General features: G+C 61.6%; 19 protein-coding genes, 1 long non-coding RNA gene and 1 other non-coding gene across 35 annotated transcripts; 11 read left to right on the top strand and 10 right to left on the bottom strand.

Annotated features, from left to right (window-relative positions):
• Window positions 1-5,723: 5,723 nt before the first annotated feature.
• On the top strand, window positions 5,724-20,634 carry Zbtb7a (zinc finger and BTB domain containing 7A). Of its 3 annotated transcripts, none has more exons than XM_052747085.1 (3): window positions 5,724-5,854; window positions 12,970-14,222; window positions 16,640-20,634. In XM_052747085.1, exons 2-3 carry the CDS (start codon window positions 12,985-12,987, stop codon window positions 17,106-17,108), a joined length of 1,707 nt encoding a protein of 568 aa, XP_052603045.1. In that variant the 5' UTR covers window positions 5,724-5,854; window positions 12,970-12,984; the 3' UTR covers window positions 17,109-20,634. The 3 variants fall into 3 exon arrangements, with proteins under 3 accessions (XP_052603045.1, XP_052603044.1, XP_052603042.1); XM_052747084.1 differs by having other exon boundaries at window positions 5,740-5,894; XM_052747082.1 differs by lacking the exon at window positions 5,724-5,854 and adding an exon at window positions 6,574-7,258.
• A 1,138-nt stretch (window positions 20,635-21,772) lies between these two features.
• Window positions 21,773-35,941, bottom strand: Pias4 (protein inhibitor of activated STAT 4). Of its 2 annotated transcripts, none has more exons than XM_052747080.1 (11): window positions 35,841-35,941; window positions 32,069-32,474; window positions 26,929-27,013; window positions 26,388-26,429; window positions 26,185-26,275; window positions 25,962-26,090; window positions 25,498-25,603; window positions 23,951-24,024; window positions 23,701-23,861; window positions 22,760-22,890; window positions 21,773-22,679 (listed from the first exon to the last, which is right to left on the bottom strand). In XM_052747080.1, exons 1-11 carry the CDS (start codon window positions 35,865-35,867, stop codon window positions 22,405-22,407), a joined length of 1,527 nt encoding a protein of 508 aa, XP_052603040.1. In that variant the 5' UTR covers window positions 35,868-35,941; the 3' UTR covers window positions 21,773-22,404. The 2 variants fall into 2 exon arrangements, with proteins under 2 accessions (XP_052603040.1, XP_052603041.1); XM_052747081.1 differs by lacking the exon at window positions 35,841-35,941 and adding an exon at window positions 33,127-35,657.
• A 9,716-nt stretch (window positions 35,942-45,657) lies between these two features.
• On the top strand, window positions 45,658-51,659 carry Eef2 (eukaryotic translation elongation factor 2). Its single transcript, XM_052747079.1, is given in 21 exon segments — window positions 45,658-45,786; window positions 46,544-46,758; window positions 46,860-47,041; window positions 47,839-48,050; window positions 48,235-48,413; window positions 48,499-48,604; window positions 48,707-48,959; window positions 49,041-49,072; window positions 49,074-49,196; window positions 49,198-49,238; window positions 49,329-49,404; window positions 49,406-49,590; window positions 49,745-49,853; window positions 49,954-49,977; window positions 49,979-50,086; window positions 50,088-50,309; window positions 50,408-50,590; window positions 50,671-50,757; window positions 50,759-50,804; window positions 51,085-51,215; window positions 51,217-51,659. Coding segments are annotated over 21 exon segments (2,580 nt in total). The 5' UTR covers window positions 45,658-45,783; the 3' UTR covers window positions 51,280-51,659.
• Window positions 48,103-48,166, top strand: LOC128116148 (small nucleolar RNA SNORD37). The gene has a single exon (XR_008220403.1). It is a non-coding gene; the product is annotated as a small nucleolar RNA SNORD37 (small nucleolar RNA).
• Window positions 51,660-51,980: 321 nt separating the features above from the next.
• On the top strand, window positions 51,981-63,827 carry Dapk3 (death associated protein kinase 3). Of its 4 annotated transcripts, none has more exons than XM_052747075.1 (9): window positions 51,981-52,099; window positions 52,957-53,059; window positions 60,364-60,724; window positions 60,842-60,971; window positions 61,055-61,103; window positions 61,479-61,505; window positions 62,692-62,844; window positions 63,108-63,153; window positions 63,226-63,827. In XM_052747075.1, the coding sequence occupies exons 1-9, from the start codon at window positions 52,027-52,029 to the stop codon at window positions 63,742-63,744; spliced, it is 1,461 nt and encodes a 486-aa protein (XP_052603035.1). In that variant the 5' UTR covers window positions 51,981-52,026; the 3' UTR covers window positions 63,745-63,827. The 4 variants fall into 4 exon arrangements, with proteins under 4 accessions (XP_052603035.1, XP_052603036.1, XP_052603037.1 ...); XM_052747076.1 differs by lacking the exon at window positions 51,981-52,099 and adding an exon at window positions 52,144-52,278; XM_052747077.1 differs by lacking the exon at window positions 51,981-52,099 and adding an exon at window positions 52,317-52,372.
• Window positions 63,828-70,200: 6,373 nt separating this feature from the next.
• On the bottom strand, window positions 70,201-75,258 carry Nmrk2 (nicotinamide riboside kinase 2). Its single transcript, XM_052745708.1, has 7 exons — window positions 75,112-75,258; window positions 73,325-73,415; window positions 72,398-72,446; window positions 71,110-71,266; window positions 70,917-70,988; window positions 70,538-70,644; window positions 70,201-70,406 (listed from the first exon to the last, which is right to left on the bottom strand). The coding sequence occupies exons 1-7, from the start codon at window positions 75,228-75,230 to the stop codon at window positions 70,321-70,323; spliced, it is 681 nt and encodes a 226-aa protein (XP_052601668.1). The 5' UTR covers window positions 75,231-75,258; the 3' UTR covers window positions 70,201-70,320.
• Window positions 75,259-77,123: 1,865 nt separating this feature from the next.
• Atcay (ATCAY kinesin light chain interacting caytaxin) lies at window positions 77,124-101,966 on the bottom strand. Of its 3 annotated transcripts, XM_052747073.1 has the most exons (14): window positions 101,636-101,743; window positions 99,466-99,566; window positions 98,983-99,111; window positions 95,812-95,870; window positions 86,569-86,790; window positions 85,307-85,492; window positions 84,978-85,080; window positions 84,629-84,760; window positions 83,955-84,041; window positions 83,295-83,393; window positions 82,924-82,959; window positions 80,495-80,569; window positions 80,220-80,252; window positions 77,124-79,328 (listed from the first exon to the last, which is right to left on the bottom strand). In XM_052747073.1, exons 2-14 carry the CDS (start codon window positions 99,561-99,563, stop codon window positions 79,319-79,321), a joined length of 1,269 nt encoding a protein of 422 aa, XP_052603033.1. In that variant the 5' UTR covers window positions 99,564-99,566; window positions 101,636-101,743; the 3' UTR covers window positions 77,124-79,318. The 3 variants fall into 3 exon arrangements, with proteins under 3 accessions (XP_052603033.1, XP_052603032.1, XP_052603034.1); XM_052747072.1 differs by lacking the exon at window positions 99,466-99,566 and having other exon boundaries at window positions 98,983-99,064; window positions 101,636-101,966; XM_052747074.1 differs by lacking the exon at window positions 99,466-99,566 and having other exon boundaries at window positions 101,636-101,752.
• A 3,433-nt stretch (window positions 101,967-105,399) lies between these two features.
• Window positions 105,400-128,203, top strand: Zfr2 (zinc finger RNA binding protein 2). The gene is made up of 18 exons (XM_052747069.1): window positions 105,400-105,503; window positions 110,105-110,345; window positions 113,726-113,816; window positions 114,618-114,865; window positions 116,804-116,983; window positions 117,504-117,687; window positions 118,635-118,780; window positions 119,626-119,745; window positions 120,422-120,561; window positions 121,807-121,939; window positions 122,425-122,591; window positions 123,201-123,375; window positions 124,248-124,386; window positions 124,820-124,914; window positions 125,006-125,101; window positions 125,502-125,613; window positions 126,504-126,601; window positions 127,377-128,203. Exons 1-18 carry the CDS (start codon window positions 105,451-105,453, stop codon window positions 127,551-127,553), a joined length of 2,595 nt encoding a protein of 864 aa, XP_052603029.1. The 5' UTR covers window positions 105,400-105,450; the 3' UTR covers window positions 127,554-128,203.
• A 4,613-nt stretch (window positions 128,204-132,816) lies between these two features.
• Window positions 132,817-138,335, top strand: Matk (megakaryocyte-associated tyrosine kinase). Its single transcript, XM_052747071.1, is given in 14 exon segments — window positions 132,817-133,465; window positions 133,636-133,695; window positions 134,321-134,434; window positions 134,530-134,544; window positions 134,546-134,646; window positions 134,733-134,952; window positions 135,201-135,294; window positions 136,161-136,226; window positions 136,790-136,889; window positions 136,998-137,082; window positions 137,163-137,236; window positions 137,329-137,524; window positions 137,804-137,890; window positions 137,972-138,335. Coding segments are annotated over 14 exon segments (1,803 nt in total). The 5' UTR covers window positions 132,817-133,114; the 3' UTR covers window positions 138,212-138,335.
• Window positions 138,336-140,408: 2,073 nt separating this feature from the next.
• Mrpl54 (mitochondrial ribosomal protein L54) lies at window positions 140,409-142,925 on the bottom strand. The gene is made up of 3 exons (XM_052747068.1): window positions 142,772-142,925; window positions 141,461-141,626; window positions 140,409-140,810 (listed from the first exon to the last, which is right to left on the bottom strand). Exons 1-3 carry the CDS (start codon window positions 142,887-142,889, stop codon window positions 140,678-140,680), a joined length of 417 nt encoding a protein of 138 aa, XP_052603028.1. The 5' UTR covers window positions 142,890-142,925; the 3' UTR covers window positions 140,409-140,677.
• A 1,130-nt stretch (window positions 142,926-144,055) lies between these two features.
• On the top strand, window positions 144,056-153,671 carry Apba3 (amyloid beta precursor protein binding family A member 3). Of its 3 annotated transcripts, none has more exons than XM_052747065.1 (11): window positions 144,056-144,185; window positions 148,448-149,139; window positions 149,225-149,264; window positions 150,716-150,861; window positions 150,938-151,024; window positions 151,107-151,268; window positions 151,401-151,571; window positions 152,061-152,273; window positions 152,348-152,467; window positions 152,965-153,102; window positions 153,486-153,671. In XM_052747065.1, the coding sequence occupies exons 2-11, from the start codon at window positions 148,564-148,566 to the stop codon at window positions 153,555-153,557; spliced, it is 1,725 nt and encodes a 574-aa protein (XP_052603025.1). In that variant the 5' UTR covers window positions 144,056-144,185; window positions 148,448-148,563; the 3' UTR covers window positions 153,558-153,671. The 3 variants fall into 3 exon arrangements, with proteins under 3 accessions (XP_052603025.1, XP_052603026.1, XP_052603027.1); XM_052747066.1 differs by lacking the exon at window positions 144,056-144,185 and adding an exon at window positions 144,199-144,377; XM_052747067.1 differs by lacking the exon at window positions 144,056-144,185 and adding an exon at window positions 144,468-144,566.
• Window positions 153,672-153,735: 64 nt separating this feature from the next.
• Window positions 153,736-174,995, bottom strand: Tjp3 (tight junction protein 3). The gene is made up of 21 exons (XM_052747064.1): window positions 174,432-174,995; window positions 166,712-166,768; window positions 166,156-166,265; window positions 165,668-165,770; window positions 164,182-164,503; window positions 163,055-163,158; window positions 162,737-162,896; window positions 162,521-162,632; window positions 162,380-162,441; window positions 161,604-161,670; window positions 161,274-161,430; window positions 159,054-159,162; window positions 158,411-158,651; window positions 157,669-157,880; window positions 157,009-157,104; window positions 155,715-155,785; window positions 155,400-155,610; window positions 155,221-155,321; window positions 154,176-154,469; window positions 154,025-154,071; window positions 153,736-153,851 (listed from the first exon to the last, which is right to left on the bottom strand). The coding sequence occupies exons 2-21, from the start codon at window positions 166,757-166,759 to the stop codon at window positions 153,749-153,751; spliced, it is 2,730 nt and encodes a 909-aa protein (XP_052603024.1). The 5' UTR covers window positions 166,760-166,768; window positions 174,432-174,995; the 3' UTR covers window positions 153,736-153,748.
• Window positions 174,996-176,428: 1,433 nt separating this feature from the next.
• Window positions 176,429-205,022, top strand: Pip5k1c (phosphatidylinositol-4-phosphate 5-kinase type 1 gamma). Of its 3 annotated transcripts, XM_052747028.1 has the most exons (19): window positions 176,429-176,602; window positions 190,731-190,762; window positions 191,347-191,439; window positions 191,889-192,019; window positions 192,590-192,707; window positions 193,431-193,583; window positions 194,757-195,056; window positions 196,115-196,320; window positions 197,026-197,109; window positions 197,333-197,381; window positions 197,915-197,999; window positions 198,197-198,358; window positions 198,634-198,772; window positions 198,867-198,899; window positions 199,257-199,358; window positions 200,129-200,255; window positions 201,084-201,161; window positions 202,296-202,373; window positions 202,750-205,022. In XM_052747028.1, exons 1-19 carry the CDS (start codon window positions 176,509-176,511, stop codon window positions 202,750-202,752), a joined length of 2,067 nt encoding a protein of 688 aa, XP_052602988.1. In that variant the 5' UTR covers window positions 176,429-176,508; the 3' UTR covers window positions 202,753-205,022. The 3 variants fall into 3 exon arrangements, with proteins under 3 accessions (XP_052602988.1, XP_052602989.1, XP_052602990.1); XM_052747029.1 differs by lacking the exon at window positions 201,084-201,161 and having other exon boundaries at window positions 176,430-176,602; XM_052747030.1 differs by lacking the exons at window positions 201,084-201,161; window positions 202,296-202,373 and having other exon boundaries at window positions 176,430-176,602.
• Window positions 202,296-202,690, bottom strand: LOC128115905 (uncharacterized). The gene is made up of 2 exons (XR_008220319.1): window positions 202,642-202,690; window positions 202,296-202,607 (listed from the first exon to the last, which is right to left on the bottom strand). It is a non-coding gene; the product is annotated as an uncharacterized LOC128115905 (long non-coding RNA).
• A 923-nt stretch (window positions 205,023-205,945) lies between the features above and the next one.
• Window positions 205,946-211,810, top strand: Cactin (cactin, spliceosome C complex subunit). The gene is made up of 10 exons (XM_052747026.1): window positions 205,946-206,353; window positions 207,886-208,363; window positions 208,932-209,027; window positions 209,124-209,269; window positions 209,485-209,647; window positions 209,775-209,889; window positions 210,145-210,337; window positions 210,518-210,637; window positions 210,756-211,057; window positions 211,140-211,810. Exons 1-10 carry the CDS (start codon window positions 206,169-206,171, stop codon window positions 211,628-211,630), a joined length of 2,289 nt encoding a protein of 762 aa, XP_052602986.1. The 5' UTR covers window positions 205,946-206,168; the 3' UTR covers window positions 211,631-211,810.
• A 349-nt stretch (window positions 211,811-212,159) lies between these two features.
• Window positions 212,160-219,398, top strand: Tbxa2r (thromboxane A2 receptor). 2 transcript variants are annotated; one of them, XM_052747056.1, is made up of 3 exons: window positions 212,160-214,090; window positions 217,084-217,903; window positions 218,675-219,398. In XM_052747056.1, exons 2-3 carry the CDS (start codon window positions 217,133-217,135, stop codon window positions 218,921-218,923), a joined length of 1,020 nt encoding a protein of 339 aa, XP_052603016.1. In that variant the 5' UTR covers window positions 212,160-214,090; window positions 217,084-217,132; the 3' UTR covers window positions 218,924-219,398. The 2 variants fall into 2 exon arrangements, with proteins under 2 accessions (XP_052603016.1, XP_052603015.1); XM_052747055.1 differs by having other exon boundaries at window positions 212,160-214,135.
• Window positions 219,399-219,497: 99 nt separating this feature from the next.
• Gipc3 (GIPC PDZ domain containing family member 3) lies at window positions 219,498-226,512 on the bottom strand. 2 transcript variants are annotated; one of them, XM_052747018.1, is made up of 6 exons: window positions 226,158-226,512; window positions 224,693-224,878; window positions 224,408-224,588; window positions 222,792-222,904; window positions 221,871-221,965; window positions 219,498-221,761 (listed from the first exon to the last, which is right to left on the bottom strand). In XM_052747018.1, the coding sequence occupies exons 1-6, from the start codon at window positions 226,335-226,337 to the stop codon at window positions 219,679-219,681; spliced, it is 2,838 nt and encodes a 945-aa protein (XP_052602978.1). In that variant the 5' UTR covers window positions 226,338-226,512; the 3' UTR covers window positions 219,498-219,678. The 2 variants fall into 2 exon arrangements, with proteins under 2 accessions (XP_052602978.1, XP_052602979.1); XM_052747019.1 differs by having other exon boundaries at window positions 221,494-221,761; window positions 221,884-221,965.
• A 1,720-nt stretch (window positions 226,513-228,232) lies between these two features.
• Hmg20b (high mobility group 20B) lies at window positions 228,233-234,116 on the bottom strand. The gene is made up of 10 exons (XM_052747048.1): window positions 233,436-234,116; window positions 233,153-233,208; window positions 232,330-232,438; window positions 231,835-232,038; window positions 231,290-231,410; window positions 231,073-231,119; window positions 229,921-229,993; window positions 229,269-229,484; window positions 228,908-229,041; window positions 228,233-228,641 (listed from the first exon to the last, which is right to left on the bottom strand). Exons 1-10 carry the CDS (start codon window positions 233,568-233,570, stop codon window positions 228,525-228,527), a joined length of 1,212 nt encoding a protein of 403 aa, XP_052603008.1. The 5' UTR covers window positions 233,571-234,116; the 3' UTR covers window positions 228,233-228,524.
• Window positions 234,117-240,217: 6,101 nt separating this feature from the next.
• Mfsd12 (major facilitator superfamily domain containing 12) lies at window positions 240,218-247,773 on the top strand. Its single transcript, XM_052747047.1, has 10 exons — window positions 240,218-240,548; window positions 243,272-243,482; window positions 244,273-244,411; window positions 244,489-244,671; window positions 245,150-245,242; window positions 245,363-245,455; window positions 246,006-246,176; window positions 246,254-246,348; window positions 246,837-246,967; window positions 247,073-247,773. Exons 1-10 carry the CDS (start codon window positions 240,260-240,262, stop codon window positions 247,093-247,095), a joined length of 1,428 nt encoding a protein of 475 aa, XP_052603007.1. The 5' UTR covers window positions 240,218-240,259; the 3' UTR covers window positions 247,096-247,773.
• Window positions 247,429-249,811, bottom strand: Tektip1 (tektin bundle interacting protein 1). Its single transcript, XM_052747063.1, has 4 exons — window positions 249,262-249,811; window positions 248,089-248,327; window positions 247,894-248,019; window positions 247,429-247,601 (listed from the first exon to the last, which is right to left on the bottom strand). The coding sequence occupies exons 1-4, from the start codon at window positions 249,342-249,344 to the stop codon at window positions 247,429-247,431; spliced, it is 621 nt and encodes a 206-aa protein (XP_052603023.1). The 5' UTR covers window positions 249,345-249,811.
• A 1,136-nt stretch (window positions 249,812-250,947) lies between these two features.
• On the bottom strand, window positions 250,948-264,716 carry Fzr1 (fizzy and cell division cycle 20 related 1). Its single transcript, XM_052747046.1, has 14 exons — window positions 264,494-264,716; window positions 255,590-255,692; window positions 255,365-255,490; window positions 255,208-255,271; window positions 254,944-255,071; window positions 254,678-254,760; window positions 254,399-254,582; window positions 254,055-254,120; window positions 253,233-253,335; window positions 252,968-253,152; window positions 252,504-252,737; window positions 252,300-252,404; window positions 251,786-251,878; window positions 250,948-251,684 (listed from the first exon to the last, which is right to left on the bottom strand). Exons 2-14 carry the CDS (start codon window positions 255,656-255,658, stop codon window positions 251,643-251,645), a joined length of 1,482 nt encoding a protein of 493 aa, XP_052603006.1. The 5' UTR covers window positions 255,659-255,692; window positions 264,494-264,716; the 3' UTR covers window positions 250,948-251,642.
• Between the last annotated feature and the right edge of the window lie 1,813 nt (window positions 264,717-266,529).

Here is a 266,529-nt window from a genome sequence, read left to right as displayed (position 1 = left end):
TGTGTCTGTGTGTGTTTGTGTGTGTCTGCGTGTGTGTTTGTGTGTGTGTCTGTGTGTGTGTGTGTGTTAGTGTTTCTGTGTGTGTTTGTGTGTGTGTCTGTGTGTGTGTGTGTGTGTGTGTGTTAATGTTTCTGTGTGTGTTTGTGTGTGTGTCTGTGTCTGTGTGTGTGTTAGTGTTTCTGTGTGTGTGTGTGTCTGTGTCTGTGTGTGTATGATTGTGAGCGTGTGTGTGTGTTGAGCCAGGGTCTCCCCCTGGCAGTCCGGAACGCCGAGGGCCGTCCTGAGCGTCGTCCGTCCGGGTGGACTCTGGACCGAGCGTGTCCCTGGCCGGGCGACTCGGGTGACCCACATCCTGTTCTGCTGGGGACGTTGCCCCGCCCCTCCCCCGGGTGGGGAGGGACTTTCGGGGGTGGGGACCGGCCACACTTCCTCGAGAAGTCCCTGGATGGGATCCTCGGCACCCACGGCGCACGGGCGACCCTGAGCCTCAGGTGACACGTCCGCGCTTCAGGGCCACGTGGGGAGAGTTTGACCTTGACCCCGTAACCTTGGCGCGGGGGCCGGGGGCGCGGCGGGCGCCCTGCACCTGCCGTCCCGGCGCTCCCTCCCGGTCGCTCTCTCCACGGCTGGAAACTGAAACCGCGGCAGCAAAATGAAACCGGAGCCCAGGCCGGCGGCCGGGGGGGGACGCGCCGCAGCCGGCCCACGTGGCAGGCCACTGCGAGGGGCGCTGCCCGAGCCGCCGCCGCGCGTCTGGCCTTCCCGGAGCCGGTGGGGACAACCGGCCCCTCCGCCACGTCCCTGGCCGCCCGCCCGGCAGCCCCAGGGCGGCTCCCGATGGCTGCGTGGTCGGGGCGCCGACCTCACTCCCTCGGGGGTCCTCTCCAGTCTCCACCGGCCACCCCAGACAGGAGAATTCACGTCTCCTGCCCAGTGAGGCCGCAGGCCGCCGTGCACGGTTCGGGGGAGGGCAGCGAAGCCCCTGATTAGGGAAGGAACTGGGAAAAAGGCAACCGCAGCATGCAAGACTCAAGTTAGACTCCAGCCAGCTTCTCCTCTGCACTGTGGACGCCGGGCCAGGACATATGCTCTGATGCATCTTGGATCCTGCAGGGTGCTGGGCATGGTCCCCCGGCCTCCACACACCTTGCGGGCGGCTCCCGGTTCCTCATGTCACCAGGCATGGCTGAGGTTCTCCAGGCTCTTGGCCCCAGAGGCCCCACCGCAGTGTGCAGAAGGGAGGGAGGCCATTTGCCGGGCATGCGGGGAACCAGCCCGAGGTGAACACAGCCCTCCCCACCTTCTCTCCCTGTGGTAGACCTCCCCCGCCACAGGGTCTCATGTAGCCCAGGCTGGCTCACATTCACTAGGCAGCTAAGGATGACCTCCTGCCTCCCCCTCCCCAGTTCTGGGAAGACAGGCACGTGCCGCCACCACCACACCACACCTGGCTTTTGTTTGAGTTTGACATCTGCCTGCCTGCTCTACAAAGTGAGCTCCAGGAGAGTGAGGCCCACAGGGTGAGACCCTGACTCAAAAATAAATAAATAAATAAATAAACAAACAAATAAATAAATAAATAAATAAGAAAGGAAAATATTCCAGGGCCTGAGACAGTGGGTAGAGTACTCACTTGACATCCCAGACATTTGAGGTCATCCTCTGCTATGTGGTAAGCTCCAGGCCAGCCTGGGCTACATAAGACCATCTTTAAAAAAAAAACAAAAACCGGAGCTGACTAACTAACTTTTTCTGCTTCTGGTGTTTTCCTCTGTTGGCTTCTGAGTGCCCTCAGCGGCACCCACAGGGGTCTCCGTCTCCAGGCTTTTGCCCCGCAGTAAACTCAGTCCAGCCTCTGGGCCTTTGCTCAGGTTATTCTGAGTACCCAGGGTCCCCATCTTCCAGCCTGTCACTCTGCACTCACACACACCGCCTGTGGGACAGCTACCTACCTGGATGGATGACCATTTAAAATCTTAACCGGGCAGGGTTGTGCACGCCTTTGATCCCCACAGAGGCAGGCGGATCTCTGAGTTCGAGGCCAGCCTGGGCTACAGAGCGAGATCCAGGACAGCCAGGGCTACACAGAGAAACCATGTCTAGGAAAAAACTAAAATAAATAAATAAATAAATAAATCTTGGCCCAGAGCAAAGCTGGGTGCTGTGTGACGCGCAGCCTGTCTGTGTTTTATGTATATATGACACACACACACACACACACACACACACACACACACACACACACGTGAGCCACTTCACGGCACCTAAGTCACACACAGCTGATGACAGCCACAATTTCCGCCGCAGCGGAAAAGCACATTGATGCTACAGAATCACCCGGGGCACCTTCCCTAGCATACCCTCAAAATCCCTGTGTGCATCCAGGATGCTCCCAGAATGCTTCTCTTCGGGGCCCACAACCCTGGCTTCCTCCACACCTAGCGCATCCACAACCTCTGACATGTGAGCAATTGTAAAAAGGAGTGTAACTGGGCGGTGGCACTTGGGAGGTGGAGGCAGGAGGATCACGAGTTTAAGGTCATCCTCCACTACATAAGGAGCTGGAGGTAACCTGGACTACAGAAGTGGAGCGTTCGCATAGCGTGTTCCAGGCCCTGTGCTCTGTCCACAGCGCGGCAGAGTTAATTAATAAGAAAGTAAGGAGTTAAGTGTTCCATAGACCCTGAGCACCGCCTCCCCTCACTCTGATTTATATCTTAGTTGCACTAACGTTTTGTTGCTTTATTATTATTATTTTGCTTCCCCCCACCCTCCAGACAGGGTTTCTCTGTGTAGCCCAGGCTGGCCTTGAACTCAGAGAGTCATCTGCCTCTGCCTCCTGTGTGGCAGGATTAAAGGTGTGCACCACCACCAACGGGCCCCACCTGTATTTTTATTTGTTTGTTTTCCTTTCTTCTTATTCTTTTTTCTCTTTTTTCCGAGACATGGTTTCTCTGTGTAGCCCTGGCTGTCCTGGAACTCTCTCTGTAGACCAGGCTGGCCTCGAACTCAGAGATCCACCTGCCTCTGGCTCCTGAGTGCTGGGATTAAAGGCGTGCGCCACCACCGCCCGGCTAAATTTTTTTTTCTTTTATACAGGGTCTCCACGTGTAGTCCTATATGGCCTAGGACTTGCTATGCTGATCAGGCTCGCCTCAGGAGTCTTCGAATCCTCCTGTCTCCACTTCCTCAGAATTAAAATGGAGTGCTACCCGCCAGACTTTATTTAATAATCTGTCATCCTATTGATTGCTGGGAGGTCCTGAAGGTCGCCCAGGCTAGCACTTTCCAGCCTTTCCCTCCAGTTCTCTGACACTCCCACTCCCCTCCCCTCCCCCTGTGTGGTGGGGAGAGTGGGGTCCAGGCCCTGGGCCCCTTTCGCGTTCATCAGAAAACTGGGGACGATGAGGTCTGGGGTGCTCCGCAGGCGATGCTGGTCTGTCCAGGCCCCTAGGGAGGGTCCAGCCTGTGGTGACAGCTGGACTTGCAAGACTGAATGAATTCAAGTCGTCCCTTGAGGTCCGCAGCCCACTAATCCCAGACCAGCACCAGTCTCTGGGGAAACCGAGGCAGGTGGGAGGAGCTTCAGCCGTGGGCGTGGAAAGTGTCCTCTGAATTCCGGCCGGTGACCCCGCCCCCCGTTGCCTGGCTTCGTCCCGTGGCCGAGGTTCCGGGTCCCCCACCCCCCCCGCCAGGCTCACGTGGCCGCCCCTCGTCCTTCCCACCTTGGCTGGTGTCACTGCCTGGCCCGGGTTACCACTTCCCCTGTGGGGACCTCCTGGGTTTCCCCTTAGAAGGCAACCCGTTAGTACAACACGCCAATCCAGTCTGTTTGGGTGCTCGAAAGGCACTTTTATTTATGTTTCTGAGACAGTGTCACTACGTAGGTCTGGCTGTCGTGGAACTCACTGTAGCCCAGGCTGGCCTCGAACTCACAGAGATCCGCCTGGCTGTGCCTCCCAGGTGCTGGGCGCCACCACACCCAGCTGAACTCTACTTTTAATTCGGTTTATAAAGATGTGTTGGAGACCTGGGGAGGGATCTATGCTTTGATGTAAAAAACAAAATAAACATGGGGCAGCCTTGAAAAATATCGTTAATATTGATAATTGTAATAATGAATGAAAAATATCATTAAGTAAGGACCCGGACGTTTGGAGGCCGACATCCCCTGCGGTCCAGCAGAAGGGGTGCAGAAGGGGAAACTGAGGCCTGGAGTTCGCTCTCACTCCCGCTCCACCCCCTCCCGAGAGCCGCGGACCCACAGCCAGGTCGTCCGGTGGCGGAGCCCGAACCCAGCGGGCCTGGGAAGCGGGACTTCGCTTGTCCCTCCTCCCTCCCCCTCCCTCTCCGGACCTCTCCCACGACCGGAGAGGAAGTGGGAGAGAAAAGGACGCGGAGGTGAACAAGGAAAACAAGAAATAAGCCGGGCTGCATCCCGCTTCCCCACCTCCCGCCTCCTCCGTGCCGCTCCGGGGTCGCGCCGCTCGGCGAGGGTCCGGGTCCACGCCCCGCCTCGGCCGGGCGGGCTCACCGGCCGGGGGAAAATTACAAGGCCTGGAAAACAACCGTCCTTCCCCGCCCCTCGCCAACCCCTTCCCCGCGCTACGCCCCTGGCACAGCCGGGTGGAGGCGACTGTTTTATGTAATCGCGGGGCGGCAGGTTTGCTAGCTGGCTGCAACGGTGAGGGAGGGACCCCCGAGCTCAGCTGCCACCTAGGGCCCTGCAAGCCTTCCCCTCGGGGGTCCCTGGCACGGCTTTGGGTAAACCGAGTCCCAGATAGGGGTAGACGGAGACCCGACTCTCTGAAGCAACCCAGCTATATTTGCAAACAGCTCCCCTTCCTCTGGGTCCTTCGCAGTTTGGGTAAACTGAGGCTTATGGTGGGGGTTGGGGGGCCCGGAGCTCAGATGTAGGCTCGTGTGTTGCTTGCAAATACCCTTCCTCTTTCTCTCCTGGGCTGCTGGCACTTCTTGGGTAAACTGAGGCCCAGGGTGACAGTACGGAAAGCCGGGCGCTCCGAGGCAACCTCGCTGTCCTTGCAACAGCCCTTTCCTTCTCCGTCCAGTCCCTTGCAACACTTGGGGAAACTGAGGCCCAGGGGAGGGCGATGAGGAATCGCGCCATCGCCCTGGTGGCTCGGGAGAGAGGTGTGGCGGCAGAGGACCGTCGCTTCCTCGCCCTCCCCTCAGCTCCCGGGGCCAGCGCGCCCCCCACGCCCCAGCAGCGGGTCCTCCGGGTGCGCACCGCGCTCCCGCCCCCGCTGCCAACCCGCCCCGCCCCGCCCGGGCGTCGGGGGCACAGCCCGCGCCCCCTGCACCCCGCCCTGCGCGCACAGGCCGGGGCTGTTTATCTGCGGCCCCCACCCCCTGCACCCGAGGGGCCCCTCTTGCCCGCCCCCAGCACCCCGGGGTGCTCCGGGCCGTAGATAAGCCAGCAGGCTGGCACGGCGCCGCGCACGGGGCGGAGAGGTCACGGGCTTGCCAGGGGAGGGGCCGATGGGTCGGGGCTGCGCCCCCCGCCCGTCCGGCACCCCCAAATCCCTAATCGCAGCCGGATCTACTCTCGCGGCGCAGCCCCGCGGGACGTGGCAAGAGCCGACCTGCAGAGCCTGTTCTGGCCGCGGCGGCCGGGGGGGCGGGCTGGGCGTGGGGGTGCCGGCGCTGCGGCACCTTTAAGACGAGGGAGGACCCCTCTTGCCCTCGGACAAACCAGGAAGGGAGTCGCGAGCATCATACGGGGCTTTGCGTACAGTACGGCTACTGTAGGGCAGTGACGCCGCCGCCCGCCCGAGCGAGGTCCGCGCCGCGGGCAGCCCCGATCGCGCGTCCTCCGGGCCCGGGTCCCCGCGAGGTAAGCCGCCCGGGCTGAAGGGGACCCCTCTCCGGGAGAGGTGGGTTTTGTTTTCCTTTCTTTCTTTCTTTCTTTTTTTAATTCCCTTGCAGGGTGGGGACGCGGCCGGGGGCGCAGTGCGCACCCCGAGCGCCCATACGGAGCGGAGACGGGCTCGAGGAGGGATCTGCGGTGCCTCCGCAGCTCCGGGGTTCTGGAGACCAGGGAGTGCCCGGCCACAGCCGGAGGCTAATCGGGGCGGGGGGGGGGGCCTCCGCCCGGGTCCCTCCGGGGCGAAGGGCACGAGTCCGCGCCCGCTCCCCTCCTCCCGGTTCAGACTGCACGGCCTCGGGGTTCCCGGCGCGCGGGCCGGGGGGAGGGGAGCCGGGCCGCACCGAGGGCGGAGGTGGGGGCAGAGGGGCGCGTCGCGTGCTAAGTTTGCAATAGGGCCCGGGGCGCGCGCCGTTCCCCTTCTCGAGTGGTCGTGGGCAAGCGGGGCGAGGGGGGGGGCCTATCCGGGACTGCGCGCAGACGTTGGAGTTGGCCAGGATGGAGCTCCATGGGGGAGGGGGGATGGGGGCTGAAAAAACAGGGAGGGGGGCTTTGCAAAAAAAAAAAAAAAAAAGCTAGAGAGGCGGGGGGGAGGGAAGGGGTGGGGTGTCCGGGGGGCGGGCGCGGCCTCTCGCGGTTCTCCTGGGCGCTGTAGTTCTTTCTCTTAACTCCAGGGCTTGTTGTCTTGGAAGGTGGTCAGGGAGTCTGAACTACAAATCCCAGAATGCCCCGCGATGGCGGCGGCTCAGGGAGGGGCGTTGCGGAGGAGGGGCGGTGAGCGGCGGGCCAGAGGGCCAATGGAAGTGAGAAGCCGTCCGGCGCGGCGGCTGCATGGGGGCGGAGCCTGCGTCAGGGCGGAGCTTGCGTCTAGGGGCGGGCTCTTTCCGGAGGGGCGGAGCTTCTGCGGCTCCCTCGCTGGGGGCCGGTGGCGGTCCCGGCTTCCGGCTGCCGCCCCTCCCCTCCTGTTGTGTAACCGTCCCTAGGCCCCCCCCCTCCTCCGATTCGATATTTTTTATTTTATTTTTTCCCCTTTCCGTTTAGTTCCGGACGCTCCGGGACGAGGAGAAAGGTTCCTTCGCAAGACAGGACGTTCCCTCCCCGGGGGAGGGTGTGGTGTCGGGGGCCTCGGGGCTTCAGGCGAGGCCGGGGATGCGCGGCCTGGCGCGGGCCGGGCCGGGCGCGGGGGAGGTGACGGGCGGACCCAGATCCGGGGTAATTTGCATCGCCCTCCCCCCAGCCCGGGTGGGGATTGGCCGGGCGGCAGCGGAGGGTGGCGCGGGGCCGGGCTCAGCGTCGCCCGCCGGGGCTCGGAGCCGCCAGCCCGCCGCAGCCATCGTCACGGTCGCCGGGGCCCGCGCGCCGCCCGGGAAGGAGGTAGGAGCCGCGCGGCCTCGGCGCCGCCGTCCCGTCCCTTCCGTCTTCCCTTCCTCCTCCTCGTCGCCATCGCCACCACGTGCGCCCCCGCCGCCGTCCCCACCTGGGCCTGGCACCCAAGGGTGCTCCTTCAGTGGCGGAAGTGAGAGAGAGACGGAGACAGATGGCTTCCCCAGTTCCCTCCTCTCCTTTCCCTCTCCTTCCAAGCAGACCTACTTAGCTCAGCACTCGTGAATGACTAAGCCCAGCACCCATGGGTGACAGACTTGGCGGAAACCTGGCGTCTCCCCTCCTCCTCGCCACAGCTGCTTGCCCCGGCGAGGGTGTCTCCGACCTCCCATGTCAGCAAGCCAACCCCCCCCCACCTTCCCCCAAGCTGGGCCCAGGGCGTCACCCTGAGTGGCCGCTCCCACGCTGAGGAGGGGGAGCCCCCCAGGCACCACACTGACTACTTGCAGTTGGCAGGGCTGTGGTGGGAGAGGCCCCCAGGCCGACCCCGGCGCGGGCTGGGCCCTAGGTTGCAGCAGGGTTCTCCCAGGCGGGGGACGTCGGCCCATCCCGGGGTCCCCTCCTCGGCCCACACCTTTCCCGGAGGGCCTCCCGTGTCTCCCCCAGCTGGGCCCTGGCACCTCTCCGGGGCTGGGCTCGGGGCTCTGTTTACCGGCAGGCATCGCTGTGGAGACGGCCTGGGGGAGGGAGGGAGGGGACAGCCTGGGCTGGGAGAGAGGCAGGAAACAGGATCCAACGAGGACACTGAAATTTTAATTTGCCGGTCACTTTGGGGGTGGGGGGTATTTATTATTTAGTTGAGATTGGCCGAGGTAGAGGCCAGTCAGCTCCTGTCCCAGGAAGGGGAGCCCTACACCTCGGGTCTCAGGGGTGTTTGGGGACACTGAGGCTAGACCAGGAGAGCCCCGTGTGGCCTGGTGTGGGTCCGGCTGCTGGGCAGGACTGCCTCGTCCTTGGTGGCTTTGGGGTGCATTCTGTTCTGTTCTTTGAGGCTGTGTGACCTATAGCTCGGTCCTTGGCACATCGAAGGGAGCCGAGGCTTGGGGTGGGTAGGTCCCCGGTGAGCCGGGGTCTTCGAGGGGCAGAGGGACATGGAGGGTACAGGGGTAGACTCAAGGTCATGTCCCTAGTGGCCCTCCCTCGGAGGGGAGGGGTCTTTCCAAAAATCCCCTAATGTTCCAGGGGTGTCTCTCCCAAGAGACCCCGAGGCTGGTGTCGGGGCCTGGATGCAGTCACTAACACCTGTCACCATCGGAGGGACTCTGCCCAAGATGTCATTGAGCCCAGAGAGGGATAGCGAGATTCCAAGGTCACACAGCTGGAACCCTAGTCCTGCCCCCTGGTCCCATGCAACTGCCACCCTGTGGGCTGGGCACCTGTGGGCTGTGTGCGTCTCGACCCCAGAATCACAGTACCCACAGTCCCACACCTGGTCCCCGGTCCCCAAAGGCAGCAGAGCTGTGGTTTGTTCTGGTCATTCCGGAAGGGACCCGAGTCACCTTCCCAGGGCCTGACGTGAGGAGGGGTCCACAGAGTGACTCAGCTGTTGTCTTGGAGCCCTCCCCCAGGAGGTTACTCTGTCCTCTCAGGTCCCCTGGGGCCAGCTCAGGGCACCCCAGGGTCTGCTGGGAGTTGGGCGTGGGTCTCAGCCACCTGAGCCTCCCTGGCCTTGCCCACCTCAAGTGCCCCGGGCTCCTGACTCAAGGCCGTCACAGGCCCTGCAGAGAGCCAGGAGAGCAAGCGGAGGCAGGGCCTGCCACCCACCCAGGGGGGTCACATCCCCCTCCCCGCCTCAGTTTCCCTGACTGTCCTCTTCCCGACAGGCTTGGAGTGACTGGTGGGTGGCGGGAGCTGCCGCCCTGAGCTGGCTGAGGGACCACAGCCCTGCCAGCCCCCTGGGGTGACGTGCCCATGGCTTGCACAGGCCAGGGCCCCTGTGCCCTGAGCTCCCTGGGGGCTGTGTCGGGGGAGGGGAGAGGTGCCCTGGGAAGAACGGGTTAGGCAAGACAAGCCAGGTTCAAATTCCAGCTGGCTCTGTGGCCCTGGGCCGGTGTCCTCCCCTCTCTGATTTAGTCCCCTGTGTGTTGAGGGAGGGGGCCGGATTCCAGAGCCCTCCCAGCAGTGTCCCATGCACTACGCTGGGATGAGCTGGGTCAGCCCCCTCCTCCTCCACCACCACTGGGTCCAGCCTCATTTCACATCCACCATGTGGGATCTGGAGTGTGGCCTGAGGACCGGCCCCTCCATCTGTCCCCTCAGCAGGCTGGGGCTGGGCCACTCAGTGGCCGTCCCCACCCACACCTTTCTGGTTTGACGGGAAACAGGCTGGGGCCCACCTTGAGTCAGGATGTGTCTGAGAGGGGAGGTGGCACGTTCTGCAGGCCCCTGGGCCACCCAGGGACCTGGGGGGGAGTGCAGCTGGCTCCAGGTGGCAGGAGGGTCCTGCCAGGTCCCTTCAGACTTGCTTTTTGTGGGCATCCTGGATAACAGGTGCAGCCAGGCTCGGTTCCGGCAGGAGAAGGCTGGGCCCTCGGTCTGTCTTGGTTGCCCCCAGCGGCAGGAACCTCACTCCCTCCACTTTGGGGAAGGTCTTCCACTTGAAACTGGCCTAGGCCTCACTTCTGGCCTTCCTGGATGAGTGGCACTCTGAGCGTGGGAACAGGGTGGGCCTGGGCCCCACCCTGGAGCTGGGCTCCCCACAGGCCTGCCTGTCCCCGCCCCCACACGCACACACTTCCCACTGGGCCGCCTGCCTTCCTGCCTCTGGCCCTTTAAGGCCCGGGGCAGGAAGCCCCTCCCCACCATGGCAATAAATGCCCAGTAAATGGCGGGGCCCACTTGAGCCTGCCCGGCCCGCTGCTGCCTAGTCCAGTTGGACGGTCGGTCGGGCAGGGGGCCACCCATGCGCCCCCACTGAATTCCTGTCCCATTAGACCAGGCCTGGGGACCCGGCCAGGCGGCCATTGGCACCAGGTCAGGGCGCTGCAACCCGTGGGGACCAACCTTGCAACACAGGCCGGGAGGGGGCGGGCGCCGTGGGGCAGGGGCCGGGCAGGCTGCACCTGCACGCCGGGCCTGCTGTGTGACCTTGGGGCGGCTGCCCACCCTCTCTGGGCCTAGTGAAGGCGACTGTGAGGAGCCCCAGAGGCCCAGGGGTTGGTGGGCACTGCTGCAGGGCCGTGCTGTGTGGCCTCGGGCCTCAGCTCTGTGCTCGCTGGCCAGAGTCCCCAAGGAAACTGAGGCCCAGAGGGGTGTGGCCTCTGGCAGGAGCTCATCCAGGAACCCTGGCAACCTAGGGTGGAAGGTGGGTGGGGTGGAATCTGACCCCTCATTAGCCGGCCGCGCCCCCAGGAATGTGCAGGAAGGTGGTGGGTGGCAATTTTTCTGCCCAGTCCCTTCCCAGAAGCCCCCTCTTCCTTCCTGAGGGTGGGACCTGTGTGGCCTTGGGTAGACCCCAGACTTGGGCTTCCACCCTCCCCCACCTCCAGCTTTGCGCAGGCCTGTCCCCACGCCTGAGCGCCCTTCCTCGGTCCCTGGGGCCTGCCTGGGTGCTGTGTGACCTTGGTTATCCGAGTTGTCTCTCTGAGCCTGTCTGGACTGTGGAGGGAAGATGGGGAGGAGAGGACCCGATCGGTTCCTGAACCTTCAGAGAGGGAGGACTGATAGTCTGGAAAGTCGCTGCAGCAAGTAATCTTAGGTTAGACCTGAGGTGGGACCAGCAGCTGTCCCCTGATACTGGGTGTGTCAGCCTGCCAGGTGGGTGGAGCAGGGTGTGGGCCCGGGTCTTTGGTTCCTCTGACCTTAGCTGTGACCCTACTGTACGGCCTGGCCCCAGGAGAGGGTGCCCCACCTCTCCAACCCAGAAGGGGCCTGCCAGGGCCTGCCCCTTGCCCGGCCGCCGGCTCAGCACTGAACAGCCCCAGAAATCCCACGGAGCAGGCACAGGCAGGAGCTGTCGTGTGGGGACCCCGTGAGTGTTGGGAAGGTCTCCCTCAGGAGGGACGTAGCCCCGGAGCTGGGCAGCCTCAGCTCCCGCATGGTTGCCCGGTGTGGCCCAGCGAGGGTCCCCGGCACCCTGTGAGCCCCAGGAGCTGGGCTGGGGCTCGGCCTGCTCCTCGCCTGAGGCCCCCAGAGGCCCAGGTGGTGCTGAGGCCTAGGGTGTGGCGGGCAGGTGGTGCTTGTTCCTGGAGAGAAGGCGGGTCAGGTGTCTGCAGGGGCCCTGGGACCCAGGAGCGCCGAGCAGGAGACGGGAGCACCAGCCCTCGCCCGCCCGCCAAGGCCTCGCCCAGCCGCCCGATCTCTCTGGGTCCCGGGTCACCTCTGTCAGTGGGCTGTGAGACGTGATACAGGGCTGGCTTCTGTGACCCGTGTCTCCAGGCCTGGCCCAGCTGCGACCCGCAGGCCGGAGCCCGGGCGCCTTCGTACTTAAAATAGGGCTTCAGCAGCCCCTGGCCCTGGAGCCCAGAGCCTGGTGGGAAGCCAGGGTGGCCCTGCCCAGGCTGACTCACTTGGACTTTTTCAGGCCCCAGGGGCCCCTGGAGGGACACCTTTGAGCCATCCCAAAGGGACCTGGGTCACCCTGGCTGGGGGACATCTTTGGGGTCACGTGCCCCCTCCCTCTTAGTGGCGGGCTGTGGCGGGAGGGGACAGGTTTGTCTTGTCTGCCCACATGCTCCCCGAGGCCCAGGGCCAGACGGCAGATGGTAGCAGGGGGTGGAAGCCACCAGTGGGGCCCCTCGAGGCTTCCCAGGGCTGTGTCTGGCATAGGGTTCCCTCTATGGCCCCCCAGTCCTGCAATCACATCTGAGCCTCCCCTCCCTGTGCAGGGGTGGGGGGTAGGGGTTCTGCTCAAGCAGCTGGTGGGGCGGGAAGAGGGTGGGCGGCGGCCGAGGGGCACAAAGGACTCTGTGTCACCAGCCACTCTTGTGGGGAGAGACCCACCATGGACGGGGCCTCCCTCTCGAACCTCTGGGTGAGGGCCAGGCCAGGCCGGGGACAGGAGGGGCCCAGAGGCCTCAGGAGGCCGAGGAGGGTACAGCTTGGGCACTGTCCCCGCGGAGGACAACGTACGGTGGCCGCTGGTCCTACGGTGGCAAGCAGGAGGTTCTGGAGGAATGCGGGCCTTGTTGGGTGGTGAAGGGCAGCCTGGCTCCCTGGAGAGGGCGGAGGGGTGGGTTCAGCGCCAGAGGGTTGCACAAGGCCGTGGGCAGATGAGTCACAGCTTGGGGGGGGGACAGAGAAGAGGAGGGGTGGGGACGGGTGGGACAGTCCGATACCCCCTGCCAGGCTCCTCCAGGGATGGCTGCCCATTTGCCAGGTGGGGAGACTGAGGCCTGGCGCATGCTAGGCACCGTCCTGGGCAGCAGCGAGGTGGACTGGAGGCCCTGCCCCGCGTGGGGGCGTGGTCTGGGTGGTAGTTTGGTTTCCCGTGTTCCTGACTGGCCGTGTCGGGCCTGCGGGCAGGGCAGAAAGGGGGCACCCGAGTGTGCAGGTCCCGGGCAGGCCTGGCCTCACTGTGGGGCCCCGGATGGGTGACCTCCCTCCCCAGACCCGAGTCTGGTCCGCAGGCTCGGGGATCCCCAGCCGTTCTGTCGACCTCTTCCTCTACCGCCTTGGGGGTCTTGGTACAAACTGGGGCTTGGGAGCTCCCCTGGGGAAACTGAGGCGGCGGGGGCGGCCCCTGACAGCCACCTCTCCCGCAGGTGTCGGCGCGGAAGATGGCTGGCGGCGTGGACGGCCCCATCGGGATCCCGTTCCCGGACCACAGCAGCGACATCCTGAGCGGCCTGAACGAGCAGCGGACGCAGGGGCTGCTGTGCGACGTGGTGATCCTGGTGGAGGGCCGCGAGTTCCCCACGCACCGCTCGGTGCTGGCCGCCTGCAGCCAGTACTTCAAGAAGCTGTTCACGTCGGGCGCCGTCGTGGACCAGCAGAACGTGTATGAGATCGACTTCGTGAGCGCCGAGGCGCTGACGGCGCTCATGGACTTCGCCTACACCGCCACGCTCACGGTCAGCACGGCCAACGTGGGCGACATCCTGAGCGCCGCCCGGCTGCTGGAGATCCCGGCCGTGAGCCACGTGTGCGCAGACCTGCTGGAGCGCCAGATCCTGGCGGCCGATGACGCGGGCGACGCGGGCCAGCCCGACGGGGCGGGCCCCACGGACCAGCGCAACCTGCTGCGCGCCAAGGAGTACCTGGAGTTCTTCCGCAGCAACCCCATGAACAGCCTGCCCCCCGCCGCCTTCCCGTGGTCCGGCTTCGGGGCCCCCGAGGACGACCTGGACACCACCAAGGACGCCGTGGCCGCCGCCGTGGCCGCCGTGGCCGCCGGGGACTGCAACGGCTTGGACTTCTACGGCCCGGGGCCCCCGGCCGAGCGGCCCCCCGCGGGTGACGGGGACGAGGGTGACAGCACCCCGGGGCTGTGGCCCGAGCGGGATGAGGATGCCCCTGCCGGGGGGCTCTTCCCGCCGCCCGCCGCCCCGCCGGCCACCACGCAGAATGGCCACTACGGCCGCGCGGGGGCCGCGGAGGAGGAGGTGGCGTCACTGTCGGAGGCGGCCCCTGAGCCCGGCGACTCCCCGGGCTTCCTGTCGGGCGCAGCGGAGGGCGAGGACGGCGACACCGCCGACGTGGACGGGCTGGCGGCCAGCACGCTGCTGCAGCAGATGATGTCGTCGGTGGGCCGGGCCGGGGACAGCGACGAGGAGTCGCGCGCCGATGACAAGGGTGTCATGGACTACTACCTGAAGTACTTCAGCGGCGCCCACGAGGGCGACGTGTACCCGGCCTGGTCGCAGAAGGGCGAGAAGAAGATCCGGGCCAAGGCCTTCCAGAAGTGTCCCATCTGCGAGAAGGTGATCCAGGGCGCAGGCAAGCTGCCCCGCCACATCCGCACGCACACGGGCGAGAAACCCTACGAGTGCAACATCTGCAAGGTTCGGTTTACCAGGTGAGGAGCCGCGGGCCAGGCGGGCGGGCGGGCGGCACGGGGGGGGGGGGGGGGCGCGGGGCTCCCCGGCCTCTCCCAGTGTCTTCTACTCCTGCCTCGGCCAGAGAGAGGCCGCTGGTTCCTTAGGTTGGTGGCTGGCATCCGTCAGCCTCCGGGGTCTTGCTCTAGACGGGGCTGGAACTGGGGAGATCCTCCTGCCTCCGCCGCCCGAGTGCGGGAAAGCCTGTCTCACCACACTGGGCTCCCCAGCCCGTGTTTGTCGGGCACCTGTCTGGTGCAGGATGCTGCTGTGGCCACAAGTTCAGCTGAGCAGAGGAAGGACTTCTCACAGCGGCACAAAGGCCCCGGGGCCGGTTAGCTTGGAGAGTCTGGATCCGAGTGTTAGGTGTGGGCAGGACGGGGAAGGAGGCATGGACAGTTCAGGGGTGTTTGTGACTGGGTCTGAGGAGTCCAGAGGTGGCTCCTGAGCTGCATGGACCCAGGGCCGGCTAGACCTGTGTGTGGGGGGGTGACTGGCAGGCAGGGGCGCAGCCAGGCCCAGTGACTCAGCGTTACCCCCTGCCCTGGGGTTCCCCCGGCCACACCTACCAGGCCTGAAGAAAGAAGCCATTGTCCTAATTTCCTGGCCCCACCCGACCCCCTCCCCAGCACCCTGGCCCCCTCCCCAGAGGGCAGGGGAGGGTGGGGCCGAACCCCAGTGCCCAGGAGTGCCAGGTGGGGACAAAGAGCACCCTGGAGGCGGGTGTCTCCGTGAGACAGGGCTGGGAAGGCTCCTCCCCCGGGGAGCGTCCTGGCGACCATGGGCTCGGAGGGACCAGCATGGTGGCGGCCCTAGGCGGTTCAGGGGCCACCCAGCAGCACCTTCTCACCTGCACCCGGGCTGCACCCGAGCTCGGGCTGCTCCTTCCTTCCCCCCAGAAACTGAAGTCCAGAGAGGGTGCCTGGTGAGGTCTTTTCTCCCGGGACCTGCCTGCTTACCCCTTCTCTGGGGCCTTCCCTGCCCCCACCCCTCACCCCCACCCCCTAGCCGCCCCCTCCAGGCCGGGAGCCCAGGGGCCCCTGTGACTCACAGTGAACGTTGAGTAAGTCAGGCCTGTGGCAGCCGGGGCTATAATTACCCCGGCCGGCCGGGGCTTGGGGTGTTGAAACTGGTACTGCCTCCCACCCCTCCCCGCCTCTGGGTGGCCCCCGGTCTGCTGTGCAACCCCAGGCCAGTCAGTTTCCCCTCGGAGCCTTCTGGGGAAATCTCTGTCCACAGCTACAAGAACTTGAACCACTGGGGTGCTGGGTGGGTGGGGCCTGTGCAGGGGCAGCCGAAACCCCGGTACTGGGTGCGGATCTCGGCGAGTATGCAGGGTGGGGGGGTCCTCCCCCATGTTCTCTTGGTACGACTGAGGCAGAGACAAGGGCCTGGTGCAGAGGACCAGTGGTCATGTCCTTCAGAGCAGGAGGGAGCTGTGGAGGGATTGTTGGCAGCCTGGCAGGTGCCAGAGACGGCCCAAGCAGGAGCCAGGTCCCTGGGGATTGGCAAAGGCAGAGGGGCATCCCAAGTGGGGCCACGGGACTGAAGAGGAAGGAGTTTATCAGTCCTCATGATCAAAGAAGCTCTCGGGGTTGCCAGAGGGTTGTGGGTTCCAGGCCAGCCTGGGTTACATGGGGAGTCTGTGCTCTGAACAGGACAGACACAGATCTAAGAAATGTCACACCAGTCGGGTAAGAGTTTCAGCGAAGGGAGAGAGGGAGCAAGTGACTTCACCAGGCAGGCCAGCCCCAGGCTAGTCAGTAGGCAGGTGGGCTCTTTGTGCTTTGCACCGTTTGCGGGGCAGAGGCAGGAGGATGGCACGTTCCACGCTCTTCCTCAAGAGTACAGGGGTGTGGGGCTAGGGTGCGTGCTCACTGCGAGGGTCTCGGAGGCCTCGCGGGGTGGCTTGGGTGGGACCACTGTCCTTCCACGCATGTCTTGGGGATGTAGGACTTTTGTTTGAGACAGGGTCTCTGTGTGTAGCCCAGGCTGTCCCAGAAGTGTCTCTGTAGCCCAGGCTGGGCTCCAGCTCACAGGCCCACCTGCCTCTGCCTCCCGAGTGCTGGGATTAAAGTGTGCGCCTCCCGTGTATACACTCTTTAAGGACCAGAACACCCACCGTAGTCCTAGGCCCCCTCTCCTCACTGGCATTTTCGGGGCCTGACATCCAGCAGGTGCCCAGCAAATCAGTGTTTGTGTGCAGGGCACACCCGCCCTCACAGCCTCTGCTGCTGGGGAGGAAAAGGCGGCTTTTTGTTCAGTGTTTTTCTGGGGTTGGACAGCCATGCCAGGGGCGGGCTTTGGCCCACGCCCTTGTCTCCCCTTGGGCTTGGCCGCGGTGTTGGGGAGGTGCTGGGGTCTCCCCGGTGCCCGCTGACCGTGCCCCCTCCCCCAGGCAGGACAAACTGAAGGTTCACATGCGGAAGCACACGGGCGAGAAGCCGTACCTGTGCCAGCAGTGCGGCGCGGCCTTCGCGCACAACTACGACCTGAAGAACCACATGCGGGTGCACACGGGGCTGCGCCCCTACCAGTGCGACAGCTGCTGCAAGACCTTCGTGCGCTCCGACCACCTGCACAGACACCTCAAGAAGGACGGCTGCAACGGGGTCCCCTCGCGACGCGGCCGCAAGCCCCGCGTGCGGGGCGTGCCCCCCGATGTCCCCGCCGGGGCCGCCGCGCCCCCCGGGCTCCCCGACACCCCGCGCAACGGCCAGGAGAAGCACTTTAAGGACGAGGATGAGGACGAGGACGAGGCCAGCCCCGACGGCTCGGGCCGTCTGAATGTAGCGGGCAGCGGCGTTGGTGAGGACGGCACGGGTGGCCCCGCGGCGGCCGCCCCCGAGGGTAACTTTGCAACCTGACTCTATTCGGAACAGAACACCACAAACCAAAAAACAAAACAAAACAAACTAAGAGAGAGAAGAGAAACCACACCCACCCCAGCACCACAGCTGTCTGTCCAGACTCCCTCCATCCATCCACGCGCGGACCTGTGTGCGTGTATATATCCACGGCCGTTGCGGGCGCCTGCCTTTCTCAGATTCTTAGGACGTGGCCCCACCCGCTCCCGTGCCCCTCACCCCGTCCGCGTGGGGTCCCACCCGGGGCCCCCCTGCCTGCTCCTGGCTAAGGTGAGGGTGATGGGGACCCCAGGACAGGTGCCCGGCTCCTTGCTGGTTGGTTTTAGGGGTCTCAGACAGACCTTAAATGCTGTGTCCACTGTGAGTGGACGTTAAAATGGTCCCCGGCTCCCCACCCTCCTTCCTCAGGGCACTTACTAAAGGGGGGTGTCCCCCCGCCTCCCTGCTCCCATCCTGCCTGTGGCCTCACACCTCTGCACACCCCACCCTGGCCACCACTGACATACAAGTCTATTTATTCCCAAGCCTGGGTGGCCAGAGCTGGGATTTGGGGGGCCGCCGGGTCCCGCCATCCTTTCACGGCACTTAACACCTGGCGGGGTCCTCAGGGCCACTGCTCAGGGCGACCCCCCCAACCCTCCTGTCTCCGCTAGCCCGACCCCACCCCGTGTTCAGAGATTAAAAATTCGTCTTCACCCTGCGCCCCACTTTTTAAAGCACTTTTTAGATCTCTTTCCCCTTTTCCTCCTTACAGACAGTTTATATAGAGATATATATAGAGAGATATATATAAAATATTCTTTCCCTCAGAGGAGCCGGCAGCAGTTTTGGGGGGGGCATAGCCAAGATCGGGGGAACCCCAGGGACTCAGGCAGGGACAGGGAGAGCAAGAGAGGCCACAGCTTAATGTCACAAAACAGCAATAAAACCCCAAGATTTTACTAAACACGAAGGGAGAACACAAAAACTTTAAAAAAACAAAACAAAACAAAAACACAGCAAAAGCGGAGACAGCCAGGTGGGGATCTTGGCACTTTGTAACTGAACGGGTACTTTTCATTCTTAAGAAATGTTTACAAGTTGCACCCAGCTTCTATGAAAAATTGGAGAGAGAGAGAGAGCGAGAGAGCGAGCGCGAGAGAGCAAGCGGTGGAAAGTAACTAAGTCAATTTATTTTTGTATAAAATAAAAGAAACCCAACCCTTTGCTCCGGTGGGATGCACGTGTGTTCCCGAGGCTCAGGGCGGGGAGGCCAGGACGCCGCGGGGAGGGACCCCGGGTCCCCAGTCTGCCGGGCGCCCCGCCCCGCCGGAGACGCAGGCCCCCTCCGGCTCGCCATTGCTCCCCAGCTCAGGGATGTCCCGAGAGGGCTGGTCCCGGCCAGCCAGGCCGGCCCCGTGTGGTGGCCCCCAGGCACCCCTCTTTTTACTAAGGCACTGACTGTCCGGGCCGGCACCTGGCCCCTCGCCCCAAACTCCGGCTTCCCCCCAAAGGCCCGGTGTGACCGAGCCACAGGCCACGGACAGGGCCGGGGTTCGGGTCGTGGCTGCCGGGTGCCGGGCCCTGCGAGGGCACACGCCGCCGCCGGCGCGGGTGGGGTCCCGTGTCCCACGGCCTGTGGACGAATGTCTTCTTGGGTTCCAAAGGGAAGCTCGGTGAGAAGGCCGCTTTCCAGTCCAGCAGAGGCTTTCCTGTCGCCCCTCCTGTCCTGCGAGTCCCCCCAGATGTCTCAGGGTCCCCCCTTGGGGCCAGCGGGAGGGGCAGGCCAAGGGGCGGGGTGGTGCTGGCTCCCGCACCCCACTCCACGGCCGGGACCGAGCTGCAGGCCCGGCAGCCCCGACCCTCCACCCTGCAATAAAACCAACCTTGGCCGCACGTCATCCCGGCGGGGCCGCCGACCCGGGGCCCTCGGGGCCGCGGGCGACAGGGCCGCCCCTCGGGAATTGCACTAACCCCCGCCCCGCCCGGCCCCGCTTCCGCGCCCCCGCCGCCTCCGCCCGCCCGCCCGCCCGCCTTGCCTTAACCGCCAGCCCGTCCCGGGCCGCAGCCACCGCATGGGCCCCGCCGGACGCCTCCCCAAGGCCCGCCCCCGCCCCCACACTGCAATCACATGCTGTACATAGAATGTGGATCGATTTTTACAAATTTTTATTCTTTAAATTAAGGCCGTGATAAAAGTTGCCAAAGAGAATTGTGGAATTCACTAGAGGTTTGAGCGGAGGGTGCTGTAGGAAGGATTTTGTTCGGTTGTTTGGGGGTTCATTTGTGTGTGTGTGTGTGTGTGTGTGTGTGTGTGTGTGTGTGTGTTTTGTTTTTTTCTTTTTTAAATGCCTGGTACCAACAACAACAACAATAACAAATAGGAAAAAAAAAAAAGAGACAACAAATTCGTTACTTCCATTATGGTGAATTTCCGTGTGTGTGAGTGAGACAGAGAGGGTTCCGGGGACCCCAGGACTGGCGCGGGGACGCGGCCTGCAGCTGTCCCCAGCCTGTGACCTGAGCATAGGCCACCCCTGCCGAGTAGCTGCTGCTCTTTGCCTTCCTACCCCTACTGGCCTTTCGAGATTAAGAAAAAATAAAATAAAATAAAAAGGCAAAAAAATAATAAAAATGAAAAAAATCTCTATATATAGAAACCAATGAATGTAAACGGCAGCCGTGGCCTGCCGTGGCCCGCCGTGGCCTGCCGTGGCCCCGCCAAGCTGGGCTGGATTGGGCAGAACCAAAGTGGGCTGCCCTGGGGTGGTCGCTCGGGAGGACCCCCCGGCGGCCCCCACCTTGTCACTCTGTTTGAGCACGGCTGCCTTCCTCGAGGGGTGCTCTGGCGGGTCCCCTGGGTGGGCGGCCGCACAGTGCAGGTGGGCCCCAGGCCGGCTGTTCAGGGTCTCCTCGGTGTCCACAGTGCGAGTAGCAGGGATTAAAAGGGGGACACAGGCTGAGAGGAAAAACAGAAAAAAACAAAAAAAGACAAAAACCGACAAAAAAATAAAAAAAGAGCAAAATCCTATTTTTTGAGAAAGAAAGATATTTATATTTGCAGTTTTATTTTAAAAAGTTATTTAAGCTGAGGAAACAGCCTTCCCGGGGTTCGGGGTGGCTGGCACCGGACGGGTCGGGGTCTTGGGGGGCTCCTCACCCCAGGAACGATTATCTCAGTTCAGAATTAGCTCGCACTAAATATTGACTTACCTTGGTGGGGGGCAGGGGAGTTCAGGAGACAGAGGGCCAGGGGAGCCACGCCCCAGGCCCAGAACGAGGTGCCTTGGATTTGGGGGGAGGGGGGTCCGGAGCACAGAACAGACATTCCACTGACTGGATGTAAGAATCTTTATAAAAAAGTGTGGGAGGCAGAACAAAACAAATCAATTGATTTAAAAAAAATGCACTTTTTGGGGGTGGGGGGGACAAGCTTTAAAAGTAATAAAAAAGAAAAAAATTATGAAAACTCCGAAAAAATAGAATTCATTTTTCTTGTACATAAAAGAAAAAAACCCAACCACTAAATGCAGCCTGTTATGATGTCTCCTTGCCTGGTCTCTGTGTTTTGTTTTTTTGGGGGAGGGTGGGGATGCCTGGGAGACACCCAGTCTCTGCCCAGTCTCTCATGCCCTGTGTGGGGCCTGGCAGAGGGACCCAGAGGGTCCCGGGGTGGGTGGTGGGGTTTTCCCAGGCCACTCCTGGGGAAAGGGGTGACCTGTGGGCCACCTGGGCTGGTGACCTCAAACTCTTGGGTGTTGCAGGCCCTGGGTGGGCTGACCCTGATCATTAGGAGGGCTCCCCAAGGTGGTGTCTCTGGCTGGGCTCCAGTGACCTTATCGAGCCTAGGGGTCCGGAAACCTCAGCTGGCTGTGGACAACTTCCTGTCCCCAGGAGGAAGTGGGGACTGGGGCCCTGTCACTGGGGAAGGGGTGGGGTGGGCGTGGGGTCCACTCTCCTCTGTGCTTATCATCCCATGAGCTGTGTCCAGAGCAGTGAAGCCGTGGATGGGTGAGGTGCACTTGGGTCCTGGGTGTCGGGAACCTACCAGGCCTGAGTTCTGCCTCCGGGACATCTGTCTACCCACGGGTGACTGGGTGACTGCCAAACTCGGAGAGGCAGGGCCCCTTGTCTGGAGTGCTACCTGCTGGACCAGCTCCAGGCACTCCATTCTCAGACGGCCGTGGGCCCAGGCTAGAGCCACGGCGTGGATCAGGGCTGAGCAGGGTAGGCTCCTGGGTCTAGGGATACAATGCTCACACATGCTGGCTTGTCGGACTCGCTCTGGCGCACTGAGGTTTCCAGTCTCGAGATCATGCTATCTACTTCTTGAGCTGTCCACCAGCCCCATCCACGTGAGTGGTCACCGTCCCAGCTTCTGACCGAGCACAGTGTCCTCAAGGTCCCTGCACTCTGTGGGTTTATGTCTGAGCCTTGCTCCTGATCAGGGTCAAGTAATACTCCAGTGTGTGTGTTTTCTACACCTTTTATAGGCAGTAGTTCAGGTTTCTGTGTGGTGGGTCCTCACCCAGGCGCCCCCCAACCCCCGTGTTTAACTTTCTGACGGGCCTCCGGGGACAAGGGCTGAAGTTTTCAGCAAGTCCACCCCAGCCCTCAGCTCCCGGGGAGGGCAGGCAGGGCAGCCTGGGCTACAAAAAAACAAAACACAGACGGCCAGGACCGGCTACTCTTGTTTTTTTTTTTTATTTGCATTTTTAAAAAACAATTAAATTAGAATACAAATATTAGAAAAGAGTGCCGCGCGGCTGGCCAGGGCCCCGGCCTCCCGGCGAGTTCATGCGGTGACACCGCCAGGCCGCCCACTCCGGACCGGACCGGTATTGCTTCCTGACAGGGTCGGTGGGGAGGGCGGCGGGCGGTGGAAGAGCGAGGCTCCCGGGGGTAGGAGGCGGCCGAGGAGCCCCGAGCCCGCGGCGGGGCCGCCCCGTGGGGAAGTGAACCTGAATTGGAGTTACCGAGGTAGCTGGCTAGAAAACGACACCCCCCACGCCACGCGGGTCCGCGACACCACGTTATTGCACATTGTGGCCGCTGTCCCCGGCCGCCGCCCCACCATGGCTTCTCGACTGCGCGCCGGGGCCGGGCCGGCGCCGTCCAGTGTCCGAGGTCCCTGCGCCCCGCGGGGCCAGGCCGGCCCGGGCGCGGGGGCTGCGGCCGGCGGAAGTGTTGGTGCGCTCTCGCTTTTCTCGTTTTGTATTTTCTCATTTTTGTCACTTGACTGTTTTTATCCCCCAAGAGGAGAGTCCGGAGGTTCGGGAGCCGGGAGCCGGGGAGGGGCGGGCGGGAGGCCGGCGCGTCAGCAGGCGGGCACCAGGCCCTTCTGGAACGGGCAGCGGCGCTTCGGCCGGGGGCCCTCGTCCTCGTCCTCGTCCTCGTCCTCGTCCTCGTCGTCGTCCTCCGAGGATGACGAGCTGTCCAGTGTGAGGTCCACCACGTCGGCGCCAGGTTTCCCGTTCTCCGGGCCGCCCGCCGCCCCCGTCCCGCCGCCCGCGCCGCCCGGCGCGCCGCCCACGCTGCCCCCCACGCCGGGGGTGCTGGAGGCCGGCGGCAGCCCGTTGGCGTCCGAGGTGCCTGCAGGGACAGGGACAGTGCTCAGCCGCCGGCCCGGGCTGGCGGGCGGGCCCCGGGGCGGTCGGTGTGCGGGGACTCACCGAGCACCAGGATGGGGCCCTGGGGGCTGCAGCTCGGCTCCTTCTCCGCACGGATTGGGCGCCAGGAGCCTTCGGCCAGGAACTCGATCTCGTCCGCGTCCTCACACTCACTCAGAATCTTCGACAGCAGCCTTGGGGGCGGCAGGGTGGACAGGCTAGGCTCGGGCCTGGAGAGCTCCTACACACCATCGGGCCCCAGCGCTCTGCCCCCCAGGAAGCCCCTGCTACACTGGGTGCTGGTACGGGGCTCCACCACGGGCAGGGGCACCTGCTGAGCCTGCCAGCCCCGGTACTGATGCTGCCGTCTGCCCAGAGCCCTGGGCAAGGGAGGGCTGGGGTGGAGGACCGCAGCTGGGTGAGAACAGAGGGCAATTGAGCCCAGCCAAGTGCCCGGGGCCGTCTCACCCCCCAATGCTAGAGCTGGTCAGGGAAGCAGCCCGTCCAGCAGGGACCCAGGGCAAAGCTGGGCATCTGCACACTGAAGGAGTTGGGCTGGTGGCAGCCTCCAAGCCTCAGTTTCCCCATCGGGAGCATGGCAGGTCAAAGGCTGACCTGGCTCCGCCAGACTTGAATGGCAGGGTCTGCTGGGGACACACTCCAGTCCCTCGGCCAGGCCCAAGGGCAGGCAGAAGGCACCCGGAGTCCCAGGCAAGTGGTTGTGACGGCCTCGGCCACCTATGCTGGCTCTGGGTGACGGGCAGGAGCCTCAGGTACCAGACAGCAGACCCAGGGTCTACAGGGGAGAGCTCGGCTGTCCCAAGGGGAAACACGACCCCTCCCTCTGCTGCGGGACAGACTCCTCTCCTCAGGAGGTCACAGGCGCAGGGGACTCGAGGCAGAGGAACGCTAAGACAGGATCCTGTCCACAGCAAAGGCTCCAGCAGTTCCTGCAGCCGAGGCCACAGGCGGGCAGCATGGCCGCCCGTCTCCAGCGCACTCACCCATCTATGATCAGCTGGTCATAGGCAGCCGGCTTGTCACACACAGGGCACATCCACGTGGGCTTCTTCTCGTTCATCTGCAGGTAGAAGACGGCGTCGAAACACTGCAGGTGTGCGCAGGTCTCCGCTCGGCAGGGAACCGACAGCCGCATCTTCACCAACTGGGGAAAGGATGGGCGGGAGGTGAGGCTGTCACTCCATCACACACGAGGCTGACCACCCACGTGGCTGGGGACAGATGGGGACTCACTGGGCAGATGAGGGACACTCGCACTCCAGTAGTGGCGATCTCACTGTCGGGGTCTAGGCGAAGCTTCTCCTTGACTGTGGGGTGACGGGATGCGGCATCAGAGGGTGGGTCTCTCCACAGCTGACGGAGGCTGCCAGGACTCATGTAGGCCAGGCTGGCCTCCAAATCTCCCTGTAGCCTGATCCTTCTGCCTCCAGCAGCTCCCGAGTCCCTGCCTGGGCTTCTCTTCCAGCCAGCCCCACAAACCCTGATGCAGTCCACACAGGGGCCCCGTGGGCTCCTGAGACCTGCAGCTGTGAGCACCATGGAGACGCCAGAGTCGGCAGCTTGAGGCCAGGCCAGCCCTCTAACCCACGCCTTGCAGCTCCAGCAGCACTGACCGGCTCAGCCCGGACCCAGACACAGTGCACCTGTGACCTTGGTCACCGAACAGAGCTGGTGGCCTTGGCTTGCAGAGCCTGCCTTCAACTGTCCAGGCATGAGCAACCCCAGTCGGCCTGGGCCACCTCCTCCTGCTCAGAGGTCTTGGCCTCCGAGATGGTGTCACATCACAGGGACATTCGGCCAGATGCCACCCCTCTTCAGAACAGGCCAGAACCCAGCCTGGCCAACCCCAGATAGGAGGGGCAACAACAGGCCTTGACGCCCCCGGGGTGTCCTGAAAAGAAATGGCCACTGGTGATGTCCAGGGCCAACGAGGGCCCCATCAGCCAAGTGTGTGGTGGGCACTATGGGCGGCTGCTGCAGGTGCTGTCTTTCATAACCACACCGTCTCATTTTAAAGACACTTGTTACCGTCGGGTGAAGACGGCCACATGTCTTTAATCCCAGCATTTGGAAGGCAGAGGCGAGTTTGAGGCCAGCCTGGTCTACAGAGTGAGTTCCAGGACAGCCAGGGCTGCACAGAAACCCTGTCTCGAATAACAAAACCAGCCAGCCAACCAACCAAAGAACCCACCCATCACAAATAACCATACAAGGGGCTGGAGAGATGGCTCAGCGGTTAGAGCACTGGCTGTTCTTGAACCCGGGTTCAATTCCCAGCACCCACATGGTGGCTCACAACTGTCTATAACTCCAGTTCCAGGGCTTCCAACACCCTCACACAGACATGCATTCAGACAAGACACCAATGCACATAAAATAAAAATAAATCTTAAATAAATAAAATAAATTTAAAAAATAAGGAGGGATCAAATTGGTCCAGCTTGCCTCAGGACCCAGTCAACTCTGACTAGGCTTAAAAAAAAAGGTAAATAACCATACAAAACCCGGCCATCTCGCGCATCACCTTCCTCCCAGTGTGTCCACCTGCCCTTGCTCCCTAATGTGTGGAAGGCAGGAAGCCTGTCACCCGTGAGGCTCTGCGCCCACAGACCAGACCCCTAAACTGCCACACCAAGATCCAGAAACCTTAGACCAGAACTTGACCCCAGGCTGACACTCCCCCTTTGCCCCAAACCCTGAGCCATCCTGGCATGGGTGCTGTACACCCGGGGAAAAGCAGGTCCCCTGGGCGCGGCCAGGCCCGGAGCCTCACTGCTCACCCAGTGCCTTGCAGAGCTCTGGGTGCTTTACACCGATGGTCTTCAACCGCTGCAGCAGGTCTGAGGAGGTCAGCTGCCGCACCAGGTACAAGGCCACGGAGTAGCTCTGTGAATGGACGCGGGGTGGTCGGGGTCAGTGTGGGGCAGAGGGGTGCTGGACGCGGGGTGGACGGGGTCAGTGTGGGGCAGAGGGGCGCTGGACGCGGGGTGGACGGGGTCAGTGTGGGGCAGAGGGCTGCTGGACGCGAGGTGGACGGGGTCAGTGTGGGATGATGGGGTGCTGGACGCGGGGTGGACGGGGTCAGTGGGGCAGGGGGTGCTGGACGCGGGGTGGACGGGGTCAGTGTGGGATGATGGGGTGCTGGACGCGGGGTGGACGGGGTCAGTGTGGGGCAGAGGGGCGCTGGACGCGGGGTGGACGGGGTCAGTGTGGGGCAGAGGGGTGCTGGACGCGGGGTGCTCACCTTGCCATAGTTACCCCAGGTGACAGTGATGCGGTTGGTGGCCGAGGACAGATACATGAGGTGGGTGAGGTTGATGGGTCGGCAGGGTCTCTTGGGTTCCACACCAGGCTTGTTGGAGGGGTAGTAGCCCTGTGGGCAGAGCCGTCAGGCTGAGCCCCACTCGGTCCCCATCTCTCCCCCTGTGCAGGTCACCCACTCCCCGGGCTGCCATGGCCTTGCTCACCGGCACTGAGCAGTAGCTGTGGTTAACCTTCACAGCGATGTTGGGTGGGTACTGATCTTCCTGTGGACAGCTGGTGTCAGAGTAACAGATCCTGGGGAGACAGGGACACGGGGCTGTGAAGACAAGCGGCAGCAGAGGGGTGCGGGGGTGGACAGCGTGGGGGGGCGTGCAGAGAGGTGGGGGCCGGGGCGTTGCTCTCGTACCTCAGCACCACCTGCACGGCTTTCACTCCCGGCTGCAGCTCTCTGTGGGCAGGGCACAAGGCAGGAGTCAGCGGGCAGCGTGGACCACCCAGGAGCACTCCCCATGGTCACCATGTGAGTAAGTGGCCACAGGACAACAGCATTCCCAGGCCACGCCAGGAAGAATCTCTGTCCATCGCAGGGGTGAGGAAGGAGGCGGGCAGAGGACCTGGCCACACCCCAGCCTGACCTCTGTCCTGCCAAATGGGGCAGGACACAGTCACGACTGCAAGGCAGCCAGTGGCCAGGACAGCCCAGACTAGCCTGACGTGCGCAGACTGGCTGCTAGAGGCCCGGGGCTTCACCAAGCACCTCACACTAGGGCCACCCACACCATCTTGTCCAAGGCACCCTGGGGACATCTGCAGAGGAGTGTAGCTGGGGTGGTCCTGGCATGCAGAGGGTGGATGTGTGGGGTCCCACACGCAATGTCTTGGCCCAGGTGATCCCATGGCCCCACACAGGTGGGCACATGACAGAGGAGCTGCTCGTGTGGACACACCTGGAGTTGCGGATCATCTCCACCTGCCTGGGCGTCAGCGCGAAGACGCACGGACTCTCCTGCAGCTTCTCTGCACTCTGTGGGACTGAACACGCACGGGTCAGGCCGCCAGCCCTCTCTGCCTGGGATTCAGGGGCCATGCCCCGGCCCCTCCAACGCGGGGTCCCTTTGGGGCCGCTCATCTCCTTAGGCCACCACCACTTCACCCGCAGCCTCCAGCAGGCGGCCGGGCTCCAGGGCAGACTGCTGGCCTAGTGTGCAGGAGGCCCCTGGTCCTTTTCCAGCAGAGGGCTCTGACCCCGTGTGGACATGTGACACAGCTGTGGCTGCTGTGGCAGAGCAGCCACAGCAGGCCTCTGAGGAGAGGGGCACTGCGGGGTGCAGGCCAGCCACCCCAGTATGCGGGAGCTGAAGCACGAGGATCTTGGACTCAAAAACCAGCCTCAGTCCAGGCTGGGTCTGAGGCCCAAGGGCAGAGCCGTGGGCAGCAGGCCCCGAGTCCCACCTAGCACTCAAGCCCAACCACCGCCCCGTCAGGTGGCACTCCCTGTCTGGCCACAGGCACTCCCAGCGGATGAGGACCCCAGATGCTAAGTTCCTGTGACACCCTGTTTACAAGAAGTGCTGACGCTGGGTGGGACTGGCCTGGAACCTTCTGAACCAGGCTGTGGGAGCAGCCATAGTGAGTGTAGGCAGGTTCGGGAGCTGGGAGGTGGGGTAGCTCAGGTGAGGGACGGTCACACCTGCCCAGCCCAGGATCATGTAGCGAGCCCATGGGTCCCTGAATGGTGAACGCTGGTGGTGGATGTGTATCTGTAGGGCCTGAGGGACGAGCTGGAGCTCAGGGCCACCTGGGCACGCTCAGATCTGTCAGGCCTGGAGTAAACCCCCTAAGGGAGGTTGGGGAGAGCCCAGCAGGGCCATGGCATGCACCTGAGCTGGCACAGGCTGGGTAGGAGTTGGGGCCCATCTACCCTCCCAGGGGGTGCTGTAGTATAGGGGCAGGGATCAAGCAGGACCCAGGCTGCCAGGTGTGCTCACTGCTGGGGTGGGCCCCACCCCCTCTGCTGCTCCAGGGGGCCGCAGGGTGTTCCCCAAGCCAGTGCTTCTGCCATGGCTGTCGGCCCCCTCGTCCAACAGCCAGGTAGAGCAGTAGCCCCTCTGTGTCTGAGACACTGAGCGCAGGATCTCCTCAGCAGCACCAGCTGGGACTGAACTCCTCCTTGGTAGCCTCCCTACCCAATACCCACCCCTATTTCTCCCAAGGGTCTCACTTTATAACCCAGCTGGCCTTGGACTGCCATCCTCCTGAGAACATGATCAAACTGCAGGACTGGTTGTGAGGAGCTGGGAACCACACACACAGCCTCCCCGCTCTGCCTGTCCACACCATCAACTACTTTCACTTTCTCTGGGCCACGGCAGCATGGACTGTGGGTGAGGGCCACAGCAGACACTACACACGGATGGCGGAAGCACAGATGCTGAGGACCCACAGCCACCCTCCACAGCATGCCTGAGGCAGGGCGCACACCAGCCATCACAAAGACCCAACAGGGCAGGTGGGGACCAGGACAGGGCACCCAGGCCCTTCACGTTCATGTGGCCCCTCTTAGCCTGTGCACTCCAGGACTGGAGGGCGGGTGTTGAGGACCCAGAAGCAGCTTTGGGTACCCCTCAGCACCATGAGATAGCGACCCCTGTCACTGCCTCAGGTTCAGACATTCTCACCAGGGGCTGTGGTGACGAGTGTTCAACTCTGAACTAGCTGGTTTCATGGGGAGGGTCAAGGCGAATGGTGGGGGCCCAGCATGCTTCAGGGGAGCCATCAGAAGGCAGCACAGTGGGCCTGTGTGTGTCCTGGTTGTCAGGACAGCATGGAGACCAGCACTGGGAACAGGTACTACCCAGCTCCACCGTGGGACTCGGGTGGGTGGGCAGGAGCGAAGCAAGGGTTGTCGCTCACCTGTGCCGCTGGCCTGCTCCAAATCAGTGACCTGAACTGTGTATCAGAGGGCGAGGGGGACACCAGGTGCGGGGGCATGTGTCTGTCAGCCCAGCACTGGGGAGGCAGAAGCAGGTGGATCTGAGGTTCAAGGTCAATCCTGCCTACATAACAAGTTGGGCCAGCCTGGGCTACCTAAGACCCTGTCTCAAAACACGGCACACAAAAAAAATCATGCAAAAGATGAAAACAGACAAAGGCAATACTGGAAAGAGCTATCGTGGAGGAGACCTCTTAGGGCAGGACATTAGGGGTGCCTTGAGGACAGGCATCGACCAAAGGGCCTGGGGGGTAAGTGTGGCAGGCCAATGTAACCCACGCAAAGGCCCCGGGGCAGACAGAGCCTGACAGGTCTCCCCACAGTCAGCAAACGCTTTGGGGTGGGCCTCCGATCCTAGCACAAGGGCAGAGGCTAGAGCAGTGGTTCTCAACCTGTGGGTCATGACCTTTCACAGGGGTCACATAAGACCACTGGAAAACACAGATATCTACACTCGTAACAGTAGCAAGATTACGGTTATGAAGTAGCCACAAAGTAATTTTATGGTTGGGGTCAGCACAGCATGAGGAACTGCACTGAAGGGTCACAGTGTCAGGAAGGGTGAGAACCACTGCTCTAGAGGAACAGGTTCCAGGCCAGCCTAGGCCACACTGTTAGCCCTGCCTCAAGAGCTACGTCCCCAAACAAGAGCGACAGCACGCTCGCCCTGGTGTGGACAGCAAGGGACGGTGGCAGGGAGCCAATGAGGCCGACGTCCCAGGGACCTCCGCAGGCCCAGAACTGACACTCCTGCCCCTACACTGCTTCCTTCAGCTCAGATGACCTCAGGAGCCCCACCTTAAACCCCCTCTCCCAGGAAGCCCCCCAGCTACACATCCCTCCCCATCTGGTCCGGCACCATCCTCACTTCCGCCCTGGGCTCAGACGGGAGAGTCCTAAGCCAGTTCTGCTGCCTTGGATCTGCCTAGCCAGGGAGTGGGAGAAATCCCCAGGGCTCCTGCAGACAAGGGTGCAGGGTGAAGCCTGGGGGAGGGGCTCAGGCCGCTGGGTCCCTGCATGCGCCCCTTGCTCTCTCTGGTCACCAGCCCTCTTTAAACGGGCTGTCAGTGTGCCCTGGTCTGCAGCTCATCTGTGGCCCTCCCCCCGCCCCCTCTGGGTACTCAGGTGATTTATGGGTTCTGTCTGCTAGGCACAGGCTGAGCAGGCGGCTTTTCCGGGGGATCCTACAGGAGCACGGGGCTCATTCTGGCCTGGGCAAGGGGCTGGCCACTGTGAACTGGCATGGCGGGCTCATGCTGGGGAGGGCCCAGGCCAGGGTGGGGCAGGTGTGTGAAATCCTACGTTTTAGAGCTTGAGGGATCACGGCCTCACACCCAGCATCAGAGCTCCCAATCCAGCAACCCTCAGGGTGTGGGACCCAGGGAAGGGGGTGCCCTGGTGGGGAGGCAGGCGGGGCGGGCTAGTCTCTTTGTTCAAGCTGCTGGTGTAGACAGGGGAGCACGCTCTCCCGGAGATCAGGTGACCAGGGTCCCTGGGGGCTCAGGGCACAGCGATGCATTGTGGGGCTGGCTTGCTCTGCAGGAAGGAAGCCCGCCATGCAGGCTGGGAGGCTGAGGGTAGGGGGCAATCTCCTGGCACTTGGGTCATCCTTAGGACGATACCCAGTCAGCTTGGCCCCAAGCTGCCAAGAGCTGTGGAGACCTTGGGGGAGGCCGCACTTGAAGCAGGGCAGAAAGGAATGGTGGCCAGCGCCTTTCAGCTCCAAGGGTGTCAAGGAAGGAGGAGCCTCAGGCCAGGGGTGGAGCCTCCAGTCAGGGGGTGGGGCCTTCTCAGGTGCTTGCAGCAGCACAACTGAAACAGGGCCCAAGTCCCAGGACAAGGGGGACGTGGCCTGCTGCAGCGGAAGGATGACGGTGGGAGTGAAAGGGAAGTCTCCTGAGAGCAGGCTGCAGGCAGGGAGGCCTCTGAGCACCATGTGGGGTGACACAAGAAACAGCCCATCCTGGAGCCTGCCAAGTATTGGGGTCCAACCTCTAGCTCTAGAAAGAGGCGGGCAGAAGAGACAGTGAGGGACAAGGAAGTGTCTCTAGGGGCGCTGGGTACCTGAGAAAGCCCCAGGTCCTAGAGGCGCTGGGTACCTGAGAAAGCCCCAGGTCCTAGAGGCGGACCCATTAAAAGGCCGGGACCTCCTGCTCTGAGGCCTGCCAGGTGCAGAGCTAAGGGCAGACCCCACTCGACGCCACAGCAGCACAGGGGGCCACCTCTGCCCCCCGAGGATGGGTCTGCCGGTCTGTGCTGTCTGATAGTTGACAGCTCAGAACACAGCTAGCTCCACTTAAATCTGCTTTTCGTTGTTTTGAGATAGGGTCTCATGTAGCCCAGGCTGGCCTCAAACTCACTGTGTAGCTAAGGATGACCTTGAACTCCTTGAATTCTTCTCCCATCTCCAGGTGCTGGAGGTAACTGGACTTTGCCGCCATGCCCAGATTTTGTTCTTTTAAAAATCAGGGTCTATTTGCCCAGGCTAACCTCAAAATCATGGCACACCTCTTGCCTCAGCTTCCTGAGAGCTGGGATAAGAGGTGTGTGCCACCACACCTGGGTGCTAGGGATGGTGCTCCCGGCTCCGTGCATGCTAGTGAGTGCTCTGCTCACTGGTACCGACATCCTCAGCCAGCGCTCTTTGGTTGTTGTTGTTTAGAAGCCATTTCACTGTGGTGACATGTTTGTAATCTAAGAAATAAAGCTTGCCTGAAGATCAGGGGACAGAGCCAGCCACAGACGTTCGGGTTGCTCTCCTGCAGAGGTTCTGTTAGGCTGAGGAGTTGGTGAGGTAAGAGGTGGTGGCTGTGGCTTGCTCTGCTTCTCTGATCTTTCAGCTTTCACCCTGACATCTGGCTCCAGGTTTTCACTATAAGACCATTTAGGATTCATGTAACATTTCACTCTGTAGTTCAGGCTAGCCCAGAACTCACCATTCTCCTGCCTCAGCCCCTAAGTGCCGAGATGGCCAGTGTGACCTGCCATGCCTCCCTACAGCATATATTTTAAGCTGCTAGGTTTGGGGTGGCTGATCATGTGGCACAGTGGCTGAGCCGACTGTGGGGATCCCCCGGCCGAGACCCACCACTCACCCAACTCGGTGGGCTTCAGCAACTCGTCCAGCATGTTGAAGAAGGGCAGCTTCACCAGACGCACCTCTGGCTTAAGGGCCTTGGTGGGCAGGCGTCCGAGTCCGTTCAAGTACTTCCCGTATAGCACGGGGTAGTCCACGGTGGGTCCTGACAGGGGAGTCCTGGGCATGGGGTGCAGGGCCAGGGGGTCCAGGGGCCGCGGCGCCTGAGGGCCGGGCTCCACGCTCTTCTTGGCATAGCGTGTCTCGTACAGCTCTTTGATCTTCTTGAAGAGCTCCGGGCTGCAGTCGAATTGCACCAGCTGCAAGGCCCTGGTCACCAGCTCGTGCTTCAGCCCACTCTTGCTGCGGCCCACGAAGCCCAGCAGCATCTGCAGGTCCGACACTCGGAAGCTCATCACCATGTTCTGCGGAAGGGTGACCACAGCGGCTCTCAGCGGGTAACCTCTACCCTGCCTTGGTGGCAGCCACCAGACCCCGCCCCCCTCCACGGCCTCCTCTCTGACCTCGAGTCTCCTCTTCTGGGAGGCATACAAGAAACAGAAGGCCTGCCCACCCTGGTCATGGCAGGTGCACGGCCACATCCTCAGCTATGTTCCCTCAGACAGCCCTGATGGAGTGGCAGAAGCTCACACTGCAGACAGGAGGTGTCAGGCCTGAAGCCCTGGTGAGGCCCTCTTTAACACACTTCCCATGTGTGCTGACCTAAACTAGGGATGGCATGCTAGTCTCAGACGAGGCCCCTGGGGCACTGTGGACTGGGCCAGGCCTTACAGTGCAGTGCTCTGGACCCTGTACCTGGTCTCCACCCAACTATGGCAGGAGTTCCCCCAGGCACCACCCAGGGCACCCAGGAGCAGGATGGGCCTACGTGAGAACAGCTGGTCCCTGAAACCAAGCACCTGCACACGTACGTCAGTGACCAAGCTGGTGACGTAAGTGTCAGAGGATGGACAGGACAAGGGATAGACCTATCAGGGTCCCTCAGGTGAAATGGCACCAACCAGCAGGGTATCCCAGAGTGGCACCTGGGCCCTTGGGTGGGTGGCCTGCACTCACAACAGCTGACACCTGGGCATGGCAGGTCCCCACCGGTGGAAAGCAATCCCTGGGAGCCAGGCCAGCCAGGCCCTGGGACCTGCTGTGTTCAGTCCTGCTGCTGGCCTGGACTAAATGAAAGCCGGAGGCAGAATGGGACTTCCACGGGACTGGCTGATGGCCCACGTGGCAGGAGGAGACACAGGCGGCTGACTCAGGCCCTGAGCCCCAAAAGAAGCCTGCAAGACACAGAAAGGCCACCCCACAAGCCCAGAGGCCGGAGCCCCAGGGATCCAGCCCATTTGGTGGCTACCTGGCCACTTGGGGCACAAGGCCCTGGGGAGCAAGAGCAGTGTCCTGGGGGGCCCCAAAAAGCACCTGGGACTTGGGGGTACCAGTACTACAGCATGACCTAAGGCCTCCTGGTACAATGGGCTGGGCTGGAGTTTGGCCCAGGGGCTACCAGAATTTTCAGAGCTCCTGTTGGGGAGCCGTGACTTTCCAGGGACTCCACGGTAAGTGGCCCTTGGGCACTGTCGACATGGCCCTGAGCTCCCACCTCGTGCAGGGTCTCGCAGCACACTCAGCAGTTTGTACTAGAACAGGCCCAAACCCGAGACCAAAAGAGGGGTGCACTGAGGGGGAGCTGGCCGCGATGGTCCAGCCAGAGCCAGGGGGCTCTGTGGCCCCTGCAGATGTCCAAGAGTCCTGTCACCCAGGACGGATGGCAAGCATCCCAGCAGCCAGGTCGCTGCCATATGGTCTGGGTCGGGTTTCTCAGCAGCTGCTCTGCCCAGAGCAGCCTGCTAGGGACAGCAGGGCACTAGGACAGGAGCACAGGAAGAAGCCTCCATCCATCTCCCGGAGCGTACTTCCCGCCCTGGCACCAGCTACCAGGCTGGGTTTATAAACAGTACCAAGGCTTCTAGAGCATTCAGCTTGGGGCCCCGATGAGAAGCGACACCCCAGGCAGACAGAAGTGGATGCACTCAGCTGTGTCACGAGCCCAGGCTCTTCAGAAAGCTGAGACCCTTGACATGGGGCCAAAGGATGAAGGTGGCGTTCAAACCTACTGAAGGGACTTCTGAATGGTCCATTCATTCACAAATGCCATGATCGCCTCCCATAAGCCCCAGTGGAACCCAAAAGACAGAATCTCCAGCCCACTGTGACACATTATAGGAAAGCTACTGGAAGAATGGAGTGTCTCCATCACACTCAGGGCAGTGTGGGGTTGTGACACAGGGGTCCCTCCGGACCTGCATTAGTTCACCATTACAGAGATTCAAAGGGTCAAGTTCAACTGAGGTATGACAGGGGGTCCAGAGGGTCAAGCAGAAGGGGAGGTCAAGCCATTGAGGGAGGAGGTGGACACAGAGGCTTGGGCTCCCCTCAACGCTTCAGGATGCGACAGGGACTGCAAGCAGTAAGACTGTGCCTGGGACCCGTACAGGTCACATGTTCCCATCCCGAGTGTCTCAAAACTCTGACTACGTATATGGTACACATCTTGGGTCCATGGATGGGGGAAAAGAGGAGTACACTTTTTAATCTGAGCCTCTAGAATCACCCCAAAGGTCCAAGTGGGGAGAGAAGAGCCATGTAACAAGAGAACCAGGAAAGAAGGGGTGCAAGTTTTGACCTTATGGGTGGGAAGATGTCTAAGGGACACTGAGGTCCAACAGTAACTCAGGAGGGACGAGTGTGCTGGGAGCACTGGATGGATGCTGAGCCACGCCTCAGGGAGGTTTAACAGGGACAGAGCCCTGTACCTCAAAGCAGAAATGGGGGGGGGGACAGGCCTAAACAGTCCTCCCTTGGACTCAGTCAAGGGATCCTATGAGGACCAGCCTGGGGAGCAACACAGGAAAAAAGGGGGTGGAGGGTCCTGTGGGCTACACCAGGGAACAGCGAAACCCCACAGGATGATTCACCAGGATGTAGAGGTTAGAGGTGGGGTGCGGTGGCAGGATCACTGGGGAATGAGGTACCCCACAGACGATTTGACCTCCAGAGGGGAACCGGGTACACAGGACTTAAAACAGGGCCGGGGACCTTCCCAAGACTCGGAAGTAACAAGGAGCCAGGGGGACAGGGGAGGCAAGGGGGCAGCCAGTGTGTAAGGAGGCAAGTGTCACAAGCGGGGAGCGGTTCTCGAGGGCTCGGAGACTCTAAAATGAGCCCGGGCACTTCAGAGTCGGACTGAGTCTGGAGTCTGACTTATTCAGTAGAGGGAGGTGTCGGAGGGGACCCCGAGAATCAGAGGACTTGTGGCACTCCCCGAGACCTTCCCCATGCTGTCCCGGAGGGGAGGAGAGATGGGGGACCCGGACCTAGTCCTCCTCGTTGCCTTGGAAACGGGATGGACAAGTCACTCTCTGCATTCCTTGGGCTTGGGAGACCACAGGGGACCCCCCCCAGGTCTGTCCCAATGGGGCTGTCCCAAAGGGAGGGACAGTGCCTGCACCGGGGAAGCCGTGTCCCCACACCGCAGGAGCCTTCAGCTCGGGTCGCAAATGGAGTGACAGGAGCCGGCGGGGACAGTCCGAAGACGGTGCTGGCGACCCCGCCCCCGGTCTCCCCGCCCCCCGCCCGGAGCCTCAGCCCGCGTCCCGGTCGCGCCCTCGCCGGCCCGCACTGCCACAGCCCGCACCGCTCCCTCCCAGCTAGGTGCGAGGCGCCGTCCGCACCGCGCCACCGCCCGGCCCCGGCCCGCGCCACCGCCGCTCACTCACTTTGGCCTCCACCAGCTCTGCCGCCATCTTGGCCACTAGCGTCCCCCGCGCCGGGAGGCCCCAGCCGCCGCGTCACGTGACCGCCCTCGCCTGGAGGGCGGGGCCTGCGCGAGAGCCAATGAAAGCTCTCGCTGGCTCCTCCCCCCACGCCCCCGCGTCTGGGAGGCGGGAGGCTGCGTCGTGCGCACGCGCGCCCAGGCGCCACCGCCCGAGGATCTGACCAATCACAAGGGACAACTGCCAAACTCCGCCCCTGTGCTTATTTTTCAAGGTGCTGCCTTAGCCACGCCCCTCGGGGGAGGAGTCTAGCTTCTTAAAGGCGTAGTAGCCCTATCCGCAGCATCATTTTCCTTGCTCTTGCGGAGTGTGCGCCTACAGTTCTCCTGCTTTAAAAAAGAAAAAAAGACGTTTATTTATCCATTTAATGTGTACATGTGTGGAAGTCAGAGAACAGTAAAGGAAAGTAGGTTCTCCAGGGATGAGGTCCTCGGGCTTGGCCCCAAACACCTTCATGCCCCGTGCCCTCTCACTGGCCCCACCTTTTTCGCTCGGCCCCCTGCCTCGTTTTCAATTGGACTCCTGGGGGCAACGAAACTAGTCCTTTGTTTTTATTTTTGAGGCAAGGTCACCACGCACCCTGGCTGTCCTGGAATTTATGTAAACAGGCTGGCCTCAAACTCAGATGTGCTGGGATTAAAGGCGTGCCCTACAACGCCCGCAATAGTCTGTTTACGGGCATAGAAGCCCCTCCAGCTGCCTCCAGTTTTTGTTGGCCCGAGGCCACGCCCACTCTCGTGTGGTCTCTTCTGTTTTTGGGTGTCAAGAGGCTTTTCAGCCGGCCGGGCGGTGGTGGCGCACGCCTTTAATCCCAGCACTTGGGAGGCAGAGGTAGGAGGATCTCTGTGAGTTCGAGGCCAGCCTGGTCTACAGAGTGAGTTCCAGGAAAAGGCGCAAAGCTACACAGAGAAACCCTGCCTCGAAAAACCAAAAAAACAAAAACAAAAAACTAAGAAAGAAGTTGGTTTTTCATCTTCCACCATATGGGTTCAAGGAATCGAACTCGGGTAGTCGGGTTTGGAGACAAGTGCGAGGGGGTGGGGGTGCGCGCGTTCCACGCCTCCCGTGTGGACGCTGGAGGTCATTTTGCTGGAATTACTTTCTCCTTTAACCACGTGTCGCCAAAAGGGTCCCAAGGCTCGAACTCCTGGTAGTCAGGCTTGTGAGCAAACTGCCGAGCCGGGGTGAGCCATTCCACAGGCCCCGCCCCCATCCTGGTTCCCATTGCCGGCGCAGCGACCACGCCCACTCCCGGATGAGCTCTGCCTTTTCAAAGTGCGCAAGCACCGCCCCGCGCTTCCGCTTCACGGGGCGGGGCCTCGGCCACCCCGAGGGGGGGCCCTTAAAGGCGTACGCTCTTCCCACCCTCGCTCTTCGGTGGCTCTTGCTTGCTACTGCTCGTCCTTTGGAGGGAGGGAGAGTTTGGGATGAACGGAACGCGGCCAGGCAGGTGTCGCTGTTCCGCGCGAGCAGCGGCTGGCAGGTGCAGCTCTCCCTTGGCCGAGTGGGATGGGGTGCTGCGCTCAGCCCGTCCTGCGCGGTGCACATCCGGGTTCCGCGTGCACATGGTTGGCTCGCTCCAAGCAGCACAGACGCACAGCCCCAAAACTGCCAATATAACTAATATGAAGCTGGGAATATCACTAATATTCCCAGCAACTGAGAGGCTGAGGCAGGAGGATTGGTAGTTTGAGGCCAGCCTGGGCAATAAAGAAAGACCTACGTGTCAAAGAAAAATATTTTACCTTCCCTTCTTTGGGGTGAACGTGTGCGTGATAGCATTCAGGTCACACTCTCCTGCAGGCCACTCAACCCCATTTGTCCGGACTAGATGTAAAAACTACCAGAGCTTCGTACCAACCCTGACCTCTCAAAAGCCCCTTTGCCTCCATAGATATAGATTTAAACTGTTTTGTTTTGAAACCGGGTTTCACAAAGCCCGGGCTGGCCTGGAAATTCCCTATGCAACCCCGGATCTATCCCTGAGTTTCTGATTCTCCAAGTGCTGGGATAATAGGCATGGAACACCACACCTTATATGATATGGAGGATCAAGCCGGGGTCCATGACTGCCAAGCACGCACACCACCAGCTGAACCCTGGCCCCTCTTGTACTCTTAATTTTTTTTAATATTTTTAAATTTTATTTTATGTGTCTGTGTGTTTTGTCTGCCCGCATGTGTGCATGGTACCTACAGAGGTCCGACCACCTGGATCTAGTTACAGAGGGTTGTAAACTACCAGGTGGGTGCTGGGAACTGAACCTGGGTCCTGTGCAAGAGCAGCCAGTGCTCTTAACCACCAAGCCATCTCCCTGCTATCCATATCCATCTCCCCAGAGTTGTACTCCATTGTGTGTGTGTGTGTGTGTGTGTGTGTAGTCCCCCCTGTCCTGAATCTCGCTCTGTAGCCCAGACTGGCCTTGAACTCGCAGAAATCCACCTGCCTCTGCCTCCTGAGTGCTAGGATCAAAGGCGTGCACCACCACCGCCCGGCTCATAGTGTACTCCCTGAGGTAGGATCTCTCCCTAGGTGGCTTGGCACTCCTTAGCTATAGACTGGCCTTGAGTTAATTGTTAGCAATTCACCTGCCTCAACCTCCTGAATTCCAAGATGATGGTGTGAGCCACAGTTATCTTGCTTCTGTAAATAGGCAGCATAGGAGCAGTTTATTGCATGGTGACGTGGGGTGTGCTTAACACAGTGGGGAACAGGGGCAGTGCCCAAGGGACCATTCAGTCTGCTGCTTTTGTGGCTTTGTTTCTGCTTTTGTTTATTTTCATTTTTCAAACAAGGGCTCATCTCACCAAATCACCTTGGCTGGTCCGGACTGGACCCCACCCCACTGTGTAGACCAGTCTGGGCTTCAAATTAGAGATCTGCCTGCTTCTGCTTCCAGGGTGCTGGGATTAAAGGTGTAAACCAAAACCAAAGGGCAGTGGTGTCCAACACCTTTAGTCCCAGCCCTCGGGAGGCAGAGGCAGGTGGATCTCTGTGAGTTTGAGGCCAGCCTGGTCTACAGAGTGAGATCCAGGACAGCCAGGGCTACGCAGTCTTGAAGGGGGAAAAAAAAAAAGCATGTGCCACTGTTGTTGTTTTACTCTTTTGGCTCTTTGGGGGCCCCCGCCACCCAGCTCCCAGATAAGTCACACATGGAGGCTCATTCTTTGTTATAAATGCCTGGCTTTGGCTTGGCTTATTTCTTGCCAGCTTTTCTTAAATCATTCCGTCTACCTTTTGCCTCTGGGCTTTTATCTTTCTCTTCCTTCTGTAAATCTCACTCCTATTCCGTGGCTGGCTGTGTGGCTGGGTGGCTGGGTGGCTGGGTGGCTGTGCGGCTGTGTGGCTGGGTGGCTGGGTGGCTGTGCGGCTGTGTGGCTGGGTGGCTGGGTGGCTGTGCGGCTGTGTGGCTGGGTGGCTGGGTGGCTGTGCGGCTGTGTGGCTGGGTGGCTGGGTGGCTGTGCGGCTGTGTGGCTGGGTGGCTGTGCGGCTGGGTGGCTGGGTGACTGGCCTCTGGCACCCTCCTCTCCTTGATCTCTTCCTGTGTCTTCTTTTCTTCTTGCTCTACCCAGATTTCTCCCTCTATGTATTCTCTCTGCCTGCCAGCCTCTCCTATCCTTTCTCCTGCCTTGCTATTGGCCGTTCAGCTCTTTATTAGACCATCAAGTGCTTTAGACAGGCCCAGTCACACAGCTTCACAGAGCTAAACAAATGCAACAGAAAAGAATGTAACCATCTTTGCGTCATTAAAAAAATGTTCTACAGCATAAATAATTGTAACACACCTTAAGATAATATTCCACAGCGTGCCACCACTGCACAGAAATGTTTCTTTTTTGAATCTCTTAATTTTTGGAAATATGGACTGTAAGAATTACATTAAGACATAGACTCTAAGTGTTGCTTAGGAACTTTAACCCCAGCACATGGGAGGGAAAAAAAAAAAACTGACAAAGCAGAAAGTCCCCTAACAAAGCAGAGCGGCTGGGCAAGGGTTTCCTGTAAAAAGCGCGGGCCAGCACGCAGGGGCGGAAGCGCACCGTCTTTTGTTCTCGGTGGTCGCTGTGTTTCGCCCAGCATGTGACGTGGAAATGTGGTCCCATGTAGTTAGGTGACAGAGACAGGAGGAACCCTGGGCTCGCGTGGCCTGTGTGCCCTGCAGAAATGGGCGAGGTGCTGCCAACAGTGACTCTCACCAATAGGTGGAGGAGCAGTTCCCGCGGTCACGGCCGCGCTCCACTCTTTTTATTTGAGACAGGGTTTCTCTGTGTAGCCCTGGGTGTCCTGGAACTCATTCTGTAGACCAGGCTGGCCTGGAAATCAGAGATCCACCTGCCTTTGGCTTCCTACCACGTGGAATTAAGGGTGTGGCCACTATCCCTTGGTTCCACTTTGGTTTACTTATTTATTTGCTTTTGTTTTTTTGCGACAGGATTTCCCTGAGTTTCATTCATTCATTCATTCATTCATTCATTCATTCATTCATTCATTCATTCATTCATTGTTTTTGTTTTTTGAGACAGGATTTCCCTGAGTAGCTTTGGAGCCTATCCTAGAACTAGCTCCTTAGACCAGGCTGGCCTCGAACTCACTGAGATCCGCCTGCCTCTGCCTCCCAAGGGCTGGGATTAAAGGCGTGCACCACCGGCGCCCCGCTCCACTTGGTTTTGGGGGCAGATTTTGTCCCTGAACCTGTCGCCCACTGGCTGGGGCCCCGCCACTGGGATCTTCGGTCTCAGCCTTCCACGTGCCGCAATGGTCGGCGAGCCACTACATCTGGCTCTTTGCATAGTTTAGGGATTTGAACTCAGATCCCTCTGCGTGTGCAACAAACTCATTCCCCACTGAAGCGTCTCCTTGGCTCACTAACATCAACACAGCCCGACAACACTTCTCTCCAGTGACCTCAATTTCCGTTTTAAGCAGCCTTTCAGAGTGGACCACATTTCCCAGGGTGCTACTGCGAACTGCAGTCACATGACATAAATCTGACCAATAGGGGGAGTGATGCATCTTTCCTCTTTTTCCTCCTCGGTGGAGGCAGGGATCATGCACCAAATACCGGACCTCGAGGAAGGTTACCAACTTTCCAGGAACCTTAGAAGACAGCTAGGAAGAGATTTTCCTAAAAAATTATTTATTTTTCTTTTTCAAGACATAGAGTTTCTCTGTTTAGCTCTGGTTGTCCTGAAACTAGCAATATAGACCAGGCTGGCCTCGAACTCACAGAGACTCGCCTGCCTCTGCCTGCCGAGTGCTGGAATTGAAGGCATGCACTGCCGTGCCCACTTTAACTTGTATTATTATTAGGTTTTTTGGGTTTTGGGTTTTGGGTTTTTTGTTTTGTTTTTGGAGACCGAGTGCGCCACCACCAGCCGGCTACTCGTGTTAGTTTTAACTGTGTGTACTTAAGCACATGAGTGCAGTGCCCTCGGAGTCCAGAAGAGGGCGTCGGACACCCTGAGCCACCTGATATGGGTGCTGGAATCCAAACCAGGATCTTGTGTGATATCAGTCCTCCTACCCATGGAACCAAATCCCCCCGTCTCCAGCTGGACTGAAATTCTTCATTTCACCTATTTTTTTTTTTTAACATTTATAAAATCTTCATTGACAAATAATTCACATAGTATATAATTTTCCTGTATTGCAACAATTTGATAGACTTTAGTCCAGCATCCTCAGAGGCCCATGACACCGTCACCACTTTCTACTTTAGAACAGCACTGTCTTCAATTTCACACACACGTATAACGTTATGGCATTTCACCTATTTTTATTACTCTGATTTTTTTCCTTTGTTGTATGCACATGCATATACGAGTTTGTGTTCAGACACTTGTGTAGAGGTCAGAGTTTTTCTTTTCTTTCTTTCTTTTTTTTTTTTTTTTTTTGAGGCAGGGACAGGAGGATCCCTGATTCCGCCTGGCAGAGCCAGCCTCCTAGGAGAACTGCAGATCCACGAGGGCACGTGCCATCCATCGCGCCCAGTTTTGTACACGGGACCGGGAATTGAACACAGATTTGTTATGCTTGGGCTCCAGTCCAGCCATGTTGTTGTGCTGTTTTTGGTGTGATTTCAGCCTGGTTCTCTGTGGCCCAGTCTGCCCTCTGAACTCCGGATCCCCCTGCCTCCGTCTCCCCAGTGCTGGGATGACAGACATGCGCCACCATGCCAGGTGGATCGTGTGATGTTTGGGCCGCTGGGGGCTCACGAGGTTGGCCCTGTGCCGACCGAAGCCCTAGACCCACTCTTCATTTCTTTATTCTTACAAGTGCCACATAGCATAGTTTATTATTCACTCTAAGGACCAGAGACATCCAGTAACTCATCCAAGGTCACATAGCACGTGAAAGCGGAGCTAGAATTTAAACTCACACCGCGTCTAACCAAAAAAAAAATTTTTTTTCCGTGTGGTTTTGGAGCCTGTCGTGGATCTCGCTCCGTAGACGAGGCTGGCCTCGAACTCACAGCGATCCGCCTGGCTCTGCCTCCCGAGTGCTGGGTTAAAGCGTGCGCCCCCGCCTTTAACCAACTCTCAAATCTGATCGTCCCCTCCACACGGGAAAGGCAGATCCGAGAGCCATGCAGTAGGCGACGGCCTCGCCAGCAGGGGCCGCTGTCCCCCCCCCCCCCCCCGCCCCTCCGCTCCCACCCGGCCACGCGCACGCGCAATGGCACCTCCCTGCAGCGTCCTCGGGAGCCCCGGCTCCGCACCCCTCTCCCGCCCTCGCCCTGCTCTGGCCGGAACTGATCCCGCACGCGACCGTGGCTCCTCTGGCGCAGGCTCTGCAGATCTTAGGTTCTGTGCATCAGGCCCCTCCCTGCAGCAGCCTGTCCACGCCCCCTCCCTCCCCTCAGCCCTGAACATTGTCCCTGTCAGGCCAATCACGCGGAGCAAATTTAACCCCCTCTCTCCTAAATGAAATTACTTAATCCGGCTAGTGGCGCAGGCCTTGAACCCCAACACTAGCGACCCAGAGGCACGGGGAGTCTCTGTGGTTCCAGGCCAGCCTGCTCCGTACGTGTACGGTAGGACCCCTGTCTCAGAGTTGTTTTTTTTTTTTTTTTTTTTTTTGGTTTTTTCGAGACAGGGTTTCTCTGTGTAGCCCTGGCTGTCCTGGAACTCACTCTGTAGCCCAGGCTGGCCTCGAACTCACAGAGATCCGCCTGCCTCTGCCTCCCGAGTGCTGGGGATCAAAGGCGTGCGCCACCACTGCCTGGCTAAAATAGAACTAATTTGCCAGGCGGTGGTGGCGCCACGCCTTTGAATCCCAGCACTCAGGAGGCAGAGGCAGGCGATCTCTGTGAGTTCGAGGCCAGCCTGGGCTACATAATACATAATGGCTTTCAGGCTGTCCAGAGACCTTGCTTCAAAAACCAAACACCAAAGTCTAATGACTCCTAATTTTGATCCAGGGTCTCCTCTAGCCCAGGCTGACCTTGAGCTGACCCCACCCCTTCTGCCTCTATGTGCCGGCAATGCTCGGTTTCTGTGGTGTTTGAAATGGAACCAAGGACTTGGTGTGTTTGGCGAGCCCAGCCTGATTGCCTTTTTATTCGTTATTAATGGTATGTGATGTCCGTGCTGAAATGTGTACGTGGGTCACAGAACTTCGCAGAGTGGCTTCTCTCTCCACCATGGTTTTGGGGTCAGTCTTAGGTCATCCATGCACGACCAGCGCTTTCCGTCAGTCATCTCACCATCTTGTTTATTTTTGAGACTAGGTATTAATGCAGAGCCCAAGTCGTCTAGAAATTCCCACAATTCCTCCGCTTCACCTTAGACAGCTTTTAGGATGACAGGCCAGTCCCTCCAAGTCCGGCCCCCCCCCATCACTTTTTTATTTTTGTTTTTGAAACAAAAGTCTCAGCGTAGCCCAGGCTGGCCTTGAACTCATGTAGCCGAGGATAACCTCGCGCTCCTGATCCTGGTCCTCTCTGCTGCTTGGGATGACAGGCCTGTGCTGCCAACGCCAGTTCGTGGGGGCGGGGGGGGTGGACCCCACAGTTGCCCCAGTGCTAGGGGCGCGCGGTCTACATGCTGGGCAAAGGCCCCACCCCTGAGGTCTCCTCCTTGAATGAGAACCTTTGCAAAGACCCCACTCTCCCGACACTGTGGGGCCGGAGCGCTGTGCCTATTAGAGGGGGAAGATATCAGGGTGCAAACAGTTCCCCAGAGCTCCGGACCAGAGGGTGCATGCGCCGGCCGGTGATGCGGTGCCACGAACCTGAGCTGAATTCAGGCACCTGCCACTCCTTGGGCGGCTCTGCATGCCTGCCAGCCAGTGGTCACTGACCCCTGTCGCCGGCCTCCGCGTCCCCGCTTGCTTCAGCAGAGGTCGGAGACAGACCGCAGTGGGGGGAGGCGAGGGCCGGTGTATTCTAGAGCCAAGAGTCGAAAACGGCATTCTTCGTTGGTCCTAGGCTGGGGCTCGTTCTCTCCCGCTGCCTGCCCCCCAGGCTCGGAGGGTCATGACGTGTCCCCCTCGGTTTAACCCGGTGGCTCGCGGCTTCCCTAGGGGAGCTGTTCCGCACGGACGCGGGAAACAATGAGCGGCTATTGTGTGCAGGCGGCTGCGCGCCAGGGTCAGGCGAGGACAGCGGCGCTGCGCGGGTCCTGCGGCGCCTCCCGGTGGCCGCGCGCGGGACTCCAGCCCGCCGCCGCATCAGCAGGGAGGCGGAGGCAGAAGGGTGGGCTGCAGAGGTCTGAGCTGTGGAAAGAAATCTCGTCTCAAGGGAGAAAAAAAAATAGACGAAAATCCAGGAAAGAACAGGTCCCGTTTGGTACTGGGTTTTGGGGCGAGGTCTCACGCAGCTCAGGATGGGGTGATTTCCGATGCCCCCCTGCCTCCACCTCCCTAACTGATGGGTGAGGACAAGCTGTGTCACCGTGCCCAGCTCCACGCGCTGAGATTTCCTTTCTTTCTTTCTCTTTTGTTAGGTCTTGTATTTCCAGGCAAGCTTTCCCTGTATAGCCCAGGTTATCCTAGAACTCGCTCTGTAGACCAGGCTGGCCTCAAACTCCGAGATCCTCCTGCCTCTGACTCCCAGTGCCGGGATTAAAGGCGTGCGCCACCACGCATTTTTTTTTTTTTCCATTCCTGGCGACAGGAGGATCAGGAATTCAAGGACAGCCTCCACAGCCTAGTGCGTACAGGGCCAGCCTGAAACCTTTGGACAGGCTAACCGACACGCTGTCAGCAGGCCCGGGGTGGTGGCGCACGCCTTGAACCCCAGCCCTGCAGAGGCAAGCGGATCGCTGTGATTTGGGGCCAGCCTGGGCTAGGGAGAGACTGGGCTACCTACAGAGACTAGGCTTCCTACGAAAAAGGTGCAATGAAAACACACACAGGTGGCGTCTGCGGAAACAGCTCGCGGTGGCCCGAAGCTGGCGGCCCCGACCCTCTCCCAGAGGTGTCACATTACATAACAACCGCAAACCCAGGAAGCCGGACTCGGGCCCAGCCCCTGACCCGGCCCGGAGCTCACAGTCCCGTTTGTCCCGACCTGCCCGGCCTTTGGCGAACCGTCTCGGAGGCAACCGCGTTCCGAGCACCTCCGCTTCAACACCGAGCGCGGGGACCTCCGGGCGGGGGTCCCGGGCCGGAGCCGGCCACGCCCCGGCCGCGCCCCCGCCACCCCCGCGGCGCTCCGGGGGTTAAATCCCAGCCGCGGGGTCCGCGCACGCGCAGTGCCCTCCGCGGCCGGCCCGGCCACCCAGACCCGCGGCGCGCGCGCGCCGACACGTGACGCGCCCAACCGGCGCCGGCCTATAAAAGCCGCGGCGTTGACGTCAGCGGTCTCTTCCGCCGCAGCCGCCGCCATCGCCGGCGCGCCTCGCTCGCCTCGTCTGCCCGTGAGCATCCGTCGCCATCCGTCGCCATGGTGAGTGACCGCGGCGCGGCGGGGCCCGGGGGCCGAGCCGGGGCCCCGGGGCGGCGGGGGGCGGCCGTGGCGCCCCGCCGGGGCGGACGGGGGAGCAGACATGGCGGCCGCGGCGGGACGTGGACGGGCGGGCGGCGGGCGCCATGTCTGCGCGCCCCGGGCCGCGGCCGCCGGCGCCCGGTTCCCTCCTCCGGGCCCGGTGTGGCCGGCGGCGGCCGTCCGGATGCCGATGCGGCGGAGGGCGGGCGGGCGGGCGCGCGGCCCGCGGGGAGGGCTGCCCTCGGAGCGGGTCGCCCACGCTGGGGTCGGTGCGCGCACGGCCCGCGGCGCCCGCCCGGAGCGCCCGGGCGCTGCCGTTTGGCCGCCCGTCCCGGCGTGACCTTGGCGCGGGGCCCTGGTTGGCGTTGGGGAAGCGGAGGGTCCCCGTGTGTGCGCTCGCGGCTGTCAGTCCCCCGGGCCCTGCCGCAGGGACCTCCGGTGGCCCGCCTGGGTGGCCTGCCTGGCTCCCACGGCCGGGGGGCCGGGGCAGTCCCACCGTGCTCGCACCGCCCCTGTCCCGTGCTGTTTGCTTACCGAGGCCTGCGCGGCTGACACGCGGGCCGTGGACTCCTGATCCCTGTGCCCCGGGCGTGAGTCACCGTGCCCTCCTGGCCCTCCATGTTGGCGAGGCGGCGCGTTCACGGGGGTGTGGACATGGTGCGGGGCCGCCGCCTGCCGGGCCGAGTCCTCAGACCCTCGCACCGGCCCTCCCCCACAGGTGAACTTCACGGTGGACCAGATCCGTGCCATCATGGACAAGAAAGCCAACATCAGGAACATGTCCGTCATCGCTCACGTGGACCACGGCAAGTCCACGTTGACTGACTCCCTGGTGTGCAAGGCGGGCATCATCGCCTCGGCCAGAGCCGGGGAGACCCGCTTCACCGACACTCGGAAGGACGAACAGGAGCGCTGCATCACCATCAAGTCCACGTAAGCGGGCTGTGGGTGTCCGCGGTCACTGCCCTGCTGCGATCGGGGCGGCTGAGCCAGGAGGAGGAGGGGCTGACCCTGTGTCCCCTCTGTGACCCCAGCGCCATCTCCCTCTTCTACGAGCTCTCTGAGAACGACCTGAACTTCATCAAGCAGAGCAAGGACGGCTCCGGCTTCCTCATCAACCTCATCGACTCCCCAGGACACGTGGACTTCTCCTCGGAGGTGACCGCTGCCCTGCGCGTCACCGATGGAGCTCTGGTGGTGGTGGACTGCGTGTCTGGTGAGCAGGGGAGGGGCGGCCTGGGGAGGCCTGCAGGGGTGGTGCCTGGCCTGATGCTGTGGGCCCCGTGCAGTGTGGGGATTGTACAGTGAGGGAGAGACAAGTTTTTCTTCTCTCAAGACAGGGTTTCTCTGTAATTTTGGAGCCTGTCCTGGATCTCGCTCAGTAGACCAGGCTGGCCTTGAACTCACAGAGATTCTCCTGCCTCTGCCTCCCAGGGCTGGGATTAGCTGGGATTAAAGGCGTGCGCCACCACTGAGAGAGAGTTAAGGTTAATTTAAGATAGGGTGTGGTGGTGCAGTCCTTGGACGTGAGAAAGCAGCAGGAAGGTGGCAGATGGAACTCTTGAAGTCAAGGACAGCCGGGTCTGTACAGGGAGCCTCTTGTGAGACTCGAAAGCTGTCACGTGGTTTCGAGCCCTGTGTGCTCCTGCAGAAGACACAAGAACTAAGCTACCTGTAAACCTTGGGAAGCTGCGCTTCTGCACACGTTCCCACTCAGAAACACACACGCATTCACCATTCTCGGGATTCGAGACAGCACTGTGGGTCCCTGCTGCTCCTCCAGGGGACCGTCCAGGCACAGGGGATCTGACATCTGCCAGCCATCATGAGCTCACAAACTCAGGCAGCGGTGGCACACGCCTTTAATCCCAGCATCTGGGAGGCAGAGCCAGGTGAATCTCTGAGTTCGAGGCCAGCCTGGGCTACAGAGTGAGTTCAAGGCCAGGCTACAGGGATTCCCTGTCTTGAAAAACCAAGAGAAAGCCACCCCTTCAAAGCCTGCTCTGTGCACAGGCGTGTGTGTGCAGACGGAGACCGTGCTGCGGCAGGCCATCGCCGAGCGCATCAAGCCCGTGCTGATGATGAATAAGATGGACCGCGCTCTGCTGGAGCTGCAGCTGGAGCCTGAGGAGCTGTACCAGACTTTCCAGCGCATTGTGGAGAATGTCAACGTCATCATCTCTACCTACGGCGAGGGCGAGAGTGGGCCCATGGGCAATATCATGGTGCGGATCCTACTCTGTGGGGTTGGGTCAGTGGCCGTGGGGATCTGGGCCCACACATGATGACTGAAATTCTTCACTTTGACCTGATGTCTGTTGAAGAAACTCAGTGTCTGAGCCTGAGGGTCTCTAGGCTGGGTGGGCTTCTACAGATGTTCCTTGGCTCAGTGCTGCTCTCCTCCTCCAGATCGACCCCGTTCTGGGCACCGTGGGCTTCGGTTCTGGCCTGCATGGCTGGGCCTTCACTCTGAAGCAGTTTGCAGAGATGTATGTAGCCAAATTTGCAGCCAAAGGCGAGGGCCAGTTGGGGCCAGCCGAACGGGCGAAGAAAGTGGAGGACATGATGAAGAAGCTGTGGGGGGACCGGTAAGTGAGCGTCGGGTGTCCTGCTTCACCTGCACTACTCAAGACCCCTGTTCAGGGTGGTGTGACGTGACCCCTCCCCCTCCAGGTACTTTGATCCAGCCAATGGCAAATTCAGCAAGTCTGCTAACAGCCCCGACGGAAAGAAGCTCCCCCGCACCTTCTGCCAGCTCATCCTGGACCCCATCTTCAAGGTGGGTGAGCTGCGGCCTGTCCACTGGCAGCAGGCCCTCGAGTCCCCTCACCTGGGGAATCAGCTCCCCTGGTCTCCTCTTCTGTTTCCCTCTTCTGTACAGGTGTTCGACGCCATCATGAACTTCAGAAAGGAGGAGACGGCCAAGCTGATCGAGAAGCTGGACATCAAGCTGGACAGCGAGGACAAGGACAAGGAGGGCAAGCCCCTGCTCAAAGCCGTGATGCGGCGCTGGCTGCCCGCCGGGGACGCCCTCCTCCAGATGATCACCATCCACCTGCCGTCCCCTGTCACCGCACAGAAGTACCGCTGTGAACTGCTGTACGAGGGGCCACCTGATGACGAGGCCGCCATGGGTAGGTGTTGGGGGGCCATCCATGCCCTGCTCTGCGTCCCCCAGAGTCAACAGACGGTGACTTGAACTCCTTTCTATCCAGGCATTAAAAGCTGTGACCCCAAGGGCCCTCTCATTGATGTACATCTCCAAGATGGTGCCAACCTCGGACAAAGGCCGCTTCTATGCCTTCGGTAGAGTGTTCTCCGGGGTGGTGTCGACGGGACTCAAGGTCCGGATCATGGGTCCCAACTACACCCCCTGGGAAGAAGGAGGACTTGTACCTGAAGCCCATCCAGAGGTGGGCACCATCCTGCAGCTGCAACCCCGTCTGCCTGAGCCCTGGCTGCTTCCCATGGTGGCCCCCGTTGACCTCCGTCCTTCCTTCTAGAACCATCCTGATGATGGGCCGCTATGTGGAGCCGATCGAGGACGTGCCCTGCGGGAACATTGTGGGCCTGGTCGGTGGTAGACCAGTTCCTGGTGAAGACTGGGACCATCACCACCTTTGAGCACGCACACAACATGCGTGTGATGAAGTTCAGCGTCAGCCCTGTCGTCAGAGTGGCTGTGGAGGCCAAGAACCCCGCTGACCTGCCCAAGCTGGTGGAGGGGCTGAAGCGGCTGGCCAAGTCCGACCCCATGGTGCAGGTGTGCCTCAGGGCTCACTGGTGTGCTGTGATTAGAGGAGGCGGGGGAGCCTGGGAGAGGAGGGCAGCCAGCGCCAGGCCTGGTGCGGTTGTGCTGCCTGCAGACCTGGGGGCTGCCTCCCGGGGGTGCAGGGTGCTGACCATTGTTCCCCAACAGTGCAATCATTGAGGAGTCCGGGGAGCACATCATTGCAGGAGCAGGGGAGCTGCACCTGGAGATCTGCCTCAAGGACTTGGAGGAGGACCATGCCTGCATCCCCATCAAGGTGGGCATCCGCACAGGGGCCTGCCAGGAGCAGGGGCTTGCTCCTTTGCTGCTGCCCGCAAGGGCTTCTCAGCAGTGACCCCGCGTGTCTCCTCCTGCAGAAATCGGACCCTGTTGTCTCGTACCCGGGAGACAGTGAGTGAGGAGTCTAATGTGCTCTGCCTGTCCAAGTCCCCCAACAAGCACAACCGCCTGTACATGAAGGCCCGGCCCTTCCCTGACGGCCTGGCTGAGGGACATCGACAAGGGAGAAGTGTCTGCTCGCCAGGAGCTCAAGGCTCGGGCACGCTATCTGGCTGAGAAGTATGAGTGGGATGTCGCTGAAGCCCGAAAGATCTGGTGTTTCGGGCCTGATGGCACTGGCCCCAACATTCTCACCGACATCACCAAGGGTGTGCAGTACCTGAACGAGATCAAGGACAGTGTGGTGGCTGGCTTCCAGTGGGCCACCAAGGAGGTGAGTGCTTGGGGCCTCGGGGTTCCTCCCGGGGATCAGGGCTGAGATCTGAATCAGTGTTGGGATATGGCTGGGTCTGACTAGCCAGGTTTCCACAGGGTGCGCTCTGTGAGGAGAACATGCGTGGTGTGCGCTTCGATGTTCACGACGTGACCCTGCACGCTGATGCCATCCACCGGGGTGGTGGCCAGATCATCCCCACAGCCCGTCGCTGCCTCTACGCCAGTGTGCTGACCGCACAGCCCCGCCTCATGGAGCCTATCTACCTGGTGGAGATCCAGGTAAACTTGGCTGGCTGTGGAGGCCCGCCCGCCCGTCTTCTTCCTGTGCACCAATTCTTACTGCCGCTCTTCCTCCTCAGTGTCCTGAGCAAGTTGTGGGTGGCATCTACGGTGTCCTGAACAGGAAGCGTGGTCATGTGTTTGAGGAGTCCCAGGTGGCTGGCACCCCCCATGTTTGTGGTCAAGGCCTACCTGCCTGTCAACGAGTCCTTTGGTGAGTGCCATGGCTCTTCCCTGGTGTCCCAGCCCTCAGCTCTCTGGGGTGGCTTGTTTGCATACCAGTGGGGGGTCTGTACATACCCTGGCGGTGAGGCTAGCCTGGTCTACAGAGTGAGTCTCAGAATAGCCAGGGATACAGAGAAACCATGTAAGACTGGACAGGAAGCCCAGTCACCCCTCCCTGGGTTCCCACCAGGTCATCTAAACATGCACCAGGGGAGGCACAAACCCAGGGCTAGGCTTCTTGCTGAACTTCTTATCCGACCTTTGTCCAGGGTTCACAGCCGACCTGCGCTCCAACACCGGTGGCCAGGCCTTCCCACAGTGTGTGTTCGACCACTGGCAGATCCTGCCTGGGGACCCCTTCGACAACAGCAGCCGACCCAGCCAAGTGGTGGCCGAGACCCCGCAAGCGCAAAGGCCTCAAAGAGGGCATCCCCGCGCTGGACAACTTCCTGGACAAACTGTAGGCGGCCGGGACTGCCCACACTGCACGGTGCCCGCCCATCAGAAGACACCTGAGACTGTCCCCATAGTGCGCCCCGGGGGTCGCCGGGGCCACCCTGCCATCACTCAACACTCACACTTGACGCCGATTCTATTTATTTCGGAATTCCAAGGCAGTGGAGTCTCCTGCAGGCTGGACTGGCGGGCCATGGGGCGGGCGGGACGCAGCTCTATCGTTTTCAGAGGGAAATGCCGAGATGTCAAATGTCTAAATAAATGCATTCAGAGGTTCACGGTCCGTCCATGGTCCGTCCATGGCCCCCGTGGAGTTTCCCAGAGGGGAGGCGGGCGGCCTGCCGGGCCCTGGCTGTGCGACCCTTGGATAATAAACTGCTATGGTTGACCTCCGTGCTGCTCCTGTGCTGTGCGGCCGTCGGGTTGGACTGGTGCGGCCCGAGCTCACCGTGGCCTCCCCTCGAACCCGCCCCGGGCGCTGACCCGCCGGGCCTGGGCCAATGCGGTCAGCAGGGAGCTCCGACCAATGGCAGCCGCGCTCCCCGACGTCGCTGGTGTCGTGCGGGCGCCGGTGCTGCTGGCCAATCAGCGCTGGCTTCCGGCTCACAGGGCCACGTCACCTGCGGCACTTCCGCCTGGGGTGGTCATGCTGACCAATGAGCGCTGGCTTCCGTCCTCCTGGTCGTGACACGGGCCAACTAGCGCCCGCTTCCGGTCTCTGCAGGGGTGTGTCTGCGCGTTTGGCACATGCGCAGATGCCTCCTGGGGAACGCGCAGGAGGTCGCGGGGCTACGCTGGCGTCGGGCGGGGACCTGCGGACCGTGGATGGTACGGACGGGCCGGGGCGGCGTGTCGGGCACCCGGGGGGCACGCGGCGAGGGCGGGAGCCGGGGGCGGGGACCCGCGAGGGGTGAGTCGGCCTCAGGACGCTTCAGCCCCGGGAGACGGGCCGCAGTGACTGCGCATGCGTTAGCCCTCTGGCGACGCCCCTGAGTTCCGGGGTGCAGGTGGGCATGATTGACAGGTGGGGAAGCTCGCTAGGGACCCCAGAGCTGGAGGCTGTGGAAGAACATTGAGAGCAGAGATCGCATGCACCCCAGGGTGTGCTGGGGTAGCAGTCGGGGACGTGCACTCTGCGTCTATGGTTACGTGTGCGGTGTGCGATGTCACTTTGTTCTTGTAATTTTATCTGTACCTGTTTCTGGGTGGCGTGCGTGCGTGCGTGCGTGCGTGTGTGCGTGCAGGCACCTGGGGTGGCCGGGAGAGGGAGTTAGGTCACAGCGTGGCAGGTATAGTCAGTCAGCTGCTGTGGGCATTGGGAACCCAGCTCGGATACTCTTGAGAGCAGCACCCACTCTTCGTATCCGAGCCATCTCTCCGGTCCCCTGCGCACGCGTGTGCGCACGCACACATACGCACACGCACACACACTCATGTAGCCCAGCCTGGCTTCCAACTCCCCCAGGTATTTGAGGATGCCTTTGAACTTGTAACCCTCCAGCCTTCTCCCCAGTGCTGGGATGACAGGTTTGCTCTGCCATGACCAAATGCTGGGTGGGGGCTTTAGATGACCACAGGAAACCTGGGGCATTGACGAGGGGTGTCATTTATGCCCGGGGAGGAGTCAGGCCTCTTGGAAAGATGGGATCCCTGATGACCAACTCCTCTCGCCCTTGTCTCCCCAGCTCCCCTGTCCCAAGAGTCCTCCAGAAGGCAGGCCGCCGCCATGTCCACATTCAGGCAGGAAGATGTCGAGGACCACTATGAGATGGGAGAGGAGCTGGGCAGGTGAGTGGCGTGGGTGTGCGCGCATGCCTGCGCCCTTCCTGGCCTCTGTCTCTGTGACTCCTGAGTGTGCTGATGGCGGCAGTGGACCTGAGAGCCTTTTGTGTGGCGTCCTCTGAGCGAGCTGTGGGGACGCGTCCTTCCAGCTGCTGCCCTGAGGCAGGGTGGTGCCTGAGCACCCGCTGTGGGGTTGTTCCGAGCTGGTTTTCTCCCCCTTCGACACTCACTGTGTGGCCCTGGCTGGTCTGGAGCTCGCTACTCACAGAGATCCCACTGCCTCTGCCTCCCGAGCACCAGGACTAAAGGCACACCTGACCGCGGTTGATACCTTGGTTGGTTTTTCTCGTTTGCTCTTTGGAGGCGGATCTCATGTACCCCAGGCTGGCCTTGAACTTCTTTTATGTAGTTACTGCGTTGCATGTGTGTTTGTGAGTGTAGCACGGATGTACAGCACAACTTCCTGGAGTCTGGCGTCTGCCACGTGGGTCCCAGGGACTGAACTCGGGTCCCGTGTCGCAGCCCTGGGTGTTGACCTAGCATCCGGGTGACGGCTGTCGCCACCCTGCTGCACACGCTGTTTCTAGACGTGGAAGGTCTCCCTCTCTAGGTTTCTTGGGTACACTTGAGTCTCCCCAGGTTTTGCTTGGGAAAGTCAGATTCTCCCCGCCCAGTAGGCATGGTGGGCACACCTCTCCCCCCCCTTCCCCCACTCTCTCTCCCCTCCCCCCTCTGCCCACCAGGCCCTCCTCTTTCTAAGGGGCCTCAGACCTTATTTGGCGAGTTCTGGCCTGGCCAGCCTTGGGAACCTCAAGGCCCGCCTCATGATGTCATCCGGATGGAATGTAAATAGCGCAGAGGCTGGGGAGGGTCCTCCTGACGCCATGGGGACCCTGAGCCACTTCCTTCAGCAGTTTCCCCGGTTCGCCCCCTCCCCTCCAGAACCTCCCAGCTAAACTATGGGGCAAATGGGAACAGCTGTGTGTCCATGCCGGGGAGACGGCTCTCCATCACCTGTGAGCCTGGTGCTGGGGATGTGGGGCCATCCCAGGTTCAATGAGGACCCAGACCAAAAAAAAAATAAAATAAAAAAATAAGATGTGGGACTGGAGGGATGGTTCAATGGTTAGAACACTTGCTGCTCTGGCAGAGGACCTGGGTTCGATTCCCAGCACCCACACGGCGGCTCACAGCCATCTGTGCCTCCAGTCCTGAGGGATCTGATGCCCTCTTCAGGCCCCTGTGGGCAAAACTCGCATGGAAATAAATACGGACCACAGGTTGGACGGCAGCTCGTGTTGTTCTTGGGCGTTAGCTGTGCCGCACCCCCTCCCCCCAGAAGACCGGGAAAATGTAGCCCGTGGGTGGTCGTATCTTGGGAATGGTTCCGGGACCTCCGTGATGTCACAGGCTTCAGTGCTCACGTCTCTTCTAGCAAAGAGGATGCGTTTGTGCCTATCCTGATGTGCCATGCTGTGCCATGCATTGAAAGTGTTTCTGCTGCTGGGGTGGATGTTGCCCAGGCCCTGGCAGCACTGTGCCCTCCCCCGCTGCCTGGTCTCTGCATCTTTACTTTGTGTGTGTGGGGGGAGGGGGCCGCTTACCGCCATTGGCTCTCCTCCGCCGTGTGGGTCCCGCGTGTGCACGTGTGTGCCTGTGCAGGCTGAGTTCCAGGGAGGGCAGGCATGCACGTGCTGGAGCAGCGTGTTCAGAGCCAGGTGCAGGCTGAGTCCTGCAGTGAGTGGTACCTCCCCGAGGCGAGGGTCCAGCTTCGTGCTGCCCTGTGTGGCCCTGGCTGAACACTGTCCTCCTCAGCTGTGAAGTGGGGATGACGGTGGCTCTTGACTCAGGGCCACCGCATAGACAACACCACACATCCTCGGTACCCCTCAGTGTCCCCTGGGGCCTCTCTGTGACTCCCCCCAGCCCCAGGAGTGAGCTGCCGGAGTCGCCATGGTGTTAGGGGTGGTGACTCAGCTGTGGGTGCTGCCTGTGGAGGGGACCTGGCGAGTGACCATTGGTGCCCCAGTCCTGGGACTCTCTCCCTTCCCCCAGCTCCATCAGGGGACAAAGTGTTGGTGCTTGTGTAGTGGATATGGACACCTGTCCGGGTCAGGCAGGGCTGGTGCCTTCCAGGCCTCTTCCCCAGGCGCACTCGGGCCACCCACCATGGCAGGCTCTGACCCACAGCACTCTCCTCAGGCACACAGCTTTTCAGAACAGCAACATGTTCCTGCTGTTTTGAGACAAAAGTCTCACTCTGTAGCCCAGGCTGGCCTGAACTTACAGAGATCCTCCTGCCTCTGCCTCCAGAGTGCTGGGATTAAAGGTGTGGCCACCACACCTGGCTTATTAACTTTTGTTTACTTGTGTGTGTGCACATGCGTGTGCACTGTGCTGTGGTGCGCATGTGCGGGTCTGAGAACAACTTGCAGGAGTCCGTTCTCCCCACTCCGGCTTGGAAGTAGAGCTCTGCTTGTCAGGGTTGGTGCCGTCCCCCACCGGCTCACCAGCTCCATAGTCTCTGGTAGCCCAGCCTGGCTTCAGACTCACCGTGTGGTCAAGGCTGACCTTGAATTTCTGACCCTCCTGTCTCCGCCTCCCCAGCACTAGGGATGACAGGTGCACTCTGCTCCCCTAAACACTCCTGTTTGGGGGTCCTGGTAAAAGCTGCAGGAAGTCTGCTGCCCCAGCTGCTGTGAGAACAAGGCAGGATGGTCACGTGGGCCAGGCCACATGACATGGCTGGACTCCATCTCCCATTCTAAAAACAAAAGGTCCAACAGCCAAACATAATTTATCAAAAAACAAAACAAAACAACCTGGGTGTTGTGGCAGACCCCCATCTTCCCAGCCCTCAGGAGGCTGAGGACGGGGGTCACTGAGTTCAAGGCCAGCCTGGGCTACATAGTGAGGTTTGGCCGTTGTTGTCGCTGAGATGGTGATGTGCTGGGCAAAGGAGAAGCGTAGACTCACCCCAGATAGGGAGCCAACGGCAGACCAAGCCCCGGACGCCACCAAAGCCTGGCGTGGTGAACCATGAGTTTTACAGGGGTCACTCCCGGGACTGTGGGCGAGGCGTCACTTCCAGGAGCAGAAATGACCGAGAGAGCTGCATCCCCAAGACCCACCCCAGCGTGTGTGACGGCTCACAAAGCTGGGAACGTGGAGGGCACTGCACAGCCCACAGGCAGCAGGACAGGCCGGAGAGCGTCCTTTCCCGGTGGCTCCGTAGACCTGAGCCTCCCTCCCCAGCAGCTCGGCTGGTGTGACAGCGTCTCTCTCTCGGCAGTCCTTTCTGCTCCTGTTCCTGGGGCGGGAGGGCTCAGCATACCGCTCGGTTTCAGGGACTTCCTGGCTGAGGGGCCTCCGCAGGGCGGAGTGCCTGCCCCCCTGGGAACGCTGTTAAGGATCCCCCGTAGATGGTGTTAGTCCTGGGGAGCCCCTTGCTCAGCCTCACCCCACCCCCAGGGGTCCCTGGGTCCTGGAGAGAGTGACATGAGCCCGAACCTCTGTGTCCTCACCTGCCCTTCTCCAGAGCGCGGCTGGCGGCAAGTCTCGGCCACATGGGTTTTCTATAAAACACAATGAGGAAAAGGCAGAAAACGAGCAAACTGTCTAAGTGAACATGGGAGCAGCGACAGCCAGAGGTCATAAGCCAGGTGCCAGTCACAAATGCCAGGCCAACGGGGCTTCCCCTGGGGCCTGGCGCTCTCGTCCAATCAGAAAGCTGGTCCTAACTGTAGGCCCAGCCTCTGACTGGCTGACATCCTGCCCATCACGTGGAGGATGCAGGCTGCAGCTCTCCCCGCCCACCTTTGCAGCTCCCTGTGGCCCACAAGGGCCCAGCCACAGGGAGGGGACACTTTAGGCTCAGTCCTCGCCTTAGCATGTGACGTTCTCAGCGATTGGGTCTTTTTCTTACCATATTAGTTCATACCGTGTGTGTGTGTGTGGGTGGGTGTGGATGTGGGTGTGTTTCCTGCGAGTGTCTGTGTGCACCACATGGGTGCAGTGCCTGCAGAGGCCGGAAGAGGGCATCCGGTTCCCAGAACTGAAGTCACAGGCGGTTGTGAGCCCCGTGGGTGCTGGGAACCCGGGTCCTCTGCAGGGGCAGCCAGTGCGCTAACCGCTGAACATCTCTCCAGCCCGGCAGTCTTTGTTGTTGTTGTTGCTGATTTTGGTTTTCAAGACAGTTTCTCTGTGTATCCCCAGGCTGTCCTGGAACTCGCTCTGTAGTCCAGGCTGACCTCGGACTCACAGAGATTCACCTGTCCCTGCCTCGCAGTGCTGGGATTAAAGGCCTGCGCCACCACTGCCCGGCTTGAATGGACTTTTAATGTTTACACCGCTGTTCTTTAGCGGCACTCACACATATCCATGGGTGTCTCTGTGTGTGTAGAATACACAAGTGTTGGCTTTGTGTTACCTGTAGGTGATAGTCAGGACAGTACAGAGTCCCATAGCACCAGGTGGGGGAGAGCCTGGGGCATCCCCGGGAACAGTGTCAGGCGACTCCAGGAGTCACATGAGAAGAGGTGTGTGTGCGTGCGTGCGTCCAGTCGGCCAGGCTTACTCCCCTTAACCCCTGCTGTGTGTCTGGTACCCCAGAGCCCCCAAGAATTGAAGCTTCTAGAACACAGGAGTCCAGATATCAGCACCAGCAGAAACCCAATTAATCCACTACTTTACACGGGACTGTCAGGTGCTCTGCGGGCTCCCAGCCCTGGAGGCCTCCTTCCTGCCCCTGGGCTGAGGGGCTGTAGGGATCACCCGTCCGTCCCTGGTTCTTACCATGCTGAAGTACTGGGCCGGCCGGCCGGTGACATCCCAAGGGCTCAGGAGCACTGCATTCGGTCTGCGGTTTTGCCGAGGACTGGCTGAGTGTGAGTGTGTACAGGCTTGGGCAGCCCTCATGGCCTGATGAACTGGTGTCACATGTCACTTTCACAGTCCTCATCTGTCTGTTACTCCAGCCCTGAGTACTCACTACCCAGTTCTTCCCAGGGGCTCCAAGTTCCTGGTCCCAGGACAGGCTCTGGCAAGGTTGCACTCTTGTCCCTGTGTCCCGGTGTAAGAAACAGCAGTGGTATCACCATCCCGGCCTCTCACATGGCCGCCTCTGCCCCCTCAGCCTGAAACTTGTTTACTACACACAGCCCCGGCCACACAGCCTCCTCGGAACCCCCCTTTCACGTTACTCTCACAGACTGCAACATTTGTTTAACCCTTCAGCCCTTTGCAGGGCACCCCATGCTCACTGGACCCCACTCGTCAGGCAGATGAACCACCCCATGCCACTTAATAGGCAAACAGCATCCGTGGGATGCCCGCTGTCCCCACCCAGACTTCAGCCATGGCTGCCTGTGTCCCCAACTGCTGTAGGGTCTGCTGGCCCAGTAGGGAGGCACGCTGTCCTGTACCACGTAGGAAAGGTCACCTTCCAGAGTCCCCGGCGGAGTGCCGCCCTCCGCCCGGCACAGCCTCAGTTGCATGGACTGCCAAAGCCACGCTCTCGGCTCCGGAGCTCATCCTGGTTGTCTCCTTGTTGGGTGCTCACTGTGTTGTGTGATGTGTTTCCTGGGGAGTCATGCACCTCCCCTCACCCCAGACAGGGAACCAGTGACAGACCACGGTGAGGACAGCACCAAAGCCCAAATTGGTGAACCAGTGAGTTTTGTTGGGGTCACTTGCAGAAACAGGGTTGGGGTTGTCTCTGTTGCTGTGATAAGACACTGACTGAAAGCAGCTTGGGATGAGAAGCTTCATTTCATCTCACGGCTCTCAGGGCAGGACCCCGAGGCAGGAGCCGACGCAGAGGGCATGGAGGGGGCTGCTGACTGGCCTGCTTTCTTACAGAACCCAGGACCAGCAGCTCAGGGGTGGAAACACTCACTATGGGCTGGCCCCTTCCATATCAGTTATCAACCAAGAAAACGACCCACAGATGTGCCTTTTCTTGGGCCACCAACCAGCTTCCAAATCATGACATGGAGACCTAATATTAGGCTCGTTTCTTGCTAGCTCTTACAGCTTAACTTGAGTCTGGTGCCTTAGACCACTCGGCCCTCCGGACACACGCTTACAGCTTCATTTAACCTGTTTCTCTTCATCTTCCTTTTGCCTTGGGACCTTTTACCTTTTACTCTGTATGTTCTACTCCATGTCTGGCTGGTGGCTGCCTGACTGGCCCCAGGCATCTCCCTTTCTCTCCCTCGTTCTCTCTGTTTTCACACTCTACTGCCTACCTGTTCAGCTACTGTTCAGCTTCTTTCTTTCTTTTTTTTTTTTTTTTAATTACACAGTGTTCTGCCTGCATGTCTGCATGAAGGTCAGAAGAGGCACCAGATCATTACAGATGGTTGAGAGCCACCATGTGGGGGCTGGGAATTGAACTCGGGACCTCTGGAAGAGCAGCCAGTGCTCTTAACCTCTGAGCCATCGCTCCAGCCAGGTCTTTAGCTTTTTATTCAGTCAGGTGTCTTAGGCAGGCAAAGCAACACATCTTTACATAGTTAAACAAATGCAGCAGAAACAAATGTAACACATCTTTGCCTAAAGTAATATTCCACACATACCCAAATGTAGCACATCTTTACATAGTTAATATTCCACAACAAGGTCCCTCTTCCGGGATAGGTTTAGGGTTGTCTAGTTAACAAAACCCAACCAGCACAGGGTTACTGACAGCAGAAACAGCTCAAAGACAGCTGTGCCTCCGACGCCCCCAGCATGGGTGATGGCGTGTGAAGTCCGAGGACCTGGAACACACTGTACAGCCTCCCAGGGTGGCTTGGTTTCCTGAGACTCTCCCTGGCAGCCCAGCTGGTCTGAGTCAACTTCAGGGACTTCCTGAAACTGATGAGGTGTTGGCTTCCTGTCCTCAGGGTCTTTGCTGTAACAGCTAAGGTTTTCGCCTTGGAGGAAGGGGCTGGACTTGAAGTTGAGATCCCCCCACTCTGCCTCCTGAGTGCTGGGGTCAAAGGCATGGTCACCGTGCCTGTCTGAGGAACCCCATTTTTATGTCACCTGGGTTTTTGAGACCGGGTGCCTCACTGCATGAACCTGGAGCTCGCTGAAGCGGCTGGATCCCCTGGCTAGGGGCCCTTCTCTCTCCCTCGGCACTGGGGCTAACCGCACTTGACTTTCCTCGGGTCCCTGATGCTCCCTGGCCCAGGCTGTCTCCCCTAGCCGCCCTCTCCTGACTCTTGGGGCGGACCTGCTGCTCTGGGAGCCCCGGGGGACACTGCTGGGTGCAGAGCCCTGGCTTCCTCCGGGTCCGCGGCGCTCAGCTGTCCTCTCTCCTGCAGCGGCCAGTTCGCCATTGTACGCAAGTGCCAGCAGAAGGGCACGGGCGTGGAGTATGCGGCCAAGTTCATCAAGAAGCGGCGCTTGCCGTCCAGCCGGCGCGGTGTGAGCCGGGAGGAGATCGAGCGCGAGGTGAGCATCCTGCGCGAGATCCGCCACCCCAACATCATCACGCTGCACGACGTGTTCGAGAACAAGACGGACGTGGTGCTCATCCTGGAGCTGGTGTCCGGCGGCGAGCTCTTCGACTTCCTGGCCGAGAAGGAGTCGCTGACGGAGGACGAGGCCACGCAGTTCCTCAAGCAGATCCTGGACGGCGTCCACTACCTGCACTCCAAGCGCATCGCGCACTTCGACCTGAAGGTGGAGCGCGTGCTGCGTGCGTGCGTGCATGTGTGAGTGTGTGTGTGTGTGTGTGCGCGTGCGTGCGTGTGTGTGTGTGTCTGTGTGTCCTCGAGGGTCACACCTGCTGTCCTGCAGCCCGAGAACATCATGCTGCTGGACAAGCACGCGGCCAGCCCGCGCATCAAGCTCATCGACTTCGGCATCGCGCACAGGATTGAGGCTGGCAGCGAATTCAAGAACATCTTCGGCACGCCCGAGTTCGTGGGTGAGGGGCCGGCGCGGGCACTGCCGGGTGGGGGGCCCTGCGCGTCCTCAGCCTGACCTGCTCCGCGACCCTGTCTCCCACAGCTCCCGAGATCGTCAACTACGAGCCGCTGGGTTTGGAGGCTGACATGTGGTGAGTGGGGTTGGGGTGAGGCCCTGGCTGCTCTGCCCTCCCTGTGCTCCCCAGACACGCGCACGCACCCGCCCGCCGTGCTCCGCCCTCCCCTAGCTGTTCAGACCAGAGACGGCTAGCGAGGGTGTAGGCCCTGGATGGCCTCCTGCTCAGACCCTGGTCTGGGCTGCAGGAGCACACGCAGGCGCATGCTGGGCCGCGTCCATCCAGAGGTCCTGTGGACCTGCCGTCCTGGCATTAGCCCGGCGCTCAGGAGACCCAGTGACCGACACTGACCTCTCTCTGGAACCCTTGGCGCTACGGAGTGGGGGGCCCTGTGCCCTAGGCCTAGGGTGCTGCCCTGGCCATGCTGACCCATCTTTTCTGCCCCTACAGGAGCATCGGCGTCATCACCTACATCCTGTGAGTGCGGGGAGGGACCTCGGTCTGCACCTGCCAGAGGCCAGGGTCGGGCTTGCAAGGGCCAGGAGACAGGGAAGGAGCTGCTCAGTCACTGTGGCTCCGCCCTGACCACGCCCCAGCCCCTCACTGGGGATTCTGGGCGGGGCTCCACCCTGACCACGCCCCCAGCCCCTCACTGGGGATTCTGGGCGGGGCTCCACCCTGACCACGCCCCCAGCCCCTCACTGGAGGATTCTAGGCGGGGCTCCACCCTGACCACGCCCCCAGCCCCTCACTGGGGATTCTAGGCGGGGCTCCACCTTGACCACGCCCCCAGTCCCTCACTGGGGATTCTGGGCGGGGCTCCACCCTGACCACGCCCCCAGCCCCTCTCTGGGGATTCTGGGCGGGACTCCACCCTGACCACGCCCCCAGCCCCTCACTGGGGATTCTAGGCGGGGCTCCACCCTGACCACGCCCCCAACCCCACACTGGGATTCTAGGCGGGGCTCCACCCTGACCACGCCCCCAGCCCCTCACTGGGGATTCTGGGCGGGGCTCCACCCTGACCACGCCCCCAGCCCCTCACTGGGGGATTCTGGGCGGGACTCCACCCTGACCACGCCCCCAGCCCCTCACTGGGGGATTCTGGGCGGGACTCCACCCTGACCACGCCCCCAGACCCTCACTGGGGGATTCTAGGCGGGGCTCCACCCTGACCACGCCCCCAGACCCTCACTGGGGGATTCTGGGCGGGACTCCACCCTGACCACGCCCCCAGTCTCACTGAGGTTTGCTGACCCTGTTTCAGGGTTGCCCCTTCCCTTCCCTGGAGACGTTTCTCCTGCTTCTCCGAAGCGGTCAGTGCGCTGGACTGTCAGGCGCCCGGAGATGCTCCAGTTAGCTTTCTGTTGCTGTGACCAAAACTGACCAAACCCGCCTTGGGGAGGAAAGGGTTTGCTCTCACAGCTAGCCATTGGAGGGAGTCGGGCAGGAACTGTGAGGGGCCGCCTCCTGGGACCCTTGCTAGGGGCTGGCATTGCTCGCCGTGGCCCCAGCTCCCCCGCGTCTGTCGCCAACAGTGAAAACACCCCAGAGGTCCCCATTCCCAGATGACCCTGGCCGTGTCAGGTGGCAGTGACCAGCAGAGAGGGTGGGTGTCGCCTCCGCCAGCTAACCCTCAGCGTGCCCGCCCTCCGCCCTGCAGCCTGAGCGGGGCGTCCCCGTTCCTGGGGGAGACCAAGCAGGAGACGCTGACGAACATCTCGGCGGTGAACTACGACTTCGACGAGGAGTACTTCAGCAGCACCAGCGAGCTGGCCAAGGACTTCATCCGCAGGCTGCTGGTCAAGGACCCCAAGTAGGAGAACCCTGGGGCCCCTGGGACCCCGCGGCACCAGTGTCCCTGCAAACCCTCGGGGCTGGCGGAGTACAGCCACCCTGGCGGGGGGGGGGGCGGGGGGCAGCCTGTGGCTCTCCATGTACTTAGGAGGATGGGGTGGGGCACGCGTGGGTGACGGGGGTCCTCCCATATGGGGTGCTGTCTGCGATGACCCCTGTCGCCCTGACGGGGTGGTGCCACCGAGGTGGAGTCCCACAGCTCTAACGCGCCCCTTCCCGCAGGAGGAGGATGACGATCGCACAGAGCCTGGAGCACTCCTGGATCAAGGTGAGGCCTCGGGACCCCGGGGAGGGCGGGCGGCGGCCCATGGACCCCCGGCCTCACCGCCTTTCCCCGCAGGTGCGCAGGCGCGAGGACGGCGCCCGGAAGCCGGAGCGGCGGCGGCTGCGCGCGGCGCGCCTGCGCGAGTACAGCCTCAAGTCGCACTCGAGCATGCCGCGCAACACGAGCTACGCCAGCTTCGAGCGCTTCTCGCGCGTGCTGGAGGACGTGGCAGCGGCGGAGCAGGGGCTGCGGGAGCTGCAGCGGGGCCGGCGCCAGTGCCGGGAGCGCGTGTGCGCGCTGCGCGCGGCCGCCGAGCAGCGGGAGGCGCGCTGCCGCGACGGGAGCGCGGGCTTGGGTCGCGACCTGCGGCGCCTGCGCACGGAGCTGGGACGGACGGAGGCCCTGCGCACGCGCGCGCAGGAGGAGGCGCGGGCGGCGCTGCTGGGCGCCGGGGGCCTGAAGCGCCGCCTGTGTCGCCTGGAGAACCGCTACGACGCGCTGGCCGCCCAGGTGGCCGCCGAGGTGCAGTTCGTGCGCGACCTGGTGCGCGCGCTGGAGCAGGAGCGGCTGCAGGCAGAGTGCGGCGTGCGCTAGGCTGCGGATCCGCGCCCCGCACCCCGGGACCCCAGACCCCCGGCCCCCCGCGCAACCCCGGAATAAAGCTGCTTTTCACGCACTGCCGCGTGTGTTCCACGCTCTGCGAGGACTGTGCGTGGACACCCCCGTCACAGCCTCCAAGGGCCGTCCCCTCCCCAGGTCATGCGCTGTGCCACGCCACTCGCCATGGGTGGCGCCCCCACAGTTCACGCACAGACACGCGAGGTTGAACTAGTAAAGCTGCAGCTCGGCGGGTCCCCTGCAGCGTCACACAGCCCTGAACAGGACGCACCGTGGGGGTGGGGTGGGGGCCACGTTCAGTAAGAGGTACACCATGGAGAGGTGGTCCCAAGACACCATAGGTGCCTGTTAATCAGAGCGCGTGGAGGCTGAGGCAGGAGGATTGCCTGAGGCACTTTGTGACATCATCCTGCCCTAAACAGTCAAGGTCCCTGAGCTGTGAGCTGACCCAGTGTCCCTGGGGACCTGGGTTACCTGTCCTCATAGGAAAGGCGCACGGCCCTTCCGGTCCCCCCTCTAGTCTAGCTCTGTTCCGTACCGCAGGCATGGGCTGGCACGGACTGTGGATCTCCCACACCCGGACTCAGCGCATGGTCTCCGTAGACCACAGACCACGTGCTCCCACAGTCGTGGGCACGCCCCTGCAGACGCGGGTTCCCGGCAGGATTATGAGGACGGTGTCCTTGCAAAGCGGCCGTGGGGCGGCAGCAGAGAGCAGAGGGGGGGTGGCCGCGGGCAGGACCCTAGTCAGAGTGCCTGCAGCCCTCGAGGAGGACTTGGGTTCGAGTCCCACACCCCACGGCAGCGCAGCCATCTGTAGTTCCAAATTCGGAAATCCGATACGCTCTACGGGCACGGGGCACGCACGTGTGCCCCAACACAAACTCATACACATAAATAAAATTTTCTAAATTTAAAAAACCAGGCATGATGGCACAGGCCTGGGGAGGCAGAGGCAGCTCCGTCTTTGTGAGTTCGAGATCACCCTGGTCTACATAGTGAATTCCAGGACAGCCAGGGTTACACAGAGAAACCCTGTCTCACAAAATCAAGTTAATAAACATGAAAGCTGTCGCCATAGGCCCCTTCACAGGCTCTCCTGGTAAGCCCTGGTTTTACCCAAAATATGAAGGTGTTCTAACCCTCAGGACCCAGGAGTGAGCCTTATTTGAGGAGACCGGTCTCTGTTGTGTTAGCTAAGTTCAGAGAAGGCTGGGCTGAGCTTCAGGCAGATGTGGGGTGTTCTAGAACACAGAGGCTCAGCCTGGAATGGGGGTGCCAGCATCCCATTAGGGTGGGCTCGTGGCCTGGGTGCCGCTGACGTCATCTGGTAGGGCCGATACTGCCTAGGGAATGGCATGCCTCTGCCGCAGGGCCCCCAACCCGGCGTGGGGGGTGGGGGGAGGCAGGAGGCCACTGGAGCGAGCGCCCTGGCTACCTGTGGTCCCCACCGAGCCCAGCTCATTCCTGACAAACCGGTGCAATCTCCAGCCGCTGTGAACCCCTTCTCCACGGGGAAATAGGTCCCTGTGCCTCCCAAGCTAGTAACCAGACACCCCAAGTTTGCGGGCGCTTGAGTAGCAGTGGTCCTGAGGATTAAGTCTCAAGTTAATGGACTTGTTTTATGTCTTGAGACAGGGTCTCACTGTGTAGTCTTGGAACTCTACGTAGCCCAGGCTAGCCTCGACCTGTGTGCGTATAGCCTAGGATGACTATAACCCAGATCCTGCCTCCACCTTCCGAGTGCCAGGATGACAGGCTGGTGTCACCACAGCTAGTTCTATTTGTGGTTTGGGGATCCCCCTACGGCTTTAGCCTGGTGTAGGTTAGAGGGCACTGCTGAGTGCCATCCCCTATCCCGTCACAGCCCGGATCAGGTGCTCAGAGCAGACGGGCCCGGCCAAGTTCACGGTCCTCAGCTCTTGACCATACTTGGTCAAGACATGACCTCGCTATTAATAACCCTGTGGGGAGCCGGCGACGAGGCTATAAAGCCAAGCCCGCCAGCCCCAGCGGCTCCTTCAACCCCTGAGATCTTAAAAGTAAGTACCCAACCACCTCCCTTCCTTGGCCCTCACCCAGGCTTCATGCGGCCGTGGTGACCCCAAAAAGTCAAAGAATTGTGTTAAAACGAAGGATGAATGAAACACAGACCCCGACAGTCCCCAGTGGCTTCTGGGACAAGGGGTGGAAGGGGAAAGGCAACATGTGACAGGGTGCAGAGCCAGGGACACCCCCATCCCACCCAAGTGACCCCAAGAATGCATGCATGTCTTGGTGTGGGTGGTGAACAGCTGGGGACCCACAGAGGAACTCCCTCTGTCCCCAACCCCAGCTCTCCTGGAGGTCCGCTGCTCCCTGGACTCCTGGAGTTCAGTCATCTGTATTTTGGTTTGTTTTTTCCGAGACAGGATTTCTCTAAGTAGCCCTGGCTGTTCTGGAACTCACTCTGTAGACCAGGCTGGCCTTGAACTCAGAGATCTCCCGCCTCTGCCTCCTGAGTGCTGGGATCAAAGGTGTGCGCCACTCCACCTGGCTAAAGGCATTTTGAGGCTGTCCCACATACATAGATGGGACCCTAAGGTGTGTCCCCAATCCCACCTCTGTCCCCTAGCCCCAGACCTCCTGGCTGGAGAGGCGAGGGGTGAGACATTCATCTCTCCGACCACTTGCAGTCTCTAGAGCCGGCATGGTGGATCTGGGGGTGGGGGGGTGGTGACGTGGGGACATCTACAGCCGGTAGCTTCTACCTCCTCCTGCCAGCCCCTCCCCTCTGGCCTTGGCTGGTCCTCCACTCAGCTCCGGGGATGCCCCCCCTTCTCGGGCCCTCGGGGACCCGATGTCTGGAGTGCAGTGCCCTTTGCAGGTGCTGGTGTTGGCCCAGGTGGGGCCCTGGGTTGTAAGTGCTGACTGAGAACTCTGCTGAGTGTGAGCTGATGCCGGCGACAGGTGGCCATGCTGACGCCCGCCTCCAGGTCCTGATCAGATGGTCACCTCAGCTTCTGTGCCTGGTCATCAGGGCTTGGGGTGTGTAGGGTGGGGTGGGGTGACAGTCCTAGGGTTGAGTGGTGGGGCAGGGCACTTGGGTCCTCTGAGCTGGGAAGTCGGTCCTGTGGATAAAGGATGTGTGTGATGTGTGAGGATGTGTGAGGGTCCGGGTTCAAATCCCCAGGACTTAAGTAAAGCTGGGCACAGTGGTTCCTACGGCGAGATGGCAGGTGGAGACGGGGGATCCAGGCAGGGGACCTTATATATGGCCAGTTCCTCGGGACTGTGGATGACTTAGCTGAACTCCAGGGCTCGTGAGTGTCCAGGTCAGCACGTGACCCACACTGGAGACAGAGGAGCCTCGGACTCATTATGTGGGGATGTCTGGCTGGATGTTCTGTGTGGGGTGTCCTGAGCTCTGGAGGGCACTGAGCAGTGCCCCTGACTCCACCCACTCTGTGCCTGGGGCTCCCCTAATGTGACATGTGTCTCCAGACATCACAGGACCCTCGGGAGGACACAGCCACTAACCTGAGGGTTTTGTTTTTGTTTTTTTGTTTTTTGAGACAAGGTCTTATGTAGCCCAGGCTGGCCTCCAACTCACTATGTAGCCAAGAAGGACTTTGACATCTTGATCCTCCTGCCTCAGCCTCCCAGTGAGTGCTAGGGTGATAGACTTGTGTCAAAATGCCCAGCCTGAGCCCACCTTTCCATAACAGACCTTGGACAGGGACTTAGCATCCTCAGCCACAAAGAGGGATGGATCCACTCACTGCTGCTCTGGGCTGCGATATCAGGGTGTCCTGTGTCTGTCCGGGCTGTCCCATCCCTCAGTTAAGAATGCTGATGACGTCTGGGGTGTTTGTGGGGAGCTTGTGTCAGTGTGGGTGGTAGGAGAAGCCCACATCTCTAAACAATGTCTAGTTCTTCTAGGACAAGGTTGGAGTAGGTGGTTGTCCCTGGGACCCTCCCATCTGGGAAGGCTGTGAGGGACTTTCCCAGCAGGGCGGGATGCACAGTGAGGCCGTTTGCCCAGCAGGGGAAGGCCACAGATCTGGGTTCAGATCCTGAGTCTGCCGAGTGACCCTGAGCAAGCACCTTTCCCTTATGGGCTCTGCAGATACGGGACATGCAATGACCCAATCTTAAAACACAGGACTCCCCCCCCCCCCCCCGCCTCAGTGTGCTGAGGGCAAGGGGGTTCCCCAGGACACTGGACCTCCAGGGTTAAAATGAGGAATGTTCTGGGGAGACTGAGCAAGCTGCTCTCAGCATTTAAAAACGTTCTTGTTACATTGTGTGTGCATGGGTTAGGTGTGCTATGTGTGGATGTGTGTTTGTGCTCCGTTTTTCACATTGTGTGTGATGTTTTGCACATTGTGTGGGATGTTTTGCCTGCATTTTGGTCTGTGCACCACATGTGTGCCATTCCCAAAGAGGCCAGAAGGGGGCGTCCTGTCCCCTGGAGCTGGAGTTATGGATGGTTGTGAGCTGCCATGTGGGTACTGGGGACCAGACCACCCCCCCCCCCCCGGTTCTCTGCAGGAGCAGCCGCTGCGCTAACCACTGAACGATTGCTTCAGCTGCCTAGTTCATTCTTTATTCTGTGAATCCTGTTCAGGCTGCCCGAGTAGCCAGGCAGGAATCTGGCTGCCCTGAAGCCACCTCTCCCGTGTCCCTGTCTCATGCTGAACTATTTTGGGGCCGTGACCAGCAGAGGAGTCTGGCCACAGAGCGTGCCTGGGACAAAGGCCGAGCGTTGGCAAGTGTGACAAGATGCTCCAGTCCCTACACGTCACGGAGGCTTCAGCTTAAGCTGTGAGCCTGAAACTCTTCCCACCCCATGTTGGTCACATGACCTCTGCAGAGCGGGAGAAGGCAGATGTCTAGTCTCAAAATACTGGGGCAGGATGAACCGGGGGAAGGGAAAAGTGTACTGAAGGCAGGATCAGGGTTCAAGACCAACCTGAGCTACAGGAGCCCTTATCCCAAAACAAATCAAAGCAAATCATCCTTAAGTTTGACGTCTGTAAAATTTAAGTGTTAGAAAATGGAATTCAAAAGCCAAGATGTGGTGGCGCATGCCCTTAATCCCAGCACTCAGGAGGCAGAAGCAGGGGATCTCTGTGAGTTCGAGGCCAGCCTGGTCTACAGAGTGAGTTCCAGGACAGCCAGGGCTACACAGAGAAACCCTGTCTCGAAAAACAAAGCACAAAAAAAGGAAAAAGAAAATGGAATTCATAATTTATTTTATTAGTTTTTGTATTATTTTATTTTCAGACAGAGTTTCATGTAGACAGAGGCCTTGGACTTGCTGTTTTATAGAGCATTACTACCCACCGCCCATCCACCCATCCATCCACCCATCCATCCATCACCCATCCATCCATCCACCCATCCATCCATCCGTCCATCCATCCACCCATCCACCATCCGTCCATCCGTCCATCCATCCATCCATCCACCCACCCACCCACCCACCCATCCGTCCATCCATCCATCCATCCACCATCCGTCCGTCCATCCACCCGTCCATCCATCCATCCATCCATCCATCCACCATCCGTCCGTCCGTCCATCCGTCCATCCACCCGTCCGTCCGTCCATCCGTCCATCCATCCACCCACCCATCCATCCATCCATCCATCCATCCACCCACCCACCCATCCATCCATCCGTTCACTGTAGCATTTTTCCTGTTATGTATATAACGTTTTTTCTGTTTGGGATTCTGTCATTGCAATTCCACAGGTGGCCATGAGGTGTCGCGCTCAGGCCAAGGAATGGACTCTCTGGAGCCCTCTCCCCCCACATTCACATCAAGCATCCCCAAGAAGCTCTGGGCTTCAGTTCCCCTTTTCATGAAGTGAAAACAAGTAATAAAACGTCACACGGAGGCGCAGGCTCAGGAGGTGTCTGGTTGTGAGAGAGGGACACGCTAGACTCCAGACCAGTAGGTGTGTGCCTTGTGGCTACCATGGGAGATTCTGGATAACCTTACAAAGTGAGAACTGACTTCGGTCCTAGAACAAGTTAGGGGAGGCTGGATGAGAGAGCGAAGGTCTCGGGACTCCCTCAAGAACTCTAGAATCTCAGCCTTCTCGGGCAGAGCAGCAATCCTGGCTGGACATACCACCTTGCTGTGTGACCGTGGCTACAACAGGCAACCTCTCTGTGCCTGTCTAGATTAGAGATGGTTTCCCTCCTCAGCCAAGGTCATAGGATATGTCTCCGTTGGGGAAACTGAGGCACATTAACGAGGTTACAGACAAGCGGAGGCTGGCAGTGTCCAGTGCCCTCGGCCTCAACCCCGGAGGCCACCAGGGGCCCGCAGAGGGTGCGGAGGGAGGGTCGGCTCCTCCACTCAGAGACCACACAGGGAACCAGGGGCTGAAAAACGGTCCAGTTTAATACAGAGCTGCTACAGTCTCAGGCGTGTCCCCGCCCGGTGTTGGGGGCACCCCCTCCTATGTAAGGTCCCCCCGAGGGGAACATGCGCAGCGCAGCCCGGTTGCTCCTCACGGCCCCTGGGGTCTGGAGCCGCACCCGGGTTCCGGCATCTGGCTAGGACCGGTTTAGCAGTCTGTTCTGAATGTCCTCCAGAACCTCTCGGGAGAGTTCCTCTCGGGACTTCGTGCCATCTAAATAAACTGGAGCCGGAAAGGGCCTGGGTCAGGGCCGGGCTCAGGTAGGGGTGTGTGGGGAGCCGTGGGAGAGGCGGGGAGGCAGACCCCGACGGACGCAGGCTTCCCGGCGGCCGGTGCGCAGGCCTGCGGCTTACCCACGTCCACCCCGTCCTGCTCCATCTCCCGTTTATACTTCTGGTACATGGGCCACACGTGACCGTCAAAGAGCCCGGGGGGATCGGGGACCGTGTAGCGGCGGTTACTGGAGCGAGAGACGGAGGCGCCGGCCGTCAGCGCAGGCCGGTGCTCCGCAGGCCCCGGGACCCCCGACGGGCCCTGGGAGGGGGGCGCAGCCCCGGGCCCAGGCTGTGGCTGCAGCACCCCCGACCTGCACGCCCTCCGGGGAAGGGTGGGTGTGGGCGGCGCCCAGGCCTGGGGCCCTGGGCTCCTGGGGTCACTGGGGTCATAGAGCAGGGGTCACCGCGGAGGCCCCGCCCGTGCCCCGTGGACACCCCCGTGTCCCTCACAACCCACCTCCTCCTCCGCTTGCATTCCTCATACGGGACGGTCAGGAAGTAGCGATGGCTGTACATGTCCACCAGGGGCCTGGCCGGGGAGGGGCACGTCAGCGGACCTCCCCTCTGCGCCCCTCCCCTCGTCTCCCAGGTGCAGCCTGGGACCCCAGCTCGCCCGGGTTCTCGGGGCCGCCGCGGCGGACCCGGCTTACATGTAGCTGTACAGTAGGAAGCCGTCGAGGAGGAGGATGTGCGTGTCCGAGGCGCCGGGCTGGAGGCTGACGCCGTGAGCGCGCGCGAACTTGCGTGGGTCCTTCACCCAGGCGCGCACTGTGCTGAGCATGGCCTCCATGTCCAGGGACTCGAGCACTGGGGGGCAGACCGTGGGGTTCAGATGGGGCCACATCACAGGGCTCGGTGGGGGGAGACAGACGGGGCGGGCGCGGGGAGATAGACGGGGTGGGGGGACAGACGGGGTGGGTGGACAGACGGGGTGGAGGGACAGACGGGGTGGGTGGACAGACGGGGTGGAGGGACAGACGGGGTGGAGGGACAGACGGGGTGGAGGGACAGACGGGGTGGGGGGACAGACGGGGTGGGGGGACAGACGGGGTGGAGGGACAGACGGGGTGGAGGGACAGACGGGGTGGGTGGACAGACAGGGTGGAGGGACAGACGGGGTGGAGGGACAGACGGGGTGGGTGGACAGACGGGGTGGGGGGACAGACGGGGTGGGTGGACAGACGGGGTGGAGGGACAGACGGGGTGGGGGGACAGACGGGGTGGAGGGACAGACGGGGTGGAGGGACAGACGGGGTGGGTGGACAGACGGGGTGGGTGGACAGACGGGGTGGGTGGACAGACGGGGTGGAGGGACAGACGGGGTGGAGGGACAGACGGGGTGGGGGGACAGACGGGGTGGGGGGACAGACGGGGTGGAGGGACAGACGGGGTGGAGGGACAGACGGGGTGGGTGGGCAGACGGGGTGGAGGGACAGACGGGGTGGAGGGACAGACGGGGTGGGTGGACAGACGGGGTGGGTGGACAGACGGGGTGGGGGGACAGACGGGGTGGAGGGACAGACGGGGTGGGTGGACAGACGGGGTGGGTGGACAGACGGGGTGGGTGGACAGACGGGGTGGAGGGACAGACGGGGTGGAGGGACAGACGGGGTGGGGGGACAGACGGGGTGGGGGGACAGACGGGGTGGAGGGACAGACGGGGTGGGGGGACAGACGGGGTGGGTGGACAGACGGGGTGGAGGGACAGACGGGGTGGAGGGACAGACGGGGTGGAGGGACAGACGGGGTGGAGGGACAGACGGGGTGGAGGGACAGACGGGGTGGGTGGGCAGACGGGGTGGGTGGGCAGATGGAATGGGGCGACAGACGAGGGGGGGGACAGGCTGGGGGATGGGCAGACGAGGGGGGGACAGGCTGGGGGATGGGCAGACGGGGGGGGACAGGCTGGGGGATGGGCAGACGACGGGGGGCGCTTACCGTCCCACTGTTTGAAGCCGTCTTCTCCAACTGCTATTTGGTCCTGGGGCTGAAACACAGGACCCCGAGGCTTAGGCCTGCGCCCGCCCAGCCCCCCTCAGCCCTCTGGGAGCCTCTGGGGCTGCCCCGGGTGAGCCTGGGGGAGCTGGGGGTCCCGAGCGGGTGAGCCTGGGGGAGCTGGGGGTCCCGAGCGGGTGAGCCTGGGGGAGCTGGGGGTCCCGAGCGGGTGAGCCTGGGGGAGCTGGGGGATCCCCAGCGGGTGAGCCTGGGGGAGCTGGGGGTCCCCAGCGGGTGAGCCTGGGGGAGCTGGGGGTCCTGAGCGGGTGAGCCTGGGGGAGCTGGGGGTCCCCAGCAGGTGAGCCTGGGGAGCTGGGGGTCCCGAGCGGGTGAGCCTGGGGGAGCTGGGGGTCCCGAGCGGGTGAGCCTGGGGGAGCTGGGGGTCCCGAGCGGGTGAGCCTGGGGGAGCTGGGGGTCCTGAGCGGGTGAGCCTGGGGGAGCTGGGGGTCCCCAGCAGGTGAGCCTGGGGGAGCTGGGGGTCCCGAGCGGGTGAGCCTGGGGGAGCTGGGGGATCCCCAGCGGGTGAGCCTGGGGGAGCTGGGGGTCCTGAGCGGGTGAGCCTGGGGGAGCTGGGGGTCCCGAGCGGGTGAGCCTGGGGGAGCTGGGGGTCCCGAGCGGGTGAGCCTGGGGGAGCTGGGGGTCCCGAGCGGGTGGAGGTTGGGGACTCTCCCTGCCGTTGCCAGTCACGCCCCCCTGCTGAGCCCACCGCACAGAAGGGAAAGCAGAGGCACCGAGGTCATGGGCCACAGCGAGGCCTCCATCAGCCTAAGGGGTCCCGGGCACGGGGGACCGAGACCCTCGGGGACATCAGGCCGATGAGATCGCCCGGCCCCGCGTCCCCTCCAGCCCCACCCCCGCCCGGGCGGCCACCTTGAAGAAATCATCCTGGTGAATCACGCAGCTGTTGGGCAGCGCCCTGTGGAGGCGGCTGGTCAGGGTGCTCTTCCCGCCGTTGGTCATGCTGCAAGGGCACATCGTGAGGCCTGAGCACGCCCCACTGGGCTGCGCCAGCCTGGACGGGTGGTGTGTGCGTGCGTGTGAGTGTCTGTGCACGTGTGTGTCTGTGCATTCGTGTGTCTGTGTCTGCGTGTGTGCATGTGTGTGTGAGTGCATGCATGTGAGCGTGTATCTGTGCATGCATGTGTGTCTGCATGTGTGTGTGTGTGTGTGTGTGTGTGTGTGTGTGTGTGTGAGAAGACAATTTACAGGGATCAAGTCTCCCCTCCCACCGGGGATTGAACTTGAGCCATCAGGCTTCACCCACTGAGCCATCTACTGGCCTAAGCAATGTATTTCTTAATTAGCCCAACAAACTAGGTCTGGTGGTAAATATCTGTCTACACCCGCAGCGCTGAGAAAGCAGAATGGACATGAGTTCAAAGGCAGCCTGGACAACTTTGCCCAGTCTGTTTCAAAATGCAAAGTAAAAACATGGACAGGGGGCGTGGTCAGGGTGGAGCCCCGCCCAGAATCCCCCAGTGAGGGGCTGGGGGCGTGGTCAGGGTGGAGCCCCGCCTAGAATCCCCAGTGAGGGGCTGGGGGCGTGGTCAGGGTGGAGCCCCGCCCAGAATCCCCAGTGAGGGGCTGGGGGCGTGGTCGGGGTGGAACCCCGCCTAGAATCCCCAGTGAGGGGCTGGGGGCGTGGTCAGGGTGAGGCCCCGCCCAGAATCCTCCAGTGAGGGGCTGGGGGCGTGGTCAGGGTGAGGCCCCGCCCAGAATCCCCAGTGAGGGGCTGGGGGCGTGGTCAGGGTGGAGCCCCGCCTAGAATCCCCAGTGAGGGGCTGGGGGCGTGGTCAGGGTGGAGCCCCGCCTAGAATCCCCAGTGAGGGGCTGGGGGCGTGGTCAGGGTGGAGCCCCGCCCAGAATCCCCAGTGAGGGGCTGGGGGCGTGGTCAGGGTGAGGCCCCGCCCAGAATCCCCAGTGAGGGGCTGGGGGCGTGGTCAGGGTGAGGCCCCGCCCAGAATCCCCAGTGAGGGGCTGGGGGCGTGGTCAGGGTGAGGCCCCGCCCAGAATCCTCCAGTGAGGGGCTGGGGGCGTGGTCAGGGCGGGGCCTCGCCTGAGGGACTCCAGGGCAGTAGGTCAAGACTCAGGTCACCCTCAGCCATTCTGGTCGTCTGCCTTTGGTCTTGGTACTGACAGGACCCACGTGATGGAAGTCATGGGGAAGCAGAGCCGTCGTAAATGGATACAAAAAGTCCTACCTTAGGCCGGCATGGAGCCACACCCCTGTCACCTCCGCTAGGGGCTAAGACAGGGGGTCTTCAGTTCTGGGCCAGCCTGCGTGACCAAGTGTTACCCCGTCTCAAAACAAAATGTAAAAAGAGGGCTGGGCCCGCAGCCCAGTACTGAGGGCTTGCGCTAGGTGCGTAAGGCCCGGATCTACCCTTTTGCTTCCAGAACAAAATAAAACAAACCTGGTGTCTTCATCTTGTTCAGTGACACTTTGGCTTCGATGTCCGTGTGTCTGCCCCGCCCCAGGTTCCCAGCGGGGTTTAAACAATCAGCGCCCGTACAGGGGTCAGCCTCTGTGCCCTCTGTGACCACAAAGCCGCACACCCCTCACGCAGACTGACCGTCGGCAGCAGGCAGCTGCCCTCCCGGGGCCCCCGGGCCCTTCCCCTCCCCATACAGGGTCCCACTCCGGGCCCGGGGCTCACCCTCCGATGCCCACGATGAGCTTCATGCTGGGGCCTGGCAGCGGGGACTGGTCCTGAGGTGGCTGCAGCCCAGGTGTTTGTGACCTGCGGGGAGCTGCTCCAGCGAGTCCCAGCCTCATTGACACAGCTGTACGCCTTTATAGGTTTGGGCAGCCCAGAGGCCGCCCCGGGGGAGGAGGCCCCCCAAGCACCGGGGGTGTGTGGGGAGCACCTGTTTCTCAGGCTGCAAATAGCTTCAGTAGCCTTTTGCCTAAATTAGTCAGGAGCCAGAGGGCCGGGGACAGCGGCCAACTTCCATGCTGTGCTCCCGTGTCTGCCTCCCCTCCTCCCTCCCCTCTTCCCTCCCTCCTCCCTCCCCTCTTCCCCCTCCTCCCCATCCTCACTGGTCACACCTTTCTATCCCTAAAAATATCTGCCTGACTTTGTGTCCCCTGGCTTGACCCTGACATTGAAACTGGCTCTCATGGGGCCAAGGAAAGGGACTCCCCCTTCTTCCTCTCCTCCTCCCTCCCCCTCTCCCCTGTCCCCAGCTAGGCCCTGCCAGGAAAGTCTTCCAAAAGTGTCATGACGAAGGTGGGTTTAGGCCTCTGGATGTGAATCACAAGACTGCTTTGCTCTGATGATCTTTTCAGCGTGACCCTGTCGTGAACCGTGTGACCAGAGTCATTGAGATCAGGCTCAGGGGAGCCAGGGTGGGGCCTTGTGACCCACCCCGTTCTTGGTAAGGGAGAAGAAATATTCTGTGTGTGTGTGTGTGTGTGTGTGTGTGTGTGTGTGTGTGTGTGCGCGCGCGCGCGCACGTGTGTGCACATGTGTGTGAGCCACATGTGGAGGCAGGAGGCCTATGTCAGGCTTCTTCTGGGGTCTTCTTATGTAGCTCTGGCTGGCCTCAAACTTGCTATGTAGACCAGGTTAGTCTGCCTCTGTCTCCCGAGTGCTGGGATCGAAGGCATGCGCCACCACTGCCTGGCAGATTTTTTAATTTTTATTTTTGTATATATGTATGTTGTCTGTCTGGGAGTTTGGTGCCCAGGAGGCCAGAAAGGGGCGTCGGGTCCCCTGGAACTGGAGTCACAGGTGGCTGTGAGCTACCAGGTGTGTGCTGGGAATCGAACCCAGGTCAGGACCTCCTTGAGAGCCCCCGTCCAGTTATTTTTAGGTGGGGTCCCCCTGGTTGCGCTGGGGTGTTTGGCCAATGAGCCCCAGGGACCCTCCTGTCTCTGCCTCCCCAGGGCTGAGCTCCAGGTGCCAGCGCTGGGCCATCTGAAGGGCGGTCCTCCTCATGCCCTGTGGCTGGCACCTCACCCCTGAGTTCCAAGTCCCCATCCCCCCTGCGGGCCCGCCGCTGCTGAGGGCCCACACTGTTCCAGAGAGGACTCTTACCCCAGGACAATGTCTGGCCCTTCCCTCCTGGTCCCCAGGGACCTGAGCAGGCATTGTGACTGAGATGGGAAAAGCATGGGTGACTAGACCCCAGAGCCATGGAGTGAGGAATGAGTGACTGTGTGTGAATGAATGAATGAGCTAGGGAATGAATGGGTGTAATGTTAGCCTGCATGCAGCAAAAGGTACCCCATCCCGCCCAGCCTTTATCCCACTGTTCAGCACCCCCCTCCCTAGGGACTGTCACCACACCACGTCCCAGGAGGGATCTGGCACATCCAGGGGACCGCACACTGGCCGAGACTGTCTCTGGTTTGTTAGAGACAGTCTCCACATCCACAGCCCAGGCTGGTCCGGAATTCAGCAGCCTCCTGCGGGCTGGGATGTCCGGCATGGGGCACCACGCCCAGGTCCCCACCACGTCTTGCTGGTGACACTAAACACAGCGTTGTCCGCGTGCCCTTGGTCTCCCGGCCACTCAGTGTGTCCCAAGGTCCAGGCTGTGGAGCCAAAGTCCTTGGAGGTTCACCAGCCCGCCCCCCCCAGCTAGGCCTGGCCACTGCTCACAGACGGGACTGGGCCTGCACACCTCACTCCCCGCACCTGGAAACACGCAGAGGAAACACGTCTCCCTCTGCATTATAATTTATTTATTTCACATAAAAATCGCCCCCCCCCAGCTCGCCGGTCCTCATGTCACCACAGCGACTGTGCCCACCGTCTCCATGTTTATGACTGCACAACTCGCTGGTGGACGGTGGACACGGTTGCTCTGGGCAAGTTTTCAAATGGATCCTGGGCATCTCTGTAGAGAAATCCAGCGGCCCTTCACCACCAGGCTGCTGGGCCTCTGCGTCTTGCCTCAGACTGTCCCCCGGGAACCTGAAGTAGTGGTCCTGTGCAGACTGGGATATTAAGCAGTGCAGGGCTTCTCTCCTGTTTCAGGGTCCTCTGTGGCCACGGTTCTGGGTCCTGCTTCCCTGTGGTCGGTGGGTGCTGGTAATCTCAAAGGGGTGGTGGGCACTCCACGGTGGCAGGGGGACAGATGTAGCAGGCAGCCCAGGGTTGGGGGCGGGACCTCAGACCCTTGAGGGCCGGCGGGATTGTGTCCACCCGTCCCTCCCTGCCACAGCTGTGCTGTGATGGCCTTGGTTGTCACCGGAAACCCCCTGGCAGGAAAAGTCTCTAGGATTCTGTTTCCAAAAGCCAAGAGGCCTGGACCCGGACCTGGGGGCACCATCTCGGTTCCCCTCTTCTATCTGACGTTGGATAAACACAACTTACAAAGCCCTCGCCAGGCTTGGGGGCACGCATCTGCCAGGCCAGCTCTCAGAAGCTGAGGCAGGAGGATCAGGAGTCTGAGGCCAGGCCGATCTTGTCTCAAAACAAAATAAAACCCAGCACCCCAAACAACTCTCTCGGGTCCCCTCCCAAGGCCACAGAGTGGAGGCCCAGTGTGTGGTGTGTCCTCTCAGATCCACGGGTGCTGTGGGCTGGAGACCGTGACTCTCCAGGTGGAAAGCTGCTCTTCTGGGGCCATCAGAGGTTCAGGAGCAAAGGGCATGTCACAAACGCCTCACGGTGGGGTGGATGGAATCCAGCCTTGGAGAGGGCAAGGCCCAGGGTCCTGTGTGTTCTTTTCTCACAGACAGGGTCTCGCTTTGTAGATCAGGCTGTCCTAGAACTCAGAGAGATCCACCTGCCTCTGCCTCCTGAGTGCTGGAATTAAAGGTGTGCGCCACCAGGTCTTGAGGAATCACAGGGGGCTCTCCTTGCAAATGTCATCTGGTCTTAAGTGCCCCTGGAGACAGGAGGCTTGCTCCTCACACTCCTATGGTGTCTGGACACAGTCCACCCTGACTGTCAAGTCATCAAGCCAAACTCGTTCTCTGACCCTGACTTGGAGGTCAGGTGGCCGCAGTGGCTGCCCACTGGGACGTATTTTCTTAGGGTGTTCCCCAGATCCCCTGGCACCCCTGTATCTTCATTTTCTTCATGTTCTCATACATGGAGCAGTAGTCTCAATCTTCTGCTTGGTGACACAGAACCGAAGTCTGGCCCAGGCAGGGGACAGGAAGGTGGACGCAACTCCTTCCCTTGGGATGAGGTGTCAGTTAAAATCTCCTGGAGTCACACCTACTTTAAAGAACTTGAAAATGTTCTAGATTATGGGGGGAGGTTTGGGGACCACCAGGCTGATCAATATGTGTGCAAAGGGCTTGAAGGCCCCTGAAGACAGTCAAATGGCAGAACAGGGGGTGTCGATGGGGATGTGAGGTCGGCAGTCACAGCCCTGCTTGGGGTGACAGGGAGAGGAGACAGTGGGTACATTCCACAGAAAAGCAGATGCAGCCACAGCCAGGGCCACCAGGGCATCTGAGGCTCCAGCCAGGGACAGGCGACAGGTGAGCCAAGGGTCTTTCATTGGGTCAGTCCAAAATGCACATTTGTGCCACCCCAGCTGGGGCAGTAAGAGGCATCCTGGGGCTATGAGGTCTGGAGGAAGAGCCCAGGCCACATAGGACCCGTGGGTGACACTGCCCGTATCCAGCTTTGCCAACCCCAAGCTCAGGGTGTGGAAGGGTAGAGGCCAAGGATGTGCTCCACTCCAGAATATGCTCGTGCCGCCTTCTTAAAATAAAAACAGGGAAATGTACTCAAGCAGAGAAAGAGGACACCACGATTCAGAGAGGGACAAAGGAGCCAGGTGTCCTCGGATGATGGACGCAGGATGAGGCAGGATGAAGTCCGGGGCCCACAGGCCTCTGACGGAGGTTATGTGGTGTCTGGAGTCTTCTCTGTCCATCTCTAGGTTCTGGTTAAATCAGGACATGCTGGAGGGTACAGGACAAGTAGGGTACGGTCAGTGTCTGAGGGGGAGGTGAGCTTCCACAGGAAGACTCAGAGTCAGCTACTGGCTGGCAGAGCTCTGAGCAAAGAGCATGATGGCCACCAACATTCCTAATGTAGATCAGAAGACAACCTCCCTCCCAGGCTGGTAGCAATAAAGACCTGTGGACTCCTGCACTCAGAGTGTCACAACCGAAACATCCACCTGTGCATGTGCTCAAATACCAACCCACCAAATCATAACTCTATCCAACAATGCCTACCCATCCACCCATCCATCCACCCATCCATCCACCCATCCACCCATTCACCCATCCATCCATCCATCCATCCACCCATTCACCCATCCATCCACCCATCCATCCATCCACCCGTCCACCCATCCACCCATCCATCCACCCATCCATCCATCCACCCATCCATCCATCCACCCATCCACCCACCCATCCACCCATCCACCCATCCATCCACCCACCCATCCATCCACCATCCATCCATCCACCCACCCATCCATCCACCCACCCATCCATCCACCATCCATCCATCCACCCACCCATCCATCCACCCACCCATCCATCCACCATCCATCCATCCACCCACCCATCCATCCACCCACCCATCCATCCACCATCCATCCATCCATCCATCCATCCATCCATCCATCGTCCTTTCTCTGAGGTGCACCTGAACCTGGCTGTGGGTGGGTGTCCTAGACATGGCCACCATGTCCCACAGCTGGGAAACAGATGCACACCCCTGTCTGTTGCACCAGTTGCTGGGGCAGAGCATATACACGTTGACCAGATGTTCAGTTACCCAGACTCAACTGCGCTTAGAACATTCCAAGAAAACCCACTGACACCCTCTACACCCACCTTGTCTCCTGGTCTTCTGTCGCTTCCGCTGACCTGTGGGTGAGGAGGAGAGGGTGTTATTTGCCTGTTTGGGACCTGGGGCAATCCCATTTACTGACTGTGGCTGGAAACCTCCCCGGAAGGCAGCCACCATGCTTCTTTCTAGCAGGAAACAGGTGTCAGTCTGCACCTGCTGTGTAAGGACGAGCCCAAAGAGAGGGGACCAGAGGAGCTGGTGCAGCAGCCCCCCCCCCCCCCCGTGTCCCCTGGGCCCCGCCTGCTGCCCCTGCGCTCACCCATCCTCTTCTTCCACTGTCTCCGGTTTTTCTTCGGACCTGGGAACCAGGAACTCGGGCTGTGGGGGCCGTGAGCTGTGACAGACAGAACCAGGTGACAGGGTGCAGTGGCCGGGGCTCTGGGATCCCACTGGCCTCTCGAGCATGCGCTGATGTCCCTGGTGTGTTGGAGGGAGCTGGTGGCCCAGGATGGGGTAAGTGTGACCCTTCACACAGGGAGTTTGGGGTGGGCAGGAGCCCTGCCCCACCTTCTCACAGAAACAGGGTCTCCATGTAGCCCAGGCTAGCCTGTAACACCCTATGTAGCTGAGGATGACCGTAAAGCTGGGATCCTCCTGCGTCCTCGCGCCGATTGCGGGGATGTGGCTGTGCTGCCACAGCGGCTTACGCGGCGCTGGGGTTGGGCCCAGCGAGGTCAGCGCCCTACCAACTGGGCTGTGGCCCCAAGCCCAGGCTGGGAAGGTGCAGGAGGAGAAACAGATAGAGCTGGACTTGCTGACCCACACCTCCCACCCCAGCACCGAGGACACTGAGGCACGGGTTCTGAGGCCAGCCTGGGCCACCCAACACCTTGTCTCAAAAGAGAAAAACAATGGGCCTCTGCACTAAGGAAGAGGACACCAGTGTCTGCAGCAGGGGTGATGGGGGGCGGGGGGTGATGGGGGCGGGGGGGTGCCAGGGGTGGGGAGTGCTGGGGGGGGTGAGGGGCAGGGGTTGCCGGGGGTGGTGGTGGTGGTGACGGGGTGGGGGGTGGTGGTGGGGTGGTGGGAGGGTTCCGGGGGCACGGGTGTGCCGGGGGGGGGGGCGGGTGTGCCGGTGGCGGGGGTTAGGGGGTGCCGGGGGGGGGGTGTGTGTGTGATGAGGGCAGGGTGTCTGTGTGCTGGAAGCGGGGGCTGCCGGGGGCGGGGGACCCACTGGGCTCCACCGACTGCTGTAGCGATCTCCCATGAGATCACTGGACTATTACCCAGCCATGAAAAGGAATACATCTCTGACACCGTGCCAACATGGACGGCGTGAGGACACAGCTCAGCTTGAACGGGACATGGGAGGATCCAAACGGCCGTGTCCACTCCCAGGAGAACCCAAGAGCCACAGGGACCAGGGTTACAGGGTTGGGGAGGCACCAAGAGCAGACAGATGGGGGCGGGAGTTAGTGTGGCACGGGGCAGAGCATCTCTGTGGGCTATGGAAAGTTCTGAGGGGCCGGCGTGGCGGGCACAGCCCTGTGACGGCTCTGCTGTGCCCGGCTGTGGGCTGGGGCAGGCAAGGTGTGGGACTTCACGTGCTGCATGGAAATCGTAAAGAAACTTTAAAGATAGAGAGATGCTAAAAAGAGACAAAGAGAGGAACTTACGGGGCCTCATCACCAGGGTTCCTCCAGGCCTGAGCTCCGCGCGCGCGCGTGTGTGTGTGTGTGTGTGTGTGTGTGTGTGTGTGTGTGCGTGTGTGCGTGTGCGCGCGCGCGGCCGAGCCAGTGTGGGCTTATGGGCAGCCCAAGCCCTTGGGCGTGGCTGGCATTGTTTGTACAAATGTGAATCCTGGGGTCACCACTTTTGTGCTCAGTGCTGGGTAAGGTCCTCAAACTAAATGAGGAAGCGGGTGGGGGGGGTTTGGCAACACGTAAAGGCGCTTGCGCCAAGTCTGACGACCCAAGTTGGATCCCCACTGGAAAGGGAACTGACTCCCCGAAAGTGATCTCCACACCCGTGCCATGGCTTGCACACTCACACCCGAAACAGATCACTAATACCTAATAGATGATGAGGGTGGGATTTGAATCCACGGCTGACTCCGGAGACCTCGTCTGAAAGGCAGGACTTTGGGGGTGTGTGAGGTGTGCGTGTATGTGAGGAGGTCAGGTGTCAGCGGACAACTCGCACGTGGGTCACCATCCCCCCCCCCACCAGCTCTCAGGCCTGACAGCAAGCCCCCTTTACTGGCCAAGCCGTCTCGCTGGCCCAGTCCACCTTATGGGTTTGTTTTCGAGGCAGGGTTTCTCTGTGTCGCTTTGCGCCTTTCCTGGAACTCACTTGGTAGCCCAGGCTGGCCTCGAACTCACAGAGATCCACCTGCCTCTGCCTCCCAAGTGCTGGGGTTAAAGGCGTGCGCCACCTCACCTGGCATCCACCTTACGTTTTTAGATGAGGGTTCTCCCTGAGCCCCGGGCTCCCTGGTTTGGGGAGGCTGCTGGCCCGCGAGCCCCAGGATCCCATCTCCATCTCCCCAGCTCTAGGATTACAGATGGGCATCACATGCCCGGCAGGTTACGTGAGTGCTGGGGATTTGAACTCAGGTCCTCACACTTGCCTGCACCAGTTTTCCCACTGAGGGCAGAGCTGAGCCAGTGGGCACCTTAGTTGGTCTGCACAGAGCGGAAGCCACCAAACCACCCCTCAGGCCCCGTCAGGAGATTGCGCCACACTGACCTCTCTCTCTTGGCTCTGAGTCTCTGTTCTTCGTACCTGAAGGAAAGAAAGGCAGGCGCAGGGAGTCGGACTCCCAGGAGCCGTGGGGCGCGGAGTGAAGGGGAGGCTGGGTGCCGGGGACTGAGCCTCGGTGTGGGGACGGCTGAGCTGTGTGCTGACTTCAACGAGAGCCTGTGAGTGCGTGCAGCACCCGCAGAGGCCAGGAGGGGGCGTCGGGCCCCCGGAACGGGAGTCACGGGCCGTTGTGAGCCCCGGGTGGGTGCTGGGAACCGAACCGGGTCCTCTGCAGGGGCAGCCGGTGCGCGAACCGCTGAGCCGCCTGTCCAGCCCCCGCCCGTGTTCCCAGCGGAAGGGACCCCAGGGACACTCACTGCAGGACGCACTCCGGCAGCTGCACGTGCTCCATGGGGATGAGCCGTTCCAGCTCCTCCAGGCTGTGCACGTACTGGATCTTACTGATGAACTTGACACTGAGGGCACACACGGGCGGACAAGGGGTCACCCACGCCGGCCTGGCACTCGCGACCCTCCTGCCTCGGCAGCACGTGGTGAACGACCAACACCCCAGGTGTGTCCCTTTTAGAAACGTCCTCTCACGTTTATTCACGCGCAAGACAAGAGGACAACGTGAGGGGCCGGTCCCTCCGCCCAACGTGCGGCCTCGGGGATTGAACTCAGGTTGTCGGCTCGGCCGCAAGCTCCTCTCCCCACAGAGCCAGCCCTTCAAACGGATTCTTACAAACACAAAGCAGAGTTCTCCACCTAGCCTGGTGGCACACGCCTGCCATCCTGGTGCTCACAGAGCTGAGACAGGAGGATTGCCACCTCAGTGCTGGCCGGGGAGACTTTAAAACCACGGGCCGGAGCAGACGGCCCCGCTGGGCGAGCGTCAGCATGAGCTCAGATCGACAGCACGTGGTGAAACACCGGGGTGGTGCAGCTGTGACCCCGGGGCTGGGGAGGCCGAGACAGGGGGATGCCGGGTCTGGCGGCCAGTGAGTCTCGGGGCGCAGGGCCAGGCAGGGTCCCACCTGATGAAGGGCCGGGAGATGGCCAGCACGGTCCGGATGAACCAGGAGGGGTGCACGATGATCAGGGACTTCAGGTTCTTCCGCAGTCTGCGGGGCGGCAAGGACGACCCGTCAGGTCCGGGGCGCAGGGAGCCCGTGGGTGGGCCGCCTCCCTCCCCAGCCCGACGACCCAGGTCCCCTCAGCCAACTGCGCCCTCACAGCCGCAGAGTTAGAGGCTCTGGGACGCGTCAACACCAGGCAGCAGTGTGGCCCAGTGTGGCGCTTACACACACACACACACACACAGAGTCCTGAATTCTAGGAAGTGCTCAGGTTTCAAGAGTCTGTCTGAAGCTATTCATAAAACACAAAAGGTGGAGACAGCCCAGTGTTTACTCACAGACGGACAGACAGAAACAATTCAGTTTGCTCACAGGCTGGAATATTACTCAGCCACGAAAAAGAAAAGGCCTTCTTTCTGATGCCTCCCTGAGGATGACCCTGGAGGACTCCGTGCTCTCAGACATGGATCAGACGCGGAAGGACGCGCAGCACGGTGCCTCCCTCTCCGGGGGTCCCTAGAGTGGTCGGTCAGCGGCAGACGCTGCAGGACTCTAAGGGGGCCTTCCTTCAAAGCCTTGTCCACCTTGACCTTGGCTGGGGAATGACGTTGACGGGTCCCCCCCCCCCTCACCTCCTGTCAATCATGTGGTAACACTTCTTCAGCCAGCCGATGCCGGGCATCCTCCGCCGGGGCGTGGCCCCGTTCAGGTACACGATCATGTAGTCCTCAGCCACGAGCAGTTCCAGGCTGCTGATGACGTATCTGCGGGGGGGGGGGGGGGGTTGGGGGATGGGGTTCCCGCCGCGTGGGGGCACTGAGGGTGCCGGCCTCCAGCACCCCCAAACAGCAGAGAACCCCCACGGTGCTCTCTGAGCTCCAGGCGCCCCGGCTGCCTCGCTGGTTGGGTTTTGTAGACCAGGCTAGCCTCGAGCTCGCGGCTCCACCACCTCCGCTTCCCCAGTGCGGGCCGCGGACTTACAGGAAGAGGTTCTCCATGATGTAGTGATAGTCGGGGGAGCTGCTGTCCGGAAGGAAGCAGGCAGCGAAGACGATGATGGCGTTGAGGCCTTCCCCGTAGTACCCTGGGAAAGGAGGCATCCGGGGTCACAGTAGCCCAGGCTGGACCATGTCTCCCCCCCCCCCCGGCCCCCCACGGCTGCACCTCCCTGAGCAACGCCACCCGGTGGGGGGATGGCACCCCGTGTGTCACCCCTGCACACCCCAGCTGGACTCGCCCGCTGAGGAGAGCCGCGTGCCCGGTGACCCCCGACCCCGGCGACGTGGGGGCGGGTCGCGGCGTGCACACACCTCCGTGAGTGACCACCTTCATGTACGGCCGGATCATGTGCAGGTCGATGCGGTGCTCCTGCTCCCCGATGATGACGGTCCGCCACAGGCGACCGTTGGCCGCTCCGCCCTCGTCCGCCGCGCTGTCCCCAAACAGGTCCGCGCTGTCCCCGGGCATGTTCTTGGCAGTGGCCACTGGGGTGTCGTCTGCGGGGGGGGGGGGAGCGGAGCGGTGTGAATCCAGGTGTGAATCCATCCAGCTCCGGGAACACCTGAGGTGAGCTAGCCTGGGTTAACCGCCCTGACTGTGGTGCCGCCGGGTCGCAGGGGCCGAGGCCTCTCCGCCTCCATGGACTGCAGCTCCCAACGGTCTGCCAGAATAAACCTGTCCCCCCAGTTGTCTGTGTCTGGTGTCGCAGCCACGAGAAAAGCGGCGACCATCTACCTGCCCGGCTCTGGCTACACTGCAGCCTCCTGCGGGAAGTCCTCCATGACTGCACCCAAGCTAGCCGCTGACACCACCCCTGAGGCTTCCGTCCCACCCCAACCCGGCTGGGTTTCCCTGCCCCCCTTTTTCTTTTTTTAAATCATCCCGACACTCAGAGACAGGCGGATCTTAAGAGTTCGAGGCTTGCCGGGCGGTGGTGGCTCACGCCTTTAATCCCAGCACTCGGGAGGCAGAGGCAGGCGGATCTCTGTGAGTTCGAGGCCAGCCTGGTCTACAGAGCTAGTTCAGGACAGGCTCCAAAGCTACAGAGAAACCCTGTTTTGGGAAAAAAAAGAGTTCGAGCCTAGCCTGGGCTACATAGTGAGACCTTGTGTCTCAAAGAAAAAGTGAATAAATAATAAATGATAAATAAGATTAAAAGGGCTTCCCAACGCATGGCCCTCCCTAGCTGCCCCGCCAGGACTACCTGAACCCTGCTCACTCCTCCCCCTGGGCCCCGCAGGGCGTCGAGGGAGAAGATGGTGTCCCTGCCCCGGGTCCCTCCTGACTGCAGGAGCTCCCGGGGGACCGGAAGAGGGCAGGGACGTTCCCAGCCGCCCACATCACTCCTGGTCTATTCTAGCTTGTCCCTAGTCCCCCCGCTGCCCCGCCCCCCGCGTGGGTGGTGTCCATCTGGACATCTGTCTGTGAGAATCCATCCACACAGATCCCAGCTCTGCGGGGCCAGACATTGTGGGTCCTGGGCCATGATGCGGGGGCCAGCGAGGAGGTGGCCACTGGGGCCAGCGGGGCGGAGAGAAGCCCCGGGGGACAGGGCGGGGACCCCCACCATTACCTTCCCACTCAAGGTCATTGCCGTTTCCCAAGAACTCCAGCGAGTCGGTCTCGTCCGGTGTCTCGATGTCATCCACGTTGATGTCCAGGTCATCGGGGGTGTCCAGGAAGTCGTCGGACAGCAGGGAGCCCTCGCTCTGGTCCAGCGAGATGTTGATCTCTGGGGCCACCAGGGTCTTTCTCTTCCGATGTGCTCCACCCAGGTTCAGGGTGGAGGGAGGAGCTGCCAGGACCCACAAATGGGAAAGATTGCTCACCCCCACCCCCGCTCAGACAGGCTCTGGGTAGCCCAGGCTGGCCCCAGATTCAGTGTGTAGCAGAGGATGGCCTTGGACTCCTGCTCCCCAGGGCTGAGTGAGCCTCTGCCCACCGCGGAGCTCAACCCCCTCACATGTGACCTCCTTCTCCGAAAGTTTATGCCTCACCCCCACACGTTGTCCCCAAACCCAAGTCCACCCGGAAGGAGCTCAGTGCGGCTGAGTCTTCTGAGGGCACCTGAGAGAGAAGCCACCTGGGGCACCTCAGCTGAGAAAACGTCACCACCAGACGGGCCTGTGGGGCGTTTTCTTGATGGTGATCGACATGGGAGGGCTGAGCCCACTGTGGGCGGGGCCACCCCGGCCAGGGGTCCTGGGTTCTGTGAGAAAGCTGGCGGGGAGCATAATCGTCATCAGACAGGCGTCATCCAGCCACTGATGGAAACAGATGCAGAACCACAGCCCAGGAGAGAGGGAGGAAGGATTGTGAGAGCCAGAGGGGTCAAAGACACCACAAGAAAACCCACAGAATCAGCTTGCCTGGGCTCACAGGGGCTCACAGAGCCTGAACCGACAACCAGGGAGCCTGCGTGGGACTGACCTAGGCCCTCTGCATGTGTGTGACAGTTGTGTAGTTTGGTCTTCTTGTGGGACTCCTAACAGTGGGAGCAGGGGCTATCTCTGGCTCTGTGTGTGTCTGTGTTTGTGTGTGTGTCTGTGTCTGTGTGTGTGTCTGTGTGTGTGGTTTTTCGAGACAGGGTTTCTCTGTGTAGTTTTGGTGCCTGTCCTAGAACTCGCTCTGTAGCCCAGGCTGGCCTCGAACTCACAGAGATCCGCCTGCCTCTGCCTCCCGAGTGCTGGGATCAAAGGCGTGCGCCACCACCGCCCGGCTATCTCCGACTCTTACTGGCTTTTGGGACCCTACTCCTCATACCAGGTCGCCTGGACCAGCCTGAACGTGCCAGCCTGTGCCCAGTCTTACTGTAACTTGTCATACTGTGTCTGGTTGAAATCCCTGAGAGGCCTGCTTTTTTTCTGAAGGGAAAGAGAGGAGTGGACGTGGGGGAGGGAAGGTGTGTGGGGGACTGGGAGGAGGGGAAGGAGGGAAATGCAGTCAGGATGGAATGCATGGGAGAAAAATTCTAAAAAGAAAGAAATCAGCCAGGCTGAGCAGCCGTGTGGAGCACCCGGGCAGCAGCCCCCTCCACAGCCTCTGCTTCAGCTCCTGCCTCCGGGTTCCTGCCCTGATGTCCCTCGGGATGGACTGTGGTGTGCAGGGGTAAGTCCTCCCCAAATCTGTCACCGTGTTTGTCCTGGTGACAGGAAGCACCCTAGCTCCCACAGTGGTGTCTGGACAGGGCAGCTTAAGGACAGTGGGGGGGTGACCCCCAGGCATGCTCAGTGAGAACCAAGACGATGCTCTACGGGAGCCGTTGTCGGCAACTGAGAACCATCGTGATGCGGCCCGCACTCCCAGAGGTACGGAAACAAGCCTGTCATCCCACTGAGACACTGAGGCAGGAGGATGGAAGGTTCAGTGGCAGCCTGGCCCTGACAGATCTCTCAAAACACAGGGCTGATAAGATGGCTCAGTAGGTAAAGGGCAGTTCAACAGTGGGGGGACCCCGCCTGGTGGCTTTATTCCCAGAACCCTGATGGTGGACACAGAACTGACTCCCACAAGCCGTCCTTCAAAATCCACAGGTGACACCCAACAACCCACAATACACAAACTGGGGTCATGGCCTCTGCCTAGAACCCCCAGTGACAGCTGGGGGCGTGGTCATGGTGGAGCCCCGCCTAGAACCCCACCCTGAGGTTTCCGGTGGGGACGTGGACACACAACCTCAGCTACATAGTGAGTTCCTGGCCAGCTCAGGTTACAGCTACAGGAGGCCCTGACCCAAAACAGTAAGAGAGAGGAGGGAGGGAGAGACAGAGAGATGCCACTTGCTAAATGTTTCTTTCCCTGACAGGTCTCTGTTACAGAATATTTGTTTAACTCTGTAAAGATGTGTTGCATTTGTTTAACTCTGTAAAGATGTGTTGCATTTGTTTAACTCTGTAAAGATGTGTTGCATTTGTTTAACTCTGTAAAGATGTGTTGCATTTGTTTAACTATGTAAACATGCGTTGCTGTTTTGCTTTGTCTGTCTAAGGCACCTGATTGGTCTAATAAAAAGCTGAATGGCCAATAGCTAGGGAGGAGGGATAGTCAGGACTTCCAGGCAGGAGAGTAAGTAGGACAATTTAGGGTCAGGGGAAGAAAGAAAAGAGATGCCAGGGAGACACTGGGGTCCAGACAGACAGACACAGAGGAATCAGGAAAGCAGGGCATACAGAATGAAAGAAAGGTAAAAAGCCCCAAGGCAAAACATAGATGAACAAAAACAGGTTAACATAAGTTGTAAGAGCGAGTGGGACAAGCCTAAGCTAAGGCTGAGCACTCATAATTAATAAGTCTCTGTGTATTTATTTGGGAGCTGGTTGGCAGCCCAAAGAAAATTCCAACAACAAATGGTGTCTACCGTGGGGCCTGAATTTCCACATAGGGCCTGAGAAAGCTGGGAAAAAAGAAACAGAGAAAAGAAAATGGATACGGCTCCTTCAGGAGGCGCTGCCCTGCAGCAGAGCACTTGAGCAACCACAAGCTAAGTAGAAACAACAAGCTAAGTAAAAACCCTGCCACAGTGTGGGCACCGACTTCCTAGAGCTGGGGCGGTTAAATGCAGCTCTCGGCCAGGCCCTGGGGCTTAAGGTGCCGCTCTCATGGACCGGAGAAGTGGGTAGAGCCAACTGGGAGCCACACGGTGGAGGTGGAGGTCCTAGGTGACAGTTAGCAGTGTAAGGTTTGACTCCTGTGGCCAGAGAACACTACATGTGCACAGCAAAACTGGTCCAGACGAAAATCCTTTAAAAAGGTTACAATGTACATAGGTGCTTAAGAAAGAAAAGAAAATGGGTGTGGACAGTTGTAGGAAAAATAATAGTTTAAAAACAGTTAAGTAAAGTCTTTAAAGAAAGAGTAAAGTAATAAAAAAAAGAATAAACCACATGAAGATGTGACATACACAGGGAGTCTGGATTCTGTATGGTGTTGTGTTCACTTTGAATTTTATTTATTTATTTATTTACTTATTTATTTATTATGGATGCAGTATTCTCCCTGCATGTACACCTGCACGCCAGAAGAGGGCACCACCATATCTCATTGCAGATGGTTGTGATCCATCATGTGGTTGCTGGGGCTTGAACTCAGGACCTCTGGAGGAACAGCCAGTGCTCTTAACCTCTGAGCCATCTCTCCAGCCCCATGAATTTTTTTTTAATGCTGATCAATGAACAACAGCTGCTGAGAGACGTTGGATTGTAAAAGGAACCACTGAATTAAACCAGCCTAGATGCTTTAGGGATGCCTTAACTTTAAAATGGAACTCAGAAAATATATTGCATTGGGGGAGAAGTTATGATTTTGTTCCCACAGGAAATGAAAGGCTATGGATTCCTTCAAAATTAATAGAGACCAGATCTGATTGGGGAGAGACCCCATGAAAATCTTGGCTACAGACATAAATAAATAAATGCAGAAAAACTACAAAACAGGTGATGTAGCCAGGCAGTGGTGGCACACACCTTTAATCCCAGCACTCAGGAGGCAGAGCCAGGCGGATCTCTGTGAGTTCGAGGCCAGCCTGGTCTACAGAGTGAGATCCAGGACAGGCACCAAAACTACACAGAGAAACCCTGTCTCGAAAAATAAAAACAAAACAAAACAAACAACAACAACAAAAAAAATCAGGTGATGTGTATGCTGATCCTTTGACATGGGGACATGATAAGATAAAAAGGGAGATTATTGAATCTACTTTAAAAAGGAACTTGTTTTAAATAGGATAAGTAATGAAAAATTTTTTATCTGAATTTGTCAAATGTTAAAGGACTAGACATTGTTAATGTAATTCCTGACTGTACATATTGTATATACTTATTGGATATAGTTTTTCTTGCATTAGTTATAAGCTTTTTTAAAATTTTAGACAAAAAAGGAGAAATGTGGTGATATTGTGTTCCCCAAAATATTGTGCACCCTAATAGACTTATCTGGGGTCAGAGAACAAAACAGCCACTAGATACAGAGGCCAGAAAATGGTGGCACTAAGGCAGAGGTCCATCCTGATCTCTGTGAGTTCAAAGCCACATTGGAAACAGTCAGGCATGGTGACACACGCCTTTAATCCCAGGAAGTGATGGCCGGAAGCAGAAAGGTATATAAGGCGTGAAAACCAGAAACTAGACGTTTTTGGCATAGTTAAGCTTTTAGGCTTTTGAGCAGCACAGTTCAGCTCAGAGGCTTCCAGTCTAAGGAAACAAGATCAGCTGAGAAGTTGGCCAGGTGAGGTGGCTGTGGCTTGTTCTGTCTCTCTAATCTTCCAGCATTCACCCCAATATCTGGCCTTAGGTTTGATTTTATTAATAAGACCTTCTAAGATACATGCTACATCAACAGATCTGAGACTGGATGAGACAAGATAAATCTGGTGACAAGATAAATCTGGCTACAGAGTCCTCATGACTGATTATTACCTGCCACCCTTTCATATGGCATGGATAGAGGTTTGGTTGTACAGTCCAAACAGTCTTGTAACGTTAACAGATGCCTTTACCTGTGCAAACATAGAATGAAATCATCTTTAACTGGCTTGTGCACACTTCACAATCCATACACATGTTAATGCAGATATGTGTGTTACCTTTGAAAGTTTGTGCGTTTTCAGAAAGGAAAAAAGGACCAGACACCAATGAAAATGGGTGGCCCAGGTGATGCAGCCTCTCAGAATGTCTCTGTTGTGGTTTCCTTAGAGTTCTGGTCCAGAACAGCTTCAAGGCTGTGGCTGGCGGAGATGGTCCAGCCTCACAGACTACTCTAGCCAGGATTGAAGATAAGCCTTGCATTTTCCTATTACACCGAGACTGGACAACAAATGTTATAGCTAGTTTTCTTAGGACTTGATCATTATCTCAATTTTCTCAGGGTTCCCTGAGGACACCATCACCTCTGTACAACAGGAAGCAGTCTAGAGTACACGATGCCCACATTCCCAAGAGGTGGGGGTGGTGGTTTCGGTCATTTGATAGGTTTGTGAATGTTTGTCATCATTTAGCAGGGATAAAGAAATATAGAAAATATAAAAAGGACAACTATTCATCTCAAATATTTAACAATGGTTTGGATTTTTATATATTGATGCAAACTTAAGGTTATTTTTGTTATATTGTACATATGTTTATGCTCTTGCTTAAGGTATTGTACCTATGCAGCTCATTTAAAAATGAAATATAAGCTGGGCGGTGGTGGCGCACGCCTTTAATCCCAGCACTCGGGAGGCCAGAGGCAGGCAGATCTCTGTGAGTTCGAGACCAGCCTGGTCTACAAAGTGAGTTCCAGGAAGGCGCAAAACTACAGAGAAACCCTGTCTCAAAAAACCAAAAAAAAAAAAAAAAAAAAAAAAGAAGAAATATAAAATTCTAGTGCTTGAAAGCTATTATTACAAACTGTTTAAGTTAATTAAGAAACACAGGCCGGGCAGTGGTGGCGCACGCCTTTAATCCCAGCACTCGGGAGGCAGAGCCAGGTGGATCTCTGTGAGTTCAAGGCCAGCCTGGGCTACCAAGCGAGTCCCAGGAAAGGCGCAAAGCTACACAGAGAAACCCTGTCTCGAAAAACGGAAAAAAAAAAAAAAAAAAAAAAAAAAAAGAAACACAGGTTAGTAGCTAGTTATCTATAACAATCAAACTTATAGTCAGGTATGTTTTCAAGGTCAAACAGAAATATATTTTAGATAGATGGTCTTCAGACACTCCAGAGACATAGAGAATATGACATTTTAGATGTTTTAATAACATAAGAATTTCCATGACAGTGAGACATGTCTGCTCCTGGCAGCACCAATCTACTTCAGGGAAGATGATGGGCATCAAAGAAACTCCATATCACGTTTGCTTTAAATGTGGCAAAGTTAGCCACTGGGCAAGAAACTGTCCTTACCTCGACTGCTGACAGTATGCTGTCCAAACTGGACCAGCAGGACACACAAAAAAAGTGACTGCCAAACTTCACCAAAACAAGGCAGGACAGTCCTTCAAAATTCCTGCTTCACATAAGAGTCTGTCAGATACTCTGGACCTGTAGGGCGAAGATGGATGCCCAGCTTTGCAGAGGAACTTTGGGTGACTGTCCAGGCAGCCAGCTGTTTCTCTCATTTCTTATAGTTTTGGACGTTGTTTGCTCTGCATGTCCCCTGTTTATTCAGGTAATATATATCCTTCTCGGGTCTCTGATGGGGTTGAAGACTACATAGTTATAGTTTTACAGTTTTCCTTGTTACCGAATTCAGAAAATAAACTCAAAAAAGTTATGTAAAGTATATAATGTTGAGAGACATTGGATTGTTTATCTAGGAAAATGTTTTGAGGTCTAAAAAGATGGTTTTGGGTTGGTAATACAGTTAGGCTAGAAGGTGGATTAGATACACACCTGTGGACTCACCAAGACTGGATAGATAATGGAGTCTTTTCTTTAAATTTGCCAAATACAAATGGACTGGTTATTGTGAATGTAGTTCTTGCTTGATAATTTTTACTATCTTACTATATTAGAGCTAAAACCTTTTTTTAAAAAATTTTTTAGTGTCAGTCTTTATTTCTTATTTTTTTAGTTTATTTATTTTTATTCATTTTACTTACCAACCACTTTTATTTAGACAAAATGAGGAAATGTTGGGGAATATTTATTTAACTCTGTAAGGATGTGTTGCCTCTGTTTATGTTGCAGAGCATTTGCTTAATTATGTGAAGATGTGTTGCATTTGTTTAACTCTGTAAACATGTGTTGCTGTTTTACCTCGCCTGCCTAAGGCACCTGATTGGTCTAATAAAAAGCTGAGCAGCCAATAGATAGGGAGGAGGCACAGGCGGGACTTCTGGGCAGGGAGAGTGAGTAGGAGGAGGAATTTAGGCTGGAGGGGGGAGAGAAAGAAAAAGAGATGATAGGGAGATGCCGGGGGCCAGCCAGATGCAGAGGAAGCAGGAAAGCAGGACATACAGAATCAAAGGAAGGTAAAAATCCCCAAGGCAAAACGTAGATGAAGAGAAACAGGTTAAATTGAGTATAAGAGCCAGTGGGACAAGCCCAAGCTAAGGCCGAGCATTCATAATTAATATTAAGTCTCCATGTCTTTATGTGGGAGCTGGTTGGTGGCCTGAAGAAAATTCCAACTACAGGTTTCCACGTTCCACATGACCCCATCTTGCCCTGCTCCCTCCCTTTGGAGATGGACTGGGCTGGCTCCTCCAGCAGGTCAATCCTGTGTGCACGGGCTCGTCCCAGCAGCATCCCTTCAGACCTAGAACAGCTGGCTGAGGCCCAGGTCTCCCCCTGGTGCTGGGATGGAATACGACATTTGGAGCTGTAAGATGGAGGGGATGTGGTGTTCCCTGCATGTGGAAAGAACCCTGGCTGGAGCTGGAGAGGCTCAGTGTGACCTCAGGATCACTCTGTGTAGCTGGTGGGAGGTTTAGAGAGTGGGAGTGCCATGGGTTGAGGCCAACGGGCACAGGATGAGTTCAATATGTGTGATTTAAGTATAAAAACAGAGCTGAGGGCGTGGTCAGGGTGGAGCCCCGCCTAGAATCCCCAGTGAGGGGCTGGGGGCGTGGTCAGGGTGGAGCCCCGCCTAGAATCCCCCAGTGAGGGGCCGGGGGCGTGGTCAGGGTGGAGCCCCGCCTAGAATCCCCTTTGAGGGTCTGGGGGCGTGGTCAGGGTGGAACCCCGCCTAGAATCCCCCAGTGAGGGGCTGGGGGTGTGGTCAGGGTGGAGCCCCGCCCAGAATCCCCAGTGAGGGGCTGGGGGCGTGGTCAGGGTGGAGCCCCGCCCAGAATCCCCAGTGAGGAGCTGGGGGCGTGGTCAGGGTGGAGCCCCGCCTAGAATCCCCCAGTGAGGGCTGGGGGCGTGGTCAGGGTGGAGCCCCGCCTAGAATCCCCAGTGAGGAGCTGGGGGCGTGGTCAGGGTGGAGCCCCGCCTAGAATCCCCCAGTGAGGGGCTGGGGGCGTGGTCAGGGGTGGAGCCCCCGCCCAGAATCCCCAGTGAGGGGCTGGGGGCGTGGTCAGGGTGGAGCCCCGCCTAGAATCCCCCAGTGAGGGGCTGGGGGCGTGGTCAGGTGGAGCCCCGCCCAGAATCCCCAGTGAGGGGCGGTTGGAGTGCCTCGGTGTTAAGTTCTGGATTCTAGTCCGAGAACTAAAAACGATGAGGAGGGCAGACCTGGAGGAAGGCACACAGGCAGGGGCATTATCCTGTGACGGGCTCACAATTGGGTCTGTCTCCACAGATGAGGCTGTCCTGGAACTTGGGCAATCCCCCTGCCTCGGCCTCCTGTTTAGGACTCCTGGCACGTATCTCCGTGTGCAGACACAAACTGAGATACACGTGTTTTCTAACTGAAAGGACTGTGTGTGCGCGGTGCCTGCGAGCGCACAGAGTGTGTCCTCGTGGCTCTCCCGTGTTTTCACCGTGGGGCTCTCCCTGAACCTGGGGGTGACTGACTCAGGTAGCCAGCGGGCGGTGAGTCCCAGCCATCCTCCTGTGCAGCACGAAAATCGCAAACGAGCTACACCATGCCTGATCCCCACCCCACACCCTCCGCCCTGAGGTTCTGGAATCGGAACTGAGGTCCTTAGACCAGAACAGCGAGCGTGCTACCCACTGAGCATCCCCCATTTCACCAGTCCGGGCTTCTAGATTGGAAGCGCATCACCTGCACAGAGACATCGGGCAAACAGCTAAGGGCACACAGTGAGACATGGCGCAGTCTTCGTGTGGGTGTCCTCTTACCCCTTGGGCCCAGGCTGCAGACGCCCCACCCTGCATGCAACCCCGGACATCATCGCACCCTGAAACCAAGCTCACATTGCTGCGCGCTCTGCAAACTTACAGGACGAGTCTTCCACTGCGCCGCCCAGCAGCTCCACCCCAGTGTCTTCAGGGAGGGGTCTGTGGAAACCCCAGGAACCGGGTCAAAAACGCAGCACGAGGAACACAGGATGACCGGACCAGCCAAGGGGGTTGAGAGAAAAGAAGAAAACGCAATCAGATCAAGGCAGTAATGCCCCAGACTCGGCTCTCCCTTGGAACAGATGATTCAGGAAACACCCATATAGAAAGATGCCTTTCAAAAGAGCCACGCCCCCAGCCCCTCCCTGGTGATCCTGGGCGGGGCTCCACCCTGACCACGCCCCCAACCCTCACTGGGGATTCTAGGCGGGGCTCCACCCTGACCACGGCCCCAGCCTTCAAGGTATTATCCTGTTATTCCTCTCATTTGACCTTAAAAATGTATTTCACAGCCCGCAGGTGGTGGCGCTCGCCTTTAATCCCTGCACTCCTGAAGCAGAGCCAGGTGGATCTCTGTGAGTTCGAGGCCAGCCTGGTCTACAGAGCAAGATCCAGGACAGGCACCAAAACTACACAGAGAAACCCTGTCTCGGAAAACAACAACAAAAAAATGTATTTCACAGAGAGAAAACAACCAGGGCACAAACACCCGGGGTCCAGATGGCTGCTTGGAGGGAGACTTTGGCCTTGGCCCCTGCTCTCTGCTGCAACCTCATGGCCGGTCAGCCTAGTGCACTAACTCCTGTAGCTCAGGATGGCCCCAAACTGGCAATCCTCTTGCCCCAGCTTCCACACTTTCAGTGAGATTCTGTCTCCACAATAAATAAATGAATGAATGAATAAACATTTAAAAAATTAAAAGCTGGGCAGTGGTGGTGCACACCTTTAATCCCAGCTCTCAGGAGGCAGAGGCAGGCGGATCTCTAAGTTCGAGGCCAGGCTGGTCTACAGAGTGAGTTCCAAGATAGCCAGGGCTACACAGAGAAACCCTGTCTCGAATAACCAAAAACCGACAACAGAATGCAATCATTGACTTCAGGCTGGGCAATGGGTAGAGCCTGGCATGGATGACTCACTGGCTCCCCGCTTCATCCAAATCAGGTATGCTGGTACCTGCCATCATGGCGCTTGGAGGGCTAAGGCAGGGGCAGCAAGAGTTCAGGGCCTTCTTGGCTACTTAGTGAGTTCAAAGCCAGCTTGGGCTACAAGCTGTCTCAAAATGTACCCACTGTCTCTCCTCCCCACCCCCCTCTCCAATGACCTGGGGGGTCTGGGCTTCTCCCTGACAGGTGAGCAGACACTGTGGGCTGGATCCCTGCCTGAAAGGCTGTGCACACATCGGCCTTTGTGCGGCTGCAGCTGGGTCTGGGTCCTCTTGTAGGGAGGAAGGCGGTGGCCTGGTAAGCCAAGTGCCAGACTGGCATGGGGGTCGACATGGGAGTGTCTGTCTTGAGCTGGGTGAGGGCACTGGCTGCCAGGGGTCTTGTGGATAAGGACATATTTGGATGAGCGCAGCTGGACGCTGGACCAGGGAGGCCAGGCCCAGGGACTTGTAAGGAAACAGCACAGCTTCTTCCTTCTGTCTTCTGTCAGATTCTCACCTACAGTAGTCTACCCTTGAACTCCCAAAGTAGCCAAGAATGACCTTGAACTCTAATCTCCTGCCTCTCCCTCCTGAGTACCGGGGGATGACAGAGGACAGCTTTGTGTTGCTGGGGACAGAAGCCAGGGCTGCTTGCATGCTGGGTGAGCTCTCTGCCTGTTGTGGAATATTTTAAGATTTTTGTTTAATGGTGCAAAGATGTGTTGCGTTCTTTTATGCTGCATTTGTTTAACTCTGTGAAGCTGTGTGACTGTGCCTGTCTAAAACACCTGATGGTCTAATAAGGAGCTGAATGGCCAATAGCAAGGCAGGAGAAAGGATAGGCGGGGGTGCCAGACAGAGAGAATAAATAGAAGGAGAAATCTGGGAGGAAAAGATAAAAGAGCAAGAGAACAAGGAGAGGAGGATGCCAGGGACCAGCCACCCAGCCACACAGCCACCCAGCCACCCAGCCACCCAGCCACACAGCCACACAGCCACACAGCCACACAGCCACCCAGCCACCCAGCCACACAGCCAGCCACGGAGTAGGAGTGAAAGGAAGATACACAGAAGTAAGAAAAGGAAAAAGCCCAGAGGCAAAAGGTACATGGGATAATTTAAAGTTAAGAAAAGCTGGCAAGAAACAAGTCAAGCTAAGGCTGGGCATTTATAATTAACAATAAGCCTCCGTGTGTGATTTATTTGGGAGCTGGGTGGCGGGGCCCCCAAAAGAGTAAAGAGTAATAAAATGGTGAGCGACACTGCCAGCCGAGTCCGTGTCCCAGCCTCCATATCTGTCATTTTTAACTCTATCAGGAGCCAGATGTGGAAGTCAGGGGCCACGTTCACTTCCTCTCCATTGGTTCTTGAGACACGGTCTCAATGACCAGGAGACTAGACTGTCTGGGTCAGCGAGGGCCACTCTCCACCTGCCCAGCTTTAGGATCACAAATGCCCACTTGGCTTTTTCCTGTGGTCCAGAGAGATTGAACTCCGGTCCTGGTGCTTATATGGCAAGTACGTTACCCTGGGAGCCATCTCTCCAGGACCTGGCTTTTCAAAAGTTGTTTCATTTAGCCCAGGCTAGTCTGGAACTTGCTCTGTAGCCTCTGAGCCACGCCCCCAGCCTCTCACTGGGGGATTCTAGGCGGGGCTCCACCCTGACCACGCCCCCAGCCCCTCACTGGGGATTCTGGGCGGGGCTCCACCCTGACCACGCCCCCAGCCCCTCACTGGGGGATTCTAGGCGGGGCTCCACCCTGACCACGCCCCCAGCCCGTCACTGGGGATTCTGGGCGGGGCTCCACCCTGACCACGCCCCCAGTCCCTCACTGGGGGATTCTAGGCGGGGCTCCACCCTGACCACGCCCCCAGCCCCTCTCTGGGGATTCTAGGCGGGGCTCCACCCGGACCACGCTCCTCTGTTTGATGCAGGGTCTCTCTGCACCCCAGGTTGGCCAGAACTCATTCTTGAGCTCCCTCTGTGGAAGCTGAGCTGCGAGGCCCGGTCACAGTGTCTGGGAGTCTTGGAGGAAACGGTTCCAGAAGGTTCTGTCACCATCAGCAACATCTGCTGCTGCTGCCAGGAGCAGCGAGGCCCGGACGAAGGGGCGCTGGCGCCCTCACCTGGGCAGATCCTCGTCCTGCCATTCATCCCTCACGTCCACGTTTTCCATCCTCAGCGTGGCTTCCGTGGTCCCCATGGGAGCTGGAAAGAGAAGCCGGCCGGGAGCTGGGGCGACCCCGGAAGCGGATCTGGGGGAGAGAGGACAGACTGGTCTAGACGGCCGTGACTGCGGACAGCGGGATCACCCCGGGCTGCGCTCGGGAGAGGGGTCGAGCCCCAGGTCCAGTCCTCCGTTGGGACCTGTCAATCAAGTCCGCCCTCTCCAGAGCAGCCGGGACCCCAGCGGACACATCCCCTCCTTTTCCTCGGACGCCGCCGTGCAAACGCAAGCCTTTGTGACCGTCAGGACTGATTCCCCTTGGGTAGGCACTTCCGGGAAGGGAGTCCTCTGCCCGCTCCTCCCCGGGCCACCCCCCCAGGACCCAGGAGGAAGTGGGAGAGACCCGGCTGCTCAGGGGGGTCCTGACGGCATCTGCCAGCACCTGGGCTTCCCTGTTTGTAAATCGGTTGAGCAAGTCACGTGTTCTGGGTGGCGTCCTCTGAGCCCATCACCCCGGCTCCTCACTCCAGGAACAGCCATGGTCTGTGTGCGCAGGCATAGGTCAGAGGTCAATGCCAGCGTCCTCCCGCTCCGCCTTGTATTTTGAGGCAGGGTCTCTCTACACCTGAAGCTAAGCGCAGAGCCCAACAGCCCCAGCCTCTGCCTCCCCAGGGATGGGATTACTTTATTGTCCTCCAGCTTTATTCCCTGTGTGTGTGCACGTGTGTGCGCGCGCACGTGTGTGTGTGTGTGTGTGTGTGTGTGTGTGTGTGTGTCATGTGCGTGCCTAGTGCTGGGGGGGTTGTCAAAACTGAGAGTGTGTTGTAGGGCGGTGGTGGTGCACTTCTTTAGTCCCAGCACTCTGGAGGCAGAGGCAGGAGGGTCTCTGTGAGTTCCAGGACAGCCTGGTCTACACAGAGGAAACGCTGTCTTGAACTCCTTCCACCAAAAAAGAGAGAGGGCATCGGATCCCCTGGAACTGGAGTTGCAGAGGTTGTGTGTGGCCACGTGGGTGCTGGGAATTGAACCCAGGTCCTCTGAGAGCAGCTAGTGCTCTAACCACTGAGCCACCTCCCCAGCCCAGGCTGTGATTACAGTTTGGTGTGTTTGTGTGTGTGTGAGAAAGAGAGAGAAAGAGGGAGAGACAGAGACAAAGAGAGACAGGGACAGAGAGAGACAGAGAGGGACCGAGAGAGAGAGACAGGGAAAGAGACAGAGACAGAGACAGAGAGACAGGGAGAGAGAGACAGAGAGAGACGACAGGGAGGGACCGAGACAGACAGACAGAGAGGCTCTGTCCGTGTAGCCTGGCTCTCCTGGAACTCATCCCACCTCAGCCCCCGAGTGCTGGCATTAACGGTGTGTGCCACCTTGCCCACTCTGGCCACCTTTTTAAATTAGTTACCCGTTTTGTCCCTGTGTGGGGCGTGTGCACTGTGTGGAGTTTCAGGCAGGGAGGCCAGAGCACCCTTTGTTGGAGTGGCCCCCCCTCCCCCATGTGGGTCCCAGGGAGCAAAGTCAGGTGGTCGGCATGGCAACAGCTCTGGGTTCCCAGAAGCCACCACACCTGGCTGGTTCCACGGGTGCCGGGGATTGAACTCGTGGTTTTACTGCCTGCGCATGACCCCCTGCCGCCTCCTGCGCCCCACGGGGTGCTGTGTGGACCCCCCAGACTGTCTGGTGGGAGCGCTTCGCGTTGGAGGCCGGTGTTGCGACACAGACACCCCCCCCACACAACTAAGGGCGCCCCCAAGCCAAACTCCGGCACCCACGGGGCACATCTGTGAAATCATGATTTTTCTCCTATTTCCATATTGACAACAGGATTCCAGGGCCCAGTCACGGGATGTCACCCCTAGTCGGCTCCCTGATCCGGGGACAAGGGCCTCTAGCCTGTCCTGGCTGTCACTGCCCTCCGGCCGGGCCATCTGCGGCTGGTGGCTGGGGTGTGTCTCCGGCGGCCAGGGAGGACAGGCCTGCAGGTGTGACCGCGGCTGGCGGAGGCAGGAGCCCGAGGGAGGCGGGGCCGACTCCATGTCATCACCCATTCATGGAGGAGCGACAGCAGGACAGACACACAGTACGGGAGGAAAAACGACTCCCCCCCCCCCCCGCCCCGGGTGCCCCAGGCCTCCCCCGGCGCAGCTGAGTTCAGCCCATTGTGTCTGTGCATGGAGGGGACTCGGGTCCCTCATGCCGGGCGGGGTGTGAGGGGGAACGACCCCCGTCCACACACTCCAAACACTGGGTGTGGTGGGGGCGCCGGCGACTCCAGGAAAAACAGCGCAGGTCCCTGGCCGGTGGCCACTGCTCAAAACCTGTCCTTTTTAATGTATGTGCGATTTTGATGCCTCCAACCCGCAGTCAGGGTTATAAATAGAAAGCATCCGACACCGCATTGGAGGTTTACCGCCCCCAGGATGCTCCGGCTCCGCGCTGGGCTTTTAATCTCTTCGCTCTCCACCCAGGATCCAGCCCCGGCCGCTCGCCCCGTCGCAGCATCCACACCGGGAGCCGCCAGCGTCTCCCGGATAAACCTTTCCCCTAGCTGGGCTGCTAGCAGGGGGAAAAAATGACAGTTTACATTTCCAGTCTGCAAAAGGCCCACTCACCTCGGCGGCGGCTCCGCGCTGTCACTGAGACACAAAGGCGCGCCGGGCCCGGATGCAGGCGGGCATCTCCCGGGTGGTACCCAGGCTGGGGCCTGGCGGAAGGATGCTCAGGGGCAAGTCCACATCCGAGGAAGGTCACCCAGGGCGACGTGGCCAGCGGGCCCCCGGCTCCCCGGCCCAGCTGGAGAAGGGGGTGCCGGGTCAGCAGCAGCACCCGTGTCCCCCCGCGGTCCCGGTGTCCCCCGCCATCGCAGCCCCGGGCCTGCGCGGCTTCGGCTCTCTCCTGCCCCGATGGCCGAGGCTTTGCCTGCCCCCAGATAGTGGAGGAAGCCGCTTTTGTGTGCAGGGGGCGGGTCCAGGCCTGATCGACAGTTCCAGCCCCCCTGCTCGCATCCTCCTCTCCCCATTGGCTGAGGGGAAAGCATATCTCCCAGCCACGTCCTGAGCAGGTGCAAAAAAAAAAAAAAAAAAAAAAAAATCCCCCGAGATGGTGCATCGCTCTTATGCAAATTCACAACAAGAGAGAAAACAAAAATAAAGGGACAAGCAGCCGTGGCCTGGTTCCTTACGAGGAGGGGGCGGGGGGCCTGCAGGGCTCTGTGGGGGGAGGGGAGAGGCGCCCTTGAAACCGTCTTCGAGGGCAGAGAAACGGAGGTTTTCAGACCCCCCTTCAAGGGCGAGGCTGGGAGTCGGGGTGCCGCGGGCCTGGCTGGGTTTTGTTTGAGATGGACTGGGTCCGGCCGCCGCGGGAACTGCGCCCCCTGCAGGTTTCCAGCGGAATCCAGGCGAGGAGGGAAGGATAGAGGGCGCAGTCTGCATCCCGGTCTCAACTGCGGAGGGCGCTGAGGCAGGGGGATTGCAGCTCAAGGCCAGGCAGGGCGACGCAGGGAGGCTAAGGTCAGCCTGGGCCAGACCCCATCTCGGAAGTGAGAAGAGGGTTCGTGGGGATGGTTCAGCGGGAAAAGCGCTCCCTGTGCGAGCGCGGGACGCCGGGCCGGGAACCCTGGAAGCCTGTGTGGCTGTGAGCGCCTGCGGGAGGAGGCTGGGGGCCACGGAGGAAGACACGTGACACCAGCCGCCGTCCTCTCGTGCGCATTGGCGCACACACGCACCCACAAAAATTTAAGTAGGGAGCTGGGGGCGTGGTCAGGGTGGAGCCCCGCCTAGAACCCAGTGAGGGGCTGGGGGCGTGGTCAGGGTGGAGCCCCGCCTAGAACCCAGTGAGGGGCTGGGGGCGTGGTCAGGGTGGAGCCCCGCCTGGAATCCCCAGTGAGGGGCTGGGGGCGTGGTCAGGGTGGAGCCCCGCCTAGAATCTCCCAGAGAGGGGCTGGGGGCGTGGTCATGGTGGAGCCCCGCCTAGAATCTCCCAGAGAGGGGCTGGGGGCGTGGTCATGGTGGAGCCCCGCCTAGAATCTCCCAGAGAGGGGCTGGGGCGTGGTCAGGGTGGAGCCCCGCCTAGAATCTCCCAGAGAGGGGCTGGGGGCGTGGTCAAGGTGGAGCCCGGCCTAGAATCCTCCAGTGAGGGGCTGGGGGCGCGGTCAGGGTGGAGCCCCGCCCAGAACCCCAGTGAGGGGGCTGGGGGCGTGGTCAGGGTGGAGCCCCGCCTAGAATCTCCCAGAGAGGGGCTGGGGGCGTGGTCAGGGTGGAGCCCCGCCTAGAATCTCCCAGAGAGGGGCTGGGGGCGTGGTCAAGGTGGAGCCCGGCCTAGAATCTTCCAGTGAGGGGCTGGGGGCGCGGTCAGGTGGAGCCCCGCCCACCTAGAGTCCCCAGGGAGGGGCTGGGGCGTGGTCAGGGTGGGCGTGGTCAGGGTGGAGCCCTGGCCCTGTCTCCAGGTGGGAGAGAAGCTCCTCCCCGAGTCCAGGAAGAGCCAATCCCGGCCCAGTCTGGTCCCCAGACCCTGACAGGTGGTGTCACTTCCTTTTCCCCAGGTAACTAACGTGACCCTCCCAGGAGAGCCCCGCGGCTCTCCCCGAGCATGCCGGGACGTCGTTCCCTCCGCACAGCCTTAGCTGGTGCCGTCCACACCCGGATCTCCGACTCTGATGACCGGCCGTGGACCACTCACGGATGCCCGTCCCGGCGTGGACCAGTCACGGATGCCCGTCCCGGCGTGGACCAGTCACGGATGCCCGTCCCGGCGTGGACCACTCACGGATGCCCGTCCCGGCGTGGACCAGTCACGGATGCCCGTCCCGGCGTGGACCAGTCACCGCTGCCCGTCCCGGCGTGGACCAGTCACGGATGCCCGTCCCGGCGTGGACCAGTCACGGATGCCCGTCCCGGCGTGGACCAGTCACCGCTGCCCGTCCCGGCGTGGACCAGTCACGGATGCCCGTCCCGGCGTGGCTCAGACACGGATGCCCGTCCCGGCGTGGACCAGTCACGGATGCCCGTCCCGGCGTGGACCAGTCACGGATGCCCGTCCCGGCGTGGACCAGTCACGGATGCCCGTCCCGGCGTGGACCAGTCACGGATGCCCGTCCCGGCGTGGACCAGTCACGGATGCCCGTCCCGGCGTGGCCGTCCCCAACACCCACTCCCAGGACTTTGCACCCCCCACCCTGAAGCTGCCTTCCCATCCCACGCTGACTCCATCACCTCCCCTGCTCTGGGTCTGACGACCCGGGGCCTCCTGGGCGTGGGATCCCGCCTCGTGCGTCCTCTGCGTCTGTCTCACGACACTGACATGCTGTCCTCGAGGCCGTCCGCCCCTCCTGGAGCATGGCTCTGGTTCCCTTCCTTCTTCTGGGCTGAGTAATGCTCCGTTTTGTGTGTTTCCTTCAGTCCGGATACATCACCTTGCAGAACGAGCCCCGAACAACCACCGCGTGCACGTCTGGCGCTGTTGGGGACTCCGGGGCAGAAAGCAGGGGCACAGGTCTGTAATAAATAGAAGAGATACACGTGACCCAGAGAGGCGGCCGCAGCGGCCTGGGAAGACGTGGGGCTAGAGGCCACGCGTGCTCAGGACAGGGGTGGTCACGTGCCGCTCACGTGCCCTCTCAGCCTTGCTGCACCGAGGGGACGCGGGCTGGCGATGCGGACCGCAGGCCAGGGGCTTGCCCAGTGCTGGACCAGGGCGCAGGGGGCGGGGCTTGTGAGGGGGCGGGGGCCATGCGGAGGCCTCCACAGAGGTGGGGTCCGTGGGGAGAGGCGGGGCTTGTGAGGGGCGGGGCCATGCGGAGGCCTTCACAGAGGTCGGGGACCGTGGGGAGAGGCGGGGCTTGTGAGGGGCGGGGCCATGCGGAGGCCTCCACAGAGGTCGGGGACCGTGGGGAGAGGCGGGGCTTGTGAGGGGCGGGGCCATGCGGAGGCCTCCACAGAGGTGGGGGATCTGGGCAGGGGGCGGGGCCTGTGAGGGGGCGGGGCCAGGCGGAGGCCTTCACAGAGGTCGGGGACCGTAGGGAGAGGCGGGGCTTGTGAGGGGCGGGGCCAGGGTGAGGCCTTCACAGAGGTGGGGGTCCATGGGGAGAGGCGGGGCTTGTGAGGGGCGGGGCCAGGGTGAGGCCTTCACAGAGGTGGGGTCCATGGGGAGAGGCGGGGCTTGTGAGGGGCGGGGCCAGGGTGAGGCCTTCACAGAGGTCGGGGACCGTGGGGAGAGGCGGGGCTTGTGAGGGGCGGGGCCATGCGGAGGCCTCCACAGAGGTCGGGAATCTGGGGAGGGGCGGGGCTTGTGGAGGGGCGGGGCCGGGCGGAGGCGCTCAGTTTAGGGATGGCGGGTTGGGGCGGGGCCTGGGCGGGCGCGGGGCGGGCGCGGGGCGGGGCGTCGGGCAGGCCCGTGACGTCACTCCCGCGGGCTCCGGGAGGACGCGGACATGGCGGCCAGCAGCTCTTCCGGCCTCGCGCAGGGCGCCGGCCCGTCGTCCAGGTAACGAGCCCCGCGGGCGGCAGGGCGTCCCAACCCCGCGGGACGCGGTCACGAGTCACGGGGATCGGGGCGGGCCCGAGGCGGGGCGATGGTCCCTGGGGTCCGCGGGAGGGCGGGGCGGGGTAACGTGGATGGGGGGCTGGGTGGGGGCGGGGACCGTGGGGACCCGGCCAGCCGAGGAGGCACCGACCTGGGTCGGGGAGCAGGGCCTGGAGGACGGAGCTGGGGGAGGGGCTGACCTCAGAGAGGACCTGAGATCGTGGGGAGCCTTCCGAGCGGGGATAGGGTGGGGGTTCCGGTGTCTGGTTGGGGGGGACCCTCCAGACGGGGATGGAGGGGGGCCTGGTGTGTGGTGGAGGGGGGAGTCCTGGTGTCTGATGGGGAGATGGAGGGGGAGTCCTGGTGTCTGATGGGGGGAGTCCTGGTGTCTGATGGAGGGGGGAGTCCTGGTGTCTGATGGGGGGAGTTCTGGTGTCTGATGGAGGGGGGAGTCCTGGTGTCTGATGGGGGGAGTCCTGGTGTCTGATGGGGGGAGTTCTGGTGTCTGATGGGGGGAGTCCTGGTGTCTGATGGAGGGGGGAGTCCTGGTGTCTGATGGGGGGAGTTCTGGTGTCTGATGGGGGGAGTCCTGGTGTCTGATGGAGGGGGGAGTCCTGGTGTCTGATGGGGGGAGTTCTGGTGTCTGATGGAGGGGGGAGTCCTGGTGTCTGATGGGGGGAGTCCTGGTGTCTGATGGGGGGAGTTCTGGTGTCTGATGGAGGGGGGAGTCCTGGTGTCTGATGGGGGGAGTTCTGGTGTCTGATGGGGGGAGTCCTGGTGTCTGATGGGGGGAGTCCTGGTGTCTGATGGAGGGGGGAGTCCTGGTGTCTGATGGGGGGAGTTCTGGTGTCTGATGGGGGGAGTCCTGGTGTCTGATGGGGGGAGTTCTGGTGTCTGATGGGGGGAGTCCTGGTGTCTGATGGGGGGAGTCCTGGTGTCTGATGGGGGGGATGGAGGGGGAGTCCTGGTGTCTGATGGGGGGAGTCCTGGTGTCTGATGGGAGATGGAGGGGGAGTCCTGGTGTCTGATGGGGGGAGTCCTGGTGTCTGATGGGGGGTCCTGGTGTCTGGTTCGGGGGGTCCTGGTGTCTGATGGGGGGGAGTCCTGGTGTCTGATGGGGAGATGGAGGGGGGAGTCCTGGTGTCTGGTTCGGGGGTCCTGGTGTCTGATGGAGGGGAGTCCTGGTGTCTGATGGAGGGGAGTCCTGGTGTCTGATGGGGGGAGTCCTGGTGTCTGATGGGGGGAGTCCTGGTGTCTGATGGGGGGAGTCCTGGTGTCTGATGGGGGGAGTCCTGGTGTCTGATGGAGGGGGGTCCTGGTGTCTGATGGGGAGATGGAAGGGGAGTCCTGGTGTCTGATGGGGGGAGTCCTGGTGTCTGATGGGGGGGATGGAGGGGGAGTCCTCCAGATGGGGGTGGACTGGGGACCTAGACAGGTAGGGGTGAAGTGAGGCTCTGGTCTTTGGAAGTCAGTAAAGTACGGGCCACAAGGCCCAGGTTTCCAGTCCCAGCTCCTAGGGAGGGAGGCTGAGGTGGGCAGTCTGGAGTTCAAGGCTAGCCTGAGGCCAGGCTGGGTGGACACATGAGTCTGTCACTGCCAGGCCAGTAGAGGAAAGGAACTTGGACATGTGTCGGGTTGGGGGGCTGACAGCGGGGACACATTCCCCCCAACAGCAGGGATTTTCTTGGGTTACTGTGATGGCACACTGCAGCTGAGAGCTGGTGAGGGCTCAGTGTGGAAAAGCACCTGAGTTCAGTCCCTGGGACTCAGGCTGAAAGATTAACTGACACCTGCAAGTTGTCCTCGGTCACACACAACGTGCACAAGTATATAAATGAGTGGTCAGAACAGAAAACACCACAGCCAAAAAGTCGGGGAGGAAAGGGTTTACATGGCTCACACTTCCACATCACTGTTCGTCACTGAAGGAGTCAGGACAGGAACTCAAGCAGGGCAGGAACCCGGAGGCAGGAGCTGATGCAGAGGCCGTGGAGGGTGCTGCTGCCTGGCTTGTTCCATGTGTCTCAGCCTGCTTTCTTACAGAACCCAGGACCAGCAGCCCAGGGATGGCCCCACCTGGGCCCTCCCCATTGATCACTAACTGAGAGAAGAATGCCTTACAGTGGATCTCATGGAGGTGTTTCCTCAGCTGAGGCTCCTTCCCCTATGACTCCAGCTTGTGTCAGGTTGACAGATCTGGCACAACTGATCTCTTGTCAAAGTGACACGCTGATACGACACTTCTGTTTGTTCGCCCCAAGGTCTCCTATCACAGTATAAAACATTATTACAAACTTCTTTTCCAACCAAATGGTTTAAAATTCAGTCTCTTTGGGGCTGGAGAGATGACCCAATGATCACAGCGCAGCAAGGGACCTGAGTTCGATTCCCAGCACCCAGATGAACCACTCAGTTCAGTAGGTCTGTCACCTCCTGTCACCTCTGCAGGCAGCAGAGCACACGTACTGCAGGACTTCCTTCAGGCGAAGAACCCGTACACACAGGACAAACAAACCATCTTAAAATGTGAAATAAAATCAGTCTCTTTAAAAGTCTGAACTCTGAGCCAAGCAGTGGGGCGCACGCCTTTAATCCCAGCACTTGGGAGGCAGAGGCAGGGGGAATCTCTGTGAGTTTGAAGACAGCCTGGGCTACACAGAGAAACACTATCTTGAAAAACGATGATGATGATGATGATGTCTGAAGTCTCTGTAAAACTCCAAAATCTCTTTAAAAATTCAGTCTCTCAATTGTTGGCTCTTGTAAAATCAAATGAAATTAAGCTCCTCACCGTTCAGTGTCTGGGACTCACCATCTTCTGGGCTCCTCCAAGGGCCTCAGTGGTATCTGTGAGAGCATCCTCCTAGTTCTCTGGTGGTGAGCACTCCGGGGCTTCCTCAGTCCTCCCCAGAACATGGCCAGGTCTGTGTCGGCAACACCCCACCAGCCTGGTACCCATTTCGATCTCGGTCAAGGTTACTAAGTGATGAAACATCGGGACAAAAGCAGTCGGGAAGGAAGCCTTGGCCTCACCTTCGGGCTTCACATCACTGCCCCTCATTGAAAGCAGGCAGGACCCTGGAGCAGGAGCTGATGCAGGCCGTGGAGGGAGCTGCCGGTTCCTCAAGGCTGCTCAGCCTGCTTGCTTTCAGAACCCAGGACCAGCAGCCCAGGGATGGCTCCACCCACAGTGGGCGGGGCGGGACCCTCCGGGACCCTCCCCCATCAATCACTAATTAAGAAAATATCCTCCAGGCTTGCCTACAGCTGTCCTATGGAGGCATTGTCCCAGTTGAGGCTCTGTCCCCTCTGATGACTCTAGCTTGTGTCAAGTTGACATGAAACTGCCCAGGACAGCAGGTGTCCACTACCTGTCCCCAGGACCACACCCCTTCAGGCAGCTTCTAAGCCAGGCCCAGTTTTCAAGTCTTGGATGGGCTCACCGTGGTGGTAGCCTTCAACTTCTCAGAGGACCCCATGAGCAAGCCCCCGGGAACCCTCTGCTGGGACCCCAGTTTTTACTGATTCAGAACTCACAGCCGACACCATGGAATGTTGGTGTCACGGGCTGGTGTCGTCTCCTGCTCCCCCCACCCCCCAGGTTCTCTGACCTCAATGTCCCTGGTGGCCAGGGATTCTCTAAGCTGCCCCTCGTGGGTACAGCACACATTAGCATGCAGGTGGCTCTCAGGTCGGTCCCTAGCAGAAGCCTGCCCAGCACGTGGAAGGTGAAAGCAGGAATCGATAGTTTCGGGTCAGCCTCCACTGCGGAGCAAACTAACAGTGAAATCACATCCCCAGGCTCCCGGAAGGGCTTCCTGGTCCTCCTGGTGTGGACAGCTGGTACTGTCGATCGCTGGATAGACATCGATCGAGGTACTGGGGACCCTGCGGAAGGTCAGGGGCTGAGAGGTGGCTCTGTTCCCAGCAGCTGCTGCACTGGCATAGGCCAGAAGGAGGGTTGAATCTCGGCATCCATAGGGTGATTCACAATCTCAATCTTCAGTGACTGAGCCTGGCGCCCTCTGCTGGCCTCTGCTGGCCTCTGCAGGCACCAGCCACACAGGTGGTAATGCAGGCAAAATACCCATATTCATAAAATAAAATTAAAAACACAACTCACCGTAGCCCAGGCTAGCCTAGAACTCACAGTCTTCCAGCCTCAGCCTCCAGAATAGCTGGGATAGCCGGGCCTGCACCACCACGCCTGGCTGTAAGAACTTTCACCTACCTAGGTTTTTTGGGTTTAATTGTGAACGTGGAGATGAACAGGGGAGAGGAGAGCCCAGTTGGCAAAATGCCTGCTGTGCAAGTGTGAGGACCCGAGTGCGAATTCTCGGCATCTGTCTACAGTGTCGGGCATGGTGGCACACACCTGTGTCCCTGGTGCTGGGGAGGCAGACACTGTCCAGGCCATCCGGTTAGTGTGAGCTCCAGGGATGATGAGTGTGGTCGTCGGCCACGTAGGAGTGAGGGGCTGGCCTGGCCGAGTACTGCTCTGTGGGTCGCAGGTTGTGGAGACCCAGTTAACTCACTCTGCCTTTGTGTTCTGGTGGCCCCAGCACCCAGCCATCCTCGGCTTTCCCCCTCCCAGCTGCTGGGGCCAGCTACGCCATGCAGTCCACCCCTGGAACCGAGAGCACCGCCAGCCGGGCCCTGGCCCCTGCCACCCAGCCGCCTGCACCCGGAGGAGGAGTCCCAGAGGGGTATGGCTGCTCCCAGCCCCGCGCCAGCCAGGACTCCACATCCAACAGCCAGCCCCAGGGCCCTGTGTCCGTGGCCACTGCTGCATCCACCCACCAGGTATCGCAACGCCGCCTCGTGCAGCATGCATGTGTGTCTGTGCACACGTGTGTTCCGTGCCCACAGAGGCCAGAGGAGCGTGTCAGGCCTCCTGGAGCTGGAGTCACAGAGGGTTGTGAGCAGCCATGAGGGTGCTGGGAACTGAACCCGGGTCCTTACACCACGAGGAAATATGTATCGCCTGGGGACATGCATGGTGTCCCTGACATCAGCTATATCAGAGTTGCGTGTCTAGGGTCAAGACCTGCACGGGGGTGACGGGAGCCACCACGCTGACACCTCCCAAGGGGCCCAGAGGGATTTCTGAGACGCTGACATGTACAGGGCCGTGGCCCGGAAGGAGCCTGCATGCTGAGGGCGTCTCCTCCAGTGGCCGCGGTTATGGGGGTGCTAGGACTTGATGCCAGCTGTCACTCCCCCCCCACAGCTCCTGCCACCCACCGCCATCCCTGATTCACGTTGCCAACACTTGGGGGCGCCCTGACTCAGGCCAAACCTGGACCCTGGCTTCACACTGAGAAGGATTTGGGGTCAGGTGGTTGTGAATCAGAATTGAGGGTTTCATTTGAGAGATTTTTTTTTTTTCATTTGAGAGATTTTAATAGGGGTGTAGCAGGAGGGTTGAGATGGGGACTCGGGGGAACCAGTCCTACCCTGTGCAGCTCTGGCTTTCTGGGTGGTCTCGGAGGCTTTGGTGGCGTTGAGTGCTCTGAAGGGATGCAGAGCTGCTAGGTCACAGGGACGCAGGCTGGCTATGGTGGATGGCCAGATCTGTGGTGCCTGGGTGTGCCACCCACACCATACATGTCCCAGGAGGGTCTGCCGTCAGTGGCGCGGCGTTCCTTTCCCTGCTCATGCACTCCTGATGTCTCTTCAATCCTGTGTCAGTGTCCTAAACAGTGTCTCAGGTCCACCATGGCGGCACCATCTGTGTAGGGAGTTGGGTCTGTCCTGGGTGGGTGATATTGCCTCAAAAAAAAGCAAAACTAGGGTCCAGGTGCAGTGGCCACACCTTTAATCCCAGCACTCAGGAGGCAGAGGCAGGAGGATCTCTGTGAGTTCCAGGGCAGCCTGGTCTACAGAGAAACCCTGTCTCGAAAAAGGTAAATAAAAGGAAAAAATAGGGGTAGCAAGATGGCCGGAGGGAAAGGCGCTTGCTGCTGAATTTGATGGCCGGCATTCGATGCCTGGGACCCACATGGTGGATGGAGAGAATTGACACGCACAGATTGTCCTCTGCCCTCCATGTGTGTGCTGTGACACCCCTGTGCTTACTCAAGTACACAACACACACAATAAATTAATAAATGATGAAGTGGGTTTTTAACGGCTGGGAATGTAGCTCAGGGGGTAGTGCACTCGCCTGCCCAGCACACAGAGTTGTTGGGTCTGTCCCCAGCACCACATGAGCTGGGCCTACGGGCGGCTCCTGGAGAGTCGGGAGTACAAGGTCACCTTGGCTGTGTGGGGAGTTCGAGGCCAGCCTGGGCTATGAGAGCGTGTCTTGTCAAAACACACTGCATGAGCAGAGTCCAGACCATAGAGCTGCGCCTGTGCACTGCCCCTCCCGTGTACCCCAGTGTCCCCAGTGTCCGCCCCACTGTCCCCAGTGTCCCCTCTCGTGTCCCCAGTGCCCCCCCACTGTCCCTCCAGTGTCCCCCCACTGTCCCCAGTGCCCCCCCCACTGTCCCTCCAGTGTCCCCCCCACTGTCCCTCCAGTGCCCCCCCACTGTCCCTCCAGTGTCCCCCCACTGTCCCTCCAGTGTCCCCCCCACTGTCCCTCCAGTGTCCCCCCACTGTCCCCAGTGCCCCCCCACTGTCCCCAGTGCCCCCCCACTGTCCCTCCAGTGTCCCCCCACTGTCCCTCCAGTGTCCCCCCACTGTCCCTCCAGTGCCCCCCCACTGTCCCTCCAGTGTCCCCCCACTGTCCCCAGTGCCCCCCCACTGTCCCTCCAGTGTCCCCCACTGTCCCCAGTGCCCCCCACTGTCCCCAGTGTCCCCCCACTGTCCCCAGTGCCGCCCACTGTCCCCAGTGTCCCCCCCACTGTCCCAGTGTCCCCCACTGTCTCCCCAGTGCCCCCAGTGTCCCACCCCATCCCCAGTGTCCCCCCACTGTCCCCAGTGTCCCTCCCACTGTCCCCAGTGTCCCTCCCACTGTCCCAGTGTCCCCCACTGTCCCCCCACTGTCCCCAGTGTCCCCCCACTGTCCCAGTGTCCCCCACTGTCCCCCCCACTGTCCCCAGTGTCCCCCCACTGTCCCCAGTGTCCCTCCCACTGTCCCCAGTGTCCCTCCCACTGTCCCAGTGTCCCCCACTGTCTCCCCAGTGCCCCCAGTGTCCCCCCACTGTCCCCAGTGTCCCCCCAGTGCCCCCAGTGTCCCCCCACTGTCCCCAGTGTCTCCCCCACTGTCCCAGTGTCCCCCACTGTCCCCCCACTGTCCCCAGTGTCCCTCCACTGTCCCCAGTGTCCCCCCACTGTCCCCAGTGTCCCCCCACTGTCCCCAGTGTCCCCCCCACTGGCCCCACTGGCCCCCCACTGTCCCCAGTGTCCCCCCACTGTCCCCAGTGTCCCCCCAGTGCCCCCACTGTCCCCCCACTGGCCCCAGTGTCCCCCCCAGTACCCCCAATGTCCCCCCTACTGTCCCCCCACTGTCCCCAGTGTCCCCCCACTGTCCCCAGTGTCCTCCCCACTGTCCCCAGTGTCCCCCCACTGTCCCCAGTGTCCCCCCCACTGTCCCAGTGTCCCCCCCACTGTCCCCAGTATCCCCCCCACTGTCCCCAGTGTCCCACCACTGTCCCCAGTGTCCCACCACTGTCCCCCCAGTCCCCACTGTCCCGTGTCCCCCCACTGTCCCCAGTGTCCCCCCACTGTCCCCAGTATCCCCCCACTGTCCCCAGTGTCCCCCCACTGTCCCCAGTGTCCCACCACTGTCCCCCCAGTCCCCACTGTCCCGTGTCCCCCCACTGTCCCCAGTGTCCCCCCACTGTCCCCAGTGTCCCCCCACTGTCCCCAGTGTTCCCCCACTGTCCCCAGTGTCCCCCCCACTGTCCCCACTGTCCCCCACTGTCCCCACTGTCCCCCACTGTCCCCAGTGTTCCCCCACTGTCCCCAGTGTCCCCCCACTGTCCCCACTGTCCCCCCACTGTCCCCACTGTCCCCCCACTGTCCCCCCACTGTCTCCAGTGTTCCCCCAGTACCCCCACTGTCCCCCCACTGTCCCCCCACTGTCCCCAGTGTCCCCCCACTATCCCCAGTGTCCCCCCAGTACCCCCCAATGTCCCCCCTACTGCCCCCCCACTGTCCCCCCACTGTCCCCAGTGTCCCACCCGCCTCCCTGAGCTGCTTCCTTTCCTCTGTCCCTGTCCCGTGGAACCCTCCAGGAGGATGGTCACAGCTGCCGAGAGTCTAAGGGGACCAGGAGCCACGAGGACACACTGCAGCGGCCAGATGCAGCCTCGCTCTGCCGGCCAGGTGGGTGTGGGTCCTCTGAGGGTCTGGGATGGCCACATCTGAGTCGGCAAAGAGCACACAGGATGGGCCTGTGCCGGACAAGAGCAACAGGGCTCCTTTTGGCTAGACTCACATCTTGTTTCCTTATTTTTTATTTATTTATTTATTTTTGTGGTTTGGTTTTTTGTTTGTTTGCTTTTTGATTTTTTGAGACAAGATTTCTCTTTGTAGCCCAGGCTGTCCTGGAACTCACTGTGTAGACCAGGCTGGCCTCGAACTCACAGGTATCCTCCTGCCTCTGCCTTCTAAGTGCTGGGATTAAAGGCGTGCGCCACTGCTGCCCAGCAGTCTTATGTCTTTTTGTGTTTGTTTTTATAACATTTATTTTTGACTGTGCATCTGGGCACGCGTGCAGGGTGGAGGTCAACTTCCAGGGGGTCATACGCTTCTGTCATGTGGGTCCCAGAGATTGAACTCGGGTCATCAGTCTTGGCCACAAGCGCCCTTATCCACTGAGCCGTCCTGCCAGCTCCTGTCTCTGGTTTAAAATTTCATTGAGTTCCAGCTGAACTGCAGCCTGGCCAAAAGCTCACGGCCGGGAGGGGCCCCCAGCATCTCCCTGTGGGCACGGAGTCACAGGCTGGCCAGAGGCCATTGCAGACAAGCTGGGCCGGCTTAGGAAGACCGACTCGCCAGCCTGACTTGTCCTGGAGCCACAGTGGGCACAACCTTGACCCACTCCGTCCCCTGTGAGGCGTCCCCCCCACCCCACGGCCCTGCTCCGGGTGTCTGGCTGAGTGTCCGTCTCGCCCCCCCTCCTAGGCCCAAGCTCTCACCGCTCCGACCGCCCACCGAAGCCCCAGCGGGCCCCGCAGAAGCAGCAGGCGTCCCCGACGGCTCCCCTGGGCTCGGACTCCTGGGGGGGCCCAGGCCTCGGGCCCTGGGACCCCAGCTTTACCAGCGACGCGCTGCCGCCGTTCCTGGACAGGCTGCCGAAGCCCCAGGCGGGCCCCAGGCCGCCCTCCATGCACTACTGCGAGGTCTGCAGGGTCAGCTGCGCGGGGCCACAGGTCAGCACGCTGCGGGCCGCTCCGTGGTACCGTCCTCAGAAGCCGTGGCCGGTGTGGCAGGCGCCACGGTGCAGGCCCGTCACGCCCGCAGGGAGGCGGCGTGGGGTGGGGTGGGGTGGGGTGGGGATCAGCAATTCGGGTCAGTGAGTCCTCCAGCCGCGGGCTGTTCCCAGCACCCTGTAACCACTGTTCCAGGGGACCAGCGCCCTCGGCGGCCACGCGGGGCAACTCACCCCACGCAGAATTCAATTAAGTTTCCTAACAATGTGGTGGAAAAGCAAGTACTGAGAGACAACCTGTCAGAATGATAGGCTCGAATCCAGAGCCTTCATGTCAGAAGTGTGCCATGACCACACACACAGACGCACACCACACACACAGACGCACACCACACACACAGACGCACACCACACACACAGACATGTGGTAATATATTAATGTACCCCAATAAAGCTTACCTGAGGATCAGAGGACAGAACCAGCCACTAAATTAGACCCAGGCAGTGGTGACACACGCCTTTAACCCAGGAAGTAATATGGCAGGACACAGGGTACACAAGGTATGAGGAAACAGGAACTCGCTCTCTTGAGGCTGAGGATGTCGTAGAGGTAAGGACTAGTGGCTGCTGCTCTGATCTTTCAGCTTTCCCCTGATATCTGACTTGGGGTTTTTTTTTATTATAAGACCTTTTAATATTTGTGTTACAAAAAAAAAAAAAAAAAGGAATGCTGAGCGGTGGTGGTGCACGCCTTTAGTCCCAGCACTCGGGAGGCAGAGCCAGGAGGATCTCTGTGAGTTCAAGGCCAGCCTGGTCTACAGAGTGAGATCCAGGACAGCCAGAGCTACACAGAAAAACCCTGTCTCGAAAACCAAAAAAAAAAAAAAAAAAAAAGCACACAGCACACAGCACACACACACACACACACACACACACACACACACTGGTTTGATGTCAAAATAGAAAGAGTGTTGAAGTCTCTCTCCGTAGCCTAAGCTGGCCTTGACCGTGCAATCCTCCTGCCTCAGCACCATCTTAGTTTTAATCCTCAAATCAGCCACTGGTGCAGGTGTGTTGTCTGTTTCTGGGGCCCTCTTCACCCCTCTCACCCTGCAGGGCCACGTGGGCTGTGGCTGGCCTGGTTTTCATGATTCTAAGAACTGAGCCCTTTTTGCCCACACGGGCTGAGTGGCAGACCCTGTGGGTCCTGGTGCCCAGATGTGGCTCTGATTTGTGGGTTGCTCATCTGCTCACCCCGGAGCTCTGTGAAATCAAGTGCCTGCACACGAGTCAGCCTAGAAAGGGATTTTCTTTCTTTACTGTTGATTATTTCTGTTTTCTGCATGAAAATCTGTGGTCATGTGTGTGCCTTGTCCATAGAGGCTAGAAGAGGGCGCTGGATCCCCAGAACTTTGCTCTTAACCACTGAGCCATCACTCCAGGCCCTGGTTTGTTGGTTTGTTTGAAGGAGGGTCTCATGTAGCCCAGGCTGGCCTTGAACTCACTATGTAGCCAAGGATGACCTTGAACTCCTGACCCTCTTGCTTCTAGCTCCCAAGTCTTCAGAGGATAGGCCTGCAACCCCACATCTGGCTTCTGAGGTCCTGGGGATAAAACTCAGGCCTCGGTCCCAAACTACAGCCCCAGCCTGGAAAAGCCAGGTTTTGTTTGGTGGCAGCCCCCTGTTCCCAGACAAAACACTGGACTGTTGGTGACTATTTTCTTGAGAAATCTGGTTGGAGTTTAGGTCAGGGAAGGGAGAGGGCAGTGCACCCTGTCTCTTCTAACTTAGGACCGTCACTCATCTCTCGGGCACAGTGTGGAGGAAGCCGGGGACCCTGTGTCCCTCTGAGCTCCCACTAGCCAACTCTGCAGCCTGCAGATGATGACTGTGTGGCTCCTGGTGGGCACCCACTCGGGCCACCTCCCTCTGTTCCAGACCTATCGGGACCACCTGGAAGGACAGAAGCACCGGAAGAAGCAGGCAGCTCAGAGGACGGGGACACAGCCCAGCGGAGGTCCGAGAGGGGCCCAGAGCCTGCACTGTGGCCTCTGTGCCGTGTCCTGCACCGGGGCGGATGCCTATGCTGCCCACATGAGGGGAGCCAGGCACCAGAAGGTATGAGCCACCCAGGCCAGCTGTGAGCTCTGAGCGGGTGGAGGTGGAGGAGGGCACCATGGGGGGGGTGTGCCACGGGGGAGGGGGGCCTGTTGACTGTGAGCGTGCTCTGATGTGGCTGGAGGTAGAGACCTTGGGTGGTGGCACTGTGGCCAGTCTGGCTGCATCCAGGGCACGTACGTGTATGGGTGTGTTTGTCTCAGCTGGGGTCCCCCAGATCACACATCTGTGCACACACACTTGCGGGCTACAGCTTGGGAGCCAGAGAGGTAGCTGCTGCAGAGGTAGAAGACATTCAGTGGGAGCCAGCGCGGGCGCTGGGGAGAACATGGTGTCAAATCTGAGAAATGGGACTGCAGGCAGGAGGTGGCACCAGGGGGGATTTGGGGAGGGGCAGGGGTGTTCCGAAGGGCGTAGAAACCAAGGCAGGGCTCCCACATTCCCTCCAGCAGCCAGTTCCGTGTGGAGCCCTGTTTGTTTCCCAAACTTGCTCCTGACGGGGGTTGTGGGTCCATTGCAGGTTTTCAAGCTGCACACCAGGCTGGGGAAGCCTATTCCCTCCGATCCCACGCCTCGGAGTGTCACCTACACCCGAGGTGCGGACACCTCTGAGACCTCAGTCAAGCAGGAAGCTCACACCAGTCACAGCTCACACACCTCAGGCCGGCCAGCACCAGCCAAAGGATCAACAGCCTCACGAAAGGGTACAGATCTCTCCAGTTCTGTACACATGAGCGGATGACCACGCCCCCAGCCCCTCCCTGGGGATTCTAGGCGGGGCTCCACCCTGACCACGCCCCTAGCCCCTCACTGGGGATTCTAGGCGGGGCTCCACCCTGACCACGCCCCCAGCCCCTCCCTGGGGATTCTAGGCGGGGCTCCACCCTGACCACGCCCCTAGCCCCTCACTGGGGATTCTAGGCGGGGCTCCACCCTGACCACGCCCCCAGCCCCTCCCTGGGGATTCTAGGCGGGGCTCCACCCTGACCACGCCCCCAGCCCCTCACTGGGGATTCTAGGCGGGGCTCCACCCTGACCACGCCCCCAGCTTTTAGATATTTTTGGGGTGTTTTTTTTTGTTGGTTTTTGTTTTTTAGTTTGTTTTTTGTTTTTTTTTTTTGTTGTTTTTTTGTTTTTTTAGGCAGGGTTTCTTTGTGCAGACAAGGTTCCTGGCTATCATAGGTTCTTTCTGGCTCTGTAGCTCAGGCTATCCTCGAATTCAAATTCACCTGCCTCTGCCTCCCGAGTGCTGGGTTTAAAGATGTAGGCTGTGGCCAGCCATCTCTTGTTTTTTGAGACAGGATCTCACCGTGTGGCCCATGATGACCTGGAACTGGTGATCCTCCTGCCTCAGCCTTATGAGCAGGGTGTGTGCCCACCAGCTCTGTGAAAACTTAGTTTGAATAGAGGGTCACTGTCCTTTGGCGCTCCCTCGAGGTGGCCTGTCCTCATCAGTCAGTGTCTGCTTGCGGAGCAGCGGCTCACTGTCCTGGCTCTGAGCTGTGTTACCACACAGACCTGTGACATGCCTGCCCTCCGTGGCTCCATGACAGGAGGGAGAGGCCGCTTCCCCTCTGGTTCAGATTCCCATGGCATTGTGGGAAAGGGGTGGGGAGAGCCGGGGGTTGCGGCCAGCCATGGTTTCTGGCAGGGCCACCTGAGCTGCAGACAGCACACAACCGACCTGGAGAAAAGCGACCATCACACCCCAAGGCGGAGGCCACCAGGGGAGGCCCTGGGGAAGCTTCGGGGACCTGTGGGGACGTTGAGCCAGTGGGCACAGAGTATGTGGAAGAGGTGAGCATGCGAGGCTGCTGACAGTCTTGTGGCAGAGCTCCCAGGGGCTGTTGAGATTGGGCCCGTGGGGTTCTGAGAACGGAGCTGCCAAGCAGAACTCCATGCAGAACCACAGGCCCTGTGGCTTTTCAGGTGCTGCCACACCAGCCTGTTCTCATGTCCACCTTCTCCCTGGGAGTGCTAAGAGGGGCCAAGAGGTGGGAAAGCTAGGCATCGAGACCCTCCTGCCCAGCGCCACTGCTCGGCGAGCCTGAGGGGCCTATGGAGGCTGGGCTGGGGCACCAGAGAGCTAAGCCCTGTCCATCTCAGGTGGCTTCCACACCCTGGCCAGCCTTTCCTGGGAGAATCAGCCAGGTCCCTTCCACCCTGAGGCCCTGGGTTCTGAATGCCAGCCCAAGGAGAGTCCCTGCTGGCCACCACCACACAGACACCCAGGGTGGAGAGTTACCTCACACGCTTCTGCCTTATGCAGAGCCTTCTCCATTCAGAGCTGGCTCCGTGGTCCCTGCCTGCCCAGACCGCCCTGGCAGCACAGGGTGTCTCTGTACCCTGCACTTTGTCCATGCAGGGCTCACCAGCTGCAGTGGCCTGTCACTTGGTCAAGGACATTAGACAGAAGCCATGCAGACCAAAGAAAGTGCCCGGCAGCTAGCAAGGCATCATGGGATGTGGGCTCTTGCACCCTGGGGTGGGGCTGGGGGCAGGAAGGAACCATGTCAGGGCAGAACCTGGGCTTCCAGTGCCGCCTCTCTGGGGTGACACCACCCCACCAGCCCACCAGGAGGCCCAGCGTCCTCCAGGGCATCGGGGCTGGCCATGGGAAGCTGAGCTGTGCTCTGTCCCAGGTCTGCAGTGACGAGGGGAAGGTGATCCGCTTCCGATGCAAGCTCTGTGAATGCAGCTTCAATGACCGCAACGCCAGGGACATGCACCTGACTGGACGCAGGCACCGGCTGCAGTACAGGGTATGTCCAGCAGGGGCACCAGAGGCCGGCCAGGACCACAAGGGGGCGCTGGGGGCGCGACTGGTGAGGTACCGGGAGAGAAAGGAACCGGTGGCAATGGAGAGGAACAGGGAGGAGGTGGGGGGCATGGGTAGTGAATGGGTAGGTAGGGGCTGGGCAGGCACGTCCACAGCTTTGTCCCTCACCGAGGGAGTCTTTCTCCCTGGTCCTGCAGGAGAGTCTGCAGATGTTGGAGGCCAGGGCGCACGAGGACCCCGGCCTGTGCTTAGCTGTAGCACCTCCTCACTGGCCGAGTGTCTCTAGTCCCTCAGTGAGCACATGTGGCTTGAGCTTGGGCAGACAGAGCGTCCTCCTTGGTGGCTGTCCGTGTGGAGCTGCACTCGTGACCCGCCTGATGCTTGGGTCAGCAGTACAGTGTGAACCTGAGTGCCCATGCGCAGCCTCATAGCAGTCTTGGTCACCTGAGAAACGCCTCCGGTTCTCGCAGGACCGTTCCCAAAGTTCCCATTGGTTGTCACAGCTGCGGTCCTTTGCTGCGCCCCTCAGCACCCTCCCCCCATTGCTGCTGTGGTGGGGGGCTGCACATCTGTAAGAAGAGCTGCTGGGTGCCCGTGAGGTGGCCGCTGTGCCTGTCCGTCCCCTCTGGCGTCACCATCGTCTGGCTTTGCTTTTGCAGAAGAAAGTGGACCCTACACTTGCAGTGGCCGCCCGGCCCAGCGGCCCCATGCAGAGGGTGCTGGTCAAGCGGCTGCAGAGGCAGCGGCAGCTGGCTCAGGAGAGACTGGAGGATGCACGGCGCTGGAGCTCTGAGCTAAGGTGACCACGGTGTCCCCTCTGGCCTCCATGCAATCCTTCAACCTCTGGCGTTTCCTGACTTCTGATGTCCCCCATGTCCCCTGACCGCTGATGTCCCATGTCCCCTGACCTCTGATGTCCCCATGTCCTCTGACCTCTGATGTCCCCCATGTCCCCTGACCTCTGATGTCCCCATGTCCTCTGACCTCTGATGTCCCCATGTCCTCTGACCTCTGATGTCCCCATGACCTCTGACCTCTGATGTCCCCATGTCCCCTGACCTCTGATGTCCCCCATGTCCCCTGACCTCTGATGTCCCCTGACCTCTGATGTCCCCATGTCCTCTGACCTCTGATGTCCCCTGACCTCTGATGTCCCCTGACCTCTGATGTCCCCATGTCCCCTGACCTCTGATGTCCCCATGTCCCCTGACCTCTGATGTCCCCTGACCTCTGATGTCCCCATGTTCCCTGACCTCTGATGTCCCCTGACCTCTGATGTCCCATGTCCCCTGACCTCTGATGTCCCCTGACCTCTGATGTCCCCATGTCCTCTGACCTCTGATGTCCCCTGACCTCTGATGTCCCCTGACCTCTGATGTCCCCTGACCTCTGATGTCCCCATGTCCCCTGACCTCTGATGTCCCCTGAACTCTGATGTCCCCTGAACTCTGATGTCCCCATGTCCCCTGACCTTTGATGTCCCCTGACCTCTGATGTCCCATGTCCCCTGACCTCTGATGTCCCCTGACCTCTGATGTCCCCATGTCCCCTGACCTTTGATGTCCCCTGACCTCTGATGTCCCATGTCCCCTAACCTCTGATGTCCCATGTCCCCTGACCTCTGATGTCCCATGTCCCCTGACCTCTGATGTCCCCTGACCTCTGATGTCCCCATGTCCCCTGACCTTTGATGTCCCCTGACCTCTGATGTCCCATGTCCCCTGACCTCTGATGTCCCATGTCCCCTGACCTCTGATGTCCCATGTCCCCTGACCTCTGATGTCCCCATGTCCCCTGACCTCTGATGTCCCATGTCCCCTGACCTCTGATGTCCCATGTCCCCTGACCTCTGATGTCCCATGTCCCCTGACCTCTGATGTCCCCATGTCCCCTGACCTCTGATGTCCCCTGACCTCTGATGTCCTCGACCTCTTGAGTCTCTGCATCTCCTTTAGACCTCTCTGGTGACCTGGACCCTGGGGCTGGAGTGTACCTCAGGGTTCTCTGGTAACCACAGCCGTGTGTCTCCATCTGGTCACCACAGACAGCAGGAAGAACAGAGCAGGCAGCCTGAGGAGCCCTCACAGCCCCAGGAGGATGAGCAGTCACCCATGTTACCTGCCTGGGCCCTGCCAGCGCCCACTGCCAAACCAGGGATGGCCACCGCCCGGCGCCAGGTGGGTGCTGGGTACCGATGTGCCATGTAGGAACCTTCTCAGTCCCCACAGGCCTTAGGAGCCCCTCAGAGAGCACAGGACCCTGAAGACTACCCAGTGTGTGGGTCCAGCGTGGCATGTCACACCTGCCAAGCCTCAGGTCACATGCATGACTGTCCTACACTCTGGCTTCCTCCAGTTCTCCACAGATGTCTGTCCTCAGGCTGAGTAGGTACCTAAGTCTGGCCTCTTGGTTGGGGACACACCCTGTGTGGCTTAGCCTTTGGCCTGCAAATGGAAGAACTTTGCCAGAGGAGAGCCGTCCCACCCAGACCCAAGCCCCGGCATGGGTTCCCTTGCGGGAGCTGCTGAGCTGCTGGCCATGGCCACCGCCTGTCTGCCAAGGCTCCCTGCAGCCTGCCTGGCCTTCTACACTCTCCACAGCCCTGCCAGGGCTGGCTCTTTTGTCCCCAGCCCACCCTTGATGAGGGTGGCTCTCCCCACAGTCGGGGCGCCGGCCAGAGAGCAGTGACGACCGGCATGTCATGTGCAAGCATGCCTCCATCTACCCTACTGAGGAGGAGCTGCAGGCCATCCAGACGGCAGTGTCCCACACAGAACGCGCCCTCAGACTGGTGTCAGACACGCTGGCCGAGGAGAGCAACCAGCATGGGTTAGTGCCGCGGCACGAGCCGTGAATGCCACAGGGCTAAAGCTCTGTCCTACCCCCTTGTCTCAAGTCCCCCCAAGACTTCTGATGGAGAAAGTCCCTCCCACCCAACCCGCCCATGTGTCGGGGTTGGCGAATCCAGCACTCAGGAAGCTGAAACAGCAAGAGAGCTATGAGTGTGAGGCTAGCCTGGGCTACACATGAGCCCTTGTTTCAGATATAGATAGGTTCATAGACAGGTAGACAGATCATAGGTCACAGGTCACAGAGACGCAGATGAGAGATGATGGGTAAATGATAGATAGATCATATGAATAGATCATAGATCATATAAAGATGGTAGATCCACAGATAGATCATAGATCTATAGATAGATGGATAGATCATAGATTGATAGGTAGATCCACAGATAGATCATAGATAGGTAGATGTCTGGCCTCTCCAGTGATGGGGTTGCTTGTATGGGGCTGCAGGTGGATATTGGATGTGTTTCATTTCCCATCAGCCAGTGTCCCTGCAGAGGGGCCCCTTCCCTGGAGCTCAGGGGTGCAGCACCCTGGGGGCCCTTCCAACCCTCCCTGCTGACGTGTGCCTGCCGCTCTGTCTCCTCAGCACCCTGGCACCTCCGCAACCACGGATGCTCAAGGGTGTGGTGCGGGTTGGCATCCTGGCCAAGGGCCTGGTCCTGCGTGGGGACCACAGTGTGCAGCTGACCCTGCTGTGCTCCAAGAAGCCCACGCACTCCCTGCTGCAGAGGATCAAGCAGGAGCTGCCCCGAGAGCTGTCGGTAAGAGCAAGGCTGGCCTTGGGCTCCCAGCCAGGGCCTGCAGGGCTGGGGAGTGTCTCCATCAGATACACATTGGGATCCGAGTTCAGATCTCTAGAACCTACGTAAAAAGCCAGTCACAGGCCAGGCAGTGGTGACACACGCCTTTAATTCCAGCATTGGGAGGCAGATCTCTGAGTTCCAAGTCAGCCAGGGCTGCACAGTGAAATGGTGTCTCAAAAAACCAAAACAAACCACCAAAAAAACCAAGGCAGAAAAGCAATTGAGAAACAATCTGGCTTCAGTCTCTGGCCTCAACACACACAAGAGAAAGGAATCAGCTGTGTACCTGTCATCCCAGGAACTGAGGCAGGAGGATGGCAAACTCTGGCCAAGGCTGGGTCTGTAGCTCAGTGGTGATCACTCTCAGGTGCAGGGCTCTGGGCTCCATTCCTAGAACCAGGACGTGCGTGCACGCGCACACACACGCACACACACACGCACACACACTCTTCCTGGACTTTGTACTCACAGGTATCAGTGGCAGCTTGACAGTTTCCTTCTGTCTGACCACGGGGTGATTGACGTGTGAGAAGGCGTTTGTTTCCTTCCTTTCCTGCTGGTCTTTGGCTCATCACCAGTTGCTCTTCTGTTACATTGCTTGTCTTATTGAGCATCAGGTACTCTTTACATAGAGAGGCTCCTCAGTGTTTCCATGTGTGTGCTTTCCTGGTGGGTATTAAGTCACATAGGAGTTTCCAAGGCAGGGTCTGGCCTCCTAGGAGCAGGCACACGAAGGTGGACAGATGGGTCCACATGCCATCTGCATTCCCTCTGGTGTGGACTCTGCTCTCGGCTGGAGTCATGTGGCCTCATGTCCTGTGCACACCCAGATAGTGGCAGAAGAAAAGTACGAAGTCTCATCTGACCACGATGCCAACATCGTTATCTCGGCCTGTGTGGAGCCCGGGGTGAAGGTCACTGTGTCTGCCACCTCGCCTCTGATGCGCGAAGACCCCTCTGTAAAACGAGGTACATCCCCAACTTCCTGAGTCTCTAGGGTGCAGCAGACACACCCTGCTCTGGGCAGGAAGGCCCCAGTGGCCTCAGTGTCTCTGGTCCCACAGGGTCTTGCAGGGTTGCATCTGGGGGTGGAGCTAAGGGCTGGTGTTTCGGGGCCTTTGCCCGCGCTTTGCACAGGTCTCTCCCACTGAGCCGTGCCCCAGCCGGTGTAGTTTAGGAACGGCTTCTCCGTGTGCCCAGGCCCCAGGCCCGAGACCTGCAGGGCCGTCACCTGCGTTGACGGCAGGTTGTCTAATATTAGATACAGATTCTGTGTGCTGGGCATGGGGCGGGAAGCTGAGTGGGGGCTGTGAGTGAGCAGTGTGGGGTGCAGAAGGACAGGGCCACCCTCTGAGGCTGGGGCTCAGCAGGAAGGGACTCAGTGTCCTGCCCCTGCCCACAGGACTGCAAGACTCTCTGTCTGACCCGGAGGACGTCCTGGATCGGGAGAGGTGCCTCGAGACCCTGGCAGCCCTCCGCCATGCCAAGTGGTTCCAGGTCAGGACGTGGGGTGGCTGGAGTGGGGACAGTTACCAGCCACGGTCTGTCCCTGAGTCCCTCGCCCTGACCACTATGTTTCCTCCCCAAGGCCCGTGCCAGTGGCCTGCAGCCATGTGTGATTGTCATCCGGGTTCTGCGGGAGCTGTGCCGCTGCCTGCCCCCCTGGGGGGCCCTGCCCGCCTGGGTAAGGCCGTAGGGGACAGTGGAGAGCCACAGTGGGGGCCGGCCAGGTCTCCACTCAGCAGCCGGCTAGCCCAGAGTGGGCAGATGGGAGCTTTAACAAGACAGGTGTCACCAGGCCCTCAAAATGAGAAGACCCCTCGGGTCACTGCACTGAGGGTGAAGTCCAGACCCTGTGCAGATGCCAGTGTCCCAGGGAAATGTGCCGTCCTCACACAGACCTGGCGGCATCAGGGTGAGGAGCCAGGACGCCCCTGGAACTCTCACAGCCCACATCATAGGACCCTGAACCTGGCCCGGCCACAGACACATAATCTAGCGTGGCCTGGTTTATCATCCCTGCCCCGCCATCCAAGCAACAGTGTGTCCCATCGTGCCCCCACGTGTCCCTGTGTCCTCCTCAGGCCATGGAGCTGCTGGTGGAGAAGGTGCTGAGCAGTGCACCCCGGCCCTTGAGCCCAGGGGATGCTATGCGGAGGGTCCTGGAGTACGTGGCCACAGGCGCACTCCTGACAGGTCAGCGATGGGGACAGGAATGGGGTGTGGGAGGCTGGGGCATGGGCAGCAGAGGCCGTGGCCATCCACATACTTGCCCAAGAAGAAAGGGTCACCCACACACACTGGAACTGTGGTCCACAGCCCACAGCACAGGGGCAGAGGTATGCCCCCATCCTCTAGGGACACAACAGGGTAACAAGGGCAGCGTCTGTCTCGTCCCCAGGCCAGGGCTACCCCAGCAGTCACCCTGTGCCAGCGCCATGCACACACTGGCTGCATCGTCCGCTATGGCTGGTGCAGCTGGTGCCTGTCTGGTCCACGTGCATGTGAACCGTGGCTGGAGCTCTAGGGAAGCCACAGGGCTCTGCTGGGACTGTGGCACCACACGGTGGGGCTGGGCTGTGGCTCTGCACAGAGCACTCACCTAGCGTGCCTGAAGCCTGAGTCCCATCCCCAGCACTGCGCAGTCCAGGCCTGGTGCCACACACCTGTCACCCCAGCACTTGGGAGGCTGAGGCAGGGGGGTCAGGAGTTCAAGGTTCAGCTTCATAAGGAGTCTGAGGAGCAGAAAGTGCCACAGTGCCCTCTGAAGGGACATGAATTGGCCTTGGGTGTCCCTATAGGATTCCTGGAGACGTGGGTGACTCTGAGTGGGAAAGGAGGGTCACGGGTCAGGCCTGTCACAGGCTGTCACAGGCTGGGGCATGGGCACCCACACAGGTGCAAAGAGGCCATAGGGGACCCATGCAGTGTGCCCCAAGGGTGACTGTGTGTTACCAAGGCCTCGCCCGATGTGGGCCTCGGTCGCTGCAGACACAGCACACACAGAAGTGTAGTCTCCCTCTGTGGCGGGTGGCCGTGTGTCCCACTAGCCCCTCACAGAGGTGTCCACCTTCTCCCTGGCTCAGATGGCCCAGGGCTACAGGACCCCTGTGAGAAAGGCCCACAGGATGCCCTGGAGCCCATGACCCCACAGCAGCGAGAAGACCTGACCGCCAGTGCACAGGTACATGGGTCCCCATCCTCCTCCTCCCGCAGAGTTTGGACTCAGGAGTGGGGCTGGGAGTGACAAACAGCTCCAGAGGGCAGCACTGACTGGCCTGGCCACAAGAGTCCACAGTACTCCCCTGTCATACACAGAGACCTAGGCCACAGTGCTCCCCTGTCATACACAGAGCCCTAGGACACAGGAGTCCACAGTACTCCCGTCATAGAGCCCTAGGCCACAGGAGTCCACAGTGATCCCCTGTCATACACAGAGCCCTAGGCCACAGGAGTCCACAGTGATCCCCTGTCATACACAGAGCCCTAGGCCACAGGAGTCCACAGTACCCCCTGTCATACACAGAGCCCTAGGACACAGGAGTCCACAGTACTCCCCTGTCATACACAGAGCCCTAGGCTCCATCCCCAGCAGGGGGATCAGAAGTTCTAGGCTGTCCTTGGTTATAGAGTTTGAGGCAGGCCTGGGCTACATGAGCTGCAGTCTCAAAAGGAAGTGTCTCAGCCGCACAAACCCAGGGTTCCACACACCGCCACTTTCAGGAGAGTCAGGTGTCTCACACAGAATTCAGGGTCCCTCCAGCCAGGAAGTAAAGGTGGTGTCCCAAGGGCTCCAGGCCAGCCAGTGCCAGCACCAGAGGTGGCATTCCGCAGGCTCCATGCCTGGCACCAGCAATTGTAACAAGGGACAGACAGCTCTGCTCCCTGGTCCCTGCAGATGGCAGGCCTGAACCCCCAGGCCTGGCTGGCACACCCTGACAGAATTCCACTGTCCACAGCGTGCCCTGCGTCTCGTGGCTTTCCGGCAGATACACAAGGTCCTTCACATGGAACAGTTACCTCCACGGACCAGATTTGGGGCCCGGGCACGGAAGAGGATGAGGGAGGCTAGTCAGGCCCAGGAGGGCCCTGGGGAGAGGAAGCGTGGCCGGCAGGGCACAGCGGGGCTGCCATGAGCCAGCCATCACCACAGGCCTGAACTGGCGTGGGCCCTCCAGCTGCTGGTTCCTCCTGATGTGGGGCACCTTTGCCATTGGGTCTGTAGGTTTATTCACAATGCTGTGGTGACCCCCATGCCCATGGCTCTGTCACCCCCACCTCCACCCCCCAGCCAGGGAGCAGCGACCTCCACTCCTTGGTACTAATTGCAGTTTGAAACTCCCCCATGTCATATGAAGCAGGTGAGATCTGAATCGCTTCCTTGAAATGCCAGGAAGGGTGGCCCGGAAGATTCTAAAGTCACAGAGTGGGAGTGGAGAGAGCACAGCACGGGATTCCCCAGACCCCAAACCCACCCATGTCCTTCACACAAACCCTTACTGCACCCCAGCTGTGAGGACACAGATGGCCCCTGGGACACGGTCACCCCGCAGTGGAACCCCAGTCACTGAGTGCCTTCTGCTAGCCCAGGTTATCCTGCGGACCACTGGGTGTGGGCACAGCTGTGCCTCATTAGGCCACCCCTGAACCCCCGACCACCCAAGGCTTCAACCCTGCTCCATTCTGCCTGTGGCTTTAAAGACCAGCTCGCACATGGCGCAGCGCCTGTAGTCTGTAGAATCATCCAGAACTTGGCCAGAATGGGAATAAAGCAGATCTGCCTGTGTGCGTGTGGCCTTCGTGTCCATCACTCTGGGGTGGGGGTGGGGGTGCCCACAGGCCTCAGTCTCCCCACACCAAGCTGCGTCATGAGCGTGGGCGGAGCTCCAGCCCCGCCCCCCAGCAGCTCCGTGGCTACCCCCTGCACAGCCCCACACAGATGCATGCCAGCTCCGGGCCTGAGGAGGTCCTGGTCAGGAGCACTCTGCTTGGGCTTCCTGGAGGAGGCGCCCTGGAGCACGGGGAGACACTCAGGCCCCAGGCCTTGGGAAAGCCTGCCTTCCAGTTTCCTTCTCCCCAGCGCCCCCTCCCAGTGGAACCCCGAAGCTCAGCCTCCATCACAGCTGTCCTCCCTGCCAGCCTCCACCCCGCCACCCACCGCTGCCCAGCGTCTATACCAGAAAGTCCAATAGGGACACGGGGTCACCGCGGACGGGAAAGTGCCCGCTGCGGGCTGGGTCTAGTTGGCCGGGCACACATGGGTAACCAAATGAGAAGGCGTCTTCCTGGTGGCGCCCAGAGCCCGCGGCTCTGGCTGGTTAAGGGGGACAGTGCTTCACAGTTAGGCGGGCTCACGGGTGGGGAGGACTGGTGGCCGAGACCTTGGTGGCCAGGTTCAGTGACAGGAGAGGACCACGCCCCACGGCTCTGCACTGAGCCCCTCCACCAAGCCCACCCGTGTCTCCCCGGGAAGGCAGATGAGTCCACACCAGGTGACAAAGAGTTAAGTCGGACCCGCCTAGCAACCCCAAACCACGGAGCTTCCGCGACTGCGAAATCCAGCATTTGGTGAGTTCAGTCCAGATGGAGTCCCGTCTGGGCCGTGCAGCTCCCTGAAGCCGCCAAGCGCCGCAGCAACTGACCCTCCCGCTCCGAGTCCTGTCCCCGCGGGGCAGGGGACCCCGCAGCAGGCCAGCCGAGGGCCAAGGGCACAAGGCTGGACCCCAGACAAGGCAGGAAACCGAGCGCCCGGGTGGTGACGGAGAGCTGGACCCGGGCTGCGGATGCAGAGGAGCGTTGCTAGGAGACAAGGTGAGTGTGGGCGGATGACGCACGCGTGTGGGCGGGACCGTGGCCCAGGCAGGAGGGGTCGGGAAGACCCGCGTGCGCAAGGTCACTCACTGCTGACCGCAGGAAAGACGGTGACCACCGAGGCTGGCAGTAAGAGCCAGCCAGAGGACGGGTGTTCCTCAGGACGGGGAACGCAGCACACACACCCCCGGCCTCCCCCACCCCACGTTCACTGACATTTTGAAAATAAAATGCGAAGGAGACAACAAAGACTTTTCCAAGGAACGAATGGGCCACATGATGTGGTCCAGCCACTCGCTGGAATATTATACAGCCATGAAGGGCATTCTGGCCACTGCTCCAACGCAGGTGGCCCTTGACATGATGCCCAGTGACATGGACCTCACACCACAGGGTTGGTGTCATCAGACCCACAGAGACAGGAAGTGGTTCGGCGAGGGCCCAGGGCAGGGGAGGGGATGGAGTTAGCGTGGGATGGGGCAGTTTAAGCTCTGGAGACAAGGTTTCAGCTGCAGCGAGAGTGAGAGCCGTGCCGCGGGCCTGAGACGGGTAAAATGGGGACTTTTATGTCATAGGCATTTGTTAAAATTTTATAACGGAGCTGGATGTGGTGGGGCGCACGCCTTTAGTCCCAGCACTCGGGAGGCAGAGGCAGGCGGATCTCTGTGAGTTCGAGGCCGGCCTGGGCTACACAGAGAAACCTTGTCTCGAAAACCCAAAACAATAACAAAGTGTGTGCGTGTGCGGTGTGCGTGTGCGGTGTGCGGGGTGTGTGTGCAGTGTGCGGTGTGCGTGTGCGGTGTGTGTGTGCGGGGTGTGTGTGCAGTGTGCGGTGTGCGTGTGCGGTGTGCGTGTGCGGTGTGCGTGTGCGGTCAGAGACCAACCCTCGGAGGGGGGGCTCTCTTCACCGTGTGTGTCACAGAGAAAGCGTGCGGTGTGGGACGGCCCCACGCTCTGGGTCCTCACTCCTACTCCACGTCCTGATTTTTTGACACTCAGTGGGGGGGGGGGGCTGTGAGCGCATTTCGATCCCCGTTTTTCTTCTGCAGACATGACAGGAAGCGACTCCTATCTCCAGTCCTCGTGGGCTTTGTATAGTATGACCCGGAGTGCTGGGCCAGCCTGGGCTACACAGTGAAGCCCTGTCTCAAAACCTAAAAAAAGGGTGGGGCGACAGCGCCTGGGTCCCGAAGAGAGCGAGGGTTATTCCCCTCCCCCCCCCCCCCCCCCCCCCCCCCCCCGCAGGAAGCCTTGTCCTTCCCTGCATCCGGGAGTCCCCTAGCAGGAGAAGCACCAGCAGCTAAATTTAAAGGCATGCTAATTGGGGCAGGAGGATCCGGCCAGGCTGCAGGCTGCAAGGGAGCGATCTCCATGGAAACTGAGACGCTAGGGTGTCCCCAGAGCCTTGATTGATGGCAGTGAGTCCCAGGGCCTCAGTTTCCCCATCTGCAAGGTGGGCACAATGCCCGCTCCCTGCACAGGGAAGCAAATGGCTCCTGATACTGCAGAAAGAAGCGGCTTTATAAAAATATACGTGGAGAGCCGGGCGTGGTGGAGAGAGCCGGGCATGGTGGCACACACCTGTCATCCGGCACTCAGGATGCTGAGGCAGGAGCATGACAAGTTCTAGGCTTGCCTGGGCTATGAGTGAAACTGTCTTAAAGAGAAGTGTTAGGACATTTCATATTTGTTCTTTAGACAGAGTCTCATGTAGCCGCCCCGGGTTTCTGAGGCTGACCTTGAACTCTTGACCGCCCTGCGTCAGTCTCTCCATTGCTGGGATGACAGGCGCACAGCACCACACTGGACGGTGCTGGCGTAGAGCCCAGGGCTTCATGCACATGGGGCGAGTGCTGTGCCCACTGAGCCCGGCCCCTGCGGCCCCTGCGGCCCCATCAGGAGCATTGCTTAGCACGCTCATGTCCCACATCAGGTGTCCAGAAGCTTCACCGGACAGGGCGTGGTCAGCAGTGCCGAGTCTGGGTGAGAACTTCCTGGCAGCGGGGTTTCCTCGGCTCCTGTTCTGACTCCATTTCAGGCGGCTGTGATGGCTTAACAATGAAAATGCGTCCTTCATGTCCCTGGAGTGATAGCCCCAGGCCCCCAATGAGGGGGTAACCACACCTCAGACGCCCCCACCCAGCTCCGCCAAGACCACAGTGCACAGAGACACTGTTTATGGGGTTTGTTTTACGCAGTGCCCTCTGTATCCTGATCTTTCCATCCTCCTGCCTCAGCCTCCCCAAAAGCTTGGAATTGCAAGTGCGCAACCCCAACCCTCAGGGACAGTGTCATTTTAACAGGTAAGCTTTTCAGACTTTTTTTTTTTTTTGCAACAGGATCTCGGGTAGCCCAGGCTGGCCTCACGTTATCTCTGTAGCTGAGGCTGACCTTAACTCTTTTTCCCTGCTGCTTCTACTCCCCCAGTGCCGGGATGACCGGCCTGTGACTCCTCCACGGTGTGCTGCCCACTGAGCCCCCAGTCCCAGTTCTGGATCTTTGCTAACTGTAGGTACCAGAATAAACATCTGGACAAAGTTCACTGGGCAAAGCAACAGCGCGCGGCCTGCTGAGGCCGCGGGTGTCCAGCCTGGGCTCTGACTGGTTTGTAGGCAGGGCATGAAGGGCGCATCGGTGGCACCTGTGCAGGTCGGGTCAGATCCTATCCGGGAGCAGTTGGTTACGGGAACTCTCCGGCCACCATGGCACCAGTGGAGCGGCTCCCGCAGTGTGGGAGCTGCGTGCGCGGCAGCAGGGAGGAACCGGCCGGCCGTTTCGTCAGCAATAGGGTCAGTCTAGAGCAGAAGGTGGTTTGCAGTGGACCTCCCTGGCCAAGGATTCCTAAGTGGGTACCCACACCTGCTGGGGACTTGTGATTACCGACCTGTGGCTTCCGGAAGTGCCACGTCCCTCAGTGCAAGGCACTTCTGTCCAAACTTGTCCTCCACTACTGAGCTCCTCCCACTCTCTATGTAGCCCAGGCTGGCCTTGAACTCACAGAGATCCGCCTGCCTCGGCCTCCAGAGTGCTGGGAGAGCATTTGAGGGCCCCACAGCACGGAGTGCCTGGCACTTCTGAAAGTACTTGTATGGGCGTGGGTCAGGCTCACAGCGCAGCCTGGAGTGGAGGCCGAGGCCGGGAGGCCAGGCCTGCAGCGCGGAGGCCTCTCTACTTGCCTTCATCACCTCCCCAAACCGGGAGCTCCTTCCCACTCCTTGCGCTTGCGCGTGCGCGAGCCATTCCGCGCTCCCAGCCTTCCTGGGGTGGGCGACGGAAGGCCGGGGCTCAGCGGGGATCCAGAGGGCACCGGGCACCCAGCATCCCGCTTGGGCTGCGCAGGAGGCGGAGCAGGAGGCGGCGGCAGCGCAGCCTGCAGTGCGGCCGGCGCTAGGACCCGCGGGGGCTCCGAGCCGGGTCCCCTCCATCCTCGCCCCAAAATGAGGAAGCGGAGCAAGTTGCTCCGAGTTGAGCCTTGGGGCACACTACCCGCTGGCGGGGACCCTCCCGGGGTCGCGCCCTGAGCAGGTGAGCGCGTGCGCGCGGATGGAGAGGGGGCGCCCCCCAAAATGATCCTGGACCCTGGGGGCGTCAGGTGCCACCGCTGGATATTTTTTTTTCTGGGTGCGGCGTGCGCGTCTCTGAGTGCGCGCGCCCCGGTGGTCACTGCAGGGCCCGTCTGCGCCTCAGGCACACGCACAGGTGCCCGCGTCTAGCCAGCCCCCGTGTCGCGCACACGCTGGTGGCCGGGTGGCACCTGTACCCAGATGCACGTGCATCTCCGCCTGCGCGCAGCTGCCCTGCAAACCCCGCTGAGCCTGAGGCCAGAAGCGCACCCCAATCTCCCGCCCTGACCCTGCCAGCCACCAGCTGGGGACCTTGGCAGCCAATGCCCTGCAGTGGCGCTGGGGTGGTGTGGGTCCTTCCATATGCTTCCTTGGTGACCCCTGATGACCTGAGGAGCAGCGTAGAAGCCAGGCCTCCCCAGGCTCCACCCAGGGTCAGATTCCCAGGAATGACCTTGAGTCACCGCCCCTGGCCACAGCCCAGAAAAGAGGAAGCCGCAGGCCCAGCTCCTGGCATTGTCCTCCCCACACACAGCCCTGGCTGCCACCAAAGCCATCGGATTCCTGCACTCCTGCCTCTGGGCCTCAGTTTCCCTTCCCGAGCAATGGCAGGACAAGGCTCCGGGGTCTCCCGGCTGGCCTTTGATGGCTGGGAGTCTAAGGACTTCCCTCGGGTAAAGATAACTTCCCAAAGCCAAGGGCTGCAGAGGGGATCACGACCTAAGCCACCTGAGGGATGTTGAGGGGGCTCTTTGCCTCCTGGTGCCGCCTCCACCCAGCCAGGCCCAGAGGAAGGAACCGCACCTGGGGACATCCCCCAAGCATGACACTGCCTCCTCCACAGGTGAGCCCTCGCTTCCTCCGAGCCTGGCACCCCTCGCCTGCCGCAGCTAGGATGCCAACCGTGAGTGTGGGGCCCCGAGTCACCAGACCTTCCTCAGCTGTCCCCGTGGGAGGGCGGGTGCATCCCGAGGCAAGCTTCCAACCCTGAAAGTCCCCAGGGACTGGGCCAGACTGGCCACCCAGGCCTCCACATGTGACTGTGATTCTGTGCCCCCCCCCTCTCTCTCTGTCTAACACGATTCCTTTCCATCCTCACCCCCTATTTTTCTCTATATTAGACACCCCCAGGGTTTTATTTTTTATTTTATTTTGCTTTTGGGACAGGGTCTCACTGTATAAATGTGCCTGGGCTTGGAACTCGCTCTGTAGCCCAGGCTGGCCTCAAACTCACAGAGATCCGCCTGCCTCTGCCTCTCGAGTGCTGGGATTACAGGTGTGGGCCTTCACACCCAGCGTTAGTTTTTAGTTTTTGAGAGAAGTCTCACTGTAGCCCAGGCTGGCCTTTAGCTGGTCTGGCATCCTCCTGTCTCAGCTGCCTGAGGGCTAGGCTACAAGCCCGCTTCACCATTCCCTTGTCCTGTCCTCTGCTCCACCAGCCCCCAGTTTCTCTCAGGTCTCCCTGTCCCTCCCAATTCCCACTTCTTCCTCCTGTCCCTGACATCCCCCTGCCTCTGTCTTATCCCCAGCGGCGCTGGGCCCCTGGGACTCAATGTATGACCAAGTGTGAGAACTCGCGCCCCAAGCCGGGTGAGCTGGCCTTCCGCAAGGGCGACATGGTGACCATCTTGGAGGCCTGCGAGGTGAGGGGGGGCCGAAGGGTAGTTGGGGTGCACTTAGGGGTGCCAGGACAGACACCCACCGGCTCCTCCCCGCCCTCCCCGCCCTCCCTGTGCAGGACAAGAGCTGGTACCCGCGCCAAGCACCATGGAAGCGGGCAGGAGGGGCTGCTGGCGGCCGCCGCGCTGCGGCAGCGGGAGGCCCTCTCTGCAGACCCCAAGCTCAGTCTCATGCCGTGAGTGGCGCCCTGGTTGGATGGGTGGCATCAGGGTGCCCGCCGCCCCTGCCCCACGCTGTATCCTGTCCCCACGGGTCCCACAGATGGTTCCACGGCAAGATCTCCGGCCAGGAAGCTGTGCAGCAGCTGCAGCCGCCGGAGGACGGGCTGTTCCTCGTGCGGGAATCGGCTCGTCACCCCGGAGACTACGTCCTGTGTGTCAGTTTCGGCCGAGACGTCATCCACTACCGGGTCCTGCATCGAGATGGCCACCTCACCATCGATGAGGCCGTGTGCTTCTGTAATCTGATGGACATGGTGGAGGTGACCTGTGGGGAACGGTTGGAGCGGGAGGGGTGGAGAGATGGAGGGGGGTCTCTAGGAGTCTCACTTGTCTCTAGAATTGGGGTCACCTCTCCGGGGAGCCCCATGTTGACACCCACCGCCCCTCACCTTCCATCCTGCACCCACTGTTGCCATGGAAACCCGTTCACCTTAGCCTGGTACCTGGGGGTTCTGCTTACCCCGCTGAGGAGATTGTGGGGGAGGCTCACGGCTGCCGGTCCCTACAGCATTACACCAAGGACAAGGGGGCCATCTGCACCAAGCTGGTGAAGCCAAAGAGGAAACAGGGCGCCAAGTCAGCCGAGGAGGAGCTTGCAAAGGGTATGATAGCCACCCGGGAGAGGGCACCTCATACACAGCAGTCCAGACTCGGCCTCCCACCCCAGCCTCCCACCCCAGCCTCCCACCTCCCACCCCAGCCTCCCACCTCCCACCCCAGCCTCCCACCTCCCACCCCAGCCTCCCACCCCAGCCTCCCACCTCCCACCCCAGCCTCCCACTCCAGCCTCCCACCCCAGCCTCCCACCTCCCACTCCAGCCTCCCACCCCAGCCTCCCACCCCAGCCTCCCACCTCCCACCCCAGCCTCCCACCCCAGCCTCCCACCCCAGCCTCCCACCTCCCACCCCAGCCTCCCACCTCCCACCCCAGCCTCAATCTCTCATCCTCAAGCCCCCGCCTTGGCTTGGTTAAGCCCCTGAGTCTTCCAAGCCCGACTGCCACATGTCTCCTGTGGGGTCTGGGGTCCCAGAGACAAGCCCACGATGGACCGAGGTGTCTGTCCTGCTTGGCTCTTCAGACTCGTGGCTTAGAAAGCTTTTGGGGGAAAAGGAGGAGGGCTTTGAGGAGCAGCTGAAGGGTATGTGTGGAGTGCAAGAGCCTGCTAGAGACAAGATCAGAAATAGTCCAGAACCTGTGTGGCTCTCCATATCTCCGTGTGTCCCTGGGAGATCAGTGGCTGAAGTCTGGGGAACCGGGTGGGATTGAATTCTGATGATCCCCTTGGGGCAGCCTGTGGTTTGACCTGGAGTGGGGCGTCCGCCATGCAGCCTTGGGACAACTGCTGCGGTGGGCGCATGCTTAGGTGTGCACAGCTGTGGGATGTTAGCGCTGCACATCTGACTGGATGCAGGCTGGGTGGAAGGGCCGCGGCTCCTGGCCCGCTCTGACTGGTCTCTGTTCCCGCAGCGGGCTGGCTACTCGACCTGCAGCACCTGACTCTGGGAGCCCAGATCGGAGAGGGGGAGTTCGGAGGTGAGGAGGGGGCACAGAAGGCGCTCCTCCCTTCTGGACAGTGCAGGACGGTGCAGGACGGGTGCGGGTTGTCAGGTGCCCGGCGGCAGCCCACCCCCATCTCCCGGCATCTTCCTGGGCGCTCTACTCAGGACACCTTCCCTGTGTGCGCTTGTCCTGGAACTTAGAGCAGAGGACAGTGAACCGACTCACACCAAGCCCTGTCCGTCCTGAGCACCCGGAAACTATGCAAACACGGGCAGGACTGTGGGCTTCTCCGTGGAACAGAAATTTGAATTCTGAATAATGAGACAGCCATTGTATTTGCATTAATTGTTTATATCTTCTTTTGGGACCAGGGATGGAACAAGGCCTCCTGAATTTAGAGCCAATACTCTATTCAGGCCACGCCCCTAGTCCCTCATTAAGCTCCACGCTGACCACGCCCCCAGTCCCTCACGGGGGGGATTCTAGGCGGGGCTCCGCCCTGACCACGCCCCTCACTGGGGGAGTCTACGCGGGGATGTCAGCAGGTCCGTTTGTGGGTCTTGTTGGTGGGTCCTGAGCTCTATCCCCCTCCACAGCCGTCCTGCAGGGTGAGTACCTGGGGCAGAAGGTGGCCGTGAAGAATATCAAGTGTGATGTGACAGCCCAGGCCTTCCTGGATGAGACGGCTGTGATGACGTGAGTGGCCGGGTGGGACTGGGTCTCAGGGCCGGGGTCCCGGGTGTGCACTCACTTCCCACCACCCCCATCTGTCTGCCCCCCATCCTCCCCGTCCCCCCTCCCCAGAAAGCTACAGCACAGAAACCTGGTACGACTCCTGGGCGTGATCCTGCACCACGGCTTGTACATTGTCATGGAGCACGTGAGCAAGGTGTGCGGGGTGGTGGATGGGTGGATGGACAGGGGTGGCCCAGCAGCCTGGAGACCCCCAGGTCCCTCCCCCCCAAACAGGGCAACCTGGTGAACTTCCTGCGCACGCGGGGCCGCGCCCTCGTGAGCACATCTCAACTCCTGCAGTTTTCTCTGTAAGTGACAGTCCTTCCCGGAAGGTAGGTCCCCAAGATGAAGGGGAAACTGGGGTCTGACTGCGGGGTGACCGGGACTTGTCTGTCCCTAGGCATGTTGCTGAGGGTATGGAGTACCTAGAGAGCAAGAAGCTGGTACACCGGGACCTGGCTGCTCGCAACATCCTGGTCTCTGAGGACCTGGTGGCCAAGGTCAGTGACTTTGGCCTAGCCAAGGCCGAGCGGAAGGGGCTGGACTCAAGCCGGCTGCCAGTCAAGTGGTCGGCGCCTGAGGCTCTCAAGAATGGGGTGAGCAGCGTTCCACCCCTCTCTGGGGTTTTGGGGTTCCTCAGAGGGAGGATGATGTTGTGACTGGGCTGTGTGACCCTACATACATCCCTTGACCTCTCTGAGCTTCCAGGGAAAATGGCTGCCTCTCCAGGGAGCCCAGGCCCCCATTCCTCCTGGCACTTCCTCAGATCTCTGAAGCAGTCATGGGCTTAGTATTGGGGGGGGGGAGGAAGTAGCCTGGGACTGTGTCCAGGGAGGCCACAGGGACCCTGCTCACCCTGACCTCGGCCCCCACAGCGGTTTTCCAGCAAATCGGACGTCTGGAGTTTTGGGGTGCTGCTGTGGGAAGTCTTCTCATACGGAAGAGCTCCATACCCCAAGATGGTGAGCAGCGCCCTGGGGAGGGGCAGCTGTGCGTCCTGTGCTGCAGACCTCCCACCCATGCTGCATGCCCTGTGTCTGCAGTCGCTGAAGGAGGTTTCAGAGGCCGTGGAGAAGGGTTACCGCATGGAGCCCCCCGACGGCTGCCCGGGACCTGTGCACACCCTCATGGGCAGCTGCTGGGAGGCAGAGCCTGCGCGCAGACCGCCCTTCCGCAAAATAGCAGAGAAGCTGGGCCGCGAGCTCCGCAGCGTGGGCGCCGCGGCTCCCCTTGGGGGACAGGAAGCTGAGGGCTCAGCTCTCCCACGGAGCCAGGAACCCTGACCCCTGAAGCAAGAGGGCCCAGGTGCGGGGTCACAGGGCCAGGATGGGCCAGTGCGCAGGCTCCGCAGCCCCTGGAAACCCCACACCCAGGGCCCCCATAAAGAGCGATTGGAAGGACTTCGTACATTTGTCTGTGACATTCATGTGTCTGCCCCCCTCCCGCTTCTCTGGGCCATCGGAGACCTACGCAGCCAGCTCCCTGCATTCAGTTGTGGCGACCTCGCCCTGCCCCCACGGTCCTGAGCCCGCGAGATTATTGATGCCTGTGATGTTGCTCCAAGTCCCTGCCCCTCTACCTGCACAGGCCGACTGTCCTTGCGTGCAGCACCTGCCTTACCAGCCCGTGTACACGAGCCTCTGGGGAACAGCCAGGCCGGGGACCCACTAGTCACCAGCCCCCAGGGCCCCGCCTCCTCCTGCCGGGAAGGGAGCCTGAGCCATGGTGCCCATTTATAGAGGCGCTACAGACGTGAGCCCAAGGGGTCACCCCCGTGTGTGTGTGGGGGCGCCAAGCTAGGTGTTCAGATCCCATCCCATCTCAGGATGAACGAACGGGATGTCCATGTCACAGACGGGACAGGGGTGCCAGGAGAGCAGGTCTCCAGAGGCCTGAGAGAAAGTGGCAGCGTGCAGAGGGGACCCAGACTTTCTGGATCCCAGGCCACGGTGGTTTTCTTCCATGGAATCCCAGACACCAAAGCCAAGCAGGGAGTCAGAGGGTATGACAGTAACATCGAGAGCAGGCAGGATGCTGTCTACCTTCACATCCACCTACCACCCAGACCCATCCCTGACACAGCCATCCACTCACCCACCTCCAGACCACACATCCACCATGCATGCCTCCATCTCTCCACCCACCTGCTCTTCTACTCATCCATCGAACCACACACAGCCACATACCCGCTACTCATCCACTCAACCCATAGATCGATCGCTCATCCATTCACAAAGCTCATCCACCCATCCCCCACCCATTCATCCACCCATCCGTTCATCCATCCATCTGTCCACCCACCACCCATCCACCCATCCACCCATCCATCCATCCATCCATCCATCCACCCATCCATCCATCCATCCACCCACCCACCCATCCACCCATCCGTCCGTCCATCCATCCATCCATCCACCCACCCATCCACCCACCCCCCATCCACCATCCACCCGTCCACCCCCCCACCCCCCGTCCCTCCATCGCTCATCTACAGCTGTGGCACACAGCCACACTGGGTGCTGACACACAAGATTTCTCGTAAACTCAGTGGTAATCTTCATGCGGCTGCAAGGGGGACAGGAGAGCAGGGAGTGTGCGCTGGGGCCCAGGCTGGGGTTGCCACGGCAACAGTTTGGCCAACCTTGTCCAGAGTGGAAGGAGGTGCACGTGGTCCAGGCAGAGGGCACAGCCTGTGTGAAGGCCCTGGCCAGGCCGTGTCCCCAGCGGTGGAGGCCATGCAGCTGCGGCTGCGGGCCGGGAGGAATCAGGTGCACCAGCCCACTTCTACTGTAACTCTGGCAGGTGCTGGAGAGCCTCAGGGGTTCACAGGTATTTGGGGTAAGATGGCCGTGTCCTAGCCCCTCTGCCCACTGGGCATCACGAGGGCTGCTGCCAAGAAGGGGCTCCACAGACTTCTGCTGTATGGACAGGGCCCCGAATCCCTCCAGTGAGGTCCACCAGGACCACCCAACGGGCCCGCGGCCCACGGCCCTGCCCAGGCATTTTCCCAGCACAATCTCACCCCTTCTCTTGGGTCAGCTGGACGCAGAGCTATCTGGGAAGGCGAGGGGAGCCACATGCCCACATCAGGGGGCTCATGACCCAGGTGGCAAAGACGGGTCCAGCCCTGGGGTCCAAAGAGGGACAAGTGAGCCACACCCACATCCCAGATGGAGGGGACGGGCAGTCAGTCCTGTGCCCAGCTCCCTTCGGGGAGCCCGGATGTGCAGCTGGCCAGGGGCCGATGCCACCTTCTCCAATCGCCACCCACCGGAGGGCGCCGGACCAGGTCAAACACAGACCTTATTGTTGAAGCCCCTGGGCTTAGCTTTGCCTGAAGGCCTTTAGGGCCAGGCCCAGCCCGCCTGCTCAAGATGAGGTGTCCTAGACAGAGCCCACAGGCACTGTGGGGCAGAGGCGGCCGGGCTGCGGCATGTCCAAGCGCCCTCCTAGGTGTGACCGCCCAGGGCAGCAAGTGTGTCCATCGCCACAGGTGCCTTTATTCACTTACTTTTGTATCTGTTTATTTAGTGTGTGTGCGTGCGTGCGTGTGTGTGTCTGTGCACATGGCCTGCACTCGCCAAGGTGCACATATGGAGGTTGACAGTTTACAGGATCAGTTCCCTCCTTCCTCCATCAGAGTTCGGGGATTGAACTCAGGTCTTCAAGCTGGGTGGCAAGCACCTTTCCCCGCCGAGCCCTCTCGCTGGCCGGCCGGGCACCTTCCCGTGAGATGCTCCCTCCTCACACTACAGCTTCTTGTTCCTGCTCAGGCGGTTGTGACGCCAGATGTTCTGTTTGCGCAGCAGTCGCCAGTACTCGTGGGACTCGGGTTCCAGCTCCTCCAGCTTTTTCGGGGGACCCAAGTTCATCTGGAATAGCCTGGGAGAGGGTCAGAACTGCATGCCGCCTCACAGCTCTGGGGTGTGGAGTGTCGAGCTGGGGCTTTGAACCCACTCTAGTTCTGGCTCTCAATGACAGGGAACAAAACTGAGGGACCAGGCTGTCCCACCCCACTGCCCGCCCCCTCTGTCCCCACCACAAGCCCCTCCCTCCTGCCCAGAACAGGCTCTGTCCTGCTCCAGGCTCTGCACAGGCCACACCTTCTACCCGTCCTGGCTCCCTCCTGGCTTCGGTGCTGGCCAGCCTGCACCCCGCTGTCCCTGCCTCTCCCGGTGTCCAGGAGTGCAGCCCCACCACACCCACCTGCTCAGCTAACTGGGTCCCAGCTCCCTCCAGGAAGGAGACACTTCTGCTCTTGAGTGACCTTCTGGGTCCCTGGGACCAGGTCTGGATAGCCAGGGACCAGCCATAAATCTGTCACCACCCCTGCCCCCGCAGCCCTCAGGGACACACGGCCCTGTGCATGGGCCCGGCATTTGCAAGCAGAGCACAGGGGCCTGGCGTCCGGAAGCTCCCCGGACCAGGGTGGGTGAGGCCAGCAGGCCCTGCGGTGGCCCAGGAGCTGTCCTTGAGTACTGTGTCCCCACAGGCCAGCTGGCCGGGTGGAGATGAGGTGCAGCCACACTTACCACTCGGGGTACTCCGAGTCCGGCTTCAGGGCCACGTCCTGGCCTTCTTTGTAGATGTTGACGCCCATGGCGTGCGTGGTTAGCTGGACAGGGTCTGTGCACACCTCGGGGTCCTTCAGGGCCTCAGGGGCCACACTGCCCTTGGCGCCTTTGGTGCCCTTCATGACTGCAGGGTGGAGCTCAGGTCACGTCAGCACGCCCAGCCCTGCCCCTGCGCCCCCTCGGTGAGGCCTCCGGGCTCCAGCACCCCCAGACACCCCCATGGATAACGGGGTCCCTTGTTTTATGGCACAACCCCTCCCGGCCCCAAGACTACGGCCTAAAGGTCCAGCAGTCACCACTCAGCGCCTCCTCATGGTGGCACTTGCCAGTCACCTCAGAGTTCTGGAGCTGAGGCTGGGGGATCATAAGACCTTGTCTCAAAAGCATAAAAAACTGACTAGCAAGATGGCTCAGCGGCTCTAGGCCGGCCCGGAATACACGCAGACACGACACCCTGTGCCAAAATTAAAGAACAAAAAATACTTTATTATTTTTCGAGACAGGATGTTACTATGCAGCCCTCCTGGAACAACATCAAAAGAAAACTTCCGTTTTTTTGGTTTTTCGAGACAGGGTTTCTCTGTGTAGCCCTGTGTCCTGGATCTCACTCTGTAGCCCAGGCTGGCCTCGAACTCACGGAGATCCACCTGCCTCTGCCTCCCGAGTGCTGGGATTAAAGGCGTGCGCCACCACTGCCCGGCAAAAAAGTAAAACACTAAAAAAAAATTTTTTTTCTTGAGATGTGGTCTTCCTGGCAGGCCCGGGACTCACAGAAATCCCCCTGCCTCTCCGTCCCGAGCGCTGGGAGTAAAGATGTGCGCTATCAGGTTTAGCCTCAAAACGTAATTTTTAGGAATTATTATCACGGGGGAGGGGGCATAGCGCGTGTGTGAGTCGGTCATCTCCTTCCACGCTTACGTGGGTCCTGGGGATCGAACTCAGGTCCCCGGACTTTCGCAGCACGCGCTTTACACAGCGGCAACTTCCCGCCCACATTATTCTATTGATTTGTTTGTTCGTTTATTTTTAATTAACATAGCAGCAACAACCGAATCGTCGCGGGTGGTTTGGGGTTTGACTCGGCCCCCGGGTCCGCGCCTGCGCTCTGAGCGCCGGCGGGGGCGAGCCTCCCAGCGCTCGCTCGCACCGCTCGGCCTCCGTCCCCTGCGCGGCAGTCCCGGAGTCCCGCCTCCCGAGCGGCGCGCCTGCGCACTGCCGGCTCCCTGGCTTCCCGCCCTGCCCACGTCGGTGCCTCCGGAGCCGCCTCACCTGGCTTCTTGGCGTAGTCCCGTACAGAGAGTGCTCCAGGTCCTCCGGGGAGCGGGAGGGCCTGGAGTCGACGGCCGGCCCACATCCTGGACGCCCCGAGGAGACGGGTGGCCGCCATAATGCTCGCCGGCTCGCACGTGCGTGCTTCCGGGCTACGTCAGCGCTCCAGGGCCGCTTCGGGGCGTGGGCGGCGCCCGCGGCCTTCTGGGAAATGTAGTCTTCTTAGGGTTGGCTGTTGCGTGACTCGTTTGAACTGTAGTTATCACTGGTTCAAAGAATATTTCAAGGAATTCTTATCCTTAGATCCCGGCTACTTAAAATGTCACCATAGGTTCATACTTGTGTCTCACGTGGGAGTTTTGAAAACCTAAAAGAACAGTCAGCCGGGCGGTGGCGGCGCACGCCTTCAACCCAGGCCTGGGGAGGCGGAGGCGGGCGGATCCCCGTGAGCTCGAGGCCAGCCTGGGCTACAGAGTGAGATCCAGGACAGCCAGGGCTGCACAACAACAGCAACAACAGTCAGTTGCGGTGGGAGATGGAGCGGGAGAATCAGGATCAGCGTAGCCCTGGCCACACATCAAGTCTGAAAGGCCAGCCTGGGCTACATGGGACCTTGGCTTAAGCATGAGGGTGGCCGAGTGTGGCGGGCTCTCCCTCATTCCCAGCCCTCGGGAGGCAGAGGCGGGCGGAGTTCGAGGCCAGCCTGGGCTGCAGAGAGAGTGGTAATAGAAGAAAGTGGGGTGGCTGGGGCTGCACTCCCAGCGCCCCGGACGTCAAGGCTGGCCGCACTCGGGAGGCTGAGGCAGGAGGATCAGGAGTTCGAGGCCAGCCTGGGCTACGTGAGACTGTTTCAAGAAGAAGCAGACTTACTAGAATTCCCAGACCCATTAGTACAACCCTAACCCCGGCCTCCTTCAGTCAAGCTGCGGGCCGCGATGCACAGTGTCGACCCAAATCTAGACTGCCCCATTATACATCACTGCTGGGACCCAAACCGCAAGTCTGTCGCCGTCAGCTCTGCCCGTCCTTCCTCCCAAATCTTCAGATCACGTTCCCTTTAACTGTTTCCCTGCCTGGTTTCTTCCGTTTTCCCACCTCAGCGGTTTTCTGCTCTGAAGTGATGCGGAACCCCATCTCAGAATAGAAAAGCCAGTTTGGCCCCTACCAAGGTGCCTGGAGTCTCGGGATTCGAACCCGCGGTCGGCTATCCAGGCTGCAACCCTAGAGCACCACCTTGTGGCCGAGAGGCTGCGAGGACTACATTTCCCAGCAGGCCCCGTGAGGGTACGCATGCGCAGTAGCCCTGGGAGGTGCACAGCCTATGATCCGGATACCAAGCTGGGATCCCAAAGAGTTGCTGAGTGTCCTGGAAGGACTGTCCGAAGGGATCATCCCAGCCCGGCCGGAGACGCAGGTACTGCGGCCCGCGCGGGCCCGGACGGCTCCCGTGGGGCGAACCGAGCCCGGCGCCTGAGTTCTGGAGAAGGAGCCTGAGTTCCGAGGGCAGTGTCCGAGGTCCAGGGATCACTTTCTGAGCTCTGGGAGTGCAGCCTGAGTTCTGGGGGCCGGAGCCTGAGTTCTGGGAGCCAGAGCCCGAGTTCTGAGGGTCAGTGTCTGAGTTCTGAGGGTCGGTGTCTGAGTTCTGAGGGTCGGTGTCTGAGTTCTGGGGGCCGGAGTCTGAGTTCTGGGGGCCGAGGCCTGAGTTCTGGGGGCCGGAGTCTGAGTTCTGGGGGCCGAGGCCTGAGTTCTGGGGGACGGAGCCTGAGTTCTGGGAGCCAGAGCCCGAGTTCTGAGGGTCGGTGTCTGAGTTCTGGGGGTCGGTGTCTGAGTTTTGGGGGTCAGTGTCTGAGTTCTGAGGGTCGGTGTCTGAGTTCTGAGGCCGCAGCCTAAGTTCTGAGGGTCGGTGTCTGAGTTCTGAGGGTCGGTGTCTGAGTTCTGAGGGTCGGTGTCTGAGTTCTGAGGGTCGGTGTCTGAGTTCTGAGGGTCGGTGTCTGAGTTCTGGGGGTCGGTGTCTGAGTTCTGGGGGTCAGTGTCTGAGTTCTGAGGGTCGGTGTCTGAGTTCTGAGGGTCGGTGTCTGAGTTCTGAGGGTCGGTGTCTGAGTTCTGAGGGTCGGTGTCTGAGTTCTGAGGGTCGGTGTCTGAGTTCTGGGGGTCGGTGTCTGAGTTCTGAGGGTCGGTGTCTGAGTTCTGAGGGTCGGTGTCTGAGTTCTGAGGGTTGGTGTCTGAGTTCTGGGGGTCGGTGTCTGAGTTCTGAGCGTCGGTGTCTGTCTGAGTTCTGGGGGTCAGTGTCTGAGTTCTGAGGCCGCAGCCTGAGTTCTGAGGGTCGGTGTCTGAGTTCTGAGGGTCGGTGTCTGAGTTCTGATGGTCGGTGTCTGAGTTCTGAGGCCGCAGCCTGAGTTCTGAGGGTCAGTGTCTGAGTTCTGAGGGTCAGTGTCTGTGTTCTGGGGGTCGGTGCCTGAGTTCTGGGGGTCAGTGTCTGTGTTCTGGGGGTCGGTGCCTGAGTTCTGGGGGTCAGTGTCTGTGTTCTGGGGGTCGATGTCTGAGTTCTGAGGGTCAGTGTCTGAGTTCTGAGGGTCGGTGTCTGAGTTCTGAGGGTCGGTGCCCGAGTTCTGAGGCCGCAGCCTGAGTTCTGAGGGTCGGTGCCTGAGTTCTGGGGGTCAGTGTCTGTGTTCTGGGGGTCGGTGCCTGAGTTCTGGGGGTCAGTGTCTGAGTTCTGAGGGTCGGTGTCTGAGTTCTGGGGGGTCAGTGTCTGAGTTCTGAGGGTCGGTGTCTGAGTTCTGGGGTCAGTGTCTGAGTTCTGAGGGTTGGTGTCTGAGTTCTGGGGGTCAGTGTCTGAGTTCTGAGGGTCGGTGTCTGAGTTCTGGGGGTCAGTGTCTGAGTTCTGAGGGTCGGTGTCTGAGTTCTGGGGGTCAGTGTCTGAGTTCTGGGGGTCGATGTCTGAGTTCTGGGGTCAGTGTCTGAGTTCTGAGGGTCGGTGTCTGAGTTCTGAGGGTCGGTGCCTGAGTTCTGAGGCCGCAGCCTGAGTTCTGGGGGTCAGTGTCTGAGTTCTGGGGGTCGATGTCTGAGTTCTGGGGTCAGTGTCTGAGTTCTGATGGTCGGTGTCTGAGTTCTGAGGGTCAGTGTCTGAGTTCTGAGGGTCGGTGTCTGAGTTCTGAGGGTCGGTGTCTGAGTTCTGAGGGTCAGTGTCTGAGTTCTGAGGGTCGGTGTCTGAGTTCTGAGGGTCGGTGTCTGAGTTCTGAGGGTCGGTGTCTGAGTTCTGGGCGTCGGTGTCTGAGTTCTGGGGGTCAGTGTCTGAGTTCTGAGGCCGCAGCCTGAGTTCTGAGGGTCGGTGTCTGAGTTCTGAGGGTCGGTGTCTGAGTTCTGAGGGTCGGTGTCTGAGTTCTGAGGGTCGGTGTCTGAGTTCTGGGGGTCGGTGTCTGAGTTCTGAGCGTCGGTGTCCGAGTTCTGGGGGTCGGTGTCTGAGTTCTGGGGGTCAGTGTCTGAGTTCTGAGGCCGCAGCCTGAGTTCTGAGGGTCGGTGTCTGAGTTCTGAGGGTCAGTGTCTGAGTTCTGAGGGTCGGTGTCTGAGTTCTGATGGTCAGTGTCTGAGTTCTGAGGGTCGGTGTCTGAGTTCTGAGGGTCGGTGTCTGAGTTCTGAGGGTCGGTGTCTGAGTTCTGGGGGTCGGTGTCTGAGTTCTGGGGGTCAGTGTCTGAGTTCTGAGGCCGCAGCCTGAGTTCTGAGGGTCGGTGTCTGAGTTCTGAGGGTCGGTGTCTGAGTTCTGAGGGTCGGTGTCTGAGTTCTGAGGGTCGGTGTCTGAGTTCTGGGGGTCGGTGTCTGAGTTCTGAGGGTCGGTGTCTGAGTTCTGAGGGTCGGTGTCCGAGTTCTGGGGGTCGGTGTCTGAGTTCTGAGGGTCGGTGTCCGAGTTCTGGGGGTCGGTGTCTGAGTTCTGGGGGTCAGTGTCTGAGTTCTGAGGCCGCAGCCTGAGTTCTGAGGGTCGGTGTCTGAGTTCTGAGGGTCGGTGTCTGAGTTCTGATGGTCGATGTCTGAGTTCTGAGGCCGCAGCCTGAGTTCTGAGGGTCAGTGTCTGAGTTCTGAGGGTCGGTGTCTGAGTTCTGAGGGTCGGTGTCTGAGTTCTGAGGGTCGGTGTCTGAGTTCTGATGGTCAGTGTCTGAGTTCTGAGGCCGCAGCCTGAGTTCTGAGGGTCAGTGCCTGAGTTCTGGGGGTCAGTGTCTGTGTTCTGGGGGTCGGTGCCTGAGTTCTGGGGGTCAGTGTCTGTGTTCTGGGGGTCGATGTCTGAGTTCTGAGGGTCAGTGTCTGAGTTCTGAGGGTCGGTGTCTGAGTTCTGAGGGTCGGTGCCCGAGTTCTGAGGCCGCAGCCTGAGTTCTGAGGGTCGGTGCCTGAGTTCTGGGGGTCAGTGTCTGTGTTCTGGGGGTCGGTGCCTGAGTTCTGGGGGTCAGTGTCTGAGTTCTGAGGGTCGGTGTCTGAGTTCTGGGGTCAGTGTCTGAGTTCTGAGGGTCGGTGTCTGAGTTCTGAGGGTCGGTGTCTGAGTTCTGGGGTCAGTGTCTGAGTTCTGAGGGTCGGTGTCTGAGTTCTGGGGGTCAGTGTCTGAGTTCTGAGGGTCGGTGTCTGAGTTCTGGGGGTCGATGTCTGAGTTCTGGGGTCAGTGTCTGAGTTCTGAGGGTCGGTGTCTGAGTTCTGAGGGTCGGTGCCTGAGTTCTGAGGCCGCAGCCTGAGTTCTGGGGGTCGGTGTCTGAGTTCTGGGGGTCGATGTCTGAGTTCTGGGGTCAGTGTCTGAGTTCTGATGGTCGGTGTCTGAGTTCTGAGGGTCAGTGTCTGAGTTCTGAGGGTCGGTGTCTGAGTTCTGAGGGTCAGTGTCTGAGTTCTGAGGGTCGGTGTCTGAGTTCTGGGGTCAGTGTCTGAGTTCTGATGGTCGGTGTCTGAGTTCTGAGGGTCAGTGTCTGAGTTCTGAGGGTCGGTGTCTGAGTTCTGAGGGTCAGTGTCTGAGTTCTGAGGGTCGGTGTCTGAGTTCTGGGGTCAGTGTCTGAGTTCTGGGGGTCGGTGTCCGAGTTCTGGGGGTCGGTGTCTGAGTTCTGGGGGTCAGTGTCTGAGTTCTGAGGCCGCAGCCTGAGTTCTGAGGGTCGGTGTCTGAGTTCTGAGGGTCGGTGTCTGTGTTCTGGGGGTCGGTGTCTGAGTTCTGAGGGTCAGTGCCTGAGTTCTGGGGATCGGTGTCTGAGTTCTGAGGGTCGGTGTCTGAGTTCTGGGGTCAGTGTCTGAGTTCTGAGGGTCGGTGTCTGTGTTCTGGGGGTCGGTGTCTGAGTTCTGAGGGTCGGTGTCTGAGTTCTGAGGGTCGGTGTCTGAGTTCTGGGGGTCGGTGTCTGAGTTCTGAGGGTCGGTGTCTGAGTTCTGAGGGTCGGTGTCTGAGTTCTGGGGGTCGGTGTCTGAGTTCTGAGGGTCGGTGTCTGTGTTCTGGGGGTCGGTGTCTGAGTTCTGAGGGTCAGTGTCTGAGTTCTGAGGGTCAGTGTCTGTGTTCTGGGGGTCAGTGCCTGAGTTCTGGGTGTCAGTTACTAAGTTCTGAGGCCGCAGCCTGAGTTCTGAGGGTCGGTGCCTGAGTTCTGAGGCCGAAGGCTGGGTTCTGGGGCTGGAGCCTGAGGTGCTGGGTGTCTCTTGTGTGAAATGGGGACTTCTCCTTCTGTGCAGGCCCCATGGGGATTGAACCCGTCACCTGCAGGACCGTGGCTTGCTTAAGAGAGCTGCACCCAGAGCCCTTGTCGTCCAGCTCGGTGACGATGCCAGCCTGAGCCTGGATCCCAGGCATGGAGTTCCTGCCAGCCTCCCAGCATCCCCCAGGGCTCCCAGCCATGGACTTGGAGGAGCCCAAAGGCCCCGAGGTGCCCTCTGAGGACCAGCCCTCTACCACCCCGTGGGCCTCTGGGCGGGGAGGACCTGTCCACCGGAGCGAGATGGAGCTGGAGGCCTCGGGCGTGCAGGAGCTGGTCCGGCAGCTGGAAGCGCTTCCTGGTGACCTGGGTGGTCCGTCCCCAGAAGGCGAGCCCTGTCCCCTCCACATCGCCACTGGCCAAGGCCTGGCCGCCCGGGAGAGTGCCGACGCTGGAGGGCTGTTGTCGGCTGAGGCAGGCGGGGATGACCTTCTGGGTCTGCTGAGGTGTGAGGCGTCTTCGCTGGCCCAGCCCGGGTCCCCAGACCCTCCACAGACCACACCTCGTTTGCTGCAGCCGCCTGGGGACCCAGATGCAGACCCGGGGTCCCCAGGGTGCATGGAGGGGGTGTCGGCAGAGCCAGCCGACAGCCGGAGTTCCAGCAGCTCCCCGGAGCCCTGGCTGGAGACGGCACCCTTGGTGACCCAGCGAGATCCACCTGTGGGTGCCCAGGTAACCTGCCCGACCCCTGACCCCTGACCCTGACCCCTGGGGACTCTGCCTGGGGACTCAGCCCTGTTCCTCTTCTATCTTCCAGAGCCCCGAGACCCTGGCCGCATGCCCTGCTGTCTCCGAGGGTGAGTGTCCATTCTCATACACGACTAGAATGTTCTAGAACTGGACCCCCAAATTTGACACGTTTGCCAGTGACGATGAAGGTCTGGAGAGGATGGTTGAATTGAGAGCAGGTCCTAGATGGCCAGAGAGGTGATATAAGCTGGAGAACGGCCTAGAATTCACCTGGGGCTTAGAACGCAGGCCGGTGGAGGCGTGTCCACGGTAAAGGCCAACTCTAGACTGCTGTGACCTAAAGATGGATGACATGTACAGGTTTTTTGGGTTTTGTTTGTTTGTTTGTTTTTGTTTTCTGAGACAGGGTTTCTCTGTGTAGTTTTGGTGCCTGTCCTGGAACTCACTCTGTAGACCAGGCTGGCCTCGAACTCACAGAAGTGTCCGAGCTGATGGTTTTGCCCGGGTCTGTATGGGCCTGAACCGCAGAAAGGACAGGATCCTACTCAACTGGGGGCGATTAGAGCCCCAGCCGTCAGCTTCCGAGTGACTGGGAAGGTGGCACCCACCTGATCCCAGCACGCAGGAAGCTGAGGCAGGAGGATGGCAGGTTCCACCAGGCTAAGCTCCATGGCCCAGTGCTAAAAAAAAGTAAAACACCAAAAATGGTCTGGAATTATGAGGAAGGATCTGGCTCCAGAATCCTGGGCGGAACTGCCTGAGGGCTGTGGAGGACCTGGGCTGTCTGGAGAGAATTCTAGGTCACTGGAGAATGGCCCGGGTGAAAGGCAAACCGCGCTGGCGGCGGCGCTGGTTACCGGCGGAAACGTCAGGAGCCACGGCGGAACCCACTGTTAGCTTTAGAGCTTTATTAGGAGGGAAGGGGGGTGGAGGGAAAGAGAGGAGAGCCAGGCCTGGTGGGGGAGGGAAGCGGGGAGCAGAGCAGAGAGGGGGGGGGTCCGCATCCGGCTTTTGGAGGCGCAGATTGCGTGACCATGTAGTTGCCAGCGCCCTTGATAACGTAAGACGCAAGACCCGAGGAGAGAGGGCGGGATCCTAACCCTGGGTTCTCTCATTTCTTATTTGTTGCATTTATTTATTGCATGTGGCGGGGACGGGGGTCAGAGAACACCTTGGGGGGGGCGGTTCTCTCTGCCCACCATGTGGGGTCCCAGGGATCGAACTCAGGTTGTTGTGCTTGGCCTCAAGCGCCTTTACCCACTGCGCCATCCTGCCGACTCCTGCCCGATTCTGGAATGGTAGGAGTTTGGGACACCACGTAGAGGCCATGAGCTTCCAGCCCGGTCAGAAGGTTCTAGAAGAGGGGTCTGTGAGCCTTGGGTCCCACCGAGGGTGCCTCATAGTGGGGGTGACACCTCCCAGGAGTTCTGGAAGCCACAGGAACACGGCTGGCCGCCGTACACTGGGGCACGGCGGGTCTAGCCTATGCTAAGCCCTGGGACAGCCCCGGGATTAGGGACCCCCGAGCCCAGGAGGCACCCCTCGCTGTCGCCCGCAGTTCCAGGCCCCTGTGGACATGAGGAGCTCGTGGACGGCGTCCTCTTCGCCGCCAAGTACCTGGGCTCCACCCAGCTGCTGTCGGAGCGCAGCCCGCCGCCCAGCGCGCGCATGGCGCAGGCACAGGAGGCCGTGGACCGCGTCAAGGTGAGCCAGGGCGGGGTTCCCGGGGCTGCATGGCGTGCTGTCCTGGGTGGCCCGTGTCTCACCCCGCTCCCCGCAGGCCCCCGAAGGTGAGACCCAGCCCATGGCGGAAGTGGACATCTTTATCTCCACCAAGAGGGTCAAGGTGCTGGCCACCGACTCCCAGGTACCCGGAGGGCCGGGCCTTGGCTGTCGTGGACACTCGGGGTCCCCGAGAGGTCCCCAGCCCACCCAGCGCGTGTCCACAGGACGCCCTGATGGACCACGCCCTGCAGACCATCTCCTACATCGCGGACATCGGGCCTGTGCTGGTCGTGATGGCCCGGAGACGGCTGGCCAGGAGGACCACGCCCCAGGACCGCGAACGGCGACTCTACAAGATGCTGTGCCATGTCTTCCACTCGGAGGATGTGAGCAGCCGAGGCACAGGCCGGACCCCGCCCCCTCCTGAGCCTGACTCAGAAACCTTGAGGTTTCTTGACTGTGTGGGCCTTGGAGCTGGGGCTCTGCAGGATGTGAAGGAGCTTGCTGTCCTCCCACAGGCCCAGCTCATCGCGCAGGCCATCGGCCAGGCCTTCAGCATCGCCTACAGCCAGTTCCTGCAGGAGAACGGGATAGACCCCAGCCAGGTGGGCACGCGGCCCTCGGCCGCCGCCAGCCACCCGCACAATGGTGACCTGGATCACTTCTGCAACAGCCAGAACTGCAGGGAGGTGAGACTGAGCCGCGGAGGCCCCGCCCGGACGGCCGCCCCGCCCACAGGCTGGCCCCGCCCACAGGCTGACCACGCCCCGCACAGCCCCACCCCCGTGAGCTTGGCCCTGCCCCGTCCCACCGAGGCTCCGCCCCACGATCCTCCTGAACGCCGTCCCGCCGAGGCTGCGCCGAGACCGTCCCCCATCGCCCCTCCCCTACAGACCTGGCCCACCCCTGCACAGCTCCCTGGCTTGCAGAGGGTCTCTGCCGAGCCCCGCCCCCGCTTAGGCCCCGCCCCATACCACACTGAACAGCCCCGCCCCTTATTAGCCCTGCCCGTCCCTGAATAAGGCCCCGCCCCGCTAGCCCCATCCCTAAGCTAGCTCCGCCCCTCACTAGCCCCGCCCCCAGTAGCCCCGTCCCTAAGCTAGCTCCGCCCCTCACTAGCCCTGTCCCTTCACTAGCCCCGCCCGCGGCCCCGCCCCTGAACGCGGCCCCGCCCCCAGGTCTGCATCCAGAAGCGGCCCGGCGAGGGCCTGGGCGTCGCCCTGGTGGAGTCCGGCTGGGGCTCGCTGCTGCCCACCGCCGTCATCGCCAACCTGCTCCACGGGGGCCCCGCCGAGCGCTCCGGGGCCCTCAGCATCGGGGACCGGGTCACGGCCGTCAACGGGACCAGCCTGGTGGGGCTGTCCCTCGCCGCCTGCCAGGCCGCCGTGCGCGTGAGTACCGGGCCCGGGGGCCGGGGTGGGTAAACTGAGGCCTGCGGAGGCCTGAGCAGCTCGGGGTCCCTCAGGAGGTGCGGCGACACTCGTCGGTGACCCTGAGCATCATCCACTGCCCGCCCGTCACCACGGCCGTCATCCGGCGGCCCCACGTGCGTGAGCAGCTGGGCTTCTGCGTGGAGGACGGCATCGTGAGGCCGGGACCCCGGGCGGGCGTGGGGGAGGCCAGCGGGGCCCGGGGGGCGCGTGGGGGAGGCCAGCGGAGCCCGGGGGAGGTCGTGGGGGAGGCCAGCGGGCCCCGGGGGACGTGGGGGAGGCCAGCGGGGCCCCGGGAGGCCAGCGGGGCCCGGGGGGGGGCGTGGGGGAGGCCAGCGGAGCCCGGGGGAGGTCGTGGGGGAGGCCAGCGGGCCCCGGGGGGCGTGGGGGAGGCCAGCAGGGCCCGGGGGAGGTCGTGGGGGAGGCCAGCGGGCCCCGGGGGGCGTGGGGGAGGCCAGCGGGGCCCCGGGGGGCGTGGGGGAGGCCAGCGGGGGCCCGGGGGGGGCGTGGGGGAGGCCAGCGGGGGCCCGGGCGGGCGTGGGGGAGGCCAGCGGGGGCCCGGGCGGGCGTGGGGGAGGCCAGCGGGGCCCGGGGGGGGGTCGTGGGGGAGGCCAGCGGGCCCCGGGCGGGTCCTGAGTGCTGCGTCCCCCAGATCTGCAGCCTGCTGCGCGGGGGCGCGGCCGAGCGCGGGGGCGTCCGCGTGGGACACCGCATCATCGAGGTCAACGGGCAGAGCGTGGTGGCCATGCCGCATGCGCGCATCATCCAGCTGCTCACGGAGGCGCGAGAGGTGGGGGACCGACCCCGACCCTCACCTCTGACCCCGGCACCCCGGCCCCTGCACCTGACCCTCTCCTCTGACCCCGGCACCCCGACCCCTGACCCTCACCTGTGACCCCGGCACCCCGACCCCGACCCCTGACCCTCTCCTCTGACCCCGGCACCCCGACCCCTGACCCTCACCTCTGACCCCGGCACCCTGACCCTCTCCTCTGACCCAGACCCCGGCCCCTGACCCTCTCCTCTGGCCCCGGCCCCTGACCCTCTCCTCTGACCCAGACCCCGGCCCCTGACCCTCTCCTCTGACCCCGGCACCCCGACCCGGGCCCCTGACCCTCTCCTCTGACCCCGGCACCCCGGCCCCTGACCCTCTCCTCTGACCCCGACCCCTAGATTCACATCAAGACCATGCCAGCCGCCACCTACCGGCTGCTCACCGGGCAGGAACAGCCAGTGTACCTGTGACCCGCCCACCGTGCCTTGTCCCCGCCGTCGCCACCCCTCGGCCCGCGGGCCCCGAAGCCTCAGCCTTGTATAGTTTGTAATGTTAAAAAAGAAATTAAAGGTTTATTAAATGGTCACTGGCTCTGGGTCCTGCGGGGGAAACTGAGGCTCCGGGGAGCCGGGGGAGGGTGTGCGGCCTCCGAGGTCACAGTTCACAGGTCGGTGGCCGGGCCCCAGTCGTAGCCTTCGTCGTCGGAGGACTCTGCGTCCCGGGCTCTCGTGAACTTCTTCCGCAGGGCTTCGCGCTCGTAGGTCCTGGGGGAGAAGTGGGTGCAGGGCTGCGATGCGGGGGTGCGTGGCGTGACCTCACCCAGGCCGACCCCAGACACTGGGACTTGGGAGCTGACTCGTACACGTCCTCCGAAGCCCCAGCCCCAATGCCCGTTGGTCGGAAGCCCTGAGGCGCGGAGCAGCAGTGGGGCACTCACCGCATGCTGTCCTGGCGCCACTGGCCCTGCGGGTGGCGGCTTCCGGCCTGGAGGGGAGAGGAAGGCCCGGCTGACATGCGCGGGAGGGTGCGGGGCCGTGGGGGCGCCGGACGCACGGGGGGGGGGGTCCCCACCCCGGAGCCGCGCCCACCTGCGTCTCCCACTCGGCGGCCGTGGCCCCGTGACCCCGCAGCCCCTCGTGGGCTTCCACCCAGGCGGGCTCTGAGGACCGGGCCAGGGCGGGGATCGGGGGCCCCTCCTCGGCGTCCTGGGGGTCCTGGGGCCCGCCGCCCTCGCCGTCCGTGCAGACGCCGCCCTCGCCGTCCGTGTAGACGCCGTCCGTATCCTCGCAGTCGCTGTTGGCCCGGCTGTCACAGCTGAGGTCCCCGGAGCTGGCGTCCAGGCCGCGGCCCGGCAGGTCCAGGTCCTCGGACGAGCCGTCCAGCTGTGGGTGGGGAGGCCGTGACCCCGCGGGCCCGCCCCCGCTGCCCCAGGCCCGCCCCGGAGGTCTAGCCTGCACCCTCCTTAAAGTCCCAGCCCCAAAGCCCCGCCTTCAGGCTCTACCCTGGCGGGAGGGCCTTCCCCGGGCCCGCCCCTTCCCCGGGCCCGCCCCTTCCCCGGGCCCGCCCCCTCCCCGGGCTCCCTCCCGCCCTGGGCCCGCCCCCTACCCGGACCCGCCCCTTCCCCGACACGCCCCCGCCCTGGGCCCGCCCCCGCCGCAGGCACGCCCCTCGCCCCGGGCCCGCCCCCTTCCCCTGGCACGCCCGTCACCCCGGACACGCCGCTGCCCTAGGCACGCCCCCTACCCCGCCCTGGGCCCGCCCCAGCGCCCCCTACCCCGGGCACGCCCCCTTTCCCGGGCATGCCCCCAGGGCACGCCCCTGCCCCAGACACGCCCCCGTCCCGTCCCCGCCCTGGACACGCCCCTTCCCCAGGCACGCCCCCAGCCCCGGACATGCCTCCTGCCCCGAGCACGCCCCCTTCCCCAGGCACGCCCCCAGCCCCGGATATGCCCCCTGCCCCGGGCACACCCCCGTCCCGTCCCGCCCCCGCCCTGGACACGCCCCCGTCCCGTCCCGCTCCCCGCCCTGGACACGCCCCTTCCTCAGGCACGCCCCCTTCCCCAGGCCTGCCCCTGCCCCGGACACGCCCCCTTCCCAGGCCTGTCCCCGCCCCCGCCCCGCCCCCGCCCGCACCTGGTCCTCCGCCGTCCAGATGGGCCGCGCCTGCTGCTGCTGCACCACAGCCTTGACCTCGTGGTACCAGGCGTCGCCGGTGCCGTGCAGGGGGACGGTGGCTGCGGGGCGGCGTGGGTCAGCAGGGCCCGTCCCCCGGGGGGCACCCCCTCTCCCCCGGCCCACCCCGCAGCCCGCACCCGTGAAGAGGTGGCCGCTGTGCTTCTGCAGCTTCTGCGCCTGCGCGTAGAGGCGGCGGCTGCTGCGGCGCGAGGCGGGGGCCAGCCACTCGCGCAGGGCCTTGAGCGCCGGGCGGCTCTCGGGCGCGCAGAAGACCACGATCGGGTAGTACTGCACGTAGTTGAGGCGCTCGATGGCCGACGGCGTGACGTCCAGCAGCGCGTGCCTGTCCTGGGGCGGGGCGGAGGCAGGGGCGGGGTCCGCGGCGGCCGGGCCCGGCCGGAACCCCCCCCACCCCCCCGGCCGGGCCTCAGTTTCCCCATCCCCGCGCTTACCCTCTCCGCGATCACCCGCACCGTGTCCAGTTTGATGATCTTGGATGGGTTGTCAGTCCGGGACACGCTCTCTGAGGCAGGGGGACACCGCTAACGTCATCCACGGTTCTTGACTCTCCCGGGACCCCTGCGGAGCCCGCCTCCCCCTACCACAGCTTGTTCCATCGCACACTAACTCCAGCCCCTCCTCACCTCCCACTCCTGTCCCTGTGGCTCTGCCTACTATGGGGAACCCCCCCCCACCCCGCTTCCTTTCTTTTTCCTGGCTGAGTAATATTCCACGGGCGCTCCCCCCCCCCCCCCCGAGCGGCGGCATCCAATGCAGCCATGCAGCCCTGTCTGGGGCCTGACTTTCCATTCTTCTGCACATCAGCCCCACTGATTGTAGTTCCTGATGACTAATGAGGTGGCAGGTGACTTTGCCCTTTGAACCCGCCCAGCCTCCTCCAGGGGCCTCCTTCCTGAGCATCCCGAAACCTGCCCTCTGGTTCTCTGTATGAGGCTCACCAGGCCTCCCACAGCCCTCTGGGGCTCCCCAGCCCCCCGAGCCACACCCACGGACCTTGGTTTCCCCTTTTATTCAGTATTTTAAAAGGTGGCGTTTGATGTAGCCCAGGCTGGCCTCCAACTGTGTGTAGCCGGGGCTGACCTTGGACTCCCGATCCCCCTGCCTCCGCCTTCCCAGTGCCGAGGTGACAGGCGTCACCAGGCCTGGTTTATGCTGGGATGGAGCCTTGATACAGGGTTTCATTAAGTTGACCAGGCTGTCCTGAAACCTGTCATCCTCCTGCCTCAGCTTGAAGCGGCAGGGATCACGTGGGATGATGTTCATATGCGCGCATAATTAAAAGTGAAACAAAACTTCAAAAATAAAGAGAAAAACCCGAACAGCTCTTCAGCAAATGAAAAGGTTCCCAGAGGCCGACAGACTGCGCCCAGATCGACTGAGAACGTCTGGCCTGGGCCTGGACATGGGCGGGGGTGGGAGCTGACATCGATTGGGGCTGTCTGGCCTGGACATGGGCGGGGGTGGGGTGGGGGGGGGGTGGGGGAGGTGGGAGCTGGCATCGATTGGGGCTGTCTGGCCTGGGCCTGGACATGGGCGCGGGTGGGAGCTGACATCGGTCGGGGCTGTCTGGCCTGGGCACAGTGGGTGGTGGGAGCTGACATCGATTGGGGCTGTCTGGCCTGGGCACAGTGGGTAGTGGGAGCTGACATCGATTGGGGCTGTCTGGCTGCGCACCCCTCCCGGTGCTGACCCCGCCCCCCCAGCTGCCAGGACGCCATGTCTCACCTGCAATTTCGAACTGGTCGGGCATCTCGGCCGTCAGCCTCTTCATGGCGATGTCGGCCACCGGCCCCAGGATCACCACGGGGCGCTTGAAGCTGGCTGGGAAGGGAAGAAAGTGGTGCGGTCAGGCTCTGGGGTCAGGTGCTCAAGCCGGAAGACCAGGAAGCTGAGGCAGGAGGATTGCTGCGAGTTCAAGGCCAGCATAAGAAGGAAGTTCTGTTTTCTTTCCACTCCTATGTGAGACTATCAGATGAGTGGGACAGCCTGGCAGGAAACTCGGGCCACGCTGTGTCCGGCCCTCGGCTTGATTCTATCAATAAAGTTTTATTGAGATGCGCCTGTCTGCCTGCCTCTCCCAGGTCTGCAGCCGGTGGAGCACAGCTGGGCTGGGAGAGCCAAACATGCCGGAGTCTTTTATTTCCCATTAAAATTTTTTTTTTTTAGTAATTCATTTTGAGACGGTCTCACTGTGCAGCCCTGGCTGTCCCGGAACTGGCGCTGCAGCCCAGGCTGGCCTCGAACTCACAGAAATCCCCCTATCTCAGCCTCCCGAGTGCCGGGGTGGCAGGTTTGTGCCACCCACCGGAACCGAGTCGCTGCGGGGAAGGTGGCGATGGCCTTGAGGCTCTGTGACCTCGGGAGGGGGCCCCCACGGCCACCCACCTTCTCGCAGCACCACGCGTTCGTACGGCGGGTAGTGTCCCTGCCTGGTCAGCGCCGACAGGTCCTCGCGGCTCCGCTGCGTTGACTTCTTGGCCCCTCGGCGGAGACCCCGGAGCCGCCAGAACTCGGCCCGTGGGTTGGAGACGGAGGAGGCCCCGGGACCCACACCCGCGGCCCGCTGCGCGGCCTCCAGGCTGGCCAGCTGCTCCGCCCTGGGGGGCGCAGGGGACGGACGTGAGGCGCAGAAAACGGTCAAGCTGAGGACCCTGAACCGGGGACCCCCAGGGTGACCCGGGGACCCCCAGGGTGAGCCAGGGACCCAGTGACACCACGGGTCCTCAGAGGGAGGCAGGAGAGGGAGAGGCTGCGCTATGGGGCCACACGCCAAGGACGTGGGGCTCTGGATGCTGGTACTGGGGATGCGCGGACACTGGGAGGGAACTCGGCCTCAGAAGTGAATGAATAAAGAAAGCCATGATAAGCCGGGCGGCGGTGGTGGTGGCGCACGCCTTTAACCCCAGTACTCAGGAGGCAGCGCCAGGCGGATCTCTGTGAGTTCGAGGCCAGCCTGGGCTACAGAGTGAGATCCAGGACAGGCTCCAAAGATACACAGAGAAACCCTGTCTCCAAAAACAAAACAAAACAACAACAAAAGCCCCGATATCTGTGCTCGGTTACTCCCCTGGCCCCGCCGTGACCCACCCCAGGGAGCCCCCAGCAATGGGGACGCCCCCCCACCCACCTGCTTTGATTGGGGATGACGCCGCGTTCTTGCTCTCGGAGATCTCGGCCCATGCGGGCAGCCAGCCAGAGGCCCCCGCGGCCACCGTGGCTCGGCCCCGAGCCTGGGTACAAGGTGTCCACCACGTGGAAGACATCACCTCGGGTGAAGCCCAGGCCGTAGGGCGGGCTCGGCTCCAGCTCGAAGTGTGTGCGGATGTAGAAGGAGTCACCCACGCGAGACTGGACCATCTTCCTGAAGACTGAGGACAGAGGGGCTTCGTGAGCTCCGCAGGGGCTCCCTCCGGCGGACCTCGCGTGGGGAGACCCAGGGCGCTGTCCCTGCAGGTCCTGGAAAGAGTCCGGGCTGGGGCTCACCAACCCAGTAGTTTGGAGTCTTCATTTTCAAGACAGGGTCTCATTATGTATGCCAGGCTGTCCTGGAACTCACTGTGTGGACCAGGGTGGCCTCGAACTCGGGACTATAGGTGTGCGCCACCACGGTGGCCGGTGGAAACCGGTTGACATGGGATTCTCCAGTTCTGCCAAGCTGGCCCCGCCCCCAGGGCTGCTCCCATCTCCACATCCCCAGAACTGGCCAGGCCTTGGGGTCTGGCTCCTTCTGTGGGGGCTGGGTGCCTGCGGGACACCTCAGGGACACTCACTGTCCTGCTTGCTCTGCGTCACCAGCTCCATGTCCTCCCCCGGCGGTAGCTCCAACAGAAACTGCACAGCCTCCTCCCGGGTCAGGTTCCGGAACGGCATGCCATTCACCTGCCAGGAAGAGCCACAGGTGAGGACGGCGTGAGGCTGGCGACTGAGCCCCGCGGGCACCCCGGACTGCCTCCCCGGGGTCTGGACTGAGCCCCGCGGGCACCCCGGACTGCCTCCCCGGGGTCTGGACTGAGCCCCGCGGGCACCCCCGGACTGCCTCCCCGGGTCTGGACTGAGCCCCGCGGGCACCCCGGGACTGCCTCCCCGGGGTCTGGACTGAGCCCCGCGGGCACCCCCGGACTGCCTCCCCGGGGTCTGGACTGAGCCGCCGCCGTGGGCACCCCCGGACTCTGCCTCCCCGGGGTCTGGACTGAGCCGCCGCCGTGGGCACCCCCGGACTGCCTCCCCGGGGTCTGGACTGAGCCCCGCGGGCACCCCCGGACTGCCTCCCCGGGGTCTGGACTGAGCCCCGTGGGCACCCCCGGATTGCCTCCCCGGGGTCTGGACTGAGCCCCGCGGGCACCCCCGGACTGCCTCCCCGGGGTCTGGACTGAGCCGCCGCCGTGGGCACCCCCGGACTGCCTCCCCGGGGTCTGGACTGAGCCGCCGCCGTGGGCACCCCCGGACTGCCTCCCCGGGGTCTGGACTGAGCCCCGCGGGCACCCCCGGGCTCTGCCTCCCCGGGGTCTGGACTGAGCCCCGCGGGCACCCCCGGACTGCCTCCCCGGGGTCTGGACTGAGCCCCGTGGGCACCCCCGGACTGCCTCCCCGGGGTCTGGACTGAGCCGCCGCCGTGGGCACCCCCGGGCTCTGCCTCCCCGGGGTCTGGACTGAGCCCCGCGGGCACCCCCGGGCTCTGCCTCCCCGGGGTCTGGACTGAGCCGCCGCCGTGGGCACCCCCGGGCTCTGCCTCCCCGGGGTCTGGACTGAGCCGCCGCCGTGGGCACCCCCGGGCTCTGCCTCCCCGGGGTCTGGCCTGAGCCCCGCGGGCACCCCCGGGCTCTGCCTCCCCGGGGTCTGGACTGAGCCGCCGCCGTGGGCACCCCCGGGCTCTGCCTCCCCGGGGTCTGGCCTGAGCCCCGCGGGCACCCCCGGGCTCTGCCTCCCCGGGGTCTGGACTGAGCCCCGCGGGCACCCCGGATTGCCTCCCCGGGTCTGGACTGAGCCGCCGCCGTGGGCACCCCCGGGCTCTGCCTCCCCGGGGTCTGGACTGAGCCGCCGCCGTGGGCACCCCCGGACTGCCTCCCCGGGGTCTGGACTGAGCCCCGCGGGCAGCCCGGACTGCCTCCCCGGGGTCTGGACTGAGCCCCGCGGGCAGCCCGGACTGCCTCCCCGGGGTCTGGACTGAGCCCCGCGGGCACCCCGGACTGCCTCCCCGGGGTCTGGACTGAGCCCCGCGGGCACCCCGGACTGCCTCCCCGGGGTCTGGACTGAGCCCCGCGGGCACCCCGGACTGCCTCCCCGGGGTCTGGACTGAGGCCCGCGGGCACCCCCGGGCTCTGCCTCCCCGGGGTCTGGACTGAGCCGCCGCCGTGGGCACCCCCGGGCTCTGCCTCCCCGGGGTCTGGACTGAGCCGCCGCCGTGGGCACCCCCGGGCTCTGCCTCCCCGGGGTCTGGACTGAGCCCCGCGGGCAGCCCGGACTGCCTCCCCGGGGTCTGGACTGAGCCCCGCGGGCAGCCCGGACTGCCTCCCCGGGGTCTGGCCTGAGCCCCGCGGGCACCCCCGGGCTCTGCCTCCCCGGGGTCTGGACTGAGCCGCCGCCGCGGGCACCCGCGGGCTCTGCCTCCCCGGGGTCTGGACTGAGCCCCACGGGCACCCCCGGGCTCTGCCTCCCCGGGGTCTGGCCTGGGAGCCCAGGTGTCACCCAGACCGGGGAAGGAGCCGGGCTCAGCACGCACAGCCAAGTCCCACGGCCTCGGGTGGTGTCATGGGGACCGACCCCACAGCACCACTGTGTGAGAACTCTGGGGCTCACGAGGGCTCAGCGGGCAAAGCGCTTGCTACCCAGCACGAGGACCTGACCTCGAACCCTTGGCGCCCATGAAAGCGGCCAGGCACGGGGGGTGGGTGGGATAGCGAGTTCCAGGCCAGCCTGGGCTACAAACGCGATGAGTCCCCAGCGGTGACACGGGAGGGGGGGAGGATCCGGGCCAGCTGTTCCCGTGTCACCTGCAGGATCTCGTCCCCTTCCTGGATGCCCTGCCCGTCGGCCGGGCTGCCCGCCTGCACCCCGGACACGAAGATGCCCACGTCGTTGCCGCCAGCCAGCCGCAGGCCGATGCTCGCGCCCTTGGGGAAGCGCACGACACGAGTGTCCGGGCTGTAGCTACCGGAGAAGAGGGCGATGAGGCCATGGGGGGGAGGGTGCCCTCGCCCCTGCAGGCTTCCCAAACAGACATTCCTCAGCAGGGTGTTAGGGTTACACGGGCCCGGGTGGGGTGGGGGGACGGCTACAGGACGCGGGGCCTCCGGAACCACGTGCTCATCTGAGCTACCCACCCACGGTCCTCCAGGCTCTGCCGACTGGGGACCCGGTAAATGTCGTAGCGACTTTCTCCAGGATACTCTGCAGCGAGACACGGGAGCTTCACTCCTTCTGAGGACACAACACCGCAGGAGCCAAGGGCTGGCCCGGCTCGGGGTTCTGGGCGGGGCTCCACCCTGACCACGCCCCCAGACCCTCACTGGGGATTCTAGGCGGGGCTCCACCTTGACCACGCCCCCAGCCCCTCACTGGGGATTCTAGGCGGGGCTCCACCCTGACCACGCCCCCAGCCCCTCACTGGGGATTCTAGGCGGGGCTCCACCCTGACCACGCCCCCAGCCCCTCACTGGGGGTTCTGGGCGGGGCTCCACCCTGACCACGCCCACAGCCCCTCACTGGGGGATTCCAGGAGGGGCTCCACCCTGACCACGCCCCCAGCCCCTCACTGGGGATTCTAGGCGGGGCTCCACCCCGACCACGCCCCCAGACCCTCACTGGGGGATTCTGGGCGGGGCTCCACCCTGACCACGCCCCCAGCCCCTCACTGGGGATTCTAGGCGGGGCTCCACCCTGACCACGCCCCCAGCCCCTCTCTGGGGATTCTGGGCGGGGCTCCACCCTGACCACGCCCCCAGCCCTCACTGGGGGATTCTGGGCGGGGCTCCACCCTGACCACGCCCCCAGCCCTCACTGGGGGATTCTGGGCGGGGCTCCACCCTGACCACGCCCCCAGTCCTTCCTCTCCCTCCCTCCTGCTCCCGGAGGAAGGGCGTCCAGCTGCAGTGCTCACCCGGTTTAGCGACGGCTCTTGAATCCACCGACCGGTCCCGCCTCTGGGGCTGCGGGCTCTCCCTGGGTGGGGTGAGAGCCCAGTGAGTCGGGGATCACCGGCACGGCCCCCCAGGAACGGCCCTCACGGCCACGCACTCACTCTGCGGCGGAGTCCGTCTGGCTGGGCTCGGGGCTCGGCGGACCCTGCAGAGGCGGCGGAGGGACGTGGGATGGCGGCGCCTGGGACAGCTCCGAGGTCAGGTCCGAGATGTCTGTGGGGGCGGGGCAGCAGGTCCGCCGGGGTCACTGACGCCACGCGGGACCGTCCAGCCCCCGGGAGCCCCGAGCCTCACCGACCGCAGCCTGCGCTCCTCACCTTCCATCAGGGAGCTGTCGCTGTCGCTGACCGCGGGAGGGATGTTCACCAGGAACTGCCCGCGGTCCCTCAGCACCAGCAGCGTCAGCTCCCCCTCGGACTGCTCGATGAGTCGCCGCGTGTCGCTCAGGGACAGATTCGCACTGGACACCCCGTTGATCTGAAAGAGGCCGGCGGAGGGGGCACGAGAAACATCTGGCTCGGTGCGGGCGTCCAGAAACAGACAGCAGGAGGCCTGGGAATGATCCTGGGGCTGGCAGCTCCGCACTGCCCGCCGGGGCCTCAGTTTCCCCGCCTGAAGCATAAGCCTGGCCTCACCTGCAAGATAAGGTCTCCTTCCTGCAGCCCACGGTTCCGAGCGGCGAGGCCAGAATCGGTGATGTGTTTTATGAAGATCTGACTGCCCAGCTTCACCCCGAACTCTGGAGCGGAGAGGAGGGAAACTGAGGCAGGACGCTAGGCAGCAGGCCAAGATCATTTAAACTCTCTTTGAATTCTTGTAATCCTGCTTCAGCCTCTAAAGCGGGCAGGGCTCCACTCTGACCACGCCCCCAGCCCCTCACTGGGGATTCTGGGCGGGGCTGCACCCTGACCACGCCCCCAGCCCCTCACCGGGGATTCTAGGCGGGGCTCCACTCTGACCACGCCCCCAGCCCCTCACTGGGGGATTCTAGGCGGGGCTCCACCCTGACCACGCCCCCAGCCCCTCACTGGAGGATTCTGGGCGGGGCTCCACCCTGACCACGCCCCCAGCCCTTCACTGGGGATTCTGGGCGGGGCTCCATCCTGACCACGCCCCCAGCCCCTCACTGGGATTTTCTAGGCGGGGCTCCGCCCTGACCACGCCCCCAGCCCCTCACTGGGGGATTCTGGGCGGGGCTCCACCCTGACCACGCCCCCAGTCCCTGACTGGGGGATTCTGGGCGGGGCTCCACCCCGACCACGCCCCCAGCCCCTCACTGGGGATTCTAGGCGGGGCTCCACCCTGACCACGCCCCCAGCCCCTCACTGGGGATTATAGGCGGGGCTCCACTCTGACCACGCCCCCAGCCCCTCACTGGGGGATTCTAGGCGGGGCTCCACCCTGACCACGCCCCCAGCCCCTCACTGGAGGATTCTGGGCGGGGCTCCACCCTGACCACGCCCCCAGCCCCTCACTGGGGATTCTGGGCAGGGCTCCACCCTGACCACGCCCCCAGCCCCTCACTGGGGGATTCTAGGCGGGGCTCCACCCTGACCACGCCCCCAGCCCCTCACTGGGGATTCTGGGCGGGGCTCCACCCTGACCACACCCCCAGCCCCTCACTGGGGATTCTGGGCGGGGCTCCACCCTGACCACGCCCCCAGCCCCTCACTGGGATTTTCTAGGCGGGCCTCCGCCCTGACCACGCCCCCAGCCCCGCCCCGAGGATTTTCTGTGGTGGGGTGCAGCCCAGTCCCCTCACCCTCGCTGTTCCTTCGCTTCACCAGCACGGACTTGAGCGGCCGCATGAGCACGTCCTGCTTCGGCAGGCGCTTGTACCCCGACACCAGGTCCAGCCCGTTGGGCTCCGATCCGCCTCCCGAGCTCCGGCGCCCGTGACTGCCCACGCGGCCGCGGCGTGCTGCCCTGGCCCGGCGGGAAGGCTCCCCGCAGGACCGGCCGGAGCCGCTGGAGGAGTCGCCCTCGTAGCCCCGGCCGTGGTCAGCTTCGTCCGGGTCGGAGAGCGCGTGGCCCGCGCTGGCCCTGGCGGCGGGCAGCTGGACCCTGCGGGGGCGCTTCACGGTCTGCGGAGGGAGGGAGGGGTGTCAGCGGCGGGAAGCGGGGACGGGTACGCCCCTCCGGGGCTCAGTTGTCATCTGACCGCTTCCTCTGCCCATCGACCCAGGTGGCCCGTCGCGTGACTACAGAGGCACTGAGGCAGGGGGATCAAGAATCAAAGATCTGGAGAGCTGGCGCAGCGGTTAGCGCACGGCTGCTCTTTCCTAGGACCCGAGTCCAGGTCCCAGCACCACGTGGTGGCTCACAGCCATGGTCACTGTCGTCTCATGGATCAGGTGACCTCTTGTGGTGTGGAGAGATGTCCCCGCAGACAGACGCCCACATATGTGAATAAATACATCAAAAGGGAGGATTAAAGACCAGCCTGAAGAACAGGGTGAGAGGAAGGAAAGGGAGGGGTAGACGCCCCAGCGAGGGGTCCGGGTGGAGCGGGGATCAGGGTGGGGAGGGGGTGAGGGTGGGGGGGGGGGTCAGGGTGGGGGGGGGGTCAGGGTGGAGGGGGGGTCAGGGTGGGGAGGGGGTCAGGGTGGAGCGGGGGGTCAGGGTGGAGGGGGGGTCAGGGTGGAGCGGGGGTCAGGGTGGAGCGGGGGGTCAGGGTGGAGCGGGGGTCAGGGTGGAGCGGGGGTCCGGGTGGAGTGGGGTCAGGGTGGAGGGGGGGTCAGGGTGGAGCGGGGGTCAGGGTGGAGCGGGGGTCAGGGTGGAGCGGGGGTCAGGGTGGAACGGGGTCAGGGTGGAGTGGGGTCAGGGTGGGGAGGGGGTCAGGGTGGGGAGGGGGTCAGGGGGGAGGGGGGGGGGTCAGGGTGGAGCGGGGGTCAGGGTGGAGCGGGGGTCAGGGTGGAGCGGGGGTCCGGGTGGAGTGGGGTCAGGGTGGAGGGGGGGGTCAGGGTGGAGCGGGGGTCAGGGTGGAGCGGGGGTCAGGGTGGAGCGGGGGGTCAGGGTGGAACGGGGGTCAGGGTGGAGTGGGGTCAGGGTGGAGGGGGGGTCAGGGTGGAGGGGGGGTCAGGGTGGAGCGGGGGTCAGGGTGGAGGGGGGTCCGGGTGGAGCGCGGACTGCTGTCCCCCTCCTGCGCTCCATTCCCAGCACCCCCAGAAAACGTGCTGGTGGAGGCCTGCAGTTCTACCACCCGGCTGACTGAGCTGGGACTCAGTTTCCCCAGCCTGTCCACTCACAATGTTGGCCGTTTTGTTGCAGGTCTTCAGAAGCTGGATGGCGAAGGCAGACGTGACGTTCTCCACGGAGACCCCGTTCACCATGACGATGTGGTCCCCGGTCCTGAGGGAGCGGCCCGGGCGTGTGAGCTCAGGGCTGCACCCCAGCGTCCCCTGCGCCCCTCCCCAGCGCCCCTCCCCAGCGCCCCTCCCCAGCGCCCCCAGCGAGGGTCCGAGTACGCGTTTTCTTTTCCAGCCCTGCCTCGGGTGTTCTCTCGGGTCTCTGCATGTCTCTGTCTCTGGTGTCTCTCCCTCCCTCCCCATGAGGCCCTCAGGGCCGGAGCCGTTTCCACCGGTTCCAGGAACTGTCTCCGTCCGGTCCCTGCCGTCCTGACCCGGCGCTCTGCCTGCCTCCGGGACCAGGACGTGTGGAGCAGGGAGGCCAGGCCCCGCTGACCGCGGAAGGTGCCAGCTGACCCCCCCCCCCCCCCCGGGGGCCCGAGCCTCACTGGAGCCTGCCCTGGGCCGGGCCTCCAGGTACCACGTCCGACACCACCACGGATCCGCTGGTCCGGTCGTGGCCTCCAGAGACGGCGATGCCGAAGCCGCGGCGGGGGTCCTGAGGGGCGCAGGGGGTTACCACCGGGCGCAGGGGCTCCCCACGGGGGGCGCAGGGGCTCCCCACCGGGCGCAGGGGCTCCCCACGGGGGGCGCAGGGGCTCCCCACCGGGCGCAGGGGCTCTCCACGGGGGGTGCAGGGGCTCCCCACCGGGGGCGCAGGGGCTCCCCACCGGGGGCGCAGGGGCTCCCCACCGGGCGCAGGGGCTCTCCACGGGGGGCGCAGGGGGTTACCACCACGCGCAGGGGCTCCCCACGGGGGCGCAGGGGCTCTCCACGGGGGGTGCAGGGGGTTACCACCGCGCGCAGGGGCTCCCCACGGGGGGCTCAGGGGCTCCCCACGGGGGGCGCAGGGGCTCTCCACGGGGGGTGCAGGGGGTTACCACCGCACGCAGGGGCTCCCCACGGGGGCGCAGGGGCTCCCCACGGGGGGAGGCCGCAGCTCACCTTGTACAGCGTGGCCGTGTGCTGTTCCCAGATGGTCAGCTCCTCCATGTCTGCCACCTGTGGGGACAGGGGTGGTTCCTGGGGCCGGAGGGGCGACTTTCTCCCCCTGACCTGTGACCCCCCTCTGCTGACCTGTGACCCTCTGCTGACCTGTGACCCTGAGCTGTGGTCCTCTGACCTGTGACCCCCTCTGCTGAGCTGTGACCCTGAGCTGTGGTCCTCTGACCTGTGACCCCCCTCTGCTGAGCTGTGACCCCTGTGCTGAGCTGTGACCCCCCTCTGCTGACCTGTGACCCCTCTGCTGACCTGTGACCCCCCTCTGCTGAGCTGTGACCCCTCTGCTGACCTGTGACCCTCCCTCTGCTGACCTGTGACCCCTCTGCTGACCTGTGACCTCTCTGCTGACCTGTGACCTCTCTGCTGACCTGTGACCCTCCCTCTGCTGACCTGTGACCCCCCCCCATCTCCCCAGTTCTAGCGCCTGCGCTTTGGTTTGCTTTTGGGGGGCGCGCAGGAAGGTCTCGCTCCATCACCCAGGTTAGCTCCAGACTCATGGCCATCCTCCTGTCTCAGCTTCCCCAGCGAGGCGGCCCCGCCCCCGCCCCCGCCCCCGCGGACGGCTAACCTCCCCGCTGTGGAATGTTTATTTCTCGGCTCCGGAGGGTGCGGGGCCCCGGGGGAGGGGGGCAGGTGGCCGGGCCTGTCCCGACCCGCCCGGCTTGTCCCCGCCGGTGCGGGCCGGCCTGCCACCCGCGGGGCTCCCGGCCGGGGTTAACCCCATCCTGGCCGCCCTCCGGGTCCCGCAGCCTCCGGCTCAGCTGCGGATGAGGCACCGAGTCCTCACAGCCTAGGCGCCCCGGCCCCGCCCCCGCCCCCAGGTGAGCCTCGGCCCCGCCCCCGCCCCCAGGTGAGCCTCGGCCCCGCCCCCAGGTGAGCGCCTCGGCCCCGCCCCCGCCCCAGGTGAGCGCCTCGGCCCCCGCCCCGCCCCCATGTGAGTCCCTCGGCCCCGCCCCCATGTGAGCACCCCGGCCCCGCCCCCATGTGAGCCCCTCGGCCCCGGCCCCGCCCCCGCCCCCAGGTGAGCGCCTCGGCCCCGCCCCCCGCCCCCAGGTGAGCGCCTCGGCCCCGCCCCCGCCCCCAGGTGAGCGCCTCGGCCCCGCCCCGCCCCCATGTGAGTCCCTCGGCCCCGCCCCCGGTGAGCGCCTCGGTCCCGGTGAGCGCCTCGGCCCCGGCCCCGCCCCCAGGTGAGCGCCTCGGCCCCGCCCCCGCCCCCAGGTGAGCGCCTCGGCCCCGCCCCCGCCCCCGCCCCCGCCCCCGCGGACGCAAACGGCCGGAGGGACCGCAGCCCGAGGGGACCGGGCAGCCGCCCGCCGGGGACACTGGCTCCCTGCCGGCCCTCCCGCTCAGGCCGGGGCGGGGCCGGGGAAGGTCATTCCCCCTCAGCCTCCGCGGCCTCAGTTTACCCCTCGGGGGTGTGCAGCGCTCCGCGCCCGGAGGGCGGGGCCCCGGGGTCCCCCAGCCGGCTGCAGCCGCCCCGCCCGCCACGCGCCCTCAGGTCACCGGCGGCCGAGCACAGAACAAAGCCAGGCCACTCGCGAGCGGGTCTCACCGCCCGGTGGGATTCGAACTCGGGGCTCTCGGGGGCGAGATCACAGGTTTAGCCTCCGCGGCCCCAGGCTAGCCCCCACCTCTGGGCCTCAGTTTCCCCGGCCGTTAGGCAGGCGGACCGGGATTCGAAAGCCCGGGTCGCACTCCCGCCCCCCCTCCCCCGCGCTCCGGGGCCACTCGCCTGGAATCTCACCGCCATGGTGCCCGCGGGGGGCCTGGAGACCGTCAGCGGCGCCCCACCGTGGGGCCGGAGGGGCCTGGAAACCGTCCGGCCCCGGCCAGGAGGGTCGCGCAGGCCCGGGCGCGCCGCCGCCGCACCTGCTCTTCCTCCTCCGGACGCCCCGCCCCGCCCGCCCCGCCCCGCCCGCCCCGGCCCGCGCCGATCCGGGCCCGGCTTTCCACCCCGCCCGGCTGAGCCCGCGGCCGGGGCTGAGCGGACGCCGGGGCTGGCGGGAAAACGCGGGGCGGACGGCCCCCGGGCCCGGGGCGGCCCCCGGCTGAAGCTTCCCACCCGTGAAACCGACACGCGCCCCGGCCCGCCCCTGGGCGAGCAGGGGCGTGGCGGGTGGGGTTCTGAAGGTGGGTTAAGAGCTTGCGGAGACCCGGGCTGGGTCGATCTCCCGCCCCCGGGGGCGCGTTTGCTGGGAGAGCGCGAGGGCCTGAGTTCGAATCCTCCCCGCCCGCGCGGCGGCTCCGGGACCCGGCGCCCCCTCCCGGCCTCTGTGGGAACTGCACAGCCCTCGGGAGGCGGAGGCAGAAGGCGTAGCTCTGAGTTCGAGGCCAACCTGGGCTAGGGAGTGAGCCCGGGCCAGCCTGGGCTACAGGGAGACCCCGTCTCGGGGGTATAAAAGTTTCCCAAGAGACCCCCTCCCGGGCGGGGCTGCCGCCTCGCATCCTCAGGGGCTGGGGCTGAGGGTCAGCTTTAGGAGGGACCGGTCAGGCCAGCCTCCACCGGACCCCCCGGTGGGCGGGGCTGGTGCTAGCTCCGCCCACACATTCCTCCCTGGGGAGGGAGCCTGAGCCCCACCCCGAGGTCAAAGGGCGGTCTGGGCGCTCGGGCCTCGCTGTCCACACCGCTGAGAGGGCCAGAGCTGGGGAAGGTGGGCCTGGCGGGGGGCTGGCGGGGCGGTGAAGAGTCGGCGGGGAAGCTCATCTAGGTCTCTGCGCTGGCTCGGCGCGGCCTTGAGCCGCCCTCGGGAGGCGAGGCAGGAGGATCCCTGTGAGTTCGAGGCCAGCCTGGGCTACAGAGAGAGATCCAGGACAGCCGGGGCTGCACAGAGACACCCTGTCTCGGAAAACCAAACACAAACGCAGGCTTGGCGAGCAGAGTCCCAGCACCGCGGCAGCTCGCGGCGAGACCGTCCCGTCCGAGATTTCACCCCCCGACACCCCCCGACACCCCGCCGCAGGCTCGGAGCCCCAGTCCCGCCCCCGGCCGCATCCCTGCGTCCTCAGGGAAGTCCCTCTCCCCCTCTGTGCACCCATTTCAGCATCGAGAATAACGGGCAACAGAGTCCTGCGCACTGCACGGCAGAGGGGCCCGATGGGCTAAAGGGGTCATCCCGGGGCCGCTGAGTGGGTCCGTGCCTCAGTTTCCCTATCTGGAAACGGGAATGATAGCTGCACCCTGTTTCCAAGGTTGAAAGGAAGGTTGACGTCACTTAGGGCCTATCCCGTGGTCTCCCGACAGGGTCTCACTCTGTAGCCCAGGCTGTCCGGGAACTCACAGAGATCCCCCTGTCTCAGCCTCCGCAGTAACCGGGACGGAAGTGAGCCCCTAGGATCCATCCTCAGCCCTGAGTTCAAATCCAGAACCTAGGCACCCCAGAGAGGGGTCGCGTGCTCCCGGGAGACAGCTGGTGTCGCGGCTTGTCGCCAAGCCCGCCGCCCCGGGTTCGATCCCGCGCCCTACATGGTGGAAGAGGCTGCGGCAGGTGCGCATGCGTGCGCACCCACCTATAAGTATTTCAGTGCTTAGGAATTCAAGTCAACAGACGCTGTGGGACGGCGGAGCACCTGAAGTTCCGGCGCAGGACATCTAGGGAAACTGAGGCAGGACAGGTCTGACCGGAAATCAGCGTTTGCACTGCAGGGAGGAGGAGCGGGGTGGTCCCGGGAGAGCAGAGATGGGAAGGTGCGAAGGCCCTGGGGCAGGGCGGTCACTGAGCCCTCGGTGGAAGGCGAGAACACTCCCCCAGCCGTCCCCCCATTTCCGCGTGTGCCCGCAGCACGTGCGCCGCATGAATAGAATTTAGAGTGTGTAGAAGGCTGGGGTGGTGCACGCCCCTGTCATGGGGGGCGGGCTGGGGCAGGAGGATTGCTCTCAGTCCCAGAGGAGCCTGGGCTGCACAGTGAGCCCCAGGCCAACGCCCATCGACAAAGCGCACAGTGGCGCTTCCTCGGGGACCTGCGGGAAGCTTGTGTCTGGGATGCCGAGGCGGGCGGCCAGCCCTGGAGCAAGCCAGAGTCCAGAAGGGCTAGCCTGGGCTGCCCTGGGCACGGCCCGCGGCACTGGGGGCTGCAGTGCCAGCCTCAGCCAGCAGGGGGCACGCGGGGGCCAGGGGTGGTGTCCGGGGTCCCGGGTGGGGGAGGGTGGTCCCTGTCCCCAAAATAAACAGTCATCAAACTGCGCCCGAGGTCTGCTCAGGTCTATGGTTCTGGGTTTTGTCCTTTCTGGTCTCACTGTGTAGACCAGGCTGGCCCAGAGCTCACTCTGCAGACCTGGGGGAGGGGTGTTGTCACTCAGTCTGCAGCTGTCTGTCACACCTTGCACCCTTCCACTGTCACAAAAGCCTTAGGTGCCCGCCAGGGGCTGCCTGTGCGCTTATGGAGTGCCTACTGTTTGCGGAATCTTCTTCTGAATAGTGGGCACAGCTCGGGGTGCAGGACGAGGAGCCCCGAGGATCGAGGGACCCCGAATCTTATTGTCAATAGTAGGCACGGCTCAGGGGTGCAGGACGAGGAGCCCCTGAGGATCGAGGGACCCCGAATCTTATTCTGAATTATGGGCACGGTTCGGGGGTGCAGGACGAGGAGCCCCTGAGGATCGAGGGACCCCGAATCTTATTCTGAATTATGGGCACGGTTCGGGGGTGCAGGACGAGGAGCCTCGAGGATCGGGGGACCCCGAATCTTATTCTGAATGGTGGGCACGGCTCGGGGTGCAGGACGAGGAGCCCCGAGGATCAGGGGGACCCCGAATCTTATTGTCAATAGTGGGCACTGCTCAGGGGTGCAGGACGAGGAGCCTCGAGGATCGGGGGACCCCGAATCTTATTCTGAATGGTGGGCACGTCTCGGGGTGCAGGACGAGGAGCCCCGAGGATCGGGGGACCCCGAATCTTATTCTGAATGGTGGGCACGTCTCGGGGTGCAGGACGAGGAGCCCCGAGGATCAGGGGGACCCCGAGTCTTATTGTCAATAGTGGGCACGGCTCAGGGGTGCAGGACGAGGAGCCCCTGAGGATCGAGGGACCCCGAATCTTATTCTGAATTATGGGCACGGTTCAGGGGTGCAGGACGAGGAGCCCCTGAGGATCGGGGGACCCCGAATCTTATTCTGAATTATGGGCACGGTTCGGGGGTGCAGGACGAGGAGCCCCAAGGATCGGGGGACCCCGAATCTTATTCTGAATTATGGGCCGCCCGGGGGTGCAGGACGAGGAGCCCCGAGGATCAGGGGGACCCCGAGTCTTATTCTGAATGGTGGGCACAGCTCGGGGGTGCAGGACGAGGAGCCCTGAGGATCGGGGGACCCCGCGAGCGAGCGACTGAAGAGCGGTGTCTAGCTCAGGGCGGTCCGCAGCTCCCAAGCGCCCCTTCAACAGTTTGAGTTTGGGGCGGGGTCTGTGCGCGCCCCACTGTCCTGCCGACTTTCCCGCCCTGGCGCTGTCCGCCGCGTCACCCGCTCCTTCCTCGGTCACCCGCACTGGCCACCAGAGGGCCAGCTCCCCCTGTGCACAGTGCCCCAGGCTCCCACCCCCAGGGCATCCCGGCCCGCGACTGGCCAGGCCCCGCCGCCCCCCCCCCGCCCTCTCCCCGCAGCCCCCCACTTCCCATCGCCCCCCACTTCCCGCCGCCCCCCACTCCACCCCCCACTTTCCACCGCCCCCACTCCACCCCCCACTTCCCGCCGCCCCCCACTCCACCCCACACTTCCCGCCGCCCCCCACTCCACCCCCCACTTTCCACCGCCCCCCACTTCCCACCGCCCTCACTCCACCCCCACTTCCCACCGCCCCCCACTTCACCCCCCACTTCCCACCGCCCCCCACTCCACCCCCCACTTCCCACCGCCCCCACTCCACCCCCCACTTCCCACCGCCCCCCACTTCACCCCCCACTTCCCACCGCCCCCACTCCACCCCCCCACTTCCCACCGCCCCCCACTTCACCCCCCACTTCCCACAGCCTTCACTCCACCCCCCACTTCCCACCGCCCCCCACTTCACCCCCCACTTCCCACCGCCCCCCACTCCACCCCCCACTTCCCACCGCCCCCCACTTCACCCCCCACTTCCCACCGCCCCCACTCCACCCCCCACTTCCCACCGCCCCCCACTCCACCCCCCACTTCCCTCCACCCCCACTCCACCCCCCACTTCCCTCCGCCCCCACTCCAGCCCCCACTTCCCACCGCCCCCCACTTCCCTCCACCCCCCACTTCCCTCCGCCCCCCATTCCACCCCCCACTTCCCTCCATCCCCCACTCCACCCCCCACTTCCCACTGACCCCCCACTTCCCTCCGCCCCCCACTTCCCACTGACCCCCCACTCCAGCCCCTGCCCCGCGCCTGTCGCCACCCCAGGCGTCAGTGGGGACAACTGCTCACGCCCTCAATATTCCGATGTCTTCTCCCCCAGCGCCTCCCCAGTTCCCTAAAGTCACGTGTGGAGGCGCCCGTCTGTCATTCCCGCGCTCAGGGGTGGCGGGGGGAGGATCGTGAGTTCGAGGTTATCCTTGGCTACTCATGGAGACAGACACCAGCCTGGGCTACCTGAGCTCCTGTCTCCCAAATCCTGAAAAGGCAAACTGAGTTTCTGAGCCTCGCTCCCAATATACCTGGCATGCAGTAAATGCTCAATAAATGCGTGCCTGCCTTGGCAGCCGTCCCCAGAGCCGGTCCCACTGACCTCGGCCATGCCAGAGGGTGTTAGCTCCTACCCTGGGCAAACACTGCCTCCCTGGCCCGCGGCCAGGCCCAGGAGGAAGGACTGAGCCCAAATTCTCTGCATGGACTTTCCCCAGACTCGGGGCCACACGGAAGTGCCAGGACGCGCGGGCAGACGTTTCTAGATGTCGGGCCTGGGGCAGTGTCTTGGGGTCAGCTCTGAGGCTGCTCTAGGACAGTCTCACCCCTGTGCATCCCCGGGGAAGTGGCCGACCCTCTCTGTGGCAAACGGAGGCCGCCTGCGCCGGGGCCTGAGGCTGTAGCGCTGGCTTCTCTGTGGTGCAGAGCGAGCAACTGAGGCTGGGCTAACACTGGGCAAGTCCCAGCACCAGGTCCACCCTGCGACGCGAGCCTCCCTGGTCCAGAATAAAGTCACCTCGGTAGCTGGACACGCCCTCCCGAAGGAACGGTTTAGTTTCTTCCTTGTTTGGGGACAAACGACCCAGAAGCTATTCCTGTCGTCACCCCCCCTCCCTCTCAGGAGTCGGCCGAGCCCCTCATCCTACAACTGGAGCTCCATCCTCGCGTGTCCGCGTCCCCACGATGTGTGACGGGGACAGGTGGTGCGCCCGTGCCCTGAAAACTCGGGGTGACCCTTGGGAGAGTTCTAGAAAAACTCCGGCCCGGCCCAGGTGTACCCCGACTTACTGCCACCTCCTCACACCGTCCCCACCTCCCCGGCCAGCACCTGCGCTCACAATGACCCTTTGAAGGCTCGGCTGCAGCGTCCTGGGCACCGTGCCAGGGCAGAAACTGCAGCCGCACAAAGTCTCAGAAACTGTGTCAGATGCCCACGCAGGATGGCGGCTTCCGGCGGCCCCGGGCGCACGCAGAGGCAACCGGGGGGTCCCGCCTGAGATGGGCAGTGTCTTAGGGCTCAGCTCTGAGGCCGCTCAGACGGGACGCCGACCGCCCTCGGGTGAGCTCGGCTGGACACTTACCTGTCCGTCGGGAAGGCTGAGCGGACGCGGGGTGGGTGGTGGCAGCTGGGGCCCGGATGCCCGGCTGGCATGGGTGCCGGGGAGGAGACCCAAGCCGGCTGCTCAGGCCGGGCGACCTGTTTGCTCACCGCGGCGCCCTGCCGGAGTGGAGAGGGCGCGGGCGCGCGCGCGCGCGGCGAGTGGGCGAGTCCCGGTGCCGGGTGGAACCGGCGAGGCTCTGCGCAATGGTGAGCGCAACGGTGAGCGCCAGAGGCCGGCCCGCAGGTGGGAGGGCGTGTGGCTCTGTCGCAAGGTACTCTCACGTGGCAGGACAGGCCTTAACCCCTGAGCGCCCAGAGCCCTACCTAGGCATGCGCCCCACAGCACCACCCACGGGGGCCACAGATAGATGACCAGAAAACACTGAGCACACTGAGGGATGCAAGGGCTGGGCCTCTTGTGCGGCCTGCCCGCTGTCAATCATTGCAGGGGGTGACAGCAGATAGACTCAAGCTGGGACACGCCCCCAGCCCCTCACTGGGGATTCTGGGCGGGGCTCCACCCTGACCACGCCCCCAGCCCCTCACTGATTCTAGGCGGGTCTCCACCCTGACCACGCCCCCAGTCCCTCACTGGGGGTTCTAGGCGGGGCTCCACCCTGACCACGCCCCTAGCCCCCTCACTGGGGATTCTAGGCGGGGCTCCACCCTGACCACGCCCCCAGCCCCCTCACTGGGGAATTCTAGGCGGGGCTCCACCCTGACCACGCCCCCAGCCCCTCACTGGGGATTCTAGGCGGGGCTCCAGCCTGACCACGCCCCCAGTCCCTCACTGGGGATTCTAGGCGGGGCTCCAGCCTGACCACGCCCCCAGCCCCTCACTGGGGGAGTCTAGGTGGGACTCCACCCTGACCACGCCCCCAGTCCCTCACTGGGAGATTCTAGGTGGGGCTCCAGCCTGACCACGCCCAAGGTCATTACCCAGTGTATCTGTCTGTAGATCATATCTCTATGGCCTCATGTGACTTCCCAGTTTCAGGTTTTTGGGTTTTTTTAAAATTTGCTTTTAAATTGCACTCATGACCTAATTCCTTCCTGTGACGCCCCAAGGATTCTCAGCTTTTGCCAGGCGTCCCCATCTCTGGAGGAGTTGGTGACGCCCACTGTAGTTCCTGCGGCAGGGAGGCTCTCAGGAGACCCCACGTTTGGAAGCGCGGGCGTTAGTCAGGCTGACGCGGTTCTGCCCATGCGCTCTTTCTAGTGGACCTGAGTGGACAGGAAGGGTGGTCACGCCTGTCGCCTTAGCACAGGGGAAGCTGAGGCAGGAAAATCAGGGTTATTATCCCCAGCAGCCTAGAATACATGAGTCTCTGCCTCAAAGAAATTTACTATGTATATTAGTTAAAATGTTCTTTACTGCTATAATTTTGTCACTTTACAATATAACGTAAATCATCAATATAAATAAAAATAGATTATATTGCAAAGTAATATAATTTTTTTAAAAAAAAAGACAGGATGCACTATGTAGCCCTGGCTGGCCTAGAACTTGCTGTGTGGACCAGGCTGGCCTTCTGTCTGGTTTACAGTTTTGCTATCCGCGCGGGGCGCTCCTGAGCCTCACGTCTAGGCCCCGCCTCCGATTTCCGATTGGTTGTACAGGGCTCTAGGCCTCGCCCCCTCTCTCCGCCCCTGCAGCCTTCCGTCCTTCCCGCTGGGGACGCTTGGAGGCGCTAGTGAGTCATGCTTCCCCTTAGCCCCGCCCCTCACCGATCCTTGATTGGTTAGGCTCCGCCCCCTGCCGGAGCCCCTCCCTCCGCCCCCGAACTGCACGTGAACACGAGCCCTCCCGGCTCCGGACGCCTGGGGGCGCTCTCGACGCCCGCGAGTGGGCGCCGCCCTAAGCCCCGTCCCCGTTTCTGACTGGTTCGGCCGTCCGCGTCCGCGCCAGGCTCCGCCCCGGCCACGCCCCCGCGCGCCGGCGCCCCTCCCTCCGCCCTGTGGTGCCGGCGGCGGCGCTTGTTGTTCAGCGGCGGCGGCCGAGCTCGGGCGCATCCTCGGGCCCGCCGCCGCCGCCGCCGCCGCCGGAGCGCTCGGCCATGGAGCTGGAGGTGCCGGACGAGGCGGAGAGCGCCGAGGCGGGGGCCGTGACGGCGGAGGCGGCCTGGTCCGCGGAGAGCGGGGCGGAAGCAGGTAAGCCCGGTCCCTCCCCCCGTCGCCGCGGTGCGCTCGCCCCGCTCCCCCTCCGCGGCGCGGTGGCCTCGCCCGCTCGCCCGGCGCGGCGCTGCGGCCCGCCGGGCCGTCCCATTCGCCCGCGCCGCGCGGGGGTGCGCGCGCCCTCCCATTCCGGGCGCGGAGGGGGAGTCGGCGCTCGGGCCGGGAGGCTGCGCCGCCCCGCCCGGGGACACGGGGTCCGCGGCGCCCGGCCCGTTTTAAGGTCCTCGGGTGACACGGTCGCTTCGCAGACGTGCGTGGGTGCGGCTCTTTATCCTGGCAGCCTGCGGAGGGAGCGAGCCCCGTTCGATGCATGCGGTCGCGGGCATGGGGTCCTCTTGCTGCGGTGCTGGGCCAGCCCTCCACGCCTGCCCCTTTGGGTGTGTGGAGAGTGGCCTGTCCACGGCGTGGGAGGCTGGGGCACCCTGTTCTAGTGGGGGGACCCCACCTGCGGGCCCTCCCTGGCCGGGAAGGGCGAAAATGTCCTCCATGCGACCCCCTTTCTGGGGCCACCGTGCTGGGCTGTCAGTCTTGCAAGTGTCACCTTCTGGCCCCTCCCTGCTACACACCGCCGACCACCCATTTGTGGGCCTCAGTCTACCTCTCTCTAAAACGGGGTGTGGGGGCAGAGGAATGATGTTGAGGTGGTTTCTCCATCCTGGCTGCGCGAGCCGATGTCCTGTCAACCCCAGACCTCCCAGGCCCTTCTCCCTGGACCCTGGCTGCCACGCTAGCGTGGCCCGTGGGACCCCCCAGCTTCCTCACGTCCCCTTTCCTGCCACGAGCAGCCTCCGTGCGTGTGCGTTCCGCAGGCAGGGCCGTATGCACGGCTGAGAACAGAACGCTCCCTTCTCCATCGAGGTCACGGGAACTTTCTGGATTCACAGAACGCTAGGCTCCTCCAGCAGCATCCCATGGCAGACCGCGCGCTGTGGTCTCGGTGGACTCACACAGGCATCCAGGGGTCCCCCGAACGAGCTGTCCTTATCGGAGACCAGGAAGGGAGGAAGAGCCAGGCAGCCGGTGGTCCCCGGCCGCGGGCTGCCATCTGGAACCCAGTGGTAGTGAGCCGGCTTCCTGCCACCTGCCCCTCCTTCTCCACTGTCACTCGGTGTCCTGGCGCCTCAGTCCCTTGCCCTGCTGGGGGAATTGTGTGGGGGACAGCAGGGTCGTTCTCACTGTCCGCCTTCTGGCCTAGTGTGGCCATAAACCTGATAGTTCTAGGTGCTCAGGTCCCAGGGCGGCCTCAGGGCAAACATTCCCTCCCCGTGGAGCCTTGGGGACGAGAAGCTTCCACAGGGTCTGTCTCTGAACTCTGGACAAACCTGACTCCAGACCCCCAGGGGCTGTTCCTCCCGGAAGTCCTTCTTCCTGACTGGAGTCCTGCTAAGCCAGTCATTCACACAGAATCCCGCAGCTGCCGTGTGTGGGTCCCAACCTCCAGTCCAGCTCTTCAGGGTGCCCCCAACTATAAAATGGGGAGCACCCCAGCCCTGACCGCCTTAAAGGAGTCAGTGTTGTTGGTTAGCATTTCTTTACCACCCCATGTACCACCGCCCTCCGCTGTGGCCCATTCTGTCGGCTTCCGTCTGTTAAACATGTGAACACAGTGTACATGTCCAGGGTTGGTGCCGTCTGGTCATGGGGGGCTGGGGGTTGGGCTGGAGGTCAAAGGCAGGCAGAGCGAGGCCTCCCCTGGTTCTTCCCGGAAAGGCTGAGTGCTCTGGGTGCCCTCTCCCCTGCTGCCTGGCCAGCCAGTCTGCTATCTGCTCTGGTAATTTCCATCAATCTGATGGGACGCTAACCTACCTCTGTGCTGTTTAGAATCCAGTTACATTAAGGACTCCTTGCTCCAGAGGCCTGGCCCCAAAACTGGCCTGCCTCATGTCTTCCCGTGATTGCTGGGGTCCCTGGGTGGTTTGTGGGCTCATGGCCTGGCTTGGGAGGCTGGGTACTCGGCACGTGGCTTGGTGACCTGCCTGGACTATAGTGTGAGCCTGTTCCTAAACCTCATAGTTCCCAGCCTGCCACTGCCTCCTCCCCCATCCAAACTGGCGGCGAATTATGTCAGCGCTGCTTCTAAAATCACCCCAGAGTCTGCCCACGTCTCCTCCACCCTCTGCCTCCACCTGGTCCAGCTCCATCGTCCTTCGTTCGCTTCCCCCAGCTCTCCCGCTCCAGAAGGAGCCTTCTGGAGCCCCGTGAAAACTGACTCAGGGCCCTCCCTCTGCCCGCAGCCCTGCCCCCTCCCCTCCCGCCCCCTCCTCTGTCTCTGCCCCTGGCTCTCTCGGCTCCTCCAGTAGCACAGCACCAGGACAGGGTGGCATTCAACAGGTGCGCCGTGACTGCCAAGGTGTGCCGCGGTGATCCGTGCCATGCCAGGTGTAGCAGGAAGAAGCGGTGACCTCAGCGTCAGGGTCAAAACTGTTGACCTTAGAGACAAAAGGTTTGGTCAGGTCTTACCCTAGGTGTCATATTGAGATCCTACAGTTGTGTGACCGCTGCCTCAGTCTACCCAGTGGAGAGAGACTCTGGGGCGCTTTCTCGGTTAGACTTCTGGGGTCAGGGTGCTGATGTGCACAGGAGCAAGGTAAGGCCTGGGACCCGGGCTGGACTAATTGCGGCCCCCATGCTAGGTTATGTTGATAAAGTGTTTTGGTTTTGGTTTTGGTTTTTTGAGACAGGGTTTCTCTGTGTAGCCCTGACTGTCCTGGAACTCTGTAGACCAGACTGGCCTTGAACTCACAGAGATCCGCCTGCCTCTGCCTCCCAAGTGCTGGGATTAAAGACGTGCGCCACCACCGCCTGGCAATAAAGTTTTATCAGTACAAGGCGGTGCCCATCATCCCACAGGCTGCCGCAGCTGCTCCCTGTTCAGTTTCCGGGCCAGCAGCCTCAGTTGGGACTGCTGGCCACACAGACCGCACGGCCTCAGCTCGCTTCCCCTGGAAGGCGTTTGCAGAGACTAAAGTTGGAGCACATTAGATAGGGGCCAGCCGTGAAGGTGACATCAAGCTGGGACCTGAAGGAGAAGCAGCTGCCCCAGCAGGGGATTGGTGAGCAGAGCCCTGGCTCCACCCCAGCACTGCATAAGCCAGGTGTGGGGTGCCTCTGTCATCCCAGCACTCGGGAGGTGGAGGCGGAGGGTCAGGAGCGTGCTGGCAACCCAGTCCTCTCCTCTACCTTGTTGGTCCTGGAAGTGGAGCTCAGGGCCTCAGGCTTGGCGACAAGCTCCTCCCCCCCCCACTGAGCCGTCTTGCAGGCCCAGTGCCGACCTATCTTGAGGAGGTCCAGCTGTACCAGGTTGGCCAGGGCTGCGATATCAGGGCTTGTGATGACCAGGGACAGCGTCGGGGCTGCATGGCTGGGGCTGGCCTGGAGTTCTTGCTCCGTCCAGGAGGCAGGGAGCCAGCCGGTGCAGAGCCGCGAGCTGTCTGTGGTCATGTATATGTGCTGCAGGTTTGGGGATCCGGGATTTGGCAGCTGGACTTGATTGAGGCCACACCAACCTTGGTCATGGGCAGCTGTGTCTCTTGAAAATAATGTGGTGGGTGCTTAGGGATATGTTGAGGTCTCTGGTGGGTCGTGAGTGGACCAGGAGTCAGTGGCCCCTGTACCTGGTGACCGTGCAGGTGGGGACCCTGCGTGGGATTACCCTGAGCCGGGAATTAGCTCAGAGCTGCCACAAAGCCACGGCCTCATGGGCTGACAGACCCTGTGCCACCACAGGCCTTCAGGGGACTTGACTCCTAACACTTCCTGTGTGTCCATCTGTGTCCGGGTGAGGGGGAGCAGGATGTGGGGCACAGGTAATCCCCAGCCTGCAGTGACAGGGCACTGGGTGGAGGCAGGGCATGGCGTGAGTACTGAGCAAGCTTTGGATCTAGCCTGGTTCTGAGGGTGCTGGGGTCCAGGTGGCTCACCACAGGCTGTCGACCCGGCTTGGGGAGCTAATCAAAGCCAGGCCTGCTGTGAGGAGGGGACCCGTGGGCTCAGCGGACTGGGTTCATGCAGGGGCTCAGCTGCGGCCACTCCACCTGATTCCCGGCCTGATGCCACGCACTGTTTTTTGTTTGGTAGCTTCTTGCCACGGTGGTCCTGTCACCGTCACTGCGCTCCCATCTCACCTCCCTGTTGCTCACCTCGATGCACCGCCTTTGGTCCTGTGCCAGTCACAGGTTGGCCTCGTTTTCTGGAAACTGCATCTTCCCTGCTTCCCATTGTGTTGTCTTTCGTTGGTTTGTAGGAGCTCTTTGTATATTGCGGACCCTTCTCTTTCCTCTGTGACGCCAGTGTGTGTCCCATCGCTCTTCTGGTGGCTACTGACCATCAGCAAATTTTAGTTTTGCTCTTGTCAAGTGTGTCCATCTGTCTGTCCCCAGTTTGACATCATGGATAGAAATTTCCCATCCTGAGGTTTCTACTCTTCGAAGTTCCCTCTTTGTGTTTTGTTTTGGTTTCATGTAGCCCAGGCTAGCCTCAAACTCACTGTGTAGCAGAGGATGATCTTAAACTTCCAATTCTCCTGCCTCTACCTCTTGAGTGCTGGGTGACAGGTGTGCACCACCACACCTGGTTCACGTGATGCTGAGGACGGACGGACGGAGCCCAGGGCCTGGTGCATGCTCTGCCCACTGAGCCCTAGCCCCACTTTCTTTTTTTTTGGGGGGGAGGGGTGTCTTGTAACCCAGGCTGGCGACACAGAGCAAGAGAAATGACCAGGACTCCTACCTGGCTAGACACTGCCTAAGGGGGACGCAACCACCTGGCCACGTGTCCTGGTGGGCACAGCCTGGCGCCCCACCTGGGACTTGGCTGGTAGTCGCTTTGCCCGACACAGCTCTTCATGGCAGACGCTGGAACCTTCTCTCCTCTCTCCATCGCTGGCCCTGAGTGTTGTCCCCACTGCCTGGGGACCTGTAGGACTGTGGGTGGCCCGGTCCCTGTCTGGCCTGGCTTCCTGTTTACCGCAGGAGCTGACCAGCAGGGTAGTTTGTCTTGTGTGGTGGGAGGCCGAAGGGACAGTCACCCTGGAGAACAAGGGCCATGGGGTCCCTGTGCCCACCCAGGCTTGCACCCGTCCCACCGCCCCACCACACCCCTGCCCTGATGGGCGGGCCCCAGCGGGCCCCCAGAGTTCTGTGGTGTGTGTGGCAGCCTCCACCTCTCCCGCCACAGCCACCTCGTGATTTCCTCTCTCTGTTCCAGAGAGGTGACGCGAGTTCCCAGGACAGCTGGCGGCTGAGGAGAGGAAGTGCAGCCCAGGCCTGCCCAGCCTCCAGGCCGCATGGGGTGTCCCTGTGTGCTTACAGGTCACCGACCTGCCACCTTGAACATTAACAAGGTTGACATCTGCACTTGGGGCCTCTCAGCTCTGGTGAAATTCACACGCGGTTGGCGTGCTCAGCCGTTAGTCCACAGCTCACGTAATAGTTCCTGTCGCCATCCTGCCATCCGTGGAGTAGCTGGCGATCACGTGTGGTGTGTGTGCCAGGGTGTGTGTGGTGGTCCAACTCTGGGTCACGTCTCTCCTTTTGTGTGGGTTCCAAGGATTGAACTCAGGTCCTCGGGCATGTGCACCTTTACTTACTGCTCTGGTGGTGTTTATATATCGGAACTATGCAGTCTCCATCTCTGTCTCCTTCCAGAACCTTCCATCACCCCATCCCCTCTTTAGCACCTCCTGGGAACCCATGAATCCAGTTCCTGTCTCAGGGCGGCCTCTACTGGAGCACATGCCCTGTGACCTTCGTGTCCAGGTCCCTCCACACTGGGGTGTCAGAACCTTGCTCCTGTTCACGGCTGAGTAATACTCCATTTGGGGATAAATCACGCTTTTGTACCCTTCCTCCTGTAGGCAGATGTCCATTGCTTCCCTAGCCTTGGCTGTTTCGGGTGCTCCTGTAGGGAGTGTGTGCACAAGGTTTTGGGTGGACCAAGCTGTTCACTTCCCCTGCTGGCTGCCGGAGGGTGGATTCGCTGAGTCACTGAGAAACTGTGTGTCCGACTGAGGACAATTCAGGCTCATCCACAGCGGCCGGATACTTCTCTCTCCCTGCCAGCTGCAGGTGGCTTCCCATGACCAGCTTAGCTGACGTTGGTGATTGTTTTTAATTTTTAATATTCCATATGTACTTCTCATTTGCTGCCCCATGGTTGTTGAGGCCAGAGGTCAACTTACAGGAATCACTTTTCTCTCTCTGCTGTGTGGTCCTGGGATTGAACTCAGGCCATCCAGCTTGGCAGCAAGCACCTTCGCCCACTGGGCCCTCCCACCGGCCCACATTGCCTGTTTTCTGACTACAGCCTCACTAGAGGGCACGAGGCGGCATCTCATTGTGGGTTGTTTCATTGTTTATTTATACGTGTGTGCACATGTCTGCGTGGGTTTGTGGCCAGTGTGTGTAGGGCGCCACGGGTCCCCTGGAACTGAAGTGGTAGGTGGTTACAAGTCGTGTGGGTGCTGGGAATCCACTTGGGTCCCCTGGAAGAGCAGCCAGTGCTCTTGACCACCATGTCACCTCTTCAGCCGTCGTCATTGTGACTGTCCCTTCTCTCTGTGTTCTGGACAGGGTCCTCATTGTGTAGCCTAGGCTGGCCTTGATCTCCCGAGAGCCATGAGGACAGGCAGGGGCCGCCGTGTCTTCTGTGGAGCGGGAACCGGGATGTCATGCATGGCCTCTGAGTCAGCACCCCCTGTGGGTGGGGCCGCTCCCCTCTGCAGAGGGTTTTTTTAATCTTCAAATGGGCTAGCGCCTGCTAGTGTCCCTGAGATGAACTCTGAGCTGGGAGGTGGCCGTGAGTCCTGCCGTGGCTCACCCTGCAGGAACCAAACAGCAACAGGAGAGAGTGACGAGGTCACTGAAACCGAAGGGACCGTCCCTGAGAGCTGAGCCCCCCGCAGTGGGCAGCACAGAGGTGTGGGCTGTGCAAATGTCCTGTGGCAGAGACCCTGGCTCGGGGCGGTGATGGGGACAGCATGTGGCGGGCAGCAGCCATCAAACGTGAGTTCTCCTTCAGCCAGAACCAGAATGCCCTGGCGTGGAGTCTCTGCCCCCAGGGAGGGTTTGATCATCAGAACCTCCAGAACCTCTGGGGAATGAATAGATTTGGGCTGTGGAGCGGCGGCCTCCTGGGCAGCAGCGGACCCTTGTCCTGTCCCTCCACCTGTCCTGTGATCCAGGCCTCCAGTGCTCAGCTCCCCACCGCCACTCTGACCTGTTTTCTCGAGAACATTAAACCAGGGTCCTCAGCCTCCCCTAGTCCTCAGATAAAATCTGAGGTGAGGCAGAGTGTTCTCCTGGCTTGCACTGCCCTCAATCCCAGCCTGGTCTACACAGTGAGACCCTGTCTCAACATCCTCTCCTTGCCTACACACCACAGGAGACCATCTTACGCTGTAGCCCAGGCTAGCCTGAAACACGTCATCCCCCTGCCTCAGCCTCCCTGGTGGACATGGGGCACGATGCCTGCCTGAATTCTTCCTTTCTGCCTGTCGGAGCTGTCAGTGGTGCATTGGTGGGCACAGCTGCTCTGGGGCCCGTGGTGTGGAGTAAAGAGTAACCGGCAGAGCGGGCAGGCGTGCCCTCGCACGAGGGTCCAGGCAGTGGCTCCGCCAGGATTTGGAAAACTCGCTTTATTTGTGACCTTGAACCCTTCCTGTTCCACAGGACTCAGTTTTTCAGCAGGTGGGTGACAGGACACACCAGCAATGTGGCGACTTGCTCACCAGGGAAAGGTGGTCGCCCATGGGAGACACCGAAGCTTCTCTTGTGTGAGACAAGGTCTCGTGTGGCCCAGGCTGGCTCAAGGTGACCATGTAGCCAAGGATAGCCCTCCTGATCCTGAACGGTAGCCAAGTAGATGAACTCCTGGCCCCCCTGCCTCTACCTCCCTGTGCTGGGATGACAGGCTTGGGCCACCAGCTCAGCAGTGTGACATCCAGCTCACCACAATCCCCCTGCCTCAGCCTCCAGAGTCCTGGAAAGATGGATGTCACCACCAGTTCTGGTCACTTCCTTACCTGAGATATTCTTTCTCCACCCCTTCCTCCTCCATCTCCTCCTCCTCCTCTGTTCCCTCCTCCATCCCCTCCTCCTCCACCTCCTCCTTTACCTCCTCTATCTCCTCCTCTTCTATTGTCTCCTCCTCCATCACTTCCTCCACCTCCTCCATCTCCTCCTTCACCTCCTCCATCTCCTCCTCCACCTCCTCCATCTCCTCCTTCACCTCCTCCACCTCCTCCATCTCCTCCTTCACCTCCTCCATCTCCTCCTTCACCTCCTTCACCTCCTCCACCTCCTCCATCTCCTCCTTCACCTCCTCCACCTCCTCCATCTCCTCCTTCACCTCTTCCATCTCCTCCTCCACCTCCTCCATCTCCTCCTTCACCTCTTCCATCTCCTCCTCCACCTCCTCCATCTCCTCCATCTCCTCCTTCACCTCCTCCACCTCCTCCATCTCCTCCTCCACCTCCTCCATCTCCTCCATCTCCTCCTTCACCTCCTCCACCTCCTCCATCTCCTCCTTCACCTCCTTCACCTCCTCCACCTCCTCCATCTCCTCCTTCACCTCCTTCACCTCCTCCACCTCCTCCACCTCCTCCACCTCCTCCATCTCCTCCTCCACCTCCTCCATCTCCTCCTTCACCTCTTCCATCTCCTCCTCCACCTCCTCCATCTCCTCCATCTCCTCCTTCACCTCCTTCACCTCCTCCTTCACCTCCTCCTTCACCTCCTTCACCTCCTCCACCTCCTCCATCTCCTCCTTCACCTCCTTCACCTCCTCCTTCACCTCCTCCACCTCCTCCATCTCCTCCTCCACCTCCTCCATCACCACCTCATCCATCTCCATCATTTCCTCCTCTTCCATCTCCTCCTCCTTTGCCTCCTCCACCTCCTCCATCTCCTCCTCCTTCACCTCCTCCTCCATCTCCTCCTCCTCCATCTCCTCCTCCACCTCCTCCATCTCCTCCTTCACCTCCTCCACCTCCTCCATCTCCTCCTTCACCTCCTCCATCTCCTCCTTCACCTCCTTCACCTCCTCCACCTCCTCCATCTCCTCCTTCACCTCCTCCACCTCCTCCATCTCCTCCTTCACCTCTTCCATCTCCTCCTCCACCTCCTCCATCTCCTCCTTCACCTCTTCCATCTCCTCCTCCACCTCCTCCATCTCCTCCATCTCCTCCTTCACCTCCTCCACCTCCTCCATCTCCTCCTCCACCTCCTCCATCTCCTCCATCTCCTCCTTCACCTCCTCCACCTCCTCCATCTCCTCCTTCACCTCCTTCACCTCCTCCACCTCCTCCATCTCCTCCTTCACCTCCTTCACCTCCTCCACCTCCTCCACCTCCTCCACCTCCTCCATCTCCTCCTCCACCTCCTCCATCTCCTCCTTCACCTCTTCCATCTCCTCCTCCACCTCCTCCATCTCCTCCATCTCCTCCATCTCCTCCTTCACCTCCTCCTTCACCTCCTCCTTCACCTCCTTCACCTCCTCCACCTCCTCCATCTCCTCCTTCACCTCCTTCACCTCCTCCTTCACCTCCTCCACCTCCTCCATCTCCTCCTCCACCTCCTCCATCACCACCTCATCCATCTCCATCATTTCCTCCTCTTCCATCTCCTCCTTCACCTCCTCCTCCATCTCCTCCTCCTCCATCTCCTCCTCCTCCATCTCCATCTCCTCCTCCTCCTCCTCCATCTCCACCTCCTCCATCTCCTCCTCCTCCATCTCCATCTCCTCCTTCACCTCCTCCACCTTCTCCTCCTCCTCCATCTCCTCCTCCTCCATCTCCTTCATTTCCTCCTCCATCTCCTCCACCCTCTCCTCTATCTCCTTTTTCACCTCCTCCTGTATCTCTTCTTCCATCTCCTTCATTTCCTCCTCCATCTCCTCCTCCATCTCTCTTCCATCTCCTCCATCTCCTCCACCACTCCTCATCTCCTCCTCCTCCATCACCTCCTCCATCTCCCCTTTTATTTTCTATTTCTGCAGTTCTGGGGACAGAGGCTAGGGCTTGTGGGTGCCCTGCAGTGTCTCTGTGAGCTGCATGGCCCCAGCTCCTCTCTCGGTAGACTTTGTTTGGAGCTTGGTATTGGAGGCCTCTGGGTCAGGTGGTTCTTAATGTGGGACTGGGTCACTCTGACATCTGTAAAGTCCCTTAAAATGGCAGTCGCAAAAAGAGACCATTCACCACTACCACCACCACCACCCCCACCACCACCACCCCACCACCACCACCACCACCACCCCACCACCACCACCACCACCACCACCCCACCCCACCACCCCACCACCACCACCACCACCACACCCCACCCCACCAGGGAACCAAGTGCCCACAGGTTTCCCCAGCTGCATGGTGGGCACAGACCAGCGTTGTACAGACCAGGCCAACGGTCAGGCTCATGATGTGGCCTTGGCCTTCAGACCTGCCCACTTTTCAGGGAGCTGAGCTTTGTCTCTCAGTCCTGCGGAGATCCACTAATCCTGTCCCCTCACACTGCAGGGGTGGGGGCGGGAAGTGAGGTGAGAGGCTGCTGAGGGAAGTTGGCGCTCACTGAAAGGATTGGCTACAAAGCCAGGCATCCCGACCTTGGCTTCTCAGAGGCCAGGGCTCCAGCTCTGTGACAGCTGGAGTCTGCAGGTCCTACAAGGCCACACCGGTGGTCATGTGCTCACAGCCATGGGCACTCGCTTCTGTGCCTGGATCTGGGGCTTTCTGAGCTCTGGTTGGTAGACTGCGGGCATCACTCACTCAAGGTGCGCACCTGCATGACATCAGGGTGTTCACTGCTTGTCAGTCTCTCAGGCTTATCCCCTAAAGGCAGCCCCTAGCCCACGAACGCACTTCCCTCTGCATTCTCCTGTCCTGTCATGGAGTCCACATTGTGGCTTTGGGTCTGGGTCTCTGAGTACTTGTCCTCAGTGTCAGGCCTCACTCTTGTTCTTGGCTGTGTGGTACTCCAGTGAATGGATGGCCAGGATGGGACTATACTGTGGTGTGTGAGGAATCCTGCCGGGCAGCAGCGCTGGCCCTGCGCTCCTCCTCGAGGTCTCTGGACACAGCCTCTACGTCTCGGAGCCGCTGCCACTGCTGCTGAACCGGCGACCCAGATGCGGGAGCTCCACACCACACTTGCGCCTTTAGCCATGCCGCTGTGCCTGGGGTTGCCACTCTTTGTGGGTCTCACCTGTGGTCCTGGTTAGCGGGAGAAGCATCTTGAGCCGGCTCCTGTGGGTGGGTGTGGTCCTGGGTGGCCAGAGCTGCTGGGACCACCAGGATCACGTGCCCGTTCCTCAGAGGGCCTCTACTTCTCTAACACGGCCAGAGCAGGCCACGTGTACGTGTGGCATTGCGGCCGTCAGCCACCAGGCCCTTAACAGTCGTGCGGGAGGGTTGTGCAGCATGCCCGTGGGGTTTTGCCGGTGGGGTCTCTCTCAGCCGTGGGGCAAGCCTTGCAGGGATCTGGCAGAGTGAGCTGCAGGGGACTGAGCTGCAGGGGACAGAGCCGTGCAAGGTCCTGACAGGATGGAGCAGGGAAGCAGGGAGGTGTCCGGACAGGAAGCACTTGGTGGGACCCAGTCCCTGGGCTGGTGGACGCCCCCCCCCCCCCCCCCCCCCCGCCATCTGTGCTTCCTTCTCTCCTGCCCCAGGCCTCGCCCTCTGAGGCAGAGCGAAGGCCTGCTCAAGGATCTGGGATCTCCCTGGCCGCGGTTTCTGTTTCCTGTCCGTTCAGCCCCTTCCCTTCCCTTCCTTCCTGTGCCGTAGGCCTCCCTGGGTTTCCTCTGTTGGTGTCATTGGGGTGTGCCGCTGAGATGGCCCCAATTCGCTTGTTCCCTGCCTCGGTTTCAGGGCCCTCAGCGTGTGGAGGCCTGGGTGCAGAGGCAGAGAACTGTCCATCTGGCAGTCAGTCAACAAACGTTGATGATTGGAAGCGTGCTCAGGCAGGAGGAAGCAGATGGTGTCTTCAGAACAGGGCAGCACTGATGAGGCAAAGGGTGGCTGGTGAGCAGTGTCGCAGGTGACGGGCACAGCCAGGTCTACAGAGACAGAGGCTAGTGGAGTAGAGGCTATGGCCGGGGTGGCGTCCCCAGGCAGCATGCTGTTGTGGCCGAGTGGTTGGGATGGATAGAGACACAGCTCCCAACCTGCCCAGAGAGGGTCATAGACTTACCTGAGGCCACACAGCATTGGGGAAGCAGACAGCGGCCCGAAGGTAGAGGGGTCGCTGCCTGGCCCCACCTAGGCAGAGTCGCCCACTTGCCTGTGAGTGCTGCCAGCAGACGTGGGCTAACCGGGGCTCACGCACTGCACCCGTAGCCAGCTGGTGCCCTGCCTCCCCTCCTCCCTGAGTATTTTTAAACATAATTTCCTGGAAAACGGGGCTGCTCACTCAGAAGATAATTGGCTGGGAGGAGAGGGCGTCTGCGCCGTGTCAGAGCCGCCGAGTGATGCTGTCCCCAGGGTCCATGTTTTAGGCAGGAAGGGAAACTGAGGCAAAAGCCCAATGACTCCAGAGAACCCGTGGCCACATTGGGCTCTCAGCTTGGTTACGGGCAGGGTGGGGGCCTTGGGACCTCAGAATGTCACCTACAGCCCCGAGAGGTACTGAGTTCTCGCTTCCAACCCCAGGGGCCTCCTACAAGTCCTAGAATATTCCGCCTCGGTCCCCCGTGCTCCCCCCCACTCCTCCCTCCTCTCTGGGCCTCAGACGCATCCACAGATTGCTCCACTATCAAGACAGATGCCAGGTCAGCTTCTAGAACCTTCCACTGGCTGCCAGGTGTCTGGTCATCAGATGGCCACCCACTGTCACCCATGCACAGCCACAGCCGTATGCAGCTGCCCAGGGTCCCAGTCAGGGCCGGGATCCGGGCGTCATTCCTGCACCCGATGTCCACGCATCTGTCCCAGGCTCACCCGGGTGCAGGGACCTTGTGTCCTTGGTTCACAGCCTCTTCCTTCCCCAGGACCCGAAGTGACCCTGGGTTCTAGGAATCACCCCCATTCCAAGCCCTCCTCCTTTCCCCCAACAAGCACCTCCCGCAGAGGCACCTGCCCTCCCCAACCCTTCCGTCACCACCCTAACGATTCCACTCACGCCTCCATGGCCCCAGCAGCTCCAGGCTGCGAACGCTCGTCTCCCTGAGGCTCCTGTCTGTGCCCCAGACACAAAACCACTGCACAGAGGCCAAGGCAAGCATCAGGTCGGCTTCTAGGACCTCCTGCGAGTCCCCACGACCCTGTGACCTCCACTCACTCTGGGACCCTACAACCGCCAAGTCCCTGGTCCCTGCGTCACCACAAAGCCCTGAATGTGAAACCCACGCGGGCACAGTCGCCTGGTCCCTGTCTCTGTCTGCATCCAGGGACCCCAGTGAGCCTAGGGTGGGTCAGAAGTCACCCCTGGGCACAGGCGCACACACCCCTCGCGGACCAGGCTCTGTGGTAAAGTGTTTACTGTGCAAGCCGAGGGACCAAGTTTGCATCTCTAACACCCAGGTAAAAAGCTGGGTGCCAGCCGGGCGGTGGTGGCGCACGCCTTTAATCCCAGCACTCGGGAGGCAGAGCCAGGCGGATCTCTGTGAGTTCGAGGCCAGCCTGGGCTACCAAGTGAGTTCCAGGAGAGGCGCAAAGCTACACAGAGAAACCCTGTCTCGAAAAACCAAAAAAAAAAAAAAAAAAAAAAAAAAAAAAAAAAAGCTGGGTGCCGCGGCACCCCTGTAACCCCACCACGGGGGAGATGGAGGCAGGAGGGTCGCCGAGCTCTCTAAGAGGCCAGACAGCCTGATGGTGAGCTCCAGGCTCAGCGAGAGACCTGGTCTCAAAAGCCAAGGTGCAGCCGGCGGTGGTGGCGCACGCCTTTAACCCCAGCACTCGGGAGGCAGAGCCAGGCGGATCTCTGAGTTCAAGGCCAGCCTGGTCTACAGAGCAAGTTCCAGGACAGCCAGGGCTGCACAGAGAAACCCTGTCTGAAAACAAAACAACATCAAAGCCAAGGTGAAGATGACTGAGGAGGGCACCAGCCTGGACCTCTGGCATCCATGTGTGTGTCGAGGTAAAACATGAAGACACATGCTAACTGTGCCCTCCCCTCTCCAGGTATGACCCAGAAGAAAGCTGTCCTTGCAGAGGTGAGTCCCGTGACCCTCCTCTCTGAGGAGACAAAGGTTTGAGCAGCCGCTGTGTGTTCTCAGGCCGTGCACAGCACCTCTCTGGGCCCAAATACTGTTGAGTGTGTTGGGCTGAGAAGGCAGTAGTGGGGGGAGGGTTCCTGTTATCCACACAGCAAGAGGCCGGGCCTTGGTCAAGGGAGCCTGGTGTCTAGGACACCTCCTGCCCTGGGGCCTGAGAGTCCTGAGTCCATGGTGAGGAATTGGAGGACCTTGTTCCCCTGGCTGGGGACCGTTTTTCTTCAAGTCCTCATAAGGAAGGGTCCCAGGGACACCCAGAGCCATGGAGTGATGAGGGGTGGGCCCAGGCTCCAGTATCCCGCAGATGGGGTGGGAGGCCATCTGGGTGTCTGGGGGCCGTGCGCGCCCCCTGGTGGCACGTGCAAAGAACTGCAGGCCGCTTGGCCCCTGGTGACAGGCCTGCCTCCGTCCCCTCAGCCCACAGTGCCAGGCCAGCCTCCTTCTGCCTCCCAAGCCCTCTTCTGCGCTGCCTGGACCTTCTGGAGACCTTCCCGACCTAACTGTTTTTGCTCCCTGTTCCCCAGGCCCCCTCGGTGACAGGGCAGCCGGGCCCTGGCCACGGGAAGAAGCTGGGCCATCGAGGTGTGGACGCGTCTGGAGAGACCACGTATAAGAAGGTAACCAGGGGCTGTCATGGGTGGCCAGGGAGGAGGGAAACGTGGCCAGCCGGCAGGCCCTCCGGGTCAGCAGGGGCCGCAGCCTCCCGCTGTGGCTGTTGCTGAAGCAGCTTGCTGAGGTGGGCAGTACGTTCCTCTCACTCGCCTTTTAAGGTGCACAGCCATCAGAGCTGTGAAGCCATCCCCGCTGTCCAGAACGTTGTATTACCCAAAGAAAACCCGCTCGTCCCCATGATAAGCAGCTGCCCCTCTGAGCCCCTGCATCCACAAATCCACTTCCTGTCATGGCGTCTTCTGTTCTATGTGGCCGTGGCACGGAGGGGCCCTGCTGTGGGAGGTGGCTGTTGGCTTGATGGATGCGGGCTCTCGATGTTGTGGCACACTGGCGGAGGGGACTGCACAGCACAGAGAGGCCTTGAGGGTCCTGATGCCACCGACTCTCCCCACAGACCACCTCGTCCACCTTGAAGGGTGCCATCCAGCTGGGGATCGGGTACACAGTGGGCAACCTCAGCTCTAAGCCGGAGCGTGATGTGCTCATGCAGGACTTCTACGTGGTAGAGAGCATCTTCTTTCCCAGGTATGCCCCGATGCCACCGCCCCACTCTCCCGTGGCTGAGCAGGAGGCTGTCAGTGTGAGCCAGCAGGGCCGCCATGCCCCTGCCTGCACATCCACATTCTAGCAGCAGGAAGGAGACACACATGACATCTGTTCCACTTGCATCTCATTGGCTAGAATTGGTCACATGACCATAGGTAGCTGCAAGAGAGGCTGGCTAGCCCTGTCTTATCCTGACCATCTCTGCCCTGGAAAGTGTCTCAGGCCCAGTGCCAGTGAGAAGGGAGGAGGCCGTGGGTGACATGGCCGCCATGTAAGCATGCCTTTCTGAGTTCTGGTCCCCAAAACCACTCAAGCCAGGCCTGGTGCGTGTCTGTAACCTTAGAGTGGGGGAGGCGGAGATTCATGGCCAAATAAATCAGTGACCTCTGGGTTCAGTGTCTCAGAAAATAAGGTGGAGAGGGGTTGACCTCTGACCTCCACATGCACATGTGTATACGTATGGAGGGAGGGGAGGACGGGACGAATGGGGAGAGGCACCCCAAAAAGCCGCCATCCCTCACAGCCATCCCCCTGCGTCCTCCTCCGCAGCGAAGGGAGCAACCTTACCCCCGCCCACCACTTCCAGGATTTCCGCTTCAAGACCTATGCACCTGTTGCCTTCCGTTACTTCCGGGAGCTCTTCGGCATCCGGCCAGATGATTACTTGGTAAGTGTATCAGTCAGCATTGCCAAGTAACAGGCTGCCCAGGCTGGCACCTGAGAACAGCAGCTGTGTGCCACCTCCCAGGGGCCGGAGTGTGCGGCTCCACTGGGCACAAAACAGAAGCGGGGGTCCCTCGGCCCCTTCAAGGACATGCCTCCTACAAGCTCATGTCCTCTCCTGGGCTCTGCCACTGCCTGTGAGCATCCTGGGGACCAAGCCTTCAGCCATGGGGTCTGGCTTGACGCTGCCACCCGCGGCCCCCTCATGGTGGCCTGCCCGAGGTCCTTGCGTGGTCCTTGCGAGCTCCTGTTGAGTTGGCACGGTCTCCAGGAGGCTGTGGATTCATCTTGAGAGCAGCTGGGGCTTCGGACCCGGGTAGCCTTGGTCGAGGGGCCCTGGGGGAAGTGAGCGGGCACTGTTGACAGTGGACAGACACAGGGCAGGCTCCTGGGTTCCCAGGAGGGTCCCCACCACCCAGTCACCGTGACGCTGTAGGGCCAGCAGTGCTGGGAGAGGAGGGAAGCCAGGTGTGGGCCTCCCTGCCTTCGGGGACATTGGTGGCTCACGGCGGTGGGTGGAGGAAGGACAGACAGATGGCCGGGCTGTCACGCTGAGGTTCCAGGCGGGGAGTAGGAGGGGGCAGGTGTGCCCTTGGTCACACAGGACCAGGCCACCACCGCGGCAGACAGAGTCCCCGCTGCTCACGCCTCCCGCCCCACCCTCCAGTACTCCCTGTGCAATGAACCGCTCATCGAGCTGTCCAACCCCGGTGCCAGCGGCTCCGTCTTCTACGTCACCAGCGACGACGAGTTTATCATCAAGACCGTCATGCACAAGGAGGCGGAGTTCCTGCAGAAGCTGCTGCCTGGCTACTACATGGTGCGTGCCTGCTGTGTGTGGGCGGGCTGGGGCGAGGCCTTTCGGGGAGTGTGTGGGCCGCAGGGGTGGGGGATGCGCTGAGCCACAGGCACAAAGGGAAGACCCCCTCATAAGAGGCCACTGTGTAGGGCAGCAGCTGGCTCCACCCTTCTCCACTCACCTCAGAACTCAGACAGGCCTGGAGCCAGAGTAGACAGACACTCAGCCCAGGGCAGGAGCTTCATTAGTGACCTCACAGGCCTGGCTGTGACCGCCCTGGGTGGCCTAACCAGACTGCGACGCTTTCCCCTTTGGGACATCATTCTTACATTGAATGATACCTAGGGTGGGACCCCAGATGTCCCGAGCTGGAGCCAGCCTGTGCTCCTGCCATGGGACGCGACGGGAATTCTGACCTTGAGAGAGCACTGGGAGACGCCAGGCAGGAGCAGGAGCCAAGGGCGGCAAAGGCCCCTGTCCCCAGCCTGCCACACCGAGCTGCATCTCGGGGAAACACAGTGTGAAGGAGAGAAGTGGTCCCTGACCTCCACATGCGTGCTGTGGCATGCAGTCGTATGCAGGTGCTTGTGCTCACAGACGCACTAGCAAATGACAAGGAGCAGGGTGCGCTCGTGCAGACTGTTGCCCTGGCGTCAGAGGCTGAGACCCTGTCTCAAAAGAGTGTCAATGTGGCACCCACACCTCCAATCCCAGCTCTCAGGAGCAGGAGTCAGAGGCAGACAGATCTCTTAGCTAAAGGCCAGCCTGGTCTACAAATGAGTCCAGGCTGGCCAGGGCTACACAGTGAGACCTTTTCTTGAAGAAATAAACAAAAAAAGAGGTAATGGGGACTGGAGAGGTATCCCAGTAGTTAGAGCACCAGCTGCTTTTGCAGAGGACCCGGTCTCAGTTCTCAGCACCCACGTAGCTGCTTAAAAGCTCCCTGTAACCCCAGGTCCAGGGATCTCATGCCCAGTTCAGCACCAGGCACACAAACAACATGTTTATATGCACATACACATAAAATAAAAATTAAAACGAGGTGAGGGCCGGGTGGTGGTAGTTCACTCCTTTAATCCCAGCGGCACTCGGAGGCAGAGTCAAGAGGATCTGTGAATCGCACACTCTTCTGAGACCCAAGGACGAGCCTCGACTCTCAGCCATCTGACAGTTCCTTGTCCACTTGCCCTGCAGAACCTCAACCAGAACCCGCGCACGCTGCTGCCCAAATTCTACGGGCTGTATTGTGTGCAGTCTGGCGGCAAGAACATCCGTGTGGTGGTCATGAACAATGTGCTGCCCCGAGTCGTTAAAATGCACCTCAAGTTCGACCTCAAGGGCTCCACGTACAAGCGCAGAGCGAGCAAGAAGGAGAAGGAGAAGAGCCTGCCCACCTACAAGGACCTGGACTTCATGCAGGACATGCCCGAAGGGCTGCTGCTCGATGCCGACACCTTCGGCGCCCTGGTCAAGACGCTGCAGCGTGACTGCCTGGTAAGCGCATACCCCTGACCCTGGATCTGCCCTGCCGGGCTCAGCGGTGGAACCAGTTTGCTCTGGTGACTCCTGTCGTCCCAGCGTGGGAGGCAGAGGCAGGAGCATCACTCAGGCTAGGGAGTTAGTCAGAGCCTGGGTAGGTTAAACAGAACCTCTTTTAAAAGTGAGACAGGGCTGGTGGTTAGTGCTTAGGTAGCATGGGGGCTGGCCTCCGTCCCCAGCGTCCCCGGTAAGAAATGAGAGCTTAGCCGGAAGCTAGGCTCAGTGGGTAGGTGGGGCCTCTGCCCAGCATGCTGGAGCCCTGCTTCCATCTTGCTGCCACAGAAACCAGGTGTGGTGGCGCAGGCTTGTACTCAGGAGCGTCAGCCTCAGCTACATAGTGAGTTTGAGGCCAGCCTGGGCTACATGAGACCTTTTCAGAAAAATAAGGCAAATAATTTTGTGGTTTTTTTTTTTTTTTTTCCCTCTGGGTAGCCCTGGCTGTCCTGGAACTCATTCTGTAGCCCAGGCTGGCCTCAAACTCAGAGCTCCGCCTGCCTGTGCCTCCTAGTGCTGGAATTACAGGTGTGCACCACCACTGCCCGGCCTTTTTGTGTTTGCTTTTTTGAGACAGGTTCTCACTATGTAGCCCAGGCTGTCCTCGAACTTGCTATGTAGACAAGGCTGGACTCAAACTCACAGAAATCCACCTGCCTCTGTCTCACGTGTGCTGGAATTAAAGGCGTGTGCCAAACAAGGCCTGCCTGAATGTGGTTTCTACATCCCTGTGTCTTGTGGAGACCAGAAGGGCCCTAGCTGTTGCCACTCTGTTTTCTTGAACTCACTGCTCATAGCTCTCAGGCTCCAGGAGGGACCAGCCCAGGGGACCCCCAGGGGGGCTGAGTACCTCCTCCTGGTCTGAGTCCTAGACCCAAGAGTGACATCTGGCGCCCCCAGGTCCCCAGACCTCCCGGTCCATCCAGACGGCCTGTCCCCAGTGCCCAGTGCGCTGCGACCCGTCAGGTGTGGCTTGGCAGCTGGGCCACCTGTCCCCTGACGCGTGTCCCCGGTGCCAGGTGCTAGAGAGCTTCAAGATCATGGACTACAGCCTCCTGCTGGGTGTGCACAACATCGATCAGCAGGAGCGCGAGCGCCAGGCCGAGGGTGCGCGGAGCACGGCGGACGAGAAGCGGCCCGTGGCACAGAAGGCCCTGTACTCCACTGCCATGGAGTCCATCCAGGGTGGCGCTGCGCGTGGGGAGGCCATCGAGACGGATGACACGTGAGTGGGGCGACGGGTCCCCGGTCTCCCTCGCGGTGGACCGACCGTGTGTGTAGTTACAGGTCCTGACCCCAAGGGGGCAGTGGAGCTGGACAGGGAATCTCGGAGTTCAGGCCAGCCAGGACTGCACAGGGAGATCCCGTCTAGTAACAGGAGGGACAGTAGCTTTGAGTGACCCTCCTCCTTCACCCACCACCCCATGGCCCCGAAAGGAGGCTCTGTGGGTAGAGCTGTCAGTCCCAGCCTGGGGGTGATGGCGGTGAGGCCCGAGGACTGTGGGCCACAGCTCTGTCGCCCGTGGACGGGGAAGAGTGAGCAAAGGGCCTGTGAGGCTGTCCCCCTCAGACTATCTCGGCTTTTGTAGGGTCTGCGTGGGGCCCCGTGGGGACCAGGTGAGCCCGTGCGCCCCGTGTGGAGTGAGCCAAGCCGGTGGGGCTCCATCTTCAGCTGCAGGGCTTTGGGCTGCTGTGGCGTCAAGGGGCATCACTAACTGGACTGGGCCGCGTGGTGGCGGCCGGTGTGGTGTGATTAACATGAGGATGTGCGAGGCTGCCATGCCCTGGGTGCCGTGTGCATGCGCGCAGGGAAGCATGCTGTGTCTGCTCAGCCTGGACCCAGTGGCTGCCCAGTTGCCCCCAGGATGGAGGTCCCAGACTTGTCGACCTGGCCGTCCTGTGTTGGGCTGATCAGAGCCTCTCTCCACAGGATGGGCGGAATCCCGGCTGTGAATGGGCGCGGGGAGCGGCTGCTACTGCACATTGGAATCATCGACATCCTGCAGTCGTACCGGTGCGCAGGCCACGCCCAACAGATTGGCCACACCCACCTCTTCCTGCCTGACCACGCCCCCAGGGTGATTGGTCACGCCCACACGCCCGCCCTCCCTTGACCCTATCTCACTCAACCTTTAGGCCATCCTGGTGACCCAGCCAGTCAGCCTGGCCTGCAGCCCTGCTTCCCGCCAGCGTTGGGCCAGTGGGCTGACCTTCTGGGCCCTTCTGTCTGTCCCCAGGTTCATCAAGAAGTTAGAACACACCTGGAAAGCCCTTGTCCACGATGGGGTGAGTGCCATTCACATTCATTCATTCATTCATTCATTCATTCATTCATTGTACCCATCTGCCCTCTGCTGAGCAGCTCAGACTTCCCAGGGTGCTGTCCAGCCCAGGGGGGCCAGGCCTGCCACCTGTCCAGGCCAAGAGGAACAGGGGACATACAGGTGCCCCACAGCTCAGAGCTGGCCTCTGGTCTGGGTTCCACCTGGGAAGGGTTTCTTTACATGACAAGCTGCTGGGGGCCTCGTTCCCACAGCCCCTGTCTCTGTGATTCTTACTCAAGTATTCAAGACTACGGTAGACCGCAGACTCTAAGAGAGAATCTCCTCAAAGGGTCATTGGGAAGGTGCAGGTCGAAGCGTCCAGAATGTGTGCTAAGGCTGGGATGCAGTGTCATCCTGGCCCTCAAGGGCCTGAGGCAGGAGAAGCCTGGGTTTGAGGTCAGCCTGGGCTGCATGTGACCTTGTGTCTGGAAACAAGCCAAAGCCTGTGGGTGCACCCTCGGGTGAGACTGTCCCTGCCCCGCTGTGCTTTCCTAGGACACCGTCTCAGTCCACCGGCCCAGCTTCTATGCCGAGCGCTTCTTCAAGTTCATGAGCAGCACAGTCTTCCGGAAGAGTTCATGTGAGCTGCCGCCTGCGGGAGGGACACAGGGCCAGAGAGTCCCCAGCTGGGGTTGGGGGCAGATCAGGGTCAGCCTGCAAGCTCCTGTGAGTGCCAGGCCCCTGGACACTGGCCCAGAGAGGGGCAGGCCGTGAGGGGAGGAGTCGCCTCCAGGAAGCCGTGGGAGCCGAGGCCACCCCTGCCCTCTTCCCCTGCAGCCCTGAAGTCCTCTCCATCCAAGAAAGGGCGCGGTGCCCTGCTGGCCGTCAGACCCATGGGGCCCACGGCCGCTTTCTCAGCTAGCCAGATCCCCAGTGAGAGAGAAGACGCACAGTATGACCTGCGGGGGGCCCGCAGCTACCCCACACTGGAGGATGAAGGTGACCTGCTGGCCTGTGGTCTGGGCACCCAGGAAACCAGACCCTGAAGGAACCCTGGGGATGGGCCGGGGACACAGGACACATGCCAAGGCCTTGGGGCGGGCCTGAGCCCGGGAGGTAGCGGGAGGTGCAGAGGACAGCAGAAGTCGTGCGTCAGTAACAACCAGACTGGACAGGGTGGCTGAGGGGGGAGTCTGGGGGGGCAGGAGCAGAAGGCCAGCTCCTGAGGCCAAGCGAGGGGGACCCCAGTCTGCTTAGGCTTGCCCTCCACACAGGCCGGCCCGACCTCCTGCCCTGCACCCCACCTTCCTTTGAAGAAGCCACCACGGCCTCCATCGCCACCACCCTGTCGTCCACCTCCCTCTCCATCCCAGAGCGCTCCCCTTCAGAGACGTCGGAGCAGCCCCGGTACAGGTGGGTGGAGCTGTTCGGAGTGGGCGCTAGGAGCAGGGGGGCACACCGGCTCGTCACCGCAGCGCTGACCACCACCTGTGTGCCTTCCCCACAGGCGGCGCACGCAGTCTTCAGGCCAGGATGGCCGGTGAGCCCCCGCTTTCCCCAGGTCCCCATCCGCCTTCTTCAAAGGCAGCAGCATTTGGCATTGAGCTCCAGGCTTCACCCCACAGACACTGCAGGCCTGGCCGGCTTCCAGAACCTTCCGACCCTCCTGCATCTCAGGTCCAGACACCCGGCAGTGCCTGGCTCCCCAGCGTGTGGGCCGCTGGGCACTTGGCCACCTGCTTGTGCTGAGCACACCCCTCGGGCCCCAGCAGGACCCAGCGGGACCCAGCGGCTGCTCCCGCTCCCTCGCAGCCCCCAGGCTAGGACCCCCGGGACCAGGAATCAAAGGCAGCTCTGGGGTCAGGGTGGGAAACTGAGGCTGGGCCGTCCCCTGCAGGCCCCAGGAGGAGCCCCACGTGGAGGACCTACAGAAGATAACAGTGCAGGTGGAACCAGTGTGCAGTGTGGGGATCGTGGTCCCCAAGGAGCCCGATGCAGGGTGAGTTGAGTGTCTTCCCCATTCAGAGATGGTGACTTGACCTGGATTCTGTACCAGCCTGTGTCTAGGGACGTGTGGCTGTCACTGTCACCCAGGCCTGGCTGCTCTGTTAGATAAGGCCACGATGGAAGTGTGTGCACCTGTCCCCCCAGCACTGGGGGCTGAGGCAGGACAGTGTCTTGGTTAAGGCTTGTGTTGCCACAGTAAACACCATAAGCAGCTCGGAGAGGAAAGGGTTTATCATCTCAGGTCACACTCCGTCAGGAGGGAAGCTGGGGCAGGCATTGACCGAGGCCATGAGGGGTGCTACCCGGGAGCCTCAGCTGGCTTTCTTACGGCTTTGTGGAGTGGACCCTCCCCCATCAGTCAATCAAGAGAGCGTCACCATAGGCTGGGCATAGTAGCAAATACCTTTAGACACGGGAGGGTCCGAGTTCAAGGCCAGTCTGGTCTACAGAAGGAGTTTTGGGACAGCTGGGCTGTGTAGAGAGACCGTGTCTCAAAATACACACACACGTCAGTAAAAGAAGGAGGAAAATGGCGTGCAGACAGAACAGTCTGGTGAGGGCGGTTTTCTAGTTCGTGGGTCCATCTTCAAGGATGACACTGTCTTCTTGACAGAACTGGGCAGCACAGACAGCTGTGGGTTCCACAACCAAGAAAACTAGTGTCCCCCAAGATGGAGAGGGAGTTGATAGATCCAGTGAAGGCCGGGAGGGCGGGCTGCTCACAGAACCACCTAGGACGCCGCCACTGTCCTGTGTCCCCAGAGCGGAGGTCCCCCTAGCTGGGGCATCAGCCTCAGCCACTGTGGAAGTGGACGCTGCCAGCCAGGCCTCCGAGCCCGCCAGCCAGGCCTCGGATGAGGAGGACGCGCCCTCCACAGACATCTATTTTGTAAGTCCCCTAAGCCTCCCCAGCCCCCGTGGGCCCTCGTGCCCCCGAGGTACCTGTGGACAGTCACACCTGCCTCTGTCTGGTATCATCACTCTGGGTGACAGGGGCAGGGCCCCTTCTTGGCCATGGGGAAACCAGAGCAAAGACCCTATGTCTCCGGCAAGCTGGAGACCCAAGAGTGTCTGGTCCTTCTGGGGGCAAGTTCTATTCATGATGGTGGTGCCTGGGGACCCAGGGAGTGACGGGTCCGATGCCGCCTGCTCTGTGAGGTGGGGACTTGGCCCCTCATGGACAAGGCTGGTTCAGTCCAGGCCTTGGGGATCTGGGACCCTCAGTGACCCTCGTCCACCACGGGAAGAAACACTAGAGGGGTTGTGGGTCCAGTGCAGGGTCATGCCCTATAAATAGGTCAGAGCCTCAGCAGCCCCTTGGGGGTCCGCCGGCCTATCATGGTGTCATCTTTTGTCCCTGGGGCCCAGGGTTGTCCGCACACCCACCTGAGACCCTCACTGCTTCCTGACTAACCCACCCACTGTCTACACTGAGCCACTGAGGCCCGTGCCCCTACCTGGCCCTGCAGAGCCCCGGCTGGGGCCGAGGGTGCCCGTGGATTGTTGGTTCTGGCCTGGCAGTGCCCAGGGCTGCGGCATCGTGGATTAGGTTCTGGCCTTAATGGGCCCCCCCACCCCGCCCACACATCCTGCTTCAGTTGCTTGTGCCCGCCCGCCCTGCTCGGCCGCCCGCCCGCCTGTCCCCCTGCCTGGTTCCCGCCTCATCCTCTGCCCTCTCCTCTCTTCCTTCCTCCCGCCCGGCCCGCTGTGTGGCCAGTTCGCCCATGGGAGATACTGGCTTTTCTCTCCCCGTCGTCACCAACTGCGGGCCGTGACACCGAGCCACACAGGCACTGTAAGTGACCGCAGACCGTCACACGTGGAGATGGGCTCCCAGAACACAGCACCCCTCACCCCTTCTCTCTCAAATGACTGTGGAGGCAGAGCCGTAGGGAGGTCAGCTGGCCCTGACTGACTGGACGTGCGCTCGTCAGAACCGTCACAGCAGTGCCCATCTTCGGCGGGGTCCAAGGACCCCAGCCTGCCTGTGTCACGTGTGTGCACACTTCTTACCATCCAGGCTCTGCCCTTCCCTCTGCAGCCTACTTCACAGGAGGAGAAACTGAGGCTCAGGCCACACAGGGAATCACGTCCTCAGAGCCCCCATCACTGCACTGCTGGGTCACCTCCCAGTGCACATGACTGGGCCGCAGCACGGACCTCGTACCTAGGGCTGTCACCTCCAGATCACCAATGAGTATTGGCCCAGAGAGGTTGAGTGACATGCCAGAGCTTGGTGTAGCAGGAACAGCACAGACGGGCACACACCCGTCACCCCAGCACTGAGAGGTGGAGGCAGGAAGTTTGGGGATTTGATGGAGCCAGGCATGGCTAAGGTGGGGGTGCCGAGCCTCAGTCTGCAGAGGAGACTCTGGTGGGCTCCTTGCAGGAGGCAGACCGTGGTTGCAGGGCTGGCCTGGCCCTGGGAGGTCGTCCTGGGCTCTTTGTCCACCAGCCTTGCTGTCTGAGGCCCTCCTGTGCCTGGGACACCCCTCCCTGGGACAGGGCCGCTGGCCTGTGGCCCCTGTTCCCACCCAGGACAGTGCTGCTTGCCACCGTGACAGCCCAGGCTGGCTCCCTGGGGTTCTGGTTCTGTGGGAGTCCACTGAGGCTCGGCTCCGGTAGAACTGCAGGGCCACGTCCTGTGGAGGGAGCCCAGGGGACCAGGCAGGCCGGGTGGGGTACAATGGAGAGGAGGGGACCCCTGCCCCTCCCCCGCTATCCCGCCTGCACCCCGACGGCTTCACTAACTGCTTCTGCTACCACTGCTGCTTCCCCAGGGCTGAGGGTTGGGGGCAGGTGCCCCAGGGCACCGGGGTTGCGGCTGCTCCCCGGGTTGGGGTCCCCCTCTTTTACTCTCTGTCTCTTCCTTCTGCCTGTCCGCTCCTCGCCCCCGCTCTTCTGCACCCCTCCTGCACGCGCTGCGCAGCCCACCGACGAGAGGAGCTGGGTGTACTCCCCGCTTCACTATAGCGCGCGGCCCGCCTCCGACGGCGAGAGCGACACAGTAAGTCCCAGGCAGGGTGGGAGGACGAGGCCGGAGCTCCTCCCTCCCCTGCCCCTCCTCCCTGTACTCCTCACCCATTCTTCTCGCTCCGTTTGCTTCAACTCCTCCCTCCTCCCCTCCCTCTCCCTCCCCCTCCCCTGCTTTAGGCATAGGCATCTCTAGGTGTGCCTGCCAGGGGGGCCAGGGAGCCCAGGCCTGACCTCTGCCAGGGGGGCCAGGGAGCCCAGGCCTGACCTCTGCCAGGGGGGCCAGGGAGCCCAGGCCTGACCCTGGGCCACCCACACCTGCAGCCCCGAGGCTGCACCTGGAGCCTTGGTGGGAGGCTGGGGTCCCGCCAGGCCCCGCCCTCCCTCACCCACCCCTCTGGTTTTGGCAGTAACTTCTATGCAGTCCCCAGTCTGGAGCCCAGGGTCCTGCCACCCCAGCCACTCCTGGAGACGCTGCTCCCCACTGGGGCCCAGAGCTCAGCGACATCACCCCCAGGGCCCTGGCCCGACCTCATCCTCGTCCTCCCCACCAAAGGATGCCACCGGCCAGGCCTGTCCCCAGGATAGCTTGGGCCACCATCCGCCGCTACCTGTGCCTGTTGGGGCGGCAACGTTCAGAGTGCCCGATCCTGTATTTATTTTGGGTCCTTTCTTGCACGGAGAGGGAGAACAGGAGTGATGTTCCAGGAGACAGACAAAGACAGAAAACCCAGGAAGAGGCTGCAGCCGCTGGCCTTGCGGATCGGGCTCTACACGTTCTCCTACGTTGGGGACCCACCTCAGCGGCCAGTGGCTCCAGTAAAGCCCACTCTCTCCAGGGCTCTCCTGGTGGCCTGCAGAGGGGACAGGCCCTGGAGCCTCCTTGCCATCCCAGACTGTGCTCCTGAGTGGATGAGGCCACCGTTGCTGCCTCAGCGGAGCCCCTCCATCACCTCAGGTTTGGACCTGAGCAGACCAGAACTAGCCATGCCCTGTGGACTTTGCATCTTTTTACCGCCACAGGAAGGATGTCCCCAAGCACGAATGTCCTGCGGTTACAATCAAACCTGGCGCTGACTGGGAGTGGCTGTATTGCCTGCCTCCCATCCCCGTGAAGCCCTGAGTTGAGGAAATGGTTCCCTTCAACTCTCAGGGGACTCCCTGAGAAGAGCAAGACCAGGCTCCAGAGTGACAGCTGGGTCCACAAATGCCCCGGCTGAAGAGAACACCAGGGAGGCCCCACCACACCCACATGGGACTTCTGGGAAGTAGTGTGTTGGGAACAGTCCCGTCATGTCCCTGCTTCATGGATGCTCCACCCATGGTGTTCTTGTAGAAAGAGTCGAGCAGGAACATTCCGAAAGCCAGGCTTCAGCTCCAGCACACAGCCCTCAGGTCAGCCCCACGGGCCCCTGGGTTGTACCTTCAGGGACACAGAAGTCAGGACCTGGCTGGCTGACTGGGACCACAGCAGACGAGTAGAGGCATTGAGGAGCCTGATGCAGCCCATCCTGCAGGGGTGGATTTCCTTTGTGGCAACGGAGGGCGTGGAGCCCGGGATCAGACCCTTGCCGGTGTGCTCATGGGGGCTGCAGTAGATGTGATGGACAGATGCCTGCTCTGGACCTCCCCACAGTCCCTCGTTAAGTCTCAGGGCCCCTCCAAAGGTCCGCACTGCTTGCTGACGGGAGTCCTGTTTTGGGGACCTGCAGGTGGCAAGTGAACACCCATGTGGTGAGCCACTGAATTGACTCAGGCTACAAAGGCAACGTCTGGCCTTGCACACCCCTCCAGGAAGGCATTGTCATACCTGTCCTCCCAACACCTGGAAAGGTAAGGCAGGAGGATTGTGGCAAGTTCCAGGCTAGGCGGGGCTGCCGAGTGAAATCTCGTCTCGAGAGACCAAAAGAGAAAGAGAAAAAAATCCCAGGGCTGGCGCTACTGCTCCTTGGGCAGAGCTCACCCAGCAGCGAGAGCCCTGGGTTCCATCCCAGCACGTGGGAGGTGGAGACAGTGAGCAAAAGCAGTTCAAGGTCATCCTTGTCTGTATATCCAGTTGGAGGCTGGCCTGGGTTACATGAGACCCTCTCAAAAGAGAATCTGTAAATAACTTTGTGACTCCCCATCCTGTACCCCATCCTGGTCTCTCCAATGGCCTCTACCGCCCCACCGTGGACGGCGTGTGAACTGTACTGTAAGGACCAGAGGCACCTCCACGGCTGAGGTGTCCTCGGTCCGCCTCTGTCCCCCCAAGCCATCCCAGCAACTCCCCTGTCCAGCCCCACAATCACCTCAGTGCAATATACCCTCCCCGTGGGGTCCCTTGGCACGGTACTGTCTCCGCAGCCCTCCGTCCCGTCCCCCCCCACCTCTCTCCGGTGGTTAAAAATCGCATCGCACACCCTCACCCCGTCCTGTTTTTATTGCTGAATCCATTCGGAAAACTACAAACCTCGTGTGTCTTACTCATCAGGGCGAGGGAGTCCCAGGTCCTCAGCCCCTGCGGTCTGGTGTGTGACAATCCAAGCACGGTGTCCCCCGGCACCAACCAGGGGGCCTTGTCCCTCCAGTACAGCCGCTGCTGGCCGCCGCCGCCGCCGCCGGCATCCGTATGCAGCCCAGGTTCCCGCCCCACCCGCCACAGTCCCTCTTTTGGACATCTCTAATAAATCGGGTATAAACAGCTGGCCTCCGACGACTTCGGCGTGCCCTGGTGTCTGGGGTGGGAGACCCGGGTGACACATCCCAACTGGGACAGGCGAGCGCTCCGACGACTCCCCTTCTTCAAGCCTCAGTTTCCCTGTCTGTCCATTATTACCCAGTCTGACGCACTGCACCTCGAGCTGACCGACCCGCGGTATAGGTTCCCGATCAGCATCTGGGAGTCCGCAAACGCTCCGGTCCGGGCCCGCCACGTTGACGGGCGGGCCGCGGACAGCGAAGGCCTCCGTGACGTTTCCCGGGCTTGCGGATTTCAGCTTTCAGACCTCCACAGGCTCCACGCCCTTCCCGGGCCCAGCACTACCCAGCGGCCCTTTCTGGATTCATTAGTCCCGCCCTCAGGTCGACATCTGTCAATCCTGCGGCCTAGGCCCCGCCCACTGAGGCTCCACTTCCGTTCCTGCTTGCCTGGCCTCTCGGCCCGGCTAGCCTGGCTCCGCTTCCTCGGTTCCGCCCCCTCAGGTTCTGATTGGTCCGCCACGCCCACTGACCTACGCCTGTCAACGCGGTTTACCAGATCCCGCCCATCCCCGCTCCTGTAACCGCCACTCCTTCCCAGGCCCCGCCCTGCTCTGCCTGATTCCCTCACCCCCCAAGCCTGGCTCCGGATCTACGACTGTCAATCTCCGTCAGCCCCGCCCACTCCCCGTCTTTCCTATAACTCCTAGGTTCCGCCTCCCTAGGCCCCGCCCCATGCAGGTCCCTATATCGTTGACACCGCCCACTCGGACTCCTCTTCCGCCTTGTAACCGCCTCCTCTTGGTTCCGCCTCCCCAAGCACCGGCACACTCGGCCCTGATTTCCCAGGCTCCCTAGGGCGCGAGGACCCCACCCACCCACCCGGGTCAGTCTCTCTCCCTGCCTGAATGGGGGTTCGCCCCTCTTGCTCTGACGGCGACCCTGTCGGAGTCCGTCATGCGTGCCAGACTTGAGAACCCAAGAGCTATCCCGGGTTGTTGCGTCCCCGGAGTCCGAGGCCGAGAGATTAAGTCGCTCTCCGGAACCAGGCGCACATTAGGCAGCCCCGAGCGCGCCGCGGCGAAGGAAAGCCCCCGGCGCCAGGCCCCCTGGTTGTTTACGTCAGCGCGTGCGCGGCGCCCACCGCCAAATGGGTCGCGACACTCGCTCGCGCTCGCGGTCCGCGGGGCGCAGGGGTCGGAGACAGCGGAGTCGGAGCCGCAGCCGCAGCCGCAGCCGCAGCCGCAGCCGCAGCGGGAGCCATGGACGCGGCAGCCGGCGGCGCCGGGAGCGCGACGGGCGGCGCGAACGCAGGCGGCGCAGCCGGGGGCGCAGGTGAGCGGCCGGGGGCGGCGGGCGTGCGGCCTGGGGGCCGAGGCGCGGGCGGGACGTTAGCGTAGTGCGAGGCGGCCGGGCGGCGGCGGGGGGCGGGGGGCCGTGCGAGCAGAGGACTGACGAGACCGCACTCGCCGTCCGCCCATCCCTACAACCCAGGCTGACCCGGACGTCACTGCAGCCCAGGCTGACCCGGACGTCACTGCAGCCCAGGCTGGCCCGGACGTCACTGCAGCCCAGGCTGGCCCGGACGTCACTGCAGCCCAGGCTGGCCCGGACGTCACTGCAGCCCAGGCTGGCCCGGACGTCACTGCAGCCCAGGCTGGCCCGGACGTCACTGCAGCCCAGGCTGCGTGCGCCGTGGGCTGTTGGCTGACGCGCAGTTCAGATACTTTCGCCGGGCAGTGGTGGCGCACGCCTTTAATCCCAGCACTCGGGAGGCAGAGCCAGGAGGATCTCTGTGAGTTCGAGGCCAGCCTGGTCTACAGAGTGAGTTCCAGGACAGGCACCAAAGCTACACAGAGAAACCCTGTCTCAAACCTCTCAACCCCCCTCAAAAGAAAGGACTGTGTGTTTCTCCACAGCTAAGTCCTTTTGTTCAATTGGAGTCCCCTTTTCTCAAATGGCTGTAATTTGTTTGCCTCGAGTTGACAAAAGACTAACCGGGACACCATCCATACTGGGGTTGCTCCAACAGCCACATCCAACTGTTTTTGTGTGTGGGTGCTCGGGATTCGAACTCATGTCCTCAAAATATTACCTGGTGGTGCTTTTTCCTCTTTCATGGTTCCCGGGATGTCAGAGAAGCCATCCGCTGGGCCTCATTCCTTCGACCTGTCACCTCAGCGGGACTTGATGGTACGGTACACACCAGTAACCCCAGCACTTCAGAGACAGACACTGGTGGCCAGCCTGGGCTGTAGAGGGAGACCCCCCAGGCAGGAACATAAAGATATTTAAAATAAGCCCGCCTCCATCTTCCTCTCATTTCATAGGACCAACCTGAGTCCTCCCCCAGCTTGTATGCCCACCTTGGGTACCTTGGAGGTGGTCAGCCCTCTTGTTCCCACCGCATTGGCTCCCCGGTCTGCCCCTGCCCCAGGACTTTGGTCGATGCCCAGCATTCCACCCCCATTTCCTTGGGCCTAAACTTGGCTCCTTTAAGAACCACCCCCATTTAGTAGTGGTGCAAATCTTTAATTGCAACACAGGCAGATTTCTGTTTGTATGAGTTTGATGTCAGCCTGGTCTACAGAGCGAGTTCTAGGACAACCAAGGCTACACAAACTGGAAATAACTAAAAAACAGAAAAATACACACACCTCAAATTCCCCCTGCAGCTCCCTCCACGGTTGTTTGTTTAGGCCTGAGGCTTTAGGGCAAGCTAGTTTGTGTGGGGACCAGTGTGATTTGCAGGCTGGTGAGACGGCAAGGCGTGTGGTCTCAGTGTGTTGGTCGCTGTGACCTCAACGCCTAGAACGGCGCCCCAGCTGCAGCTGGCATTGAGGAGGCCTTGGTGTGTCCTCCCATAGGTCAGACTCGGAGGGAGACCGGCGGCGGCGGCAGAGGTCTGGGAGGCGAAGCCGGAGCCCTCGGCCACCCCGCTGGCACTCACAGGACCAGTCCTCACGGTCTGACTCTGGTGAGGAGCGGGCATGGGGCTCCTGGGCCAGGCACAGTCGCCGGCGCTCCTGGTCCCCAGCGTCATCAGCCTCGAGCTCGGAATCCCCGCGACGCTCCCAGAGCCCGGGGGCGGCCGCCCTGGCCCTGAGCCAGCAGCAGAGCCTGCAGGAGCGGCTGCGGCTGCGTGAGGAGCGGAGGCAGCAGGAGGAGCTGCTCAAGGCCTTCGAGACGCCTGAGGAGAAGCGTGCGCGGCGACTGGCCAAGAAGGAAGCCAAGGAGCGCAAGAAGCGCGAGAAGATGGGCTGGGGTGAGGAGTACATGGGGTACACCAACACAGACAACCCCTTCGGAGACAACAATCTACTGGGCACCTTCATCTGGAACAAGGTGGGCGCCACCCTGAGCAGCCAGGTGCTGTGTTGTCCTGAGGGAACCTTCCTGCCCCAGGGCTCTGTGCTGCTGTCCCTTCAGCCCAGCTCCCTGGGGCTCCTGTCCTCGCCGGCCCCACTGACTCAGCCCTCCTTCCGGGAGGCCATGCCGGCCCCTGTAGACCCCGCACATCGTGCTTCTCAATGCACTGTTCGTGTGTGCTTCCGAGATAACCTGGCACGCATCTGTGCAGGCTCCAGGCTCAGCTCTGCCACCAACCCCCCTCTGAGCCCTGGAGACAGCCGGGAGTGAGAGGCGGCCCACCCATACCACCTGAAGGGGACCGAGGCGGTATCAGAAAGCACGTGATAAGAGCACAGCTGTTCGGTGACAGGCAGGGCTCCAGGGGCTCCTTTTGGGAGAAGAGCCAACCCCAGGAACCCCCTACCATGGACCCTGGGGGTCCCGGGCGGCCCTTACCAGTCTAGCCTGTGAGCACACACGGCCGCTCTGGGCACTCCGCTATCTCCCTTGCCAGCGTGGCCGACTGAGGGGCTGAGTGGGTGTGGCTGCTCCTCCTGCGCAGGCGCTGGAGAAGAAGGGCATCAGCCACCTGGAGGAGAAGGAGCTGAAGGAGCGCAACAAGAGGATCCAGGAGGACAACCGGCTGGAGCTGCAGAAGGTGGGCACCCAGTCAGGGCCGCTTCTGGAGGCTGCGCTGGCCCTCCGGGGTTAGGCGTGCTGGGCCCTCACCGCGTGGCTCTCTCTGCTGCCCCAGGTGAAGCAGCTGCGGCTGGAGCGTGAGCGCGAGAAGGCCATGCGGGAGCAGGAGCTGGAGCTGCTGCAGCGGGAGAAGGAGGCGGAGCACTTCAAGACCTGGGAGGAGCAGGAGGACAGCTTCCACCTGCGGCAGGCCAAGCTGCGGTGCGCCCCCCGCGGGTGGGACGGGTGGGCTCGGGAGGCAGACCCTCAGCGGTCCCCCTAAGACTGGGGTGGGGGTGGGGTCAGGGTCTGAGCGCAGACCTGGTCTGAGGTGTTGGACCCCAGCCAGCCCGGCCGTCCTACCCCGGTGAGGGCCAGGGTCAGCTGCTGTCACACCAAGCTCTGGTCCTGACCCTGCACCCCATCCCCTTCCACAGTTCCAAGATCCGCATCCGGGACGGGCGGGCTAAGCCCATCGACCTGCTGGCCAAGTACATCAGCGCAGAGGATGACGACCTGGCCGTGGAGATGCATGAGCCCTACACCTTCCTCAATGGCCTCACCGTGGCCGACATGGAGGACCTGCTGGAGGACATCCAGGTGCCACCATACCTCAGCGTGCAGCAGTGACTGCCTCTGCCTCCCACTGCTGCCCTGCCACCACCACCCCCACCACCCCCGTTAGCCTCCCCCCTCTCACGCTCCTCCCTCTCGGCCCGCCCCCCAGGTGTACATGGAGCTGGAGCAGGGTAAGAACGTGGACTTCTGGCGGGACATGACGACCATCACGGAGGACGAGATCGCCAAGCTCCGCAAGCTGGAGGCCTCGGGCAAGGGCCCAGGTGAGCAGCCTGTCTGCGGACTGTCGGGGTGTTGGGCTGCCTCGGGTCAGCTGCTCTCTCTCCCTGCTGCAGAGCCCGGGGCTTCAGCCGGGGCAGTTGATGTCTACAGGGGGCACTGCTTCCTGGCGGCTGGGACTCCAGCCCCTTCCCCGGCAGGCCCATCATCCTCACGACCGCCCGAGTGCTGCAGCCCAGGGAGCACCCGGCAGGGTGGGGCGGTGGGGACTCCAGCCCACTGAACAGCCCTTCTTGCAGGCGAGCGCCGTGAGGGGGTCAACGCCTCGGTGAGCTCCGATGTGCAGTCGGTGTTCAAGGGCAAGACGTACAACCAGCTGCAGGTCATCTTCCAGGGCATCGAGGGCAAGATCCGTGCCGGGGGCCCCAACCTGGACATGGGCTACTGGGAGAGCCTGCTGCAGCAGCTGCGTGCACACATGGCCAGGGCCAGGTGAGGCGCCGTCCTGTCCCCTGTCCCCTGTCCGTCCCCCTGCTCCCTCTCTCTGCTCCTGTCTGGCCGCCAGCGCCCCTGCCCGACCGCTTGGCTAACGCTGTCCTGAGGGCCAGGCTTGGGGCACAGGGACTGCATCCTGCCCAGGGACTGCGATGGTGACACCCTCCTGTCCCCCAGGCTCCGTGAACGCCACCAGGATGTTCTGCGGCAAAAGCTGTTCAAACTGAAGCAGGAGCAGGGGGTGGAGAGCGAGCCGCTGTTCCCCATCCTCAAGTCGGAGCCCACGGCCACCCACAGGTGAGGGCCCCCGGGGTCGGCAGTGGGGACCCGGCAAGGGGGTGAACACCGGGCGGGCCTGGCAGGGACAGGCCTGCGTCCTACCTGTGGGCCTCACCCCTCCGTCTGCCTCCTGCAGCCCCGAGCCCGAGGAGCCGGCCCCCAGCCCCGGGCCCTCGGGGGAGCCCGCCGAAGCCGAGGGGGCGCCGGCCCCCGGGGAGGCAGGAGCGGAGGCGGCGGCGGCGGCGGCGGCGGAGGCGGAGGGCGAGGCGGTGCTGATGGAGGAGGACCTGATCCAGCAGAGCCTGGCCGACTACGACGCCGGCCGCTACAGCCCGCGCCTGCTCTCGGCCCACGAGCTGCCGCTGGACGCGCACGTGCTCGAGCCGCACGAGGACCTGCAGCGCCTGCAGCTGTCCCGCCAGCAGCTCCAGGCCACAGGTGGGGAGGACGGGCCGCCGGAGGGCGGGGGGCGGGGGGGGAAGGGGGGGACCCGCGGCTGACCCTCCGTCCGTCCCCACAGGCGACGCGAGCGAGAGCGCCGAGGACATCTTCTTCCGGCGCGCGCGCGAGGGCATGGGCCAGGACGAGGCGCAGTTCAGCGTGGAGATGCCGCTGGGCGGCCGCGCCTACCTGTGGGCCGACAAGTACCGGCCGCGCAAGCCGCGCTTCTTCAACCGCGTGCACACGGGCTTCGAGTGGAACAAGTACAACCAGACGCACTACGACTTCGACAACCCGCCGCCCAAGATCGTGCAGGGCTACAAGTTCAACATCTTCTACCCCGACCTCATCCGCAAGCGCGCCACGCCCGAGTACTTCCTGGAGGCCTGCGCCGACAACCGCGACTTCGCCATCCTGCGCTTCCACGCCGGGCCGCCCTACGAGGACATCGCCTTCAAGATCGTCAGCCGCGAGTGGGAGTACTCGCACCGCCACGGCTTCCGCTGCCAGTTCGCCAACGGCATCTTCCAGCTCTGGTTCCACTTCAAGCGCTACCGCTACCGCCGGTGACGCCCGTGCGGCGGGGCCGGCCCTGGACAGCTCCGGGGGGGCAGGGGCCGGGCCCGCCCTCAGCATCCTCCCGTCACCAACACTGCGGGCCGCGGCCCCCATCCCCGCCCATCTGGAAAGGGTTGGGACTGTTCCTCTAGAAAGACTGCTCTGGGAGGGAGGGCGGGAGGGCGGGCACCTTGTTCTCTTTCCACGGACGTGTTCTACCGGGGGACCCCGTGTGGTTTTGATACGTTTAATAGAAAGCTTATTCTAGAACAAACGACTTCATGTCTGCGTCACAGCTGAGGCCACGGCGCAGACACCACACCCAGATGGCCCGGGAGAGGTCAGGACTCGGGGTCTGCTCCGCCCACCCGAACCCAAGACGCCAACGTCTGGGAACGTGTGGCTGTCACCACCATAGGTCCTGGTTTGCACCCGGTGGCCACCAAGGATGCCTCTGCAGCGCAGATCTGCTGCAAAGCGCCAGCCCCTAGGCATGCAGCGCAGCAGCACTCATCCTTCCGCAGGAGGAGCCCCCCCCCCCCCCCCCCCGTGGTGCAGCACCCACGGGCACTCGGTCCCCAAGGGCCCCGCTCAGGGCTGAGTTGGGCAGAGCCGGGAGCATTTGACCTTAGGAGTTCCTTGGGTGTGTGCACAGTGCACAGCGTGCGGGGCCTCAGTTTCTCTACCTGGGCCAGAAGGGGGCAGTTTCCCTCCCACCTACCCGGGGGCATCTCTGGCCTGCTGGATCTCGTGTGTGCACAGTCCAGCAGGGTCCTGGCCTTGGGAGACCCTGAGGTGCCCAGAGGGGGCGAGCAGAAGACACTTGGTAGGAGGTCCAGCCCAGGGAACCGGACCCCTGGGGCACTGGGGAGCCGTAGCCAGCGAGTGAGCCTGGCGAGGATGCAGACTGTCCCCACGGGTGCCCTGATGTCCCAGAAATTGTCTGCAGCTCCCGCTCCAGCCTTTCCTTCCTTTGCCTGTGTCCAGAGCTAAGAATAGGCACCCCCAGCCTGGCCCCGGCCTTGGCGGAAGCCACAGCCACAGGGGGTACATCCTGAGCCTGGCCGCCCACATCCACCCCCAGCTGCAGCCTGCTCCCGGCCTTGAGCGCTGTGTGTGGCCAAGAGCCATGTGTGGTCTTTGCATCTCATCTCTGCCTCAGTTTCCCCATACATACCAAGCTCTGTCACCTCCATTGCAGAAGGGACACAGCCCAGCTGCATGTCCTTTGATCATTGCCTGATTCTCTAGGCCAGACATGTCCAGAGGAAGAGGACAGCAGCTACCCCCATGCCCATCCCCGACCCACGGGGAGCACGGCCTCAAAGCCTCTTCCACAACTCCACAGGGCATCACACTCCCACCCAACACTCCTGCCAGACCGGAGGAACGCCACAAATCCGTCCCACAAACCCCAGGCCTACACCTCTGCCCACAGCGTTGATTCCCACCAAACTTGGGGACGCCGAGGACTCTGCTCTGGCCCAGCTGCCCTGGCCACAGGAACTGCGGTGGCAAGGGCAGGTCCGGTGGGAGAGAACCCCAGAAAGGAGCTCCACAATGACCTTGGGGCCGGCGCCTGACCAGAGAAGGGGCAAGTTAGAGTTCAGGGCTGAATATGCATCAGTGAGGAGGCCCCCAGGAGTGAGGCCGGAAGAGGGGGCGGCCCAGAGGGAGGGGGCTTCCTGCTGCTGACAGGAGTCTGGTTGACCCTGGACAGACTGGAACTGGGTGGGTTGGGGTCACGGCCAGGCCAGGCATCCTGTTCCCCACCAGGATCTGTCCTGTTCCAGGGTGTGAACCGAGGCAGAGAGGCCCAAGACTGCCTCCTGGCCCAGATGTCCCCTCGGGCCACAGCTCACAGGACAACACAGCCCCCAGCAGCCCTCAGGGCTTCGTGCGTGAGGCTGCGGGGAAAGGGTCCACGGGACTGCTCCATTGCTGTGGGGGCAGCCTGGCATCTGGTCTCCCCCTCTGTGCCCCTCCCCCATCGCCCCCTCCAGCCCTGTGGCCCCCGAGGCCCCCGGAAGTCCAACCGGCCGCTGCTGCCTTGCCAGGACCAGCCCCATCTGGCCGGTTCTTCCCACACGGGCCCGGGGTCTCTGGCCTGTCAACAACCAAAGTCTGTCACCCTTGTGCCCTGCCGGGCTCCCACGCTAGCCCGGCACCGGGCCGCGGGGCGAGGCCAGCTCAGGGGGCGGGGCTGTCGAGAGACAGACAGGCAGAAAGACAGATGGAGACAGGGCGGGGCGGGAGACAGCCTCACTGTCACATCCCCGAGTCCCGTGCCCCTGGGGGTCCCCAGTGCTAAGCCATCTACCCAGGGCCTCTGTTGGGGCCTGTCCTCGGCCTGTGACTCGGTTTCCCCAGAGATCTTTGCTCCCTCCTCTCTCTGCCCGACCTGGGAAAGCACAGAGGCGCTGGCTGCCCTGCTTCTGGGACACCACAGCGACACCTGGTACTGACCCGTGGGTGAGTCCCTCCCCTCCCTAAGGAGACTCCACACCCACTCCCCAGGTGAGCTCTGCATGGTACCTGGGGAGCCTGCACCCACCAACCACTCTGCTGAGTGTCCCCTGGGGTGAGGGGATGGGGTGTGGCCTTTACTCAGGTGGTCTAGCCTGGACAAGTGTAGTTCCCTTGGTAGCACATGGGTATCCTGGTTCCCTGTGTCTGGACCGGGCCAGTTCAAGACGCTCAGGTGGGATGGAGCTGGGGTGACTCGGGGTGTGTGCGTGTGTGTGTGTGTGTGTGTGTGTGTGTGTGTGTGTGTGTGTGTGTGTGTACACGCGCACGGGGACATGCATAGACTCAGCTCAGAGCTCAGGCCTCATCTCCATTGAACACACCAGGAAACTGAGGCCCAGGCCGAGCCTCCGTCAGGCCCCACGTCAGGGATAATACCTGCACCCCGGGGCTTCAGCACAAACAGGAAGTGGCCCGGCCCTGTGGGAGGGAGAGGAACAGCCTGTGGTGAGCCCTGAGGGTCTGTGAGGGTGTGGGCATCCACACCAGGTGTCTGGGGTGCTGGCAGAGCTCTCCCAGAACCCTCTCTGGGAGCAGACGGGGTCAAGAGGCTGTCTCAGGAGCTCTGGACACCAGGTGTAAGCAGAGAGCCACAGGGGTGCAGATTCTTTGTACCGGGGAAACTAAGGCTGCCTACAGTGGCGGTGGAGGCTCGAGGGCCCAGGCTGCCCTGGGGCCCCGTGGGGAAGGCCTAGGGGGATGGATGAGCTGAGCGGAGGAGGAGGAGGAGGGGCCTGGCGCTCAGAGCCCAGCCACACACCACATTCCTCGAGGCTGGACCGCCGCCACCGGTGCCTGGGCCTCAAGGAACAGGGACCAGAGCCCCAGGGCACACATGTAACAAGGGCGAGGCCCCATCGCTGACAGAACACCACTGCCCGCCCCCCCAAAAGCAGGGACAGAGCTTAGGAACGCAGAGCCACCCCACACCCCAGGACTCAGGACGGGAGGATTCTAGGCTCCCCAGCACACTGGGGGTCGGGGTGGGAGCTCAGGAGAATTCTAGAACCCTAATCCAGGTGCTGCGGCCTGTGCCTGTGCCTGTCATCCCAGCAGGAGCTGGAGGAGGCATGGATCTCCGTGAGTTCCAGGCTAGCCCAGTCGACGCAACAGCAAGGCTCCCAGGCCCAGAGCTCCTGCCCTGAGGCTGTGGAATCTGACGAGGCACAGACGCTGAGCCATCTCCCCCACCACACAGCCCGGGCTGCTGGCCAGCACGGGAGGCTGCCAGGCCCGGCCTGGGGTCTGGCCTGGCAACTTGAGCCAGCCATTATCACCTGAACCCCAGGGGAGGGAGCAGTGACAGCAGGGAGACTGGACACCGCCGTCCATCCTTGGTCGGCTGGCCTGCCCTGGGGCACAGTGGCTGTGGGGACCCAGTGCGAGGCGGGGCCAAAGACTGGGACAGAGGAGGGGCTGAGGAAGCAAAGGCGTCTTGGAGGGGGAGCGCCGGGGTTCTAGGGGACCTAGCACAGACACTCAAGTATGTGCCCAGTGCCAGGGCGACGCCGTCAGGGGGCGGCCACGGAGAGAGACCAGCCTGTCCCCCTCCTCCATCCCGCTGAGCCTCAGTTTCTCCTCCGGATGGTGCAGGCCCAGGAAGGCCCATGCCGTCGGTGGTCTGGGGCGGTGGGGCAGGGGAGCTGACGCATTCTGGGCTGCGTGAATTGAGCACCTACTGTGTGCTGTGCCAGGAGTAGAGAAAGAGATCACTGTTCTCAGCATCCGCTGGCTTAACGAGGGGACACGGGCTCTGCGGGGACACGGGCTCTGCGGGGACACGGGCTCTGCGGGGACACGGGCTCTGCGGGGACGCGGGTCAAGAACAGGCGCGGCCAGAACCCTGGATGACCAACGTTAAAACCCTAGAGCTCCCGGGGAGGGGACGGGCTGGAGGGGGGAGGGAGGAGAGAGGGCGCCAGGGGTGGCGCTGCGGTCGGGGTGAGGGTAACTGCAGCCGAGCCTGAGGACTTGAGTCCAGCCCCCGAGCCCCACATGGTAAGAGGAGAGAACCGGGTCCGGCAGGCTGCCCTCTGACCTCCGCGTGCCCTGGGCGGGCTGGCTGTGCGCCTTGCTCACGCCCATGTGTAAGTGAATAATGTAAAAGAAATGAAGAAAACAGGCCAAACATGGTTCGCTCCAGAAAGCTGAGGCAGGAGGACCACTGTGAGTTGCTTCCCGGCCCGGGCCGTGCAGGAACACTGTGACATTAGGCACTGCCCACCTGTCTCTGGTCTCCGTTTGGTTTTAATCTGTGTAGCTGACACTCACAGCCATCCTCCTGCCTCCGGCTCCCCGGTGCTGCGAGGGATCTGACTGTTGAACAGCCTCCCGTTTCGACAGCCTCGGTCCTGTGATGTGGCCCAACGGGGCCGCTGCGTCCCTCCTCGCAGGAGTCGTCCCCGGGGATGTGTCCCCGACGGGCTCTGGGTTTGTTTTTTTTTTTTTGTTCCCAAAATGGAACAAGAACTTCTGGGTTCGTTTCTTATTATAAAAGTGACGTGAGAAGGGAGGACCGGTGAGGGCCGGTCCGGTGAGCGGGCGTCAGGGACAGGTACCAAACCAGGCCGGAACGATGGAGGGGTGACGATGGGGAAGCCGAGGCCACCCTGTGAATGCAGGGACCAGAACTCAAACCCAGGGCTGCAGCGCGCGCGTCCCACCTACTCAGGAGGGACGAGGATGCAGACTTAAGAAAGGGTATGTAGCCGGGCGGTGGTGGCGCACGCCTTTAATCCCAGCACTCGGGAGGCAGAGGCAGGTGGATCTCTGTGAGTTCGAGGCCAGCCTGGTCTACCAAGTGAGTTCCAGGAAAGGCGCAAAGCTACACAGAGAAACCCTGTCTCGAAAAACCAAAAAAAAAAAAAAGAAAGGGTATGTGCTCCTGGGGCGTGGAGGGCTGCATAGGAGTTCACCACAAGCCCTCGCTGTCTCTGCAGGTGAGCCCGATGGGGTGGTGACCCCCGCATCGCCGCAGGCTCGGGCGCCATGTGGGCCAACGGCAGCTCCCCGGGGCCCTGCTTCCGGCCGATGAACATCACGCTGCAGGAGCGGCACCTGATCGCGTCGCCCTGGTTCGCCGCGTCCTTCTGCGTGCTGGGCCTGGGGTCCAACCTGCTGGCCCTGAGCGTGCTGGCCGGGGCGCCGTCGCCGCGCTCGTCCTTCCTCACCCTGCTGTGCGGCCTGGTCCTCACCGACTTCCTGGGGCTGCTGGTCACCGGGGCCATCGTGGTGTCGCGGCACGCGGTGCTCTTCGCCTGGCAGGCCGCCGACCCCGGCTGCCGCCTCTGCCACTTCATGGGGGTGGCCATGGTGTTCTTCGGGCTGTGCCCGCTGCTCCTGGGCGCCGCCATGGCCTCGGAGCGCTACGTGGGCATCACGCGGCCCTTCCGGCGCCCGCCGGCCACGTGGCGCCGCGCCTGGGCCACGGTGGCGCTGGTGTGGCTGGCGGCCCTGGCGCTGGGGCTGCTGCCGCTGCTGGGGCTCGGCCGCTACACCGTGCAGTACCCCGGCTCCTGGTGCTTCCTGACGCTCGGGCCGCGGCGCGGCGACGTGGCCTTCGGCCTGCTGTTCGCGCTGCTGGGCGGCGTGTCCGTGGGCCTGTCCTTCCTGCTCAACACCGTGAGCGTGGCCACGCTCTGCCGCGTCTACCACGGCCGCGAGGCTGCGCGCCAGCGCCCGCGGGACTGCGAGGTGGAGATGATGGTGCAGCTGGTGGGCATCATGGTGGTGGCCACCGTGTGCTGGATGCCGCTGCTGGTGAGTGTCGGCGGCGCCAGAGCCCCCGCTTCCGCACGGCCACGGCGGGCCACGGCGGGCCACGGCGGGGAGGGAGCCCTCGGTCCACAGCCTCCGGGCTTCTAGGAGCTGCAGAGGCTCACGGGAAATGTTTCTAGGTCCGGGCCTTCCGGAGCAGGACTTTGGAGGATGCATGGAAAGCATCCTAGATAGCATGGGGGGCCGCTCGATGTCCGCCGCGTCCCCCGGGTGCCCGGCGGCCCGGAGGACTGTTTAACGTGGGCACAAGGCCTTTCTTTCTTCTCTCCTGCTCCTCCTCCTCCTCCTCCTCCCTCTCTTCCTTCAGCAGACATTTATTATGTGCCGACTGAATACAGGCTTCCCCAACACAAGCAGACCCAGCTCTGGGCCTGGAGGGCTTAGGTGTGGCCCAGGCACTCAGGACTCAGACTCAGGCCAGCCTGGGCAACTGGGCCAGACTCTGTCCAAAAATAAAACGTGGTGGCGCAGGCCTTTAATCCCAGCCCTCGGGAGGCTGAGGCAGGTGGATCTCTGAGTTCAAGGCCGGCCTGGTCTACAGAGTGAGACCCTTGCCTCGAAAAGTGAACAAAAGAAGGCTAGAGCCTGGCTCAGGGTGGATTGCTGCCTTGATCCCCAAGTTTACTTTCTCTACCTCAGTCCCGCTAGGGCATGAGCCAAAAGCCTGTACTCCTTCCTGGGCCCAGCAGCAGCAGCTCAGAGAGGTTGTCCCACTCCCCCAAGGTCACACAGCACAACCCTCTGCTCCTGCAGGTCTTCATCGCACAGACCTTGCTGCAGACACCACCCGTCATGAGCCCCTCCGGGCAGCTGTCACGGGCCACGGAACACCAGCTGCTCATTTACCTGCGTGTGGCCACATGGAACCAGATCTTGGACCCCTGGGTCTACATCCTGTTTCGCCGGTCGGTGCTTCGACGCCTGCACCCACGGCTCAGTTCCCGGCACCGGGCCCTGTCCCTGCACCCACCCCCAGCCCAGGCCTCACTCAATGGGCCCTGAAGGACAGTGCCACCCAAACCTCATGCCCTCGGTGACTGCCACAGGCCCGGGTCCCATCCCAGGAGCCCGAGTGCTTTGTGGACTAAAGGAGGGGAGCCATCGACAAAGGGTTGACTCCTCTGAACCCCAAGACACCTCCTTGATGCGAGGGACGCCCTCCCTGAACGCCCAGACTCCTCCCAGTCCAGGGGGTGCTTGGGTCACATATGGGAAGCTGGGGTTACGCTCAGGTCAACCTGAGGATCCAGGGAACCAGCTGAGACCCGGAGCCCAGAGTGGGGGCGTCCCCAACCTTGCCAAAGCCTGGATCTGAGACACCTGGCTCGGGGGTCATCGACCTTGGGTGTTGGAAGCCTCCGTCGGGTCCCCAGGCCAAGTCTGGAGTCACCAACCTCCCCGATGTTTACTCCGGTGTTTACGAGCCTCCCTCCCCCACAGCTGCCCAAGGCACTCGCTCAATAAATGATTGACCAGCCGGAGCGTCGGGGGTACACAGCAGGCGCTCAGCTTAGCAACCGTGGACCCGTTCGCCCCCCTGCCCCACAGCTCCATGCAAACCACTCAAAGTGAGGGCTGTGGGAACTCAGGGCTCCTTTATTCACTGCCGAGGTCCCCGCGGCCGGATCCTCTTACTCGGGGTTCTCAGCCAGGCTCCCGAAACCCAAGTCTCAGTTTCCACCATCTTACCCTCCTGCTGGGACGGGGTCACCAGGCCAGTGGTGGCAATAGTCACCAGAGCCCAGGGGACAAGACAGCTACCCCTGGTGCGGGAGGGGCCCAGGGGAGGGGCTAGGAGTGACCCTTATGGTGGGGGGCATGGACTTCCGGGGTCCCAGCTGGGGCTTGGGTGAAAGGTCTGGCTTCTGGGGGGTGGCGGGGACTTGTGACCTGGGGCCCAGGTGGGAGGCTGGGGGACCTGGCCCGGGGCGGGCTGTGGCCTGGCTTCCATCTTGAGGCCTAGGCCCAGGGAACTTGCTCGGAGCAGGGGTGGAGGCTCTTGGGGGTGGTGGGCTTGGAGACCCAGGTCCCGCCGGGGGGTCAGGCTGCGTTCTAGGCTCGAGGCCCGGGGTCTGTGGGTGGCGGCCGTCTCTGTCTCTAGAGCTGAGGAGGCAGCCTTCCGGGCTGGGGCCTGCCTGGGCTCTGGCCCTGCTGGCCTGGGCTTCGGCGCGTGCTGGAGCCTGAGGAACGAACTGGGTTCTAGAGGCCAAGTGGGCTCCGGAGCCAAGCCGCCGTCCTGTGTCGAGCTGGGGGTCACAGCTGGCTCCAGCGGGCATCAGGTGCTGCTTCCGGGAGCCCGCACCCGGTCTGCCCTCAGAACTAGACGGGGATCTGGAACCGGGTTCCTCCTCGGCCGGGGGCCGGGGCTGAGACCCTCCATGCCAGGCTTGACCCGCGTGGGCTCCGGAGCTGGGCCCGGCGTGGAAGTCTGTCTGGGTCCCCGAGTCAGCCTGTGTCCCGGGGCCTGCATGCCTTCTTCTGGGTAAGGAGGGCTGGGCGCCCGGCGACATCCCGCAGCCGGGCCTCGCTGCGGAAGCGGAGGGCGTCTGGGAGTGCGGCCCCGGTGCCACAGCAGGCCGGCTTCCGGCCCTCGGCTGGGCCGCAGGCTCGGGCTCAGCACCGGGGCCGGCTTGGGGTGCAGGGTCCCCGGAGGCGCTGGGGGGCAGGGCCGGGGGGCAGGGCTGGGGTCTGAGTCTGGAGCCTGCGGCAGCGTGGCCCGCGCGGGACCGGGGTACGAAGGAGGGCTGGCTAGTGGACCTGGCCTGGGGCCCGTCAGCTGGTCCTCCCGAGCCACTCCAGACGGCTGGAGAGGGCTGGGCCCTGGTGGAGACCGTGTCAGAGCTGGGATGGCGCTCTGGGCCTAGCGGCGCCTTAACGTCCCTCTGGGGTCTGGAGTGTGGCTGCGGGGCAGGACCTGGCTGGACTCTGGAGGCTGGCTGAGGGTCAGCCATGACCTGGGCTCCAGCACGGGGGCTGGACCTCAGCCCTGGCTGGGCTCCAGAGCCAGGCTTCCCATCTGGGTGGGCCTGAGTTCTAGAACCAAGCTCACCCTCACGGCCTGTATGTGTTCTAGAAGCGGGCTTGGTCTCCGGCCTGGCGTGGGCTTCCGAACTACCCTGGGCTCTAGAACTGGGTCTAGCCTCAGAGCCAGCCTGGGTTCTAGGCCTAGGCTGTAGTGCAGATTCAGGGTGGGTTCTAGAACAGGGCTCGGCCTCAGGGCTGCCCTGTGTTCTAGAGCCAACCTGAAATTCAGGGTTGCCTTGGGTTCTAGGACCAGGCCGCGTCCCAGGACTAGACTGGGTTCTACAGTCTGTCTGGATCTCAGAGACGACCTGGGTTCCAGAACCGGGCTGGGATTCTGGCTGGACCTCAGAGCTGGGCTGGGCCTCAGGGTGGGCCTGGGTTACAGAACTGGGCTCGATTCTAGAGCTGGACCCGGCCACGGGCTTGAACTGGGTTCCAGAGTCCGGCTGGGGTTCCAGCTGGGTCTCAGAGCTGACCTGGGTGCCAGACCTGGGCTGGGCCTCGGACCTGACCTGGGTTACGGAACTGGGTCTGGTTCTAGAGCGGGGCTGGGCCTTGGGGTGGGCCTGGGTCCCAGAACTGGGCCGGGTCTCGGGGCTGTCCTGGGTTCTGGAGCGGCGCTGCGGCAGGGGGCTGGGCCCGGGGCTGCGGACCCCCGCACACGCTAGCCACAGGCGTCGCGGGCCTCGCCGATGGCCGCCCACACCTCCACCACGAACTCGTCCGGGAAGGCGAACTCGCCCAGAACCGCGTCCAGGCCGCGCGCGAAGGCCTGGGCTCCCGCCGAGCTCCGCGCAGTCTCCACCACGGCGGCCGCTGCGGGAGCAGACAGACAGACGGACGCACGGAGGGGCGGGATGGACGGGCGACCGGGTGAGCTCGCGCGTGTGCGCCCGCCCCGCCCGCCCCGGGACCCTGCGCTTACCCGCGCCGCTTACCCAGCTCGGGGTCCCGGATGCCCATGTAGCTCTCCAGCAGGTCGTCCACGCGGCGCGCCGCCGCCGCCTCCACGTCGCTGGGCTGCGGACAGGTGAGTGGCCGGGTGAGTGACAGGCGGCAGGCCCCGCCCCCAGGAGTGATAGACAGGTGAGGGGCAGGGGCTGCGGGACCCGCCCCCAGGAGTGATAGACAGGTGACGGGGAGGGGCTGGGCGACCCGCCCCCAGGAGTGATAGACAGGTGATGGGGAGGGGATGGGCGACCCGCCCCCAGGAGTGATAGACAGGTGACGGGGAGGGGCTGGGTGCCCGCCCCCAGGAGTGATAGACAGGTGAGGGGCAGGGGCTGCGGGACCCGCCCCCAGGAGTGATAGACAGGTGATGGGGAGGGCGATACTTTCTTAAGCGGTGGCAGCTCTGGGGCCCCTGAAGCAACTCATGAGTCATTAAAGAGAGGTGAGCAGAGGAGGAGGTCTGGGTGGAGGGGGAGAGGCGATGAGGGGATGAGGGGTAAAGACACTCGTGTGAAAACACAAGGACAACTCTCTAGGACCTCGGTTCAGCCCCCAGGACCCCGTAAAGGAGGAGGGGAGAACTGGACCCCCAAGCGTCCTCTGCCCTCCACACACCACAGGCAAGACGTAATGACGCAATAAGCTCATTTTATAATTGAGTCAGGAACAGGAGGCACCCTGGAACCCTGGAACCGACCCGTACCCATTGCACGAGCTGGGAAACTGAGGCTCTGAGAACAGGGTCCTGCTCTGAAGCTCAGGCTGGCCATCCTCCTGCCTCACCCTCCCGAGTTCTGGGACGACAGTCCTAGGCCACCATCAGCACTCTGGGCTCCACAGGGTGTTAATTGTACATCTCCAGGTTGTGACTCTTCGCGGCCCCGAACTCACTCACCGCTTCCTCCACGGTGGCAGCGCCCCCAGCGCGCAGGCGCAGCGTCTCCCTCCCGCTGCTCACTTTGGCTTCCACAGGACACTTGCTGCTCCTGCTCCTCTGGCCGATCATATCTGGAGGGGACAAAGCAGAGACAGGCGCGTTCGGTTTTGTGTGGATTGTTTTTCATGTTCTCTTTTGCAAACAGGGTCTTTGCTCTATAGCCCAGGCCGACCTCGAACTCAGGGCTTGCCTGCCTCGGTCTCCTGAGGCTGTGCAAGGACTAGGGGGTGGGGGCGTGGTCAGGGTGGAGCCCCGCCTAGAATCCCCAGTGAGGGATGGGGGCGTGGTCAGGGTGGAGCCCCGCCTAGAATCCCCAGTGAGGGCTGGGGGCGTGGTCAGGGTGGAGCCCCGCCTAGAATCCCCCAGTGAGGGTCTGGGGGCGTGGTCAGGGTGGAGCCCCGCCCAGAATCCCCAGTGAGGGGCTGGGGGCGTGGTCAGGGTGGAGCTCCTCCTAGAATCCCCAGTGAGGGGCTGGGGGCGTGGTCAGGGTGGAGCCCCACCCAGAATCCCCCAGTGAGGGGCATGGGGGCATGGTCAGGGTGGAGCCCCGCCCAGAATCCCCGGTGAGGGGCTGGGGCGTGGTCAGGGTGGAGCCCCGCCCAGAATCCCCGGTGAGGGGCTGGGGCGTGGTCAGGGTGGAGCCCCGCCTAGAATCCCCAGTGAGGCTCTGGGGGCGTGGTCAGGGTGGAGCCCCCGCCCAGAATCCCCGGTGAGGGGCTGGGGCGTGGTCAGGGTGGAGCCCCGCCCAGAATCCCCGGTGAGGGGCTGGGGCGTGGTCAGGGTGGAGCCCCGCCCAGAATCCCCGGTGAGGGGCTGGGGCGTGGTCAGGGTGGAGCCCCGCCTAGAATCCCCAGTGAGGCTCTGGGGGCGTGGTCAGGGTGGAGCCCCGCCCAGAATCCCCCAGTGAGGGGCTGGGGACGTGGTCAGGGTGGAGCCCCGCCTAGAATCCCCAGGGAGGGGCTAGGGGCGTGGTCAGGGTGGAGCCCCGCCTAGAATCCCTGGTGAGGGGCTGGGGGCGTGGTCAGGGTGGAGTCCCGCCCAGAATCCCCGGTGAGGGGCTGGGGGCGTGGTCAGGGGAGCCCCGCCCAGAATCCCCAGTGAGGGGCTGGGGGCGTGGTCAGGGTGGAGCCCCGCCCAGAATCCCCGGTGAGGGGCTGGGGGCGTGGTCAGGGTGGAGCCCCGCCCAGAACCCCAGGGTGTGTTAGTCTTTTTTCCCTAAGTGAACTGAGCGATGTTCGGGAGCTTCTGTGGCTGTCCCGCCTTGCGGTGCTCCTGACAAGGAGCGAGGCCTCTGCTCAGCACCCTCAAGGGCCTGGGACACTGCACAGACAACAGCCCAGAACAGTGCTGGCATCGCCAAGTCTGAGAAGCTCTCCCGGAAGCCGCCCTCCTCTCATCTGAGCATCCCTGGCACGCTGACTGGAAGTCATCGCAAGCCAGGCCAGGATGAGGAGTTCTGGGTCATCCTTGGCTACGCGTGATTGAGTTTGAGGGTAGCCTGGGCTATGAGACTGTCTCAGAAATCCACTTCCTGCCTCTCGCTGCCCGGGAGCACGCCGGAGCAGCGTCCTCACCGAAGGCTCTCCGCGGCTGCACCAGGCGCAGGGTGAAGGGCTGGGACTTGGGCAGCTCGCGCAGCATCTTGGCCACCTCGTAGTGTCGGCAGCCCACGATGGAGTGGTCGTTGATGGCCTCGATGCTGTCCCCCACACACACTGCCTCGATCCTGTTGATGATGCTGCCTTCCTTGATTCTCTGTGGGGAATCAGTCACTAGTGGGGACGCCCGGGCCGTCCTCCCTGGGGCCCCAGAGTCGCCTTGGACCCACCAATCACCTAGGCAGGTCACCACACAGGTACCTTGATGAAGGCGTATCCCGCCCCGTTGTCTGTGATGGTCAGTCCTAGAGCGTCCTCCGTTTTGGTGACCTCCACCTCTTTGGTCTCTCCACGCACGTGCGCAAAGATGAAGTCTTCCAGCCCGATCTGTCCCCCCAGCAACTTCTGCATGTCCACTTTGTGACTATTGAGGGTGCAAAACAGGATCTGTCCGGACAGGAGAGGGACCCAGAATCAGTCATGGGGGACCACCCTGTGCGCACCCTGTTGAGGTGGACGGTCTCTGCGGGCGCCCCCTGGAGGCCAGCGGCACCTGTGCCCCACGCGGGACAGCGGAGGCCCCCATTGCCCACCTGTGAACAAGGGGCCAGGCCTGACTGTGGGCATGGTGCCTGTCTGTCATCCAGGAGCCTGAGGCAGGAGGATGACTGACAGTCTCAGGCTTCCCCCAAATAAAGAAGACTAAGCATCCTGGTTCACCAGTGTAACCCCAGAAGCTGGGGAGCTGAGGCAAGGGAATGCTGCAAGCTAGAAGCCAGCTTGGGTTACAGGGCGAGTTCCAGGCCAGCCTGGGCTACAAAGTGAGAGCTTCTCCTAATTAAACAAAGGAATGGGAGCCGGCAAGATGGCTGATCTCCACGACCTACGTGGCGGAAGGAGAGAACTGACCCCCCAAGCTGTTCCCCAGCCTCCAGTGTGTGCTCTGGTGTCCCCACATGTGATAAGTTAAAAACACACTAAGTAGTGGGGTACGTCTTTAATCCCAGCACTCGGGAGGCGGAGGCAGGGGGATCTCTGTGAGTTCGAGGCCAGCCTGGACTACAGAGCGAGATCCAGGACAGTCAGGGCTCTAGGGTGAGACCTTGTCTCAGAAAAACAAAATTAAAAAAAGGGAAGAAGGAAGAAAAGAACAACAACAGAGAAATGTAATTAAATTCAAGAAATCAAAAGTGATGTTTTTTGAGACAGGGTCTCTTGTGGCCCAGGCTGACCCTCTAGTTTACCATGTAGCTGAGGATGGCTGACCTTGAACTCCCAATCCTCCTGCCTCCACCTTCCCAGTGCTGTGGTTACAGGCCTTACACCACTGCACCTGGTTTATCCTGCACTCTACCCATCTACCCACCGAGCCACAAGCACCCTACCTACTGAGCCACAAGCACCCTACCTACTGAGCCACAAGCACTCTACCCACCGAGCCACAAGCACCCTACCCACTGAGCCACAAGCACTCTACCCACCGAGCCACAAGCACCCTACCTACTGAGCCACAAGCACCCTATCTACTGAGCCACAAGCACCCTACCTACTGAGCCACAAGCACTCTACCAACTGAGCTGATTGAATCCCACCCACCAGCCACAAGGGCGCCCTGACGCCTGGGTCGGGTCCTCGCCGGATGTGGGAACCCCACTCCCACTGTCTCGTCCGTTTTTTCGCGTGGCGTGCAGACGGGTCCCGGGTGGGGCCCGGGGTCTGCCCTCACCTCGGTGGGCGCGATGCCGAAGGCCTCGGCGATCTTGGCGTACAGCTCGCGGACGTTGGTGAAGCCCTCGATCCTGCCGGTGGGGCTGCCGTGCGCCAGCTGCGTGCGGAACACCAGGCGCGGGCGCGCGCGGGCGGGGGGCTCGGTGGCCCCGGGCTCGCGGGGCGCAGCGCTGTCCATGGCGCGCGGGGTCCGCCGCGTCTCGCGCCTCCCGCCCTGGCTGTCCCTCCCGGCGACAGCTGAGCCGGGCGTAAGCGGATCCGGGAACCCGAGCCGCCAGGGGGAAGGTGAAACCGCGCGGGGACCAGCCGCGCAGCTCCCCGGGGACCCGCGAACAACAAGGGGAGCCCCCCCACCCCCCACCCCGGCTCCGGGTGCTGTGCGCGGTCCTGGGGAGCCCCGCCCCCGCCCTCCCCGCACTCCCCCCCCCCCCCCCCCCGCCCTGCCTGTCCACTCCCGCGTCCCTCCCTCTGCTCAGCCTCGCTGCTTTCCTCCCTGCCCTGCCCCAGGGCCCCTGCACAAGCTGTGACCTCCTCTGGGACTCTGTCCCCCGAGCTTCCAGTGAGTTCTTGCTCACCTGTTTATCCCAAAGACCACCTGCCGCCCGTACCTCCGAATCTCTCCTCTAATAAGTGTTGTTTTTTATTTATTTATTTATTTTTTTTAAAAGATTTATTTATTTATTATGTATACAGAGAAGGGCACCAGATCTCATTACAGATGGTTGTGAGCCACCACGTGGTTGCTGGGAATTGAACTCAGGACCTTTGGAAGAGCAGCCAGTGCTCTAACCGCTGAGCCATCTCTCCAGCCCACCACCTCAGTTCTTTTTGTTTGTTTGTTTGTTTTGTTTTTTCGAGACAGGGTTTCTCTGTTTAGCTTTGCGCCTTTCCTGGATCTCGCTCTGTAGCCCAGGCTGGCCTCGAACTCACAGAAATCCACCTGCCTCTGCCTCCCGAGTGCTGGGATTAAAGGCGTGCGCCACCACCACCCAGCCCACCTCAGTTCTTAAGTGGAGGTCTGGCATGGGTACCCCCCTCCTCCCAAGCTCAGGGAGGCCTTCCCCGACTCTGGCAGTCCCCGTCTGTCCTGGCCTGTTGTTCAGTCTCCGCCTCTGTCCGTCACACAGCGGAGCCCTAGGCCTGTGTCAACTTTCCTTTTCTCGAAAGAACACTCTATTGGCACAGTGCCCGCTCTGCCCCAACATGACCTCATCGGAGTTAATTACACCCACCGTCACCCTAATTCCTAATACGGTCATGCCTGGCGGTTCTGGGGTGAGGGCTGGAACACTTGGGGGGGCACCATTCATTGGCAGTGCACGTGTGTTGAATTGTGCAAGCTTTTAAAGACACTCTTACTATCTCAGTAACTAAAGAGAGACCCTCCCTGCAGGACTCTTCCTCAGACGAGCCAGAGTTATCTGAGACGGCTCTCTGCGACATCCGGCAGCTGAACAGTTGAATGCATGGTCAACCAGGAAGCAGGCCCAGGCTGGCCTCCGCAGGGTGACTCACCACAGCCTGGGGCACATGGACAGTCCAGGGACACACTGGAGTATTACTCAGCCGTGAAGAGAGCATGCCCCACAGTGTCACGGTGCTCAGAGAGTGAGCCAGGCATAAAAAGCCAGCGTGGCCTCTGTGACCGGAAGTGTCCAGGTCCGGTGACTCCATGGACCAGACGTGGATGGCGGGTGCGGAGGCTGCAGACCTGGTGCGGTCAGGGCTTGCTCTGGGGGATGTTCTGGAAGGCAGGAGCTGACGGCTGGAGGACCCTGTGAAGTGCGCGTTGCCTAAGGGCTAAAACAGTACAGTTCCTGAGGAGGTGGACTGGACCCGGTTTGGAAACTGGGTTGGATGAAGTGAGTGGCCTCAGGAGGGACGGACGAGTGGATCGGAGACCCCAGCCCAGCTCTGACTCAGTTTCCCCACCTGATAACAGGACAGTGAAGGACCCGAGACCCTCTGCCAGAGGTAGAAGGGCTGGCGGGGCCACCGCAGCTGGAGAATCACGGCGAAGGGGCCGGGCCCACTCCCCCAAGCCACAAGAATTAACTTGAGTGCAAACCCCACTTGTTTTCATGGAACATTTATTTAAAAGTCCGGACTGAGTGAAGGGAGGCGCTGGGGGTGGGGGCTGTACTCAGCCTCCCCGACGCTGCCATGGCTCCCCGCGCCTGCGCAGTGGGTCCCCGGGCCCTGGGTGAGCGCCCCGGAGTCGCGCTCTGCACCGGGTGGGGTGTCTCCTGTTCCTCTCCCGCTGTTGGGTGACCCTCCCCGCGAGGCAGGCAGGTCTCGCTCGGCTCTGCCACCTGGGAGCCTAGGGTTCGAAGCTAAAGGGATGCCGCTGAGATTTCACTGGGGGTCAGGTCTGGAGATCCCAGGGTGCAGCACCGGGCGCGGCCCCGTCGGGGACCCCAGCTTCCTCCTGGGTGGGTGGGAGGGGCGTCCGCCGGTCCCAGAGGCCTGTCACAGGTGCTCGCTGTGGGACAGGAGGGGTGATGGAGGCCGCGAGGCAGAGCCGAGCACTCCCCCCCGCCCGCCACACCCGCCCCCGCCACACCCCGCCCCCGGCCACACCCCGCCCCTGGCCCCGCCCCCAACCACCAGCCCCGCCCCCGGTCACCCCGGCCACACCCCGCCCCGCCCACCCCCGGCCACACCCCGCCCCGGCCACACCCCCACCCCGCCCCGGCCACACCCCCGGCCACACCCCCGACCACGCCCCGCCCCGCCCCGCCCCCGCACCTGGCCACCCGCGCCAGGATCTCCTTGACGCGCGCGATCAGTCTCTCGTGCTGCGCGGGGGTCACGCTCGATGGCTCCGTGCAGCCGCGCCATGTAGAAGTCCAGAGTCCCGAGCGTCGGCGTCTCCCCGGTGCCTGCGGGTCAGCGGGTCAGTGAGGGGCGGGGCCGGGCGCTGGGCGGGGCCGGGGAATTGGCGGGCGGAGGGGGCGGGGCCTGTGATGGGAAAGGACGGGGCGGGCCGCACACTAGGAAGGCGGGCTCTGGGGGCGGGGCCCGAGGCCAGATGGGCGGGCCCGCGCGCTGGGGGCGGGGCCAGGGAAATCAGCACGGCAGAGCCCTGGAGGAAGGCGGGGCCGCGCACCGGGCACCGGCAGGGAGGCGAAGCTGGCCGTGAGCGCCTGCCTCACGGCCTGCAGTTGCTGCTGCAGCGCCAGCGTGCGCCGCTCCTCCAAGGCCAGCTCCTGCTCCAGACGCTCGCGTGCGCTGCTCATGCTCTGCGTGTGGCGCTGCAGCACCGCGTTCTGCTCCTCGAAGGCCACGTTCATCTTCCGCAGGCGCCGCAACTCCGCCTCGCGGGCTGCGGGACGGGAGTCAGAGCCCAGGGCTGTCCGGGGCCGCCGCGCAGTCCCGGAGAGCGCTATACCCCTCCATCCCTGGCCTCACCCCGACTCCAACCCCCTCCATCCCTGGCCTCACCCCGACTCCATCCCTGGCCTCACCCCGACTACAACCCCCTCCATCCCTGGCCTCACCCCGACTCCAACCCTGGCCTCACCCCGACTCCAACCCCCTCCATCCCCCCATCCTGGCTCCACTCCCCCCTCCATCCCTGGCCTCGATCTTGACCCCATTCTCGTCCATCCCTATCACTGGCCCTATCTCCCCTCAATCCCTGACCCCGTCCCCCTCCGGCCCTGACCCCATCCCCCTTCGGCCCTGACCCCATCCCCCTCCGGCCCTGACCCCATCTCCACTTCTTCCAGCCAAGGCACCAGCACCTGCCAAAATCTCACCTTTGTTTTGGTCCAGAAACTCTTCAGTGAAGATGGGAACATCGAATGTGGAAAAGCCATCACAGTCCACACCCTGGGACATGGCAATGAGTTTGGTGGGGACCCACGTCTCTGGAACTGGGAGGGGGTCTGGGCCACGCGGGGGCAGTGCAGCCTTCTATCTGTTTTGATTTGCGTGTGTGTGTGTGTGTGTGTGTGTGTGTGTGTGTGTGTGTGTGTGTGCCATGAGCATGCAGTACCCACAGAGGCCAGAAGAGGGCGGCAGATTCCCCCAGAGCTGGAATTACAGGGGGCTGTGAATGTCTATGTGGGTGCTCGGAATTGAACCCCAGTCCTCTGCAGGGATAGCCAGTGCTCTGAAACCTGAGCCACACTGGGCTGAAGCCATGGCTTTCTATAGACCAGACGAGCACTCTGTGCACAGATTTACTCCTGTGATTTGCTTTTTTTCCTTCATGTTTATGGTTTGTTTGTTTGTTTTTGAGACAGGGTTTCTCTGTGTAGCCCTGGCTGTTCTAGAACTCACTCTGTAGCCCAGGTTGGCCTCGAACTCACTGAGATCCTCCTGCCTCTGCATCCTGAGTGCTGGGATTAAAGGAGTGCGCCACTACCGCCCGGCTCTTACTTCCAGGCTGGCCTCAAACCTGCTGCCACCCTCCTACCACAAGCTTGCACATGTTGGGAGCTTAGGTGTGTGCTGTCATGCCCACCTCATCGATAGTCAACCACAAGAAGGGCTGAAGCTCAGTGAATAGAGCGCTTGCCCAGCACAAAGCTCTGGCACGCACACTGTGCCTGTCATCCTGAACTGGAAAAGTAGAGGCAGAAAGATTGGGAGTTCAAGGCCATCCTCAGCTACACAGTGAGTTCATGGCTAGCCTGGGCTATCTGAGGCCCTCTCTTAAATGAAAAAACTTCAGTTGATTATGTGTGTGCATGGTGGTGGTGGAGCCACGGGTCCTGTGCATGCTGGACCACGATTTCGCCGCTAAGCCACGCCCCATCCCAAGATTGCTGCATGCCCAGAGTGGTCTTGCCTCTGACTGGGAAGCACATCTTGACCAGAAAAGGTCATGGTCACTTCCTCCTCTGAACTAGCGTGAAACATCCATGTCTTCTCCCCCAAGTCCTTCTGGCCAGAGAGACCCTTACCTTGTGCCCATTCAGGAGCGTGTTCATGAGCCCAGAGCCGGAGTCCTCTGATGGAGAGAGGGGAGGGTGGGTCAGCCGGGACTGCACGGAGTCGCCCTCCCATCCTCTCAGGTAGGCCTGGTCCCCTCCCAGGCCAGGGTCCACACTGGTGACTCCGTCTTGATACTAGGTAAACTTTTGGGCTTGGCACCCCGTTGAAGGCCCAGGGCCCACGCACCTTTTTTAATTTTGTTTTCTTGGATCTTCTCTGTGCAGACCTTGTAGGCCTCCGACTGCTGGTACGCCCACAGCTCCTTCAAGTATTGCTGTTTCTCCTTTTCCGCCTCGTCCAGGTACCGCTGGGAGGGGGACAGCACCCACAGACTAGGGCCAGCCCAAAGGAAGGCGGGTGGCCAGGGCCAGGACCCCGCCTCCCCCTGTACTAAACGTCCGGAGCTCCCACCTCCCCTCAGACCCTTAGAGAATAGGCCTTCCCCAGGCCTAACCGATGTCTGGCATTTTCACCTTCACCCTTTCTGACCCCCGAACTTCCATGCCCAACAGGCGCTGGCTGGTGTGTGGCTTGTGTTCGGTATTTGTGCGATTTGTACGGGTGTGTATTTGTGCGCACGCGCACGCAGACCCTTGTCCATCATTCACTGTCCTCCTTGTTCTCTGAGGCAAGGTCTCTCACTGGACCCGAGCTCGCCCGTGGGGCTTGCCTTGCTGGCCGTGAGCCCCGGGGACCCTCTTGTCTGCCGCCCCCACCTCCTCGGTCCCCACCTGCTTCTCTGCCGGCTGCAGCTTGCTCCACTCGGCGCCCAGCATCTTGGTGATCTCCGGAAAAGGCAGGTCTGGGTGGCGGGTGCGAATCTGCTCCCGCCGCTCGTTGAGAAAGCGAACGTAGCCGGTGACGGGGGCCTTGGGCCCATTGGGGAGAACCTTCTTTCTCTTCTTGCCTTTCGGCCAGCCTCTCTTCTTCACGGGCTGTAGGAGGGACTGTGTCCTTGGGAGGGGCCCTGAGCCGTGTGGCCATGGCCCTGGGCCGTGTGGGCGGGGCCTAGCTCAGGGACAGGGCTGCAGGTCAAGGGTCTGAAGTCTGGAGAGTCAAAAGAGGGGGTCCTGGGGCAAGACTGAGCCTGCCCCGGTGGCGCTGAAGCCAGGGACAGGCTAGGGCGGGGCGGGGCCTCTCGCTAGGCAGTGGGAGTGTTCTCTATGGTGTGGACCTGGCAGGGGTGTGACGCCGGACCGGGGCGGGGCTCGCAGGTGGTGACTCACCTCCTCCTCCTGGGACCCCTTCTCTCCCGCACGGGCGCCCTCGCTGCGCTCTTGTTTGACAGCCACTACGAAGGCCCCGTGCTGGCCTGGAGTCTTGCTTCCCGCAGGCCTTGGGGACATGGGAAACCAGGGTCATCCCCCACGCCAGAAGCGTTCCCCCATACCCACACAATCACCTCTGGGGGCTGGAGATCACAGAAGTGTGTGGAAGCGCACTTGAGCCCGGGGAAAGGGGGGGAGTGGGGACCCAGCGTTTGGGGACCCGAGAGCCACCGTAGGCCACTGTGGGAACAGTCCAAGGATTTCAAGCTGGGGACGGGGTGGGTGTGGGGCCGTCGGGATGCCTGGGAGCAGGATGAGGTAGTGAGGGAGACCGTAGGGTGCCCTAGCAATTCTGGCGCGAGTACGGACCCTAGAGTCAGAAATCTCCGAAGAGTGACAGGATATAGCCAGAGGTCCCAGGAGTGGGGGTAAGGCAGCTAAGGGGCAGGGACAGGACCAGACCACGGTTCCCAAAACAGGGGTACCCAGGGGAACGACAGGGCATACTCAGAGGTACGGGAGGGTGGGGACAGGCATGTCTGGAGTACCCTGAGCTGGGGATAGGGCATTTCTAGAGTTACATGGGAGTGGGGACGGGGCATGTCCAGTTCCATACCCAGGGGTGGGGACAAGGTATGTCCAGGGGCCTGGGGGGTGCAGAGGGGCGTGTCTAGGGGGTAGCCGGGGTGAGGACATGGCATGTGTAGGGGTACCCAAGGATGGGGACGGAGCATGTCCAGGGGTACCCAGGGAGGGGACAGGCTGGGAGAGGCGCACTCACGCGGTGGCCCCGCCTGGCTGCCGGGGGCCGTGGGACATGGCCTCTCTGGGCGGGACCTGGAACGGAGGGCGGCAGAGGTCAGGGGGGTCCCGCCCGCCTCCCCGATGGGAACCCCAGGACGGTGCCCAGGGCGCCCGGGGGAGGGGGAGGCGGATCCTGGGGCGGGGAGGTCCTGGGGCGGGCGGCCCCGCGATCCTTTGTTGCGAGATCGAGTCCCGGAGGCCGCGCCCCGCGCCCCGCAGCCCCCGCCCCGCGCAGGCCCCGACTTCCCGGCTCTTTTCACCTCCGAAAAAACTTTCCCGGGACCCGGGATGCGGCGACGCTCCAACCAAGCCGCCCGCGGCAGCCCCGCCCATATGCTAATGAGGCCAAGCACAGCGCTCCAATTGGCCAAGAACTCCACGAGGGGCGGGGTCATGCAGATTAGTCTCGGCGCGCCCGGCGGTGATTGGCTGAGAAGCTGCGGAGCCGCGTGGGAGGTGCGTCGGGCAGGTTGCGGGCGGGTGCGTCAAGTTCGGCTGCGCTTGGACGCGCTCGGGACCAATCGGAGGCGATTGGCTGCTCGCTATGGGGCGGAGCTCCTTAAAGGGCAAGTAGTCCCCATGCTGATGCGGGACCTGGAGTGTGGAGATGAGGACCGGGTCCTCGGTAGAGGGGACGTTCTCAGTAAGTTTCCGAGGAAGGAGTTAAATTCCAAAGAGGCAACCCCCTGCGGTAGGGCAAGGTGTACTTAACTCTTTTTATTTTTCCCGAGACAGGGTTTCTCTGTGTAGTTTTGGTGCCTGTCCTGGAACTCACTCTGTAGACCAGGCTGGCCTCGAACTCATAGAGATCCACCAGCCTCTGACAGTGCTGGGTGTCAGAGTGCTGGGATTAAAAGCGTGCACCACCGCTGATGTGCTTACTCTTACCACACTGAAAAAAAAAAAAAAAAGTGGGCTGATGAGATGGCTCCGCACTTGAAGGAGACTGCCACCTAGTGGACAGCGTGAGTTCTGAACTCACAAGGTGGAAAGTGGAACCGGGGGAAAAATAAATGAATGAATGAATGAATAAATAGATAAATAGCCGGGCGGTGGTGGCGCACGCCTTTAATCCCAGCACTCGGGAGGCAGAGCCAGGCGGATCTCTGTGAGTTCGAGGCCAGTCTGGTCTCCAAAGCGAGTTCCAGGAAAGGCGCAAAGCTACACAGAGAAACCCTGTCTCGAAAAACCAAAAAAAAAAAAAAAAATAAATAAATAAATAAATAGATAAATAAATAAAATGAGCTGGAGAGATGGCTCAGAGGTTAAGAGCACTGGCTGCTCTTCCAGAGGTCCTGAGTTCAATTCCCAGCACCCACATGGCCGCTCACAACTGTCTGTGACTCCAGGTTCAGGGTTCCCGTACCCTCACACACATACGTGTAGGCAAACCACCAATGCACATGACAGGGGGGGCGGGAGGAGAGCGAGAACCCATTCCCGCAAGTTGTCCTCTGAGCCCCACCGTGTGCTGTGACATGCGCAGTCCCCCCTACACAACAAAATAAACACGTGAACGTGTGCTTTATACACGGTGGACTGGGAGGTGGTACACGGAGGACTGGGAGGTGGTCTGTGTATTCTCTGACCCCGGGTCGCTGATTTTCCTTCCCATGGAGCCTTGATTTTGCCCTCTGAACAAGGGGTACATTGAACCATATAGCAGGCTAGCAGGCTGGAGGCTTCTCAACTGACACCTGGACCTGGGACAGAGGCTGGGCGGACAGCGTCACCATACAAAGGCATTTTGAAGGACAGCTGTGCCTGGTGAGATGACTCAGCTGGCAAAGGGACTTCAGGAGGACCCCAAGAACTTGTATTTGATCTCCATTATTTGAATAGAAAATACCTCAGTTGCTAAAGGTGATTGTCACTCTAGTCTTTCATAACTTCCACAGTCAAAGAGAAATTGAAGAGGATTGGAGAGCTGACTCGGTGGTTGAGAGTGCCTGTTTCTCTTGCAGAGGACGTGGGTTCGATTCCCAGCACCCGCTTGTCTGCTAAAAAACCATCTGTAATTCCAGTCCCAGGGTATCTCTCTTTTGCCCTTCCTGGGCATGAGGCAAGCACATGGTACACAGACATACATACAGGAAAAATAACTCATAAAGTAATAAGTCAAACTTTTTTAAAAAGACAGAAAGGCCTGAAGATATGGCTCAGTGGTTTAAAAGCAAAAAACACATATTGCTTCCAGTTTGGTACCTGGTAGTCACACTGAGGGCTGGGGGCGTGGTCAGGGTGGATCCCGCCTAGAATCCCCCAGTGAGGGGCTGGGGGCGTGGTCAGGGTGGATCCCGCCTAGAATCCCCCAGTGAGGGGCTGGGGGCGTGGTCAGGGTCTTCCCACCATGCACTGGGGGTCTTGTGCTCTGTCCTTCCACACTGCAGTAAACTGAACCACAAACCCTATGATGGTGTAACTTTGGACTAATCACAATGTAGGTGACTCATTAGACACATGGTGATTACGCCACGTTTCTGTGGGACCACACAGATACGCACACTTGCAAGCCTTAATGGCAGGTGCCAGTGACTCACCCAAACTCACAGACTGGAGGATCCTGAGCCCCTCCAGGGAGGTGAAGCAGTCAGAGGGGACCCCTTAAGATAAGGTTGGGTAGCCGGGCATGGTGGCGCACACCTTTAATCCCAGCACTCCGGAGGCAGAGCCAGGCAGATCTCTGTGAGTTCGAGGCCAGCCTGGGCTACAGAGCGAGATCCAGGACAGCCCGGGCTACACAGAGAAACCCTGTCTCAAAAAAAAAAAAAAAATTTTTTTTTAACTATTTATTAAAAGCGCCGGTGATCGTTGAGAGCCACCATGTGGTTGCTGGGAGTTGAACTCAGGACCTCTGGAAGAACAGTCAGTGCTCTTAACCACTGAGCCATCTCTCCAGCCCCCATTTTTTTTTTTTATTCAGGGTCTCACTAAATTGCCGGGTGTAGTGGGAATCTAGTAGTCATTGTATCTAAGGTAAACATTAGAATATTACAGTTGTTTCTCGCTGTAGCGGGTAACAGTTGCATGTATTAGTGTTTGTTGAAAGTACCTAGACTTTGAAGAACTCACAGCGGAGAACTGTGGTTGTTTTCTATGGATAATTTACAGAGTTGTTTTTCTGAGGAGGTTTTCCATCTGTTGCATGACTTTGGTCACAAGACTACCCAGGCACACTTGGAGGTCCTGAATGATGGTGTCCTGCTGCAAACAGTGTACCATCGGGACTGAAGTTTGAGGGCTTGGGATGAGTTCCTTCAGGGAACGTACAGAATAGATGAAAGGTGCTTCGGTATGAGGAACTCACTGTACCCCAAACACAGCCTTTGTGTGCACTCAGTAAGTACGCTTCTGAGCATAGGTTCCAGGTTCAGTCCACAGAAACCCTCCCTTCCTGCTGCCAGAGACCTGAAAATTACATTCTGGGGCGACCCTCTTTCTTTGACCAACCATGTCATGCAGAACACCCAACAGACCATGCTGCCATTAAACTTGCAATCCTCCTGTCTCACCCTACCTTTAAACCTTTAATGTGAGGTCTCGGGACAGAGCTCAGAGGTAGAGCATTCGCCTTGCAAACAACAGGCCCTGGGTTCCTTCCCTATCAGTTTAGCAACCTACACAAACTAATGGCTTCTCAAAGCTTGGAACAGTGCTACACCAATCCCAGCACTCAGGAGGCAGAGGCAGGTGCAGGCGGATCTCTCTGAGTTTCTGAGTTCCAGGCCAGCCCAGTCCACAGAGTGAGATCCAGGACAGCCAGGGCTACAGAGGGAGACCCTGTCTCAAAAAGAACCAATATAGCCGGGCGGTGGTGGCGCACGCCTTTAATCCCAGCACTCGGGAGGCAGAGCCAGGCGGATCTCTGTGAGTTCGAGGCCAGCCTGGGCTACCAAGTGAGTTCCAGGAAAGGCGCAAAGCTACACAGAGAAACCCTGTCTCGAAAAACCAAAAAAAAAAAAACCCAATATAAAATAAATAAATAAATGAAGTTAAAATTTAAAGACACATGTTGCCAGATCAAGCCCAGCACTCTTTGTCCCGAGAGACGGTTCTCATCCCTATTGAACAGTGAGGGAAACTGAGGCCTATTGACTTGCCCTGACACCTGACCGTCCTCTCCAGCCACCCTCAGATCTCAGAACATTATCACAGACTTGGAAATCCCAACCCCCCCTGCCTGTCAGCAGATCTGGTCCCCACTACATCAAAGCTGGCCCCCACACCCTGAGGCTGGACTCCAGCCACCAGGACATCCGATGCCCAGTGGATGGATGGAAGCGTGGGCTTGGCGTCCAAGGCTGCGGGACGCTCAAGGACATCAAAGGCTGTCAGGGTCTGTTTGGACTCCCAGCCCATGTGTCCTGCCCCGGAGGGTCCAGGGGATGAATCCTTCTTGCTAACCTTCCTCTTAACTGGTCTTTTTTGACCTTTGCCCGACTCCAAAGCCTTTCCAGGGGCACAAATCCCTTCCATTCATGAGTTTAGATGGAATCATTCCCCTCCCTCTGTTGGGCTCTTTATGTGGCATTGTCTCTCACGGCCGGAGATCCTGCATCCTGGGGTGAGGGGTCCAGCTTTGATCCTGTCTGACCCAGAAGGCCCTGCTCTCAGGCCTGCCATGGCTCCCCAATGCCCTCACTGACCCTCAGTTTTCAACCTGCCCCTGGACCACGGTTTCCTGGTGACTTCACCGACTAGGGAGGCACAGGGGAGGGGGTGGGGTAGAGAGTCAGGGCAGGGGAAATCAAGTGGGCCAGAAACCCAGAAACAGCCCATTGCTGCTGGGTTGGCTCAAGAGGCTGCCGGAAGCTGAGCACATTGCCTGTCACCCCAGCATTTGATGTGGGGTCAGGAATTCAAGGTCTGTCTTGGTTATGAGAGAGTTACAGGCCAGCCTGAGGTACATGAGACTCTGGCTGTAAAATAAAATAAGCCGAGGTTAGGGCCGTAGCTCAGTAGATGGAGAGTTGTCCCAGCTTGTATGAAGCCTTGGGTTCTGTCTCCAGCAACTGAATAAATGGGCTTTCATCCCAGCACACGGGAGGTCCAGGCAGGAGGATCAGGAATTCCTGGGCTACAGGGGGAGTTTGAGGCCAACCTGGGTTACAGGAGATCTTGTCAGCAAATCCAGGCCTCTGGGGTGGCTGGGGACTTGGTTAATGAAAAGGACGGGAACAGAAATCACTCTAGGCCTGACCAACCAGCGGTTTAAACAGCCACTTAGAGCTGTTAGTCCAGGTTGTCTCTGCCGGGTTCCGCCCTCCAGCCGGTGGCCTGGCCCGGAGCCTCGGTTGCTACATCTGTGAAGTTTTGGTCAAACCTTGAGAATTAGATGCCAGCCTGAGGTAGACGTTCTCTGGGAGAGGCAGGCAGGAAGCCCACCCTGTGGAGGCTTCTACTGATCCCTGTCTCTCCCTGTCTCTTAATCTCCTCAGGCCAAGGACCATGAGCTCCTGTTATCTGCGGCCCAGCCCAGGCCAGGTCATCTTCCCAGAGGAGGCTGGGACACCCTCTCTGTGGCCCAGAACCAGATTCTCCTGCCTCCAACTGGCTAGAGCTGGGATGGAAGTCTATATATTTACTTATTTGAGACAGGGTTTCTCTGTGTAGCTCTGGCTGTCCTGGAACTCCCTCTGTAGACCAGGCTGGCCTCGAACTCAAGAGATCCGCCTGCCTCTGCCTCCCGAGTGCTGGGGTCGAAGAAGTGGCCTTGGTCACTTCCGACATATATTGTTGGGTGCGCAGAGGAAGGCTTGTAGGCAAAGGAGGGAGTAGTCTCATTTGGGGGTTCAGAACCAGGCTATGTATCTCTAAGTGCCCCCGGAGGAAGGCTCTGTGTGGTCATGGAGATACATCACCCCAGCATCAGGAGCTGAGGTCCAAGGCTAGACCAGGCTATGGCATGAGACCCTTCATATTAAGGTGCTCTGGCTGTAGTTCAGTAGGTGGGACGCGAAGCCCAGGTTTGAGCCTGAGCTCCACACAAACCAGAGGAGATGGCATCCAGCATTCAGAGGTCAAGGTCGTCCTCAGTTAGCTGAGTTTGAGGCCAGCCTGGGGGAAGGAAAAAAAAAAGGAATAAAATATCCTGAGGAGGAGGTGGTCCCGTGGTCTGGGCTAGTGTGTGTGGGTGTGCAGCACCTGTGTCCCTGAGTCACCACGGAGGCCTCACCAGCTTCCCCTTTCTTTGAGCGTGCTTCTTAGAACCAGCCAGTAAGTAGGAGTGAAACCCGGGCGGCTGCCACGTGGGGCGCCGGGCCAGCAACCCTCATTAAAGGCTAGCCAGTGTTACGATGTTCCGCCCTACTATTATCTGTAATTAATAATTAATTAGTACTAATATGTCTCCCAAGCGCCCGTGTATCCCCGGGAGTTTATGGGATCACCCAGTTGTGCTCTCATTCTGACCCTTTCTGCGGGGAGCCCCGGGCTCCAGCTGCAAGCTGGCTGGGGCCCAGGGTGTGGGTGGCCGGCCGACAACAGGTCTCAGGGCTCTGTTCCCTAAGGCAGGCCTGAAAGCCCATCAACTCATGAGGCTGAGGTTGGAGGATTGAGAGTTCAAGGCCAGCCTATGTTGTAGAGGGACTTCAGGGCTAGCCTGGGCAACTAGTGGGACCCTATCTCAAAACAGAGAGAAATAATAAAGATCTGGTGTGTGGGGTGCGACCCCCATGACCAGGAGGGGAGGCACGAGGATCAGGAGTTCAGGGTCATCCTCAGCTGCACAGTGAGTTTGAGGCTAGCCTGGGCTACATTAAACCCTGCGTTAGAAAAAGAAACGATTTTTTTTTTCTTTTTCAGTTAAAGAAAAAAAAAACACGAAGAAAATTAAAAAAACAAACTGCGATGATGAAAACCGGGCGGGTAGCGGGCGGCGTTAGGGCCGCGGGGTGCGGGGCGCTGAGGCCACGCCCCCGCTTGCTGATTGGGCGCCCACCGAGGCGCGCGGCTCTGATTGGCGAGCCTGGCCGTCGGTCGGCGGCTCCGCCCCGTCGGGGCGGCTCCGGGGAGCGGCGGCCGCAGAGGAGCGCGGCGCGGCCGTGCGGCGCGGCTGTGCGGGGCGGTGGGGCCTGCGGTCGTCATGTCGCCTCCGCCGGGCGACGCGGGCCCGGGGCCGCCGCGGACGCTGTCCCCCGCCGCGCGGCTGAGCTTCGCGGTCGGTCACTTCCTCAACGACCTGTGCGCGGGCATGTGGTTCACCTACCTGCTGCTGTTCCTGCACTCGGTGCGCGGCTACAGCTCGCGGGGCGCCGGGCTGCTGCTGCTGCTCGGCCAGGCGGCCGACGGGCTCTGCACGCCGCTCGTGGGCTACGAGGCCGACCGCGCCGCCTGCGCGCGCTGCGGGCCCCGCAAGGCCTGGCACCTGGCGGGTGAGCCGTCCCCACCCAGCTGTCACCCCGGGTCGTCCCCCGCCTCTGACTGTCCCCCACCTCTGACTGTCACCCCAGGCCGACCTCCACCTCTGACTGTCCCCACCTCTGTCACCCCAGGCTGTCCCCCACCTCTGACTGTCACCCCAGGCTGTCCCCCACCTCTGACTGTCCCCCACCTCTGACTGTCACCCGGCCGTCCCCCACCCCAGCTGTCACCCCAGGCTGTCCCCCACCTCTGACTGTCCCCCACCTCTGACTGTCACCCCAGGCTGTCCCCCACCTCTGACTGTCACCCCAGGCTGTCCCCCACCTCTGACTGTCCCCCACCTCTGACTGTCACCCCAGGCTGTCCCCCACCTCTGACTGTACCCCACCTCTGACTGTCACCCCAGGCTGTCCCCCACTTCTGACTGTCACCCGCCTGTCCCCCACCTCTGACTGTCCCCCACCTCTGACTGTCACCCGCCTGTCCCCCACCTCTGACTGTCCCCCACCTCTGACTGTCCCCCACCTCTGACTGTACCCCACCTCTGACTGTCACCCCGGGCCGTCCTCCTATTAATTGCCACCCAGTGTCCCCATCCTCCCCGCTGACTACCATCCTGTGGCATGACCCTCTTCCCTCTGACACCCGGTGTCCCTGTTCTCTCCCCCGACTGTCACCCTGTGTCCGTCCTCCCGAGTCTCGCCCCCTGCCTCTCACTTTTCAGGGTTCTGTCACCCCACTCTGTTATCTTGGGCCATGTCCTTCCCTGCCTGTCATGGAGCGGTCTAGCCTCCTGTCCTGCCCCACACCACCTGCCCTCCATCCCTCGTGTCCTGCCTGGGACGGCCCAGCCCGGGGTCCCTCTCCGGCTGTCCTTTGGTGGGGACATCGGGGAGGTTGGCGCTGGGGTTGTGGCTGCTCCTCTTGGAATTCCAGCCAGCTGTCCGGAGGCTCAGGCCCGGCCCCTGGGGTGGGTGGCTGCCGAGCCCAGCCCTGCCCCTCGGTGACATTTTTGTGAGACAGAGCAGCGGCCCCAGGCTGGGTGCTGAGCGGCAGCTGCAGCTTGAGGGCTGGAATTTCTAGTTTCTCAGGATTGTTCTAGGCTGTGGGCCCTGGAAGATTCCGGGACAAGAGGGCAGTAGTAGCCTGGTGTGGGCATCTGAGGTGCAGCCTGGACACCTGTCATCATATTTACAAGCTGAGGCAGGGGAATGTCTGCTTAGGGAGACCCGGTTTTCAAAAAAGAAAAAGTACTCAAAAGGGCTGCTGTTGGCCTGGAGACACCGGGCCAGCTGAGCCGGGCCAAGGCCCTGGGCCTGGGCCTGGGCGTGGGTAGGTGGTCTGGGAGGATTCCCTGGACCCCATCACAGGGGGCAGACTGGAGAGGCACCCAACCAGGTGAGGTGGGTAGACACCCCAGCAAACTGACGACTTCTCTGTGCTGCCCGGGCCAGGATAGTGAGGCACTCTCTGGCCGTCCTGGAACCCACTCCGTAGCCCAGGCTGGCCTCGAGCTCAGCTTCACCTGCCTCTGCCTCCTGGGTGCTGGGACTAAAGGCGTGTGCCCCCACAACTGGCAGGTGAGCTGCTTAAACCTGAGACTTACCCCACTTAGGTTAACGGAGGCCCAGAGAGGCCAAGCCGCCCACCTGCAGTTGACCAGCCTGACCCTGACTAGGCCAATGGTTAACCAGGCCCCAGAAAGAGCAGGGTGTGGTGTGGTCATGGGAGAGAGTCCAGAGGCCACACGGCCCCCTGGGGCAGCCCCTAGGAATCTGCCCTGGTCCCTTCCTGGGGGTTGGTTTTATTTCTCAATCCAAGGCATGGGGGTTGGTGAGGTCACCTCCGGGGAGGAAGGGGAAGTTGGAAGCCCAGGCAGAAGGACGAGGCTCAGAGTCCTTTCTGAGGGTTCCGTGTCTCACTGGGCCTCAAGTTCATCAAGTTCATCTACTTAAAAATGTGGTGGCGCCTGCCTTTAATCCCAGCTGAGGCAGGAGGATCAGGAGCTCAAGGCTGACCTGGGCCACGCCATACCTTTGCGCTCCCCCAGACAGAGTGAAAACGTCTCCCTTTGGGCTGTGGAGAGACCTCTGTTATTGACCCACCTGGGGCTCGGTGTCCGCAGTCTGGCCTGAGTGCCCAGGACACGGGAGGGACTTGGGGGTACCCGCGCCAGCCCCAGGGTTGGCGAGAGTGGTTCACGTGGTGGGGAGTCCCTGGGTGTGGGTGTGACAATCCCCGGGGCCGCAGACACCACAGGGCGAGAGACTGTGGTGGCATGAGGGCATCGGGGCAGCCGTGTGAAGGCCCAGGGGCGGCCGGAGCCTGGCGTTGGAGCAGGGGCTTGGCTGGCCGGGATGGGTGGGAAGGCCAATGGGGTGAGGGAGGGTCTTGCATTCATTAGTGTCCTGAGTGCATGGAGCAGGACGGGACACCCCGTGTGTCCTGTCCCCAGGACCAGGAGCGGACTTCTGACTCCTCCCTCCCCGGCTGGTCTCCCCTCCCCCCAGGGCAGAGCACAGGGCGGGCGGGGTGGTAGATGTGATGGGGGTGACCCTGAGCTCGGAGCCGGCGAGGGACCCCCATTCTTGTCCTTTCTCCCTGTCCTAGTCACAGGCATCGAGAAGACTCCTGGCCTGCTGTGTCCTGTTTCTCCATCCGAGCAGAGGGTGGAGGCTGGAGCCCTGACCTGTGGCCTCCCCTCACCCCTGCTTGTCACCCTCTGCCCTCCCAGGCACCGTCTGTGTCCTGCTGTCTTTCCCGTTCATCTTCAGCCCGTGCCTCGGCTGCGGGGAGGCCACCCCTGAGTGGGCCGCCCTGCTCTATTACGGACCCTTCATCGTCATCTTCCAGTTCGGCTGGGCTGCCACGCAGATTGCCCACCTGAGTCTCATCCCAGAGCTGGTGACCAGTGACCACGAGAAGGTGGAGCTCACAGCCCTCAGGTACTCCAGGGCTGGGGATGGTGGCCTAGCTAGGAGTCTCGGGAACTGTGTCTGTCAGCCACAGCTGTGTGACAGTCAAGTGCCAGGTGAGCCGCGGAGAGGGAACAAGCACTCTCTGGTCTTCACACTGTTTCCTTCTCTTGTTTTGTTTTTCGAGACAGGGTTTCTCTGTGTCCCAGGCTGTCCTGGAACTCACTTAGTAGCCCAGGCTGGCTTCCAGCTCACAGAGATCTGCCTGCCTCTGCCTCCCGAGTGCTGGGATTAAGGGTGTGCGCCACCACTGCCAGCCCATATTTTAAAAAATAAAACATTTGAGTCAGTCTCTTCCTAGTTGCCCAGGCTGACTTTGACGCTGAACTTCCCTCGGCCTGCGGAGTGGCTGGGATGGCAGATGTGCACTAGCCTGGACCGTGGCTTGGCGATTCTTTGAAGCTAGCAGAGTGGTCTGTGACTCCGGGGTGCAGCCCAAGGCCAATGTCCTGAGGTCACATGATTAGGCCAGGCCCTTCAGGGACACCCCATCTTCAAAGGAACCCCAGCTGACCAAGGACCTAATTGTCCCCACATGACTGGCCCCTTTATTCCACAGCGGATCTGTGGCCTGGTCCTCCGGGAAGGACACACTCAGGGTGGGACGCTATGGGCTTGTGGACCAATGCCACCAGTTTGGGGAGTTAGGGCATGGTGTTCTGGATTTCTGACAGACAGTAAGCATTTATTGAGACTTGCTGTGTACCAGACACCATGTCTGTGGACTCTGTGTGTGCTAAGCCTGGCCCCTCACCCACAGGTATGCGTTCACCGTGGTGGCCAACATCACGGTGTATGGCGCCGCCTGGCTGCTGCTCCATCTGCAGGGCTCCTCACATGCTGGGCAGGACATCAGTGTGGGTGACCAGCTGGGAGTCCAGGATGTGCCAGTGTTTCGGGTAAGTCGGGGCTTCACGGTCATCCCAGGGGCCTCGAGTCTGTGGGAGCCGTGGCTGACCCCTGCTGTCCTTCCCAGAACCTGGCCCTGCTGGTGGTGGGCGTGGGAGCCATCTTCTCCCTGCTCTTCCATCTGGGTACCAAGGAGGGGCGGCGCCGGCCCCGGGGCACGGAACCTGATGAGCACAGTCCCTTGGTGGCCCCTACGGCCCGGCCACATCTGCTCTGGAAACACTGGCTTCGGGAGCCAGCTTTCTATCAGGTATGTTGTGGGGGCCGATCTGACTGGAGAAGACACCCAGTCCCACCAGAACCACCCAGGGCAGACATTACCAGTGGATCTCACACCGCATCCCTGTACCCAGGGCAGGCATTACTAATCAACCTTCTCTTTTACATCGAGCAGACATTAGGAATCAGTCTTCTACAGCCGGGCATACATTGTCTTTCAACCGTCTATCCCGTGCTCAGAGTGGATGTTACTGATTTCCATTTCACTCCCAGGACAGACATCACTAATCACTCCTTCATTGAACTCTCAGGGCAAACTGATTTCTGTTTCATACTTAGGGCAGACACTGTTAATCAGTTTTCCATTCCACATCCAGGACAGACATTACTAATCACAGATTCCCTCCTGGCCTGCTGAGCAGTCATCTGCTCTCCAAATCCCTTACTGGAGGGAGTGCACTGGGTCTCCCACTGACCCCTGGCTTGTCCCCCTGCTGATCTGCCCACAGGTGGGCATGCTGTACATGACCACGAGGCTGATTGTGAACCTGTCTCAGACCTACATTGCCATGTACCTGAGTTACTCTCTCAGCCTGCCCAAGGTGAGGTGGGTGGTGGACAGCGGGGAGGAGGTGGGCGGGGAGGAGGTGGGCGGGGAGGAGGTGGGCGGCCCCTCCCACCCGGAAGCCCCCTCTGGACCACCGCTGCCTCTCCCTCCACAGAAGTTCATCGCCACCATCCCTCTGGTGATGTACTTGAGTGGTTTCATCTCCTCCTTCCTCATGAAGCCAGTCAACAGGCGCATAGGGAGGAATGTGAGTGACAGGAGCTGCTGGGGGGAGGGGGGGAGGGGGAGGGGAAGAGGGGGAGGGGGAGAGGGCTGGGAGGTGGGGAGGGCTGGGAGGTGGGGAGGGCTGGGAGGTGGGGAGGGGGAGAGGTGGGGAGGGCTGGGGGGTGGGGAGGGCTGGGAGGTGGGGAGGGCTCGGGGACACACCCCCAGGGCAGACCCACACCCCTGGTGTCAGACAGTGGCCTGAATTCTACAATCCAGGCTTCTGGGCAGCTGGATTCTCTGGCCCTTAGGCCACAGGGCTCTGGAATCTTCCAGGCTGTTCCTTCTAGGAGCCTGGTGGGTTGGCTTGGACTGCCTACCCTGGATGTAGAATGGAAAGTGGATTAGTAATGTCTAATCTGGCTGTATAGCATAAGGTCGATTAGTAATGTCTGCCCTGGGCGTGGACCCGCCGTGCCTGTCGTGGGAGGATAGGACACGTTTTTAATGGTGCCTTTCACCGGGCTGAGGACCAGAGAGGGCAGGTGTCGGGCACAGGGTGGGCCTGATGCCGGACCGCCTCCTTCCTCCAGATGACCTACTTCGGCGGGCTGCTGGTGATCCTGGCCTTCGCAGCGTGGGTGGCCGTGGTAGACAAGCTGGGCGTGGCCGTGTACGGGGCCGCTGTGCTGCTGGGCGCCGGCTGTGCTACCATCCTTGTCACCTCGCTGGCCATGACCGCCGACCTCATTGGCCCCCACACGGTAGGGCTGGCGGGAGGAGCCCTGGAAGGCCGTGGTCTGGACCCCGGGCCTGGGCCCTGACCCTGTGTGCCCCACAGCACAGTGGAGCCTTCGTGTACGGTGCTATGAGCTTCTCGGACAAGGTGGCCAACGGGCTGGCGGTGATGGTCGTGCAGAGCCTGCATCCCTGCCCGTGAGTCCTTGTTCCTCAGACTGCAGGAGCAGCTAACAGTTTACCGTGAGCTAAGGGCCGGGCTGCGGGTGACACAGACCCACTCGGACCCCTCAGGGCGTGGGTGCCTCAGCCACCCAGCCACCCGTGCTGGCCCAGGACAATGCCAGCCGTGTCCCTAACGGCTAATGCAGAAGTGGGGGTAGGAAGGTGCAGTCTCCAGTCGGGGTTGGGCAGGAGGCCGGGAGGGTTCCTGAGAACCCGAACCGTGTGAGGAGCCTCCGTACCACAGCCAGGGCCGTGCAAAGGCCCTGGGGCAGGACCGAGCCCATGCTGGAGCTCAGGAACCGACTGGGTAGGGCTGTGGGCTGCCGGGGAACTTTGTGTGTGTCTGTGTGGGGTGTGTGTAGGCCCAGGGTGCCCTGGAACGTGGGATGGGAGCCATGGGGGGCTGTTGCAGGGGTACTGCGGCAATCCCCAGGGACCCTCAGCCCGCCTTCTGCCCCCAGTTCCGAGCTGTGCTGCAGGGCCTGCGTTGGCTTCTACCACTGGGTGATGGTGGTCGTGACGGGCGGCGTGGGTGTGGCCGCGGCCCTGGCTCTCTGCAGCCTCCTCATCTGGCCCATCCGCATTCGCACCCGTGAGTCTCCTTCGCTGCGGCTTGGGTGGGTGGGGACTCCGGGCTGGGGGCGGGGTGCGACCTGGGACCCGCCCTTCCCAATGCCACCCTACTCCTCAATTTCAGGGGACCTCGGAGACCGGCCCTGACTTGGCTCCCCGGGGCAACAGGACGAAGGACCAGGCCGACACCCTAACCCCCCTGACCCCCCACCTGCTTGGGGTCAGAGGGCACGGTGTGCGAGTGGGGGGGTGATACCTGGCCAAGCTCTCTGCGCCCCGGGTGTCCCGCCCCAGCCGTGGCCTCGGCCTGGAGCAGGGACTGGGAGGCCAGGGCCTCGGTCAGCCCGCGGGGACGGTCGGGAGCCAGGGGAGGGTGAAGCGTGGCCGAGGCTGGAGGACAGAGGCCCCGGGTGCGTGCGGAGGGACGGTCGCCCGCCGGCGAGGGACGCACGCGCAGGCACGGTCGGCAGTAGGGCTTTATCAGAGCGAGGGCGTGAAGGCCGGGGGCGGCTGCCCGGTGGCCGGGCAGGGGCGCTGCCCGCCGCGCTGCCTGAAGTCCTGCGAGGTGTAGCGCGGCCGCTGTGGCGGCGACAGGTCGGGCACGTAGTTGGACCGCTTGGGCTGCTCCGTCCCAAACTGGTTCCTGTTGACCACTGGGGACCCGGACCGTGCTCAGAGGCCGGCCCCGCCCCGCCGCGGCCACGCCCCGCCGCGGCCACGCCCCGCCGCGGCCACGCCCCGCCGCGGCCACGCCCCCACAGCCAGTCCCACCTGCTAGCTGCCGGGCTCTGCACTGTTTTGCTTTTCGCCCCTGCTGTTCTGACTCAGGGTCTCTTCAAGTTTGACCCCGTGTAGCCCAGGCTGTACTGCCTCTGCCCTGGGAGTGCTGGGGTGACCCGCGTGCACCCCGCCCCGGCTCCCGCCAGTCCCCGTCCCGCCGCTCACCGAACTCCTTGCCGCGCACGTGCCTGTCCCTCCAGGGCACGCACCCCCAGCGCGTGCCCGCGCTCAGGTACTGCGCAGGCAGCGTGGGGTCCCAGAAGGCCGTCTCCCGCAGGTGCTGCGTGTAGGCTGCAGGGAAGCGAGGGCGGGGTCAGCGTGGGACCCACGGGTGTGCGCGGCGGGGGGCGTGACACTCACCGGAGGGCAGCCCGCGCTGGCGACTGTCGAAGCAACCGTGCCAGCGCGCGTGGGCCTCGCGGTACGGGCTGTCGAGCGCGTTGGGCAGCATGTACCAGGCCTCGCGCGGCTGCGAGTTGGTCAGGCCGGTGAACCACACCTGGCCGGCCGCGTCCTGTCCCATGGGCGTGAACTTCCAGCGCGTGGCCTGCTTGACGGCTGGCGCCCAGCGGGGCCCCTCCAGGGACAGGTAGTCATTGCTGAAGGAGGACAGTGACTGAGCCCGAAGCCCTGCCGCTCCCAGCCTGCTTCCCTGTCTCAAGGGTGTCTGAGCCCTTTAAAGGTGCTGTGGGGTGAGGTCACTGTCTCTGCCCAGCGTCTCCTCCCTGCACCACCCCACCCGCAGTCATTATCTCATGTAGCCAGCATGGCCCTGCTTATTTTTGAGGCAGATCTCACTGTCAGTGTTGACCTTGAAGCAATCCTCCTGCCTCAGCCTCCCAAGTGCTTGTATAACAGGCATGAGCCTGGCTTCTGGCGTCACCAGGGGACCAAGCCAGGGTCGCGCTTTGCGGGAAGCTCCCCATAGATGGTACCGGGATTGCCGCTTGTCAAGGCCCATGCAGTGACAGCCTTACGGAATTTTCAGTGGAGAAGGGGATGTGGCCCCTACAGTTTCAAAGTGCAAACTAGGGCTGGGGTGGCTCCATGGTGAACCCCTGGAACTGTCATCTGTACCACAATGCCCAAAGTATGAACAGGCCTGTGAAATGGGACTATTTTGCCGGGTAGCACATACCCATGCTCAGCATGCTGAGTGAGGAAGGACTTTGGGAGTTTAATAGCTTGGGCTACCCAGAAGGATCCTGTGTCAAATTAAAAAGTGTACACCATGGTGGCACATTCCAGCACTTGTGGAGGGGGGGCAGGAGGATCAGAAGTTCAAGGTCATCCTCAGCTACATGGTGAAGCTGAGGCCAACCTGGGCTACATGAGACCTGGGCTACCAACACACACACACACACACACACACACACACACACACACACACACACACACGGCCAGGCTGGGGAGGGAGTTCTGTTGAGCCTAGGAGCTTCCAAGCCCAGCCTGCACCTCAACCACCTTGACTGCAGGGTAGGAGGTGGGCCAGCTGGTGCCTGGGTGAAGGGGGTGCCAAACGCAGGGACCCACCTGTATAGAGGGGCAGGGAAGTAGAGTTCCAGGGTGCCCGAGGAGACAAAGGGCTGGGAGGCCTCCCGCCTCAGGTTCTCCATGTCTGCCTCTGCTTCTCAGAGTCTCCGACCACCAAGGCCCCGGGGCCATTGTTGACAGGGACAAAGGTGTCCCAGCAACAGGGAAGTGGGCAGTCAGGGTCCCCATGACCTCGGCTACTTCCTGGTGTGGGGCTGGAGTCATCAGGACTAAAGTGGGGCTTGGGGTCTTCAGCTCTGCCAGCTCCCTACATGGGGACATCTGGATGTCCTGCTCCCAGTCTTTACCCTTACAGCCTGCCCTTACCCACCCCACCCTTCTGTCCTCTGGACACCACAAGGCAGGCACTGTGCTCAGTGGGACTCAGTGTGAGCCAGGGGAATTCTCCTGGGCACCTGCTCTGGACCAATACTTAGCCATGAACAGGAGACTGTCATCAGCCGGTGTGGAGGAACATTAAGGACATGGTGCTCAGCAAGGGGCCCGGAAACAATGGCCACGAAGTGTGAGCTCCCCGACAGGGAATTCCACTCCCCGACAACGCCTCCATAGAAGGAAGTGGACTTGTGGGGGCTGTGGTTGGGGCCTGCCTCTGGTCATAGATTGATCTGGAGTTAGCGGTGATTGTTATGTAACTGAAGATGCTGAATCCATTGGCCAGCTCATTTTATGATGGTACATTGTATGCTTCGTACACTTTACTACAATAAACAAATGCCAACCCAACCAAGCCCAAAGTACTCACTCCACTGCCCAGGGGCATGGCTGTATCAGGTGGCAGCTGCCTGGGCACCAGGGTCCTCAGCACAGACATCAACTCTGGTCACCTGTCCTGACCCAGGGTCTTTGTGCAGACTGCGCCACAGCCCAGACTGTAGACGGTCACATCTGAGCACTGCTCCCTTCAGGCTGGGGGACACAGCCAGCCAGGCTTTAGACCTCTCGAGTCCCATGGCAGGCTTTTCCCCAGGGACGCTACGGCAGGCCATGTTGTGGGTGGGGGCCTAGGCCACACTCGACTGCCTGTTGTTCTGGAAGGCTCTGTGGGCTTAGGTTCTGGACCTCTTCGTCTACCCACAGCTCAGCTAAGTACTGTCAGCTTTACCTAAGGCCAATGGAGATACGACCTTGCTGTGCGTTGCCCAGGCCCCCCACTGGCCCTCACCCTTCACATCTGGCTGCCCACTGGAGACCAGCCCAGACTCTGTGACAAGTTTGGTGTTGAGGTGGACAGATGGACAAGGCTGCTCTGTCCAGGGGGAGCCTCCTGCACCACCCGCCTGGGACATCAGGAACAGAATACAGACTGCACGTCTCCTGTGTGGCCAGCAGGGGACCCTTTGCACCAGCGCACAGCTGAGGGTCCTGATTGGACATTTTGCTTTTGGTGACAGGGCAAAGTCCAGGCTGCGAGTAGCAGCAGGTGACCCTGAACCCTGAACTCCTGACAGGCCGAGCTGATGCCTTGCTGGGATGAAGCCCCTGCTGGGGAGCACAGCACCCACTGAGGCCACTGGCCTGGGCTTTGCTAAGAATATCTACTAGAGCCTGATAGGAGGCCACACCCCCGACCTGCAGGCGGCAAACCCAACAGTGACCTGGGTCCCGATGGCCGTGGCTTCTCCGGCCATCAGTTGGAATAAGGCAACAAAACACACAACAGACCCCAGGGCGTCACAGATACATATATACACACACGTGCACACACCATGGCCCAGCCACCACACTGGGGATCTGCAGTGTCCCCAGGTGAGGAGGGGCGGCAGAAATGGGGTCTGAGGTCAGGGCGGCCTGGGAAGCTTCCAGAAGGCCAAAAGGAGGTGGACGCGGCAGACGAGGCAGCTGGCTGGGAAGAGGCACGCGGACAGGCATGGGGTCACAGGAGGTGCACACAGACACGGGGTGGAACGCATCAGGACGACGGGGCGAGAGGCGCAGGTCCCCCGCCAGCGCCTCCCAGGATGTTCCGGCTTGGGTGACACTGGGGTGTTTGCGGGGGGTGGCACAATGGCTCTGGTCCACAGGTCCCCAGGTGATACTGGGTTTGGGGAATTGATGGGATCTCGGGCTTCCTGCTCAGCTGTGTCCAATATGGCTCGGGCAGTGGTGACAGGGAGGTCACAAGTGTCCATCTGAGCGCTGACGGCCAGCAAGAAGGAGATGCAGCCGGTGGCTGAGGGTCCCCGTGCCCGTCCCAGACACTGGCTCCACAGCTCACAACGAGGCGTTTAATGAGACTCTGGGGTCTCCGGCCCGGCTCCCGCCCGCCAGATGCCTCTGAGGACTGCAGGGACAGCAGGGCCCATGCATGCTGGCTGCTCCATCTCTGCCCCGTGGGGCTGCGCATCCCGCCCGCGGGTCTATCGGATCCGGGTGAAGAGGTTAAGCACAGACACGGATTCCTGGGAACAGGGAACATGAGTGACTGTGTGCCAGGGTGCCCTGAGAACCAAGGGGCGTGATAGCAGGGAGGGCATGCACAGTCACCACCCACCCACGTTACCTTTGTAGAGCGTGTTTTGCTGAAAACATTCCAGAACCGCAAGGTTTCATCTCCAGCCCCGGTGACGATGGCCTCCCCGTCAGGGGACATGGCCTACAGAGGGGAGAGAGGGCCCTGGTTGTTCTCCAGCTGCAGCAGGAGGTTCTGAGACCCAGGCAGAAGCCAGGTAGGTGCCAGAGAACACGCACCCTGGGCAGAGGGCGCAGGGCACACAGGCCCCTGCAGTGGTGGGTCTGACCCTGGATTCTGGAGCTGGGCAAGACACAGCTGAGCCTACCAGGCGGCCAGGGACACTGACACTTATGTTGGACTCGACCATGTGGCTCGAGGTCTGTGGGGGGGTTCCTCCACTTCCCGCACCCCAAGACGGGGGAGGGGACACTGGTTAGTGGTGGCTTTGCTCCTGAGATTAAGAGCAGACAGCGGGAAGGCTGGTGCGTCACACCCTTGGCCGTCCAGAGACAAGCCCACCACGGGCCGCAGGGGGCTTAGGGCAGCAGTAGCCGACACTCACCAAGTAGAGGACCCGGTACGAGTGGCCAGTGAGCTTGGCCACCTGCGTAAGGGACGGGTACTTCCACACGAGGATCTGGTTCTGTGAGTAGCCGTGTGTGCTCACCTAGTGTGGAGACTGGGTGTCAGAGCCGCAGAGCGCTTGTGCAAGTGCTTGGCGCTGCCCTGGGCTGGACCGCCTCCGCACCCCGCAGTGCGTACTCACCAGCTCGTTGGCATGTTTGGACCAGGCCAGATTGCACACTTGTGAGCCGGTATCGATGCACTGGAGTGGCTGGCCTGTCAGGGTGTTCCAGAAGCGGATGCAGCGGTCGGCTGTGCCACCGCCAGACGCCAGCAGTCCATGCTGGTGTGGGGACCAGGCGATGGCCTTCACGGCCGCCAGGTGCTCCGTGTACTGCTGCACAGGGCTCACCGTGGAGTGGTTCCAGACGAGCAGCTGCGGGACAGGCCGAGGCTGTGACAGGGCCGCCTGGGGGCAGGGGGCTGCCCAGGGGCAGGAGGCAGGAACACCCCCCGGCCAACTCTGGGGACTCCAGGGATGTAGGCTTTGAATACCTGGGCCAGGACCTGTGAAGCGCCTCCCGTGGAGGCCTCAGGCTACCCCCGTCCCAGGTTCTAGTGTAGGCCAAGCTGAACGGTGGACAGGGAGGGTGACAGGAGTCCTACCTTGTTGTCATTGCCCCCCGAGGCCAGGAGCTGGTGGTCTGTGGACCACTTGAGACCACACACTTCCTGCCGGTGGCCCTGGAGCCGCCGCTCTGACTGCAGGGGCGGTGTGCGGATATCCCGCTGGAGGATCATGCGGTCACGGCTGCCAGATGACAACTGGTCTGCATTCCAGGCCAGCGCCCCTACAGGGTGACAGGAGGTCAGCCTGGGCCTGGTCCAGGGCTGTGGCCCGAGGGCGCGGCTGGGCTGGCCAGGTCCTCACCCACTCGCGCAGTGTGGCCCTCCAGCACCGACAGCTTCTTCCCAGCAGCCGCGTCCCAGATCTGCACGAAGCCTTTGTGTGTGCCCACCGCGACCAGGTTCCCCTAGGGTGACAGTGTGGCCAGGTGGCCATCAGGTGGGTGTGGGGATGAGAAGTCTGCTCATCTTGTGTTCACCACAGACGCAGGCGGTCTCTATAGCTCGTTTTTTTTTTTTTTTTTTTTTTGCCTTTTAAAACAAGGGCTCGGGGCTGGAGAGGTGGCTCAGTGGTTAAGAGCACTGGCTGCTCTTCCAGAGGTCCTGAGTTCAATTCCCAGCACCCACATGGTGGCTCACAACCATCTGTAATGAGATCTGGCGCCCTCTTCTGTATACGTAATAAATAAATAAATCTTTAAAAAAAAAAAACAACCAACCAAACAAACAAACAAACAAAAAACAAGGGCTCACTCTGTAGCCCAGGCTAGCCATAGACTCAAAATGCTACCCAGGTTGACCTCAAACTCAGGGAAATCCTCCAGCCTCAGCCTCTGGAGTGCTGGGATTATCCATGGGAGCCATCACACCCACTACAAACTGCTTTGCTCACCCCCTCCATGGGGCTCCGGGAGCCGTCTCCACGCGGCCCTCACTGGTCCTGCCCTGTGCTGGAGCACACACACCGGCCGCCCCAGCACTGCCGGCTGCTGGAAGGGCGGCGCAGTCTCACAAACATGGCTGAGGGCTGGCCAGCAGGCGGGTGTTTGTGTGGTAGGGAAGAGCGCCCTCAGCTAAGCGGCCTTACTGAAGATCCAAGGGTCAGTGGCTCCACCCTCCTACTCACCCGCTCAGACCAGCCCACGGAAGTCACCGAGTCCCCTTCCACAGAGAGGTCACAGAGCCGGGTCACCTGTGGGCAGGAGGCAGAGTGAGGGGCTGATGGGCAGGTCCTCAGACCCGTCCCTCTGCTGTGCCTCTCCAGGCTCCACTCAGCACAGAGATGGCATCAGAGGCTGGCAAGGAGACCAGCGCCCCAGAGCCCACGGTGCTTCCTGTCTCAGGGAGAAGCGGGGTGTGGGGGGGGCACCTGGAGGGCAGAGGGTGGCTCTCTGCAGGCTCCTTCCCGTGCCCTCCCTGCGGGCTGCACTGGCTGTGGTCAGACCCCCCAGAGGGGGCCTGGGCGCCCACCTGGCTGGTGCACGCGCTCCACAGGTACACGCAGGTACCCAGGCCCACACTGAGCACGTTGAGGGAGGACCAGTCCACCAGGTTGAGGTAGAAGTCGTCCTGAAGCTCCGGCGCATCCAGCACCTTGAAGGGAATCTTGGAGATCTTGCGCGTGGGCTTCCGTGGCGACCGCAGCAGCTTCTGACTGCGGGGACAGCAGGACACCGCTCGCTGCCGCCCCAGAGCCCCGGGTCCCGCCCCTACCATCACCTGCGGGCCTCGGTCCGGGCCCTGGCTCACCTCTTGTTGCTAACAGGGGACAAGGAGTACGGGGACACGTCGTTGCCGTCATCAGGACTCGAGCGCTTGCTGCTGAGGGAATACTGGGGGCAGGGACACCGCACTGAGCGGCTGCTGTAGCCTGGGGACTTGGAAACCCTGAGCACCCCAAAGCTGACACATACTGGGCAGGAGGCCGCAGAAGGACAGAACAGGTCCGGACCCCCACCCCCGATCCCCCGCGCGCAGCCCCCTCCCTCGAGGGCACCTGGCTGCCACTGGCTCACCGTGAAGAGGCCCTTGTGCTCAGGCGTGGATGGCTGCAGCCGCCGATCCTCCGTCTGCGGGTCCTGCACCTTCTCAATGCCGGCGCCCAGCAGCTCGTTCTTCAGCAGCGCCGAGTAGGCCAGGCCATCTGCAGGGGGGCCGAGGCTGTTGGGAGCGTCTCTGGGGCGGGGCCTCGGGCGGGTGGAGTCGGTGGGGCGGGGCCTAAGGGGAGGGCAGACTAGCTGGGCGGGGCCTGTGGCTGAGTGGGCGGGGCCGACCCTCACCTTTGCCGTTGTCTGAGGTGGCATCCTTGGCCTTGCGGTTCTGGCTGGGGGACTTCTCGTTTTCCTACGGGAGAGGAACCCGTGAGGGGCGCCGCAACACGGGGCTGTGCCCACCTCAGGGTGACAGGCCCCGCGCCCTGCCCAGCCTGGCTCTCACATTGATCCTGTGGAAGTTCACGCTCCAGTTGGCTCCGGCCCGCGAGGGGATGAAGCGGTCACCATGCTTGCTGGGCGAGGACACTGGGGAGTTGGCTGGTGTCAGGGTCCTCCGCATCTCTGAGACCTGGGGGAGGACTGGGGGGGTTAGCTGCGGTGACCCCCAGGGCAGGCCCCTCAGCCCATGCACAGTGTCCTTTCCTACAGGGGTGGCCCGGTCACTCACACATGGCACTGTGTTCTCATTCTGGATGATGATCTGACGCAGGAGTCTGCGCTCATAGTCCTGGTCCATGGCGGGCGGGGCGGGGCCCGCAGCCGAGGGCAGCCTGCAGGGTGGACAGAAGGAAGCTCATAGCAGCCCAGGCCCCGTAAACACAACTGTGAAGAAAACAGGCTACTGGGCTGTTTTGCAAATTTTATTTTTGATACAAGGTCTCATGTAGCCCAGGCTGACCACCAACCTCTAAGAAGCAAAGGAGAACCTTGAATGTATGTCACCGTACCTAGGGAGCACATCCCAGGTGTCACCATACCTAGGGAGCACATCCCAGGTGTCACCATGCCTAGGGAGCACATCCCATGTGTCACCATACCTAGGGAGCACATCCCAGGTGTCACCATACCTAGGGAGCACATCCCAGGTGTCACCATACCTAGGGAGCACATCCCAGGTGTCACCGTGCCTAGGGAGCACATCCCAGGTGTCACCGGCCTAGGGAGCACATCCCAGGTGTCACCATACCTAGGGAGCACATCCCAGGTGTCACCGTGCCTAGGGAGCACATCCCAGGTGTCACCGGCCTAGGGAGCACATCCCAGGTGTCAAGGACTCAGCATCCCTTAGCCTGGAAGCAGGTGCTGTGTGCCCCAGGGGTGGGTGGGTGGGTGGGTAGCGGGATCCATTCTGGTCCTGCCATTCCAGCAGCTTCAGGCTGGCCCTGCATGCACCTGAGTGTGTCATGTGCAGTGAGCCTCAGTCCCTGGAGTGTCCAGTCTAGCGGGGAGGTGTGGCCACTACCAAGCCATGAGTGTGGGGGAATTGGGGACATGGCCTTCATAGGAATTGGAGCAACTGTGTGTGACCCATGACCCTTGGTGCCCACTCAGACACCTTACACTTGAGGTGGGGGGGGTGTGGTCAGCCAGGGCAGAGCTCACAGGTTGTCTTGCCCAGGATCACAGGTTGTGGGGCTATTGCTTGCTAACACAGGACCAGGCCCTTGGCCGGCACACTATGGCTTCTATATTCCATGGCAGACCAGAAAAGGCAAAGGCCCCCACAGCCTGGGGACAGTCCTTGCTGCAGCACCCAGTGCAGAGCTCCAGGGCTGCCCACTTCTCCATGCCCACTGCCCTAGGCCCCAGCCCCACAGGGCCCCTCTGGCCTGAGCCCTGAGTCTTCCCTCCCCGCAAGGTTGAACACACTGAACACAGAGAAACACCAAAAGCAGAAGCAAGAGATACTCCAGCATCCTTCCCCAGGACACTCCACTTTCCTTGACTGAAGCAGCGTGGTCCTCATTCCACACCAGCTCCCCCGCCTCCCTGGAGCCTGGCCCTCTCTCAGGCTCCAGTCCCTCAAACAGCTGAAGGACTATGTGGCCGAGACCTGTACTATATTCCCAGATGTCCACCTGAGACGGACGACCCCCATGCTGAAGCCTGTACAGCTGCAGGTCCAGCCACACACTGGAGCATTACTCAGCCATGAACAGGAAGGCACTAACATGACCTTGAGGACCCAGACACAGAAGGCCACAGTGTGGGCTCCATGACAGGAAACGTCACAGAGACCAGGGGTGAAGGAGAGGGACTGCCACCCACCACTCAATCCAACCACCACCCTGGAGACAGGCTCCCACTGTGTACCAGGCTGCTCTGGAGTGTTTGGAGTATCAGGAGTTCAAGTCCATCGTTAGATGCACAAGCAGAAGGTCGGCCTGCTCACATGAGCCTGGAAGATGCGAGGCCAGGGCAGTGAAAGGCAGGCCTGGGATCGTTCAAACGAGTCACCTGCCACTGCAGCTAAGGCCGACTCGGGGGCGGATCCAGACCATTCCTGCTCCGAGCACTCTGGTCCCAGGCCCACCTTTCACTCACACAAAGCTTGGGGCTAGGTGGGCACAGGTGGAGTGGTGGCGATGTGAGGCTGAGGGTTTGCAGGGGGAGCTGAGGCACAGCCCCTGCCTGGTGGCACAGCCCCTGCCTGGTGGTCTGGCAGGGCGGACCCGCCCCTCCCTCTGCCTGGCCCTGAGGGAGAGGCTGGATTTTCTCTTGCTCCCTGGTCCCAGGAGGCCAGGGGACAATCTTCCTGCTGGTCCCTAGTCCCTAGGTGCAATCTTGACCCAGCAGCCGGGTGGCCTAGGCCCACGAACTCCCATCAGGCAGCAGGGCCTGGCTCCAAGCCTGGCCCACTCTTCCTAAGCCCAGTCTGGCCCAGCCAACCCTTGGGAGCTGCTCTGGGTCCTGCAGCTTCCTGCTGTGTGTCAGTCTCCCTCAGGCACCCTGACCCTGGCTGTGTCCCAGGATGCTGTGGGCGGAGGTGTCTAGGCATGCAATGGTGCCCAGCGCCCAGCAGGGCCCAAGCCGTCCCGGTGTGGTGCCCACCGGGGCCAAGAATACATGAGCGTGAGTGGAGCCACGGAGGTGATGGGGCCATCAGTCCTGTGGCTGCCCCAGCCAGTGCCACCAGGAGCCAGGGTGGCACCAGCCACCCACCCCCATTGCACGCTTGTCCTCTTGCTTGGCACTGGGTACTAGAAAGCCCTTGGGATCCTGCCACCAGGAAGCTTCCCCCAAGGACGGAAGTTCAGCTCCTCTGGCCCTCAACCACTGGTCACACCCTCCAGGGGCTACAAACCTTGAAAAACTGGTCCCCACAGCTTGTGTGTCAAAGAACCCAAGGAGAGCCCCCACCTGGAGCCAAGTGTGGGGATTCGCCATACTGCACTATGGCCATGGTGGCGCTTGCTGGGCCCGCAGGGTGCTGAGTCGTACTCCTGGTCTCCACCCACTCCATGTCAGGAGCCCCCAAGTCCTGACAGACACGTGTCCCCAGAGTCAGGAACACCCCACACTCCTAGTTAGGACAACAGAGACTGCTCAAGGCACTCCAGCGTGGAGCAGGTGGGAGAAGAGGCTGGCGGCCAGCTGCACCCAAGGCCCTGGCACCACCCCCCCCCAGGCCCAGCAAAGCACCAGGCCTTTTCACCCCATTCTTCCCCTCCGTCACAACTGGTGGCAGCCATGTGGTCAGGACTGCTACCTGCCCTGGAAACTCACAGGGTGCCTGAAGAGCTGAGCCGTGAGAGGCCCGAGGACAGAGCTCGGTCAGCTCCTGAAGCAGTGCCCACCTGGGGGTGCCTAGACCCAAGGCCCCTCATACGTGACCTTAAATCGATTTCCCACAGAGCTCATGTGCTGACCGGAGCCTGTGCTCCACAGACGCCCTTAGGGGCCAAGGGCAGGGATTTCCCATGACCCAGGCTAACAAGCGGCCTATTGACCAGCTCCCTGCACCCCAGGAATGGCGTCCCCACCCCACTTTGCTCTCACTTGTGTCCCGGTGAGACACATAGCTCTGGTCAGAGTCTCCAAGAGACCCTACGCCCAGGAACCTTTGAGTAGGTGCATGGGAGACCTGGGTTCACTCTCAGGACCTTGGGCTCTTCCTCTGAGTGTGTGTGTGTGTTTGGGGGAGGGTGGGAGACACCTGCGGAGCTGGGGCGGCACGAAGGGTCTGAGAAAGGATAGAAGGAGCCAGTCAGTAAGTGGTGGCCGGTGCAGCAGACGCAGAAGCGGGCACAAGACAGGCCCCAGACGGCATTTCACTCTTGCGCATCAGCCTTCCCGCCACAGGAAACGACCAAAGCAGGGGTCTTGACAGCTCCCGTTAGCGAGGGACCCCAGGGGTACTGTAGCTGCCCTGGATGCCTGGGGTCTGACCAAGTCACCTCCCCCCGCCCCCCGCCGGGGGTCCAGGGTGCAGGAACATCCCCAACAGGCGTGTGCACACCGTTCATTTGTTCTTCTGATGCTGTGCCGCTCTCAGCCAGCCTGTGCCAGCTGAGCAGACCAGGTGGCCATCACTGTCCTTCAGAGCTGGCCCATGGGGAGAGACACCTGCCACTGTAACCTGGGTCTCCATGTGACCCGGTGCCTCACTCAGGTGTGTGGCTGCCTGTGTGTGAGTGCCTTGCACACTGAGTACCCAGGGTCCTTACAGACACACAGGGGCTCCGTCCCCTGTGGGCCACTGCACTGCCCACGTGGAGCACAAAGGCTCCGCAGGATGTTGAGCGGCAACTCCGGCCTCCACTCACCCCACACCTGCAGCTGTCCCAGTCATCCCTGTTCCCAGGCATTGCCCACCCTGGGGGCGGGGTGCAGTCTCTGAGACTCTGGGGTTAGAGGATTTCTGAGCAAGGTGGGCTGCTTCCCCAGGGCAAGTGAGCCAGCCCCAAGCGCTCTCCCAGTCCCTGGCCTCCAGTCACCGTGCACACCCTTCACAACCGCACCAGGGACAGGAGAGGCAGGCACAACTCGTCAACGGTCACAGGAAGGCAGTTCTGAGGACACACTCAGCGATGGCAGAGGCAGAGCAAACGTCCAAGTGTGTGTACCCATCCCCAGCAGAGAAGGGGAGCCCATGTCCAGACAGTGATGTGGACTAGGGACGCCAGGGCAGGAAGCTTTCAGAGCAGAACACCGGGCTGCAGGCTGGAGGACGCCTTATGAGAATGGGTTGGCCTTTAGGGAGATGGAGAGTTCTAGAATATACACAGGTGATGGACGAACCACAACTGTCTGTTTTAATAAAACATGAGATATGAGAATGTTACCTGCATAAAGCAGATAAAAATCTGAGAAAACAATTAATAAAAACCAACTTTTCAAGCCAGGCGGTGGTGGCCCACACCTGTAACCCCAGCACTCAGAAGGCAGAGGCAGGTGGATCCCTGTGAGTTTGAGGGCAGCCTGGGCTACAGAGGGAGAGCCAGGCCAGTTACACAGAATAACTGTCTAAAAAAACCAAAACAGAGCCAGGCAGTGGTGGCGCACGCCTTTAATCCCAGCACTCGGGAGGCAGAGCCAGGTGGATCTCTGTGAGTTCGAGGCCAGCCTGGGCTACCAAGTGAGTTCCAGGAAAGGCGCAAAGCTACACAGAGAAACCCTGTCTCGAAAAACCAAAAAAAAAAAAAAAAACCAAAACAGACACAACAACAACAACAACAACAACAAAACCCCACCTTTTCTAAAGGCTGGTGAAGACAGACGGGACAGCAGCCCATCCCCAGAATGGCCAGGCATGCCGTCCTGGCCCTCGCGGGGTTGAGGCAGGAGGACTGCTTGTGTGCTTGAGGCCTCCTGAGCTAGAGTGAGAGTGTGGAGAAAAACAGGCTGGCCAGAGGCCTCCGCAGGGGAAGGCGACGGCCACGGAGCCTGCACACCTGAGCTGTGGCCCTGGGACCCACAGAGTGGAAGGAGAGAACTCACCCCTGCATGGTGGCCTCTGACCTACACATGCACACACAAGATGTACACGCACACCCACACATACATGCACGCACACATGCACGCGCACGCACGCACGCGCGCGCACACACACACTGAGACAGACACAGACACCAGACACAAGGAGACAAGTGGGGTGCAGACACGGCTCCTCAGTGCTCACTGTGGCGCTGGAGGACCTGCATTTGGCCCCCGACCACCTCTAAGTCCAGCTCCAGAGCATGAATGTCCTCTCTGGCCTAGGGCTCCCACACATGTGCATAACCCCACACAGACACACATTAGAAATAAAAAGTAAATCTTTAAGAAAAAAAACTACAGCTTTGGGGGTGTGGGGCCGCCTGCTGCACCTAACAGCTGAACTAGGAAGGAAGCAAGGCCAAGTGCTAAGTAGGAGGCTGAGGCAGGGGAATGCTGTCCTCGACCTGTGGCTCTGGACTCCCAGCTGCACACAGTGGCCGCCTGATGGACAGGTGTCCCCCACCGGCATCTTCAGGGCCACTGTGCAGGGCAGCGGAGGCAGGGCTCACTCCAGGAAGCAGGAATCATGGGGCGCTCCTGGTATCTGCTACTCAGGGGTCCTCAGAGGACCTTGAACCCTGCTCCTTCTCTATGACCCAGAAGAGAAAGTTCAGAAGCCTGTGCGTCAGACCCTGAGAGAAACTGGAAACATGGCGCACCTGGACCTGGACATGGCCCCCTTGATGACTGACCCGTCTTTCTCCCTCTCACACCCTTCTTGTTGCTATGGAGCCCAGATGGACCTCGAACTCACAACCCTCCAGCCTCAGGCTCCCAAGGCCTGTGTCCTGCCACCCCGTCCTGGCAGGCCCCACACCCACAGGGCTCTCCTGGACTTCTCAGGAGGAAAGAGCAGGGGGACAGCCTGGGTCCTTCCAAGCCCCTGAAGGCACAGGCCTGTGATCCCAGCCACTGTGGCAGTTGAGACAGGAGGATTACCAGTTCCGGGACAGCCTGGACAACCTACTAAGATCCTGTCTCAAAATAAAAGGAAGGGCTGTGGGGGTGGCTTCCTTGAGGACCAGAGCTCAAACCCCCAAGACTCTCACAAAGGGCCAGGCCCTGCTGAACACACACATGCATGTCAACTTCAGTGCTTCCAGCAACTGAGGCAGGAGGATGGCTGAGGCTTCTTGGCTGTCAGCCCAACTCTAGGCAGTGAGACCTGTCTCAAGGGAATAGACAGTGACAGGGTAGGGCACATGTCGGCCTCTCCTCTGGACTCTGTGTGTACCTGCACACATGCATGTACACCATACACGCACTTTTTAAAAAAAGTTTAAGGAAATAAATGGGGCTAGAGAGATGGCTCAGTGGTAAAGACCACAGGCAAGGAACCCAGGTTTGGTTTCCAGCACCCATGTGAGGTACCTGTAACTCCAGTTCTAGGACACGGCGCCCCCTCAGGCCTTTATGAGCACTGCACGCACATGGTGTGCATACAGACAAGCACACAGACACACGCGCGTGTGTGTGTGCACATACAGAAAATAAAAATAAACATAGCTTAGGGCTGAAGAGACGGCTGGTGGAAAAGAACACTGGCTATTCTTCCAGAGGAGCTGGGTTCAGTTTTCAGTACCAACAAGGTAACTCACAACTGTCTGGAACCTCAGTTCCAGGGGATCTGACACCCTCTTCTGGTCTCTGTCAGGCACAAATGTGGTACCCAGACATACATGCAGGAAAAATATCCATACAAATAAAATAAAAATAACAAACAAAAAGTCCATACGCACACCTTAAAAAAAAAAAAAGCTGGGGCACCACGGTGAGGGGCGGGGCATCTCTGAGTGAGGGGCTGGGGCATGGTTTCCTGCTAAGCTACTGTCTAGCATGTGCAAAGGCCCTGGGCTCCATGCCCAGCACCAGGAAATGAAACACACCAGTACTCCTGCAGCTCACACTTAGCTTCCAACCCTCTAGTACAAGGAAGCAGAGGGCTAGTATTGGCAATGAGAATAAACCCTTGACACAAGCCGCAAGACCTTGACCCACAAGACATACTGGGGTAAAATTCCTCAAGTACCAAGTACACCCTGGAGATATCCTTGGAGGAACCCCATTAATATCTGCAGCACCTGTTGGGCGTGGGTGCATGCCTTTAATCTCAGCACTCAGGAGGCAGAGGCAGGCAGGTCTCTGAGTTTGAGGCCAGCCTGGGCTACAGAGCGAGTTCCAGGACAGTCAGGGCTACACAGAGAAATTCTATTTCAAATAACCAACCAACCAAACAAACAAACAAACAAAATATTTGTAGCCATTCCAGCCCCATGAGAGCCAGAGCCACCCAAGTCCCTTTCTCTCCAAGCCTGATCCCCAGACCTGGGTGCGCTGTCTGTTCTAGGTGATTCTTCACTGGGGAATCACATTCATTCAGACTGCAGGAAGGAGCTGGGATTGGGGTCCGGCAGCCAGAGGAATGAGGTCATCTCCCACACAGGACAGGTAGGGGACCTGCTTCCCACCATATGCCCTGCACTAGGGAGTGAATATGGGGTGGGGGGCATGGAAGGAAGGAAACTTCTACACGGGCTGGTGTCAGGAGATGGGTGGGCAGGGTGATTTGAAGGCTCTGTAGGGGACAATGGCTTTGAATCAGGGATAGAGGACGGAGGTGCCCGGGCTTGCATTTGGAGACAGAGAGGAGGTTCAGATCTGAAAGGGCATGTGGTGGGTTTGGGGACACACAGACTGTCTTGGCCTTCTGGCCATGTCTCCCCTGAGATGAGACACCTGGTGCTGGGTGAACCACTGAGTGTTATGTGGCAACTTTAGTTCCACAATCCCATCCACTGGGACCCCCATGCCCCGATCCTGCACAAGGCCATAACTGAGACTCCTGGGCTCTGACTGCAATTTTAAGAGGGTGACTCAGATATGGGAATTCAGTTTGGATGTAGGGAGTGTCTGAGGCAGGGGGACTTAGATTTGGAAGTCAACAGGGTGTAAAGGAGTGGTTGTAGTTGTAGAGTTCTGAGTGAGCAGCATGGGGGAGAATGCCCTAAATTTGGGGTAATAGAGATCAAAAGGATAAGAGAGCTGTGGTGGGTGGACAGGACGAGGTCACTGGGTACAGATGGCTCTGGGATGAAGGGCCTCACCTGGGTTGTGTGGTTTTGGTGGGAGCAATAAGGCGTGAGCCCGGTTTGGGGTGCATGGAGCTAGGGGTTGGGGTGATACAGGGCCTGACCTAGGGTCTAGAGTAGCACATTGCCCTGGATTTGGACAGTGCCCTGCTCAGAACCGGGCTCTGGGGAAGGAGGGAGGGTTGTGATGGACAGGGCGAGGTCAAGGCGAGGTCGCCGGGCGTGCGCGACTCGGGGTTGGGGTGACGCAGGGCCTGACCTGGGATCAGGGTGCATTTGCACTATGGGGTCCGGGAGCAGCACGGGTGGCGCCCCGGATCCGGGGGACACGTCTGGAGCGGGGCTCTGGGGATGGAGGGCTCTGACAGACACGGCCAGTTGGCGGGGTCGGGGCCAGGGCCGGGGGTCGCTGCGATGTGGGGTTCAGGGTCAGGCGGCGCTGGAGCCCGGAGAAGGAAGGGGTCGGCCTGGGGGGCGGGTCCCCGAGTCACCTGTGTCCTCACCTGCCTCGCTCCCGTCGCCAGCCGGTTCCCGCCGGTTCCCGCCGGTCCCAGGAACACGCCGCGCCCGCTCGAGGCCCCTCCGCTGAGCCAGGCCCCGCCGCCGCAGCTCACGGGAATCCCCCGGCCTCCGCGGTCGCTAATATGGCGGCACTCAGCGGCAACCCGGCTCCCTCCCTCCGTCTGTCCCGCAGGCCGCGCGCGCGCCCGCGACCGGCCCCGCCGCCGAGCGCATCCCCGCGCCTAGGCCACGCCCCCACACGCAGGCGCGCCTAGTCCCGCCGGGCCACGCCCCCTCAGCCCTCCCCCTAACGCCTCCAGGGACTTCCATGGGGAAGCCACGCCCTTGACCACGCCTATCGCAGGCCCTCGCACAGGGCACCCGCCAATCGCCTGTGCCCTCAACTGAAGCCACGCCCCTACCAGTTACCCGACGCCCCTCCTGGGCCACGCCCCGGGGACCGACGCCACACTGCGTCTGGAAGCCACGCCCCCTGGACACGCCCACTCCGCGCCGGGCTCGCGCCCACCGCGAACAACTGCGCCTGCGCGAGGCAGCGCGGGGCAGCTCGGGAGTGTGGGACGTCCTTCAGGATTCAAATCAATACAGGAAGCGAGGCGGCACGCGTTGCCCGGGGCAACGGCGGTCGGAAGCGCGGTCCAGGAAGACTGGAGGAGTGTGGAATGGGGAAAATAACGCGGATGACTCGGCGCTGAGGAAGGCGTGGCTCCTGTTTGGGGGAGAGGTGGGGACGCGTCACCCCGAGACTTTGATTCACTCGACAGTTACGTGCAGTCACCCCGCGGACGGCGCCCGGCGCGCGGACGCCGCTGTGCACGCGCTTCCGTTTGTGTATGGTTTTGATTTTCGGAGATACCTCACTCTCTAGCCAGCTGGCCTCGAGCTGGAAGCAATCCTCCAGCCTCGGCTCCCGAGTTGCTAGGATGACATGCATGTGACAACACCCTACCCCAGCCTCAAAAATAATTTCATCGTGCGTCTACCGAGTCCCCCCAGAAACCCCAATGATGACAGCTGGAAACAAAACTCAAGAAGGCCCCGCTTCAGAAAACCTTGGGATGTGGCCAGCGAGACGGCTCAAAGGGTAGAGTGCTTGCAGCCAAGACCAATGGCCTGAGCTCAGTTCCGGAGCCCACTTGGTGGAAGGACGGAACCTTCCTGCAAGTTGTAACTTTCTGACTGCGCGCGCCACACACACACACACACACACACACACACACACACACACACACACACACACACACCTGTGGCTCCCCTGGCTAAATGACACACACTAAACAAACAGAAAAGACACAGAGGGCGAGCTGAGGGGCTGAGCTCAGTGGGCCAAGGGGGAAGGGTTTGTGCAAAGGCCCTGGGGTGCTCGGCACACAGTGCAATCACAGTCTCGGATTCTGGCGCCTGACTACTGTTCAAAACAAGACAAATCGCACCGCAGCAAGGCTCTGGGGGAAGTTGGGCCGTTCTCCTCGCTGGGCAGTTGTGAAATCCACAGCTTACACGGAGGGAGGCTAGCAGCTGTTCAGAAACGGAAACACAGAACAGCCAAGCCACAGGCGCAGGCCGCCAGAAGCGCAGCCACCCACCCACAGCTTCCTACCGCGAACATGGATGCCCCCTTCATCCACAACCTAGTGTCCACCCCTGGAGAAGGGAGCAAGCCCCATTCATGCACCTGGAACACAACACAGCAGTGAAAAAAGCCAGGTTGTCAAACAGAGGGACCCCAAAGGACACTGTTCAGCGAGAGGGCCACACAGTGTGGATTCCATGACAGGAAATGTCCAGAGATGGGAAGTGGCTTCATGGGTGCCAGGGGCTGGAAGGCTCAGGTGGGAAGTTAGATCGGGAAGACCCTGGCTCAGAACAAATGATGAAGGAGCTGGTAAAGGTACCTGCTGCCATGCCTGAGACGCTGAGTCCGGCCCCCAGATCCACCTGGAGGAAGGAGAGATGGGCTCCTCATCTGCTGACCTCCACAGGAGGACTGTAGCAGGCACACATGTGAGCACACACA

Source organism: Peromyscus californicus, unplaced genomic scaffold, assembly GCF_007827085.1.
Source record: "Peromyscus californicus insignis strain IS unplaced genomic scaffold, ASM782708v3 Scaffold_1__1_contigs__length_55948999, whole genome shotgun sequence".
Classification (NCBI taxonomy): domain Eukaryota; kingdom Metazoa; phylum Chordata; class Mammalia; order Rodentia; family Cricetidae; genus Peromyscus; species Peromyscus californicus.
Note: the sequence above shows the minus strand (reverse complement) of the source record. Positions and strands in the feature narration are given on the sequence as shown.

Bases quoted from the DNA above. Each gene is read 5' to 3' on its own strand.
- Zbtb7a (XM_052747082.1), top strand. From the start codon at position 7,034: ATGCGCGGCCTGGCGCGGGCCGGGCCGGGCGCGGGGGAGGTGACGGGC. The intron at 7,259-12,969 runs GTAGGAGCCGCG...CCTCTCCCGCAG, and splicing joins GCGCGCCGCCCGGGAAGGAG to GTGTCGGCGCGGAAGATGGC. The intron at 14,223-16,639 runs GTGAGGAGCCGC...CCCCTCCCCCAG, and splicing joins TGCAAGGTTCGGTTTACCAG to GCAGGACAAACTGAAGGTTC.
- Pias4 (XM_052747080.1), bottom strand. From the start codon at position 35,867: ATGGCGGCAGAGCTGGTGGAGGCCAAA. The intron at 26,430-26,928 runs GTGTGTCCACAC...CCCTGCCCACAG, and splicing joins GAGATGATCCGCAACTCCAG to AGAGCTGCAGCCGGGAGTGA. The intron at 22,891-23,700 runs GTGAGTGCGCTG...GCCGCCCCCAAG, and splicing joins GACCAGCTGATCATAGATGG to GCTGCTGTCGAAGATTCTGA.
- Dapk3 (XM_052747075.1), top strand. From the start codon at position 52,027: ATGCCTCCTGGGGAACGCGCAGGAGGTCGCGGGGCTACGCTGGCGTCG. The intron at 52,100-52,956 runs GTACGGACGGGC...TTGTCTCCCCAG, and splicing joins GGACCTGCGGACCGTGGATG to CTCCCCTGTCCCAAGAGTCC. The intron at 53,060-60,363 runs GTGAGTGGCGTG...TCTCTCCTGCAG, and splicing joins ATGGGAGAGGAGCTGGGCAG to CGGCCAGTTCGCCATTGTAC.
- Nmrk2 (XM_052745708.1), bottom strand. From the start codon at position 75,230: ATGAGGCTGGGACTCGCTGGAGCAGCTCCCCGCAGGTCACAAACACCT. The intron at 72,447-73,324 runs GTGGCCGCCCGG...CCTGTGTTTCAG, and splicing joins ACCAGGATGATTTCTTCAAG to CCCCAGGACCAAATAGCAGT. The intron at 70,645-70,916 runs GTGGGTTGTGAG...CTCTCGCTCCAG, and splicing joins GAATGCAAGCGGAGGAGGAG to TAACCGCCGCTACACGGTCC.
- Atcay (XM_052747073.1), bottom strand. From the start codon at position 99,563: ATGGCTGTTCCTGGAGTGAGGAGCCGGGGTGATGGGCTCAGAGGACGC. The intron at 99,112-99,465 runs GTGCTGGCAGAT...TCTCTCCCCCAG, and splicing joins TTACAAACAGGGAAGCCCAG to ATCCGCTTCCGGGGTCGCCC. The intron at 84,761-84,977 runs GTAAGTCCGCGG...CCCCCCCCGCAG, and splicing joins ATCATGGAGAACCTCTTCCT to ATACGTCATCAGCAGCCTGG.
- Zfr2 (XM_052747069.1), top strand. From the start codon at position 105,451: ATGGCGGCCAGCAGCTCTTCCGGCCTCGCGCAGGGCGCCGGCCCGTCG. The intron at 113,817-114,617 runs GTGGGTGTGGGT...CCCCCCTCCTAG, and splicing joins AGCCTCGCTCTGCCGGCCAG to GCCCAAGCTCTCACCGCTCC. The intron at 120,562-121,806 runs GTGACCACGGTG...TGGTCACCACAG, and splicing joins CGCTGGAGCTCTGAGCTAAG to ACAGCAGGAAGAACAGAGCA.
- Mrpl54 (XM_052747068.1), bottom strand. From the start codon at position 142,889: ATGGCGGCCACCCGTCTCCTCGGGGCGTCCAGGATGTGGGCCGGCCGT. The intron at 141,627-142,771 runs GTGAGGCGGCTC...TCCACCCTGCAG, and splicing joins GGACTACGCCAAGAAGCCAG to TCATGAAGGGCACCAAAGGC. The intron at 140,811-141,460 runs GTAAGTGTGGCT...ACCCTCTCCCAG, and splicing joins GACTCGGAGTACCCCGAGTG to GCTATTCCAGATGAACTTGG.
- Apba3 (XM_052747065.1), top strand. From the start codon at position 148,564: ATGGAGTTCCTGCCAGCCTCCCAGCATCCCCCAGGGCTCCCAGCCATG. The intron at 150,862-150,937 runs GTGAGCCAGGGC...CGCTCCCCGCAG, and splicing joins AGGCCGTGGACCGCGTCAAG to GCCCCCGAAGGTGAGACCCA. The intron at 151,025-151,106 runs GTACCCGGAGGG...GCGTGTCCACAG, and splicing joins TGCTGGCCACCGACTCCCAG to GACGCCCTGATGGACCACGC.
- Tjp3 (XM_052747064.1), bottom strand. From the start codon at position 166,759: ATGGAGGAGCTGACCATCTGGGAACAGCACACGGCCACGCTGTACAAG. The intron at 162,633-162,736 runs GTGAGGAGCGCA...CCGCCCCCACAG, and splicing joins CGACAGCTCCCTGATGGAAG to ACATCTCGGACCTGACCTCG. The intron at 162,442-162,520 runs GTGAGTGCGTGG...CACCCCACCCAG, and splicing joins CAGACGGACTCCGCCGCAGA to GGAGAGCCCGCAGCCCCAGA.
- Pip5k1c (XM_052747028.1), top strand. From the start codon at position 176,509: ATGGAGCTGGAGGTGCCGGACGAGGCGGAGAGCGCCGAGGCGGGGGCC. The intron at 192,708-193,430 runs GTAAGTGTATCA...CCCACCCTCCAG, and splicing joins TCCGGCCAGATGATTACTTG to TACTCCCTGTGCAATGAACC. The intron at 201,162-202,295 runs GTAAGTGACCGC...CGCGCTGCGCAG, and splicing joins CACCGAGCCACACAGGCACT to CCCACCGACGAGAGGAGCTG.
- Cactin (XM_052747026.1), top strand. From the start codon at position 206,169: ATGGGTCGCGACACTCGCTCGCGCTCGCGGTCCGCGGGGCGCAGGGGT. The intron at 208,364-208,931 runs GTGGGCGCCACC...CCTCCTGCGCAG, and splicing joins GCACCTTCATCTGGAACAAG to GCGCTGGAGAAGAAGGGCAT. The intron at 209,270-209,484 runs GTGCGCCCCCCG...CCCCTTCCACAG, and splicing joins CTGCGGCAGGCCAAGCTGCG to TTCCAAGATCCGCATCCGGG.
- Tbxa2r (XM_052747056.1), top strand. From the start codon at position 217,133: ATGTGGGCCAACGGCAGCTCCCCGGGGCCCTGCTTCCGGCCGATGAAC. The intron at 217,904-218,674 runs GTGAGTGTCGGC...CTGCTCCTGCAG, and splicing joins TGTGCTGGATGCCGCTGCTG to GTCTTCATCGCACAGACCTT.
- Gipc3 (XM_052747018.1), bottom strand. From the start codon at position 226,337: ATGGACAGCGCTGCGCCCCGCGAGCCCGGGGCCACCGAGCCCCCCGCC. The intron at 224,879-226,157 runs GTGAGGGCAGAC...CTGTCCGGACAG, and splicing joins TCGGCATCGCGCCCACCGAG to ATCCTGTTTTGCACCCTCAA. The intron at 221,762-221,870 runs GTAAGCGCAGGG...CTGCTCCCGCAG, and splicing joins GAGCTGGGTAAGCGGCGCGG to CGGCCGCCGTGGTGGAGACT.
- Hmg20b (XM_052747048.1), bottom strand. From the start codon at position 233,570: ATGACCCCGCCCCTCGTGGAGTTCTTGGCCAATTGGAGCGCTGTGCTT. The intron at 232,439-233,152 runs GTGAGTGCGCCT...CATGTCCCCAAG, and splicing joins CAGCCAGGCGGGGCCACCGC to GCCTGCGGGAAGCAAGACTC. The intron at 229,042-229,268 runs GTGCGCGGCCCC...GCTGACCCGCAG, and splicing joins CGCCTCCCTGCCGGTGCCCG to GCACCGGGGAGACGCCGACG.
- Mfsd12 (XM_052747047.1), top strand. From the start codon at position 240,260: ATGTCGCCTCCGCCGGGCGACGCGGGCCCGGGGCCGCCGCGGACGCTG. The intron at 245,456-246,005 runs GTGAGTGACAGG...TCCTTCCTCCAG, and splicing joins ACAGGCGCATAGGGAGGAAT to ATGACCTACTTCGGCGGGCT. The intron at 246,349-246,836 runs GTGAGTCCTTGT...TTCTGCCCCCAG, and splicing joins CAGAGCCTGCATCCCTGCCC to TTCCGAGCTGTGCTGCAGGG.
- Tektip1 (XM_052747063.1), bottom strand. From the start codon at position 249,344: ATGGAGAACCTGAGGCGGGAGGCCTCCCAGCCCTTTGTCTCCTCGGGC. The intron at 248,020-248,088 runs GTGAGTGTCACG...GCTTCCCTGCAG, and splicing joins CCAGCGCGGGCTGCCCTCCG to CCTACACGCAGCACCTGCGG. The intron at 247,602-247,893 runs GTGAGCGGCGGG...CCGGGTCCCCAG, and splicing joins CGTGCGCGGCAAGGAGTTCG to TGGTCAACAGGAACCAGTTT.
- Fzr1 (XM_052747046.1), bottom strand. From the start codon at position 255,658: ATGGACCAGGACTATGAGCGCAGACTCCTGCGTCAGATCATCATCCAG. The intron at 252,405-252,503 runs GTGAGTACGCAC...TCTCCACACTAG, and splicing joins CCAAACATGCCAACGAGCTG to GTGAGCACACACGGCTACTC. The intron at 251,685-251,785 runs GTAACGTGGGTG...CCCTGTTCCCAG, and splicing joins GCAAAACACGCTCTACAAAG to GAATCCGTGTCTGTGCTTAA.